This window comes from Gorilla gorilla, chromosome X (assembly GCF_029281585.2).
Source record: "Gorilla gorilla gorilla isolate KB3781 chromosome X, NHGRI_mGorGor1-v2.1_pri, whole genome shotgun sequence".
Taxonomy (NCBI): domain Eukaryota; kingdom Metazoa; phylum Chordata; class Mammalia; order Primates; family Hominidae; genus Gorilla; species Gorilla gorilla.
The window spans coordinates 97,625,169-97,868,961 of NC_073247.2; the positions used below are offsets into that span (position 1 = coordinate 97,625,169).

The 243,793-nt window shown below is 36.8% G+C and overlaps 1 protein-coding gene, 1 non-coding gene and 1 pseudogene across 7 annotated transcripts; all 3 read right to left on the reverse strand.

The window, feature by feature from the left end:
* Positions 1–35,723: 35,723 nt before the first annotated feature.
* LOC101136031 (swi5-dependent recombination DNA repair protein 1 homolog) lies at positions 35,724–42,092 on the reverse strand (annotated as a pseudogene).
* Positions 42,093–47,504: 5,412 nt separating this feature from the next.
* Positions 47,505–236,486, reverse strand: CHM (CHM Rab escort protein). Of its 6 annotated transcripts, XM_063703123.1 has the most exons (16): positions 221,290–221,549; positions 216,068–216,134; positions 182,669–182,747; positions 170,069–170,141; positions 167,080–167,204; positions 151,841–152,228; positions 147,055–147,171; positions 146,048–146,168; positions 144,352–144,577; positions 99,120–99,197; positions 88,908–89,012; positions 88,470–88,533; positions 80,588–80,684; positions 65,336–65,434; positions 59,414–59,574; positions 47,505–51,161 (listed from the first exon to the last, which is right to left on the reverse strand). In XM_063703123.1, exons 6-16 carry the CDS (start codon positions 152,096–152,098, stop codon positions 50,970–50,972), a joined length of 1,518 nt encoding a protein of 505 aa, XP_063559193.1. In that variant the 5' UTR covers positions 152,099–152,228; positions 167,080–167,204; positions 170,069–170,141; positions 182,669–182,747; positions 216,068–216,134; positions 221,290–221,549; the 3' UTR covers positions 47,505–50,969. The 6 variants fall into 6 exon arrangements, with proteins under 6 accessions (XP_063559193.1, XP_004064511.2, XP_055231384.1 ...); XM_004064463.4 differs by lacking the exons at positions 182,669–182,747; positions 221,290–221,549 and adding an exon at positions 236,397–236,486; XM_055375409.1 differs by lacking the exons at positions 182,669–182,747; positions 221,290–221,549 and adding an exon at positions 236,022–236,373.
* Positions 91,441–91,552, reverse strand: MIR361 (microRNA mir-361). Its single transcript, NR_106349.1, has one exon. It is a non-coding gene; the product is annotated as a microRNA mir-361 (primary transcript).
* Positions 236,487–243,793: the final 7,307 nt, after the last annotated feature.

Below are 243,793 nucleotides of genomic sequence, written 5' to 3' on the forward strand. Positions count from 1 at the left end.
ACCATCTTCAGCTTGCACTCCTGGAGTGCATTCTGAAGCACAGGAGCTCCTTTGACCCTGAGATTTTGAAGAAAAAGTGTCTCATTTTCTTTTGCACAAGGGCATGGCCTTCTTACTAGACCTTTGTAAGCATTGCACAATCAACCCAGCTCTTTTAGCAGCCATATCAGGCAGGCCTATAAAGAATGATTCACCCAAATTAGAGAAACAACTTCCAGGGGCACCATCTGAGGATCCCCCTTATTTGGGGCCCCCTTGAGTTCCCTTCTCATTAAAGGACCTTGTTCAAATAAAGGGAGATTTAGGCCAATTTTCTAATGATGCTGATAAGTATATAGAAGCTTTCCAAAATTTAACTCAGGTTTTTGATCTCTCATGAAGGGACGTTAGGATGCTCCTAAGCCAAACCCTAACTGCAGCTGAAAAACCGGCAGCTCTGCAATCAGGAGAGAATTTTGGAGGTGAGCAATATCTCTCCTATAGTAGGCCAAAAGGGAAAAGAAAAAATAGGGAAGGCAAAGAAATAGGGGAAACACATTCCCAATAGGAAGAGAGTCAGTCTTGACGACCCTAATTGAAACCCCCAGACTTTTCTATGGTATTTTTCCTTCTTTCATGGTTTAAAATGGCTTTATCTCCTTTCATAATGCTCTTCCAACCTTGGAAAAGTTAAATTTGCAAACCTTAAAATGCTTGGCTTAGAGTTGAGCTATGGGGAAGGGAACCCAGAAGCCTGACATGCTGGCAAAAGGGTAAAAATTTCTTACCAGTTGGCCTTTTGGTTTCTCTCTCCCTGTGAAAACTGGTAAAAGAAATAATAAGGATCATTGTTTATATTCTTAAGTTTAAATTGATGAAAAAGTATTTGCAAGGTTGTTCTTAAGCTGTAGCCAATCTGGTGTACTTTGTGTGTCTTTCTGTATGGTTCTGTCAAAAGAAAGGATACCTTAGGTTAAGATACAGGCGTAGGACTCCATAAACCTGCTGTTCAAGCCAGCCCAACAAAATAGTCAATAACAAACACGTCAACAGGTCTCCATCTTGTTACATGTTCTTGGCAAAATGACCTGTAACCACGTGGCAATACTTTATTTTAGTCTCTGCCATTTTACAATGGTGGCTGTCTTCTTGTGCTAAGTCAGTTCCTGGGTGAGGACCATAAAATCAGATAAGCCAGTTTATCAGTAGGGGGAGGGGCCAGTTAATCCATCAAAGGCAGGGTTTACAAAATACCTTAAGCACTGATCTTGAGAGCAGTTAAGGGAGAGTCAAAATCTTGCAGCCTCCATCTACGTGATTCCTAAGCCACGGTTCACGGTTTCTAATCTTGTGGCGAGTTTCTTGGTCTGTTCCCCAGGCAAAAGGGAAGCTGTCTTAGGAAGGCGTTGTTATCACCTTTGTTTTGGACTATAAACTGTAAACCAGGCTCCTCCCAATGTTGGTTTGGCCTATGTCCAGGGATGGGCAAGCTTGGGGGCTGAAAACAAAATGGAATTGGTTGGGTCGAATCTCTTTCACTTTCTCAGTCACAATTTTGCAATAATGGTTTCAAAAGCTGCTTATCACCCCTTTGAAAATACCTCATACATTCGTGGTTAAGTCATAACCTAATTATGGCTTGTTGGTTTCACCTGTTAGGTTACTTTTTGTGAAGCTCAAAAGCCAAAAATCTTAACTCTCAGCATGGCTAAAGTAGAGTAACAAGGGATTTAAAAGGATTTTCTTAGAAAGAGTGCTCAGCTTAATTAAAAGTGTATATTCAAGTTGTAGGTATATTTAAAAGGCCTTTCTGTTTTTCTCTTCTTGGATCTTGTTTTTCTGGAAAAAGTGTTTTTTTTTTTTTAATTTTCAGTCAATTGAATTATTTTTCTCCATTTTTTGTCTTGCCACTCATAATGCACACAAGAGAGGTCCTAAGATAACTTCTGGTAGCCTGGGACTCCTTGGGAAACAAAACCCTATTTTCCTCATGAAACCCCTGGAATTAGAAGCAGATAGTTCATTCTCAAATTTAAAGGCTCTGTTCTGTTTTGCATTGTGTTATCTGACAGTTTTGATAACTAGGTAGGAAATATACCTTAAGCGATGGCTAATAGTAGTTATGGAGGAATACTTAACTCTTTGCACATTTAAATCAGAGAAGCATGCTCTTGGTCACCAGAAGATATGGAAACATCCCTACCCCACACTAAGAGATGAGACTCCCACAGGGGATGGGCTGATTACAAAATAAGCTAAACTGGCTTTGGGTTGCCTTTCAATGAAATGCATGGTAGAAGCACTGCACTGTCTTCTCTCATGGTATCTCCCTCCTTTTGGGGATCCAAGATCCAGTATAGAATAGCACCCTTAATTTTGGGGATCTGTCTTTTGCTTTCAGCTATGCCTGCTTATTAGGCCCTAAAAAATGTATGATATTCTGGCCCTGTTCCTCCAAGGGCTTCACCCTGAAGCCAGTAATCCAATTAAGAAACTGGCAGATGAAACATCTTACAAGTGCTGAATCTTCTGTTTGTGTTGCTATATATGCGTTGTGTGTAATGTCTATAAAAAGAACTCTAATTGATTGGCTTAAAGTAAAAATAAGTGCTTAAATCAAATATATTTTAGTTCCCATTACTCTACTCTTTAAGAAATAAAAATAGTCTTAAGCATTATTTGTAAAATTCAAGTGTTGTCAAACTGCAAATAGGTGGTCTAAATCATACAACTTAGATACTAGGTTTGCTAAATGTTCCAAGGTTGTGTACTGCCTATTTTACAAATAGGTAAGGCCTGGGACATGTGGGGTTAGACGTTGGAAAGAGTCAGACCTTACCTGCACTTCTGTTTGGGTTCTAGACTCCACACCTGGTACATAATTGAAATAGCTTACTAACCAGGTTTTTAATCAAAAGTAAAAGTCGCTAAGAGTTAATAGTGCAACATGTATTTGAGACCACTAAACAGGTTTACATGCAAGGCATATGAAAACAGGAAAATGTGTTTTTTTTAGTAAAAGATTATAAGAAAGCATGGAAATGTAAATTTTTCCAAGGGATGAGGGATTATCTTAGATTTAATAAGATAAAGCTAGAGGCTTAAGCAAGTTAGAGAAATAATATAAAAATTAATCTCACAAAATCCCGTTTTTAAACATTAAACTCAAACGGGTATTATATGGTCTTTTCATAAATTGAGTATTGAAATAAAAACACAGCAAGGTTGTCTTAAGATGCTAATCTGCCCTTTAGCAAAAGGGGTTATAATAGGTTTGTAAACATTTCTCCTCATGGTCAAATTGGTTAAGATTAGATGGAATTTTCTATGAGGTTTCATTAAAAATTGGGGTTAACATTAATAAACTAAGGCAAGGATAAAATGTGGCTTTAAGCAGGATTTTTACATAATAGTAAAGGCTAACAAAAGGTTTTTTTTCTCTCAAGTCATCATTTTGGCAAAATAAATAATTTATGGAAATCTGGAATTCTATTTCATAACATCAAGTGTTTTAAACCTCTAACATTTAACAGGCTCCCCAAAATCAAACTTCAAAATTGTCTTTCCTGATGTCTGGCTTTCTAGATTGTTCAGAGGGCCCCCTGAAACATCCAGAAAAGAGGTGAACAGGATTATTTGACATGTTTAGTTACATGGGATTGTCAAAATGATGTCCAAACTTAAGTTATAGTGAATAATACTAATATATGTTCCAAAATTGTATGGGACTTCTAAAATTCTAATGTATAAGTATATACTATCAATCATAATTAAGGGTAAAGTTATTGTAAACTACAGAGATAATTAAACTTCTTCGTCTGTCATATTTTTAACTGTAACTATACTGGGAATTTTGTCATTCACATATGATTGTTGTCTCTCTTTGTTCCTTCTCAAAAGATGGTTTATAATCAAGCTGTAAGACTTTAAAGGTGTTCTCAAATGCCGGTTTCTAATAGCTTTGAAGATTGTAACATTGGAATAGAGAAAACATACAAGACTCATGAAGAGCTGAAATGTTCACGAATGTAGAGCAAAACAAGAGTTAACTGAATAGACTGCACTCAGAAAGTTAAAGCAACCTCTTTTGACTTTTCATTGGAATATCGCTGATCCTTATTTTGTTTTTCAGAGTCAAGGAAACTTATTTTGAACTATTTAAAGCCTTCAATAATTAAGTAAACTATGCTTATGTGAACAAAATTTGGAGCATGTTTGTTTCGCTCTGCCTAGTTCCTCTAGAATTTGGAAACTATCTGTGAGTATTCTTAACTTATGGCAATATAATTTTTGCATCAGTGCAATAAGAATACATTTTTCTTTTGCAACAGGATACAGTTGGAAAGAGAAACTGGATATTTTACCAAGGCTTTGACTGGAAGTGTGTGTTTCCCTTTAAGGAATCAATCTTGACATGTAGAGCCAATAAAATCCCCTTGGGGAAGACTGGCGCCATACCTTGTCTACACAGTCCCTGTACAGAGTTTCTGACCTGTGGTCAGTAAAGAATGTCACTTTCTAACAGGTCCAGGAGCTCCAAGTTTATCTTGAGATCTTAAGAGAAAAGGCTCACGCTACTCATAGGTATTTGAGGATACAAACCCATGGCTGAGCTCCACTTTAAAAGGTTTTATCTGAGATTCCTTGTGGAACAGAGTTCCATCAAAGCTAACCCAAAAAACCCATTTAGAGATAATTATTTCTGCTGCACTTTATGCAAATAACCAGACCAAGTACAAGACTGAAGTTTATTCTATGAACAACACGGTCCTATCATAATTGTTCTTTTACCAAAAATGAGGACTTGAGAGAGAAATTATGCTCCAAAGATTATCATACATTTGTCATTAAATCCTAGTCTCATTAATTGTTTTTAAGCTTTTTGCCTACATTTTAGACTAACCTTCTTATTCCTGTGAATTAAGTGGTGATCTCCTGCAGCTTGGGAGAAACAAAAAAGGGATGGGTAATGCAAATATCTGGATCAATATGCTAATTCTGAGCAATTATCTTGCAAGTTCTGCCAGGTAATGATGTCACACTCGTGGGAATGGCTATACTCACTCTATTTGCAGTGAGATGATATACTGTTGCATCTTCTAACTGGAATATCAAACAGAGAGTTTCCATTGCTGTAGTATTTTGCTTAATTATCATCTTAATAGCAGGGATAATAGTTACCAACGTAAAGGAAGTGTGAAAGTTTTTCTATCACTTAGCCTGCTAGGACTTTTTATTGGGTTTGGTAATATGTCACACCCTGGATATGCAAAGAAGGTTATAAAGGAAACAGAGTTTATATAAGAAAGAATCTTGTATGGCAGATACTTGCCCCAAACAGAATAGTTGGTTGTTTAAAAAGAAGGTTGTTTAGGACAAGTCGGAAAGTTTAAGCATGTTTGCAATGGTCTATGGAAGTCATGAAGGGATTAATAATTGTAGGAAAGATTTAGCCAAGGTTAACGCTAAAGTTACTTTAGCCACCCAAATCCAATGCCACTTATCCTGAAAGAAATGTTACTTTTATATTAATGTTTCAGCAACATCTGGTGGAGGCACACTAGTGTTACAACTCATTGGAATGGCTGACAGCAATCAAACTCCAAATGGTGCTGCAGACAGAACCACACATGACCATGCCTTTCTCCTTAGGACCCTTAGATTGACCACAGGAGGAGCCATAGCTGCTGTTCCCCGCGTAATGTCTCTTTTCAGCAGGAAGTAGGCAGAAAGAGTTGTCATCCAATACCTCTCACAGCAGTAAGGTTTAGCACTCCACAGTGGGCAATGATACAGGAGTTAAGAAGAAATTACTTAGGCAGATACTGAGGGTACGAATGTCCTCATAAGGTTTTCCTCTTAATGAAAAGCAGCCCCAAATAATTCTCCTTTCTAACAAACAGTGGCCTATAAAATTGAGCTGCAGACATAGATGCTGGCAGCTGTGGTAATCATGTTCAAAATGGTGGCTCCATCTTCCCTTCTCTTTATCAGTCATGTGTACAGTAAGGAGCAGATAAGGTGGTGCCAGTCAATGGGACAGTTCATTTGCATAATAGTATTAGGCTGGAGCAGCCAGCCTTCCCCACATGCTATGTAAATGTCATACCTGATCAAATCAATCTGTGAATCCTATATAAATCAGACACCACCTCCTCAAACCTGACTATAAAATCCAGTGCATCCACTGTCTGCCGGTCCTTTCCACTTGGAGACCCCCTCTCTCTAGAAAGAGCTGTTTATCATTCTCTTCTCTTCTGCTTATTAAACCTCTGCTCCTAAACTCCTCATGCATTTCTGTGTCTTAAGTTTTCCTGGCACGAGACAACAAACCCCATGGTATACACCCTAGAAAATGTAACCACTTTACTACCAATGACATTATTCACAGAATTAGAAAAAAACTATGTTAAAATTCATATAGAATCAAAAGACAGTCAGAATAGCCAAGGGAATAATCCTAAGTAAAAAGAACAAATCTGAAGGCATTGCATTACTCAACTTCAAACTGTACTACAAGGCTTCAGTAACCGAAACAACATAGTATGGTACTGGTACAAAAACAGGCACATAGACCAATGGAATAGAATAGAGAGGCCAGAAATAATTCCATACACCTACAATCATCTTTCCTTTGACAAAATTAACAAAAGCAAGCAATGCTTAAAAGATTCTGTATTCAATCAACGGTGTCGGGATAACCAGTGTCAGCCATATGCAGAAAAGTGAAACTGGACCCCTTCCTTATACCATATACAAAAATCAACTCAAAATGAATTAGAGACTTAAATGTAAAACCTAAATCTATAAAACCCTTGGAAGATAACCTAGGAAACACTATTCTGGACATAGGAGCTCTCAAAGATTTCATGATGAAAACCCCAAAGAAAGCAATCACAACAGAAACAAAAATTGACAAGTGAAAGCTAATTACATTAGAAAGCTTCTTCACAGCAAAAGAAACTATCAGCAGAGTAAACAGACAACTTACAGAAAGGGAGAATATATTTGCAAACTATACATCTGACAAAGATCTAATATCAATAATCTATAAGGAACTTTAATATACAAGACAATAGAGTCCTGAAGATCATGACAGACAGGAGGCAGGACTAGATTACAGCTCCTACTCAGATGGAAAGAGCAGCTTATGGAGTCTCACATCTTGAACTGTTGCTCCAGGACTACTGCAGGAATAATTCAGGAAAGCCAAGAGAACCCACAGACTCTCTGAAGAAAGTGGATTGCTCCTGCAGGACCTGAGAGATAACCCAAATACTGTGAGTGCCCAAACAATGGAAATAAGAAAGGGGGATTATCTGCCCCTGAACATACACCCTCACTGGGAAACCTGAAGGTCTAGATCACAGGAGAAGATTCTGACCTTACCTGGAGCTAAGTCAATTTAGACAGCCAAGTGAAATACAAGGGGTAGAGAAACCAGCAGGAAAAGCCCTGTGGGATCTCTGGGTTCCCAGGGAAGCCATTTCTGACTTGTCTCACAGAGTTACCTAGAGAGGGCTGCCAGTGGAAGTGGGAAAAGGCTACAAGGAGAAGGAAACCTCCAGCTGAACTTTGTAACAATTCCAACCATACGAGAAGTCTCCTGGCCAGAACTTTGGGGAAGGCATGAATCCGGTGTGCAGTCTCCACTGGCAGGGAAGCACAAAGCCCTACTTTCTTTTGCAGCTGGGAGGCAGGTAGCCTGGGACAAGTTCTCAGCCCTGCTTGCCCACTGCCTGGAAACAGACTCGGTGCTGCTGGGGGGAAGCATGGTGAGACTGGCCTTCGGGTTCTTGTGGGAGCTGGGTGAGACCTGTGACTGTCAGTTTCCCCCCATTTCTCTGACAACCTGAATGACACAGCAGAGGCAGCCATAATCCTCCTAGAAATATAACTCCATTGACCTCAGAACCACACCCCCATCCCCCACAGCAGCCACACCAAGTCCTGCCCAAGGAGAGTCTGAGCTCAGACATGCCTATCCCTGCCCCAACCTGATGGTCCTTCCCTACCCACTCTGGTAGATGAAGACAAAAGGTATATACTCTTGGGAGTTTTAGGGCCCTGTCCACCATCTAATCCTCCCCATAGTACCACAGCTGATGGTCTCCTGAAAGTGCCACCTCCCAGCAGGAGGCCAGCAAGCACAAAAATAGTGCATTAAGCAACGAAAAACTAAGGACCCTCACAGAGTCAATTTCACCTCCCTGCCACCTCCACTGTAGCAGGTGCTGGTATCTACAGCTGAGAGACCCATAGACAGTTCACATCACAGGACTCTGTGCAGACAACCACCCGTACCAGCCCAGGGCCTGGTAGACCTGCTGGGTGGCTAGATCCTGAATAGAGATAACAATCACTACAGCTCATCTCTCATGAAACCATATCCCTAGGAAAAGGAGAAGAGTACTATATCAAGGGAACACCCCATCGGACAAAAGAATCTGAACAACAGCCTTGAGCCCTATAGTTTTCCTCTGACAGAGTTTCCCCAAATGAGAAGGAACCAGAAAACCAACTCTGGTAATATGACAAAACGAGGTTATTTAACACCCCCAAAATGTCACACTAGCTCACAAGCAATGGATCCAAACCAAGAAGAAATCCCTGATTTACCTGAAAGAGAATACAGAATGTCAGTTATGAAGATAATCAAGGAGGCACCAGAGAAAAGTGAAGCCCAATTTAAGGAAATAAAAAATAATAATAAAAGAAATGAGGGGGGAAATCTTAAGTGAAATAAATAGCATAAATTTAAAAAACAATAAAAACTTCAGGAAACAAAGGACATACTTATAGAAATGCAAAATGCTCTGAAAAGCCTCAGTAATAGAATTGAACAAACAGAATAAAGAAATTCAGAGCTTGAAGACAAGGTGTTTGAATTAATCCAATCCAACAAAGACAAATAAAAAAGAATAAGAAAATATGAACAAAGCCTCCAAAAAGGCTGGGATTATATTACACCACCAAACCTAAGAATAATTGGTGTTCCTGAGGAAGAAGAGAAATCTAAAAGTTTGGAAAACATATTTGGGGAAATAATCAAGGAAAACTTCCCTGGCATTGCTAGAGACCTACACATCCAAATACAAGAAGCTCAAAGAACACCTGGGAAATTCACCACAAAAAGATCATCACATAGGCACATTGTTATCAGGTTATCTAAAGTGAAGATAAAGGAAAGAATCTTAAGAGATGTGAGGCAAAAGCACCAGGTAACCTATAAGAAAAACCTATCAGATTAGCAGCAGATTTCTCAGCAGAAACATTAAAATCTAGAAGGGATTGGGGCCCTATCTTCAGCCTCCTTAAAAAAAAGGTTATCAGCCAAGAATTTTGTATCCAGTGAAACTATGTTTTATAAATGAAGGAAAGATACAGTCTTTATCAGACAAACAAATACAGAGAGAATTTGCCACTACCAAGCAAGCGCTAAAAGACCTGCTAAAAGGAGCTCTAAATCTTGAAACAAATCTTGGAAACACATTAAAACGGAACCTCTTTCAAGCATAAATCTCACAGGACTTATAAAACAAAAATACAAATTAAAAAACCACACACACAAAAAAACAAGGTATACAGGCAACAAACAGCAGGATGAATGAAATAGTACCTCACATCTCAATACTAACATTGAATGTAAATGTCCTAAATGCTTCACTTAAAAGATACAGAATTGCAGAATGAATAAGAATTCATGAACCAACTATCTGTTTCATTCAAGAGACTCAGCTAACACATAAAGACTCACACAAACTTAAGGTAAAAGGGTGGAAAAAGACATTGCATGCAAATGGACACCAAAATTGAGGAGGAGTAGCTATTCTTATATCAGGCGAAACAAACTTGAAAGCAAGAGCAATTAAAAAAAACAAAGAGGGACATTACATAATGATAAAAGACCTTGTCCAACAGCAAAATATCACAATCCTAAATGTATATGCACCTAACACTGGAGCTGTCAAATTTATTTAAAAAATTACTACTAGACCTAAGAAATGAGATAGACAGAAACACAATAATACTGGGGAACTTCGATACCCCACTGACAACACTAGACAGGTAATCAAGACAGAAAGTCAACAAAGAATCAATGGACTTAAACTATACCCTAGAACAAATGAACATAACAGATATTTACAGAACATTCTACCCAACAACTGCAGAATATACATTCTATCCATCAGTGCATAAAACATTCTCCAAGATAGACCATAAGATAGGCCAAAAAACAAGCCTCAATAAATTTAAGAAAATTGAAATTATATCAGGCACTCTCTCAGACCACAGTGGAATAAAACTGGAAATCAACTCCAAAAGGAACCTTCAAAACCACACAAGTACATGGAAAATAAATAACCTGCTCCTGAATGATTATTGGGTCAACAATGAAATGAAGATGAAAATTAAAAAAATTCTTTGAACTGAATGGCAATAGTGACGCAACCTATCAAAACCTCTGGAATATAGCAAAAGCAGTGCTAACAGGAAAGTTCATAGCCCTAAATGCCTACATCAAACAGTCTGAAAGAGCACAAACTATATAAGGTCACACCTCAAGGAACTAGAGAAACAAGAACAAACCAAACCCAACCCTGGCAGAAGAAAGGAAATAACCAAGATCAGAGCAGAACTAAATGAAATTGAAACAAACAAAAAACAACAATGCAAAAAATAAACGAAACAAAAAGCTGGTTCTTGGAAAGGATAAATAAAGTTGATAGAACATTATTAGCAAGATTAACCAAGAAAAGAAGAGAGAAAATCCAAATAACCTCATTAAGAAATGAAACAGGAAATAATACAACTGACACCACTGAGCTACAATAGATCATTCAAGGCTACTATGAACACCTTTACGCACATAAACTAGAAAGCCTAGAGGAGCTGAATAAATTCGTGGAAAGATTTACAACCTTCCCAGCTTAAATCAGAAAGAATTAGATACCCTGAACAGACCAATAATAAGCAGCAAGATTGAAATAGTAATAAAAAAATTACCAACAAAAAAATTCTAGGACCAGCTGGATTCACAGCTGAATTCTACCAGACATTCAAAGAAAATTGGTTCCAATCCTACTGACACTATTCCACAAGATAGAGAAAGAGAGAATCCTCCCTAAATTATTCTATGAAGCCAGTGTTACCCTAGTACCAAAACCAAGAAAAGACATAGTCAAAAAGGAGAACTACAGACCAATATCCCTGATGAACATAGATGTAAAAATCCTTAACAAAATACTAGCCAACTGAATCCAACAACATATCAAAAAGATAATCCACCATGATCAAGTGGGTTTCATATCAGGGATGCAGGGATGGTTTAACATACGCAAGTCAATAAATGTGATACACCACATAAACAGAATTTAAAACAAAAATCACATGATCATCTCAATAGATGCAGAAAAAACATTCAGCAGAATCCAGCATCCTTTATGATTAAAACTCTCAGCAAAATCAGAATACAAGGGACATAACTCAATGTAATAAAATCATCTATGACAAACCCACAGCCAACATAATATTGAATGGGGAAGAGTTGAAGCATTCCCTCTGAGAACTGAAACAACACAAAGATGCCCACTCTCACCACTTTTCTTTAACATAGTACCAGAAATCCTAGCCAGAGCAATCAGACAAGAGAAAGAAATAGAGGGCATCCAAATTGGTAAAGAAGAAGTCAAACTTTTGCTGTTTGCTGATGATATGATTGTATACCTAGAAAACCCTAAAGACTCTTCCAAAAAGCTCCTAGAACTGATAAAATAATTTGGCAAAGTTTCCAGATACAAAATTAATGTACACAAATCAGTAGCTCTGCTATACACCAACAGTGACCAAGCGGAGAATCAAATTGAGAACTCAACCTCTTTTACAATAGCTGCAAAAAACAAAACAAAACAAAACAAAACAAAACAAAAAAAACTTAGAAATATACCTAACCAAGGAGATGAAAGACCTCTACAAGGAAAACTACAAAACACTGCTAAAAGAAATCACCAATGACACAAACAAATGGAAACACATTCCATGCTCATGGATCAGTAGAATCAATATTGTGAAAATGATCATACTGCCAAAAGCAATCTACAAATTCAATGCAATTGTCATCAAAATATCACCATCATTCTTCACAGAACTAGAAAAACCAATCCTAAAAATCACGTGGAACCAAATAAGAGCCCACATAGCCAAAGCAAGACTAAGTAAAAAGAACAAATCTGGAGGCATCACATCACCTGATTTCAAACTATACTATAAGGCCATAGTCACAAAAACAGCATGGTACTGATATAAAAATAGGCACATAGACCAATGGAACAGAATAAAGAACCTAGACATAAACCCATATACTTACAGCCAACTGATTTTTGACAAAGCAAACAAAAACATAAAGTGGGGAAAAGACACTCTATTCAACAAATAGTGCTGGGAAAAATTTGCTAGCCACATTTAGGAGAAAAAAACTGGATCCTCATCTCTCACCTTATACAAAAATCAACTCAAAATGGATCAAGGACCTAAATCTAAGACCCGGAACTATAAAAACCCTAGAAGATAACATCAGAAAAACCCTCTAGACATTGGCTTAGGCAAGGATTTCATGACCAAGAACCCAAAAGCAAATGCAATAAAAACAAAGATAAATAGCTGGGACTTGATTAAACTAAAAAGCTTTTGCATGGCAAAAGCAACAGTCAGCAGAGTAAACAGACAGCCCACAGAGTGAGGGAAAATCTTCACAATCTATACATCTGACAAAAAAACTAATATCCACAACCTACAACTAACTCAAATAAATTAGCAAGAAGAAAAACAAACAATCCTATCAAACAGTGGGCTAAGGACATGAATAGACAATTCTCAAAAGAAAATACACAAATGGCCAACAAGCATATGAAAAAATGCTCAACACCACTAATGACCAGGGAAATGCAAATCAAAACCACAATGCAATACCACCTTACTCCTATAAGAATGGCCGTAGTCAAAAAAATCAAAAAATAATAGATGTGGGCATGGACACAGTGATTAGGGAACACTTCTACACTGTTGGTGGGAGTGTAAACTAGTACAGCCACTATGGAAAACAGTGCGGAGATTCTTTAAAGAACTAAAAGTAGAACTACCATTTGATCCAGCAATCCTACTACCGGGTATCTACCCAGAGAAAAATAAGTCATTACACAAAAATGATACTTGCACACGTGTTTATAGCAGCACAATTCACAATTGCAAAAATGTGGAACCAACACAAATGCCCATCAATTAACGAGTGTATACAGAAACTGCGATATATATGATGGAATGAATACTGCTCAGCCATAAAAATGAATAAATTAATGGCATTCACAGCAACCTGGGTGAGATTGGAGACTATTATTCTAAGTGAAGTAACTCAGGAATGGAAAACCAAACATCGCATGTTCTAACTCATAAGTGAGAGCTAAGCTATGAGGATGCAAAGGTATAACAATGACACAGTGGACTTCGGGGACTCAGGGGGAAAGGATGGGAAGGGGTTAAGGAATAGAAGACTATAAATTGAGTCCAGCGTATATACTGCTCGGGTGACGGGTGCACAAAAATCTCACAAATCACCACTAAAGAACTTACTCATGTAACCAAACACCATCTGTTCCCCAATAACCAATGAAAATATAAAAAATTAAAAAAGACAACCCCATTAAAAATGCACAAAGGACATGGACAGACACTTTTCAAAAGAAGACATACATTGGACAACAAGTATATCAAAAACAATATCACTGATCATTAGAGAAATGCAAATCAAAACCACAATGTAATACCATTTCACATCCATCAGAATGTCTATTATTTAAAAGTCAAAAAATAACAGGGGCTGGCGAGGCTGTGGAGAAAAAGGAAGAATTTTATACACTGTTGGTGGGAGTATAAGTTAGTTCAGCCGTTGTGGAAAACAGCGTGGCAATTCCTCAAATACCTAATAACAAAACTACCATTTAACCCAGCAATCCCATTACTGGGTATATAATCAAAGGAACATAAATCACTCTGTCGTAAAGACATATGCACACATACTTTCTTTACAGCACTAATCACAATACCGAAGACATGGAATCAACCTAAATGCCCATCAGTGGTAGACTGGATAAAGAAAATGCAGTACATATATATCCTGGAATATTATGTAGCCATAGAAAGGATGAAATCATGCCCTTGGCAACAACATGGATGCAGGAGAAGGCTATTATTCTAAGCAAACTAACACTGGAACAGAAAATCAAATACTACATGTTTTCACTTAAAGCCTAAACACTGAGTACACATAGACACAAAGAACGGAACAACAGTCACTGGGGCCTACTTGAGGGTGAAGTGCGAAAGAAGGGTGAGGATCAAATATCTACCTATCAGGTACTATGCTTATTACCAGGGTGGTGATATAATCTGTAAACCAAACCCCCGTGACATGCAATTTGCCTATATAACAAACCTGCACATGTATTTCTGAACCTAAAAGTTAGAAAGAAAAAAATTATAAAACATAAAAAGAATGCCAATTCATTTGAAATATGCATAAAATTAATATTTTTTGAAAAACTTAAAATATGTATTTTAGAGTTGGAAAAATGTTAGTTTCTAAATATGACCTTTTTCAGCACCTGATCATAAAAGAAAAGTTCACAGCCTTATCAAGCAAGAATATAATGACATTAACATTTACTCTGCTAGCAAATCATGTGCAGAAGTAAAATATATTTTAATAAAATGTCATTTTGTGTTATACTTTGATTGCTTCTGTTTTGATTAAACTCCAAACAAAGCAATGTTTTGTGGGTCAATAAAAGTGACTCAAAAAAAATAAATATTAGTGATGGAAGTCGTACTTGTTCTGGGAAACATCTGCTGTTCCATCACGTATTATTACAACTATATTTGATTTTCCACACAGAAAATTGTTTGCACCTGTCGTTAGCATTTTTTTCCAGCACATATTCTTGGCTTATCATTAACACTCCCTATTTTCTCTGCTAAACAACACTTCACACTGTGCTGCTATACATGTCAGAAGAAGATTATTTAGCCATTTATCACTGTTCTGGCAGCGCTTATGAACCTGCACGCAGGTATTGCAGTCAAAAGGCATTAGAATGGACTGTTTGCGCTTAGTGTTGTCAATCAGGCTATATAATTAAATCAGGCAGAATAAATAATTTGAGTTGCATACTGAGACAATACACTTTCAAGGATACACTGACAGCAATGGCTACATTTTATTGTCACATTATATCTGATTAAAATTTAGAGCCATTTGAAAAACATGATCTTTTTTTTTTTTTTTTTTTTTTTTTTTTTTTTGAGACGGAGTCTGGCTCTGTCGCCCAGGCTGGAGTGCAGTGGCGCAATCTCAGCTCACTACAAGCCCCGCCTCCCGGGTTCACGCCATTCTCCTGCCTCAGCCTCCCGAGTAGCTGGGACTACAGGCGCCCGCCACCACGCCCGGCTAATTTTTTGTATTTTTAGTAGAGACGGGGTTTCACCATGTTAGCCAGGATGGTCTCGATCTCCTGACCTCGTGATCCGCCCGCCTCGGCCTCCCAAAGTGCTGGGATTACAGGCGTGAGCCACCGCGCCCGGCCGAAAAACATGATCTTTATACAATTGTTTTGACACCACCAATTAAGCTTGAGCAGTGCCACTTAGCTCAAATTTTATTTTTTGCTCACTGCCTAGTGTCTTTTAAGAATTGAACAGGGCCATATCTTTTGCATTAGGTGAGGAAGAATGTAATCTGTCTTTCACATCTTGGATATAATCCAGTCTCCTTAGCAAACAACTTGGGCCTGATTGATCCAGCTTTCCTGTCAGGGCCCAGTTTTCCTGAGCAAGATGGCCTGCTTAAGATGAGATTCATTTAATTTTGTTGAAATATTAGACCAGGCATTCATTTATCTGATGGTGTAGTAAACTCTGCACTTCTCTCTGCTAGTGAAAACTATGCCTATAAAACTATTTCTCAGCAGACTACATTATTAGACTGGAAGATTCTAAATATGAAATATGTTACTTTCTCTTAATGGAGGTCAAATAAGAAAACTCTGCCATGGTGAGGTTATAGACGGCCTATCACGGCATTTCTACTCTAAAGTTGTTGGGTAAAAAATTCTACAGAAATTGAGCTACTAAAATTGTCCAGTATGTTGTACTTTAAATAAGTGAGAGATTTGCATCAGAATCAAACATTTGGCTACTGCTCTCTCTTTTTTAGTTTAACCCCCTAAACTACCATCAAATGAAAGAGACAATGCAAAGTTAGTAGGGGAAAGGGGTCAGGGAATGTCGCTACTATGCATTCAGATTTATTTATTGCTTTTACAAGATCCAAATAACCAAAACCCCACGTGTTTTAATTGCCCTAGCTTTGGAATCAGATTGCTTGGGTTTACACCTTGGCTTTGCCACTGAATATGTGATATCGGGCAATTCATTTAACCTCTCTGTGACTCAGTTTCCTCATCTATAAAAATGAGGATTAATAGTGTCTGCATTCCTGGCTGAACTAATGTACATAAAGCATTTAAAACAATGCCTGTTCCAGAGTATGTGCTATGTGGGTGTTAGCTATTAGCTAATTATTAATTAGTCTTAGTAAATGATAAAATCTAATTAATAAAAGTTAAGCCTGTTTTTTAAACACACACACACTTGCCATTCTAAGAAGTTTCTTTTGCTTGTTGTGCTTTTCCTATTGATTTCATTTATTCAATTGTTCGATATTTCTTCTGACCCCTTTCCTGCTCTCAGATTGAGATTGTCCAGAAAACAAAACTCCCATTTTAACAGGTATCTTGTATCTACCTCTGAGCATGTTAAAGCAGAATGAGAGCAGCATTTGTAACATCCTGCCCTTGACCCATTAACTTGGGTCCATGCTGAAAGCTCCAAGTGCAATTTGGAAGCACTTTTGATGTTCAATTTTAAGCAGCTGTCTTCTTCTTAAAGCCTTTCAGTCTTAACAATACAGCAGAATAAGTAGACATTTCCTAGCTGACAAAATGTATGAGTTAGAATCGTGTAATTTTCCAAATTGTAAATGCATGTAATATTTTTTTTGCCACCACACCAATCCTGAAACGTTTCCTTATCTGAAAAAAGAATATTATTATTAGTCCTATAATTCTAAGATTTCTTAATCAAAAACCGTTATGCTAGATGTTTCAAATCCAGGCCCCATATAGCATAAATAAACTTCATTTCTATTCAAACCATTTTAATTTAACAAAATAATTTTTATTTTATTATAATTACTTAATTTTGAACTGAATTCTGAATGCACAATTTAATTACTACCAAATGTGTTTTGTGCTTTAGAGAAAATAATAGAGAATTTTGACCTGCTTTAGGATAATAAAGAAGTCAAAACTGAGAACCTCTCAAGGCTTTTCTCATAGTAGCAGTTTATTTTCCTTAAGTGGCATCTCTATTCTATCACAAAGTCATTTATTGACATATGAATTTGGGTTTGTTCTCATAGCTTGTAGACATTTTCTCTTTCTCATTCCAAGAAAGGAGACAAACTTCTGTATTCTGAGTTCTGAGCAACATTTTTCAGAGAATGGTAGTTTGTAGCTGATTTTGTGTTGCCATAGAAGGAAAATTGTAGAATGCAAGATATTGAAAAAACCTGAAACTGAAGCTTTGCTGAGAAGAGCAGATATATTATTGTAAAACATGCATAACCAAAGACTTAAAAGAACAAAACTCTGAAACTCTGAGATGACCGAGACACAGTTTCTGCTCTCAAATAGCTCACCAGTCTATTAGAGTAACCTGTAAAACTAGGCAGTGCCAATGTTAAGCAATGTAATGAAGGTATGGAGAATGTACCCTAATTTGGCACTTAACCTGGACTGGGGGTAACAAGGAAGGCTTTTGGGGGAGGTGATGCTTGAGAGGTTTTTTTTTTGTTGTTGTTGCTGTTGTTTTGGTTTTGTTTGTTTGCTTGTTCATTTTTGAGACGAGGTTTACTCTGTTGCCCAGGCTGGAGTGCAGTGGTGCAATCATAGCTCACTATAATCTCAAACTCCTGGGCTATAGCAATCTCCCCACCTCAGCCTCCTGAGTAGCTAGGACTACAGGCACGTTCCATCATGCTCAGCTAATTTTTTAATTTTAATTTTTTGTAGAGACAGGGCCTCACTATGTTGCTCAGGCTGAACTCAAACTACTGGCCTCACACAATCCTCCTGCCTTAGCCTCTCAAAGCATTAGGATTACAGGCATGAGTCACCGTGCCTGGCTAACCTGTGAGTGTCTATGTAAGAGATATCCAGGCAGAGAAGGGCATTCAAGAAAGTAAGAATAGCATGTGCAAACACACAGAGGCAAGACAGAGCATGGCATCTTCAATGAACTGCAAATAATTCTAAATGATTGGAGCATAGGCTGCAGTGGGGTGGGGTACCTAGGGTATGGTAGTGGGGTACCCTAGGTGGAGCAGTGATTGAAAAGACCTTAAAATATTTTTAGTAGAGAAATGATGTGATTATATTTACATATCTTTTTAGGAAAGATTGTTCTGATTGTACTGTGTTAAAAGGATTATAGGGAACCAAAAGTGGAGGCAAGCAAAGCAGACCAGTTAGCAAGCTATTCTAGGGGTCAAGCTGAGTGATGATAATGTCTTGGACCAGAGATTTGGGATGGAAATAGGGAGACTTATTCAAGAAAAATTTCAGAAGTAGAAATCACAAGGATTTGTTACCAAAAATTGATACAGGGTAGGGAAAGATACAAAGAATGACAGGATGATTCCTAGGATTCCGGTTCTGGTCAATAGGTTGGCTTCAGGTGGGTGTCATTTATTAAAAAATAAGGAGTAACTGAAGGAAGAGAAAATCTGAGAGTAGGAAGCTGTGAGATGTTGCTTTCTATTTTGGATGAGTTAAGTGTGAGTGCTCCCCAGAGACATTTAAGTGGAGATGTTCCATAGACAGTAAAATATGAGTCCTGAGCAAAGAGAGGATACCTGAAGCCATGGTAGAAGATGCAATTACCCCAGGAGAGTGTGTAGATTGAGAAGAGGGCATAGGGAAGAAGAAGAGAGATGAAGAGATCTAACATTATGTATAATTGTCACCCTTCTAATTCCTTGTTTGTAGAGTGGGCTGATTTCTGGATTTGTAGGTTAGCCATGGCATTTAAAATTATCTTGGGAAAATATGACTTTTGAAACACTGGTTCTGGTGTAGGCCTGTTACTTACCCAATGAGTAATCATATAGGGATTTCAAAAAACTTTCACACATGGTGTCCTATTGTATATTAATACACAATAGTTCCAAGAGACTTAAACACATAACCCTTCACATTAAAATACACATAAAATCTAAATTAAAAGCATTAACTCATTATAGGAAAGATTAAAATGTATGTTTTTACAATGATAAAATTAATAAGACTTATTTTTAATATATGTTAAATGTAAAAAGTATTAGCAAAATGTATCTGTCAATGGATGAGTGGATAAAGATAATGTGGTATATATGTACAATGGAATACTATTTGGCTTTAAAACAGAGGAAATTTTGTCATTTTCAACAACATGTATGAACCTGGAGGACATTATGCTAAGTGAAATGAGCCAGGCACAGAAAGACAAATATTGCATGATTCTACTTATATGTGGAATTTAAAGAAGTCAAACTCAGAGAAGTAAAAGAGTAGAATGGTGGTTGCCAGGGCCTCAGGAGGTGGGTGAGAGGGGAATGGAGACATGTTGGTGAGAGGGTACAAAATTTCAGTTAGATAGGAGGACTAAGTTCTTGAGATCTAATGCACAGAATGGCGACAACCGTTATTAATAACATAATGAATATTTCAAAATTGCTAAGAGAATAGATTTTAAATGCTGGCACCATGATATGGTTTGGCTGTGTCCCCACAGAGATAATTGAATCATGGGGGCAGTTTCCCTCATCCTGTTCTCCTGATAATGAGTTAGTTCTCACGAGATCCGATGGTTTTATAAGGGGATTCCCTGTTCACTGGGCACTCATTTCATTCTCCTTCCTGCAGCCCCGTGAAGAAGGACGTGTTTGCTTCCCCTTTCACCACAGCTGTGAGTTTCCTGAGGCCTCCCCAGCCATGCTAAACTGTGAGTCAATTAAACCTCTTTCCTTTATAATTACCTGGTCTTGCATGGTATCTTTGCAGCAACATGAGAATGGACTAATACACACCACAAAAAAAAAAGTTAAGATGAGGTGACAAATATAGGAATCAGCTTGATTTCAACATTGCATAATGTGTGCATATATCAAAACATCACATTGTACTCCGTAAATACATATAATTATTTTTCAATTAAAAATTTTCTAATTAACAAAATAAAAATCACTTCAAATCCTACCTTGAGTTTACTACTTTAATATGTTTCCTATAAGCCTCATTTCCATCAAGTATTTTTCCTTTGCTCATGTGTATGTGAACAAAATTAGGAGATATATACTAATAATTTTTTATTCTGATTTTTTTGTATTTAACATTAAAGTATGTACATTGTCATTTTGATTGGCTTTCTTTGATTTGCTTACAGGAACCAATTTGGAAAACAGCACTTATGAACTGTAAAAACTTTTTCCAGGAACAAACAAGACAAGAGCTTTGTGCTAATAAATTACAATGAACCTAGAAACATTTTTCATATCACCAAAGGAAATTGCAACTGGGGGCAAAGAATACTCAGTATTGGCTACTTTCATGTCACATAATCACTCTTATCTGCATGTGAGACAGCGTCCATAGTAGATGAAGGCAAGGGAGAAGTGGATTCTGAACGGCTTTTGAGTAGTAAATATTGTGTCTGTCATATTAGCTCACATGACCTCACAGGCCTTCACTAAAAAAGTGTTTAAGATTTTAAAATACTGGGCCATTGCATTGTCATCTTTGTTTATGAACTGTAAGTCTGTCACTTGGGAGCATTTTCAATGAAAACTTCTCATACCTTCAATAAGTTACCCTTCAGTGACTGTTTTTGTTATTGCTTTGTTTTGAAAATTATTTGGGGATAAGGACTACCATTAAATTTTTTCTGTGGTGGGTGTGTTATGTAAAATTAAAGGGTTTAATGCAGTTTATCTCAGTTGGTTTAACTCAACATAGATTGAATCCCTACCAATTGACAAGAACTGTGCAGATCAATCTAGAAATGTACAGTCTAATGTCATTGAGGAGTGCCAAATGACATATTTTCCAAGTAATATAGAGACCACATAGCTTCTAACCTCATTCCACTCACTGAAAATGATGGTTCTAATAATAAAAATTTTCAGGGGTAGACCACTGAAGTTTAGCAACTCCCTAGATTTGGCAGCAGACAGGAAACTGAGAGGTGCACACTTTACACTTGAGTTACTTAATTGAAACCTTGCTCCTCCTCCTCCCTCTTCTCCTCCTTTTCCTTTTTCATCCTTTCTCTACACTCTCCTCTTTTTGCTTCATCTTCTCTATAGAGACCTTGGTTCTAGTGCTTTACTCTAATGTAAAAGTTTGGGAAACTCAAATTTATTTATTAGAACATTATTATTCCAAACACGTTTGAGAACATCAAGTTTCTCCCCCAAAATGATAATTCTATTACTTCAAAAATGAACAAGAGAGAAGAAGAGGGGGAGGGAAGAGAGAGAGAGAGAGAGAGAGAGAGAGAATGTCTGAACATATAGTGGATTAGAATAACTATTTATTTGGAGGAAAAAAGTAGAGTAATGTAATTAAACCCTGAACAATATTTACTGATAGTTTTGTTATATAAATATTTGAAAATAGAGCCGTGATACCTATTTGGGATTAACAGTAGTTCCAAAGGTAAGAATATATAGACTAACAACATAAATTTCACAAATTGTTGCATTGTGACATTAATAATATATTTCTAAATGGGAACAATTATCAACCACCGATAAACAGTCACCAACAAAGAACCCCAATTTATTCAGAGATGTGTAAAGCTGGGCACACTTCATTCATAGATTTTCCATTTTTAGAATTCTGGACATATTAAATTTTTCTGAGGAAAAAATGTATATTCTTTTATTCATACTCATTTTTGAACTAACATTTATTTAAGGTCCACAATATGCTAGATATATTATTTTTGATTACTTAATGCAAATATAGCAACATTATGAAGCAAGTATTATTATCCCTGTTTTACAAATAAGGAAATAAACTCAGGGAGGTGAATGTGTTCAAAGATATATAGTTAAGAAAGTTAAAGAGACAGGATTCAAGCCTAAGTCTGTCTGACTTCAAAATCTCTCTTCTTCCCACTATTTATTGCTCCCTATGAGTTTATATTAATGAAATCTAAAATCCCACTTAAAACCATATAACGAAGAAATTAAGAAAACCACCTGAGATAGTGATATAATTTTTCTAATCACTAAATATTTTTTCTTAGCTCTTCTTGTGGAACAATATACGATATGATTCTTGGGATTGGTTGAGCATGTCTGCCTTATTCTAACTCAAATTTATTTAAGATATGTGTTTTACAGTATCCTGCTACTGGAAATATTACAAATACAGTAATAAAATATATCATTTATTAAGTAAAATAATAAGGAACATGAGTAAAACATTTTGCCTGTATTATGCCAGCAGCTATGCTATGCACTGGCAACACACACAGGCTTACAATGAACCCAGAGGTGGGAGCATCTATGTCACCAGGAGAAATTTAAGGATGATTTAACATTTAAAAACTATTAATATGGTTTATTACATTAATAGATGAAAGGAGTGAAAAACATGATCAGTGCTTAGCCCATAATAGGCAGTCAATAAATAGGTGCGGAAAAGGCTTTGGTCAAAATTCTAGACCCATTCATGATAAAAGCTCCTTAGCAAACTAGAAATAGAAGTCAACTCCCTTAACTTAATAAAACCTACAATAAACATACACCTAACGGTGAACTGTTTTAACCTTACCTTTTTCACAGCCAGGAAAATTAGAAGTATGTCTAGTATCACCACTTCTGTTTAGCATTGTATTGGAGGTCCTTGGCAGTTCAGTAAGACAAGATAAAGAGTTAAAATGTATAGGATTGAAAAGGAAAAATAAAACTGTCATTGATCACAGATTATATCATTATCAACATAGAAAACTAAAAAGAATTATAGATATATTATTAGTAAGAGAGTTTAGCAAGGTTATTAGCTACAAGATCAACATATAACATTAATTTTTTTCCTATACATCAACAGCAAATTATTATAAAAGAAAAGTTTAAGAAACAGTATATGATGCCTTGGAATACATAAAAGATGGTCAAGACTTTTTAATTAGTCAGGTTATGTTCGCTATGCTGTGGTAACACATAATCCCTGAAATAGCCATGTTGTAACACAACACCAATTTATTTCTTGCTCCAGTTACAGTTAATGGGAGTCAGGTGGCTCTCTGGCACAGCTTCCGTTTAAGAGCTGACTCAAGATTCCTGGAAGCTTCCAAACTGTGGCAATGCCATCTGGACTACTAGTTAGTTATAGAAAGGAGAAAAAGGAATGCAAGAGGCAAACTGGCTCTTAACTGCCCAGCTACCTGAACTTATCTTCAAAGTAGAGTGGGAAATACAGATCTGAACATGGATATTTGGTGGACACTATCAGTGTCTGCCAAAAGGCATAATATTATTTAGAAAACATAGTAAAAAATTAAATAAAAGGAGTGATATACCCTCCCATTCATGGATGGAAAAGTGAAATAATATTGAATGCAATTCCAATCAAACTTGCAACAAGGATTTGCGTGTGTATGTGTGCGGAACTTGACAAAATGATTCCGAAATGTATATGAAAGAGCAAAGGGCCAAGCATAACTAAGACAAAAAAAAATGAGGCAGAAAGGCTGACTCTACCAGGTATCAATACGTGTTCCAAAGTTACAGTAATTAAAATAACATCATATTAGTATAGGAATTGACAAAATAGCAATAACATTGAATATAGTCCAGAAACAGATTTCATGTATAAGAATTTAATAATTGATAATGGTAATGTTTCAGATTAGTGTGAAAAAGATGATCTCAAAAAATGGCATGAGGAAAATTGGATATTCATATATGAAAATTTATGTTAGATTTCTATCTCACATAAATCCCCCAAATAAATTTCAGGTCAATTAAAGAGCTAAAAGTTTTCTTTTTTTTTTTTAAGGTATTGTATTAGGGTTCTATAAAGCAACAGAACTATTAGCATAATGTATATGTATATGAAGGGGAGTTTATTAGGAAAATTGATTCACACGATCACAAGGTGAAGTTCTACAATAGGCCATCTGCAAGTTGAGGAGCAAGGAAGTCAGTCGGAGTCCCAAAACCTCAAAAGTAGGGAAGCCGACAGTGCAGCCTTTGGTCTGTGGCCAAAGGCCCGAGAGCCGCAAATCACTTGGTGTAAGTCCAAGAGCCCAAAAGCTGAAGAACTTGGAGTCTGATGTTCGAGGGCAGGAAGCATCCAGCACAGGAGAAAGATGAAGGCCAGAAGACTCAGCAAGTCTCCTCATTCCACTTTCTTCTGCCTGCTTTATTCTAGCCATGCTTGCAGCTGATTAGATGGTGCCCACCCAGATTGAGGGTGGGTCTGCCTCTCCCAGTCCACTGACTCAAATGTTATTCTCCTTTGGCAACACTCTCACAAACCCAGAAACAATACTCTGCATCCTTCAATCTAATCAAGTTGACACTCAATATTAACCATCACAGGTGTTTTAGCAACATGTGGGACATATTTTCCTACTAATGAATTGAGAAAGACTCTTCTAAACAAGATGCAAAGTCCAGAGCCATAAAAGAAAATATTAAGTGAATTGTCTATATCAAAATTTAAAATTTCTAGGTAATGAATCACACCATAAAAGTTAAAATCTAGAATGAAAAAGAAGATTTGCAATATGTGTAATGAAGTATTAATATGAAAACATAAAAAGAATTTTTGCAAGTTATAATAGTGGCAAGGGCATAAACTGAGAAATCATAGAAGAGGTAACTCAAAATTGGCATTGAACATATGCTTCGATGTATAAGGAGGGAAATGCATAGTATAACAATATGATACCATAATTTTTAGCTCATTAGATTGGCAGACACTTAAAAAGTAATAATATCTAATATCAGTGAGTGGAAATCAGCTTTTTTAAAGTACCATTTGGCAGTCTATCAAAATGTAAAGTGTACATACCCCTTAAACCAGTAATTCAACCACTAAGACTCTATCTACCAGAGATATGCATGTGAACAGAGATATATGTATGAGATGTTTGTTGAATCGTTACTTAAAAGAACAATAAAACTGAAAAAAAACAAATATTCATTAATAATTGTTGGATAAATAGATTTCATAGCATGGAATGCTATGCAGCAATAAATAAGAGGGAAGAACATTCTTATGTGCTGATATTTTATGTCTAAGATATAGTTGTTGAAATAAGCCAATTACAGAACTATAATGTGAGCCAACTTATGTTTTTAGAAAACATTTAAAAAGACCCTATACCCTTATACTCAGTGTGTGTGTGTGTGTGTGTGTGTGTGTGTGTGTGTGTGTGTGTGTTTGTATACACATGCATATGTGGAGAAAAATATCTGAAAGAACACACCAAACAGCAGTTTTACATCTGGGAAGAAGTTATATTATAAATGGTGGTAAAGGAATATTTCAAAAAATGTAGAAAATTCAAAAGTAGAAAGAAAAAAGACTGTTCACAAATTCCCTCAATTCAAAGCTAACTATTGTTACCCTTCTGTGTACACACACATACATATATGCATGTAGATATCTCTAGCTCTCTTTTACACAATGTGGGATCCCACATACATGCTACTTTCATAACTTGCTTTTTTGTTTAACCATACACTGTGGATTTTTTTCATGACATTAATTGCCTATTTTATTTATTTAACAATAACTTTTAGTGCATACTGTATTCCAGGCACTTTCCCAAATACCATACATATACATAAATCTGAATTCTTTCAATGCTTTTTAAAGGTATTATTGTTACTGCTATAAAAGCATTATCATTTGTGTATGTAACATTCAACATCAATCATTCAGATGAAGGAGAAATAAGGAAAGAGTGCCTATCACTGTAATGGAACTGAGATAATTTTCAGAGGACCTTCCATGCACAGGTTGAGGCCTTTCTAGAGAATACCTGGAAAATGTTATTTGGATCTGGACTGCAACATGAAGAGAGAAGCAAGTTAATGACTCTTTTTACAAAACTCTATTCATACACACAGCACATTTTTGTTATACATCCAAGTAATTTTTTTTTTAAACCACAAAGAGAATTACCAGTCAAGTAGCTCTGACACAAGCTTCCTTTGATTAGACCTCCCATGCTGGTAGCCACTGCGACTGCTTGGATCTTTTTTTTTTTTTTTTTCAAGACAAGTCCCATTTGCCACAGAGATTTATAGCATTTCCATTTCAGCCTGTATAGCACTAATCACTATTAGAATATGGGCAAAAAGCCTGTTAATAAATATAGTGATGGAATCCATAACAGATGCTTTTCTCACAATAAAAGCTAGAATTTCACACACCTCCTAAATTTCCTGTGTCTCATGACCAAATTTCAGGTATTTGGAAAGTTTGTTTGATAAAGTGTCACTTGGAGATAAGAGATGGGCCATTTCTCTTGGGATTAAACCTGAATATTTAGACTTCATTGCCTCTTTGAATGTACTCTTATAGATGTCATTTTTCAACTTGCAGGTTTAAGTATCTAAAACCACTAACACCAAGTAATGAGAAGGACTCTAGTCTGATTATACTAAACATCTCGGTTCAAGTTCACTAAAAATTCTCCAGCACATCTGCTGTTACAGTCATGGTGGAGAGAAGAGTGACCTGGTAATTAGAAAACCTGGCTCCTAATCCTGGCTCTGTCCTTAATCATGCAAACAGTAATGCTATCTTTCCTTGAGCTCTATTCTACATGTCAGGTGCTTTGCTGAGTGCTTCACATGGATTTTGACATATTGACTCTTACAAACATCCTATGAAGTAGGTACTATCATTATTCTTGTTTAACAAACAAGGAAACTGATAACTAGAAAGATTGAAATGATTTGCTAAGAGTTGCAGCTAACAGCCCAGCATCACACCCATGAGTGCCCATGCATGTGGACAAGGGGCCTGGGGATCTACCCACTAGCTCAATGCCATCAGTGTCCACCCACATGTTTCAGAAACCTGAGGGCAAGCCATTCCAGCCTGCTGGTGCCCATGCACATCAGCTGAGAGCCTGGAGATCAACCAGCCACACCTGCCACAGCCTGCATCCGTGTGCACCATCGGGAGCCTGAGGACAGGCCAGCTCTCCCTGGCACCACCTCCTCTAGTGCCCATATATGTCTTTGGGGGTTCTGGGGATTGGATTGCCTCACCTGCTGCCAGTGGTATCCAGAAACTCCTCCTGGAGGTCTGAGGATGTGCCCACCTGTCCTACTACCACCACCACTGCCAGCACCTACTTGCATAAACCACCTGGTAACCTGGGGATTGGCCCACCCAGTTTGCAGCTGCCACTGCTGATGTCTGTGCACACCACATGAAGGGCCAAGATCTGGCCTGCCACAGCTACTGCCACCATTGTCAATTGCTACACACACCATCCAGGGACCCAAAGACACACTTGACTTACTGTTACCACTCCACTGCTGGAACATGAAGAAGATACCTGGAGGCCCAAGGATCAACCTGCCTTGACCCACTACCACCAGATCTCACATACACCTCCATGGGGGCCCAATGACTGGCATGTTTGGCCCACTGCTGCCACCACTAGGGCCCAAGGATCAGCCCATCTGGCATCCCTGTCTCCAGTAAGGCCCTACCACATCCTCCACTAACAACTTCAGCCTAAGCCACTGAAGAACTCACAGACACCATTTATGCTGATTGCAGTCAAATAAATCTTACAGAGACTACAGAAAAGCGTGCACCCAGAATCAATGGAAAATCACCCAATCCAACCAGAACTATAGATAAATCTACAAGAAACAGTCTTTACCTACAAAATCCTATCCATAAAATAAGTGACTGCTACATCAGACATGCAAATATCAACATAAGAACACAAGAAACATGAAAAAACAAGGAACTATGACACCTCCAAAAAACATAATTCTCCCGCAATAGATTCCACTGAAAAAGAAATCCATAAAATGCCTGAAAAAATGCAAAATGATATTAGAGAAGCTCAGTGAGATGCAAAAGAACACAGATAAACAATACAAAGAAATCAGAAAAAAATGATTTATAATCTCAATGAGAAATTCAACAAAGATAGCTATCATAAAAAAGAATCAAACAGAAGTCTTGGAGCTGAGGAATTCAATGGATGAAATGAAATAAAACATATAACTGAGTTTCAACAATAGACTAGATCAAGCAAAAGAAGGAATTTTTAAACTTGAAGGCAGGTCTTTTGAAATAACCCAATCAGACAAAAAAGAGGAAAAATAATTTTAAAAAAGAATAAAGAAAGCCTATGTGGCATATGGAACATCATAAAGCAACCAAATATTGAAATACTATGCAGCCATAAAAAATGATGAGTTCATGTCCTTTGTAGGGTCATGGATGAAATTGGAAATCATCATTCTCAGTAAACTATCGCAAGAACAAAAACCAAACACCACATGTTCTCACTCATAGGTGGGAATTGAACAAAGAGAACACATGGACACAGGAAGGGGAACATCACACTCTGGGGACTGTTGTGGGGTGGGGGGAGGGGGGAGGGATAGCATTGGGAGATATATCTAATGCTAGATGACGAGTTAGTGGGTGCAGCGCACCAGCATGGCACATGTATACATATGTAACTAACCTGCACATTGTGCACATGTACCCTAAAACTTAAAGTATAATAATAATAATAATAAAAAGAAAAAAAAAGAAAAAGAAATTGTGGGTGTTTCAGAAGAAGACATGGGCAAAGGCACAGAAATCTATTTAATGAAATAATAGCTGAAAACTTTGAAGTCTTGCAAGAGATACAGACATCTAGTCACAGGAAGCTCAAAGATCCCCAAAGAGATTCAACCTAGAATGGTCTTTTCCAAGGCATATTATAGCCAAACTGTCAAAAGTCAAAGACAGAGAGAATTCTAAAAACAGTAAGAGAAAAGTGTCAAGTCACGTATGAGTGAATCTCCATCAGTGTTAAGAATGGATTTCTCAACAGAAATCTTACAGGAAAGGAGAGGATGGGATGAGGTACTCAAAAGTGCTGAAAAGAAAAAAAAAAGAGGCCAGTCAAGGGTAATATAACGAGCAAAGTTCGTCTTCAAAAATGGAGATATAAACTCTTTCCTCCACAGGCAAAAACTGAGGGAATTCATCAACACTAGACCAGCCATCCAAGAAATACTTAAGGGAGTCCTACATCTGGAAGCAAAAGGACAATACCTATTATCACAAACACACACACAAAAGTATAAAGGAGATACACAAATGAGAAAGAGAAACAACTCAAATATTACCGTTACAGAAAACCACAAAACCATAATGATAAATGGATGGAAGGAAGGAAGAAACGAAGGAAGGTAGGAAGGAAGGAAGGAAGGAAGGAAGGAAGGAAGGAAGGAAGGAAGGAAGGACTCAGACACCACTTATGCTGATTACAGCCAAAGAAATCACACAGAGACTACACAAAAGCATGCACCCAGAATCAAAGCAAAAGTGCCTTACCCAACCAACACTATAGATACATCCATAAGAAACAGTATTTACCTACAAAATCCAATCCATAAAATAAAAGAGGTGACTGTTACATGAGACATGCAGATATCAACATAAGGACAGTTGATATCCTTTGACGAATTTCTCATTGAGATTATAAATCTTTTTTTTCTGATTTCTTTGCATTATTTGTGTTATTTTGCATATTATTGAGCTTCTGTAATATCATTATTTTACATTCTTTTCAGGAATTTTATGGATTTTTCATTGGAATCTATTGCTAGAAAATTATTAAGTTCTTTGGAGCTGTCACAGTTCCTTGCTTTTTCATGTTTCTTATAGGTTGTACAAAACAATCAGAAAATAATTAGCAAAATGACAGAAATAAGTCCTCACCTATCAATAATAACCATGAATGTAAACAAATTAAATTCCCCTAAAAGATATAGACAGGTTAAAATGGATTCTTAAAAATATGACCCAATTATATGCTACCTACAAGAAACTTAGTTCCCTGTAAAGACATGCATACACTGAAAGTAAAGGGATGGAACAAGATATTCCATGCAAACAGAAACAAAGGTAAGCAGGAATAGCTATACTTCTATCATATAAAAGAAACTTCAAGTCAAAAATAGTAAATAGAGATAAAGAAGGTCACTATATAATGATAAAGGGATCAATTCATGAAAAGAACATAAGAATTCTAAATATGTTTGCACCAAAACTCAGATAACCCAGATATATATAGCAAATATTTTTAGATATAAAGGGAGAGATTGATGCAAATACAATAATAGTTGGGGACTTCAACACCACACACTCAGGAATGGACAGGTCATCTATAGACAAAATTAACAAGGAAACAATCGTACTTTAGACTAAAATGGACCTAACAAATATTTACGGAACATTTCCTTCACTAACTGCAAGATACACATTCTTCTCATTAACACATGGAACATTCTCCAAGATAGACCATACATTAGGACACAAAACAAGCCTCGACACATTTTTAAAAATTAAAATCATATCCTGGTCAGGTGTGCTGGCTTATGCCTATAATTCCAGCACTTTGGGAGACTGAGGTGTGATTGCTTGAGGATTGCTTGAAGCCAGGAGTTTGAGAAGAGCCTGGGCAACAAAGCAAGACCCTGTTGCTACACAAAAATTAATAAATAAATCAGGTATGGCAGCATGCACCTGTAGTCCCAGCTACTTAGGAGGCTGAGGTAGGAAGATTGCTTGAGCCCAGTAGGTTGAGGCTGCAGTGAACCACACTCACACCACTGCTCTCCAGCCTGAGCAAAAAAGCAAGACTCCCTTCTCTTTCTCTCTCCCTCAAAAAAAATATTATGTATCTCCTCAGGCCACGATTACATAAAAGTAGAAATCAATAACAAGAGGAACTCTGGAAACACTACAAATACACGGAAATTAAACAACATGCTCTTGAATAACCATTGTGTCAAGGAAGAAATAAAGAAGGAAATCAAAAATTTCTTGAAATAAATGAAAATGGAGGCTAGGTGCAGTGGCTCATGCCTGCAATCCCAGCACTTTGGGAGGCTGAGACAGGAATCTCACTTGAGGCCAGGAGTTTGAGACCATACTAGGCAACATAGTGAGACCTTGTCTCTACAAAAAAATTAAAAAATAGACAGGTATGGTGACACATGCCTGTAGTCCTAGCACCACTGGAGGAAGGAAGGAAGGAAGGAAGGAAAGAAGGGAGGGACGGAGGGAGGGAAAGGAGAAACAATATACAAGCATATCAAAACCTGTGGAATACAGCAAAAGAAATGCTAAGAAGGAAGTTTATAGCAGTAAACACCATATCAAAAAAGTAGAAAGATTTCAAATAAACAACTTAGCAATGTGCCTCAAGGAACTAGAAAAGCAATAATAAATTAAACCTAAAAGTAGCAGATGGAAAAACAAAACAAAGAACAGAGGAGAACTGGCAAAATTCAGAAGAAAAAAATACATATATATTTTACATATATACAAATGTGTATGTATTACAAAAAATACATATATACTGTGTGTGTGTGTGTGTGTATATATGTGTACGTATGTGTGTGTGTGTGTGTGTATATACATATATATATATGGGACCAACAAAACAAAAAGTTGGTTTTTTGAAAGATAAACAAAATTGCTAAACTGCTAGCTAGACTAACTAAAAAAAGGAGAGAAGACCCAAACAAATAAAATCAGAAATTAAAAATGAGACATTATAACTGATACCACAGAAATACAAAAGCTCATTAGAGACTATTATGAACAACTATATGTTAATAAACTGGAAAACCTCGAGGAAATGAATAAATTCCTGGATACTTACAACCTACCAAGATTGAATGCAGAATAAATAGCAAACCTGAATAGAACAATAATGAATAATGAGATTGAATAAGTAATGAAAAGTCTCCCAACAAAGAAAAGCCCAGGACTGGCTTTACTGCTGAATTCTACCAAAACTACAAAGAACTCACACCATTTATTCTCGAACTATTCCAAAAATTTTAAAAGGTGGGAATTCTTCCTAACTCATTCTACAAGACCAGAAATACCCTATACCAAAACCAGAAAATAATGTAACAAAAAAGAAATTATAGGCCAATATTCCCGATGAAGATGGACACAACATTCTCCGCAAAATACTAACAAACTGAATCTAACAGCACATCAAATAGATAATACGCTATGATCAAGTGGGATTTATCCCCAGGATGCAAGGATGTTTCAAGATATGGAAACCAATAAATGTTGATGTAATAATCAACAGAATGAAGAACAAAACAATGTGATTATATACTCCGATGCACAAAAAGCATTTGACAAAATTCAGCATCCCTCCATGGTAAAAACTCACAACAAGCTACACACTGAAGGATCATACCTCAACAGCATAAAGGCCATTTATGACAAAACCACAGCTAACAACACACTGAATGGGGAAAACCTGAAAGCCTTTCCTCTAAAAACGGGAGCAAGACAAGGATACCCACTTTCACCAGTCCTATTCAACATACTACTAGAAGTCCTGGCCAGAGCAATCAGGAAATAGAAAGAAATGAAAGGTATCCAAATAGGAAAAAAAGGAAGTCACACTGTCCCTCTCTGTGGATGACATAATCGTATATATAGCAAAACCTGAAGGTTCCACAAAAAGCTCTTAGGATAGAGAAAGAAACTGAGTAAAATTTCAGATACAGAATAAACATACAAAAATCAACAGCATTTCTACACAACAATAAGAAACTAACTGAAAAAGCAATACCAAAGACAGGCAATAACAAATGCTCGGTATCACCAGCAGAAGCTGCAGAACAGCAAAGATTGCTTTCTGTTCCTTCCTCTGGAAGCTTCGTCCCAGAAAGGCACCCACCAGATGCCAGCTGGAGCTCTCCTGTATATCTGTCGACCGCTGCCAGGAGGTGTCTCCCAGTCAGGAGGCACAGGGGTCAGGGACCCACTTGAGGAGGCAGTCTGTCCCTTAGCAGAGCTCCAGCGCTGTGCTGGGAGATTCACTGCTCTCTTCAGAGCCAGCAGGCAGGAATATTTAAGTCTGCTGAAGCTGTGCGCACAGTTGCCGCTTCCCCCAAGTGCTCTGTCCCAGGGAGATGGGAGTTTTATCTACAAGCCCCTGACTAGCCATACACAAAAAACTGAAACTGGACCCCTTCCTTACATCTTATACAAAAATTAACTTAAGATGGATTAAAGACTTAAATGTAAGACCTAAAACCATAAAAATCCTAAAAGAAAACCTAGGCAATACCATTCAGGACATAGGCATGAGCAAATATTTCATGACTAAAACACCAAAAGCAATGGAAACAAAAGCCAAAATTGACAATGGGATCTAATTAAACTAAAGAGCTTCTGCACAGCAAAAGAAACTACTATCATCAGGGTGAATAGACAACCTAGAGAATGGGAGAAAAATTTTGCAATCCATCCATCTGACAAAGGGCTTATATCCAGAATCTATAAGGAACTTAAACCAATTTACAAGAAAAACACAACCCCATCAGAAAGTGGGCGAAGGATATGAACAGACACTTCTCAAAAGAAGACATTTATGTGGCCAACAAACATATGAAAAAAAGCTCATCATCACTGGTCATTAGAGAAATGCAAATCAAAACCACAATGAGATACCATCTCACACCAGTTAGAATGGCGGTCATTAAAAAGTCAGGAAACAATAGATGCTGGAGAGGATGTGGAGAAATAGGAACGCTTTTATACTGTTCATGGGAGTGTAAATTAGTTCAACCATTGTGGAAGACAGTGTGGCAATTCCTCAAGGATCTAGAACCAGAAATACCATTTGATCCAGCCATCCCATTACTGGGTATATACCCAAAGGAATATAAATCATTCTACTATAAAGACACATGCACATGTATGTTTATTGCAGCACTATTCACAATAGCAAAGACTTGCAACCAACTCAAATGCCCATCAATGATAGACTGGATAAAGAAAATATGGCACATATATACCATGGAATACTATGGAATACTATGCAGCCATAAAAAAGGATGAGTTCATGTTCTTTGCAGGGACATGGATGAAGCTGGAAACTATCACTCTCAGCAAACTAACACAGGAACAGAAAACCAAACATCGCATGTTCTCACTCATAAGTGGCAGTTGAACAATGAGAACGCATGGACACAGGGAGGGGAACATCACACACTGGGGCCTGTCATGGGGAAGCTAAGGGAGGGATAGCATTAAGAAAAATACCTAATGTAGATGACGGGTTGATGGGTGCAGCAAACCACCATGACACATGTATACCTATGTAACAAACCTGCATGTTCTGCACATGTATCCCAGAACTTAAAGTATAATAAAACAAAACACACAAACAAACAAACAAATGCTGGCAAGGAGGTGGAGTAAAGGAAACACTCGTATACTGTTGGTGGGAATGTAAATTAGTACAACCACGATGGAGAACAATTTGGAGGTTCCTCAAAACAATAAAAATAGAGCTACCATATGATCCAGCAATCCCATTGCTGGGTATATATCCAAAAACATGGTAATCAGTATATTGAAGAGATATCTGGACTCCCATGTTCATTTTAGCATTATTCACAATAGCCATGATATGGAATCAACCTAAGTGTCCATCAGCAGATAAATGGATAAAGAAAATGTGGTACACAATGGAATATTATTCAGCCATAAAAAGAATGAAATCCTGTCATTTGCAGCAACATGGATGGAACTGAAGGTCATTATGTTAACTGAAATTAGCCAGGCACAGAAAGACAAATGTCATATGTTCTCACTTATTTATGAAATCTAAAAATGTAAACAATTGAACTCATGGACATAGAGAGTAGAAGGATGGTTACCAGAGGCTGGGAAGGGTAATGGGGGTGTGGGAAGGAGGTGGGGACAAAAAATAGAATGAATAAGACCTAGTATTTGATAGCACAACAGGGTGACTAGAGTCAATAATAATTCATTTTTATTTTTTAAAAAAATTTGGACATATGAGTTTAATTACCTGCTAGGTCATCAGATGGAAATATGTAGTAGTAAATGGATGGAAAAAAGGTTTATAAACTTAGGAGAGAGGCGGGCATTTTTAGACCACTTGAAATTTAGACATTCACCAGATTGGACAATTTTGGGCATTTAAAATAAATCATTTTGCCACAAAAAACACAAAGCAATGTATTAAAACTGGTTTAGAGAATTGCCCAAATGATTTTTTCAACATGATTTGAATTTTTTTCATATTACATTAAATGTCAAATTTTCTTCAGCAAATCTATCCAAATACTACATTTTCATTGTACAACTTAATTTATATTAATATAGTAGAGTGTCCTAAATTGATGTTCATCAGGATACCTTCCTCTAAGCCCTAATGGTTTCTATCTTCCATTTAAAATGTATAAGTATCTTTTAATTAAGTTGTTATTCTCAAAGATATTCTGGAGAAATGATTAGGAATTAAACACCTATAAATTCTTCTTCACTTCTGTTACAGTGTAGCAATTTATTATCTAACCCATAGTGGTCTATCAATTGAGTAGGTTTACTTTCTTGTTCTCTTCAGACATAGCTGACTACAACTCATAAAGCAATGGCTGGCTACAGCTTCTCTACTTCTTTATTAACAACTGTAACTGAGACGGATCAACATTCTTTGATCTATACATTTGGACGAGATTTCGCCTCCAAAGAAAGTCTTCTTTCTCCTGAACCTGCTTCACCAATTTTGCTTTTTCTTCGTTTAATTCTTGTTTAGGAAGATTCTAATTCACAAACTCATTTTGGAGAGCACTGCATGACACAGAATCAAGTGACTGAGATTCACTCACATTGATATTCTTGAAGGTATTTTTCAAATATGTGATTTCTTCAAATTCACTTGTCTATGTGTTTAAAATTTTCTTGAAATTCCAAACAGTTTTCCTCTGTGGAATACGCTGGTTTCTCTGAAAAGTTCTGATTGTTTTCTTCATTCTCTACTTTAAGAAGTTTTATCACATTGTAACAGGAATTAAATGAAGATCTTGTTTTCCTTAATCTTTCTTTAAGTGTTGCACTCATAGGTTGTTTTCATGAACTAATTGTACGGTAAGATGATGGATTCACAAAGGCCTGTGGAGTACTAGGCAAAACCACAGCTGAGTCTGACTGACTTTCCATCTTGAAAATGAAATCTTGGTTTACCTCTCTGCTCTCCCCAGCGTGAGCAGGAAGCACATGCAGTTGCAGCCATAAATCTATCCTGTGCCCAAGGTGGGGCCATGCGAGAGGGCTATAGTCAATAATAATTTAATTGTACATTTAAAAATAACTCAAGGAGTATAATTGGATTGTTTGTAACACAAAGGATAAATGCCTGAGGGGAAGGATACCCCATTCTCTATTATGCAATTATTATGCATTGCATGCCCGTATCAAAACACCTCATATTCCCCATAAATATATACACCTACTATGTACCTACCAAAATTTTGAAAAAAAGCAATCCCATTTGAAATAGCTACAAAAAGGTACCTGGGAATAAACTTAACGAAGGAGTTGAAAGCCCTCTCCAAGTAAAACTAAAAAATTCTAATGACACAAAGTGAAGAGGATGCAAACTAATGAAAAGACATCCCAGGCTCACAGATCAGAAGAATTAACATCATTAAAATAAAAAGACTGCCCAAAGCAGATTCAGTGCAATACTTATCAAAATGCAAATCTAACTGACGCCTGATGATCAGAGGTGACATTCTTTACAGAAATAGAAATAACAATCCTCAAATCCATATGGAAACACAAAAGACCCTCAATAGGCAAAGCAATCCTGAACAAAAGAACAAAGCTGGAGGCATCATACTACCTGACTTCAAAATATACTGTATCAAGCTATAGAAACCAAAACATCATGGCATTGATATAAAAAGACACATAGACTAATGGAAAAGAACAGGAAACCCAGAAATAAAACCACATATTTACAGCCAACTGATTTTTTGACAAAGGTGACAAGAATATACATAGGGAAAAGGATACCTTCCTCAATAAATGGTGGTGGTGTTTTACTGTCCCTTCTGTATGGAGCTTTGGACCTGAACCTTTTATGACACTTCCTAATCAGTATAAATGTAAATTTGCATAGTACACAAATGCATTCACAGACATACACATATAGATATGCATGAATAATAAGAGAGACCATTGATCAGCATGTTTCATGTTGGCCACTTGTGGACAGTGATTTCATCCAAAAAGAACATACGTTTTAAACATCTGAGTAGTTTAAGTTAGAAAAAAATGATGAAAGGAAAACAAGAAAACAGGACAAGTGTCCTCCAAAGAGCAGTAGCTGATGACCATACGTTGTAAACAGCCTGACTTCGACAGTGAGTGATAGGGGACATGTAATAAAGCCTGGTAGAATCCAAGAAATCCAGTGTGTCCACAGGCAGACAGGTGTATAGTATGGACCAATGTTTCTACAATTTAGGGTGAAACTTTCTGTCCCCAGTTAGTTGTGAAAATAGTTTTTAAAAACAGTTTTAGCCTTTTAAGAGTAATTTTCTAGTCCCTTCTGTGCTTTGAAATGTTAAGGATCAAGTTTAGGGGTAAGTTCCCTGTTGGGAGATCCTTGTTTTCAGGATTTGAACATGTGCACGACTTGCACCACATACTGCCGGCAGATGGGGCACTTGCTCATGCGCTTGCTACACTTGGTGCAGGTGATCATGTGCCTGCACTCAAGCAGGTAGAGGCATTTTCAGAGGTTCTAATAAATGACATTTCCCAGAAGTGTGTATTTCGTTTAAACATTTTGTGTGCAAGTGTCAGAAATCCAGTGGTGTTTTCTGAACATCAAAGCAGGGGATTTGATTATAAGGATACAGGAGTGTATCACAAACCCTCAGGGCAGGAATGATACTGGACCTCCAGTATCATTAGAATTAGAAAGCTCTCAGAAACCAATTCTAGGTTCACCTGGCAGTTCTGTGTCTCTCATCTCTGTTTTTTCTTTCTTTACAAACAGATTTTCTGTGCTCTACTGTCCACCTAGTGGAAAATATGGCTGCCTATAGCTAAAGAGGTTTCATGGTACGTATCAGCCACTCAGAAAATTTAAAACTCATTATGGATCTCAATTTCAAAGTGGGTCAGGGGCCTGTCCCCACCCTAGGTCGAGTCTACTGTGGCCAGAGGAGCAGGGCTATGCAGGTGATGCATGGCAATGAGTCAGGCATTGTCATGTGCTGAGGACACAAGGATGAATGACAGGGTCCCTGCACTCAAGTTGTTCACTGTCTAGAAGACAGAAACAAAATCAGAAAACTTAGAATCCAACAAAGTAAGTACTTTATGAACAGTACTGTGGGTTCCACAGAGGCAAAAGTAATTTTGCCAAAGTATTAGCAGTCGAAGTAACACTACATCTGGATTTTAAAGGCAGAATATAAATTTGTTGTAAGAAAAGGGGTGTGGTAGTAGCAGAGAGAGGTTAGAGGTTAGGGCAGGGGTCCCCAACCACTGGGTCACAGACCTGTACCAGTCTGCAGCCTGTTAGAAACTGGGCAGCACAACAGGAGGTGAGTGGCGGGCAAGCAAGCATTAGTGCCTGAGCTCTGCCACCTGTCAGATCAGCAGCTGCATTAGATTCTCATAGGAGCACAAACCCTATTGTGAATTGGCATGCGTGGGATCTAGGTTGTGCGCTCCTTATGAGAATCTAACTGATTCCTAATGATCAGAGGTGAAACAGTTTCATCCTGAAACCATCCCTGCACTGCTTCCCGTCTGTGGAAAAATTCTCTTCCACAAAACTGGTCCTTGGTGCCAAAATGGTTGAGGACCGCTGAGTTAGGGCATTTTAGAAAAATAAATGATATGGGCAATGGGCCAGAGTCTGAGGATAGTGGGAAGTCATTGTGATTGAAGAATAGAGTGAGAGGTGAGAAGGGAGGTAGAATGACAGGAGATGAAGCAAGAGAGGAATATTTTGTATTTTGGGGAGGTGACCTCACATGTATACTGAAGAGGTCAGATTGTATTTTATAGGCAGCAGTTTTAAAGGACTGACATGATCAGGGCTCTTATGTGTATTTAATTTTTAGGTGAAACTCTGCCACTGGTAGGACAGGCAGATGTAGTTCATTATGATGAGAAAGAACAGAATCTTACTATTTACTAGTTCATAAACATGTGTTGATGTGTACCAATTCAGAGGAGCAATCCAAGCCTTTCCAACTATGACCTTGGATGTCATTCTATCTCTCGGCACTTCAGTTTCCTCATCAATGTCCTCATCTATAAAATGGAGGATAATTACTTACAAGTTATTATGAGATTAACAGAAGAGAGCCTAGTACATAGTAGGCACTACGAGTGTTACCTGTAATTTTTTCCCTATCCTCTGAGCTATGCTCAGGGTCCCAAGCTCTATCTTGTCACAGCCACATATGGTGCAGGCTGGGGATACCTACTTAACGGCTTCATTCTTACATATCTGTGGTGTGTTCCTATGCTAAATGACTTCCTTCTCATAATGCGTAAGCAGAAGAAGGAACCAATGAGGCGATTTCTACCTCAATAGGTATTGGAGTAGACAGAAGAGCCTGGTGTCAGGATGACTCATTAGAATAGTCTGAAAGAGAATGATAACAGTGGGTCGTGGGAATAAGGAGGAGGTGGCTGTGATCACGAAGATATTCTGAGATAAAAAATCAGTAAGATTGTGTGCCCAAATGCATGCGGAAATTGAGGAAAAGTGATGAATTGTAATTTACCATGTGTGTAAGCAAGATGAATAGATCTTTTGACTCTACTGGATCAACTACTTCGATTTTTAAAAATCCTAGATTTCAGTTGGCTTATTCACTTGTTCCATTGGTAGCACAAGTTAGACAAAAATAACTGGCATGATCTCCACTCAGCCCTTAAGAAGAATAGGAAAAGAAAATTAGCCAGGTGTGATGGCGTGTGCCTGTTTTCTCAGCTACTCAGGAGGCTGAGGTGGGAGGATTGCTTGGGGCTAAGACGTCAAGGCTGCAGTGAGCTATGATTGTGCCATTGAACTCCAGCCTCAGGGACACGGCGAGACCCTGTCTCTAAAAAAAATAAAAATAAATTTAAAAACACAATAGATCTACTGCCCCATCACTGACAATTGTTGAAGGCAACAGCTAGTAACAGTGAAACTATATTTATTTCTTCCAGCTTTACTAAGATATAACTGACAAACAAAATTGTACCCAAAGGATTATAAATCATTCTACCATAAAAACACAGGCACATGTATGTTTGTTGTGGCACTGTTCACAATAGCAAACACTTGGAACCAACCCAAATGCCCATGAATAATAGACTGGATAAAGAAAATGTGGCATCATAGAATACCATGCAGCCGTAAAAAAGGATGAGTTTATGTCCTTTGCGGGGACATGGATGAAGCTGGAAACCATCATTCTCAGCAAACTAACACAAGAACAGAAAACCAAACACCACATGTTCTCACTCATAAGTGGGAGTTGAACAATGAGAACACATGGACACAGGGAGGGGAACATCACACACCAGGGCCTGTTGGGGGGTGGGGGGCTAGGGGAGGGGGAGCATTAGGAGAAATACCTAATGTAGATGATGGGTTGATGGGTGCAGCAAACCACCATGGCATGTGTATACCTATGTAACAAACCTGCACGTTCTGCACATGTATCCCAGAACTTAAAGTATATTAAAAAAATTAAAAAAAAAACACAATAGATCTACTGCACCAACACTGACAATTGTTGAAGGCAACAGCTAGTAACAGTGAAACTATATTTATATCCTTCCAGTTTTACTGAGATATAACTGACAAATAAAATTACACATATTTATGGTTTACGCATTTTGATACATGTATATATTGTGAAATGATCTAATGTATAGCGTGGTGACTATAGTTAATAATACTGTATTGTATATTTGAAATTTGCTAAGAAAGTAGAACTTAAGTGTTCTCACCACAAACATACAAACATAAAGGAAACTGTGAATAAATGAATATACTAATTATCTTGATTGTGGTAATCATTTCACAATGTATACATATATCATTTCACAATAAATTATATTTTTAATATAGGGCAAAGATTGAATTTTTGACTGGATAATTGGAGCATATATTATACAATATATATTTTCGGCTGTTTCTGGAAAAAAATATTCAACAGATTCTCATAGAATAGTGTCACAAGTCCAAATGTAAGGCATCAAAAAGGTTTCATGTGTGGAAATTAGTAGCAGACTCCATGTTGCAACGTCTAAAAACTGCCTAGATAGAAATATTTTAGAGGTTAAAAAGCATTAACAATTTTATCATTGATTGGTGATAATAAAGTAGGCAATCTAAGTTGTAAGATTATAAATTCCCTCCACTCCATGGTACTCAGTAATGCCATTTTCATTTTTAAATTTTTAACTAAGACGGGAAGAGAGAGGGAGAGGGGCTGACTCTGTAAACATGTTTATTCTTCATGACCTTGCCCTGTGCCAGTGTTGCTCAGCCACACTAACTCTTTCTCTTTCTTTCTCTGGCCTGGGAAGACATCAATCAAAGGTAATAAATTTAAACAGGTGATTTTTAGAGTCCCTGGTTTCAAAACATTATAAAACAAAGTATATAGGACTGAACTGAATCCTATAGGACCTCCTTTTCAGAAATAGTGGAGGGTAGTTATGTTGTAAAGGAAGAAACAATGTACAGGTAGGTTATTATTATTATTAACCTATATATTATTATTAACCTTTATCTGTCATTTAAAAAATTTACTATGAAAAATTTTAAACACAATAGAAAATACATAATAGAAACAACTCCCCATATATCATGTATTTAATCATTAATATTTTGTTCTACTTATTTCATCTATTTTTAAAATCTCTAAGAGATATCTTTTAAAAATTAAAATTCTCATTCAACACTATTAATATGAATTCCTTATATCAACTATCATCCAGTAAATGTTCAATTCCCTCTGATTGTCTCAAAACGGTCTGGATTTTGCTTTAAAAAAAAAAAAAAAAAGATGTCAGTCTGGGTGCTGTGGCTAATGCCTGTAATCCCAGCACTTTGGGAGGCTGAGGTGGGCGGATCATTTGAGGTCAGGAGTTCCAGACCAGCCTGACCAACATGATAAAACCCCGTTTCTACTAAAAATACAAAAAAATTAGCTGAAAAAAATTAGCTGGGCATGGTGGCCTGCGTCTGTAATCCCAGCTACTTGGGAGGCTGAGGCAGGAGAATCACTTGAACCCGGGAAGCGGAAGTTGCAATGAGCCCAGATCACATTACTGCACTCCAGCCTGGGCAACAGAGCAGGACTCCATCTTAAAAAAAAAAAAAAAAAAAAAAAAAAAAAAAAAAAAGATGTCATTTGTTCAAAACAAGGTCAGCATGTTGCAGTTGTTTGATATCTCTAAAATCTCCTTTAGTCTGTAATAATGCTTCCTCCATTTTTTTTCCTGTGCCAGTTAATTGTTGATAAAATTGGGTCATTTGTCCTGTAGAATTTTACACGTTGTATCTTCATGATGTCACTTAGCATGCTTTCCTGTCCCCCTCATGCCTGTAAGCTGGTAGTTAGAGCTAAAGGCTTGATTAGATTTAGGTTCATTTTATTTTTTTATTTTGGCAAGAATTCTTCCTAGGCAATGCTGTATACTTTCTATTTCAACACACAAGGAAACTTATAATGTCTGCCTTTCTACTTATAATAATTTTAAGATTGATCAGTAGGTTCGAGTGATGCCTTTCAACTACAGGTTTTAGCAGTCATTGATAATCATTGCCTAGGTATATTATTATACTATATTGAGTTTACAAAACAGTGATTTTTCTAATTCTATCATTCCTCATGCATTTATTAATTGTGATTCTTCTACAAGAACTTTCCTTTAACAACTATTTGGATATCCTGAAATACAGTCTTTACAGGACATATATGATAATTGCTTCCTTCTCTTTATTTATTAGTTTCTAGAACAAAGAGTGCCTTAGCAATCTTCATGGCTGGTCAATGAGGTTCGTTTGCTTTTTGGAGTATCATTATTCACTCTTGATGTTCAAATGGCCTTATCTATGACCAATGGGAGTTCCTTCACATTGGTTCTTATGTTCTTTTGACATAACACCATTAGCCTTTGCCAATTTTCTAGCTAGAAAATATATTTTTAGAATGAAGTAACTGCATCTTGAGTGTATATTGATTTTTTTGGGGGGGGTATAATTGAAATCCAAACACTGCACATATTTAATCTGTACAATTTGATGAGTTTGAACATATGCATACACTGATCTGATTCAAACTAAAGAGCACAGGGTTTTTACTTATCTTTGTTTTTATATTATTTTCTTGTTCTAAATGTTAATAATCCCATCAACATTATCTATCACAATAAATATTAGCACTATCATCAAGTCCACTCAATAAAGTTTAAGATTTCTTTGTGTTCTCTACCCATCTCCATATCTTACAATATATACTTAAATACTATGCTTGTATTAGTCCACTTTTGCATTGCTATAAAGAAATGCCTGAGACTGGGCAATTTATAAAGAAAACGGGTTTTATTGTTTCACAGTTCTGCAGGCTGTACAGGAAGCATGATGCTGGAATCTACTTGGCTTCTGGGAAGGCCTCATGAAACTTACAATCATGGTGAAAGCAGAAGCAAAAGAGAACTTTTAAATGACCAGGTCTCGTGAGAATTCACTCTCTATCATGAGGTGAGTGCCAAGAGGACTGTACTAAACTATTCATGAGAAATATGCCCTTATGATCCAATCACTTCCCACCAGGCCCCATCTCCAACATTAGGGATTACAATTCAACATGAGATTCGGGTGGGGACATAGATCCAAACTATACCAATGCTTTAAAGTCACCTAATTCTACATACAGTTATGCCAACAACTCAATACATGGTTATTAATGGTTTCACATTTTACGGATTGCTTTTGGTTTCAAAGTCAAAACTATAAAACGAGGTACAAAGAGGTCTAGCTTCCATTCCTCCACCCTGCCTCCTCCCTTTCACAATAGGTGACTATTTAAATATGTGTTTTGGAATGCCCCTACCTTTCTCACACAAAATGAAGATATACATGCACATTTGTGTATATTCTTCTGTCACTTAAAAGTGTATTCTGGTGATCACATAAGCAGTAGTTTCCTAATTCCATCTTACAACTGCATAGTACTCCATTGTAAGAGATGAATCATAGTTTATGTAACTCGGCACCCGTTGATTATTACCTTTCATATCTGAACTGCACTTTATAAAACATCAATGTAACCCAAAGTCTGAAGTCACTATTTTTGGAGGTCCCACGTGCCACCTAAGAACTTGGCGTTGGATTACTAAACAGATTCAAATTTTAAATACAACAATACGTGAATATTTGCTAGTTATAAAAAACTGGAAAACTAAAACAATTATGTAGAATTAGAAGTCTTTCCATTCTCCTCCTACGAATACTAATCTCTTCCCAACATAACCAGTTACCATTTTAGTATGTAACTTCCCAAAAATTTTCTATGATAGGCATATATATGTAATAAACACAGGGTTTTGATTTTTACACATATATACTTACCATTCTGTGACTTGGTTTTTAAACATGTTGGAGATATATTTCATACAGATGCACCTCACTTTTCGCAGCTGCATAGTATTCTATACTATTAAATGCCTATATTAACAATTCAAGCCAGTCTCCATTTAATGAACATATAGGTTATTTCAAAAATTAAATAAAACCACAAAGCTATAGTGTGGAACCTTGTATTTTGTGCACATGTACAAAACATTCTATAAGCTGGGTTTTTAGAAATGAAAGTGTTTGGCCAAAGGCTATCTGTATTTAAAGTTTTGATAGGTTTTGATTTGCATTTCTGATGCCAAATAAATCATTCTACCAAAAAGACACATGCACTCATATATTCATCAATGTGCTATTCACAATAGCAAAGACCTGGAATCAATCCAGGTGCCCATCAATGGCAGACTGGATAAAGAAAATGTGGTACTTACACACCTTGAAATGCTATGCAGCCATTAAAAAAAAAAAAAAAAAAAAAAGACGAGATCATGGCCTTTGCAGCAATGTGGATGGAGATGGAGGCCATAATCCTAAACAAATACAGGAACAGAAAACCCAAATACAGCACGTTCTCACTTGTAAGTGGGAGCTAAACACTGAGCACATGTAGACATAAACATGGTAATAACACACAATGCAGCCTACTAGAGGAGGGAGGGAGGGAGGGGGACACGCATTGTAAAACTACTTACTGGGGTGCAGCACACCAACATGGCACATATATACATACGTAACTAACCTGCACGTTGTGCACACGTACCCTAAAACTTAAAGTATAATAATAATAAAAAAAAAACCTACTTACTGGGTACTATGTTATCTGGGTGATGGGATTCATGTCCCAAACCTCAGCATCATGCAATATTCCCATGCAATACTCCTTCATATGTACTGCCTGAAGCTAAAAGTGGCACTGAAAAAATTTGTAAATATTAAAAATAATGCCATTTTAATAATCTGCAAAAAAAAGTTTTGACAGGTTCTGCCAAATTGTCCTTTGAATATGCTGTAACCTACTTATGTACTTTCTTACTCACAATGTATGAGTGTCTTTTCCCCTACATCCTTACCACCCTGGCTATTATCAGTATTTGGGATTCTGCCAACTTGATAAACAAAACGTATCTCCTGGGTTTGTCTGCATTTCCTTGATTGTTATGAGACTGGATTTTATTATATAGCTTTAAGATGTTAATTTCCAGAACTTTCAGGATGGTATTGACATATTAAAATGTGATTTCAACACAACCTTGGGCAAACTTATTTTACTTTTAAAAATAAGAGAAAAAATGCTATGTTAATAGTACACATAGAGCAGTAGTTTCTAACATATTTTAGAAATGGAAATGGAAAAATTAAGTGCTAGTATTTCATCTTTTCAAGTTCTGGAGAAAATGCTCGGCTAAGTTGGTACACTCATTCTATTTTTTTCCCCACACATAAAAATCCTGAATAGGACAATTCACTGAGGCTTCTAGATCAGTTACAGTGTCCACCTCTAAAGAATGTTTCTTTTAGGAGTCAACTGTCTCATTGACAGGAGGAAGATTTACACATGCAAGTCCTGTTAATAGGAGTTACAAGCACAAATCCCCCTTCAACGATAGACCAAAAAGACCCTACCGTCTACCAGGATCCAGGTTCTAATGATTACCTGTCATATTGTCCTAGGAGTCATCATCACCAGAAAGAGCAGACATGGCAACTTATACCACAAGGGTATCTCATTGCAGCCCCAAAGCTAAATTGTGCATCAACAGAAAGAAAAGTGGCCTTCAAAATGTGACTTGGGATACTAAGTGTTAAACCACTTAACCAGTATTTTTAAACAGCCATCATTAAAGAAAATTCAAACATTTGGAACCATTTTTTTTAAAGTGTGAATATTGTATGAGTTTCAAGGTGCTTGAAGGATAATACAGCTATTTATTTAAAAATTCAATTAATCTTATCTTTCTTAAAATTGATTAATAATCTCACAGATAAGCTGCCAGTTTTGAGAGTCCTGTTATCTTTTTAATGTCTCCTTACTGAGGAACTTTAGAAACTACTTGAAATTGACAAAAAGTGTCAGTCTGCTTTAATTATTTGACTCAATAGCAAATCATAGTTTAGTGAATAATTTCTGCATAAAAAGAACATCAGCAGTCTCTTGTCTCTTGCAAATGAGTTGCTGGGGACTCAAACCCCTTAAAGAAAAACATTTCAGGTTCTCATTTACAAAGCAGATATGAAAAACCTTCCAGATTCTCATCATGTAAGTGAGATGTGAAAACAGTCTGTAGGCAATCAATGTACTATAAATTCACAGCCCATGCCGCACAGCCTCTACAGCACTGATTCCAAACAGAGAAAGGTCTCATCCACCTTTGTTTGATATTGGCACTAATGTTGGCATCTAGAACAGTTTGCAAAGTAGCTCATGCCCCTATATTATTTCATTGCCTTTCTCACAAACTTAGCACAGTTGGCAGATGCCTAAAAACAAAACCAAATATACAGCTTGACAATTAGGTATTTACATACTAGACTAATATTAAAACATAAATCAGGTTAAAAGCAATCTTCAAATTCTTGGCATATATAAAAGATGCAAGTATTACAAAATATGACACCATGACTGAAAAGGATTTAAAAGTCTTTATTTCCTCTGAAAACTTACTGGTAAAGTGTACAATTTATGAATAATCATATATTCATGCTTTTTGAAATACATCTGAGTAAAAGACAAATTATTCAATATCAATAGCAGTAAATAACTTATTTGCAAGAAAATTATTACAATTCCTACTGTAAAGAATCACCAACCACTATTTAGCAATTAAATTTCAACAAAATTTTTTGGAACTCTTTAGTACTTTAGACAAAGGCTACCAAGGCTGCCAATCCAGGTAACTATGGCAGTGACAGAAGTCAATCATTAATACTGCCATTATTTTAGACAAAGGGCTGACAATCTCAGAAACTAGTTCTAGAAATTATCATCAATGTGGCCATTTTACTATGGACAAATAAATATGGGAGATAGGGAACTTGTTACTCCATTTTCCTATAGAAAAATATATAAATTGACCTTTTATATATACACAGGTATGTATACACATACAGTATATGTTTTTCTGAGCAGGCACACCAACTAGGAAAAAATACAGTAGCAACATAGGATTAGGTATTGGTTCTCATACTGATCACTAAACTGAATGGTATTATCATTTTCGGTTAATAAGAAGCATGCATAACTAAACAGTTTAAATACATGAATCAAAATTTTTTAATAGCATTTTCTGAAATTTTAAATTAGCTACTGAAAATTTTCCACTATGTACAATATATTTTATTAATATGATTTCAAGCTTAAGGTTTTATAACAAGACTTTTCTTTTTGATTTAAAACTATAAGAACAAATATTTATTTGCAGTAATTAGGATAGCTAAAAACAAAGCTCTAAGAATAATTTCTGTTACATTTTGAGGCAACAGGAAATATATAAAGTTCTTAAAGTCTTTTATCAGTTGTATGATATTTTAATCATCATGAATCATGTTCTGGAACTTTTAAACATTTCAATCATATTTAATAAATGACCTGAAAGAGAGATTCTGATGCTGGCTAATGGATGAAACAGGGTACAATAATGGACCACAAACTATCTCCTCCATTGTTCTACATATAGGTGGCTGCAGTAAGGCCAATAGAATTTTTGTGGTTATTCTAGGCCTACCCTGATTGTCTGTTTACATGAATGTGCATGCTGCATTCAAGCGGCTTTAACTCTAAGACCGTAACAGTACAATATCTTTATTGGCACAATTTACTGCAATTGTATTCAGACTCAATCGTCTCATCTACTGGAACCTTTTATAATATATTGCTGATATCCAGGGGCAAGGCCAATACCCGGTACATTAATAGGTATGTATTAGACATTGAGTGCATATGCCCCAGCTGGGTTTCAGGAAACATGATTTGATGTAAGAAAAATCGAATCCCTGTGACAAAGTAGGTTATAATGTGATCCTACTGTCCCTGATTTATGTGACATTATAAAAGGGGAAGTGAGGGAAAGGGGACTAAAGAGATGGGGAGGGGCTGTACACTGGGAGGTAGGGATAGGAGCAGCCTGAGAGGCTAGTAAGTTAAGTTCTTCCATTATTCTGGCTTGAACTATATCTGCAGTGGGTAGAAAGGTGAGGCAAGAGCTATATTCCTTGGTTCTTTCCATTTCCCATGAATCTGTGACCTGCCACAGCTGGCTTCCTTTAAGAACATCTCTGAAACCTGGTGAGGTCAGGGACCAGCTGCAGTTGAAGTATGTAAGAACTATGTACTTTACATTGGAGCCATGGCTTCCTGACAGACAATATAGGCCAGATGTTGTGAAAAAAAAACAAATAGTTCATTTGTTTGTTTATTTACAGGCAATTATAAGTCTCAACTATTGCTCAAATAAAGTAGACCATCAGAACTTGGCCATTTGAGAAAATTTAAATATAGGCAACGTCACTGCAGCTTAGTTTGCTGCCTATGTACAGCCCTTTTTTTTTTTTTTTTTTTTTTTTTTGTGAGACAGAGTCTTGCTCTGTCACCCAGGCTGGAGTGCAGTGGCAAAATCTTGGCTCACTGCAACCTCCGCCTCCCTGGTTCAAGTGAGTCTGCTACCTCATCTTCAAAGTAGCTGGGATTACAGGTGCCCACCATAACACCCAGCTAAAATTTTGTATTTTTAGTAGAGACAGGGTTTCGCCATGTTGGCCAGGCTGGTCTCGAACTCCTGACCTCAAGTGATCTACCCACCTCAGCCTCCCAAAGTGCTGGGATTACAGGCAGCCCTAACGTTTTTATGTAGAGTGTATATTAGGGCTTACCAACTGTCATACACAATTTGGAGTCCTTGGTGGTTGCAGGTTTACCTACCAGAAAAGGAATAAAACAATTTATAGAGTGTTTTCCTTAGTAATATTTCAAAACCACAATTCTACTTGTTACTATTTTTACTGGTCTGTAAGACTATAAAATACTACTTTAAAAAAGAAATTTTCATTTAAAAAGCTTAATGCAATAAAAACACTGTGATCTATTTTGTTTGGAAGTTGACTGACAGCAAGCAATTATTTCCTGCGTGAGACTTTTGAGATTCATCAAGTCAATGGGAAAATTCTAAAACAATTTTCTTCTGGCAAACCGATTCTAAACATGGCATTGCATTTGTCTTCATAACCATTCTCATATAGTAGGCATAGTAATACTATTTCCACTTTATATATGGAGAAACGTAGGCTCAGAAGTTAAACAATTTACCAAATATCATCAGTAGGACAGCCAGGATTAAATTAGGTCTGTAGACAATTAGCCTAATACTCTAGTTACTTGACAGACAGAACATCCAAATACCAATGAGCCTATCCACACCTTTCCTTCCATTCTTTCATTTCTTCATTATTGACCTTTCCCAATATGTAAATAATTTACAAACAAATATCACTACTGATACTAAAAAACACTACTGACTTGTTCGTAAAAATGTCTAAACACCTTTATATTAGCATTTTCAATGCTTCTCAACATAGAAAGCAAAACAAACCTGTATTCCAAATACAGGCTTCTATCTAGATCATGATACTTTAGTTTTTCTATATGTTTTTATCATTATGTTATGATGCTCTTGTCCATAAAGAAAATATAATTCAAATAACCAAAGAAAATACATGAGCTGGTTCTGAAAATGTGGCTTTCAAACAAAGATCCAAAGTGGTAAGCAAAATTGTCCTAAGACCATGGAATTATTAACAATGCATAGGATCACTTTCATATCCACAGTTACATTCCTGAGAATCAATTGATTTATAATTTTCATCTGCTAGTCACACAAGTTTGGTATTTAAAATGAGCAAGTCAATGTGCTTTGTAAGTGTTGTGTGTTCTTGGAATGTCTTCTATAAGAAAAATCCCCTTTTGGATTTCTATTACCTATTTTGCCTTATAATTGCTGCTGCTTTTTAACATTTCTCAAACAGTCCTTCTATCAAGTAGACTCTGAGACCAGTCAAAATTTCCAAAGTTGGGTATCCAGTTTGGTGTATATCCATTATTCAGAGGACTCCTCTAGGTTTCCAAGGTTTGTGCTTTCCTTGAAAGTCTCCGAGTTAGCCTCTGGTATGGCACTGGATTCTGAAGCCTCTGGCTGTAAACCATCTCCATCAAGGACAATGTCTTCAGGATTTGGTGGAGGGGGACAGAAATCTTCATTGGGGCAGATTTCCTGGAAAAGTGTTTCAGCCTGGCCAAGGAAGAAAAGATAAAATCGTTTTTGGAAATCGGTTTAAAATCTGTGTGCATTTCTGGCATTAACTAAAAAAAATTAAGTGTTTTATCCTTAAAAATTTGCTTAAACAGGCTACAGTACTTTATCAGAATACATGAACTTCCGTAAGTCTGTTTTCAGAATTCTATGACTTCTCCCTTTAATTCTATACATGTATTCATGTCCACTCTTCAAGGATGGCAGTACCTCATCAGGTTCATTATCAAGTGTTCAGATTGTTGAGAACTGAAACACATTCATTCTATATATCAATAGAAATACAATTTCCTTAATACTGTTTATATGATTTCTTACAGAGCCTTGATATGGTTTGGTTCTGAGTCCTCACCCAAATCTCATCTCAAATTGTTATCCCCACGTGTTAGGGGGTGACTAGATTATGGGGGCGGCTGTTCCCATGTTGTTCTTGTGATAGTGAGTTCTCAGAATATCTGATGGTTTAAAAGTATTTAGCAGTTCCCCCTTTTCTCTTTCTCCTGCCACCATGTGAGATGTGCCTTGCTTCCCCTTCACCCTCTGCTATGATTGTAACTTTCCTGAGGCCTCCCCAGCCATGTGGCCTTGTGAGTCAATTAAACCTTTTTTGTTTACAAATTACCTAGTCTCAGGTAGTATCTTTACGGCAGTGTAAGAGGCACTAACACTGAGAATTGGTACCAGGAGTGGGGTACTGCTAAAAGATAACCTGAAAATGTGGAAGTGACTATGGAATTGGGTAACAGGCAGAGGTTAGAACAGTTTGGAGGGCTCAGAAGAAGACAGGTAAATGTGGGAAAATTTGGAACTTTCTAGAGACTTGTTGAATGGTTTTGGCCAAAATGCTGATAGTGATATGAACAATGATGTCCAGGCTGAGGTGGCCTCAGATGAAGATAAGGAACTTATTGGGAACTGGAGCAAAGGTGACTCTTGCTATGCTTTAGCAAAGAGACTAGTGGCATTTTCTCCCTGCCCTAGAGATCTGTGAAACTTTGAACTTGAGAAAGATGATTTAGGGTATGTGGCAGAAAAAATTTCTAAGCAGCAAAGCATTCAAGAGGTGACCCAGCTGATTCTGAAAGCACTCAGTCATGTGTGTTCACAAAGAGATGGCTTCATATTGGAACTTATGTTTAAAAGGGAAGCAGAGCATAAAGGTTTGGAAAATTTGCAGTCTGACCATGTGGGAGAAAAGAAAAAACCATTTTCTGGGGAGGAATTCAAGCTGGCTATAGCAATTTGCATAAGCAATGATGAGCCAAATGTCAATAGACAAGACAATGGGGAAAATGTCTCCAGGGCATGTCAGAGATCTTCCCTAGGAGGAAAAATGGTTTAGTGGGCTGGGTGGGCCCCACTGCTCTGTGCAGCCCTGGAACATGGTACCCTACATCCCAGCTGCTCCAGCTCCAGCCATGGCTAAAAGGAATAAAGGTACAGCTTGGGCTGTTGCTTCAGAGGGTGCAAGCCCCGAGCGTTGCCAGCTTCCATGTGATGTTGGGTCTGAGGGTGCACAAAAGACAAGAGTTGAGGTTTGGGAGCTTCTGCATAGATTTCAGAGGATGTTAGGAAACGCCTAGATGGCCAGGCAGAAGTCTGCTGCAGGGGTAGAGCCCTCATGGAGAACCTCTGCTAGGGCAGTGCTGAAGGGAAATGTGGGCTTGGAGCCCCCACAAAGAGTCATCACTAGGGAACTGTTTAGTGGAGCTGTAAGAAAAGGGCCACTGTCCTCTAGACCCCAGAATGTTAGCTCCACTGACAGCTTGCACCATGCACCTGGAAAAGTCACAGGCACTCAATGCCAGCCCATGAAAGCAGGCACAGTGCCTATCCCCTGCAGAGCCACAGGGTTGGAACTGCCCAAGGCTGTGGGAGCCTAGCCCTTGTATTAGCATGGCCTGGATGTGAGACATGGAGTCAAAGGAGATTTTGGAGCTTTAAGATTTAATGACTGCCTGGCTGGGTTTTGGAGTTGCATGGGGCCTATGGCCCCTTTGTTTTGTCCAATTTCTCCCATTTGGAATGGGGACATTTACCCAATGCCTATACCCCATCGTATCTTGGAAGTAACTAACTTGCTTTTGATTTTACAGGTTCATAGGCAGAAGGGACTTGACTTGTCTCAGATGAGACTTTGGACGTGGACTTTTGAGTTAATGCTGGAATGAGTTTTAATACTTTGGAGGGCTGTTGGGAAGGGATGATTGGTTTTGAAATGTGAAAAGGACATGAGATTTGGGAAGGGTCGGGGCAGAATGGTATGGTTTGGCTCTATGTCCCTACCCAAATCTCATTTGCAATTGTAATCCACAAGTATTAGGGAGGGACTGGTGGGAGATGAATGGATTATGGGGGCACTTTTCCCCATGCTCTCCTCGTGATAGTGACTTCTCACAAGATCTGATGGTTTAAAAGTGTTTGGCAGTTCCCTCTTCGCTTTCTCTCTCCTGCCGCCATGTAAGACATGCCTTGCTTCCCCTTTGCCTTCCACCCCGATTTTACATTTCCTTAGGCCTCCCCAGCTATGAGGAACTGTCAGTCAATTAAACCTCTTTTGTTTATAAATTACACAGTCTCAGGTGGTATCTTTATAGCAGTGTGAGGACAGACTAATACAAGCCTACATGTGATACTGGTACAGTCTAATTTAGCATATAGTAATTTTAACAAGTCACTGTTCAAATGAAGAAAACTCTTCACTGTTTGTTCAACTATTTGCTTGTTGATAGAATTTCCATTCCCTGGACTTTAAGGACTATAGCACATGTTTAAGCTCATGGGTTTTGAAAAGATAGCCTCAGTAAAAATACTGGCTCTACGATTTAGCAGCTATGTGATTTGGGGAATGCTTTCTCAATTTCTGAGCTTTGGCTTCCTTATCTATAAAATATCAGAGATTAAGCCGACATATATGGTTGCTATTTTCATTATTACTAATAATAACATAAGTAAAAATGTCAAGATTTAAGCTGAACTTATTAGTATGACAGGGTAACAGAATAAAAAAACTTCAAGGGTATGTTTTTGGACACGCCAATTACTATAGACAATTTAAGTTTTTAAATACTTAATTGACAAAAATTATATATATTTAAGGTGTACAAGGTCACTTGATATACACTGTGTAATGATTACCACAATTAAGTTAACACATCCATCACCACTAATAGTTACCACTGTGTGTGTGTGTGTGTGTGTGTGTGTGTGTGTGTGTGTGTGTGTTTGTAGTAAGAATACTTAAAATCTGCTCTCTTGTCAAATTTGAATTGAAGAATCCTGTCATTTATGACAAGATAAATGAACCTGGAGGACATTATGCTAAGTGAAATAAGCCAAGCACAGAAAGACAAATATCACATGATCTCACTTATATGTAGAATCTAAAAAAGTTGAGGGTGGTTGCCAGAGGCTGGGGAGTGAAGAGCTGTTGGTTTAAGGGTATGAACTTTCAGCTATAAGTTCTGGGGATCTAATGTACAGCATGGTAACTATAGCTAACTGCATTTTTTATTATGGCTATTTGGAAATTAAACATTACAGATGCCTGTCTTTGCTCTCCATCCCGGAGACTCACCATACTCCTTTGCTAGAGACACGCAACCCCTGTAGAAGCAGGACCTAGGTCAGACAAAGTCATTACCTCATACTTCCGTTCCCCTAATGGTCTTTTTGTCTTACATCTCTGTTTTTACTATCTGTAAAAGTTCTCCCTCCCTTTTATCTTTGGCATGCAAACAAACATCAAATTCTATCAATTTTATCTTCTATCTCTTAACTTCATCTCTTCCTTCCCCACTGACATAGCCCAGACATGCACCATCTTTCAACTAGACAACTACAGTAGCCTCAGAATTGGACTGGTCTCCTTGTCTCTAGAGTTCGCCCATATAATCCATCTCCATGCCATCCTCAGATGGGTCAATGGAAAATAAAATTCTGTTTATTCCATTTTTGGCTTAAAATTCTTCAATGACTCCCCATCACCAATAGGATACAATCCAAGATTCCTACTATAGAAAATAAAACCCTTCAGGCCTACCTTCTCTGATCTTATCATATACCATTTCATCTAGCCTCCATCTCTCAGACTTCTTGATTTACTAATACCTGTTTATTTGTATGAAACAATACACCATGATATTTATCTTTTACATCCTGGGCTGGTACCAATGTTATTCTTCACATCCAGAATGTTTCAATTCTACTGTCTTTGATTTAGATGGAGAATTGCTACTCTTCTATTATAGCCCTCTCCATAAGGTTCTCTGACTCCTAGATTGGGCTCATTTCTTCTTTGTGTTATTTCTAGACTTTGGATATATTAGTACATATACCACACTACACTGTCATTTGTTTACATGCTTTTCTCCTTTACCTGACAGTGATTCCTCCAGGATGACAAATACTTTTAGTCAACTCTGGATCCTTAGTGCCTTGGCATAAAATAGAATGTCAGTAACATTTAATACAAATATTAAGTATAAATATAATAATTATTATTACTACTAATTCTTTTACTTCTTCTATGCTAGTTCCTCTGTGTTTGACACCTTGTCTCCCTTTTGCCTCCTCCCCATAGAATAGCTTTTACCCTAAACTCCAGTCTCTGTGGCTGGATCCCACACCACATACTTCCATATATCTTGTCATGCACCACCTGCCTCCTAAGATTAGCACCAGTTGCAGGTTGTCACACCACTCTTCCTTGTGTTCTACCTGTTTATGAAACTCCCACCTATAGCCCATCTGCCCTGGCCCTTGTTGATGCCAATTTCCAATAGCCGGACTCCAGCCCTTCCCAAATCTCTCCTCTCTCTAACTGCTGGAACCTCTTAGGGTCAACTGCCATGCTCTGGAAAGTGTATCTAATGCTTCTTGGTCTGCTGCATTTTGTTTGCCAACTAAACCTAGTTCTAAGCACAGAATAGTTGATTGGCAACTTTTCATCCTCTTCACCTTTTTAAGCCGGAAGTTAGCTCAAAGGGTAAAAAATTTCAGGTGGTTAAAACATTGGAAAGGGCTAATTATATTGTGACTTGGTGTGCTCACACTGGCAAGTACAGAGAGAACAAAGTGAATTATTTAAAATATTTCTATGTCTAGTTAACATACATCAACACAAAACAAAATTAAACATTTCATCAATATAGTACTTTAATGTTTTTAGGATGTATGCCTACTCATAAGCTGAAAGTAGCATATAACACTGGGTGAGTGTACAAGCACTGGGATCCAAAAGAGTTGAGTTTAATTCTTGGCTCAAGAACTTACTAGCTATGGGACCTCTGGACAAGTTATTTAGCCCCTTCAGGACTTAGCTTCCTTATCTATAAATGGGTATATCACAAATACTTATCTCGTAAGATTGTTTTGAGGACCAAATAAGATAATATATATGAGATGCTAAGGATAGAATCTGACACACAGAAAGTGCTCAAATGAATGGCAGCTACAGAAAATATGACATCTAAAATTGCCCTCTCTCTCTCAAAGGCATGAGAAAACAAATGGCACTACCGTATGTGAACAACCTGATAGTTCAATCTATACAGCTAGCTCTCAACTTAATAATGGGCTGTATATCAAACGTCGTAAGTGACTGGCTAATCTGTCCATAAAACAATGCTCTAAATGGTGGTTAAGTTGCCTGCCCAGCCCAACATCAGCCAATTTAACTCATTTTATACTTGAAGTAAAATACAAAGAGTATGGTACTATTTATTCTTATTCCCATGGTAGTGACATCTCCTAGAGGGTGGGGCTCCTGAAGGAGTGAGCTATCAATGTCTTGGGAATGAGGACTATGGAACTGTCCATCAGTACGTTTGGGTAAATGGTACACAACATCTACCAAGAAAAGAGATATATCAGATGTCAGTTTCAGAAAAATAAAAACAAAACTGAAATACAAAAATGAGCAAGTCATAGAAAGAATCACAACTATCACTTAGGTTGGTATTGTGGTGGCAATAGAGAATGTCTTGGAGGCCAGGAGCACACAATTTGAACTTGTGGGTATTAAAGACAGATCACTTTATGTTTTCGGTGCATCTTCAAATCATAAATGGTTCCCTATGAAAACAAGAGTGTCAAGTTTACATTACTCAACCTCTATACATTTTACAAATAAGAAAAGATGTAAACCTGCCAACTGGTAAAATGAAGTATTTCATTTGCTTTTTAAAAATGAAGAAATCGGGCCAGGCGCGGTGGCTCACGCCTGTAATCCCAGCACTTTGGTAGGCCGAGGCGGGTGGATCTTGAGGTCAGGAGATTGAGACCATCCTGGCTAACATGGTGAAACCCCGTATCTACTAAAAATACAAAAAATTAGCTGGCCGTGGTGGCAGGCACCTCCCAGCTACCTGGGAGGCTGAGGCAGGAGAATGGCATGAACCCAGGAAGGGGAGCTTGCAGTGAGCCAAGATTGCGCCACTGCACTCCAGCCTGGGTGACAGAGCAAGACTGTATCAAAAAAAAAAAAAAAAAAAAAAAAGAAGAAATCTGCATGGGCTTGTGTTGTCAACACAAGCAAAGTCTAGGTGATATTCTGAGAGCTTTTATGGATAATCTTCATTTGGAAAATACCAACCACCAGAAATCACCAATTAGTGATTGACATAATTACAGGCTGATACACAGGAATTAGCATGCAGTTTATCTGAATACACAAGCTATTTATAAATATTGTCAATGCTCTTTAAAGTAGGCATTATAATATTTCCCCCAAAATTGATGAGATTAAAAGCTATACAACAAATTTAAAACTGCTTACATTTAATAGCATATATTAATTAGTACCAAAATTAGCACTATACTGTTTTCTACTGTATAGCATGTTACCTCTGAAGATTATCTTCTTGAGAAGCAAATTACCTCATGATAAAATTATCCCTCAATTATAATCTTCTAGCATGCAGTTTAGATGTTTAGCTTACATTAGTACTTGTATTATAAGCCCTTACTTAAATTTTTTTGGTTAAAAAATATTAAAAGTTCATTCAGGGATAAAAATGACCTAAGCTACCTTGCTAAAAACTTGTTGGCAATTTCTACTTGCAAAAAATTAGAACATCAAGGTAAAAATGACTTGATCATTTCAAGCTATAAATGCAGATCTTCAGCCATCTTGGGTTCTTACTAAACTAACAGAATGAATGATGGATGAGAGATGTGACTTCCTATTTTTGTTTGGTGTCACTGGCTGAATATGATTATCCAGGATCACCATCAGGCACTGCAGAAAATACACAAGAATTCTAGAAAAAAACTGCAGATGTCTGTATCCTCATGATAGACATAGCTTTGCTACTATGACTTAAAATTAGATTACAGGCCCAACCAGGACATTTGCTACTATAAGATCCTTGCCACTGGCGGGAATGAAAGTTCCATCTGTGGTCTTAGAACAATGTTAAATTACCCATTTATTGACTTAATGGACAGATGTGCCAGTTCTACCCGTGAAAAGTTTAGAAATGTGTCTCAAAAAATATTTTCTTTTTGTTTTCGTCCTGTCCAGGGCAAAGAAGTATATTTATATATACATATCAATATTCAGCTTAATGGAATCATGGCTCACTTTTAGCAGCTTGTATCAAACTGTGCCTCTTCATAGCCCTGACCGGGATGGCTATCACAAAACTTCCACCTTACTTTACAATAGACCTCAGCAGCAGTAATGGTAGCTCCTGGGACAGGAATTTGTGTCAAAACATAAATAGAATCAAGTTAACTATGTAAAACTATGCTATAACTTATTTTCTGTGATTAAAAAATGCATTAAGTCTACTGTAAAATTAATTTTATAAGCCTTAGTAGTTACAACCTTCTTGACTGTTTACCAAGAAAAATAATTTATGTATTTCAAAATAATATAGCAATTGTCCAACTGTTTAAGTTAGAAACAATGTTTCTTTAAAATATTGGCATTATAAATTCTTATGAAATATGTATTTTTAGCATCTTCTATCGTCATTCCCACGATGGAACTCATAAAAAATCTCTGTAACTCAACATTTTATTCAAGAAAGTGAAAATACCTGATCCTGTATTTAAAGTATATTTAAAGTAGCTTTGTAGGTCATAGAAAAAACTTTTAGGGCAAATTACAGAAATGGTACTACTGAGAGATGCTTTTCTAGACTTTTCTCTCCTCCCAGAGGAAAAAATATTTCCCAACCACACCAACATCTTAATACAAAACTGAGAAACATCAAGAGCCTTACCTGTTTGACTGCATTATCATTTCCTAAACCACAATCTGGGCCAGAGCAGACATAAACGTTGGATGGTAAATCATTATAACAGCTCCTGCTGATGTCTGACGAATCTCTCATATTGAAGTAAAGAGCCCACAGAATTCTTGGCTTTTCTACTTGTTCATTTTCTAAATATAGAAATAAATTTTATTTACATTCTAAAATACAATATGTTTGTCAATTACTACACTGTGTAGCCTATTACCGATTAAGCCATGACTAGACATTGTAGGAAATCAGAGCTTCGTATGTAAACATTCAGTAAATTTGCATCTACACACTCTATTTTGATTAGTAAGTTAATTAGATTTTACTCCAATCATGCTCCTTTGGACTTCTATTACTTCTTCTCACTAGTATCAAAGGGTTTATGATCACATTCATCCTTAAATTTTCCCTATAAAGAGAGAAGGTAACATAAATTGATTTCCTTATGTTTCAAATGGACAAACCAACTTGATAAATTATATAGTAATTCAATAGTATATACACATGAAATATCCAGGATAAGCAGGAAGTGGGTTAGTAGGTTACCTAGGGCTGAAGGAAATTGGGGGCAAATGGGAGGTGATCACTAATTGGTATGACGTTTCTTTTGGGGTGATGGAAATGTTCTAAAACTGATGGTGGTGATGTTTGGACAATTCTACAAATATGCTAAGAGACAATGAATTGTACACTTCAAATGGGTGAATCATATGGTATATGAATGATATCTCAATAAAGTTATTATTAAAAAAATAGTAAATACAGGATTAAAACTTTGTTGTCCTAACTCACATCCTAATGCTTTGTCTTATTGGATTAAAAAATTAATGACAACCAACAAATATAAAAAATGAAGTCATAACAGTGAATGCCATTTTGAGCACATGTTCTCTCATTTAAGAGCATGTGTCTTTTATGCGTGTTAGGCATTGAGCTAGGAGCTGGGGATATACACATGAAGTAGACTTAGTTCTTACTCTCCTTCCTTGTTTTTGGTTCCCTAATATAGGGCCTAGCACACGACAGATGCTCAGTAAATAATTTCTGAATTGATGTGGTTGTATTTTCAGGTATGATCAAAGTACGATGTGCTTATAAAAAGGTCCAACATTATTAATCTCAATGCATAAAGCCTATTTCTTGCTAATTTGATAATCATTTATTTGCCTCTCTTCTTTAAAACTGTTATAATTAAATTTTCTTTGTTTGGAAACATAAAATATTGCTGTTGATACATTCATTGACTAGAGAGTTTTCTTTAGCCTGAATCTGAACAAAAGTTCAAATTTTGTACAATAATAATGAATGTTTATGAAGATTGCCCAAGACCATGAGGCACCTCATGAATAATAAAGAAAATGCTAAAGGCATAATTATCTCATTAATTACTATTATTTAATTGGTAATCAATGTAAAGAAATCTTCACCTAATAGCAGTATTCAATTAACAAGAAAGCCCTATTTCCCACATCAGGATAAACAGGATTTTATTATATTTAATTTACAGTATCTCCACTATAAGAACACCAAATAAGTTATTTTCCTAGTTCATCCTGAATAATCCATAATTATTAGTGGAATAGGATGAAGAAACTGAGTGGAAGAAGTGATCTCCTAAGGTGCCCCTTTCTGGTGCTGAGATCTATGAGTCATCTAAGATATCGCTAACTTCATGTAGGAACGTATTAGGTGGCTAAATCTATTGACAAAATAAAGGAACATAAGGAATTCATATTTTATAGCTAACATCATATGGCTCTTAGTAAACTGATTAATGAGTTTAGTTACACCAATCTTATGGGAAGATACTTAAATGTATCTCCTATGATTTGGGATACCAGACTTGGGGAGCACTGCTAACAAGTGGGCTAAGGTCTGGAAAGTCTTTAATATTGCCCAGCCCATTTCTAAGCATATACTAGGAGAGCCTATCTTGTATCTCATTAAACATCCAGCTCAAAGGAACACTTCGCTTAATAAACGTTGGAGGAAATGAATAATCCAATAGATTTAAACTAATTTCATAGACGTTGCGCCTTTGAAAAGAAACCATGAGGAAGGTGAAAAACTGACATAGGCTGAAGATAAATGCTCTGGATACTAGGGCATTATCAGGCTTTGGACCTTAAAACTTTAAAGAGATATATAATTGCTTCATCTTTCTTTGAGGTCAGCTGGAAAGCAAAGAGATAGCTAGAAAAATAATATGCAGTTGTGAAGTGCAAAACTGTCAAAAAATATTAAAGTTGCTGAGCTTTGGCTAGGAGTGCATCACAAGTTGCCAGGGGTAGAACTGGTTTTCTGCAGTAGCTCATTTCATTCAACTTGATAGTAAGAAGGACTAAAGATGTAACAGGTAATTTAGAATAGGGTCTTGGGCAAATTAAATTGGAGTAAGTGTAGAATAGGGTAGGTAGAAGAAAAGCAACTATAGCACAACAATAACAAGAAAGCAAGAAATGGTGTCTACAGCTGCATGCCATGTTTAGGGATAGAGTAAACTATGCTAGTAATACCAGCAGAGTGGTGGAGACTGTCATAGCCCTGACTGAGGGCTATGTGTGTGTGGATACAGCACACACAAAAAGGAATTAAGACATTTGCTTTCACAGCCCAACAATTACTTAACACACTAGCTATGGACTTTAAACTACACCTGTAAGGGAAATTTCTGTTTTTTTTAGGCAGTGCTGCTCTTTGAGATAGAAAATGAGTGAGACGCTTCACTGACCGTATGATTCTATACCTAGAAAATCCTAAAGACGCCATCAAAAGGCTCCTTGAATTGATAAACGACTTCAGTAAAGTTTTAGGACACAAAAATCAGTAGGATTTCTATACACTAATAACAATCAAGCAGAGGGCTAAGTCAAGAATGCAATCCTATTTACAATGCCACAACAAATATTTACAAGTCATGTATCTGATAAGCGATTAATATCCAGAATATGTAAAGAACTCCTACAACTCAACAACAACAAAAAATCCAATTAAAAAATGTGCAAAGGAAACGAATAGATATTTCTCCAGGGAAGATAGACAGATGGCCAATAAGTTCTTGAAAAGATGTTGAACATCACTAATCGCTGGGGGAGAAGCAAAGCAAGACTACTATGAGATACTACTTCACACGTACTAGGATGGCTATTATATACATTTTTTTTAAAAGGTGACTAGGCTGACTTTCACTGAGGATTATGAAGCACAGAGAATGTAGAATTCAAATACAAACAAAAAGAAAATACGCCCAAATAATGTTACTCCTTTGGTACATGTTTTAAACTAAAATATTTACAATGCAGTAAAGCATAAGGTATTATATGAATGTCAAATAATCAAAACATAATACTAAAAGCCATCAATCTGTGAAAATAGGGGCTTCTCCTACAGAGAAGAATGTGCTTTAATGTATTAAAAGTTCATATTGCTCATAAAGTTCCTTATTCCTCATTTAGGCAGGAAAATGAATTGAGTTCTCTTCTCCAGGTGACTTTGCCTCTTTGACCTGCCATGGCCCAGTGCTCACTTTATCTGGTGATTCATTTTCAATAACTCCAACAGTATTTGTTCTGACATTTTAATTAAAATATGACCACTACCTCATCCTGATGATAAAAAGGCCTATGTGTCAGTGAAAACTAGCTTTTCAGTGCCTCAGTGCACCTGAGGACCCTTCTGAGCACATAGTTCTTATCAAAGAATTCCTCTCAGGTTCTAAACAATACATCATTTCAAAATGGGATCACTTTAACTATTAAGATTAATGTTTAAAAATCTAAAATGGATAGAGGATGCTAAGTAATGAACATGTAATTTCCCCCAGCTTGATTTTTTTTAAAGAAAATTAAATGCATTTAAAAAGTGAAGAGTAATGATATGATTCATATTTAGTGCATTGAGACTACTACAGAATGAAATTACAATATAAGAATTATTTAAAATTTCAGAAATAATTAAGAAACTCAGGGTTTCTATACAAAGTATAGTTGTAGTTAAAGCCAAAGAAAAAACTATGACTCCATATTAGATTTAGGAATATTATCATGTATTTTACCTTAGCAATCAAATTTTTAATAATCTAAACATTTACATGATACTTTCCAATAAAGAAAATACGTAACTTACAAATTAATAAATTAAAACTAAAATAATTTAATTTGTAAATTAACTCCCAAACTAAAGTGAAGTTTTCAAATACTTTATTTGGGTAGCTCCCAAAACACATAATTGATATTAGCCTCTGAGAACATAACAGGTTCATTATGTTAAGTGAAATAAGCCAGGCACAGAAAGACAAACTTAATGTGTTCTCACTCATTTGTGGGAGCTAAAAATTAAAACAATGTAATTCATGGAGATAGAGTGTACAACGACGGTTATCAGAGGCTAGGATGGGTAATGGAGAAGGAAGAGGGAAAAGTGGGGATGGTTAAAGGGTGCAGAACATAAATAGAATGAATAAGATCTAGCATTTGATAGCACAACAGGGTGAGCACAGTCATTTACAGTGAACTTTAAAAATAACTAAAAGAGTATAACTGGAATGATTGTAACACTGAGAAATGATAAATGCTTAAAGTGATGGGTATCCCATTTACCATGATGTGATTACTCCACATTGTATGCCTGTATCAATATATCTCATGTACCCAATAAATATATACACCTAGTATGTACCCATAAAATTAAAAAAAAAATTAAAGAACAGAACAGTTTGTCTTCTTATGTAAATAAACCCCCCTCTATGCACTATCTCTGCATTAAGAAAATAAGCAACCCACATAGGAAATGAGCTGCAAGGAAACAGAACAGGTATGAGTAAATAAATGGTTGCATGAACAAAAGTAACATGCAAAGAAAATAAAGATATATAAATCAATGGAAGAAAATGATCAAGATTCAAGTGCACATGCAAATTCTACAATAAAAATCACCTTCACTTCATATAAAAGAGAATGCAAAAGGCTTCTTTTATCATTTACACAGAAAATATGCCATATTTTCTCCATTCACAGCTGCAAGTGCTACCCTATTATGTAGGGGGAAAGTTTTAAAATGTGTTTCCCCCATGAATAAGTAGCATATACACTTTTGGGAGTTAAATATTAAATCACTAGCACACTATGTATTAAAAGACTATTAGAGGCTGGATGCAGTGGCTCACGCCTTTAATTCCAGCACTTTGGGAAGCCGAGGTGGGCGGATCACCTGAGGTCAGGCGTTCCAGACTACCCTGGCCAACATAGGAAAACCCCGTCTCTACTACAAATACAAAAATCAGCTGGGTGTGGTGGCACTCGCCTGTAGTCCCAGCTACACAGGAGGCTGAGGCAGGAGAATTGCTTGAACGTGGGAGGTGGAGGCTGCAGTGAGCCGAGATCACGCCACTGCACTCCAACCTGGGCAACAGAGTGAGACTCTGTCTCAAAAAAAAAGACTATTAGATAGGAAAGGATTTCTACATCTGCCAATTAATATTTTAATCAGTTGAATCTTTTTTCCTTAAAGGAAGATACATTTTTCTGATAAAGGAATATATGCTTTTTGTACAATACTTGTAAAATAAAGAAAATTATAAGGAAAATTGTCCATAATCCCACCAAAATTAACTGATTTTCTAACAATCCTTTTTCTGTGTAACTATACATATAAATGTATATTTTTGTGCTTAATTATTTTTGTGTGTGTGTGTGTATGATGTATATACTTCCTTTAACATTGTAGAGTGAACATTTTCCCACATGTTTAGGCAGACACTGTGCTCAAGCATCTTATCAAAACATGTGAACTGTTGTTGAATACATCCCATTTCAGTTCAGGTTGCAGAAACTTTCATGATATATCTAAGATTATGATGGTTACATTACCTTTCCATCATGAGTTATCAATTATTTTTCTTACCTATCTCCATTTCAGTATATGGAATAAACAATTTCTGCACAACTGGTTCTAAATCTTCTCTTGCTGTTTTAGAAGATGTGCAAGTCAAATGAACCAAATCTGTTAAAAAAAAATATTTGAGTTCCTTCTCATCACAAATCTATTTTACTTATACTTAAGGCATTAAGCTGGTATTATGGATAATAGAGAGCTGAGCAAGTCATGGTGGTTACAACATTTGTTAACTAACAGCTAAAGGAAGTACCCAACAAGTACCCAAGAAGTACCAGTTGATGTTAATTTGATAAAACAGAGTAGAAAATCTTAGACAATCATTTATTCACAGAAAAGAGCTTGTTATACTTATGACATTCCTAAAGAATAACTGGGTAAAAAAAGGCTGAAAGTGAGGTATGTATTTACCTAAGAGAACACACTTCATATACTGCAGACAGAAACACCCATTTATACATGTTTTGCTGATAAGTTAACAACAAATTATCTACTAATTACAGGGTTCTCTAAAAACCTTTTGGGAGAACACTGTTGACTTAGTTAGAATCACACATATACTTGAAAGCACATAAAACAGTATAGGTTAAAACAGTCTATAATATTTTCAGGAATTTCAAATTATTTTCCTTTTGCATTTACAGAGTTATGGGGCCTGAATCTTGGAGAATGTTTATGTTAGAGAAAATCACGTACAAACAAGGCCCTTCATGGAAGTAAAATATTGTAGCCTAACTCTGTTAAAACTCCTAAAGGCCTATGCACAAAGGTGAAGAAAGAATAAAGAGTTCCGTGTTTTGCAATAAAGGAGTAAAGGGATCTCCAAATGAGAGAAGTTCTTATGGTCCTGTTATTTGGGATGAGATACAATAATGGCAGAAAGAATATATTAGAGAACAGTAAGTACCAGTACTGAGAAATTCCTCCCCCCAATATATTAGTAGGGGGAGAAAGATACACCCACTTCTCTTCCAATAGTTTATTTCAGACTACTAGAATTTTTTTTTTTAAACTCCAGGAAGATAGTTCAAATTTTATCATGAAAGCCAACATCAGAATAAGATTCTCATTATCAAAATTTATTCTACATTCAACTACTTTAAAATATATCTAAGCATAAATTGAGGGACTCTAATAACCATGGAACTAAAATCAAATGTTGTAGCTTTTTCCCTCCCAGGTCCACTAAAGGAAGTGTATTTTCGGATGGTTCCTGAATTACTTATGGCCTAATAATAGGTCTACCTTATTTAAGCACTGTTTTTACATGAATTTAACAATGATTCTCATTGGTTCTGGGATACTGTAGGATGTATGGTACTAATTATTTCCAAAGATATAATGAGCTTCATAACAAAAATTATTTTGGTTAACTTTTTTCAAATGCTGTATAGCATTAGTTGGGATGAGACTTAATCCTCCTAGATAATTACTGAAGTAAACAGGGTATGCAACTACAAAGGTCAGCAATCTATAGGAGAGAATCTATCCTGTCTCTTATTTCAAAATCTCGTGAAATATCAACGCCCAAAGTTCTCAATTTTCCAGTTTTTTGTTTGTTAATGTTTATTAGGGAAAAAGCAGATGAACCTGGATATAAATAAGTATATTTTGAAAAATATCTTAATGGGTAAACTATTGGTTCTGTTAAACAGGACATATATTTTAAAGAGATACACTTAAGTTAGTATATCATTATATTTCTTAGCAACATAACAGACAGTTCAGGTTATGCTAGGAAAAATGTCTAGTAGTGAAGTAAGATTATCATCTCATGATTAATGAGTTTTATAACAATTCTTACAAAGACATTCATAAGCTGAATTATAATCCCTATACCTTGACTTTGCTTAGAGGCTACATTGTTAATTGATCTATTAATACAAATTTAAGGTATGAATAACTACTTTTTCCCCTTACCCTTCCTGCTTTTCCTGTTACCTAGGTCACCTTCTAGTATCGATTACTGAATTCATTTTGGTTCTCTTCAAATCAGAGATTGCTGATTGTGCTATTTTTAAAATTCATTGATTCTCAACATTTGTTTATTAATCTTAATATATCTTCTAAGTCCTTTGCAGGGGCAAGCTTTAGAGTCGATTTTTCTCCTTTTTGTTAAATACAACTTTTACTTAGAGTGGGTATTCAATAAATGTTAATTATAATTTGTCTCACTGTCACGGACAAACATCAAGTATTCCTGTGTTTAAACAGATATGCATTCCCATACCAATAGATCTATGTGTACATATTCATGGGGAAATTCTGATTAGTTTCTTGTATAAAATTTGGGAAATTATCTGATTTACCAGGAAAGAGGAAAGGGAAGTACCAATTGATAATCTCAAATTATTTAAATCTGTCTGAGAAATGCTTATAAACACATTAAGATATATCTATAAAATTCTCAAAATACATTTAAGAGAATATCTAGAGTTGACTGTGCAAATAACATGCATGTGTTAGACACTATTTTAAGCATGCTACAAGTATTATTTCACTTTACTTGTGCAACAGCAAACTGTTATTCTCATTTTACAGATGAGAAAACAGGGATGGGGGGCTATGCAGATTTCCTAAAGTCATGCAATTAGTAGAAGGAAGAGCTGGGACTCAGAGCTTGAATTGAAGCCCATATGGCCTGCCTGCAGAGTGTCTGCCTTTAGTCACTAAATTATATTATGTGATTCTAATAATCTCCTGCAGAAGGCACAGTCAGTCACTTAAGTCAGCAGCATTCAAACTGGGATGTGTGTGAGGATACAAGAGGACTTTTCACAAGTTATATCACCTACAAGGGGGTTCTCATACAGATGCTCAGCTCCACCTCTCCTACTTCATTCAGTGACACATTTCAACAAATTTTACTTATTCTGTTTAATATTTACCAAAACTGTAATATATTTATGACAGATTAATTCTGTAGAAATAATAATTGCATTAATTACTAAATCCAGAAGAAAGTTTTAGATTAGAAGCTTATTGCCCTAGAAAGTTTCAAAAAAAATTCTATTTCCATTTATTTTTTTAAATGGGTGATGGGTATCAAATATCCCTGGTACTTAGATTCCACTGAATACATTTAAATGACTGATGTTATAGTTTTACTATAAGTCAATATTTATGATGTTAGAAATTATATTCTTTGCAATTATTTGACTCTTCTGATGAAAAACTGTGTATGTCAACTTGTAAAGGGTTCAAGGGATAAATGAGCAAAAAGTCTGAAGACCTTAAGGGTATAAGGTAAACTCAAAGCCAAACATGTAGAACATGCTATCACATTTCTACTAAAATTCAATTATGTAAAATACTTCTTTGCATCTATGTGACTTTAATTCTTCTCCAAATAATGAACTTGCTCAATACAGGCCAACAACGACCACAAAATTAGATCATACAGGGTAAATGCTTTCCTAAAAGTATTACGTTTCATTAGTACGAATTGACAACTATTATTAAGATTGTGGAAGATGCAATACAAGTGGAAACATTTCCCACAGGCACCATGTGAGATTATAACTGAACAAAAAAAATTCAATATCTTTTTATAAACTATGCTCCTTTGACTTCATTTAGCAACTGCTTAAAGGCTTAATGAGCTAAAAATGGCCAAAGACTTAATGAAAAAACGTGTTTTCTATCACAATCCCTCTTTTGGCAATACACTTAGATTTGTATTGGCATTAAAGAAATCTTAGTGCAAAATAAGTTTTAATTTAGAAGTGAGAAGTAACAACACAAAACTAGAAATAACAACACACTTTCAGTTCTCCAAAACTGCCTTTGGAATGCTGATCGCTCTTACGAGTTGTTTTGAAACACATGAGAAGTAGGATTTCTACTCAGAATGTGCACAATAATGAGCACATTTAAAAGTAACAAGTCCAATGTACAGTAGCAGAGTGACATACTATAGGATGATTACGTGGGTCTGGTATTACGTCAGCTCTCTATATCTACTTGGCCAAGTCAGTTTTTCTCTCTGGCTTCAGTGTCCTCATAATTAAAATGAAGGGGTGCAATTAGTCCATCTTTAAGACCTCTTCTGGTCTCAAATTTACAAAGCTAATTCCTTACTCACCAGCTACGATTCTTTCAATGATGACAGATTTTAAATCAAAACGGATGGCATTACAAATGTGAATGTAAAACCTAAGTAAATGCTTGCTGTAAAAGGTAGGAAATGTATTCCTCAAGCTTCTGAGGTTACCACATACAGCAGTCATTCACTCTATACAAGCAGGCAAAATTGTTCCAAATGCATTTAAAGAATCTTTATTTATAGGCTAGTCAGCAAGTAGGCTTTGTGTAACCTAACTAGAAATATGTAATTAATTTACATAGAGATCAATGTGGCTGGTAACATATCTTTCATATAACTATAAAGGCCACATGTACTTTATGTAATATAGCACAAATGAGGATATGACTGTATCAATAAAACAGAGAACCTCAGAGACACACTTTCTCTATGGTAGCAAGTAAGGAACTGAGTTTGATGATATATGACACACAATTTAATTTTTTAATTCAACTATGAAAAAGTCTATAGTCGGCTTATACTTTCTCAGTAGAATTTAAGAAAAAAACTCCAGAACGTCACCTTAAGATCAGGAAGAAAAATTAGTTTACATATAATAAAATCAAATCTTTGTTTTGTGATAATACTAACAATAATAATTTGAAATGTCACATTTTCAAAACGCAAATAAAAAAGGCACTGATAATTGTTTTAAATCAATATCTAACTCATTTTTATAAAAGGTATATAGCATTTTAAAACTAGGGTCACAAAAGCAGAAAAAGTATATAAACCAGTACCTACATGAAATTCTGGATTATTACATATATCATATATATATTTCACATTATATATTCACAAATATATAATCATATCACAGATAACTAACATCCTGTAACATCAAATCCCAGAATAAAACGGCTGTTATTGCCTGATTAGTACGTACGAAAAAAATTTAAAATGTCTAGTGTATGAGTAAGTACTGCAAAGAACATGAAAATGAATGTCGAATGGAAGGGCTGCAAAGATAATGTTTTGTTCATTTACAAATGACTTTAAAAGAAAGTAAATCTCATATTAAATTCACTTAGGATATAAGATGAATAGAAATAAATATATTGGGTATGTCCTGAAAGATGAACTCTGTGAAAAAAAATATGGCTTGTTTAGCTTTGAAAAACACAATAAACAAATACATTTCAGTTATTTAACAATCTCAGTAACTTGAACAAAATTAGCTGAGGGGAGGAAAATTTAATTGGACTTATAGATTTTACAAAACATAACTTTACTACTTTAAAAAAAGATGCGATAACTATGCTAACCCAAAGTTGCTTAGAAAAACCCCTGCATTACTGGATAATCATGATTTCCTATCAGTCTATCAAAATATCAGCTTAAGTAACATTGATACTAATAACAGTCCTGAGGTAGATAGTATCATTATTCCTATTTCACAGATAGGAAAGCTGAGGCACAGAGAAATTAAGTAACTTGCCTAAGGTTAGTCAAGTAGTTAGTAAAAACTGGGATTTGAATTTAGCCTATGTTCTCCACCACTATATGGTAGTATGTTAATGAAATGTATCTCCCTTGTTTATTGAACTATTTATTTGCCTTTCAAGAACCTTTCATATATACTATTCCCATATGATGTGAAGGTAAACTTCAGTGGCATACGTATGGTTTTACAAATTCTAAATCAAACCAAATTTAAGGCAATGTGACATCTATGAAAAGTCATTAAAGAGAATAAAAAGTATAAGTGAACTCTGAGGTAGTTTCATGTCTTAAGCACATTCTTGAGCACACACTTAAGACTACATACAGTACAGCATTTGCATAGCACAGGATTAAAAATAAAAAGTGTAAAAAGTGTGATTTGTATAAAGAAAAAAGTGGTTGAGAAGTTGAAAACACTGAGAATTATACATTTTATCTTATTACATGACATCTAAAACATTAAGATTTAATGTTTTATATATTATACGCCACTGAAAGTGACACAGTAATTAAATAATATTTAATATAAAGTGCCACAGTATTAGTCAAACCTGATTAGTCAACACTAAAAATTCACAAATTTCTACCCCATGCTCAATGGGAAGTAAAAGCTTGTGCTGATTTAAGAATGGACGAATTTGAGTAGTAGATACTGAAGAGAAGTAAAGATAAAATGAGTATCAGAATTAGTTAACAAGTGAATACTTAATATGTACTTAAAGACAACAACATAAAACCTTCACTAGTTAAGAGTAGAGTACCCGTGACAAATTTAAACTTCCTCATCTGCTTGGATTTATCTATGTGGGGAAAATACCTTTAAAATCAGTCATATTTTTCAAAGAAAAATACATCTTCACATATAGATTGTTACGGCTAATGAATAATGGACATACTAGATTAGACATAAATGAAATCCAGTGTTTAAAACTACAAAAAGGCTTAAATTTTTACTGAAGAATTCCCATAATTTCTCTAAAAGCCATAATTTTGTAATAAGTATGTCCAAGTTAATTTGCTCATGAATAATATATCTTTAAAACACATTCTTTGTTAAACAACTGAACTCTAATTAAATCACCAAAGTTTACATCATTTACTTTCTATAAAATTCATTTTATAAACTTTGAGGTATGCGTACAAGTCACAAAGTCTCATTGGTCTATATTTTGATTATATTTGATTTATTCAAGTATAACTAAATGTTACAGTACTTGCCAATATTTGTCAAATGATTCTTCCAACAGGAAGAAAAATAAGTTTATTTCATGATTTCATTATTACAGCATAAAGTTTTAGGGCGAGGGAAGGCACTTGGTTCCATTCATTTAGCAATACTGATTACATGTCTGTCACTTATACAATGGAACCAAAGTTTAAATGTATAGATGTGTTTGTCCACTTATTTTAAGTAGTTGTTTGAAGGGAAAATAAGTCACAACAAAATCCATTTAGAGTTAATGATTTTTTAAAAATATAAAATTTACATTTAAAATTTATTCTTCTTAAACACAATTTTATTGTTTGATTTCTACAAAACCATGATCAAATGGACGATCACAAACATTTCAACATCATAATTACTACAAATATGAGAATTCCATCACAGAGCTAATGTAGACATATATAAATAACAACATTCAGATAGAATGGTAAAAAACCTTCCACCAAGAATTCTATTTGAAACAAATTGTTCTGAATATACATTTCTTTCCAATTACGAGTAATGTCAAATTCCACACATCCTTCCCCCCAAAAGTGGGATGTTATGGCACAATAAGCATATTTAGCATTTTCAGTTTTTGGTGCTTGACCTGGAAAATAATGAAATTATGTTTCTACATTATTCTGTAAAGAAACAATTATGTGAATTTTAAAACATGTTCTATTGTGCTCAGGATATGCTTTATTCAAAAGGTATAGGAAAGTCAAAACCCTTAAAAGAGATTTGGAAGTAAAAGTAGTTAGGAAAGAGAATGACTGTGTAACATTCTAAACTATATAATTTGCCCATAATTGGGGAGCTTAAAAAGAGAAAAATAAATGAGTTACGAACAGGTTTGGATACATAAAATAAACACAGGGTATATTTGCTTCTTTTTCTTTTTTCTGACTTGAAACAGAAAGAAATCAATAGAAAAGAAAAAGGTGGTTTAAAGCCTTCTATGAGATTATAAGGCTAGTTGTTTCAGAAGGCAGACTGAGAACAGAACAACTTGCAACTATTTGTGACGTCAGTGACTCTCAATTAGGGCAGCAGCAAGAAAATATATCATTAAAGTCTTTTAATGTCCAAGTTACAAATTGCTCCTGAATGTCTATGAACAGGCCAAAAGCATTAAAAAAGAAGGAGAAAAAAAGAATCTAAGCTTTAATAAGAACAAGTGAATGATAAAAATATCAGTTTTATCTCAGTGTATTTCTTAAGTCTTGTTATATATTACACATTAACTCTATTATAGCACCACTACAGTAATGAATGTTATTTTAAAAAGAATGCATACAAGATTTTTAAATGAACATTAACTTCTCTTTTTATTGAGAACAAGGCATAGTATAAATAATAAATTGAAACTTAACTTTCTCAGTCAACCTTCCTGGTGTAAGCCTTACTATTAAGACTAAAAAACCCAAACCCAGTCCATTTGTCTAGTTTTGTACTGATAAACTGATTAAACTATGGTGATATGGTTTGGCTGTGTCCCCACTCAAATCTCATCTTGAATTCTCACACGTTGTGGGATGGACCCAGCGGGAGGTAACTGAATAATGGTGACAGGTCTTTCCCATGCTGTTCTTGTGACAGCAAATAAGTCTCATGAGATCTGATGGTTTTACAAGAGGGAGTTTCCCTGCACAAGCTCTCTCTGCCTGCTGCCATCCATGTAACACATGACTTGCTCCTTGATTCCCACCATGACTGTGAGGCTTCCCCAGCCACGTGGAACTGTAAGTCCATTATAAACCTCTTTCTTTGGTAAATTGCCCGGTTTCTGGTATGTCTTTATCAGCAGCATGAAAATGAACTAATACAGTAAATTGGTACCATTAGAGTGGGGCGCTGCTGAAAATATACCTGAAAACGTGGAAGCGACTTTGGAACTGGGTAACAGGGAGGGGTTGGAACAGTTTGGTGGGTTCAGAAGAAGACAGGAAAATGTGGGAAAGTTTGGAACTCCATAGATAGTTGTTTAACGGCTTTGACCAAAATGTTGATAATGACATGGACAATGAAATCCAGGCTGAGGTGGTCTCAGATGGAGATGAGCAACTTGTTGGGAACTGGAGTAAAGGTGACTCTTGTTATGTTTTAGCAAAGAGACTGGCAGCATTTTGCCCCTGCCCTACAGATTCGTGCAACTCTGAACTTAAGGGAGATGATTTACGGTATCTGGTGGAAGAAATTTCTAAGCAGCAAAGCATTCAAGAGGTGACTTGGGTGCTGTTAAAGGCATCCGGTTTTGAAAGGGAAACAGTGCATAAAAGTTTGGAAAATTTGCAGCCTGACAATGAGATTGAAAAGAAAAACCTATTTCCTGAGGAGAAATTCAAGCTGGTTGTAGAAATTTGTACATGTAATGAGGAGCCAAATGTTAATCACCAAGACAATGGTGAAAATGTCTCTAGGCCATGTCAAGAGACCTTTGCAGCAGCCCCTCCCATCACATGCCTGGAGGCCTAAGAGGAAAAAATGGCTTCATGGGCCAGGCCCAGGGCCCCCTGCTGTGTGAAGCCTAAGGATGTGGTGCCCTGCATCCCAGCTGCTCTAGCCATGGCTAAAAGGGGCCAAGGTACAGCTCATAACTCATAACGTTATGAGTTATTAAATGCAAGTTTAAACACGATATTTCAATTTTCAAATTGGCAAAAGAGTTTTGATAAGATAATATTCAGTGCTCTTGAGGCTTTGAAGAAAACAGACATGCTTGTTTATAAACTGCCATTGGTGTGTAAGTCGATATAACTTTGGGGGCACTTTGAGACTTCCACATCCAGAAAGAATAAAGGAGGTTATCCCAGTTTTTCCTGAGTACAGCTAAAAATCTTAGACATAATATATAAAACCAACATAGCAAGACTCTGAAAGCTGGAACGAAGAAAGCAGACTGGCTAGAGAACTTGGGACCAAAGAGCAAAATGGCAGAGTCTCCTGGGTTTTCTTTTTGTATCATATATCTCCAAGTAAGAGCCATAGAAACTGACAACTGGAAACACCAATGGTCTCAGATTTTAAAAACCCCAACAAAAACCTACACTCTCTAGCAAAAGACCATATCTTAGCAAGATAGAAAACTTTGAGACAATAATTGCTCTACTTCTACCAAGCATCACTGAAAAAATTGAGGTCTCACTTCAGTTTAAATGGCATAACCAAAATCACTGAAAATGCTATCACAGACATGCAAAACCATTTTTGTACTACATTTATTAAAAAATGTATTATAAAACAGTATATAAAACAATATTGCATTTTATGAAAATGTATGTGCATGCCCATACAAAGAAAAAAGGACAAAGAATCATACACCAAGGGTATTTATCATTATTTGGTAGAGGGATTATAGTAACTTTTCTTTTTTATATCTTCCAAATTGTCAACAGTGAACATGAATTATTAGACTGGGGATATTAAAATATGACAAATGGAAAAATAATTTACAAAACAATTTATGAAGGCTATTTACAATTTATGACCAAGTCCTCAAAAGCAATTGCAACAAAAACAAAAATTGACAAATGGGACTTCATTAAACTAAAGAGCGCGTACACAGCAAAAGAAATTATCAACAGAGTGAACAAACTATAGAATGGGAGAGAATATTCACAAACTATGCATCCAAAAAACAACTAATATCCAAAATCTATAAAAAACTTAAATCAACAAGAATAAAACCATCCCATTAAAAAGCAGGCAAAGATTTGAACAGATGCTTCTCAAAAGAAGATACATAAGTAGCCAACAAACATATGAAAAAATGCTGAACATCACTAATCAGAGAAATGCAAATCAAACCACAAAGAGACACCATCTCACCCCAGTCAGAACGGCTATTATTAAAAATTCAAAAAATAACAGATGCTGTCCAGGCTGCAGAGAAAAGGGAATGCTTATACACTGTTGGCAGGAATGTGAATTAGTTCAGCCACTGTGGAAAGCAGTTTGGAGATTTCTCTAAAAACTTAGAATAGAGCTACCATTCAACCAAGCAATCCCATTACTGGGTATATATCCAAAAGAAAAGAAATCATTGTACAAAGAAAAAAAAATGCACTCCCATGTTCATCACAGCACTACTCATGATAGCAAAGACATGGAACCTAGGTGCCAATCAACGGTGGACTGGATTAAAAAAATGTGGTACATATACAGCATGGGATACTATGCAGCCATAAAATCAAAGAAAATCATGTCATTTGCAGCAACATGGATGAAGCTGGAGGCCATTATCCTAAGTGAATTAACAAAGAAATAGAAATCCAAATATTACATGAACTCACAAGTAGGAGCTAAATCTGGCATACACAAGGAGATACAGATGGGAACAATAGACACTGGAGACTCTAAAAGGAGGGAGGAAGGGAGGAAATGGCTGAAAAACTTCCTATGGGGTACTATGTTCACTATCTGAGTGACAGAATAAATAGAAGACCAAACCTCAGCATCATGCGATATACCCTTGTAACGAACCTGTGCATATACTCTGTGAATCTAAACTAAAAATGGAAATTTGAAAAAGAATATTCACAAACATAAAATAAATACAAATTACAAAAACCATAATAGGTGCAGTTTTATTTTATATCTAAGAAGCTAACACAGATAAAAATACATGAAAAATAGTTAAAGTAATAATAGAAAATAACAACAACTGTCATGGTGAAGATTTTCCTGTAGCACAGATCATTATATGATATGGTTTGGCTGTGTCCACAGCCAAATCTCAACTTGAATTGTATCTCCCAGAATTCCCATGTGTTGTGGGAAGGACCCAGTGGGAGGTAATTGAATCACAGGGGCTGGTCTTTCCCATGCTACTCTCGTGATAGTGAATAAGTCTCAAGAGATCTGATGGGTTTATTAGGGGTTTCTGCTTTTGCTTCTTCCTGATTTTTCTCCTTCTGCTGCCACGTAAGAAGTGCCTTTTGCCTCCTGCCATGATTCTGAAGCATCCTCAGCCTATGGAACTGTAAGTCCAATTTAATCTCTTTTTCTTTCCAGTTTCGGGTATGTCTTTATCAGCAGCATGAAAACAGACGAATACAGTAAATCGGTCCCCGTAGAGTGGGGCATTGTTGAAAAGATACCCGAAAATGTGAAAGCGACTTTGGAGTTGGTTAACAGGCAGAGGGTTGGAACAATTTGGAGGGCTCCGAAGAAGACAGGAAAATGTGGGAAAGTTTGGAACCTCCTAGAGACCTGTTGAATGGCATTGACAAAAATGCTGATAGTGATATGAACAGTAAGTTCCAGGCTGAGGTGGTCTCAGATGGAGCTGAGGAACTTGTTGGGAACTGGAGTAAAGGTGACTCTTGTTATGTTTTATCAAAGAGACTGGCAGCACTTTGGCCCAGCAGAGATTTGTGGAACTTTGAACTTGAGAGAGATTATTTAAGGTATCTGGTGGAAGAAATTTCTAAGCAGCAAAGTGTTCAAAAGGTGACTTGGGTGCTGTTAAAAGCATTCCATTTTAAAAGGGAAACAGAGCATAAAAGTTCAGAAAATTTGCAGCTTGACGATGCAGTAGAAAAGAAAACACATTTTTTGAGGAGAAATTCAAGCCTGTTGCAGAAATTTGCATAAGTAGCAAGGAACCTAATGTTAATCCCCAAGACCATGAGGAAAATGTCTCCAGGCCATGTCAGAGACCTTCACTGCAGCCTCTCTCACCATAGGCCTAGAGGCCCAGGAGGAAAAAGTGGTTTCATGGGCCAGTCCCCCCATATTGTGTGCATCCCCCCATATTGTGTGCAGCCTAGGAACTTGGTGCCCTGTGTCCCAGCCACTCCAGCAGTGGCTGAAAGGGCCCAACATAGAGCTCAGGCTGTGGCTTCAGAGGTGCAAGCCCCAAGCTTTGGCAGCTTCCATGTGGTGTTGACCCTGTGAGTGCACAGAAGTTAAGAATTGGGGTTTGGGAACCTCTACCTAGATTTCAGAAGAAGTATGGAAATGCCTGGATGCCCAGGCAAAAGACTGCTGCAGGGGTGGGGCCCCCATGGAGAACCTCTGCTAGGGCACTGTGGAAGGGAAATGTGGGGTTGGAGGCCCCATACAGAGTCCCTATTCTGGCACTGCCTAGTGGAGCTGTGAGAAGAGGGCCACCATCCTCCAGACCCCAGAATGATGACAGATCCACCAACAGGTTGCGCCAGGAAAAGCTGCAGACACTCAACACCAGCCTGTGAAAGCAGCCGGGAGGAAGGATATACCCTGCAAAGCCACAAGGGTGGAGCTGCCCAAGACCATGGGAACCCACCTCTTGTATCAGTGTGACCTGGATGTGAGACCTGGAGTCAAAGGAGATCATTTTGGAGCTTTAAAATTTGACTGCCCCGCTGGAATTTGGACTTGCATGGGGCCTGTAAACCCTTTGTTTTGGCCAATTTCTCCTATTTGGAATGGCTGTATTTATCCAATACCTGGACCCCCATTGTATCTAGGAAGTTAACTAACTTGCTTTTGATTTTACAGGCTCATAGACAGATGGGACTTGCCTTGTGTCAGATGAGACTTTGGACTGTGGACTTTTGGGTTAATGCTGAAATAAGACTTTGGGGGACTGTTGGGAAGGCATGATTGCTTTTGAAATGTGAGGACATGAGATTTGGAGGGGCCAGGGGCAGAATGATATGGTTTGGCTGTGTCCCCACTGAAATCTCAACTTGAATTGTATCTCCCAGAATTCCCATGTGTTGTGGGAGGGACCCAGGGGGAGGTAACTGAATCATGGGGGCCGGTCTTTCTTGTGCTATTCTCATGATAGTGTGTAAGTCTTACAAGATCTGATGGGTTTATCAGGGGTTTCCGCTTTTGCTTCTTCCTCATTTTTTTCTTTCCACCGCCATGTTAAGAAGTGCCTTTTGCCTCCTGCCATGATTCTGAGACCTCCCCAGCCATGTGGAACTGTGATTCCAATTAAACCTCTTTTCCTTCTCAATTTCCGGTATGTTTTTATTAACAGCATGAAAAGGGACTAATACACTATAAAAGGAGAAATGGTCCTCTGAGCTACTTTTCCAAAGGAAATTTAGGATTATAGCAATGTTGAAAAGTTTTCTTAACCCTCTCTGCTGGCATCAGACTTCCCACTTTTCTGCCTGACCACATGTTCCCATTTTTAAGCAGTAGCTCTACGTTTCCCCACTGAAGTTTTCCTTGTGACTACGCAAAACCATATTAGTTTTTTTGCTTCTCAGAACTCACATAACAATCTGAGTAACACTTATGTTTACTCAAATATTTTTTTACAAAAAATTTTTTTCTAGTTAATGATATTATGTCTCCCTCCTATGAATCCCTAGAGTACACTGTTTGTTGGTACCTCTCATATTTTGCGTCTTCCAGCTACTTCTGTGCTTGTTTTATCTGTTCAACTAGACTGTGAATCTCCTACGGTCAGGGAATATCTTATTCATCTTTATGTACCATGAAATGCCTAGCACAATATGTTGTACTTGGTTAATAAATAGTCTTGTTCCATTAGGTGAGCAGTAAGATTATGAGCATTTCAAATCAGGTATCTCACCTTCTGCTTCTAATACTTATAGTACATAGCTTAGGTCTAGGCACAGTGATGCATAATGTATACTTATTGACTCCTATTTACTGAAATATCCTCAAGAAATATGTTGTAGAATGCATGATATCTAATGCTGGAAACAAAAAATTTGAAACAAATAAGTGAAAGAGCAGGTAAAGTAGTCCTTAACTTTAGTCTCATAAATAAACAAAATAAATTGAAAATTTATATATGAAAAAAGTTCAGTAATTGGATTTAGAATTTAGAATTCAAGGTGCTATGGTTTCAATGTTTGTGTCTCCCCACAATTCATTTGTTGACATATGCAATACAAAAGTATTACCTCTTAATACCTCAAGTAGGCCCACAATGCAAAAGTTATTAAGAGGTAGGGGCTTTGGAAGATGGTTAGGTAACAAGAGCTCTGCCCTCATAAATGGGATTAGTGCTCTTAAAAAAGGGTTCAAGGAAGCTTTTTTATCCCCTTGCCTGTATGAGGACACAGAGAAGGTGCCACTTATGAGGAACGGGTCCTCATCAGACACTGAATCTGCTGGCACCTTGATTTTGGACTTTCCAGCCTCTAGAATTGTGAGCAATAAATTTCTATTGTTTATTATAAGTTACCCAGTCTAAGGTATTTTTTCATAGCAGCCCAAATGGACTAAGAAAGTAAAGAAAAAAAATTAACAATAAAAAAAATGTTATGCAACCAGGTTTTCAATAAGCTAAATAAAAATTAGAATTGAAAGTCATAAAATTCCTTAACTGGAGAACTAAAACATCATGCTTGTGAAGACTTAGCCACTGAAATGTTTATAGGTAAGGGGATGGTGTGAAATGACTTACTCTATAACCATCTTTTATATAAACAAAAACTGTGAATAATAAAAAAGTGAGAAAATCTCTATAAATACAACCTTCACAACTGTAATAACTGCCCCCTTTACCCCCTAAACAAACACAAAATACAAATAACCACTCTACTATGCTTACAGGTGCCTTTCATGCATGTCATTGTTGAAGAACATAACTCAATGACCCGAACAGCAAAAGTTCCTGGTTCCTCTGCTGGCACTGTCAAAATGGAAATCTAAAAAGCAAAAATAAAGTATCAGACACAGCTGTTAGATCTCATTTTCATTCTTCTAACATTAAAATGCTGTTAACTTCTAAACTGAGTATCTTTTTCAAACATCTCTTGATGTCTGAAAAAAATATGGCTTGTAAGGACTTAATTTTGGAACAGAATTTGAAACATATTTATGTATCATTTTCATAATTCTCATAGATAATAACTTTTAAATATCTTTAATATTTATTAAATCCTTACTTACTATAGGTTTCTTACTATAAACTTACTACAGGTTGAGTAACCATTATCTAAATTCCAAAATACTCCAAAATCCAAAATTTAGCACCGACATGATGCTCTAAGGAAATGCTCATTGGAGCATGTTAGATTTTAGATATTCAGATTAGGGACATTCAACTGGTACACTCCAAAATCTGAAAAAATCTGAAATCCCAAACACTTCTGGTTTCAAGCATTTCAGATAAGGGATACTCAATCTGTATTTTTCAAAGGATACAATTATGACTTCTTAGTTCTGAAATATGTGTATTTTGCTGTTTGAAATCAGACCATATTAAATCAATCTTGATTACTCATAATGGCTAAAAACAGCAGTTAGCACTAATAATTAAAGATGTTACCCATTCCAATTATATTGAAGCAAGCAGTCAAACTATATATATATCAAAACATTTGAAAACAATTTTTAAAGACTCCATTAATAAAACTAGAAATTCAGAATCAAAAGTAAAATGTAAAATTATTCTTAAGTACTATTTATTTATATGTAGTATGCTATCCTAGGCATTAATGATATGCTAGATGGCTTTATATTTTAAAACTTTAAATGACCTTCAGGTCAATGTTTTTTTTTTGAGATGGAGTCTCACTCTGTTGCCCAGGCTGGTGTACAGTGGTACAATCTCGGCTCACTGCAACCCCCGCCTCCTGGGTTCAAGTGATTCTCATGCCTCAGCCTCCCAAGTAGCTAGGATTACAGGCATGCATTACTACACCTGGCTATTTTTTTTGTATTTTTGTATTTTTTGTAGAGATGGAGCTTCACCATGTTGGCCAGGCTGATCTCCAACTCATGACCTCAAGCAATCCAGCCACCTCGGCTTCCCAAAGTATTGAGATTATAGGCATGAGCCACTGCGCCCGACCCAGGTCAATGTTTCTTTGTAGATCCTAAAGTTTCAATACTAATCCTCAAACTAATATTCATCTGAGGAAATTTTATCCTCTCACACAGAAAATACTTGTCAAAAGGGAAAAGCCCATTTGCACTTTGCCCTATAAGTGCTATGCTACATTTTGACTGAGAATGTCACAGTGATGGCCCAAAGAGGAAACACCTAAAACAAATTTTACATAGAAATTATTTTGATAACCATGACTATCCTACTTTTATGTGCATTTCTGGCCTCAAAATGTCTCAAAAATTTATTTCTCCATGTTCCTCTTAACTCCCTTTGTTCATGATAGAAAATGTACTTTGGCATTAAAGAGATAGAAGCCACTAAGACATTGAATGTTGAACAACAGTTAAATGAGTACAACTAAAAACATGACCATAATTGGAAAAGTACCTTAATGACTGCAATAACATGTAAGGACGTCTTTTGATTTCTACGACTATCACCTTTTTTTTTTTTAACTGAGATGCAATTAGTAACCTCCTACTACAGTACCTCCGTCACCTGAACTCTGAGAAGTTAACTGTCTCAAACCTCATAGAGATGATAAAAAACCATCAAAAAAGAATTCCCTCAACCCTCTACTATCACTTCCATAAAATTTACCTGGACCCGCACCTATTCTTCCCTCTAAGTCTCATCATTCTATCTATACTGCACAACTCAAAAAAAAAAAAAAAAAAAGAAAAAGAAAAAAAAAGAGAGAAGATGAAAGAAGAAAACTCTCTACAGGGAACAAAGAAAGACAATCAGGACACACACTTTAGACTGATCACTCTGAAGGATATGTAGAAGGCAGATTTGAAGTAGACAAGATGAGAGGCAGGGTGACCAATTACAAGTCAGAGGTGATGAGAACCTAACTGGAACAGTGAGAAAAGGCAGATCAAAGCAACTTTTAGGAAGTACATTGAAGGACGTGAAGTTGATGAGATGTCAGAGAGGGAAGGAAGAAGTTGCCATTGAAAGGATGTCAGAACTGTTCCCAGAAGTAGGGAACACTGGATGAGGAGCAGTTTGTGGAGGGAAGATGGTGAGTTCAGTTCTGAGTGTATTCCATTTGACAGATGTCCATCAGGAAGCTTAGCATGTGGGCCAGACACTCCTGGGAGATACAGAAGTGTCTGTCACCAAGATTTATGCAGAATTGATATCATGAGACTACACAGAGTCATCTAGTGAGTATGCCCAAAGCAAGACATACTGTGGGCTGAGGGAAAAATACTGAGGAGCCCTGATATTTAAGGACTGGGTAAAGGAACAAGAGCCCACTAAAGAAGTAGAGAGGAAACAGCCAGAGTCATGAGGGGAACCAAAGAGCAGTTTCATGGAAGCCAAGAGTACAAACTTTCAAGAGAAAGGGAATAATAACATTGTCAAATGTACCAGAAAAGTCCCAGTAGACAAGAATCAAAAAATATCCCCTAGCTCTGACTTTTGAGAAGTTATTAATGAATTTAACAAGAAAAAACTGTGGCAGAAATATGAGGGTAGAAGCCAGGTTGGAGTGTTACAGAAATGAATGGGAGGTAAGGAACTGGTGGCAGCCAAGTATAGACACTGTCTTGAAAATGTTGATAAGAAGAGGGAAGATAGCTAGAGATGCGGACAGAATCAAGGGAGTGGTTCCTTTTGGTTTCTATTTTTAGAACAGAAAATGCTAGTACATGTATATATATATATATACACACACATATATACATTTTCTATTTCATATATGCTAGCATATATATACTTTCATATATGCTAGCATATATATACTTTCATATATGCTAGCATATATATACTTTCATATATGCTAGCATATATATACTTTCATATATGCTAGCATATATATACTTTCATATATGCTAGCATATATATACTTTCATATATGCTAGTATATATATAACATATATAGTATATATAATACATGGTATATATACTATATATACTATATATAATTTATAATATATATTATAAATAATATATAATACGTATCATATACTATATAATATATAATACGTATTATATATTATATATAGTATATGATACGTATTATATATTATATATAGTATATGATACGTATTATATATTATATATAGTATATAATACATATTACATATTATATATAAGATATATTATATATTATAATATAATATATAGTATATATACTATATTATATTATATATATTGTAATATATAATATATAATATAATATATATAGTATATATTATATTATATATAGTATATATAATATACTATATAATATATTATATATTACAATATACTATAATATAATATAAAATATAGTATTATATAATATATATTATATATTATTACATAATATATTATATAATATGTATTATATATAATATATAATACGTATTATATAATATATAATAATATATAATATGTAATACATATTATATATAGTATATAATATGTATTCCATATTATATAATATATTATATAATACGTATTATATATAGTATATAATACGTATTATATATTATATATAGTATATAATACATACTATATATAATACATAATATATAATACGTAATACATAATATATAATACATAAAATATATGCAATATATAATCCATATAATATATACTATATATTAATTATATACTATCTATAATATATACTATATTAATTATATGCTATCTATAATATATACTATATTAATTATATGCTATCTATAATATATACTATATTAATTATATACTATCTATAATATATACTATATTAATTATATACTATCTATAATATATACTATATTAATTACATACTATCTATAATATATACTATATTAATTACATACTATCTATAATATATACTATATTAATTATACACTATCTATAATATATACTATATTAATTATATACTATATTAATTATATACTATATATAATATATAATATATTAATTATATACTATATTAATTATATAATATATTAATTATATGCTATATTAATTATATAATATATAATATATAAATTAATTATATAATATATATAATATATAATATATAAATTAATTATATAATATATATAATATATAATACATCAATTACATAATATAATATTATATATAACATGTTAATTACATAATATATAATATATAATATATAACAGCATATATGAAGTATATATAATATATAAATAATAAGTATATATAACATATAGTATATATGATATCTAATATATATTATATATACTATATATTATATATCGTATATACTAGCATATATGAAATAGAAAGTAGTATATATGTATACTAGCATATATGAAATAGAAAATGCTTGTGTGTGTGTGTTTGTGTGTGTGTCTGTGTCTGTTTAAAAAAAATGGTGCCAGCAGCAGTGGGGAGAGGCTGAAGATACAGGAGAGAGAGCAGGCAATAAAGGGTGGTGTGTGTGTGTGTGTCAAGAGCACTTGTCAAAACGGCTGGCTTTGAACAAGGAGGGGAGCCTCCTGATTCATTCCTGGGCTGAAGTACACACGTGGTGGTGGGGCAGGAAGTCAGGGACTACTGCGCGTGGTGGACAGCCTCACTATTTTCAGCGAAGCAAGGTTGGTGGGGGAGGGGCAGCAGGTTGAGAGGAGCAGGGGATAAGCAGGGTAGGTAAAATCATGAAGACTTGGATTAGGCACTGAGGCAAAAGGGAAAGGGGCTGTCTGAGGCCAGTGGAAGAACTGACTGGTGGTGTGTGCTGAAGGTCCAGCTGAATAACGCTGGCACCCTTGTGTCTGTGGCATGGTTAGTCTGTCTGGTTGCATGGTTTTCTTAAGCAGCCATCAGTGATCCAGATGAAGATTACAGCCTGACTCAGGGATGGGATCTTCCTCTGTGGGTGTAGTGAAAGGACATGACAACATGGGTACTGAGAGTGTCAGACAAAGAGCAATTCAGAAGATTTACTATGGGGTCTAGCACAGGGAAAAGGAAAAGGGCAGAAGGCAGATGATAAACTGAAAAGAAACAGGGAATGAGGAATTGTACGTCTCTTAACAGACTGGGTGGGGGTAAGAGAATGAAAGAGCTGGAAGGATAGGAGCAGATTAATGCCACTATAGATTCATGACCTTCGGACTCAACTGGGCCATTAATATTGCCCAGCAATTTGACCATGAGACAGTACACTCTCCAACTCCTTATGGTGATTATTTTACATCTTTCCTTGAGCTTCTACCCATCCACATTTGCACACCCCCATTCTCAAAAGATGACCTCACCTTGTTTATAATTTAAAGAATAAATGTAACCCATAAGATGTGAATTCCCAAATCTACAAATGCATTCACCCTCTGGTTTCAACGTGTCTCCCATCCCATCCAAGGGCAATATTTTTGCCTGTTCTCTGAATTTTAGCCTCCCCAGCCTTTGCCTGGACCTTGATCTATCAATTATCCTCCTTCTTACTTCAGTATCTTCAACCTCTCCCTCTCTACTGGCTTCATCCCATCAGCTGAAATATATACTAATCTTTTAAAGTAAAGAAACACCCTCTTCATCTCCACATCCCTCTTCAAAGACCAGTTCCTCTCTCTTACTCTTCACAGCTTAGCTTCCTCCAAGAGTTATCTCTATTTGCTCTCTTCACTCTTCTGCCTCCCTGGCATTCTTTGATCCACTCACAAACCTCATAGCTTACTGGGAGATACAGACAATAAACCAGTAATTGTAGGACAGTGGAGTAAGTAATATAATAGCTGCTGTACTATTTCTTCTACACGCCCATGCTCATACTTGTCACACTGAACTACCGTTGCTACTTATCAGTATCTGTATTCTCCAGACAGTAAGCTATTTGAGAGCAGAGATGCTATCATAGTGACCACTATCTCCTTAGAACCCAGCAACACTGGCTGGAAGGTAAAAGGCACTCATTGTTTGCTGAATGGCTTAATGAAAGTATTTATGCTTACACATATAACAAGTATATTTGGGGGACTTTTTTGTATACAACGTTCATTTATTAGCAATAAAAATTGTTACAAATGAATTGACTTTATCCACTCACATATTTCTTTTATATAAGAAGAACCTTTCAACTTAAAGAACTTTAGGAGCCTACTTTTAGCAGTGGCATACAGAACTGAAAGTCATGCCTACTGAGTAAGGTGAGTTTATCAATCACTATAAAATATGGTCAGAAGGAGAATTGGTACCCTGGAATTTAAGAGGTCTGACTGAGGAAAAATCAGAGGCATAATGACATTCCTCTATGGAACTGGGGGTAAGGAGAAAGAAGAGGGTACTGAAATGAACAATGGTGGTAAGGAAATACCATAACCGGGGACATGTGTGGAAATACATTCAAACCAGGCCTAACAGTGGACTTACAGTCATTGCCATAGGGTTGGCTACTGTCTTTTCCTACCAGATTTTTAAATGTATTCTCTTTTTCTCCCCATAACAATGTATTTTCAATTTCACAGAAATAATCGTCAAAATCTAGTATTTAGTCTGATTTTCCTAAAATAAATCTGTTATATAAGATGCAACTATTTGTTCCACTGGATGGAAATCCTTAAGAAACCAATGCCATTACATTATTGCCATCATGTATTTTTTAAAAACACATTTAAAAAATATGACAAGCTGAGTACCCTAATCCAAAAATCCAAAATCCAAAATGCTCTAAACCGCACCCCCCCCCCCAAAAAAAAACCCTAAAATCCAAGCACTTCTGACCCCAAGCATTTTGGAGAAGGGATACTCAAACTTTAGTACATATAGCTTAATACGCTGTATTTTGCCAGTATTGATTTATACATATTACCATGTAGATTAAGTTAGTAACAATGCTATTAGCACAGGACTGAATGAGGTTTCATCTCACACCTGTTAGGATGGCTATTATTAACAAGACAAGACATAACAACTGTTGATGAGGATATAGAAAAAAGCAGACCCTTCACACTGTTGGTTGGAATGCAAATCAAATCTATACAAACATTATGGAAAACAGTATGGAGGTTCCACAAAAAAATTAAAAATAGAATTATCCTATGATCCACCACTCCCATGTTCAATGCAGCATTATTCATTGCAGCGAAGATTTGGAAACAACCTAAGTGTTCAATGGAAGAATGGGTTTTTTAAAAATGGGGTGTGTGTATGTATAAACAATGGAATATTATTCAATCTTTAGAAAAGAAGAAAGTCCTACCATTTGCAACAACATAGATGAACCTGGAGGACATTATGCTAAGTGAAAGAAGCCAGACACAAAAAGGAAAATACTGCATGATTGCACTTATATGTGAAATACAAAAAGCTTCAAATTCATAGAAGCAGAGAGTAAAACGGTGCTTGCCAGGAGCTAGGCAAAATGGGGAGATGTTGGTCAAAGGGTACAAACTTTCAGTTACACAAAAAGAATAAGTTTTAGAGATCTAATGTACAGCACAAGACTACAGTTAATAATATGGTATTATATATTTAAAATTTGCTGAAAGTAGATCTTAAGTGTTCTCACCACAAAAAAAGGTAACTATGTAAAGACATATGTTAATTAGCTTGAGTGTAGTGATTAGTTCACCACGTATATATATACCGAAACATCTTCATATATACAACTTTTATTAAAAATATATAGGACTGAATTTACCTGTTGATCTGAATCTGTTTTTAGGACAGATCTATCTGTAATCAGCACTGCCCTGGAGATCTGCCTGTAATGCACAAAACAGTGAAGCAGTAATTCTGATTCCATGGATAAGTTTCGTTTATAGTTATATAACCACCAGAAGGCACGTTTCAAAGATTTAAGTCAGGATAAAAGTGTCACCTCCCAAAACCAAGTCAAGTTCGGCTTTAATCTTTCCTTGGCTCATGAAAGAAGAATGCCTGACCTACAGACAAACCCCAGCTGAAGCAAAGGAGTTGAAATTATGCTAGGCTTCCCTAAAACCAGACCCTGTAAGTGAAGTAAGATATTGAATATATCTTTGGTTTGGCATTTATTTGCATGTTACCTGAAGAACAGAATTATACAGGAATGTCAATAAAATTACCTTCGCTTGCTAATGGGTGGAGGGGGCCTTACCTGTATTGCACACGTGAGCACATGTTCTCAGAAAAGTAACTGTCCTCCACGAGGAAATGCTCAGAGATTATTCTCTGACCAAACTGATCTATAATTGCTTTACATCTATAAAGAAGATAAGCATACCATAAAAGTTCATATTAATGATTAAATAATTGAGAAAAACAACGTAATCGGCTACCAATTTTGAATCTAAAATGAATTTCTCGTGAAGACAAGCTTTAAAACTTGCCTACAATTCCACGTTTTCTGACACAAAACTGACAGTAAATGACAGAATATATATTCTTGTTGCTATTTTGAGGGCTTTTAAAGTACAAAATGAACATGGAATACAACTTAAACATGTATTTTGAATGCCATTAATAAGAATAAAGTCAGGATAATAATTATAGTAAACCATAAATTTCCTAATATTTAGGAACATAAAAGCATTTCCTTTGTTTAGAAAACAGGCTTTTTTTTTCCCCCTTCACAGCTCTAAGAAAAGAAAGAGAGAAAAATTGATTAAATACCTTGCTATACCATTCAGAGCCTGTAAAGGCCTTTTACGAGGTTTTTATTTTTCTGTTAAATGTTGGTTTCTCTTTTGTCCAAGAATAGCTATATGGTCACGTGTTGGATAATGTTTGAAACAGAAAAATGTGATAGAGCTTCTTTTAATATCTGTTTCCACTTTACTTCAAAGGATGATCATAGAAAGATTTCTTTGAAGTGCTGTTTCCAAATAAGGAAAACACTTATGCATGGACATTATCAGGTCTCTGTCATCTGATATGTGTTGGGACAATGAATCATATAGAACCCTCCATTGACCTTCTTTCAATGTATCTAGATAAAAGGATGAAAATTAGAATCCATCTCCTTGCAGTGTCACAAGTTATAAATGTACTTTATAGGGCTCATTATCCAAACTAATGGACTAAGGGCAACATCCTTGAAATGGACTTACCAGCATTGACAAAGCCAGTATGCAATATTTCAGGAACTATATGCAAATGACTGTGTGTTTGCTATATCTTTTGATTATGGAAATATCAATTTATTTGTGTCACAGCTTCTCCTTTGGGGAACAGAATTATTTTATTAGAAATGAACTTATGTGTTGCCCCTCATAAAATGCAAGCAAATTAATTCCAAAAGCATACTGTAAAATATACTGGTATAAGTTAAAATCTGTTCAATCACTCTAAAAATAAGCCATATAAGTGATATTTTCCAGGAATAAAGGCATTAAAAATAAAATGACTAACACTCAAGACCAATAGTGAGAGGAATTTAATTTGTATTTCCTAAAGGCAGATTATAATATGCTGGTATTTTTTAATAAATGGCATCCCACTGTTGTAAGGATAGTCTATGATGTCTAGTGATGTTACATGTACATAATAGATATTTTAACCAATTAACCACCTTTTAATATAACATTTGTAATATTACATTAATATTTACATGATTTTTTCCATCTCATCTCCACCTTCTTTCTCTTCTACACTTCTGTTTCTATACATACCTCCTCATATTTCATTGAACTAGAGCTCTTGCCTTATAAAATACTTAACAAAATAGATCTGAAGTATTTACATCTGATATTCTCCAAAATAATGTTTTAAAAACTGAAAATTTAAGTAATTCACTCAGTCTTCTATTTTAAAACACTCATATACCATTTGAAACACAAAGTGCTTCAGGCAATTGAGAAGAGAAATCTGCTGTCATTAAACATCAATCTCTATTTGTCCTGTAAGCACTGACAAGTCTTTTTCTTACCTTTAATTCAGAGACTATGTAAAGTCAAGAGGAAATAACTGGACAGAAAAAAGGGGTTGTTAAATTTCTATATCTTGATAGGGGCTTAGGTTATACAGATTTATCATCTGTTAAAACTCAGTTAAGAAGCACTTAAGATTTGGACCCTTCACTGTATATAAATTTACATCAAAAGAAAAACACTTAACAAATATTGAGCTCCAGGTAATAATATGCAAGCTGAAGTATTTAGGGGAAATTTTACTGACATCTGCAATTTACAGTCAAATGCATTAAAAAGATGACTCGATACATGGATAGAGGGGTTAATATTTGGGTAGACGTGTGACTGAAAAAGTTTATTAAAATGTTAATTATAAAATCCAGGAGGTGGATATACAGGTGTTCTCTTGAAATTCCTTCCATGTCAGTATAAGTTTGAAAATGTTCATCATAAAATGTTAAAATAAAACTGGGGGAGGGGGTCAGTGTTAATATAAATCTCAGACCTGAGTGTAAGTCTTTAAAAAGGGTTCCCATTTAAACTGTATTATTAAACCTGGCCCTCAAGCTTTGTAGGCTTCTAAACATGAACAAGGTTGTTTTGGTGGTAGCCATACCTTTGGTGACAGACATTTGTTTCAAAAGTTATGATATTAGAAAGAACTAATGGAGATCACTCAAAAGGCAAGTATGGGGGTTTGGGAGTTAGGGAGCTCAACCATACCAGGAGAAGATACTAATACATGTGCCTATTTATGCTGAGACTTCTAAAGAAACGGTGATTCTCAGAGCAGGAGGAGGAAAAGGAAGCAAATCAGAATCACACCTGGGGGACTTTTTGAAATTATAAAGTACCCCTGGAGATTCTGATAAGCTCCCAAATCCCAGGAAAAAATCACTGTCAAGCGTGCCACTGCTACTGTTGTATCTCTTATGTTGTGCTAGGTGGAGAAAAGTCAAGGGCTATTGGTACAGATAAAATATTTGTTTCTGCAGAAATTGAGGTGATGGTCACATATGCCCAAGTCTCAGTCTGGTAGATGATAATAACATGACTCACCTGATAATATCACGCTGAAGTACTAAGACTCTAGGCTTAAGCAAAACTGCTCAAATCAAGACATGTTTAAGCAAGTGATAAGATATGTTTTCCTCTCAGACATTTAACTTACTGTCATATATTCAGCGTAATTGGGAAAACAATGAATAAAAAAACATTGATTTTAGATCTAAATTTAGTCTTTGTATTATAAAGATTCATATAAAAAATTAGATGACATTTAATTAACAGAAAGCAGCAAAATAAACAGTGCTGCCAGAGTCATGAAAATACCCCTCCCACATAAACCTGAGGAAGGCAGGAAAGATTAAACTACGTAAGATTTAGTTGAGGGCCTTGCTGAGCCTCATAAATAGTAACTTGAGGAGGAACGTAACAGGTGTCTCCAGTTACAGGGACACAATGACCAAGCTGACCATACAAAACACTCAAGCCAGACAGAAGATTTCTAGAGCTAAGCTTTCTAAATCAACAAATCACAAGTTATTCAGTTATTGGTTCAACGATATAAGTGTGTAGATAGCAAAATGATGATGAGGAAGAAAATAGTAAGATGAAAACTCAAAATCTGGAATTGGCCCAGAAGAGAAAAATAACACTAAAACAAGTATTCAATCTCTGTGATCTTCAGAATGAATATACCAACTAATTTTATGATAAAGAAAGCAGAAATCATATATGGAATAATTTAAAGGAAAATGTACTAAGGAAATTAGAAGATTCTCAATCACTGAAGAAAACAAAATAATTTTCCCTAGTCACTATGCCCTTCTGAGCTTTCTCAAACACATTAGTTCAAATGCCACCTCATCCATAAAACCATTTCAAATGCTTCCCACTCATTTTTCTTGGGTGAAAAACACTCTACTAGTTCTAAACACCATTAACAGGCAAATAACTTCAAATCTATAGTTTTCGGCTCTGACCTCTGTTAAGTTCTGTATCCATATTTGTAATTGTCTATTATCTACTACTTTCTGGATAGACTCCAAGCTCCCTTTTAATAAATACTTAATTGAAAAACAAAAATCGTATATAGTCAATGTGTACAATGTAATGACTTGATATACACTGTGTAATGATTACCACAAATGAATTAACACATCTATTGCCACCCATCATTACCATCTGTGGGTGTCATAAGGAACTTAATACCTGCTCTTACCAAATCTCAAGGAAATAATATAGTATTATTAGCCAAGCATTTTTTAAAACTAGCATGCTGCAAACTGAGTTTATCATGGCTCCTCACCTGCTCCCACTCCCTTGGAATCCCTATGTCAGGCAATGGCATAATCAGCAGTTTTCCTACCTCAAATCTCTTTTTATATCTAGTCTGCTATAACATTTTGATTCCACTTTATAAATACTTCCTGAAACTAGCCTCTTCTCTCCGTCTCCACTGATACTGCCTTAGACTCTTACAATGTCTAATATGATAATGACCTGCTAGCAAATTGGTAGTTCATTTGTTCAACATAAATGTATAGCATAACAACCATGTGCCAAGCACTGTTCTAAGAGGTAAGAATAAAAATGTTTTGCCCTAAAGGACAAGATTCAGACAGAGACAATTTTTGAAGATTCAGGCAGAGACAATTTTAAGACAATAGCAAAGTCCAGTGATAAAAGATAAGGATAGGGAATTACACAGTACTAGAAGAGGTACCTAACTCATCTTATGGTGGAGGGGTGGAGTATCAGGGAATGCTCTTTGGAGGAAGTGACACATTTGTTGCTTTTAAAGGATAACATACAGTTAAGCAAGCAAATAAGGATACAGATATCTCAGGTAGAATGGCAGAATTTGCAGGGTTACAAAGGCAAGTAAGAGAAGAGCAGGTACAGAGACCCATGAACAGATCAGTATTATGTGACAATAAAATGAAAAGCAAGTAGGGAAGAGAGATGAGCCTAGACAGGGAGACAGAGGCCAGATTACAGAGTCTCACCCGTCATATGTCATGTAAAAAGGTCTTACACTTTATTCTGAGATTATATAAAGGCACTGAAGCTTTTTAAATAAGGAGGGGGCCAGATCTGCATACCGAACAGATCTCAATGTGCAATTATCTTATAAATTTAGTTGTTCTGTAATGTCCCCCAGTAGACTGTAAGTTCCTTAGAACAAAGACGCTGATTGTCTTACTCTCTGCTGTATCCCCAGTGCCTGGCAAAAAGAAAACAAATAATACTTGTTGCATGGATGGGTGAATGGATGGATGGTTAATGAAGTATTCCGTACTTTGTGAATAGCGTAGAGACAGGAAAAAAACGATACAGAATCTCTGATTTAGGAGGAAAAGAATCACTTTCCATCACAGTGCTTCTTCCAAATCATTGCCAGAATTACTAACTTAAAGTAGCAAATTTAATCTTGTTACCTCTGATTATAGTCCAAATTCCTTATTAGCATAGCACAGAAGAATCTTCACAATAGGTCTCCCCCACCACTGGATTCCAAGGTCTCCAATTATATTAATAGTTATTGTTAGCTAACATAGCTAGCACTTACAATGTGTAACAAATGGTTCTACAACTTTTGTCTATTTAGTTAATACTTATAATAACCCTATGAAGTAGGTGTAGTCAATTGTCCAAGTTTCTAGATAAAGAAACTGGGTCATAGAGAGTTAAACAATTGCTCAAGTACACACAGCTAGTGACAAAGTCAGGATCCAAATCCAATCTATCTAACTTTAGAGCTGTACTCTTTACTGAAGTCTCCTTGTATACAAGGGCAAGGTCCATGTTTCATTCACTTCTTTATCCCCGTAACAACTAGCACGGGGGTTGGCAGACGTTAAGTATCTAGAATATGACCACTACCATTTTGCAAGCAGGCCATGCTAAAATCAGTGCTTCAGCAATGACAAATGGTATTAACAGTCAGTCACCTCAAACTTGGTCTCACATTCTATTCATTACTAACTTCCAAGTATCTAGAAAAGGCATAGACAGCCGGACGTGGTGGATCACGCCTGTAATCCCAGCACTCTGGGAGGCCGAGGCCGGCTGATCACCTGAGGTCAGGAGTTCGAGACCGGCCTGACAACATGGCAAAACCCCGTTTCTACTAAAAATACAAAAATTAGCCAAGCGTGGTCACGGGCCTGTAATCCCAGCTACTAGGGGGGCTGAGGCAGGAGAATCGCTTGAACCTGGGAGGCAGAGGTTGCAGTGAGCCGAGATTGCACCACTGCACTCCAGCCTGGGCAACAAAGCGAGACTCTGTCTCAAAAATAGAAAAAAAGAAAAGTCAGAAAAATATATCTGACATCAGAAAATATATATTCCTGACATCAGAAAAATATATTCTTGACATCGAGAAAGAGTCATAGTAGGAAAGCTGGTAAGTGAGACAGGTGAAGTACACAGGAAACAGCAGCTGAAGTAATTAATTACAACTATTGGTTATAGATGTATCTGGTCCTGGTCCAAGGTCATCTCTACCCTACCGATATATCAAATACTATACTACTAAATGGCCAGATCTAATTTACAGGAGTTTTACCTGGTCAGCATAGCTGCAAAGGAAAAGAAAACTGTTCAACTAGAACATTCAGTTTTTCTAAAAACAGTCAATGGAAGCATGCAGTATTAGAATTTAGTGAAAAGGTTTAGAAAAGAACCACTGATGCATACCTACATCCTCTCAAATAAGAAAGCAGAACCAATCAAACAAAAATGAAAAATAAAATCTGGCTGAAAATAGGTATGCATTTGGTTACATATTCCATATACCATGATTTAGTGTGCCTCCTCAATGCCCTATTTCTTCGGTCAAAGTTTGTACAGTGTTTTGATGTATAATCACCACATTAAACTCAATGCTATGATCACTTATGCCTCTCTCAGTTTTCCTAAATGGAGAGTGCAAAGAAAAGCACAAAAAGGGTTATAGTCAGTCTTTAATCTTTAATCATTTATTTAACTCAAAGTTATTCAGTATAATGGCTACTAGGAACCTGCCTTGGTTCTGGAGATACAACAGTGAGATCCTGCCTTTTCTTATAGAGAACTTATAAAATGATCATACGAGGGGATGTGACAGTGGGGAGTGGAGACTGACAGAGGGTTCTGATGTAGTCTGTGGGATCACAGAATAAACTCAGAACTTTGACTCAAAGTATAAGTAGTTCTTAACTGTCCTAAAGAGGAGAGAGGATGTCAAGTGTTCCATATAGAAAACTAGGAAAAGAAAGGCTAACTAATACCATAAGGAGACAAATGCAAATCTTTGCAGATTCCTTAGTGAGTACCCTAATTATACTTAGAACATAACAACTGTTTAAGCCAGCCTTGAATCCTTAAAAAGAAATGTATGTTGGATTTGCCTAATACAATGTCAAGGTTTTTCCCTCAAAAAACTATCCCTCACTTTATGTTCAAGTCCTAACAAAATATCTCCTATTACTGGTTATCTCTCTTGTATATTTGATTTTGAATGGCAAAGCTGTGTTTGGTAAAGATACGCTGACCTGAGCAAACTTCAGTCAATGCTAGCTTTTATTTATAGAGACTATTTGACTTGCTAGTTTAAAGAGGAAAAATTTAATATAAATATGGTAATTATTACTGAAGGTATAAATATGAACTTATACTTTTCAAGTATTGCTTGAGTCTTAAAACTTTTAAAGATCACTTAAGCAATTTAGTATAGTGAGAATATTGTAGATGACAGTAGTACTATGATTACAGGTCAAGTTTTAAAAACTGTCAAGTTACAGAAATAAATAATTACAGCTTAGAATAAATTTTCCAGGAAGAGATTCATATACAGAATCCAAAATCATTGCATTCTGAAAAAACAAGATGGACAAGAAGATGATGTTCACTGGAAAACTGGGGTTCTAGTAATATAACAATATAATTAATAGCACAAGAAGACTGTGTGCTATTTAATTTACATTCATAAAAGCAGGCACATCCAAGTTGTTCAACTTTTTTAAATTTCTCACTGGGACTGAAGATTATGCATTTATGTGAGAATGGCTTACATTTGAGCATATAAAATATTTTAAGATAATTTATTTCTAAATAAGGAAAAGCCAAGTACTTTCTAAGAACATTACCAAAGAACTATCTAAGAACTCAACCAAGGCATGTCAAATCTAGAAAGATATCCAGAGCTTACTGCAGAGTCCATGTCATTCATCTTACAGATAAAGGATCCGGTCCAGAGGAAAGGATTTGCCCACTGTCATTCATGGCATTAGTGGAAATCCAAGTCTCCTCTCATTCAAGGGCTACACAACCTTTACTCATGCCTTAGAAGTTACAAAACAAGACATGTCTTTCTATGAAGATATTCTTAGAAGTAGTCTGCCTGCTATTTAAAATTCACATTTGATTGTTGGTATATCTGGCAGTTTCATATTGATACGGCCTTAGACTGAATTAAGACCTAGAGCCCCCAGTTTGTCATGGAACACAGTACCCTTTACTAAACCCTCAATTTTACCTTACATATCAGTGTTTCTCAGTGTCATCTAAGGACTTCCTATACTAGATTCACTTGGGGTTTTCTTTAAAACTGCAAATTACTGCATTCCCCCTAAGCATATTAACCAATTTCACTTTCTGAGGGTGAAGAACAGAAATCTGCATTTTTGCCAAGATTACCTGGTAATTTTGGGGCACATTAAAGTTTGAAAACCACCAATCTAGAGATTCATTTGGTCTCTAGACCATTAGCTTTCAGCTATCTGTTGCAACTGGAATCTGTACCAGATCATAAAAAAGAGCTCCTCTGTTTAGAGCATGTCATAAAAACTAAGTCAAAGGTAAGGAAAAGGTAGCCTTTAGTTCAACAAAGGCAATTACTATACTAGCATACCGTTACAAAACAAACAAACAAACATGAGCTATGCAAATTATTCATGTCACATGGGACTGAAATGGGACCCCAAGGGTAAAAGAATCTAAGCAAATAAACACCAAATAAGCAATTCATTATGTGGCTTTCTGTCATGGGAACATACTCTTGTAGCAAAATGAATGCACAAAGAAAAATGATTCTAGAAGTCTAAAGACAACTATTCCTTAACTTCAACAGAGTTCTTCATGAATCAAGATGTTAACATCCTGGGCCTTTAGGGATTAATTTTTCTCTGCAAACTATCATGTTTCATTTTGTACTATCCTTCTATAAAAGTGCTAAAGGTACTTTACAAGCCGTTTAAAATATGTATCAATGTTATCTTATACTACAGAATTACTCTTCTAAAGCAAATTTACTATCTAAGCATTACATATTTCTAGAGTTGAGGATTTTCTTCACCATAATTCAAAATACTAGTTTTTTCACTACAACTAGTCTATAAGAAGTTAATAGACTTCTATTGTATTGTATGCCACTTAAACGATACAAAACTTTTGTAAAATGAAAGAAACAGCTTAAAATTTATATTATTTAAGCTTCCAGTTCAAATATTAAAATGTTTTATAACCTCAAAAATACTATTTAACTATATACTCCTAAAAACAATCATCTAAGAAATACAGGTCAGTAGATTGTTGAGAACATGTGAAAAAAAGAAAAACACATTGCAATTTAGATAGTTTCTAAAACTGGATCTAAAATATTTAAGTTTCAGTGTAGATGGCAGAAATCAAAGAATATTTTATCCAGTGTAATTCAGACCAGTGATTATAACTGAAATATAAAATACACAGTAAACAGATGGTGTTCAGCTCTTTTAAAGAAAAGGTAAATTCTTATTTCAATCCTAAAGCAGCCTATAGGCCTGATACTATTGTAAAAAATTTATCCTCAGATAAGAGGGCAGCATGGTTTATGACAACAATCTACCTAAAAACTCATTAAAGTCTTTTCTCTTGGAGTGACATGCATTATCAGCAGAGATTAATCTGATGAGTCTTTAGGTGAATTCCATTTTTAAAAATGCAATAACAGAGGGCTTTGTTGTCATCTGATGAAAATCAATTAGAGGAGGTAAGGCCACAAGGAAAACTAACATCACTCATCACCCACCCCCTGGCAGCTGAAATGATTTGTCTTCCAAGCTTGGATGACCAGGAGCTATAGGCATATTGCAGGGAAATTAATTTAGTTTCTATATTCTGAACTCACTATTCTTGTTCTGGAGGACCTAAACACAAATTACTTTTAATCAAGGTTGATATGTTATTAATACCAAGGAGGATCTTTGAAGAATCTTTTTCTTAAAACTGACTTCAGCATTTTTCACTTGTGTTTGGGATATATATATATATACACATATGAATATATATATATATGAATATATATATGAATATATATACACATATGAATATATATACATATGAATATATATATGAATATATATATGAATTATACATATGAATATATATATATTCATATATATATATATGAAGGTTACTTATATCATCCTTACTTTCTGGATTCTTTGTCCACTACAAGGCACTGTACTGAATGGCGAAGACAATAAATTCCACCAAACACAGCACACATCCTAGAAAGAGAACAGAAAAATAAGAATTAGGGTAATTGGGTTGAAAACAAAGGTAAAAGTATTTTCTTTTAAGTATTTTACACTTCATAACTGGTATTACAGAAAAAACATTTTGATAATGTATTATTTCCTCTATCATAGTATTAAAAATCTCTCAGAGGCAAGATTAGTAATATCTTGACACAGTAGAGGTGCTACTGATAATAATACAATGCTGACACTTAGAACTGTGAGCAAACCAAAAGTGTCCCTAAGCAAGAGCCAATTATCCCCCAAAAATCAGCTCCTGCCTACCTAAGGTACAAAGAACACAAACAGCTTCAAGAGGTAATGCAAGACACACCCAAGAGAAATCACCATTGAGAAGTGTTAAAGAGGAATTAAGCAGGGAAGACTCTGGAAAACTCCTAGATATTTTACTTACAATAAATGTAAACAAAATCTCCAGTAGCCAAAACTAAACTGGGAACTGAAAGCTAGAGCAGTAAACATGAGTAAATGCAGCAGAAGCCCTAGGGAGTGTGTCTATCTCAGTAGTAATCTAAGTGCATAAGTTTTAATGCACACATAAGGAGAGGAGAGGCCTTAAGATCCAAACAAGGCAGTAAGTAGGAAAGGAGATATTTTCTTATAATATCTGGATTATTAAAGAGCTATGCCTCAGTTAAAGGGTAACCAAGAAAAGAAATCCACGTACAAAAAGAGGGAGAAAACAAGCAAAAAAACCCCATTTTTCTTTGGGTGGATCCCTGAATGGAGGAAGATTACACTGTGTATTTATTAATATTATCAGTAGTCTGCCCTCATACATGTTAGGGGTTTGAAATTATATCACTATATGATACAAGAAACTCTTAGCCAATAAAATATAAAATATCATGAGAAATGGTTCTGGGTCAGTGAGTAGACTCCTGGACACTTAGGGGAAGCAATGGCTAAAGCTTTCCTTTCTGGTGGAATAAGACTAACCAAGGCCACATGAGATTGCCACAGATAGAGTCCCTAGACGATGAGTTTATAATCTAAAATTATACAACACACGAGGAAACACATCTTACTTTGAGTGAGCAGACAAAAGAAATAGGATTAAACTCCCCAAAATGTTATTCAGATAGTATAACTATCTGATTGAGATTATAAAATGGGTATGCTTAGGGTGAATGAATCAAAAACACAGGAAAATAATAATGGAATGTCCAGAAAGACGACTATGGTAGGCTGAAAAATGCACTCTCCCATTAAGATGCTCACATTTTAATCTCTGGCTCCTGTGAATATATTACCATACCTGGCAAGAAGGACTTTACAGTGGTGATTAATGCACTGATCTTGAGACTGGGAGATTATTCTGGTGGGTGCAACATAATCACAAGTGTCTTTAAAAGAAAGAAGTGGCCAGGGAGCAGAGGCTCACACCTGTAATCCCAGCACTTTGGGAGGCCGAGGCAGGCAGATCACCTGAGGTCAGGAGTTCTAAGACCAGCCTGGCTAACATGGTGAAACCCTGTCTCTACTAAAAATACAAAATTAGCCAGGTACGGCGGTGCATGCCTGTCATCCCAGCTACACGGGAGGCTGAGGCAGGAGAATGGCGTGAACCTGGGAAGCAGAGATTGCAGTGAGCCAAGATCGCGCCACTGCACTCCAGCCTGGGTGACAGAGTGAGACTCCATCTCAGAAAAAAAAAAAAAAAAAAAAAAAGGAAAGAAAGAGGTAGGGCCCAAGCCTGTAATCCTAGCACTTTGGGAGGCCAAGGCAGGCAGATCACCAGATGTCAGGAGTTCAAGACCAGCCCGGCCAACATGGTGAAACCTTGTCTCTACTAAAAATACAAAAATTAGCTGGGCATGGTGGTGCACACCTGTAATCCCAGCTACTTGGGAGGCTGAGGCAGGAGAATCACTTGAACCTGGAAGGCGGAGGTTGCAGTGAGCTGAGATTGTGCCAGTGCACTCCAGCCTGGGCAACAGAGCAAAACTCTGTCAAAAAAAAAAAAAGGAAAGAAAGAAAAGAAAGAAAAGAAAGAAAGAAAGAAAGAAAGAAAGGAAGGAAGGAAGGAAGGAAGGAAAGAAAGAAAGAAAGAAAGAAAGAAAGAAAGAAAGAAAGAAAGAAAGAAAGACAGACAGAAAGAAAAGAAAGAAAGAAAGAAAGAAAGAAAGAAAGAAAGAAAGAAAGAAAGAAAGAAAGAAAGAAGGAAAGGAGAAAGGAGACGGGAGAGGAGACAGGAGAGGGGAGGGGAGGACAGGAGGCAGGAAGGCCAAAGTCAAAGAAGATGATGTGAAGACAGGAGTAGACGTCAGAATGATCCCACTGTTGGAAGTGGGGCACATGCCAAGGAATGCAGGCAGCTTCTATATGCTAGAAAAGACAAGGAACAGATTCTCCCCTAGTGGCCCGAGAAGAAATGCAGCCCTGCCAACCAGTTTTAAACTGCTGACCTCCAGGATGGTAAGATAATAAATTTGTGTTGTTATAAGCTACTAAGTTTGTTATGGCACCAATAGGAAAGTAATAAAAAGATCCATGAATGTACGGAAATGATGACAGAAGTGGCATTACAAAACAGTGGGGAAAGAATGGAACCTTGAAAAAATGATTTGGAAGGAGAAGAGCCAAGATGGCACACTAGACACAGCCAATAAAAGCTTCTCCCACCAAGAGAGACCAAATAATCAAGTAGACAAGCATACTGCGAACAGATCTTCAGGAAGAAGGCACTGAGAGTGGATATACGGAGAAAGAATGCAGGCCCCAGGGCTGAAAAGGGAGGAGGCCGAGAATACTCCATGGGGTTGCCAAACACCAAAACTTGTTCCTGGCCACTAGCGGCTCCTAAAGAAGGGGTGAGTGAAATAGGCATAGAATGGTTCACCTTTGTCATGGACCTCTGGAATGCTAGATGCAGGAGCCCCTGTGAGCCCCATGGACATTTGAGATGGCAAGGAGAATTGCTCGGAGAGTTGGTAGAGACAGAAATCCAGTATACTTGGAGCCCAGAAGGTTTGGCATGGGAAGAGTTGCAGTGGAGCACAACCAAGGGAGCCCATCCCCCAAGGCTCACCATGCTCCTCTAGGTGGTTTTACCCTTTGTGAGCAACTGGACCTGGAGATTGCAAGGCTATCTTACCTGCAGGATTGGGCCGGTGTGATCTAAACAAACCCCCATGTGCTGATATCTCCTCTGGCCACACCTGCTTGCAGCACAGCCTCAGCTGCCCTGACAAAATCCTTGCCAGAGTTCACTGTCATAGATCATTGACTGACAGTCTCCACCTTCCCATCAGAGTATTTTTGAAGACAAACCTCCCCCAGTGAGCATCCACTTGCAGCCTCCCCTCAACGGTGCACACTCAGCTACAGCCTCCCCAAGCCACGCTGCCAGGGCCCACATGCATAAGAATCCACCACCACCACATCAGCGCCCATGCACACACAAACCAACCACAGTCCCACTGACACACTGGGAGCCCTTCCCTCAGCGATACCATTGCTGCAGTCACCCATGGAGCCCAACACTGCCCTGCTAGTGTACACTTGCCTGTGCCCCAGCTGCCACAGCACCCATTCTGTGCCTCCCACGCCCAATTGCAGCACTTTTGCTGGCAGCCCCTGTTGAAGAATTGTTGCCATGGGAATGGGAACACCTCACCTTCTCCAGCACAGCAGGTGCTTGACCTCAATAAACCAGAACAAAGTAGCAGGCCTGGTCCCAGCCACCTAGGGTTAGAGCATGCAGCCCAGGACAGGTGAGCTGAGCCTTGGCCACCTGAAAGTACCCAGAAAGGAAGCCAATGAAATAAACCCAACTTATACCACAAACAAACCTTCAAAAAAATAAAAAAATATAAAAGCAGAAAACCCATATAAAAAAAACCCCAGCAACTTCAGAGGTTAAACACCAGCTCACACAGACGAGAAAGAACGACCGTAAGAATTATGGAAACCCTGGCATCATCCAGATACCAAAACCTGGCAGAGATATAACAGAAGAAGAAAACCTCGGGCCAATATCCTTGATTATTTCAATAGATGTAGAAAAGACTTTCAATAAAATTCAAAATCCATTCATGTTTAAAATGCTCAATAAGTTAGGTATTGAAGGAACATACCTCAAAATAATAGGAGCCATCTATGACACACCCACAGTCAATATCATGCTGAATGGGCAAAAGCTGGAAGCATTCCCCTTGAATACCGGCACAAGACAAGGATGCCCTCTCACCACTCCTATTCAACACAGTATTGGAAATTCTGGCCAGGGCAATCAGGCAAGAGAAAGAAATAAAGTGCATCAAAATAGAAACAGAGGAAGTCAAACTATCTTGTCTGCAGATGACATGATCCTATATCTAGAAACCCCATAGTCTCAGCCAAAAGTTTCTTAAGCTAATAAACAACTTAAGCAAAGTCTCAGAATACAAAATCAATGTACAAAAATCACTAGCATTCCTATACACCAACAACTGTCAAGCTGAGAGGCAAATCAGGAAAGACCACCATACACAATTGCCACGAAATGAATAAACTACCTAGGAATACAGCTAACTAAGGAGGTGAAAGATCTCTCCAAGGAGAACTACAAACCACTGCTGAAAGAAATCAGAGATGACACAAACAAATGGAAAAACATTCATGCTCATGGATATGAAAAATCAATATTGTTAAAATGGCCATACTGCTCAAAGCAATTTATAGATTCAATGCTATTTCCATTAAACTACCACTGACATTCTCCAAAGGACTACAAAAAAAACTATTTTAAAATTTATATGGAACCGTAAAACAGCCTGAATAGCCAAGGCAATCCTATGCAAAAAGAACTAGGCTGGAGGCATCAGGCTACCTGACCTCAAACTATACTACAGGGTTACAGTAACCAAAGCAGTATGGTACTGGTACAAAAACAGACACATAGACCAATGGAACAGAATACAGAACCCAGAAAAAAGACCACACACCTACAACTATCTGACCTTTGACAAACCTGACAAAAACAAGCAATGGGGAAAGGATTCCCTATTCAATAAATGGTGCTAGGATAACTGGCTTAGCCACATGCAGAAGATCAAAACTGGACCCCTTCCTTACACCATATATATATCTAAATTAACTCAAGATAGATTAACAACTTAAATGTAAAACCCCAAACTATAAAAACCCTGGAAGACAATCTAGGAAATACCATTCTGGACATAGGCATGGGCAAAGATTTCATGACGAAGATGCCAAAAGCAATTTCAACAAAAGCAAACATTGAACAATGGGATCTAATTAAACTAAAGAGCTTCTGCACAGCAAAAGAAACTATCAACAGAGTAGCCAACCTACAGAATGGGAGAGAATTTTTACAATCTATCTATCTAAGGTCTAATATCCAGCATCTATAAGGAACTTAAAGTAATTTAAAAGAAAAAAATCACCCCATTAAAACAGTGGGCAAAGAATATGAACACACACTTTTCAAAAGAAGACATACATGCAGCCAACAAGCATATGGAAAAAAGTTCAGCATCAGTGATCATTAAAGAAATGTAAATCAAAACCACAATGAGATACCATCTAGCACCAGTCAGAATGGCTATTACTAAAACATCAAAAAATAACAGATGCTGGTAAGGTTGTGGTGAGAAAGGAATGCTTATACACTGTTGGTGGGAGTGCAAATTAGTTCAATGATTATGGATGACTGTGGAGATTCCTCAAGGACCTAAAGACAGAAATACCATTCAACTCAGCAATCCCATCACTGGGTATATACCCAATGGAATATAAATCATTCTATTGTAAAGACAACATACACATGAATGTTTATTGCAGCACTCTTCACAACAGCAAAGACACAGAATCAACCTAAATGTCCATCAATGACAGAATGGATAAAGAAAATGTGGTACATATACGCTGTGGAATACTATGCAGCCATAAAGAAAGATGAGCTCATGTCCTTCGCAGGGACATGGATGGAGCTGGGGGCCATTATCGTTAGCAAACTAACACAGGAACAGAAAACCAAATACTACTTGTTCTCACTTATAAGTGGGAGCTAAATGATGAGAATATATGGTCATATAGAGGGGAACAACGTACACTGGGGCCTATGGATCAAGGGAGGCTGGGAGGAGAGAGAGGATCAGGAAAAATAACTATTGGGTACTAGGCTTAATACCTGGGTGATGAAATAATCTATGCAACAAATCACCATGACACAAGTTTAGCTATGTAACAAACCTGCAAATGTAGCCCTGAACTTAAAATCAAAGTTTTTTAAAAAAGAAAAAAACAAACAAAATACAATTCTGGCAACCCTAAAAGGCAGAGTGTCTTCTTACCTCCACACAACCACACTAGCTCTACAGCAGTGGTTCTTAACCAGATTGAAATGGTTGAAATGACAGACATATATTTCAGAACCTGGATGGGAAGAAAGCTCAATGAGATAGAGGAGAAGGTTGAAACGCATCCAAGTAAAGCAGTAAAATGATCCAAGAGTTGAAAGATGACTTAGCCATTTTAAGAAAGAACCAAACAGAACTTCTGGAAATAAAACAAATCACTACAGGAATTTCATAATGCAATTGGAAGCATAAATAACAAAATAAACCAATCTGAGGGAAAAAAAAAAAAAAAACCTCAGAATTTGAGGACTGATGCTTAGAATCAACACAGACAAAATTTTTTAAAAGAACTGAAAAACTGAACAAAACCTCTGAGAAATATGGGACTACATAAAGAGACCAAACCTATAACACATCCGCATTCCTGAAAGAGATGGAGATAGAGCAAGCAACTTGGAAAACATATTTGAGGATATCATCCATAAAAATTTCCCCAACCTTGCTAGGGAGGTCAACACACAAATTCAGGAAATTCCAAGAACCCCTGTGAGATAGTATGCAAGATGACAATCCCCAAAACACAGTCATCAGATTCTCGAAGGTCAACTCGAAAGAAAAAGTCTTGAGAGCTGCTAGAGAGAAGGGGCAGATCAGGTACAAAGGGAACCCCATCAGGCTAACAACAGACCTTTCAGCAGAAACATTACAAGCCAGAAGAGATTAGGGGCCTATATACAGCATTCTTAAAAAAAGAAATCCCAACACAAAATTTCATATCTAGCCCAAGTGTCATAAGCAAAGGAGAAATAAAATACTTTTAGACAAGCAAATGCTAAGGGAATTCGTTACCACCACACCTACCTTAAAAGAGGTCCTCAAGGGACCTAAATATGGAAAAGAAAGATACTTGCCAGCAGAAAAAACATGCTAAAGTACATAGACCACTACCACTATAAAGCAACCCCACAACCAAGTCTACAAAACAACCAGCTAACAATATGATGACAGGATCAAATCTTCACATATCAATACTGACCTTGAAAGTAAACAAGATAAACATCCCACTTAAAAGGCACAAAGTGGTAAGTTGGATAAAGAAGCAAGACCCAACAGTATGCTGTCTTCAAGAGGCTCATCTAACATGCTGTGACACCCATAGGCTCAAAGTAAACAGTTGGAAAAAGATCCATCAAGCAAATGGAAAACAACAAAGAGCAGGGGATGCTATTCTTATTTCAGACAAAACAGACTTTAAAAATCATCAAAAAAGACAAAGAAGGGCATTACATAATGATAAAGGTTTCAATTCAATAAAAAGACTTAACTATCCTAAATGCACCCAACACAGGAGCACCCTGATTCATAAAACAAGTTCTTAGTGACCTACAAAGAGACTTAGATAACCACACAATAATAGTGGGAGACTTCAACACCCCACTGATGGTGTTAGATTACTGAGGCAGAAAAATAACCAAGATATTGAGGACCTGAATTCAGAACACCCTACCCAACAACGACAGAATATACAATATTCTTATCTGCACATAGCAAATACTCTAAAATCGACCACATGTTCAACCATAAAGCATATACACACAGAAAAAGAGCATTAGATAAAACTTAATATTATTGAATCAATTCTCCACTGGAGAAAAATAACTTTTAAATGTCTTTCCACATTACAAGAAATACAAAGGAATAAATTCAGAACCCACTGGAAGCTGTATAAGGTTAAAAATATATAAAACAATATGCCACAGGCTATTACATTATCAAAAGCCTAAATAATCCACTTAACCAAAATTAAATGTAATTTTCTATAAAGACCTCCTTTTATGAAATAGTATAATGTTTATGAAATATACTATTACTTTATAATATTAAGTATCCTTTTCCTTGAAAATTAATTTTATAAAGTATTTTTAGGCTAAATGGGGCCTCAAATACATTTAAATACAGTTATAGATGCCGAGATACAGGGACATCTATAACTACTTACAGTAAATCATCAAAAAATTACCTGATTTTCAACAATATGATTTATTAACAGTGGATATATACTATATGGAAAAAAACCACAAGAATGTAAAGAATGTTAAGAACTAGTGTGAATGATGGGAAATATTATAGAAGAAGTTTAATAATGAGACAGAATTGTGATAATTCATTTAAATATCCTCTTAATTTTAAATGAGAACATAAGAAGTATTTTGTGCTCTTGGAAAGGTATATGGTTACATGTGCACATTCATTTTTCATATTGCTTCTCATTTGTTTTTCCCCCATACCAGTCTTTGTTAGAAAGGGAAGCTATGTGTAGCTCATAATGGCGGCATTTGTTCTCTGTCACCTCTGTATTTTCTTCATGTATCTTATGCCCAAGTGAAAAAAAAAAAAAGTGATTTGTAAGAAGTGCCACACAAAATGAGTATTGATATAAAGACTCCTCTGTATGCTATTCTTATCAGTCATTCCGATAGTCTTTAAAAAAAATAAGTTTTGGTTGGGGGTGTAAGGATTACTTGGTGTCAATGAGCAATAGTGGAAATCTTTTTTGTTTTTGTTATTTTTATTTTTTATTTTTTTTTGAGATGGAGTCTCGCTCTGTCGCCCAGGCTGGAGTGCAGTGGCGCGATCTTGGCTCACTGCAAGCTCTGCCTCCCAGGTTCACGCCATTCTCCTGCTTCAGCCTCCTGAGTAGCTGGGACTACAGGCGCCCACCACCACACCCGGCTAATTTTTTCTATTTTTTAGTAGAGACGGGGTTTCACCGTGTTAGCCAGGATGGTCTCGATCTCCTGTCCTTGTGATCCGCCCACCTCAGCCTCCCAAAGTGCTGGGATTACAGGCGTGAGCCACCGCGCCCGGCCCAATAGTGGAAATCTTTTATAAGTGGGTAAGAAGCACAATAGTAGGGAGTTCTTGAGAGCTGTATTCAAAACCCAAATAGGAGGCATTTACATGAGAAGTAGGGAATTACATGTGGGGAAATAACTATTGGCTACATACTGTTCTTTGGGGCACACAGCCAACAACAACAACCATACAAATAATAATCACAACTAGCATTGAGTGCTTACTACACAACAGATGTTTTACATGTATTAACACATTGTATCCTACAATAATCCTATAAGCCAGGGTTTCACAGATTTGGAAACTGAGGAAGAGGTCAAGTGACTTGCTTGAGGTCATTTAGGAAATGGTATTGCTGGGGTAAAAATCCAAGTGATTTGGTCTCAGAGGTTTCTCTGTTAACCATCATACCAACCTGCCCCATTGTCAGTATTATCTTTCTTGGGATTATGAAGGAAAGCAACAGAATCAGATGATCAAAGTTACTCTAAGACTTGTTCTAATTCCTGTTGAATTGCAAAAATTATTACAAAGAGTAAAATAATCCCCCAACTTCTACACATTATTTTCTCTCAAGAAAGTACATGTTTATTCTGTCTGTACATGTTAAATGGATTATGTGTGACTTCATTTTAGATAGTGCAAAAACTCAAAGGAAGTGTAACCATGGGAATAGTGGTCTTCAGAGTACCTAGCAAATTATGACTATCTTGTAATCCATATTTTAAAATGTGATGTATAAAGTATACTGGTAAGCTAGAAATTTTTAAATAAAGCAAATGCTGTGAGTAGAAGGTAAATACTTAACCATGATTTTGGGGGAGGTAATAAGTTTCCACATGACACGTTTTCTTCCAGTGCATTAAATGGCAGCCTAACAAACCAAAGGTTAACACGCCTTAGTGAAGGACAATTAAGCAACCAAAGACGGCAAACATCTCTGAGATGTCAGGTAGGCTCCATCTTTGGTGCAGTTTATAGAAGCCATCCTAAGGCCTAACATAACGCCTGGCAAGACAGCTCTGTACACTTCCCTTCCAAAGGGTAGTATGCGGCCTAGAGGCAAGCAAGTATAAATTTTGCAGGACTTATCTAAAAAAGAAATCTACTAAACACAGTAGGTAGGACTGTCCCCAAAAAAGTCACTACAAAAATACATTTGAACTCTTTATCAAATTCCATTAAAAACAAACCAAACAAAAAGGTCTGTTACAAGAGGAAAATTAGAGTGACCATTGATCATCAATGTGCTTTAGTGACACCCCAGCTAAAACCGTAAACTGAAAAGCAGAAGTTCCATTCCAACAGTAAGTAGGCACGCCTACATGTCACGAGACACTATAAGGCTTCAGTGATTGCATCTATCTATAAAAAGTTCAACTTTGTTTCTTGTAACTATATTCATACATATGCATTTATCATAACACTATATTTAAAACAACATATTGAGTTTTCTGTCATGTTGTAATGTTGACCTGATTGGTGGCTGCCAGTCTGAAAAAATACATGTAGGGAAACCTAAATGCATGTATTTATTTTTATATACACACACACACGGGAAGGGGATCCCAAAAGTCTTTACACACATGTGCATGAACTATAAATGCAGTATTTACACACATGTGCATTTACACACATGTGCATGTACACACATGTGCATGAACTATAAATGCAGTTTTTACACAGGATGGTCTTAGTGCTGTTTACACACATGTTCATGCACTATAAATGCAGTTTTACTATATACTGTAGATCAGATAGCATGTTTGTGGGTTACATACTTATATTGCATATTTATATTACTAAATCATGTAGTAGTAATATAAATGATATAAATATGCAATATAAATACGTAACCCACAAACATGCTATATGATCTACAGTATAAAGTAAATTATCAGAGTTTTCACTTATGCTAACATCCCCCCCTTTTTTTTCTTCCTTTCTTGGTATTTGGTATCTTTCTTTGAGCAGGAAGTAGAGGGAAGGAGAATATTTGTATGGTGGGTGTCAGAAGTAAATGCTGTATTTTGCTGTAGTGGGTCTGGCTCCTGGGAAGGCAAAATTGGACGGCATATGCCATAGCATCATCTCTCCCCAAGATCCCTGCTAAGACTCAAGCTATTGGAATCCAACTCAGCATGGACTTCCTATTGGCCTGAAACAGAATGCTTCCTCAAGAGCAGTAGCTAAATACAGATGCTCCTTGCCTTGTAAACTGAAAATATCAATGGGTATAACGGGACACAACTCCATCATAAGTTGAGGAGTGTACTGAATGTGTATCACTTTCATACCATTTTAATGTCAAAAAAACCTTAAATCAAACCAAATTGGGGATGATCTTTCATAGGCAATGACTCCTGCAGCCTCAGGAAACAGTTACGTTCAAAACAATCCCAAGCCAGGCCTCATCCTCTGCTATAAGCTCTTGAAACTCATTATCTATAAGGTTTTACTCTATTCAGCAAGGCCATCAAAAAAGCCTTCAAATGAGTGTTCCACTACAACATAGCCTCATTCACAATGATCCAGTATTGCCAAAACAGCAAGCGTGACCTGATATGAGTCATGATGACAGAAGTTGAGTGGGCTTGTTTAGCAAGCAGTGATCACCAAAATCAAAATTACTAGGTCACTAGAAGTCAAGTGTATAACTTTAGTAATGATGTGCAAATTGCAAAGAGATCAACTCGTGGGGGTGATTGTGAAATTAATGTGGACATTCTAACTCTTGAGTCAGACTGCCTAGGTTCCTTTCCCGATTCCCCCCACTTACCAGCTGTGTGACAGTGCTTCAGTTCTCAAGACTATAAAATGGGGATAATGATATCTATTGCATAGACTTGCCAAAAGGATTAAATGGGTTAATAACATGTAAAGTGCTTACTATCTGCCTGGTGCATGGTAAATGTTAAATACATCATAGCTTTTGTTAGCTATCATCTTCCGTAGCAAAGGAGATAATAATTACAGATTGTACCACCAATGTGGGGTTTGTAGGCTACACTGCTCTTACTGACTGTGTGAGAGTCCACCTCCAGGTGTTCAAGCCCTGTAGTTTCTAACAGAATTCAAGCAACTTGGGGACCTGGTCAATTCAACTACCTTCTACAGAGGAACTTGTGACAGTTTTAAGAGAAGTGTTAATGCTGATGGCAACAAGCAACAACATTTATACCTTTATGCACAAATATTTGTAGAACTAGGCCTACTATGTACCAGGTATAATTCTGGGCACTGAGGATACAAAAGTATGCGAGACAAATGCTGTCCCTGCTGTCGTATAACTTACCTAGTACAAGAGAGAGACAACAAACAAGAAATAAGAGTAGATAGTGGTAAGTGTTCTGAAGATAATAAAACAGGACAAGGTGAAGGTGATATGGGGGTTGGAACATTAGACAGGGTATTCAGGGACAGTCTCTTTGAGGAACTGGTATCTGAGCTGAGACCTGAATGATCAGAAGAAACTGACCACATGAAAGGGTGGAAGAACATTCCAAGCAGAAAGAAAATGAAATTTCAAAACTTGAAGTGCAAACTAGCTCAGTGTATTTGAAGAAGAAGAGAGATGGCTAATGTAGCTGGATCACAGTGAATAGGGAGGAATACAGTAGGAAACAAGGACGCATATAGTTGGGGGCCTAATCATGCAAGGCTTTCAAGGCCAGGGTAAAGATCTTAAACTTTACTCTTAAGTACAATGAGTAGTACAACCAGCAAGTTTTGAGCAAGGCAGCGACATGATCAGACTTGTATTATTTTAAAAATGGGTCTGGCTGCTCTGTGGAGAATTCTCAAAGGGGCAAGAGTGAAAGAGGGGAGGCCAGTTATGTCTGCCATAAACCAAGTAAGAGAAGATGGTGACCTAAAGCAAGGTAATGGAAGTGCAGATGAAGAAGTGGAGAGGCTGGGGACATATATAAGACATAAAGCTGACAAGAATTGCTAATAGACTGGAGGTAGAAGGGAGGTGTCTTCCTCAGAACAAGTATAAGGTAATGTGCACATTCATGAAAGCAGTCTCCCCCATGAAATGTGAAGCAATCAAATGCAACTGCTCAAGCCTGGTACTCTTCCTATACAAGTATTGCTGTGAAGGAATACCCAGAAAGCACTCTTACTCCACCTGTGGGGTGATTATTAGAGACAGCAAATTGTTACCAACCTCAAAAACCACTACTATCTCTTGGCCATTCATCAAGATTACAACTTAATACTCTGGGTACTAATTTCTATATAGGAGGGCACAAGGAACAGGTTAGTTTCTGTGCCTTAAGGAGTCATCATGGATCTGGAATAACAGCACTGCTGCTAATTCAAGAAATTATTTAGTACAAGTATCTGAGTCTAGTGGGGCTTCTGGTGTAGATTTCCCACTCAAGGAAAAGGTTGTGGGCAGATGGACTGCCCTTTAGGAACTGCTGTCAATCTTGGAAGGCATAATCATCATGCTTAATCTAGAAAAAGCTGTCAAAAAAAAAACAACACATAGCCTTCAGAAAACTTGCTCCCAAAAAGTGCCTCCTTTTTATAAATCTTAGCCATTTATCTAGCTTCCTCTATTCTTGATGAGACTGTAGATGGTATATTCATTATCTTTCAGTTTTTCCAGCTGTCCTTAAATTTAACCTTCTATAGGACAGTCACAATAAAACTATGTATTGGATGACAAAAACAGATCTGTATTAGTAATTGTACCAGGGGTCCAGAATAAATTAGCACAAATTATAGACTACAAGTGATCATTCAATCTTTAAAACATAAAGCCTTCTAAAATACTGAGGGTCAACTTATATGTTTGGGTCAAAACCTAGCCTCCATATCTATGTTTCATAAGTACAGTGACTACCTGGTTTGTACAAGGGCCAGAACCACCGAACCAACTCAATGATTCCTCAATATAGCTTATCACAATGATGTCAATGGAACTTTTGATGGAAAAGCACTGGTGTTTCCTGACTACTCTTTAAACACATCATAATTTAAACTAAGCTCTTAATAAAATTGCATTTTTCAGTCTGAACACCCATGCTGTTTGCCCCATCTTTATTATCTGCCACAGAGATACCTAAGCAAATTCATTCAAAAATAGGTTTTTTAAATTCAAAAGAAAGCCTTTGGTTCAAACTTTTGGGGTGTAGCAAACTAGCCTACAGCAATCCTGCTTAGAATCTCTATAAGATTTCTTTTGCTCAATCTCCTTTCTTGGGCTCTTTCTCTGGTTTAATGTCCTGTATGATATATATTCATTTTTGTTTTGAATAATCCTTATTTAAATCATTGTTCCATTTTGCTGCCTAGTCTTGAAAATTCAAATTGTACAAATAACATAAAGGTAAAGAGACATCCATTTTGAATCCAGATAAGAATATACTTCTTTTACTTCTAATGCTCTTCATGGCTATGTTCAGTATTATGTCAGTTTTTCTGAATGTAGAAACAAAAATATCAAAAGTGAATGTCTTTAGGGAGCCCTACATAACAACTCCTAGATCTCTTTCATGGGTTGAAAAATGTACAGAGACCATCTTCTTAGAAACACGGCCACTCATGTCATTTTCCTGCTTTTTCACAGGGTCCTTGTGAAATAGTCCGTTAGCAAATACTCTTCAGCTTAGCATTTTATTTTACTATCTATAAGCTCTCAGCATCAACAATAAACTGGAAGGTGGGTTGGAAGTGTGTTACTATGCTGACTCTTAAATCATTTATAAAAATGTTAAAAAAAAAAACAACAAAAAACTAAACATTGATTCTTGGCAAAGCCTACTGTAAAAATCTCCCCATGCAAGTAAGAGCTCATATAAACCACCCCCTTCCTTCCATATTGTGTTTAAACTAGATCTTTATGCATGACTAAACATTATTCCCAACCCCATGGTGGGAGAACATTTATTTTTTAAAGCAGTCTTTGGTATAAAATCTTCTCAGAGGCTGTTTGGAAATTCAAATGTTCACTGGCTCCCCCTTGTTCATACCTTATTTACCCCTCTCAAAGAACTCTGTTAGATGGTTGAGATATAATTACCTCACAAAAACCATGTTCTTCCCTCCTGTGGGTTATATGTTCAAGAATTTCACCCTTTAGCTATTTTTCACAAAATTGACTGTCATGCCACGGTAATAGTTAGCCTTACTTCTCTGTGGTTTCTGGCCTGTTTCTTGAAACTTCAGAAGGAAAAAAAAAGAAAAAAACCATAGAATACTATATATTTCCTCTGATGAGAAAAAATATATATATTTCTATGCACAGCAAAAGATCAGGAAAGATACACCACAAACTGGCAAGAACTATTACCTTCCAATAGAGGGTTAGGGGGCTAAGGATGAAATTGAGGAGGATAAATGCCTTAAGGGCACTCTGGCCTCATTTGTAATACTTCCATTTTTAATAGAGACTTTTTAATAATTAAAATTTAATTTAAAATAAAAATATCTCTGAGATGAGAGCCAGTGATAAAAGAAAGTTTAAGCCTTATTCTGAGTTATTCTTACATAGAATGCTCATACGTTTTACATAACAGTTATTTGCCATTTAATACCAAGATAATCTTCATACTTTTCAGAAGTTTTGGAGAGTTCTGAAATTAACACAATGGGAATACTAATTTGAAAAAATGGGCATTTATTTGAAATTAATACCTGTGTCTGACTACTGACCAAGAGTAAAGACAATTTTCCTCACTTGTAAGCATGGTTTTCTTTTGTAAAAAATTAGTTACAAAAAAAGAAAATGTCACTTTCAACTATACAATATAAATTATACTGCCCAGTAATTTAAAAATTGTTTTCTAAGTTAGTACAGTCTTGGATTTTTTTAAAAAAATAAATTTACTTTAATAGGCTCTGACAAGAGTATAATGTTTGACTGTACAAAGCTGTGGCTGAAACTTGTGGTTAGTATCACCAGCTAGCTTCACGATTCCCATACGATTCCTGTATATGCAACTGTAAAAAAATACAAAACTCAGCAGCAAGGAATTTCCCATTTGTCCCATTTTAATTGAAGTTAAAAAGAATATGGGAATCCATGTAAATAGTTTCTGAGTAATGTGAAGTACTAAGTCTAATGAGATATTTTTCCTGCTTAAGTTTCAATTATTAAACTGCCACTTCAATTACTTGTTTACAAACTCGAGAAACATTCACTAAAGCAACTTAATATCTTTACAGTATATTATTCAGATAATTGTGTATATCTGGAGTATAATCTAATTCTTTGATGTTATTAACCCCAAACAACAGACATTTAAATCAATATAACTCTAATTGAGTATATTATATCCAACGAGTCAGATTTTACTGAAAGAGAGCATACCAACATGTACTGAATTTCAACTTTGCCCTGGTGACATCGAATTGTACTACAGATAAACTAAGAGTTGTCAAAATTTTTGGCTGGTAGCCCCCCTTCTACATATGCTTTACAAAAGCAATTTTGGTTCCTATCAAGGTACAAATCAGCAGTTGTAATTTTCTTAATCATAGCTGCAAAACAGTATGACCCACTAATAGCTGAACTTTTGACAGCACTATTCAAGATGATTTATGAGTTTGTATATAATTTGATTATTCTATTAATTCTTCTGATTACCGCTTCAGCTAATAAAGTGAAGGTCACTTCCAAAATAAATCTTCATTTCACAGAAAGTAACTGCATCCAACTAGTTTTCTTTAATTAAAAACTAATCTGTATAACAAGAAAGAAGACAGGCTTCAGGGTTAGGGAACCTGTTAAGAGAGAAATATACTGTGTGGACACAATGAAAGTGTCTCTTTATTCAGTATCTTTATTGTCAAAACATAAGAACTATTATATACATATATGTATATACATATACATATATACGAATATATATACATATTCGTACTAATTTTAAATTATAAAAATAGGGCCGGGCACGGTGGCTCAGGCCTGTAGTCCCAGCACTTTGGGAGGCCGAGGCAGGCAGATAATCTGAGGTCAGGAGTTTGAGACCATCCTGGCCAACATGGTGAAACCCCATCTCTACTAAAAATACAAAAATTAGCTGGGCATGGTGGCGGGCGCCTGCAGTCCCAGCTACTCGAGAGGCTGAGGCAGGGGAATCTCTTGAACCCAAGAGGCAGAGGTTGCAGTGAGCCGAGATCGCGCCACTGCACTACAGCCTGGCTACAGAGCGAGACTCCGTTTCAAAAAAATAAATAAATAAAATAAAAAAATTACAATAACTGAACTGTATTAATGCTTTAGAAACTGAAAACATAAAAGAATCTTTGAAAATAGCTTCCAAATTCATAAGTGCAATATGTAAGGCAATGTTTTCATTTCTAAAATTATGCATGTGGGATTCTATATATGAAAAATGAACAGTAGGTCTTTGCCTTAACTGGAGTTTTTCCTAAAGGTGACAAGAGGCCATTTCTGCCCCTTAAGATAAACACTGGGCACAAGGCCATGACAGGTTGGAGGGAGATCAGAGAAAAAATGTCAAGGGACATTGATATATTATTATTATTTAATCTATTTTTATACACAAAACATTCTGTGTCCTGAATTTAATGCTTCATTTTATTATGTTTTTTAAAGTTCCCCAGCCCTTCAGCTAAGGTTCTATCATCAAAGCTGTTGAGTCATACAACTATATAAAAGCAATAAAGCAAATTAAATATGATGCATATTTTCCAAAAGAAGTAAAAAGTCTCAAACTCAGAAAATCATATACCAAAAGACAGAAAGCTTGAACGTAAGAAATTAGGGAAGCACAGTGATACAGCAAAAAAGCAAGCAGCAATGATGTGTATGCTCACCAATGGCCTCCATTGGTATTGTCACAAACACACTCCTGATTAACTCCCTCACTCAACCTTTCCGCATATCAAAAGATCCTCTGACACTCACAGTTCCTTCTGACTAGAGAGCTCTTCCCTCAAATATTCAAAAACTCATCCATTCCCATCATATTCTGGTATCATTACACACTCAAATGCCACCCTCCTTAGTGGCCTTCGTTGACCATTATGCCCTCTAAAGAGGAATTCCTCCCTGTTCCTGCCAACTGTCACTCCCTGGCCTGTCTATTACCCTATTTGTTTTTTTTTTCTTTTCTTCACAGCACATTCACTCTCGCAAATTGTATTTGTCTACTGTCTCTCTGGGAAGAGCCTTCAACATCTTCCACAACCAGAGAGTTTCTGTTTTCAGCAGTGTATTCCAAACGTCTACAAAAGAGCTGGGATCAATACATTCAGTATATATTTACTAAATGAATCCTAATTTTTATTCTAAACATGCATAAGATAAAACAGCCCGAATTTATAGTCAATTCCTCCCTTAACTTTTCATTTAATAAAATATTAGTTTTAGCTCTTTTTATTCTAAATATGCATATGATAAAACAGTCCGAATTTATAGTCAATTCCTCCCTTTTCATTTAATAAAATATTAGTTTTAGGTCTTTGGTAAGAAATTCCATAACCAGGCCAGGTGTGGTGGCTCACACCTGTAATCCCAGCACTTTGGGAGGGCAAGACAGACGGATCACTTGAGGTCAGGAGTTCGAGACCAGCCTGGCCAACATGGTAAAACCCTGTCTCTACTAATAATACAAAAATTAGCCAGGTGTGGTGGCATGCACCTGTAGTCCCAGCTACTCGGGAGGCTGAGGCATAAGAATCCCTTGAACAAGGGAGGCAGAGGTTGCAGTGAGCCGAGATCATGCCATTGCACTCCAGCCTGGGCGACAGAGACTCTGTCTCAAAATAGAAAATAAAAAAAAAAGTTTTTAAAAAAAGAAATTCCATAACCATTAAACCATACCTAACATGCCTTAAAGTGTGTCTGTGTATGCATACATAGACAAAACTCATATGGCTATCAAAGAATGTTAGAAATTCACTAAGGTACTGGTAGTAACAGACACATGAACCACTCCTACTCTCACGAGGTCCCTCTTGTGACCAAGAGTACGTACTTGCAAGACAGGTTTAGGGCCTCAATCTTTGGACAGGGAAGCAGTCTGTTTTCAAAGAGGACATAGTCAATGGGTAGAAGAAAATTAGATCAAAACTAGTACAAGTCCCCAAGGTCAAAGTTCCTATTTAAATTTCTTTTACAGTTTTGTTTTTAAAAAACCTCTGATGTAGAAAAGGCTGATTTTATTGAAATGTCTAGTTTCTAATTTAACATCATAACTGGCATGCTTTAGTCTTGCAAAAAGTAGCATATAAACATATATACTGTTTTCTATTCCTACATTCTAGGGAAAAATGCCTCAACTTTGATGGATGGGCCTCTGAAATCCACTCTCTTATTCCCAGTCCTCACAAAAACTTTGTGATAATACTATTTTTAAAAAACACACAAAGAGACAGAGAGACGCTTTCCCATAACTTAATTTCTCCAACTTATGGATTCAAGTTTATTATGTCTTGTAACCTTCCCCTCATGAGAAATTCAAGTCTTTATCGAGTTATTTGTAGGAAGATCAGAATTTCTTCCTTTGCCAATAAATCATGTAAATATTACAAAGGCAAAACATATTTGCAACACTGGAAGCCACAGAAGAGCGAAAAAAGCCTGAGAATTTTCAAACTTTAACATCAAACTTGTTTACAAAATGATACCATATTGAGCAATATGAAAGAGCTCTTTTTAGTTTTCAAGTATTCTAGTAGTATTGACACTATGCATAAATTAAGGCGGGGATACTAAGCAACAGGATGGTCAAAGTAAAGACAAGCCTATACAAGCCATTTTTAAAACAAACCAAAATGAATCAAGGTAATTCTGATAAAAATAATTATTAATTTAAATTTTATGTTCTTAATACCTTCTTTCCTATCCAAATTCCTAATCATAGGCATGCATTATTTTCATAAGAAAAAAATACTTTATTTCAGGGGAAAAAACGGTCAACTTGCTATGAGGCACAACCAAAAACAGAACAGCAGTAAGTTAGGAAAAAAAAATAGCAAAAAAATAAACAGAACGCTATCCTTACCTAATATATGCACTGCCAAAAATAGACCAGTTCGATTTGCTTTATGGAACTAAAAATGTGTAAAAATCCAGACCCACAAAGAGATATAGTTCACATATCTTAGATACTATTTTTTCATCCAAACAAGAAATCTAAAATTGTGTTTTCTTTTTTCCTTAAAACATAAGGAAACACATATATCAGTTGTTAATAAGCCAAATTCCACCTAACAAGATCAATAAAAGCTATCACTCCTAGATGATTTACGGATCTACTATGAATTTCATGCTTAGTTTTATAATATAGTGGTCTTAACCTTGATGGTCTGAGAGGCAGTATTGTACCCCAATCCCATAGGAGAAAAAAATGGTGTCACAGTGGGACCCATGCAGAGACTACAGCCTCTCATCTATGCCAAAGCCTGTAAAAACTCTAGGTACATCCCTGGGAATGAGTCACATATGAAAACGCATCCACCATGTATGCTGACATATAAATGGGTTTAAAGAACTAATGATTATTTAAGTATTCAATTCTTAGCAGAACAAGAGGGCATCCTGCCAGAGAGGATCTCAAAGTACCTTGCACTATGCTTTTGTGCTTTGCTGCTTTCAGTGTCCTCATTTTTACTAGCTTGATTTCTGATAGTATCTTTTCCTCATGCCATTTCAACATACAAACAATATGCTCCAAACTGACATTAAGGAATTAAACTCAACTTAATTTGGCAAACTTAGCTTTGTATCACTACAGAAAATATCCCTACTTATGGAGATATGTCACCCATAGCTGCTTTGATATCTTCCAGGGGGAGCAAACTGCACAGAAGCTCTAATTTAATCTGCAAGGTTGACAGATTCGTATTTCTTAACCTCACTATATAAGGGTACTTCTAAAACCTTTCCGAATGCAATAGGCCAATTTTATTAGTACATTTCTAGGATTAAGACTATCTCTCTAAAGAATGGCTAAAGTGAACAGCAGAAATATTTGGTTTGTTCAATTGGCTGTGAATATTAACAAGCATCAATGTGTTTATTAGGGCCTTAAAATACCATTTCCAAAGTTTACATGTCCAAGGAAAATTATTTTCTACCCCAGTAACTATTCAGAAATAAAGCAATATTTCTTTTCTCATATAAATTGTGATATTATTAAATCTCTATTATAAAACAGAAACTGCACTGGACATGAGTAGTGCAGTCTCATCGTGGCTAGAATACTGAACATATAAAAACATATGACAAAAGACTTCTGAGTCGCACTTGATTTATCTGTACAAAACAGTGATTGCCTTAGTTTGCAGACCTTAAAGAGCCCATTTCAAACATTAAAACTTTCATGTCCTAATTAGACATTAAACAGCACTTTTTATTTCTCCTTTTGGAGCACAAACAAAACTAATGCTTGTTTTCGTCTGTATATTCTAGGAAAGAAGTACATCATAGCATACACTACTGCCCCACCACAATGCATGGAAAAGAGTGAGGCCTAACCTCACAAAAAAAGACAAGCAAGAAAATTAATTCAGTGAGGGACAAGCAGGTGCTACACAAGATATGTGACAGTAGCAGCTCTGCTCTTGGTACATTTACACTTGTTATAGGATCACTACAGCCTGGCAGTTAAGTGTTGATTATGAAAATATCACGGAAGGTAGAAACATTCCAATCAGAAGTCTGTCTCTCAATTTGTTAGGCATTTGAGACCAGCCTACTATATACCTAAGAACCTAAACTCAAAGCCAGGCACAGTGGTGTGCTTGTAGTCCCAGTTACTTGGGAGGCTAAGGCAGGAGGATCCCTTGAGCTCAGGAGTTTGAGGCTGCAGTGCACCAAGATCACACCTCTGAAGAGCCATTGCACTCCAGCATGGGATTTAGTGAGACTCTGTCTCAAAAAATAAAATAAAATAAATAAATAAATAAGAAAAAAATCTGAATTCATATATTCACAACTTAACACAGTTTGGAAATTATTTTAACTAACAATGGCTTATATAGTGCTAATCATGTGCCAGATATTATTCTAAGAGCTTTGCAAATATCAATTTCCTAATCCTCATAATAACCCCATGATATAGGTACTATTCCTTCTTTATAAAGGAAGAAATTGTAAAACAGAGAGGTTAAACAGTAGGATTCTAACTCAGAAAGTCTGGCTTCAAAGTCTGTGCTCTTGACCACCACACTATGCCTATATACACTTTGCAGACTTTTATAATACAAGAAGTTAAAACACAAAGTTAGGATCAAAGCTAATTATTTGTTCAATAAATGTGTGCTATTTAAAAGGGTTATTTTAGAGTTAATTTCTCCTTTAAATACACCTGAAGAATAAGATTCTATGCAGATAGGACCACAATTAAAGACTGTGGGGATCGAGAAGGAATATTTTACATTCTAATAGAGTCAAAAGAGATTTACTTAAGAAAAACAGCCACACAGAATCATATTTTTCTTTTAAAAACTCCAGATGGAAAAGCAAAACATTTAATAGGTATGGCTGTTTACAAACACGTGTGTATCTGCATGGCAAAATTTAATTTCTATGAAATAAATGAAGGATGCATATTATAAAATATAGGTTTATTAAATTCAAGTGTTGTCACTCAGTACATGAATTCAAGATTGCAGGAGTCATTTACAAAATGGTTGAAACTAGTTTTTGTTTTTGTTTTTTCTTTGAGACGGAGTCTCGCTCTGTTGCCCAGGCTGGAGTGCAGTAGCGCAATCTCGGTTCACTGCAACCTCCGCCTCCTGGGTTCACGCCATTCTCCTGCCTCAGCTTCCTGAGTAGCTGGGACTACAAACGCCTGCCACTACACCAGTTTAATTTTTTGTATTTTTCGTAGAGACAGGGTTTCACTGTGTTATGCAGGATGGTCTCGATCTCCTGACCTTGTGATCTGCTCACCTCGGCCTCCCAAAGTGCTGGGATTACAGGCGTGAGCCACTGCGCTTGGCCTTTTTTTTTTTTTCTTTTTTTAGGGCACATGTGCACAATGTGCAGGTTTGTTACATATGTATACATGTGCCATGGTGGTGTGCTGCATCCATCAACTCATAATTTACATTAGGTATTTCTCCTAATGTTATCCCTCCCCCCTCCCCCCACCCCATGACAGGTCCTGGTGTGATGTTCCCCATCCTGTGTCCATCCTGTGTCCAAGTGTTCTCATTGTTCAATTCCCACCTATGAGTGAGAACATGTGGTGTTTGTTATCCCTCCCCCCTCCCCCCACCCCATGACAGGTCCTGGTGTGATGTTCCCCATCCTGTGTCCATCCTGTGTCCAAGTGTTCTCATTGTTCAATTCCCACCTATGAGTGAGAACATGTGGTGTTTGGTTTTCTGTCCTTGTGATAGTTTGCTCAGAATGATGGTTTCCAGCTTCATTGATGTACCTACAAAGGACATGAACTCATCCTTTTTTATGGCTGCATAGTATTCCACAGTGTATATGTGCCACATTTCCTTAATCCAGTCTATCACTGATTGACATTTGGGTTGGTTCCAAGTTTTGCTATTGTGAATAGTGCTGCAATAAACATACGTGTGTATGTGTCTTTATAGCAGCATGATTTATAATCCTTTGGGTATATACCCAGTAATGTTTGGTTTCTTGAGTAGGTATAGTAAGGTAATATACCTTCCTGTTCATGCTATTCATTTGTTCAGCAAACTGTTTACATACAGAGTAGGAGGTAAAAACATTAAAATTGTTATGAATGTTTTGTTATAAATTCTAATTTGGTGAGATTAAAATCAGAGAAGTTTTACCAAATAAAACTGTCTTAGTCTGTTTGCACTGATATAAAGGAATACCTCAGGCTGAGTAATTTATAAAGCAGTTTATTTGGCTCCCAGTTCCACAGGCTGTTCAAGAAACATGGTGCCAGCATCTGCTTCAGGTGAGAGCTTCAGGAAGTTTCCAATAATGGTGGAAGGCAAAGAGGGAGTAGATTTGTCACACAGTAAAAGAGGATGAAGCAAGGGAGGGAGGAGAGGAGGCCAGGTTCTTTAACACTTTCCATGTGAAATAGAGTGAGAACTCACTTACGACCTCAAGGATCGCACCAAGCCATTCATAAGGAATCCACCCCCACGTCCCTAACACTTCCCACTAGGTCCCAACTCCAACACTGGGGGATCAAATTTCAACATGAGATTTGGAGGGGATAAATATCTAAACCATGTCAACAGCCATCCATCGCTTAACAACACGTCTGAGAAATGCACCATTAGGCAATTTCATTGTTGTGTGACCATCATAGAGTGTACTTAACAAACCTAGCTGATATGACCTATGACATGCCTAGGCTATATGCTATATAGCCTATTGTTCCTAGGCTACAAACCTGTGCAATGTGTGACTGTACTGAATACCATAGACAAACGTAACACAATGGTATTTGTGTATCTCAACATATCTAAACAACATAGAAAAGGTACAGTCAAAATACAGTAATAGAATCTTATAGGAACACCATCATATATGTGGTCTGTTGTTGACTGAAATGTCACTATGCAGCACATGACTGTAAAAGTATTTGTCAAAACTTTCATACTATTTTATTATATTAAGCAAGCGTGAATCTACTGCCTAATTTGGAGGGAGGGCAGAGGATGGAGCATGAAGAGATCCAGAAATAAAAAGGAGGAAGAGTAAAAGCTACATTAATTATTTCAGTCCTAACAGAGTTCGTTTTACAAATTATTTCTCTAGTACATGAAAGGAAAAGTTTCTGTCCCATAATATTTAATTTCTTTTTATGGTAATTGCTAATTAAATTTTAAAAAGTCAATTTACTAAGCACCTACTATGTGCCTACCAAAGTTCTAGGCAATTAACTGTGTATGAGTAAAACACAGAATTTGATAAGAAAAAATTATGGAGTACCCATTTTGTAGAAGGCAATATGCTCAGAACTATGGGAGAGATGAAGATGACTTTTATAAAGCAAATACATCTATCAACAGACATAAATTATTAGCTAATTTAATTACATAATTAAATGTTAATACCAAATCTAGTTTGTATAAACTGAATCATCTATAATATATAAATTAATCTTTCAGTAATCACCAAAACATTCATTCTAAACATCAAGACCGCAAAGTCATGCAACTTTTATGTAATAATACTCTGCATTAGTGTGGGATAAAATTCAACACTCTTTTCTTTACATTATCACATACAAGTCTCAAAGTAGCCAAAGGTAGGAGGTAAGACTAGATTATGGCCTTTTCCATAATACAGGTAAGACAACTGAGGCTTTGCGAATTTAAATGACATGTTCAAGTCCACCTAAATAACAACATGACAAAGTTAGAATCAAAACCCATTTCTGAGATTGATACTTCTGTAGCACATGGAAAACCTTACAAAGTTCATAAGATGTAACAAAGATTTTATAAAAAGACTCAGTTTTTGAGTATTCCCTTCCAAAGTAGAAGGTAAACTGATGAAGAATCAGAAATAAATAGCTTTGCTACAATTTATACCAATCACATTAATTGGATTATTTTAATCCAGAACAAAAACAAATTTAAACTGGGGAATAGTAGAGAACACACGGAAACCCAGCAAGTAAAGCCTCAGATCTGGCTGCCTTTGTTTTGTTTGTTTTTGTTTTGTGTTATACTTTTTATTGAATGGCAATCTTAAATTTAGCTAGCAAATAAACACATTTCACCTACTATTTCTATCTCAACTGGGTAACAGTATACTGGTTCCAAAGAGATGGGTCAAGAATTATCTTGAACAATCTTTAAAAAATTAGTCTGTGCAGGCCGGGTGCAGTGGCTCACGCCTGTAATCCCAGCACTTTGGGAGGCTGAGGCAGGTGGATCACGAGGTCAAGAGATCAAGACCATCCTGCCTAACACAGTGAAACCCCGTCTCTACTAAAAATACAAAAAATTAGCCGGGTGTGGTTGCGGGCGCCTGTAGTCCCAGCTACTCAGGAGGCTGAGGCAGGAGAATCACTTGAACCCGGGAGGCAGAGGCTGCAGTGAGCCAAGATTGCACCACCACACTCCAGCCTGGTGACAGAGTGAGACTCCATCAAAAAAAAAAAAAAAACAGTCTGTGTAATAATACTATCTTTTAGTTTAATCAAACTAAGATTTCAGCTCCAAACACTTGCCTTAATTCAAATATCAGCCTTGCCCTATTATAAGTCAACCACCTTTTATTCTCATACAAACTATTAAAATTATTTTAAGAGCTGGAATAGTATACATATATAACATACAGAGAAAACTGGACTGGGTAAGTTTTGTATCTACCTATGAGGGTAATCTAGTATCTAAGTTAGTTAGCACTGAAGGGGGCTATTATTAAAATGGAAAATCAGGCTGGGCATGGTGGCTCACGTCTCAAGCCTGTAATCCCACCACTTTGGGAGGCTGAGGTGGGCAGACCACTTGAGGTCAGGAGTGCGAGACCAGCCTGGGCAACATGGTGAAACCCCACCTCCACTAAAAATACAAAAATTAGCATGGCGTGGTGGTGCACACCTGTAATCCCAGCTACTCAGGAAGCTGAGGCAGGAGAATCAGTTGAATCCCTGAGGCAGAGGTTGCAGTGAGTCGAGATCCTGCCACTGCACTGCAGCCTGGGAAACAGAGTAAGACTCTGTCTCAAAAAAAAAAAAAAAAAAAAAAAAAGGGAAATTAAACTGTATCCACACCATAGGAAAGGTTTAAAAAAGAAGGAAATCAAACTCTATAATCTATATAGCCAATGTAATTCCAATATACTCATGAGAGTCACAATAATTCCTCCACAAAATATACTTAAATGTAAGTTTTAAAAGACGTTATTCCCAAATGGGAAATATTTTTCTGTCAAAACGTAAGGAATAATGCAGGCAAGGACACAAAAGCATTCCATTGCTTTATTAACGACAATGTTCACTGATCTGTGAATAACCTGGAAAAAAATGAAGATTATTGAGTTACTTTACCAATATATCCATCCATCACCAGAGAACAGGTTTCAAAATGATGGATTATCTCACCACCCCTTCTGTTTATCCCAAGAAACACTCTTTCCTCAAGGGAAAAACAAATAAATGATCATACAAACATAATCATGTATCATCTCCATGCTAATATAAACTATCAACTAGAGAGGAAATTGTCTTTAAAATCATATACAAATTATTCTGAAAATAAAGTATGTTGCTGTGCTTCTTTTATCCTCCAAAATTCGATAGTTTATAAGAATTCTATTCAAATAGCAACCTTCAAACTTTTGGGATAGAAGCTTTTTGTCAATCTACTGCACACTACTCTTCTAATTTAGTAAAGACAGTTCTCAATTGAGATAGTATATCTCAGTGGTTCCTAATCTTTTTTTTTTTTTTTGGTGGTGGGGTTGCAGGAGGCAGTCACACACTCCTCTGAGACACTAATAGAGACACTATGAACTTCCTTCCTAGAAAAATGTAGCTATGCACATTATACGCACAATATTTGGCATGCAATTTCAGGGTATTTACCCCCTAAATTCCTGAAACCCAAGTAACTGATTACAAACATTGAATATCAGTTTAAGGCCTCCTGAATTTAAAGACCTCCTCTTAATCTAGCCAGCCTTCCGTTGCTATTTTAAGCTGATATATATGTGTGTGTGTGTGTGTGTTTTTAATGATGGCTGTGAGTTTGCTTATTCTATAGTTGAAGATGCCCAAATACAAAAAATATTGAGATTATAACCATGCGCCACATAACAATATTTCAGAGAATAATGGACCATATATATGAGGAAAGTCCCATAAGATTCTAATACTGTATTTTTACTGTACCTTTCCTATGTTTACGTATGTTTAGATACACAAATACTTATCATTATGTTACACAATTGCCTACAGTATTCAGTGCAGTCACACGCTGTACAGGTTTGTAGCCGAGAAGCAATAGGCTATATCATACAGTCTAGGCGTATAGTAGGTTGTATCATCTAGGTTTGTGTAAGAACACTTTATGATGTTTGCACAACTATGGAATCACCTAATGATGCATTTCTCAGAATGTATCCCTGTTGTTAAGTGATGCACGAAGCTATATACTTTTTTAAATGTGTGGACTAAAAAATGTAGAAGAAAATACACCAAAATATTCAGGGTGCTATTGTTAACAGGTGATGGGATTTCAGTTAATTCTTGTAACAAAAAATAATACTTATGTCATTTTCTAAAATTTCTAGATATGAGATATTTCTTCCATATCAAAGACATAATTTTAATGCTTACACCAACAAGGAAAGTGATTAAATTATGGCATATACATCCTCATACCAGACAATACAGCCATCTAAATTTCTTTAAAGTATGCATATATGTACTCATTTATATACAGTTACCTGTACAAGCATGTAAAATGTAGGAAGACATGCAACCAACTTAACAATGATTAAGGGTGGAATATGAAGGTGGGGAATGGTGCTTCTATTTCTTTATAAAATTGAGGAGGATATGCGTATGTGCACATTATTCCCCCCATATTCTTATTCTTTTTCTAACTACTAAGATATGGTATACAAGAATTTGCTCATCAATGGCTACTCAGTATCTCCTATATGCTTTGGCACCTTGCTAAATAACCCTCACAAATTAGCCCATTGGTTCAAATGCCAACACATCTAAAACTGTCCTGTTCCTTAAATAGATTTTACTTTGTGCCAGACTACAGAATCAAAACATGAGTAATAAGATTCAAAGAAAGGACTGCAAGAAAATTTTATTCCTTCTGCCTCTATTAGTCCATTTTCACACTACTATAAAGAACTACCTGAGACTGGGTAATTTATGAAGGAGGTTTAACTGTCTCACAGTTCTTCAGGCTATACAGGGAGCATGGCTGGGAGGCCTCAAGAAACTTTACAACCATGGCAGAAGGTGATGGGGAACAAGCACGTCTTACCATGACGAAGCAGGAAAGAGAGAGCAAAGGGGGAAGTGCTACACACTTTTAAACACCAGATGTCTTACAAACTCACTCACTATCACAAGAACAGCAAGGGGGAAATCTGCCCTCGTCCAATCACCCCCTACCAGGTTCCTCCCCCAACACTGGGAATTACAATTTGACATGAGATTTGAGTGGGGACACAGAGCCAAACCACATCACTGCCTTTCAACATTGAACTAGTTTGAGGTTACTTGTTAAAGAGAAAGAAAATCATATATTTATCATATTATTGTAAAGACTACAACAATTCAATATATACTGAGTTGGAGCAAACCAGTATTTTTCAAGCGGTTATGGTTTTGCCTCTATAGGGCATTTGGCAATGTTCAGAGACATTTTTGTCTGTCACAAGTGGGTTGGGTGAAGGTAGTGGCATCTAGTGGGTAGAATCCAGGTATGTTGCTAACATTTGACAATGCACAAGACAGCCCTTTCCCCAACACAGAGAAAATTATCCTGGCAAAAAAATGTAAATAGTGCTGAGATTGAGAAACTCTGGTCTAAACCATGAGTCTCTGAAACAATTAAGTATCTCAAACATATATGCACCATGTTAAAGATAGGTATGATCAGACTACTGATGGTTATTGGCTTAGAGTGGAGCCCAATCTTGTTGCTCTTTTCTGAGAATGGATGGGTTAACAGTAGTCTGAGATTCCTATAACTTCAGCAAAGTAGCCAGCCTACTTTGATTAGTTTCATGTCATAACTGTTTAGGCCCCTTCTGATCATGCATTCATACCTCTACTGAACATTTTGGAACCCGATAAAATACGTTTTCTAATTCTCTAATTGGTCCATAAGTGCATACCATCTGTCTTTAACTAGATGCTTCTTGACATTGATATCAAGGTCTATGTCATATTCTTTTTCATATACTGTACATCCACTATACCTAGAAGAGTATTATGCAGAGAATAGATGCTTTAAAAAGTCGTTGTTGAATTAAATGGAAAGAAATGAAAAAAATTACATTTACAATAAAGACACAGATGCTTCTTCAAAAGATTTTGGTCATTTTAACTAAACCCTTTCTTTCTTGTTCATTAGAATTAGGCCCAGAGAACAATTCTTGTGATTGCTTCTTCTACAGCAGTGTTCCCTAGACCAGCAGCATGAGCAACACCTGGGAATTTGTTAAAATTTCACATTCTCATGCTCCACCCAGATCTACAAGTAAGAAATGCTGGAGATGGAACTCAGTAATGTTAATTTCTGACACACCTGAAAGCTTGGAAAAACACTGCTCTATCGTTTCCTTAACATACAATTTCCTCAGTTATACATCATCTGCTATTCATTCATTAATCCATCAAATACTTGGTGCATGACTAATATACACTAGGCATTGCATTGAGACATTCCTGTATAATCTCTTAATACTGGGGTTTTTTTAAATTATCAATTTTTGGAAAAAAAGACTATTCAACTGAAGTTGGAAAAACCTGCCACCTATTTTTAGAAATAAATTTTTTAGAATACAGCCATATCCATTTGTTAACATATTGTCTATGGCTACAAAAGGTTTCAATGGAGACCACGCGGCCTGCAATACCTAAACTATGTACTATAATATTTGTCTATTTACGAAAAAAAAAATCGCTGATTCCTAACTTAGATTACTAAATCCAGCTAAGTCTCTAACTGCCTCATATTTTCCATGCTGGCATTCTGTAACAGCAGCAGCAGCAGCAGCAATGGTTAAAAACAACCACAGTAACAACAGTAATAGTAATAACAGCTAACACTTATGTAGTACTTGGGCAAGCAATATTAAAAGCACTTTCTTCTACATGTTAGCTCATTTTAATCCTCACAACCTATGAGATATGTACTATTATCCCACCAAAAATGATGAGCACAGAAAAGTTAAATAATTTTCCCAAGGATACACAGTTAATAAATAGCAGAATCAGGAGATGATCCCATTGGTCTGGCTCCAAAATATACTTTCTTATTCACTATTCTACACTTATTATAATATTTCTGTCCCATATGACTAAGGCATAGATATCATCTGCTTGCATGTTATATGAAGAGGTGCCTATATATCATAGTACTAACGGCAACATTTTCCAACTTTTCCCCTTCCCTTAGCCCCCAACCCCCAACCCCCAACCCCAAGTCTTTACATCCCAGAAGCACTCTTGTATTCACTCTTTAGGACCTCTTCCTTTTATAAGCTCTTAAGGAATGTTTATCTGAGTTTAAAAAAATAATAAAAATTCCTAACAACGGTTCTCAATCCTTGTTTTTAAGTCATGGATGCCTGTGAAATGTGATGAAACTATGGACTTCTTTTATGAAGAAACATAAAACATTTTGTAAATAAATTTCAAGGTCTTATGGACGCTAGATCAAGAACATTTCGCATATCTCAATGCAGTTCTCCTCAGCTGCAGTGCTGCAAAAGGATAGTATGTTGTGATTCAATAATCGAGCTTCACACACACACATCTGGACTAGTCAAATCTACCCATTTGACACAGGGTCAGTTTCTGCACCTAGATTTAGCTATATCACGTGGTTCTATGACACTGTGGGAGGAAACCAATGGGGATGGGGACATGAAACAGGTCAATTTTTTTTATATATATATATATACTTTAAGTTTTAGGGTACATGTGCACAACATGCAGGTTTGTTGCATATGTATACATGTGCCATGTTGGTGTGCTGCACCCATTAACTCATCATTTAACATTAGGTATATCTCTTAATGCTATCCCTCCCCCCTCCCCCCACCCCTCAACAGGCCCTGGTGTGTGATGTTCCCCTTCCTGTGTCCCTGTGTTCTCATTGTTCAATTCCCACCTATGAGTGAGAACATGCAGTGTTTGGTTTTTTGTCCTTGCGATAGTTTGCTGAGAACGATGGTTTCCAGCTTTATAAATTGACAAATGAGATCTAAGTAAACTAAAGAGCTTCTGCACAGCAAAAGAAACTACTATCAGAGTGAACAGGCAACCTACAGAATGGGAGAAAATTTTTGCAATCTACTCATCTGACAAAGGGCTAATATCCAGAATCTACAATGAACTCAAACTACAATGAACTCAAACAAATTTACAAGAAAAAAACAACCCCATCAAAAAGTGGGCGAAGGATATGAACAGACACTTCTCAAAAGAAGACATTTATGCAGCCAAAAGACACATGAAAAAATGCTAACTATTCTAATCGCTACTGGGCTCCTCAGCATTAATGCTTATCGAATGCACAAATTCAAGTTATAGGGGTAAGGAGGAGATAATTTGCTCATGGCTTGTTTTTCCTTTTACCTTTATCAATTAATTAAAATATAGAAAGTTGAAATAAATTCTTTATTTATCTAAACTGGCATTTTGTATTGGGCACAGAATTGGAACATGTTTCTAGAATACTGTAAGAATGCCCCGTATTCTCTCCAACTTTTTCTGGAAGCTGAATATGCACCATAATGAGAAAATAATTAAGTCATAGCAAATTACAAGTTGTTAAAAATTAAGAAATACCACAAATATAACAAGTTCCAGAAAATAACACAATATTTTTGCAAATTATATCTTAATTATTTTCAAAAAAGTTGTTTAAAAATATAATAGGTGAGTCAAGAAAAATGCATATTAGAAAATCTGGTTTCTAGCCTCAGCCTTTTTATCTTAACTTTGTTCATTTGTAAAAATTAGACAACCAGTCAAAACAATATAAAAGAGTTCTATCAACTTTAATTTTTTTTTGTACTGCTACCAGAATAGTAGGTAGATTTTTATAAGAAAAGAGGTTAAGGAGAATACTACAGAAGAAAAAAAAATAATGTACTGTTGAAGAATCTACATCTATAATCTAACTCCAACTTGTTAAGGTAGAGGAGCAACAACATCGGGGGCAGACACTAAAATTCCATCTCAATGTTGCTCTGACTTCACATGCAGTTGAATATATAAACTCTTTAAATTTTCCAACAGTATACTCCTTGGCCAATTTTAAGACTTCTCTTGGTTTTCTAATAGGTTGATCCAGGATAGGAAATGTTTCTTAGATTTCTGAAAACTCTCTGAAGAAAAACACAATGGTTATCATAGAATAAAATAAGGTAGTTTCTTTGGTCTAAGAGATGCTTTATCTTATGATTTATCCAAAGAGAACTAAAAAACACTCAGTAAAATGTATTGACTCTGCAATGAAGAAGGGGATTTTTAAAAGCAGGGGGAAAAGAGAAAACAATATAAAATATCTTACAGTCTATATAAATGCACAAATTCCATGATTATGACAAAATCACAGTAGCATGTTGTCCCATTTTGGGCATAGTCCTGTCATCACTGAATAAGTTCATTAAATGGGAGATTCCTTTTCCATTCCCTCCATGTTGCTCCTATAATTTTGAGCAAGCTGCTTAAAGATACATATATCCATTTATATATTTGTAACTTTTGGCCTTCTCTAAATCTCTTTTTAAAAGCTGTAAGTTAGACAGCTGCTGGTGAGGCTGCAGAGAAAAGGGAAGCTTATACACTGCTGGTGGGTATGTAAATTAGCTCAGCCACTAAGAAAAGCAGTTTGGTGATTTCTCAAAGAACTTAAAACAGAACTACCATATGACCTAGCAATCCCATTATTGGTTACATACACAAAGGAATACAAATCATTCTACCATAAAAACACATGCCCCAGTATGTTCACTGCAGGACTATTTACAATAGCAAAAATATGGAATCAACCCAAATGCTCATCAATGGAAGACCTGACAAGGAAAACGTGGTACATCTACACCATGGAATACTATGCAGCCATAAAAAGGAACAAGATCACGTCCTTTGCAGGAACATGGATGGAGTTGGAGGACATTATCCTTAGCAAACTAACGCAGGAAGAGAAAACCAAATGCCACATGTTCTCACTTATAAGTGGGAGCTAAATGACAGGAACACATGGACACATAGAGGGAAAAAATAGATGCTGGGACTTACCTGAATGTGCAGGATGGGAGAAGGGTGAAGACTGAAAAACTAGAAAAACTACCTATCAGGTACTATGCTTATTACCTGGCTAACAAAATAATATGTACACCAAAGCCCCGTGATATAGTTTACATATTTGTCCCTGTCGAAATCTCAAGTTGAATTGTAATCCCCAGTATTGGTGGTAGGGCCTGGTGGGAAGTGACTGAATCATGAGTGTGGATTTCTCATGAATGGTTTAGCATCATCCTCTTGGTGCTGTTCTCACTACAGTGAGTTCTCACAAGATCTGGTTGTATAAAAATGTGTGGCATCTCCCTCTCTCTCTCTCTCGTTCCTGCTCTTGCCATGTGATGTGCCTGCTCCACCTTCAGCTTCTGTCATAATTGTAAGCTTCCTGAGGCCTCCCCAGAAGCCAAGCAGATGACGGCACCATGCTTCCTATGGTGCTGCATCCTTCCTAAAGGCTGCAGAACTGTAAGCCAATTAAACCTCTTATTTTTATAAATAGCCCAGTGTCAGGTATTTCTTTATACGAGTGCAAGAACTGACTAATACAGAAAACTAGTACAGAGGAATGGGGCATTGCTATAAAGATACCTGAAAATACGGAAGCAACTTTGGAACTGCACAATGAGCAAAGGTTGGAAGAAATTATAGGACCCAGAAGAAGACAGTAAGATGAGGGAAAGTTTAAAATTTCTCAGAGACAGGATAAATGGCTCTGATCAAAATGCTGACAGTTACATGGGCAATGAAGTCCAGGCTGAGGAGGACTCAGATGGAAAGGAGGAACTTATTGGGAACTGGAGCAAAGGCCACCCATGTTATGCCTAAGCAAAGACCTTGGCTGTGTTCTGTTCATGTCCAGGGGATCTGTGGAAGCTTGACTTGAGAGTGATGATTTAGGGTATCTGGTTAAAGAAATTTCTAAGCAGCAAAGCATTCCAGATGTGACCTGGCTGCTTCTAATAGCCTATGCTCAATGAGGGAGCAAATAAATGACTTAAGTTGGAACTTATATTTAATGGGAAAGCAGAGTGTAAAAGTTTAGAAAACTTGTAGCCTGGCCGTGTGGTAGAAAAGAAAAGCCCATTTTTTAGGAGAAGAATCAAAGTGAGCTGCAAAGCAACCTCTTTCTAGAGAAATGTGCATAACTAAAAAGGAGCCAAGTACTAACAGCCAAGACAATAGGAAAAAGGCTTAGAAGGCATTTCAGAGAACTTCGAGGCAGCCCCTCCCATCACAGGCCCTGTGGGCTTGAAAGAAATGGTTTCAGGAGTCAGGCCCAGGGCCCTGCTTCCCTGCACAACATGCTCCCCATATCCAGGCCACTTCAGCTCCAGCCTCAGCTCAGATGACCTCAGGTTTGGCTCTGGTTGCTACTTCAGAGGGTGTAAGCCATAAGCCTTGGTGGCTTCCATATTGTGTTAAGACTCCAGGCACACAGAGTATAAGAGTGGAGGGGGCTTGGCAGCCTCCACCTGGATTTCAGAGAATATATGGGAAAGCTTGGGTGTCCAGGCAGAAACCTACTGCACAGATGGAACCACCACAGAGAACCTGTATTAGGACAGTACATAGGGAAAATGTGGGGTCGGAGGCCCCATGCAGAGTCCCTACTGAGGCACTGCATAATGGAGCTGTGGGAAGGGAGCCACAATACTCCAGGCCCCAGAATGGTAGAGGCACAGGCAGCTTGCACCCTGCACCTGAAAAAGCCACAGGCATTCAACAACCTGTGAGAGCAGCCACAGGGGCTTAACTCTACAAAGCCACAGGGGCAGAGCTGCCCAAGGCCTTGGGAGCCCACTCCTTACAGGACTTGAATGGGGCCTGTAGCCCTCCTTTTTTGGACAATCTCTCCCTTTTGGAATGGAAATGTTTACCCAATACTTAAACCCCCATTGTATCTTGGAAGTAAATAACTTGTTTTGATTTTATAGGCCCAGAGGTGGAAGGAACTCATTTCCAGAAAAGAATTTGAATTTGAGACTTGGGAATTTTGAGTTAATGCTGGAATGAGTTAAGATTTTGGTGGGGATTATTGAAAAGGGACGCTTGTATTTTGAAACGTGATAAGGAAATGAGATTTGGGAAGGGCCAGGGACAGAATAAGTTTGTACATTTGTCCCTACCCAAATATCATATTGAATTGTAGTTCCCAGTATTGGAGGTGTGAAGCCTGTTTGGAGGTGACTGTATCATGGAGGTGAATTTCTCATGAATGGTTTAGCACCATCACCTTGGTGCTGCCCTCATGATAATGAGTGAGTTCTCATGAGTTCTGGCTGTTAAAAAGTGTGTGGCACCTCCCTCTATCTTGCTCCTGCTCTGGTCACGTGACATGTCTGCTGCCCTTTCGCCTTCCATCATGATTGTAAGCTTCTTGAGGCCTTCCCAGAAGTTGAGCAGATGCCAGTACCATGCTCCCTGTAAATCCTGCAGAACCATGAGCCAATTACGCCTCTTTTCATTATAAATTACCCAGTCTCAGGTATTTCTTTATAGAAATGCAAGAATGGCCTACTACACACAGCAATTTATCTATAGAACAAAGAGCCTGCACATCTACCCCTGAAACTAAAAGTTAAAAATAAATAAATAAATGAAAGCTATAAGCTACAGATCAGCTTGTGTTACACAATTTCCTATAAATCTCACATCTTCAATTTTCCACATACAACAGTCAGGAAAATTTCATCTGAGGTTCAACAATTGGTAAAAAAGTGTTTGGTGGTGATAATTTACATGATTTATTTATATACATAAATTTATATCACAAGCTACAAGTGAAACATATTCATCCTTCATCTTTTAACAATTCTACCACATTAAAGGAAAAAATTAGATCAAATCTAGGCCACAGAATAATGAAAGGCTGAATTATCTAGAAGGTTGACAGTTAAATGCCCTCTTTTAACAAAATTAAGTAACAATTTCTGGGCAGTTCACATCTACACATAAAAAAAAATGTGAAGTTTGTTCCCACTGATACTGCTCCAATTAACAGGTTATAAATACCTGACGTAGTATATAAAACTTATTCCAAACTAGAATGTAGTTATAAAGGCTACTATGTTACCAACCACACAAATAAACAAATAGGTCAGTTAAGGCTTAAAAAGGACTTCTGTTTGGAAGATATATTGTGAGCGTTTTAAAGTCTATAAACTGCATATATATCCTGTGCAATGTGCCAGAAAATGTATCAACCAATTAATTTACATTAGGGAAAACTGTAAAGCTTGCTAGACTAGAAAAATATATAGGTTTTAATGACTTTTCTTCCAATATGTTCCAATTATTATATCTTGACATATTAATGGATACTAGGTAGCAACATAAATATGTTTCATTTTCTTTACCAAAAAAAAATCTACCTATTTAAATTGATAAAAGCCTCAAAGGACATTTATTCATGAAAGTTATCTCTAGTAGTTAAAATGTCACATGCAGAAATCATTTAGAATGCAAGGATATGACTTCCAAGTGTCTTTGAATCCTTCACATAAATATGCATGCATACCATTTATAATAGTAGCCTTGATGAGAACATGCTGTAACTGGCTGTGAGAAATGCTTAAGAGGCTTATATTAAAACAGAATATAGAATGGTGGTTAGAAATCACAGAACAGGTGACACCTTATTCTGATAACCTGGTGATAAAAAGTGTAGGCTATGATGTATAGATGGTAATAGTGTTACTACTTTAGGATAAAAATAAAACAATATTTATATGGAATTATAAAGCATTATGAAGAGAATCTAATATAAAATTAAAAGTTAATATCTGTAGGTCAAGGAAATGCATGTGTATTATAATTCACAGACAGACTCTTGTATATAAAATGTAAGAACTCAAGAGAATTACCCAGAAGTTTAATATATTTAATCCCAAAGTGCTGGGATTACAGGCATGAGCCACCGCACCCGGCAGGATGAGGTATAATTTTTATAAAAAACATTCAATCTGAGCCACATGTAGGCTCTGCAGAGAATAAAAATATATGTAAGGCTGACAAATCTCAGCCTTAAGGTTACAACCATCTTTGGAGAAAAATGTTTTCTTTGTCTAAGATTCAATACATAAGATCACATTCTGAAATTTTATATCTGTACATGACAAACAAAACTTGTAAATGTCTTTTCCCTTCAAAAGAAATAAACAAAAACAAAATGCATTTTTTAATGTATGAATTAGAAATAGAGGGATTTAGTGGAAAAAAGAGAAATAGGGCTAAACATTCCATTTTTGTAAAACACTAGTAAGGAGGCCAGTGAGCTTTAGATCACTTCCCAGTGATCTGTTCATTCTGTTTCTGTTCCTTACCCTAAGCTCCATAGGAGTGAGTAGCAAGTGGCAACATAAGAGGAAACATGGTGTGTCTCCTTTGAATCAGGCAATGACACAGGAAGAGGGAAAGAGTAACTAAGAAAACCATAGAACTCCCCCGCTTGTATTAAGTTGACAGAAGGACCTTTGGTTCCTGGGGGACATGGCACTCCCCATTTATTCCTACTTTGACAAGTAATCAGAAGAGGAAGAGCTTGTCTAGAAATACACAGATCCATCATATTCGGAAATAAGTTACTTCCAAATTTATAACGTTCCCACCTAAAGTCATAAAATCACATATTTAGGTAATGTAAATTTGAGAATACCTACTTCCAGTGGTAAACTGAACTAGATACTGTGAAGACACTTCCAGTTAATACCAAAACTAGGTCTTGGATGAAATAATTGTTATTGAACCAATGACACTGAAGGAAGGGGAATGTCCATGGGAAACACTGATCCCCATGTACATACAATACAAACCCTAACCTGAAATAAAAGCTTTGAGCAATAAACACTGAAATTTAAAAAAATATATATATATATCTTGTAATGGTATCACTATGTGGAGGTTGTATTGCATTATTAAGTGACGACCCCCAAAGGGAACTAAAATGATCCTAATTCTGTAGTGCCCTGAGGATGAAGCAAACACAAATAATCCCTGAAGAAAGGCACTCCCAATTTGGGTCCCCAGATTAAAATCAATCAAATATAAACTCTCAGCTAAGGACAAGCATTGCACACACACACACACACACACACACACAAATCACTGAGATGAATCAGCAGAAACAATACATGGCAATATTATATCGTTATGAAGTTTAAATATTAGAGTTATCAGAAAGAGAATGTAAAATATCTATATATGAAATGAATAGAATAAATAATTTCAAAAATGAACAAGTAAAAAAAAATCAAGAATGACAAAGAAGATGGTGAGTAGAGTTTCTAAAAATGAAAGATAATATTGAAGAAAGAAAATGAATGGGTTACAGGTGAAGAGAATCAATATGCTGGAATACAGATCTTAATTAGGTACCCAGAATGCAGCCAGAAAGACAAGAAGATAGCAAATATGAAAAAGATATTGAGAGATATAGAAGAGAGAATGCTAAGTTCTAAAACTTACCTACTTAGGGTTCCAAAAAGGCGAGAAGAGAAAAGGAAGAAAAAACAATACTTATAAAGATATTGGCTGATAAATTTCCAAAACAATAAACATAAATTTACAGACAGAAAAAGCACAATGTATTTAGTTGAACCACAGGATAATGTAGGTCTAAAATGGTTGAATAATGTTAATTTCATATGGTTCAACCTATACTAAGCAAGATAAATACAAAGAAATTAACACCTAAGATTCACTGTAGTAAAAATATAGAATACAAAAGACAAACTATATTAAAAACAATGTGAGAGAAAAAAAGATATCTTTGTAACTTGTCATAATAAAAAATGACAAAGTAGGCTGACACTGAACTTTTCAGTGGCAAAAATGGAACACAAATGACAATGGAATAAAATTTTAAAGTATTAACAAAAATTGTCAGCCTAGCATTGTTTACTCAGTAAACTTCCACTCAAGAGAAAAAAGAAGAAAAAGTTATTTTCAGATACACACAACTAGGAAGCATTTGCCACCAGTAGATGTAAACTAGAGGAACTATTCTTAAATGCTTATATTAAAAAATATTTAAAAGATGAATACTTAATTCACGGAACTTCAGCCTAATAATTGCCAAGGGCAGGGGAGGGGAGAGATGATCTAAATATAATCCAGAGAAAGCAAAACAAAGGAGATAATAAAGAGCAGAAAATAATGAATTAGGACACAAAGCTACAACTGAATAAAAAAATCCCAAATTTGATTCCTGAAAAACAGAGAGAGGTCGTAAAACTTGCCCAAAGTTACATGGATAATAAACAGAAAAGTCAGGACTTAAATCTAAGCAGTCTTGTCTCTATACTTCAGGTATACTAAATGACCTCCCAAAAAAAGCTAAGCATAAAAAAAAAAGATTGCTCTATTTGACTATATTAATCTTCATGACCTTTATGTATCATAAAAACCATAAGACAAAATACATCCAACACATATAACTGAAAAAAGATCACTAATCAGAATATATTTTAAAACTCCTACAAATCAATAAGAAAAAGACAACAACCCAATAGACAAATGGGCAAAAGTCAACAATGAGAGGGTGGAGCAAGATGGTCAAATAGATGCCTCTGGTGATCATCCCTCCCACAGGAATGCGGAATTTTAACAACTAACTACACACAAAAAAAGAACCATCATAAGAAGCAAAAATCAGGTAAGCAATCACAGTACCAGGCTGCAACTTCCTATCACTGAAGGAGGCACTGAAGACAGTCTTGAATCGTCAATGCCACCCCTCCCCAATTCCACGGCAGTGGCCACATGGTGTGGAAAGAGAAATCTATGCATTTGAGGGAGTGAGAGCATAGCAACTGGGGGATGTAGCATTGAACTCGGTGCTGCCCTGTCAGTGGAGAGCAAAGCTATGCTAGGCTCAGGTGGCACTGAGAGAACATTTGGACCAGCCCTATGAGAGAACATTTGGACCAGCCCTAGCAAGAAAGGAATGGCCCATCCCAGCAGCTGGAACTCGAGTGTCTCAGCAAGCCTTGTCACAATGGGCTAAAGTGCTCTGGAGTTCCAGGTAAACTTGAAAGGCAATCTAGGACACAAGGACTGTAATTCCCAGGCAAGTGCTAATGCTAGGCTGGCCTTAGAGCCCATGGACTAGGGCAGCACATGACCTAGGGAGAAACAGCCTGGGCAGCTAAGGGAGTGCTTGTGCCACCCCTCCCCAAACCCTAGGCCATGCAGCTCACAGCAACGAAGGTGACTAATTCCTTCTGCTTGAGAAGAGGAGAGCAAAGAGTAAAAGGACTTTGTCTTTCATCTTGGATAGCAGCTCAGCCACAATAAGATAGGACACCAGGCAGAGTCATGAGGCCACCATTCTAGACCCTAACTCCCAGAAAACATTTCTAGACATACCATGGACGATAAGGGAACCCACTGCCTTCAAAGGAAGGACCCAATCCTGGCAGGGCTCATCACTTGCTAGTTAAAAGCCCTTGGCTACAAAATAATCAACAGTAATACCCAGGTAGTATGCCGTGAGCCTTGGGTGAGATTCTGAGACATGCTGGCTTCAGGTGAGACCCAGTACATTCCCAGCTGTGGTATCTATGGCAAAAGACTTCTGTTTGAGAAAAGCAGAGAGAAAAGTAAACGGGACTTTGTGTTGTGTGTTAAACACCAATTCAGACACAGGGGTGCAGAGCACCAAGCAGACTCTTGGGAACTCAAGTCGAGGCCTAGGCTCTTAGAAAGCCTTTCTGGACCTACCCTCGGCCAGAGGGGAGCCCACTGCCATGAAGGGTAAGGCCCAGGCCTGGAAGCATTCAACACAAGCTTACTGAAGGGTACTTGGGGTTTAAGTGAACATCAGGGGTGGGCTGGCAGAACTCCCAGTTGACCAGTGGCTGTGGTGGCCACTGGGAGAGGCTGAGAGAAGTCAAATTATCCTTGTTTGCAGATGATATAATTTTATATTTGGAGAATCCTAAAGACCCCATCAAAAAACTATTAGACTGACAAATTCAGTAAAGTTGCAGGGTATAAAATCAACATACAAAATTAATAGCATTTCTATATGTCAACACTGAAGAATCCAAAAAAGAAATTTTAAAAAGTAATCTCAATTAGAATACCCACAAATGAAATTAAATACCTAGGAATTAGCTTAATCAAAGAAGTGTACGATTCCTACAATGAAATCTATAAAACACTGATGAAAGATATTGAAGAGGACACAAAGAAATGGAAAACTATTCCATGTTCATGAACTGGAAGAATCAATATTGTTAAAATGTCCATACTATGCTAAGCAATCTACAGATTTAATGCAATCTATATCAAAATATCTATGGCATTCTTCAGAGAAATAAAAAAAATCCTAAAATGTATATGGAGACACAAAGACCCAGAATAGCCAAAGCTATCCTGAGCAAAAATAATAAAACTGGAGGAATCACATTACCTTACTTCAAATTATACTACAGAACTATAGTCACCAAAACAGCATGGTACTGGCATAAAAGCAGACACATAAACCAAAAAAACAGAATAGAGAACCCAGAAACAAATCCACACACCTACAGTGAACTCATTTTTGACAAAGGTGCCATGAATATACACTGGGTAAAAGACAGTCTTTTCCATAAAGGGTGTTGGGGTAACTGGATATCTGTATGCAGAAAAATGAAACTAGACCCCTATCTTTTGCAGTATATAAAAAGCAAATCAAAATGGATTAAAGAATTAAATCTAATGCCTCAAACTATGAAACTACTACAAGAAAACATTGGAGAAAACCTCCAAGACACTGGTCTGGGCAAAGATTTCTTAAGCAATGCCCCACAAGCACAGGCGACTAAAGCAAAAATGGACAAACGAGAACACATGAAGTTAAAAAGTTTCTGCACAGCAAAAGAAACCATAAACAAAGTGAAAAGACAACCCACAGAATGAAAGAGAATATTTGCAAACTACCCATCTAACAAGGAATTAATGACCAGAATATATAAGTAGCTCAAACAACTCTACAGGAAAAAAATCTAATGATATGACTAAAAAATGGGCAAAAGATCTGAATAGACATTTTTCAAAAGAAGACACACAAATGACAAGGAGACATATAAAAAGGTGTTCAACATCACTGATCATCAGAGAAATGCACATCAAAACTACAATGAGATATTTTATTACCCCAGTTAAAATAACTTTCATTCAAAAGAAAGACACTAGCAAATGCTGGCAAAGATATGGAGAAAAGGGAACCCTTGAACACTGTGGGTGGGAGTGTTAATTAGTACAACCACTGTGGAGAACAGTTTGGAAGTTCCTCAGAAAAGTAAAAATAGAGCTACCATACGATCCAGCAATCCCACTGCGAGGTATATACCCAAAAGAAAGGAAATCAGTGTATCAAAGGGATATCTACATACCACATTTGTTGCAGCACTGTTCACAATAACCAAGATTTGGAAGCAACCTAAGTGCCCAGCAACAGATAAATGGATAAAGAAAATGTAGTACAGTTACACCGTGGAGTAATATTCAGCCATAAAAAGAACGAGATCCTGGCTGGGCACGGTGGCTCACGCCTGTAATACCAGCACTTTGGGAGGCTGAGATGGGGGGATCACAAAGTCGGGAGTTCAAGACTAGCCTGGCCAAGATGCTGAAACTCCATCTCTACTAAATATACAAAAATTAGCCAGGTGTGGTGGCACGTGCCTGTAATCCCAGCTACTCAGGAGGCTGAGGCAGGAGAATCACTTGAACCTGGGTGGCAGAGGTTGCAGTGAGCCGAGATCGCACCACTGCACTCCACCCTGGGTGACAGAGCAAGACTCCATCTCCCAAAAAAAAAAAAAAAAAAAAAGAATGAGACCCTGACATTTGCAACAACATGACAACATGGATGAAACTGGAGGTCATTATATTAAGTGAAATAAGCCAGCCACAGAAAGACAAACAATGCATATCCTCACTTACTTGTGGGAGCTAAAAATTAAAACAATTAAACATATGGAGACAGAGAGTAAAAGGATGGTTATCAGAGCCTGGGGCGGGTTTTGAGGGGGCAGCGGATAAGTAGGAATGGTTAATAGGTACAAAACGTAGTTAGAAAGAATGAATAAAATCTAGTATTTGATATTACAACAGAGTGACTACAGTCAATAATGATTTAATTGTACATGTTAAAATGAAGAGTATAATTGGATTGTTTTCAACACAAAGGATAAATGCGTGAAGGGATGGATACTCCATTTACCATGATGGATTACACTTTGCATGCCTGTATTAAACTATCTCATGTACCCCACAAACACATATGCCTCCTATGTACCCACAAAAAATAAAAATTTTTAAAAATGTGTAAAACAAACAAAAAAAGACACAAACAAGTATTCCCTGAAGATAAAACATGAATGGCCAGTAAACATATGAGAAAAGGTTCAACTTCATAGGAAATTAGGGAAATGAAAAATAAAAATCCAATGCAATGATAATTTATGTGAGTTAGATTGACAAAAAAATTTTAAATGTTGGCAAACATGTAAAGCTTTGGGTATTCTTATGTACTGCTAAAAGGTTATAACTGGTACAGCCCTCTAGAGAAATAACTGAACATGATGTTGTAAAGTGTTAACATTCATGTATCTCAGCACTGGGGAATTCCACCCCTAGATATGTTTCCGAGAGAAATTCTTGAACATATACAACTTGAAACATACACAAGGGTGTTAACCTCAAAAAACTGGAAACATCCTGTGTTCATCAACAGAAAAATGAACAAACAGATTGTGGTGTATTCACAATAACATACTATATAGTAATAAAAAATTAACTAAAATTATATGCAATGACAATACTTTCCATCATGCTATTGAGTGGAAAAAGGAATTTATAGTATTTTTATCAAGCTCAAAAACAGGCCACAGTGAATATATCACTTAGGTGGGTAGATAGGTAGGTAAATAGATTATAAAAAATAAATAGAATAAAGTATATATTTGCATATACTAAATCTTGAATAAATCTCATTTTTGTCTGCCTAATTTTCATCTGTTATTCAAGTATCACCTTTAGAAGGGACAAGAAAATCAATGGCAAACTTACCTGCAGAAACACTGGGGGAGTTCTCCTTGGCCATATAAAGGAAACAAAAATGGAGTGTTGCCATACCGCCCAAGACAGTGAAGAAAGTTTTTGGTAGCTTTGAGACCATCTATGGTGCTGCTGGCTGTCTCTGATGTCATTGCAATTGAATGCATGACAATATATTGGAGGTTGGGGGTTAATTTTTGAGTCTTTAAATATTCATAAAATGTGATCTCTTCATATCCTATGAAAAGATGAAATTTTATCACTTAAAATCAGAACTAAACTTCTATTTAAAACCACCCCACAAAAAGGAGATGAAGTGTGTTTCACAGACCTCACAAAGGACATAGGTGGTATTACATTTTGGACACTGATGGTTGATCTTAGAAAAAAATGGAAACAATCTCTCTCTCTTACTTGGAGTAATGGCACAATTTTTAGCTTTAAATGATGAATTATGATTGAGCATTTCATGGATTTAAAAAAAACTAGAAAATATTAAATAACTCAATGGGTTGTCATAGTTGGCAATAATCTCACTTTATTATCATGAAACCTGCAGGATAATGCCAATAATGGTACTGAAAATATTAAACAACTATGACAACATGGGAATGTATTGATTTAAAATGATAAATATGTGAGTTTTGTAAAACGTATACTTCTCACTGATACTCAGAAAATAAACTAAAAAATAATGAAATGAATTTCCATGTGGCTACTAGAATCAGTCTTATGGCCACATAATCACATCAAAACATACGGGACCCCCAGAAGTTACTCCTTTAAACCAAGAACAGAATATAATGTAATTGGACTGTTAGTGGTGGGAAATAAATCCCATGATAAATGACATAAACTTTACAGAAATAATTTACATAAATAAAAATTATGAAAATTTACTGAGAGAATTCAATTTTACACAGCCACTGTGGATAACAACATGACAGTACCTAGTAGACTTGAAGCTTTAAGAGCAAGGATTAGACTTTCATTATTTCACAGAGGAAAAAAAATATCGCTACACTTCTCATTGTAACTTTATAAATAAATTATCAATAGTATATTCCAATTTTGGATAACATTTTCAGACCAATGGACTTAAAGTATATAGCTCTGACACTAAAATGGCATATTCAATTTTTAACAGACAGTGAAGTAACTGGCCCCAGATCACATAATGAAATAGGTCAAAGCCAAGAATAGAAACCATGCCTTTTCTGAATCCAGTATTTTTCCCCATATACCATCTAGCCTTTTTTTTTCAAACGAAATAGTTCAAGATTCTATGCAAAAGCAACCCTGGAAAATGATAAAGTATATAGTATTTTTACTTATGAGAAAAAAAATGGAATCATAAAAATAGATTATCATCTATGAAGAGCCAGTTGACAGTAGTATTTAAATAATAAGAATAAAAATTAAAATCTAGCATGCCACTTCAGCAATAATGAAAATATCTGCACTGTAGCCACATGGGGCTATGGAGCCCTTGAAATACAGCTAATAAGACTGAGAAACTGAATTTTTTATTTCACTTTAACTAATTTAAATTTAAATAGCTAAATGTTACTAATGGCTAACCTATTGATAGTGCAGAGTTAGAATGCATTTTAAAACAGTAATAAGTGGCTCACTAAATCAGAGCAAGCATATTAAAATAGTAAGAAATATCAAATAATTGGAGAACACTACTTAATGAAAAAAATACCTTTATATTCATCAGGATATTTCTCATATTCCATACAAAATGTAAGAAATTTCATTAGCATTCGCTTTTCTACCATAGTAAGTTGTTTGCTATTAAAGACATCTGCTCTGGAACACGGAACCTGAAAAATATTATGATTTTAAGTTAAGAAACTGCTTCCTAATGATATAACTATTCCAAATTACACTTTTTTCCCCTCTACATATAACAGGATTATCGTTTCCACTCTAGCCAGGCTTTTTCACATCACCGTCCATCAGTACTAATGGCATCTCTGCTAACTTCAGAGCTAATTGTGAGCTTTCTTACTTAATTCTGCCAAGTTACTCCTCATGCCATTAAAAGGCCAACGGCATGTCATCCTAACAGAGAAAAATTTAGCAGTGCTATCTAAAACAAACACTGTGGTTCTCCCTATGTACATGTTAGTACGTTTTTATGCCTTTTCTCCAATTAATCTGCCTTTTGTGAGTTGATTTTTCAGTGAAACTTCAGAGGCTTAAGAGGGAGTGTTTCCCTTGGCCCCTACAGTTTTGGTGCTGTGAGCAGGATAGCAAAGCTCTGCTCTTCTGGAAGCTGCAGTGAAGAACCCAGGATCTGATCAGCTGTCATAAGGGTAAGAATTTTTTCCCAACCAGGCTCCGGGCCTCCTCCTCTGTGTGGAATCTGATCAAGTGGACAGCAAAAATCACTGTTTCTTTCTTTTCCCTCTCCAAAATCTTGATTAATGGGAGAAAAGGATTTGTGTGACTAGTCTTGGGTATAGTAACTCTGGTGTGCTTTTTGGTTTTTTGTGTGCTGCTTGGTACCAACACCAAGCTGCAGAGTAAGCCATGAGAAAATTAGCACTAGAAATTTTAATTAAGCATTTACATTTGTAAATCACCACGGAGGACTGGAATTTACTGCTTTATGAGGAAAATAACAATCTTATTTGCTTATCTTTCCAAAACAAACCATAATAACTTAAGCTGATGCCCAGTTACAATTCTTGATCAGCACAGTACCTGTTCCACTCGTCCTTCTCGAAATGCAAGAATCCTGGTAATATTTTTAAACTCTGCATATCGACTAACATTAGATTTGATTAGAAGATCAATTAGTAATCCTCGAGAATACAGCAGCTGTACAAAGAAAATATTTTACAAGATAAAAGTTGAAATAGTAGAAAAATTGGAAAACAATAAAGATACATAATTTTTCTATATTTTTTATTATTTGTAGAAACAATCATACCTATAAATATTATAATACATAACACAATCTATTACAGGTTCAGAATTGATTAGGTGAAATTCAAAATTCAAAAAACTTTGCAATCCATAAGATTTTACAAAACATGTTTAGCAGCAAAACCTGATCCATACTGATAAGGCACTCTGGCTTTATTTGTCCAAATTAACATAAATATTCATATATTTCACTGCAGAAATAATGTGTTTAGTTAGAGTTCCTCCTCAGACCCTGCTAATAATTTAACCTAACATATATCAGCATATGTACTTCATTACTTTCTAAAATTTTTTTTTTAATCTTAATGATAGAACACACCAGGCCCTGAGGGTTTTGGATAAGAATCTATAGTCTTACACAAAGCCAGGTAGTTATAAGAAGAAATCAGTCCAGTGAACCTCCCTACCCCATCAAAAAAAGAAAAAAATATTTGTGATGCATTTACACTGAAAGAGTCAAATTATAAGGTACTTCTGTAATTCTAGAAGTCTGGGTTTATATGAGATATGTCTTTCTCAAAAAGTGAAGATGATGATTATTGCTGGCATGTATGGGAGAAATTGATTTAATCTTTCAACATCTCATAAGTAATATCAGAGAGATAAAATCAATAATGTAAACAGTATTATCTAGCATGTTAACCGTATGGTTAAATGCAACAGATTTGACTATTTCCTGTATTAAGATACTCTTAATGCCTATAACTCAATAAATATTAAAAATGAATCTTACATCTATAATAAATAAATGGGAAAATTAGCTTTACTATACAAAGAAAAAGGAATCTCAAAAATCAATCTAAACCACTAGTCTGAGCAACTAATAAGTCAGTAAAGACTATCAGTAAATCAATACCATTCAAGTAAAATTTTATAAACTAATAGTTCAGCATTCTGCAAAACAAAATTCACATCACTTTTTTAAAGCTAATCTGATCATCGTGATTAAATATGGCACGTTACTTCATTACCCTCTTCCTAACACACTACATTACTGAAAGAGACCATGTTTTAAAGAATATATTGCCAATTCTTAACTCTATAATAATGATAAAAAATAGTTACTTCAAAAATCACTTGTTTAAAAAGATACACATTTGAGACTCAAGGATCCCTGCATAGCCATAATAATGTCACAAACATTAAGATATAAAATATGAAACTGCATTTTTATTTAATAAGATCCAATAAACCTTAAGGTTTAATGCCAGCTTGAAAAATAATGCATTTAAGACATCACAAGAACAAAAACAAATTTCAATTAAAATTATACTAGATTTTTGTTTCTGAAGCTCACAAATAATAAATGTGTACATATCAGAATCTAAGCCTCTTTCTCTTTTTTTTTTTTATTGAGACAGAGTCTCTCTCTGCTGCTCAGGCTGGAGTGCAGTGGCTCAACCTCAGCTCACTGCAACCTCTGTCTCCTAGGTTCAAGCGATTCTCCTGCCTCAGCCTCCCGAGTAGCTGGGATTACAGGAATGCAATGCCACGCCCAGCTAATTTTTTGTATTTTTAGTAGCACACAGGGTTTCACCATGTTGGTCAGGCTGGTCTCGAACTCCTGACCTTAGGCGATCCGCCCGCTTCAGCCTCCGAAAGTGCTGGGATTACAGGACTGAGCCACCACGCTCAGCCTAAGCCTCTTTTTCACTACCCTCTAAGTGACCTACCACAGTGATGAGGGGCTAAAGAGCAGTGCAATTTGATTACAATAATGGAAATTAGATTTAATAATTAACAATTTTTCCTTCACTTAGCATGTTGGTTCCATAATTATTAAGAGTATGGACTTACTTAGAAATGAGCTTTCATTTTAAGAATTTCATCTTTGATCTTCTCTATTAGTCTGAGCAGTATGACACTATACGTATTTAACTAACCTACCTTGAGCTATTACTTTTTAAAAGGCTATATACATGAATGTGTATTGTCAACTGTAAAGCCCCACAGTATTTGTTAATTATATCATGATGTCTTTGAGGTTGAACGCATATAGAAATGTCAACTAGTTTGGAGATACTGAGTTGGACTTTAGAAAAGAGGTAGGTCTTTGGACGAGCACGGTGGTTCACGCCTGTAATCCCAGTACTTTGGAGGGCCAAGGCAGGCAGGTCACGGGGTCAAGAGATCGAGACCATCCTCGCCAACATGGTGAAACCCCATCTCTACTAAAAATACAAAAATTAGCCAGGCATAGTGGCACGCGCCTGTAGTCCTAGCTACTCAGGGGGCTGAGGCAGGAGAATCACTTGAATCCAGGAGACGGAGGTTGCAGTGAGCTGAGATGGCGCCACTGCACTCCAGCCTGGCAACAGAGCAAGACTCCGTCTCAAAAAAAAAAAAAAAAAAAAAAAAGAGGTAGGGCTTTAGGGCTTTAAGATAGATATTTGGCAATCATCCTAAACTTAGACATTTATTAACTGCAATTATTAGAACAGATGAAATTTCTAAGGAGTGACCAATTGCCCCAATAACATGGAATACATTGCTTTCCATCTAGCATGCACTGAATATGTATTAAATGACTTACATTTTAAAAACGGAAAATTAATCTCCTGTATTACTATGGTTATATGTGATTAAGATACTTCTGGTTTTGAAAATGAGTACATTAAATGTTTATTAGTTATTTTGTAGAACGTATGAACCCATGAAACTCTGCAGGACGCAGTCCCAACTGCCTAGTCCACTGCCTCTAGACATGTTTGGTTTTTACTTACCATAAGAGAACTGGTTATTACTAACCATTCAAACCGATGAAAATACCCAGAAGTCTCCTTCAGGGTATCTTCAAATGTGTCAACTTATAATTCAATTGTCTTTTTCCTCCCACAACTAGCATTCATTTTCTTATACAACTGAATAATTTTCTACATCAATTCCTACAATTGAAACAGCACCGTCTTCTACCATTTCCCTTTGCAAGATATATACTAAATTTCAGCTAACATAAAAGTTACAGACTTTTATGAAATAGCCTTGATTCTTAACCACATTTATATCATCATTTATTTAGGTAAAACATTCCAAATTCCAAGTAATTACTTCAAAATGGAATTGTCACACAAAGCCCATTTGTTATTTGACTTGTTCAGTTTTTATGTTTTGTTTAACCTATTTCATAGCGTACTGCTCATGGGACCAGGAAGGTTATCAGTGAGCTAGGATTAAACTTCCATCCACAGATGAACAGCCAAGGTAATGTGGAAAAAATGCTAGATTTCAAATCATGACAGGGTCAAAGTAGATGGAGGTGGGAGAGATAGTACGGAAGTATGAAGTAGAACCAATGCAATAGCCAACTATGCAAAATCAGACACAGAGTGCTACATGACAGACAGAAAGAAAAATGGGTAGTAAAAAGATATTTATATTTTCAGGCATCAAGTTCAAAGGGAGCAAGAGTATGAGGATATGGGATTTGCAGAAACAACTTGTCAAGGGAAATGTTTTGGTCCCTCTCTGTCCCCTGTCACTTGGAACTTGAAGAAAGTACATTAAATTGAAAAGCCTAGTTCTGTGCTAGTTCTGTGGCAAGTCTTGTGCTATTCACTATCCTCTCCTACTTCTTTTCAATTACTTATTGTCAGCTCTCAACTTACAGGATTTAGTCTGTTTTTCTCTACTTTTACCCTGTCTTGTATCATGACCCTTTAAGGCCATAATCCTTTATCTTACTGATTTTCTATTCTTTTGCACTAAAAATAGTCTTGCTTCCTATAAACCAAATGCAATATTGTACCCTTCTAAGATGGAGGGACCTCCTGTGAAGTTACAGTGAACTAACGTTCAAGTTAGTTATGTTCAGGAACATAGCTGAAGACAATAGCTTTCTTCCCAGCCTTCCTGCCTCCATCACTATTAAATTTTCCTCTGAAGCTTTCAAACCTGAACACATGATTTTTTTGAGACTTTTTTCTTAAATTATACTTTAAGTTCTGGGATACATGTGCAGAAAGTGCAGATTTGTTACATAGGTATACACACGCCATGGTGTTTTGCTGCACCCATCAACCCGTCATCTACATACCCATCATCTACATAGGTATTTCTCCTAATGCTATCCCTTCCCTAACCCCCAACCCCGACAGGCCCTGGTGTGTGATGTTCCCCTCGCTGTGTCCATGTGAACACGATTTGTAAAAATTCATTAGTTTATTCTGAGTATTCATCATCATACAGTCGTGAAAATAGTTACTATACATAAAGGCTAAAAGAATCGATGGAAATTGACTGTAAATAACATGGATTTCTAAACAGGTTCATCAGAATTTTTCTTTTGATAGAATTCATAGTGTCCAGAGAATATTAGGTTGTAGTATGTGCTCAAGCACAAAAGTATTCTTCAGGTATAGATTAAAAACATAATTAAAGCATTTTAATGTGAGCACTTTAAATGTGTTTTTAATTTGTACTTAAGGAATATTTTAAATGAATTACAAACATCTGGCTACTATCTCTTTACAAAAAATGTTCTGCATCTCAGAGAATTACAAAAACTGGGTTTATGGGCCCAGATACTGTTTTCAGTGCAAAGATGGGTAAAATTAGTACTTACCTTTGATACTAAATCAATATTAAATCTCCTGCCTTCTTTAATAATTTGTGAGTAAGTAATTCTGTTTTTCTTTGGTTGCTCTGTGGTATCTTCTGCTATAGGCACATTTTCACTCATGTCTTCTGCTGAAGTTGATGGCACACAAGTTTTATCATCACAATGGTTTTCTTTTTCCCCTGTCACTTCAGCACCATTTACTTCTAGCGCATTCTCTGGATTGCTGCTTGGAGTTTGTTCTGTGAGCATTTCACAGCTCATAGTGCTTAATGACTCATCCTCCGTAGGCAGGAAGGCAGAATCTGCAGCTTCTGTGGAGTTTGCAGATGTCACAAGAGCATGATTTTTCTGCAGTGCACCAGCTTCTTCGACATCTTCATGCAAATCCTGACTAATAAGAAATATAATAATAAACACCAGGCTTTTGATAATTCTACCCTGCTACATTTTTATATTGCTTTAACTTTTCACAGCAACTTTTATTCCCTTACCCCTTTTATCAAGTTCAGTGTACGTTTTGCTTATGTGACTCAGACATTAAACATTGATCTATTAACGTTTCAGTAAAATATGAAACAAAATTAAGATTTGAAAGATATAAAGATTTCATGTCACATGCACATTTTTGAGAATTTAAGGCGGACAGGGGAACTGTATTGGAAGCAAATTATCACAGTGATGAAGAACACAGTCTTCAGAATAACAGATCTTGGTTCAAACCCTGACCATATGACTAGTAAGCTCTGCGAACTTAGATACTTATGTATCCTCTCTGAGACCACCTAAATTACCCTAAATTTAGGTAATTACCTAAATTACCCTAAATTTAGGTAATTACCTAAATTACCCTCTCTGAGACCACCTAAATTACCCATCTATGACACAGAGATAATACCACCTACCACAAGGTTGTTTTGAAGATTAAATTAAGTACTGCATGCAAAGAGCCTGACACAGTGCCTGGGACATAGTAAATACTCAACAGTGGTAGTTATCAAAGATGATTATTACTGAGGAATTCCTGACTTGGTGATACGACAGAAGACCTTCAATAAAGGGAAAAATATCTGCCTTGAAAAGATTAAGTTGGCCTATCACAATGTGGTATCTAATAGGACCTTTCTGTATAATTTCCTGCCTATTTTAGTACTCATGTCTATTACTCTAGTCGAAGCCCCATTTCCAAATTTATTATTGGAGTTAACATTCTCAGTCCACCATTGTCTTGATTTATAGAACAGGGTCCCATTCAGTCTGCCTGCTTTATGAATTTCTGTATGATATTTTATCCTCCACAGAACCCACTATTTTCACTGAGTTGCCACACTGCTCAGTACCTGGCACAATGCCTTGTATGTGATTGGTCTTGGCAAGTAAAAATCTGCTAGTTGACTAACAGTAGCCCTAACAGTAGCCCTTCCTTATATCAAATACCCCACAAAAAAATCTTCCTCTTCCTGTTTCTAAACCAAACCACCTTCCTTATTTACTAATCTTCTGGTTTCATCTCCACCTACTTTCCAACATGGCATCTCTAACTCCGAATTTATCAATTCTAATTGTCAAATCATGACAGTTTGGTTCATATCATTTGTTTCTTCTGTCCTTTTCTTCCCACTCTGCATAATATCACAATTCTTCCATTCTCAAACATAATCACATACTTTAACAAACTACTTTAAGAAAAAGTTTAAATTTAACTTCCAATTAGTCTTCCTTAGTCCAATTACACTCATCACTCTATTATACCATGCTCCCATAATACACATATGCAGTTTACCTTGCATGTATTTATCCATTCCTTTTTAATAGTCCTTTGGTTTTCCAGTATATCCTTTATCTTCTGAATCAGACTGTAATTCCTTGAGGGAATACCTTAGCACCGCTCCTTCTGTGCCCCTCACGACACCTACCACACTGCTCTATAGATGTGGTATCCAGTAAATGCTTGATTAATAATGGTTTATACGTGCAAAGACTATTTTTGTTTCAAATGCGAAACAAACTTGTTGCAAAAAACACAAAAAATAAGGCCAAGAAAAAAACACGGTATTGTAAATTAGAAAGTCTGAGTTAAGTGAAAAAAATAAGTGCCTTATTAAAAATAACACAATGAACACTACAAAAAAAAAAGAGGGACAATGAAAGAATAACACTCAAATGTCAAGAAATAAAATGCCATATTTACTGTTATAGTAATTCTAATAAAATCTAATGAAAAAACAAATTGATATCATTAATGTTACATGAATATTTTTGAGATCTAGGAAACCAAAGTGAGGAAAACACCCACGTTCTATCCTAGATTTATCACTTAGGAAATACTTGGCAAGTCATTTAATCTCTCTGATTCACCACATATAAAATGGGGATCAGTCCATTTGCCTTACCTTTTATGAAACTGTTGTGAGATAAGAAAGCTAACATATATGAAAAGTAGTTTATAAACTCTAAAAGGTTAATCAAAGATAAGATACTAATCAGGCCGGGCACGGTGGCTCACACCTGTAATCCCAGCACTGTGGTAGGCCGAGGTGGGTGGATCACTTGAGGTCAAGAGTTCAAGACTAGCCTGACCAACATGGTGAAACCTAGTCTCTACTAAAATACAAAAATTAGCTGGGCGTGGTGGTGGGCACCTGTAATCTCAGCTACTTGGGAGGCTGAGGCCAGAGAATCGCTTGAACCCGGGAGGCGGAGGTAGCAGTGAGCCAAGATCGTCCCATTGCACTCCAGCCTGGGCAACAAGAGCAAAACTCCGTATTAAAAAAAAAAAAAAAAAAAAAAAAAAAACTACTCAAAAATAAGATATTGTTAAACTGCCCACAGCTGAACAGTCAACTCAAAACCTGTATACCTAGGTTTTCTGCATTCACATGACAAAAGCCCATTGGCCATATAAGCACATAATAGCATCGCTATTAACAGCATTAAGAATGAAGAGTCATAATATGAAAGGTGATTTATATATTTTCTACAGAATTGTTCACACTCTGTATTCACTTTTATTATTTTGAAAACCAACAAAACTAAAGTGTGTTCCATGAGGGATCTAAGGGGACAATTTTCAGCAAAAGTTCCACGCCTAATTTTTTGTTTTTCAGTAAAAGTTCCATGCCTAACTCTTAAAGCAAAAGTTCCATGCCTTTAATTTTACGAAATGAAAGGATAATTAATTACACTTTACAGATAAGAAAAATATGGCAACTTCTCTTATTACAGACTATGACGATGACACTGTGAAAACTGAGCATAGCAAATGATCTAGTCAGTGGTTCTCTATTACATTCTGTGATGAGGGCCCTATAGAGTGAATGAAATACATTAACCAGTATTGGACAACCTGGAAGATATAAGTCAAAATACTTAATTAAAGGTATAAGCGAAGAGAAGAAATTATTCTTCGGAAATTTTTTCTACATCAATAAACTATCGTTTTACTGTTCTCAACATTATAATTTGGTGAGATTCCTAGCACTACGGAAAACACAAGCAATAAAAACACGACACTGTCCTCACTTTCCATTAAAAACAACCACAGTATTTTTGGAGTTCTGCCAAGGTTGAAGTTAATACCTAATGAGAAAATATAAAGACACCCAAAAGCTCCTAAAACTCCACTTACATCCTCAGAAAGCAAAATTCTGTTCATCTAAAAGGGTTATCTTTCCCCAAATTTAAAACTTTATACTGTGGTAAAAGACATTTTCTTAAAAAGATATTCAACCTTTCAGAGAAAACCTCAGAATCCAGTAATAGTTCAATTCTACTAATTTAAAAGTGTTTGAAAACTATAAAAACACATTTACCAATTACAAAACAATGCAGCTGCATTATAAGCCTTCAAATGAACCTTGGAGTTCTAAGATATTACAATGATTTTAACATACACAGGTGCTCCTCGACTTATGATGGGGTTACGTCCTGATAAACCCAATATAGTAAGACAAAGTGCATTTAGTACCCCAATAAAATCATTACAAAGTTGAAAAATCATTAAGTCGAACCATCTTAAGCTGCAGACTGTTTATCTAAAGGAAAACAATCTGCATCATTAGTTCTTATAAAAATGTTCACTATCAAAATTGATTTCACAAATTAAATTTAGTGTCATTTACATTGCTAGCTTTAATTCCAAAGGTCATTTATAATACAACAATATTTTTTAGATAATTTTTCTTAATAAAAACTGCTTAACACTGCTTTTTGTAAATGCATTTTTCACTAATTGCCAAAATTCATATATTACTCTGAGAGTTTGGAGGTATAAATTCTGATATCACCTAGTACTGCTTCCCAATTAATAGTAATAACAAAGAAACACCTCAAAGTAAATGTGTCTTATGAATACCTTGTAACAGCCTTTTAGAGGAATCAAATGAAAAACTGAGGAACAGGTGTTTAATTTATTCAGCACAGGTGTTCACCATTTATTTTTCAGCCATTTGCACCTTTTCTTACCCAATACGACTTGCTGCACACATTGTATTCTTTTACTTTGATGTTTATACTTTGTTCTAAGGCCATTTATTTCTGATTTTCACAGTATATATTATACTGCTACCCAGCTGTTTATTCCTAAAATAAATGTTTAATGGCTATTCATAAGAATTACAAAAATCAGACTATTCAGAAATTGTTGTTCTACAAAATAGCAATATAAAAAGTGAAATCAATTTTGAATTGCTGCAATATGATACATTGGTAGATATATATTTCCCAGTTTGTTACCAACCTAAAACATTAACACATACTATAGAATACAGGTGAAATATCAACCTCTTGTCATGTTTACCCAAGAACAAAACTTCATAAAATGGTGTACAGCAGGACTGTTGGTTGTCTACTCAACAACAAATACCCTTTTTCTCCTTGCTTTAAGAGCTCCAATTTTGTTCCAATATTAGAGAGAAGCTGCTCAGTCCTTGGGGATGGATCATGACAGATCAAAACCAATTATGATAATTTTACCTCCCTTTGCTGGTGATTGATTTAGAAGTGAGTACATTATCCAGTTTTAGCCAATAAGATAATGATGAGTCTGATGGGGGCCCTTGTTGAAGATTTTCCAGTAAAATAAAAAAGCATAAACATGTTAAGAAAACCTCTTCCCCTTTTCCTCATGTTTAGAGGTTTTTTTCTTATGTGAGAACCTCTTTGAAATCCTGGCAAACATCTTGTAACTCCAAATGGAAGGCTAAGAGAAGCGTGGAGTGCTGCCCCAGGGTTCTGATGGGCTGAAGCAGCACAATTACAAATCCTCTACCTACCCACCCACCCACTTACCTATGGACTTGTTTAAACCACATTTAGTTGGGCAGTGTTTCAATTCTGGCCTAAAACACACTTAACTGTAGACAGTGATGAGTAATTTCCTCTAAACTGTAAAAATTACAGGTGATTTTACATTTTATTTGTATTCGTTTCATCTAAATTAGAAGTATTCGTGTTCAAGAAGCTCCTGTTGCTTGTATAATTTTTAAGTGGAAATTTAAGAATTCAAAATAAATCAGTAGAATTTTAGATTCCTATTACAAAAAAATCTTTATTTTTGGTATGAATACATTAGAGTTGGTTCATTTGAAGGTAACAAATAAGTTTCCATCCTGCTTTAATATTATACCAGAAAAAGGGAAACAATGTTCAGTAAAATGCAGAAAATAGGACAGAAAATGTATAAAGCTATTGTTAATATTTTAGAAAGATAAAATCTCTTCTCACTAAAGAAACTAGATGACTTTATGCAATTAACAAGCAACGATATTTTACCTAAGAATAACTTGAGTTTGTGTGACTTAAGTGTGAATTAATATATTGCACCTTTTTATAGTCTGTTCAAGATCTAAAACTAGAAACAATAGCTACTTTTATTTCCCCACATAAACTATGAAACTATTACATGGTAAGAAAGAAGAACTCTCTCACACACTGTTGGTAGGAATGCAAATCAGTACAGCCATCATGGAAAACAGTACAGAAGTTCCTCAAAAAATTAAAAATAAATCTATCATATGATCCAGCAATCTTCACCCTCACTACTGGGTATACAGCCAAAGGAAATGAAATCAGTAGGTTGAAGAGACATCTGCACTCCCATGTTTATTGGAGCACTATTCACAATTGCCAAAATATGGAATCAACTTAAATGCCCATCAACAAATGAATTAATAACGAAAATGTGGCATATATACACAATAGAATACTACACAGCCATAAAAAATTAAATCCTGTCATTTGTGACAACATGGATGAGCCTGGAGAACATTATATTAAGTGAAATAAGCTGAGAACAGAAAGAAAAATACTGAATGATCTCACTCATATGTGAAATCTAAAAAACTTGATAGTGGTTACCAGAGACTGGGGAGAACAGGAAGGAGGGGAAGATGAGGAGAGGTTGGTCAATGGGTATAATGTTACAGTTAGGTAGGAGGAATACATTCTGGTACTCTATCACACAGTAAGGTGAGTATAGCTAACAATAATGCATTGTATACTTCAAATAGCTAGAAGAGATGATTCTGAATGTTCTCACAAAAAATAATAAAGGTTTAAGGTGATGGATATGCTAATTAGCCTAATTTGATCATTTGATCATTCCACAATGTTTATATGTATCAAAACATATTGTATCCCATGAATATATACATTATGTATCAATTTAAAAAATCCCATGGCATATAAACTGGTCTCAACAACTAAAGAATATTGGATTCTTCCCATAGCTTCCTAACGCTGGGAGTTAGGCACTTTAATTTCTCATTACAGATATAACTACATTACAATACTATATAGTATTCCAGTAAATTAAAGAAGTAAATGCACTTTCTTAGGTGCTAGTCTTCACAAAGGAAATACTTTATTCACTTGGTGGAACGGTTGGTTCCCTTGATGTGCATACATGTGTTTACCTGATGACTGAAATACAACATGATACAATGGAAATAGTACAGGTTTTTGAGTTAGAAAAACACAAGTTCAAATTTGGCTCTGCTATCTCTAGCATTCCTTGAGCTTCTGTTTGTCAGTAAGATGTACCTATAGCTCATGCACATGACTGCTGCACAGAATAAATGAAATTAATATGTAAAGCAATAGGTTACAGCAGTTGCCACAAAGATAATATCCAATACACACTAGTCCTTTTTCATCTCCCTTCCATAACTCGATTGTGTAATCAATTCAATGAAAAACAATCTTTGTGTAGCAAAAATATTTTAGGTCCAAAATATTAAGTAGCCCACTTATTGTAAGGAAGAATCAGGAAAACAAAGCTCTGATAAAACAATCTGGATAGTTCTTTACAGTCTATGATGCTTGAACCTAGCCTATGATAGAATAATTACTACAATTTACATTTTAGTCTTTAGCCTGTTTTGCAATACCCAACGTATTAATGTTGAAATGATCATGAAAACCTTTAAGTTGAATAATACTTCAGAATATTTTTTAAATAAGTCATGGTAATCAAAAAATAACTATCCTATATATTTATATTAGAATACATAATATATAAATACACCCTATATATTTATATTAGAATACACATATTAGAATTATATTGCCCAAATACTTTGACGTATTTTCCAAGCAGTGGTAATGGGTTTGCACTAATCCATTTGAATTTTCACCCAGTCCTCCTTGCAATCAAAGATAAAATATTAGAAGGCTATCGGTGTGTCCGGAATTGGTGGGTTCTTGGTCTCACTGACTTCAAGAATGAAGCCGCGGACCCTCGCGGTGAGTGTTACAGCTCTTAAGGTGGCGCGTCTGAAGTTTGTTCCTTCTGATGTTCAGATGTGTTCGGAGTTTCTTCCTTCTGGTGGGTTCGTGGTCTCGCTGGCTTAGGAGTGAAGCTGCAGACCTTCGCGGTGAATGTTACAGCTCTTAAGGCAGAGCGTCTGGAGTTGTTCGTTCCTCCCGGTGGGCTCGTGGTCTCGCTGGGCTCAGGAGTGAAGCTGCATATCTTCGTGGTGAGTGTTACAGCTCATAAAAGCAGCGTGGACCCAAAGACTGAACAGCAGCAAGATTTATTGCAAAAAGCGAAAGAACAAAGCTTCCACAGTGTGGAAGGGGACCCGAGCGGGTTGCCACTGCTGGCTGGGCAGCCTGCTTTTATTCTCTTATCTGGCCCCACCCACATCCCGCTGATTGGTAGAGCCAAGTGGTCTGTTTTGACAGGGTGCTGATTGGTGCTTTACAATCCCTGAGCTAGATATAAAGGTTCTCCACATCCCCATCAGATTAGTTAGATACAGACTATAGATACAAAGGTTCTCCAAGGCCCCACCAGAGCAGCTAGATAGAGTGTCGATTGGTGCATTCACAAACCTTGAGCTAAACACAGGGTGCTGATTGGTGTGTTTACAAACCTTGAGCTAGATACAGAGTGCCGATTGGTGTATTTACAAACCCTGAGCTAGACATAAAGGTTCTCCAAGGCCCCACCAGAGCAGCTAGATACAGAGTGTCGATTGGTGCACTCACAAACCCTGAGCTAGACACAGGGTGCTGATTGGTGTGTTTACAATCCCTGAGCTAGACATAAAGGTTCTCCAAGGCCCCACCAGAGCAGCTAGATACAGAGTGTCGATTGGTGCACTCACAAACCCTGAGCTAGACACAGGGTGCTGATTGGTGTATTTAGAATCCCTGAGCTAGATATAAAGACTCTCCACGTCCCCACCAGACTCAGGAGCCCAGCTGGCTTCACCCAGTGGATCCCGCACCAGGGCTGCAGGTGGAGCTGCCTGCCAGTCCCGCACCATGCGCTGGCACTCCTCAGCCCTTGGGCGGTCGATGGGACTGGGCGCCCGATGGGACTGGGCGCCGTGGAGCAGGGGGCGGCATTCGTTGGGGAGGCTCGGGCTGCACAGGAACCCACGGAGGCAGGGGAAGGCTCAGGCATGGCGGGCTGCAGTCCCGAGGCCTGCCCCGTGGGAAGGCAGCTAAGGCCCGGTGAGAAATTGAGCACAGCGCAGGTGGGCTGGCACTGCTGGGGGACCCAGTACACCCTCCGCAGCCGCTGGCCCGGGTGCTAAGCCCCTCACTGCCCGGGGCCGGCAGGGCCGGCCGGCAGCTCCAAGTGCGGGACCGCCAAGCCCACGCCCACCCAGAACTCCAGCTGGGTCTCAAGTGCCGCGCGCAGCCCCGGTTCCCCCTCGTGCCTCTCCCTCGACACCTCCCTGCAAGCTGAGGGAGCCGGCTCTGGCCTTGCCAGCCCAGAAAGGGGCTCCCACATGCAGCGGCGGGCCGAAGGGCTCCTCAAGTGCCGCCAAAGTGGGAACCCAGGCAGAGGAGGCGCCAAGAGCAAGCGAGGGCTCTGAGGACTGCCAGCACGCTGTCACCTCTCATCGGTATGGCTATAACATTGTTTATAACCAAGAAATACACATTTTACTCTTCCTTAATGTTAAAAAATCAAGTGGCATATATGAAAATCAAACCATAGGCCGGGCATGGTGGCTCATGCCTGTAATCCCAGCACTTTGGGAGGCTAAGGCGGGCAGATCATGAGGTCAAGAGATCGAAAACATCTTGGCCAACATGGTGAAACCCCGTCTGAACTAAAAATACAAAAATTAGCTGCACATGGTGGCACGTGCCTGTAGTCCCAGCTACGCGGGAGGCTGAGGCAGGAGAATCACCTGAACCCGGGAGGCAGAGGTTGCAATGAACTGAGATCGCGCCACTGCACTCCAGTGTGGTGACAGAGTGAGACTCTGTCTCGACAAAAAAAAAAAAAAAGAAAGAAAGAAAGAAATCAAACCATAGATTCTACCCTAATATACACCAACTCTATAAATAAGCTAAGTCATCTGGTCTAAAGTGACAAGACATGTCATAATATTTTAGCCTTCATATCATTATAAGTAAAGTAATTTTTACATGATGTTTTGGAAATTTACAAAAACATTTAAAACAATATCCCACATATATAGTGCACCAATGATTCAAGTTTGACTTATATCTATTTACTTGCTTGATACAAGCAAATACAGTAAACTCTTGGCATGAATGATCATTTAAGGGTAGTACTTTTGGTAATTTGTCATTTGGCCAGATTATGGATTTGAATTGCATATGCTGAGACACCATGTGCAAGAACAATATATTCAGCAAATGAGAGACATGATTGCCCAGCATTAGCATATAATTAAAATGCCCTCAGGAAGTGATGAGAACTTCCTTTCTGGGAAAAAAGAACAAAGTAGGGCTTATTAAGTGAGCCTAAGGATAAGTAGAAAACACAATTAACCTGTTGCCATATGGCTGTGGATGGAAAACACATGACTCACAAGAGAAAATAGATTCTTAAAAACAAAACAAAACCAACAAGCAAAAAAGCAGCCAGTGAAAAGAAAGGCATAAAACTTTTCCTCTTTACTGTACACATAATTATCTAGGTAGAAAATCCCAAGCAATCTACAAAAAAGCTTCCAGAACTGGGAAGTAAATTCAGCAAGATTTCAAGAAATATCCAAAATCAAAACATAAAAGGCAAGTGCATTGCTAGATAGTAGCAATGAATATGTGAAAACCAAAATTAAAAAGACAATACCATTTATAATTGTTCCAAAGAAAATTAAATATTTAGGTATGCAATTAGTAAAACAGGTACAGGATCAGTATGCTGAAAATTACAAAATTCTATTGAAGAAAATCAAAGATGAGCTTCATAAGTAGAGAGACATACCATGTTCATAGATTGGAAGACTCAAAATAATAAAGAGGTCAATCCTCCCAAACTATATTATCAAAGTAATTGTTATCAAAATCTCAGCAAGATTTTTCTTTAGACATAGACAAGCTTATTTAAACATTTATATGGAAAGGCACAAACTCTAGAATATCTAAAACAATCTTGACAAGGAAAAATAAATTGGGAGGAATTTATCTGATAGTAAAGCCTATCACATAGCTTCAGTAATAAAGATAATGTGGTATTGGTGTAGGAAAAAACATATAGATCGAACAGAATAAAGAACCTCAAAATAGACCCATCCAAGTACAATCAACTGATTTTTGACCAAGGTATAAAAGTAATTCAATGGAGGAAGAATAGCCTTTTCAATAAATGGTATTGAAGCAATTGGATATCCTTAGATCAAAAAACAAAAAAGAACACTGATCTAAACATACAACATAAAACTATAATTAAAAAAAAAAGAGAAAATCTATACCTATAGGTAGGCAAAAAGTTCTTAGACTTCACACCAAAATAATCAAAATAATCAAAATAATAATAATTGATAAATTAGACCTCATCAAGATTAAAAATATTTGCTCTGCAAAATATCCTATTTAAAGAGGATGAAAAGACAAGCTAGAGACATGGGGAAAATATTCTCCAACCACATATCTGACAAAGGACACATATTTAGAATGGATTTTTTTTAACTCTGAAAACTCAACAGTAAAAAACTACTCCAATTTTAAAAACAAGAAAAAGACATGAACAGACACTTCACCAAAAATGGTATATGGATGGCAAATAAGAGAACATGAAAAAATATTCAAAATGAGCCATCAAAATGGCTAAAATAAGAAAGTGACAACACCAAATTAAGGTAAGTATGTGGAGAAATTGGATTACTTACACATTTCTGGTGGGAATGTAAAATAGTACAGCTCCTCTGAAACAGCTCTGCAGTTTCTTTTAAAACTAAATATGCAATTACCATATGACCCAGCAATTATACACTTGGGTATTTATCCCAGAGAAATGAAAACTTTTATCCCAGAGAAAGTCACATGAAAACCAATGCACAAAATTGCATAACAGCTTTATTTATAATAGCAAAAACTAGAAACAGTCAGATGTTTCTCAATGGGTGAATGATTAAACAAACTGTGGTAAACCCATTACTGTGGAATACTATTCAGTGATGAAAAATGAACAAACTACTAATGTACACAACAACCTGGATGAATCTCCAGGGAATTATGCTGAGTAAAAAAAAAGCCCATGCCAAAACATTACATACTATACAGTTCCATTTACATAATATTCTTAAAATGACAAGATTATAGAGCTGGAAAACAGATTAGTGATTGTCAGGAGTTATGAATGGCAGGGGTGAGTAAGAAGTTGATCAGATGTGCTTACAGAAAAATAATAGTAGGGGTCCTTGTGGTGATAGAACTGTTCTGCTCTGTAACTTGACTGTGATAGTGAATACATGAACCCACAAATGTGATAAAATTGTATGGAACTAAATACACACAAACTCCATATCTGCAAAATGTAACATTAGCATCACTAACACGTTTCAAAAAACAATGACAAAAAGCCAGAAACCTGTACCATATTTTTCATTATTCACAAAAGGGAATCCATGAAGATTTTGCAATGTATCCTTTAAGAATGTTAAAGATCTACTATATAGTGATACTCTTACTTACTCAAGAGGAAATAAGAGAATTTTCTAGATAACAAAACCTCGTCTCTTAAAAGGCTACAATTTTTATTCTAATCATTTTTAATACTCATCTTTCTAAAACGTACTTCAAATCCTCTACTTTTTCAAGTGGAGGATAAAGAACATTATTTAACTTTTGCCTGAAGACACTGGAATACAACTGTGATCATCAACTGTTATACTGTACTATAATATAGTGACGGCCTTGAGGGATCTTCTGATATGAAAAGCCACTTACCCATACACTAAATGGCCCAAAGTCTGCTTTCAGCTTGCCGATGCTGTCTTCTCCTTTATTATTCTACCAAGCAGCACTTAAAATAGTAGCATGTTAGAGCCGAGCGCAGTGGCTCACGCCTGTAATCCCAGCACTTTGGGAGGCCGAGGCAGGTGGATCACGAGGTCAGGAGATCGAGACCATCCTGCCTAACACGGTGAAACCCCGTCTCTACTGAAAATACAAAAAATTAGCCGGATGTGGTGGCAGGCGCCTGCAGTCCCAGCTACTCGGGAGGCTGAGGCAGGAGAATGGCGTGAACATGGGAGGCGGAGCTTGCGGTGAGCAGAGACCACGCACCACTGCACTCCAGCTTGGGTAGCAGCAGAGTAAGACTCCGTCTCAAAAAAAAAAAAAAAAAAAAAAATAGTAGCATGTTAGAGCCCAGAGAGACTTCTGAGATCGCCTAGTCCAAACCCTTCCAAATACGTTTTATTAATGGCAAAACATAGACTCAAAATAGAGACATCTCTTGCTCAGTATCACATAGCAAGTTAAGGACTATAACCCTAGTCTCCATGTGGTTCTCAGTTTGCTTGCCTCTAGCAGATACCCCTTTCCTATTTGCTGCTTTAAACTACAATGCTAGGGGGAAAACACACACACACACACACACACACACACACACACACACACACACACACACACACACACACACACACACACACACACACACACACAGAGAGAGAGAGAGAGGAAGAAAATGAGGTTGTCAGAAATATGTATTAAATAAATTAAGGCTTTCAAGTCAGTGAGTGCTGATGATAACCTCCTGTATAATGTAAAACTTTGTGACAACTATTTTGGCCCTAGCCCCTTTCATATAATTTCAAGTTTGTGAACATGATCCAAAAGATTAAGGATGCCAGTCTTGCTGGGGCTAAGTGAGATATTGTTAGTCCTATTTACCCATGTTGCCAGCACTTACTATAGATAGCCCTTACAAATGGATTTTCTGTACTTTCTCTACTTTCCTGACGTTCTCAAGGTTTTTCCTGCTTACTACTATGACATTAATAACCAGCTAACTTTTCCAACTGAATTAAGACATATAAAACATTATCCCAGTTCACTTTATGCTCCACGCTCTGACTGGCAAGAGGAACATATAACAGAGTTCTATTTCGTTGTCTTCAAACAAACCTTCCACCAACAACCATTTAGTTTCTACTTTGAGAAGTTACACAAATGAAACTGAAGAGATCAGGAAATGAAAATTAGATAATTTTCTTTGCACTCAAAATGTATCAACTCGGCCATTAGAAACTATTAACCTCAATTATCATAAAAAGTAATCAGTGGCCTTGAAGTAACAAAAGTATAATACCTCTCAGAAGGCCAGTGTGACTGTCACTATATTGTAGTCAAGTAATATTCATGGGCACACAAAAGCACACAAGAAAGTTACCAAATATTTATTCCTCATTTCGTTAAAGCATATGTCTTTTCAGTTGAAATCATCTTCTGTTTTAAATCTTTCAGCACTGGCTCTGAAGAATATCTAGTGAGCTGTACCTTTTCATACCAAATGACATTTAGCATTATACAAATTATAATCTATACCAGACATTTCAAAGGCTGTGCTTTTACAGAAAATCACAGAACACAAACAGTATATTATGGGGAAAGAATGCTACTTACATGAAAGATATGAACATAGGTTAAGAAGTCAAGCACGTTACCAAACTTTTCACAGGCTCATGCTTAACACTCTGCCACAACAATGATATGTAAGATGACAAAGTGTATCCTGAAGAATCTCTGGTGTATTGAATTTTAAGTTTTAATTACTATTAAAGTGCCTGACAGACTGATGTTCTAAACCTCTGGACTCTATAACTACTTGAATGGCTTCACTATGTGATTATTACCTTTCAACCTGTCAATCATATATCATTTGAAAAAGTAAACTAATCCAATTGTTTTTAAACAGTGAATCTCTCACTCAGAGGTAGATACTTAAAACATTATTACTTCCCACTGTTCTATCCTAATTTACCAAAATATGTACCCAAATATTATGCCCACAAAATGTATTTATTCAAAAATTATAATCTTCCATTTTGCTACACTGAGTATTATCTAAGAAAGATGATATAGTTGGAAGAACACTGGAGCAGTAGGAAAAACTCTGGAATTTAATCTTGAGCTCTACCACCCTGGAGCTTAAGTGTGGCCCTGCCATTTACCAAGCCACATGACCTTCTGCAACTACTTAATCTCCTTAAGTTCCATTGAGGATTCTATAAAAAAAATCCAACTATTAATACTACTATCTGCCCTACCCTAGCACAGAATTGTTTTAATGATCAAATGAGATAATATATTTAAAACAGCTTGGTAAATTCGGAGGCATTAAGGTAAGATGTTATCATTATTACCTATACAGAGAAAACTGAAAGTTACATTTAAAAACAGGCAAAACCAGCATATTAATGTGACTTGTAGCAACCAATGCCACATAAATCTTTATTGTTGGCTTCTTCTGAAGAAAAGTGAAAAAGTCATTAACTTAGTTTACCTGCAGTAAATACTTTTCATACCTGGCATAACAAAATACTTCCACATGTTGAATAGTTTTGTCCTTCCTGCTAAGAGCAATGGCTTCTTCATTTTCAAGGATCTGGTCTTGCCACACTGGACTGTCACTTACAATGTCACTGTTTTCCTAAACAAAACACAGATAAGAAGTTTTAATCAAAATGGGCAGTGTGAAACATGTAATTTTCTGAGAAAATTTACCTCTTGTCTAAATTCATGCTTATTTCATCTTACCAAAACTCAAAGGATATCACCTCAGAGTCACCAAAGAAAGTCCAACAAGTGTTTCAACTTCAAAGGAAGGAGAGAAAAACAATGTGTAAAATCTATACTATCAAAAACTAGATCTGATTTACAGATTTCTATCAGGGTATATGAAATTTTGAAAAAGTCATTCAGACATGGCTGTTTAGACATTGCTTAAGAACTAGGACAACTAACCCTCTATCTGCTGAGAATCAAGTATATCTGTTATATACATTACTTACTAATAAAAACAGGGCTTTTTTTTTTACATTTTTTGGTCAAAACAGCAGAGTCAAAATAACTTCATTCTATTTATTTTCAGATCTTTGAAGGTTGGTCGCTAGTCATATCAAATTTTGATTACATATAAAAGTACTTCTGAAAAATATTCAGCCCAGTATAACTAAGGGCTGTATAATAAGTCCCTGAATACCTTATAAAACAAGAAAGACAATAAAAAACAAGAATGTCTACTAAAGCACGTAAACTCTCACTAAGGGTTGAAAGTGGTCCATTAAAATGTTCAGTAATTCCTAATTATATTTTATGGAGTATTTGAATACAGAGTATTTTTGAAGGTGTCAAGATATACCTTTTTCAAATGTCAAGGATCAATTTTTAATCTGTTTAAAATCTTAAGCTGTTTAATACACATCTTTCTCAGAGAAAAGTTTTTGACACTGTATTATACATACTGAAGGAACTAGTAGGAAAATAGAATTACAATATCTTTTAAGTAAATTCATCTCAGAAAACTTTTAAACTTACAAATGTCATAAAGGCAATAAATATTTTTAAAAGGCTTTGTTGTCCTGAGTTTAACATCTTAAACTGAAGAAAAGTAGTGACATACAGCTCTTATTATCAAGTATAATATTAGATAGTACTAAACATCCAAACATAAGTAGAAGAGAAGGTGAAATACAAGATTTTTGAATGTGTAGACATGAGGTTACCAGCCTAAGAAAAGAACTGTGGACCAGGGAAAGGGAGTGGAGAGACAAAGACAGTGGCAGGGTCAAGATTCTGGAGTAAAACTATCATTAAAATAAACTAAACTTCAAGAAAAACATTTTTATTTGAATAAATATTAAACATTACCAAATTTATTTTTTTTTAATTTCCATTCAGACTATTGGGGTATATTTTGTTGTTGTTTTGAGAATCTACACTACATTTTCTCATGGAAGTACTAAATATGCCTAAATATAAGGTGACCCTCACATACACTTCCCAAAAATAAGGTGCAAAAAAGAGTTTCTGATCAAAGTAAATACATGAATATTTAAGCACAGACTAAACAGTTAAATATCTACTTATTTACTCTCTTGACTTACACAGTTTGAATTATTATATGAAATGCTACTTTACAAATACTGCTTGTTTCTCTATACTCATTTCATGCAACAATATTCAAACTGAATTTTCACTGCATCTTCAATATCAGTGTCTTTGTCATCATGAGAGGCACTTTTTGAGTCATGTATACTGATTAAGTCATGTACATTGATTAAATCAATCAATCAATGCAATGGTGCTTGGCACATAATAAATGCTTAACAAGTCTTAGCTAACTGAATACAATTTTCTGGACTACATCATCCTCCTTTCCAAACATCTAAATTCTTTTACGATACAGCAGTTTCTGATCTTCTGTATGATGCTCTCAGCAGAAATTTCATTTCAAGTCACATGTACCAATCTGCATAAGAGTAGGACAGTTTTTTTTAAATCTGTCTTATAAAAGTTGGCAAACTCCATAACTGACTCTCCATATTATGCTATACGTGATCCCTAAACAGTTTCTTTATAATGGTATTCAACAGCTTAGTATTGAGATCCTACTCTTAGAAAAAAAATTACTGAATTCATACTAAATTTCTTTGATTTTTCTTTTGGCTGATTCTGTCAGGTGACCTCTATAAAATACAAAATCACCACTGAGATCATTTCAAATTAATGTATATTCCCCAAATTGTTAGGTTTTTTTTTTCAAAAAAGGTTTTTGTTCAAAATATACTGACTCTAAGAGCAACCAGTAAATGTGAGATTTTATAAGGACTAGCATATTTTTTCTAAAGATGATTTTGGGGAAAAAATTGTTATCTTATATTTGGGCATATAAATAATTAGGAAATAGTTATTAAGTACAAACAGTTTACTCTTCAACCAACATTTCTATTTCTGTTTATATATACATGTATATATATATATATATATATATATATATATATATATATTTTTTTTTTTTTTTTTTTTGAGACAGAGTCTCACTCTGTTGCCCAGGCTGGAGAGCAAAGGTGCAGTCTCGGCTCACTGCAACCTCCACCTCCCAGGTTCAAGTGATTCTCCTGCCTCAGCCTCCTGAGTAGCTGGGACCACAGGCACGTGCCACCATGCCCAGCTAATTTTTCTGTTTTTAGTAGAAATGGGATTTCACCATGTCGGCCAGGCTGGTCTCGAACTCCTGACCTCAGGTGATCCGCCCACCGTGGCCTCCTAAAGCGCTGGAATTACAGGCATGAGCCATCGCACCCGACCTCTATTTATATTTAAAAAGGGATAAAGACATTGGGAAAATATTAGCTGAAAAGGTGACTTTACATATTTTTTTGTAAAATAAGTGAATAAAAATAAAGAATCAATCCTGTATTCCAGGTGAAGCTTAGGGTTTTCTTCAGTGCAGGGTTACTATGTAACATACAATAAAACAAAGCAAATTAAAAGGTCAGATACAAACTTTACCTGGTATTCCTTTAGCCAGGACAATAGTCCTGAAAAGCTAAAACTGGCCCAGTTTCCTCCATAGTAGCTTCTTCTGTAACAATTAAAAAAAAAAAAAAAAAGAGTAAAGAAAATGGTATAAAAATCAATTCACTGATCTTCATCAACAAACCATCTTTAACCCTTAAACTTACTTCACTTTTTAATATTATTGCCTCAAGAGTTCAAAAGTACACATAATTGGAAGGCTCACATAAGTGGAAGTGGTAGGCTAAAAGTGGGCCTCTCAGATCCCAAAAGAAATTTTTCATCACATAAGGAGTTAAAAAACATCTTTGGCTCCCTTAAAGCTTTCTCCACTGATTATGTGAACCGCCTGACATGGGCATTTAGCAGGTAACATGAATATATATGACTCTTGGGTTAACAAATGTGGCAAGGAAGAAAACCTTGATAGATCTCAAAGAAAGCTACTGAAAAACTGCTAAGTTTTCTGTAAGTACTTAAATCTCCTCCTCCTCCTCCACGACCACCTCCGCCACCTCCACCACCACCACCACCAAACCCATCTCCAACACAAAACATACACATACACACAGACACACAATTGGCTACTCTAGATAAAGTGGAAGACCCTGTGCTATTCTTAGCCTTTAGGGCCAAAAATAAAAGGAGATCCTGGGAAACAGTTATTCACATCACATCAAGATATTTGCAATAAGTATAATAGAAACAAAATTATCACTAATAACCGGGCGAGCTATTATTCTTCATTACTCAGTCCTGTGAAGATCGCTGTTTTGGACAACCCAGAGGTCTCCTAAATAGGATCAGGTAAACCTTGTAGACATTAGACCATTAAGTTGGGATTTTTTGCAACCAGAACTCTTTAATTCTTCACTGCATATTGGGCCTCCGGATCCTTGTAAAATGATTGCACTTACTGACTCTGTATGATGAGCCCCCAAGTACACTTGATCCCACCTACAACACCCATTCTGGTTCTGTTTGGGAGGGATTCTTGGTTTTGTTTCCATTTTCATTTTTGCTTCTCTGTTTCTCTAATAAAATAAAAATCCATGAAAGGTTTTTAAACAATTAAACAAAAAATAAAACCTATAATGTGATATCTAAAATTACTCTTCCAGCCAGGCACAGTGGCACACACCTGTAATCCCAGCTACTTGGGAGGCTGAAGAGAGAGGAGTCCTTGAGCCCAGGAGTTCAATACCAGCCTGTGCAAAATAGCAAGACCCTATCATAAAATAAAATAATGAAATGAAATAAAATAAAATATAAAATAACTCTTCCATAATGCTACTGGAGATCATCTCCCAATTCTGATTCATGTTTCCTAAATCAACTGTCGACATAGGTCTGAAAAGTAAGCAGATTTTAGGCTCAAGCATTTTACCAAACAAGTACTGCTTTTCTCTAACAGAGAAAAGGGTTAAATAAAATGCCTGTGAAAGTAGCTTTATTAATATAGATCATATCGTACTTATATCTGACGGTCTCTTCGGAAATAATGTAAATTCATACACTGTCCAGAATCTCCAATGGTCTTTAAAATTTAGCTAGAATTTCAGCTATAGTAGCAATTCTAGATGGTCACCCTTTACCAAAATGTTGGAATCAGGAAACCTACAAGCAGTGACCCCTTGCATCAGAGAGAACAGCGAAAGGAAGGAGAAGGTGGGTGATGGCAGGTATAGAGAAGACAGAGGAATGTTAGAATTTGAGGTTTTCCCATAGCAATTTATACTTCCATCCCTTTTGCCTGAGAAGAATACAATTCTGCTATCTCTTCCCATCCTCCAAATATAATACTCAACAAAACTAGAAAATATCCTAGGTTTTGAAGGAGGGGAAAAAAACCTGAAACTACTGACACTATATTTATTTGTTGAGATATTTAGATTTATTTGCAATCAACATAAAGTCTTAAGTGAGCAGCACTGGCTAATGGGTGAAAGCTTCAAGATCAAAGTAAAATTTATTTGAATGGATATACCAATATATAAGTAATAAATATATATCAAAAATCTAACATTGGGGACAGACAAAAGTTTCTTCGGACACAAAAAGCAATTACAACTATTGATAAATTAGGTTTCCTCAAAATGAAAAACTTCCCTACAAAATAAATTATTTTAATAAATGAATGGGCCAGACACAAATATTCACAAAACATATCTAATAAAGGCTTGGTATTGATCGGGCACGGTGGTTCACGCCTGTAATCCTAGCACTTTGGGAGGCCGAGGTGGGCGGATCACCTGAGGTGAGGAGGTCAAGACTAGACTTGCCAAAATGGTGAAACCCCGTCTCTACTAAACAGAAAAAAATTAGCCAGGCATAGTGGCACACACCTGTAGTCCCAGCTACTCAGGAAGCTGAGGTAGAAGAATTGCTTGAACCCAGGATGCAGAGGCTGTAGTGAGCCGAGATCGTGCCACTGCACTCCAGCCTGGGTGACAAGAGCAAAACTCCGTCTCAAAAAAAAATAAAAAATAAAAATAAAACTTGTTATCCAGGATATATAAAGAACTCTTTCAACTTAATAAGACAGATATTAAAAGGTAAAAATGGGCAAAGGGTTTGAAGAGACACTTCACAAAAGAACATGGTTAATGAGCACATGAAAAAGTATGCAATATCATTAGGTAAGTGCATATTATAATAGTATTACAAATGAGCATATGAGATACCAGTACGTAGCCACCAAAATAATTAAAAAGATTGTCAATACCTGGTATTGACGTGGATGGCCAGAATGCTCATATATTTTGGTGAACATATAAAATGGTACAAGCACTTTCTAATATCTGGTAGTTTTTTAATAGATAAACATATACCCACCTTATGATCGAGTAATTTCAATTTCTAGGCAATTACACATGAGAAAAGCATATACTGATAAAAATACTTGTACAAGTCTTTCCACAGCAGCTTTATTAATAGCCCCAAACTGATAATAACCCAAGTATCCATCAACAGGAGAACGAATAAACAAACTGTCGTATATCCATAAAATGGGATACTATTCACCAATAGAAAGGAATAATCACCTGCTATATACAACATAAATGCTTCTCAAAAGCATTATGCTGAGTGAAAGCCTTAGCCAAAGAGTATATACTATATGATACCATTTATATAAAATTATGGAAAAAGTTAATCTATGATGAAAAATATCACAAGACTGGGAGTGGGGTCAGGACTTGACTGTGACTTTCCAGGCAACCTGGCTAAAGAAGCTGCGACTCCAAAGAAGTGGGAGGTTAGACCCCCATACATACCCCTAGGAAAGGGGCTGAATTCAGAGGACTGGGCAGCAACAATCTGCAGGCCCCACTTCCATGGCACCTCACAGGATAAGAACCACTGGCTTGGAAGTCTAGCCAGCCAAAGGGAGCATCATTGCACACCTCTCTGAGACAGAGCTCCCAGCGGGAGAGGCGGGCTGCCATTTTTGCTATTTGAGCAACTTAGTCTTTCCAGCCTTTGGACTTTGGAGAGTCCAAGCCATCGCAGGTCAGACCCAGTCCCCCAAGCCCAGCACAGCGGCTCTACAAAAACGTGACTAGACTGCTTTTATAAGTGGTCCCCGATTCCATTCCTCCTCACTGGGTGGGATGTCCCAACTGGGACCAGCAGCCCCTGCCAGTGTTCTCTGGCCAAAAGAGATCTGAAACCTCCCTGGAAGGAAGCTCCCAGAGAGAGGGGTGGGCCACCATCTTTGCTCTTTGGATGACATAGCCATTCCAGCCTTCAGGCTTCGGAGAGTCCAAGCCAACCAGGGACGGAAGCGGTCCGCCAGCACATCACAGCTACTCTACAAAAAGATGGCCAGACAGCATTTCTTAAGTGGAACCTCAATCCCATTCCTCCTCATGAGGCAGGACCTCCCAACCAAAGTCTCCAGCCATATTCTACAGGTGCCTTAAGGCTGGCAACAAGTCCACATCTTCCTCGGATGGATCTCCCAGAGGGAGGGGCAGGCCACCATCTTTGCTGCTTCACAGCCTTCAATGTTGATACTTTGAGGTACTGGAAAATCCAAGGTCATTAGCAACTGGAGCAGGCACCCAGTATACCATAGCAGCCCTACAGAAAAGCAGCCAGACTGTTACATGGGAGCCCGTTCCCATAACTCCACACCAGGCAGGTCCTCCAGGCCTGGGTCACCAGCTACCCTCACCAGAGCTATTTAAGCCAGTAGCAGCTCAGCAACTCCCTGGACAGAGCCCCCAGGAGCAACTGAAAGCCTCCCTGCCACTGCCTCTGCAGCAGACTTCCCTTGCTACCCTTGGACTAACGAAGAAGCAAAGACCCTAAGTGCCTTACCCAAACCTCCAACTAACTGTAGTCAACAGAAAAAGGGGTCAGTCCATTTCCCATAGGTCACACCCACCCCCGACTGCTCACCACTAGAGAACACCCAGGTTGGGCCCAGAGCACAGATCCTGAATCCTGGACTGCTCTCACTGAGCAACTGCTGACCTGCATCTCTCTGGGGTGGAGCCCCCAGGATACAAGTAAAAGACCCTTGGCCAAAATCACTACTAAGGTCCGTTACTCTGCTGCCTCCAAGTTGTGGAAAAAACATAAATGCTGAGATCACCCCAGAGTTTCCGTGGGCAGCCCAGGAGCACCAAGCTATGGTCTACAGCCAGCACTCAAGGGGGAGAGGAACCCACACTTTCAGAGCATTGATAGGGAACATGGCTGCAACTGTGAGGAAACATAGCAGAGGCACACAACCAAGCAAGAATCTATCAACTAACCAGTACACTTAAGTGCCACCTACTGGGTGACACGCCAAAGCTTCAAGACCAAAAATACTCACTAACATACGTACCTCTCTTAAACCAAAGACAAGAAGTCAGCTTCCAATAAAGACCCTGCACAAAGCCTCGGTCCTGTGAAAATAACCAGAAAAGAAGTCTACTGACTGTACTCACTGTACACTTTAGTTAAAGGAATACCCACAGGCAGATATGAGAAAGAATCAATGCACGAACTCGGGTAACTCAAATGGTCAGTGTTGTATGTCCTTCAAACAACCACACCAGTTCTCCAACAAGAGTTCTTGACCAGGCTAAGCCGCCTGAAATGACAGAAATGCAATTCAGAATATGGAAAGAAATGAAAATCTTTGAGATTCAAGAGGATGGAGAAACCCAACCCAAAGAAGCTAAGAATCACAATAAAATAATACAAGAGCTGAAGGATGAAACAGCTGGAAAAAAAAAAAAACTAACAAATCTGACAAAGCGGAATAACACAATACAAGGATATCACAATGCAATCACAAGTATTAATAGCAGAATAAACCAACCTGAAGGAAGAATCTCAGAACTTGAAAACTGGTTCTCTAAAATAAGACAGACAAAAATAAAAAAGAATAAAAAGATATAAACAATATGACTGAGAGGTATGGGATTCTGTAAACAGGCAAAATCTATAAATCACTGGCATCCCTGAAAGAGACAGGGGAAAAGCAAACAACTTGGAAAACATATTTCAGGATATCTTCCATGATAATTTTCCCAACCTTGCTAGAGAGGCCAACAGTCAAATACAGAAAATACATAAAACCCCTGCAAGATTCTACACAAGAAGATCACCCCCAAAACACATAATCTTCAGACGTTCCAAGGGCAAAATGAAAGAAACAACATTAAGGGCAGCTAGAGAGAAAGGGCACCTCATCAGGCTAAAAGTGGTCCTCTCAGCTGAAACCACCCAAGCAACAAAAGATTGGGAACCCATATTCAACATTCTTAAAGAAAAAGATTTGCAACCAAGAATGTCAATGAAGACAGGAAAAACTATTCAAAAGATCCATGAATCCAGGAGTTGGCTTTTTGAAAAAATTAATAAGATAGATAGGATGTTAGCTAGACTTAAAGAAGAGAAGAAAGAAGACACAAATAAACACAATTACAAATGACGAAGGGAATGTTGCCACTGACCCCACAGAAATATAAATAACCATCAGAAGCTACTATTAACACCACTATGCATACAAACTAGAAAACATAAAAGAAATGGATAAATTCCTGGACACATACACCCTCCCAAGACTGAACTAGGAATAAACTGATTCTCTGAACAGACCAATAACAAGCTTTGAAATGGAATCAGAAATAAATAGCCTATCAACCAAAAAGGCCCAGGACCAGATGGATTCACAGCCGAATTCTACCAGATGCACAAAAGAAGAGCTGGTACCATTCCTACTGAAACTATTCCAAAAAAATGAGGGACTCCTCCCCAACTCATTCTATGAGGCCAGCATCATCCTGAAACAAAAACCTCGCAGGGATATAACAGAAAAAGAAAACTTCGGGCCAGTATCCTTGATTGAATATTGATGCAAAAATCCTCAACAAAATACTTGCAAATGGAATCCAGCAGCAAATCAAAAGGCTAATTCACCACGATCAAGAAGGCTTCATCCCCGGGATGCAAGGTTACTTCAACATACATAAATCAATAAATGTGATTCATCACATAAACGGAACTGAAGACAAAAACCATGTTTATCTCAATAGATGCAGAAAAGACTTTTGATAAAATTCAACACTCATTCATGTTAAAAACTCTCAGCACACTAAGTATTAAAGGAATACATCTCAAAATAATAAGAACCATCTATGACAAACCCACAGACAACATCATGCTGAATGGGCTAAAGCTAGGATTCACCTTGAAAACTGGCACAAGACAAGAATGCCCTCTCTCACCACTCCTATTCAACATAGTATTGGAAGTCCTAGCCAGATCAATTAGGCAAGAGAAAGAGATAATGGGCATCCAAAAGAAAAAGAGGAAGTCAAACCGTCTTGGTTTGCAGACTACATGATTCTATATCTAGAAAACCCCAGTCTCGGCCCAAAAGCTCCTTCAGCTGATAAACAACTTCAGCAAAGTTTCAGGATACAAAACCAATGTTCAAAAATCCCTACCATTCCCATGCATCGATAATAGGCAAGCTAAGAGCCAAATCAGAAAGCCAATCTCATTCACAATTGCCACAAAAAGAATAAAACACCTAGGAATACAGCTAACCAGGGAAGTAAAAGTTCTCTACAATAAGAATTAGAAACCACTGCTCAGAGAAATCAAAAGACACAAACAAATGTAAAAACATCCCATGCTCATGAATAGGAAGAATCAAAATTATTAAAATGGCCATACTGCCCAAAGCGATTTACAGATTAAATGCAATCCCTATCAAACTACCAACAACACTGTTCACAGAACTAGAAAAGACTACTTTAAAATTTATATGTAACCAAAAAATACCCAAATAGCCAAGGCAATCCTAAGCAAAAAGAACAAAGCTGGAGGCATCACGTTACCAGATTTCAAACTATACTACAAGGCTACAGTGACCAAAACAGTACGGTACTGGTACAAAACCAGGTACATAGACCAATGGAACTGAATAGAGAGCCCAGAAATAAGGTTGCCCACCTATGACCACCTGATCTTCGACAAAGCTGACAAAAACAAGCAATGGGGAAAAGACTCCCTAGTCAATAAATGGTGCTGGGATAACAGGCTAGCCATATGTAGAAGACTGTATCTGGAGCCCTTCCTTATACCATATACAAAAATCAACTCAAGATGGATTAAAGACTTAAATGCAAAACCCAAAACTATTAAATTGTTGGAAGACTACCTAGGCAATACCATCCTGGACATAGGAATGGGCAAAGATTTCATAACAAAGATACCAAAAGCAATCACAACAAAAGCAAAAATTGACAAGTGGAATCTAATTAAACTTGAGAGTTTCTGCACAGCAAAAGAAACTGTCAACAGAGTAAACACACAACCTACAGAATGGGAGAAAATTTTTGCAAACCATGCATCTGACAAGGGTCTAATATCCAACATCTAAAAAGAACTTCAACAAATTTACAAGAGAAAAACAATCCCATTAAAAAGTGGACAAAGTACATGAACACTTTTCAAAAGAAAACATACATGTAGTCAATAGCATATGGAAAAAAAACTCAATATTACTAATCATTAGAGAAATGAAAATCAAAACCACAATGAGATACCATCTCACACTAGTCAAAATGGCCATTACTAAAAAGTGAAAAAATAACAGATGCTGGCAAGGTTGCGGAGAAAAGGGAACACTTGTACACTGTTGGTGGGAGTGTAAATTTAACCACTGTGGAAAGCATTATGGCAATTCTTCAAAGAGCTAAAAGCAGAGCTACCATCCAATCCAGCAATCCCAGTAGTGGGTATATACCCAAAGGAATATAAATAATTCTACCATAAAGACACATGCATGCAAATGTTCACTGTAGCACTATTCCCAATAGCTAAGACATAGAATCAACTTAAATGTGCATCAATGACGAACTGGATAAAGAAAATGTGGTACATATACACCATGGAATACTATGCAGCCATAAAAAAGAACAAGATTGTGTCTTCTGTGGGAACACAGATGGAGCTGGAGGTTATTATCCTTAGCAAACTAATGCAGGAACAGAAAACCAAATACCAAGTGTTTTCACTTATAAGTGGGAGCTAAATCATGAGAACTTATGAACACAAAGAAGGCAAGAGCAAACACTGGAGTCTACTTGAGGGTGAGAGGAGGAAGAGAAGCAGAAAATATAACTTTTGGATACTGTGCTTAATACCTGGTTGCTGAGATAATGAGTACAACGAACCCCCATCACACGAGTTTACCTATGTAACAAACCTTCACATGTACCTGCAGACATAAAAGTTTTAAAAAAATTGTAGAAAACATGGTTGTAATCTTTTGAAAGCTTCGCATAGCTTATTCAGAGTGCCACCTAAGGTTTTCCAGAAACAATAAGCAAATAAGTTATACAACCCTCCCTTAACACTAATCAAGAAGATAATAGAAAAAAATAGTACTGAAACTAAATCAAGATCTTTCTCATCCTTCATATGGTGTTTAATGTTAAAGCAATATCAGTTTGCTTAACATCTCTTAACAGAAAAGCAATACTACAGGTAGACTCAAAGAAAGTTGAACTATATGAGAAGGCTGAGCATTAAACCCATTAACTGGAGCTTATTAATTAAATCCTAACAATCTTCTTTTCCATTGTGCATCATAATTACAATTCAGTGTTGAATATTCAGCAGCAGGCATAGCTAAATGCTACTAAACTACATATTGTATTGTGAAATGGCTTCTGTAAGCAAGTCCAAGAACAATAACAAAAGATGAAGCTACTGACATTCAAGCATATTCATCTGGGAACCATTCTAATTATTAAGAAATTAGGAGTTGAAAATGTTTTCAGGCAGGTAGCTAATGGGATCCAAGGTTGCTCGATGGGAACAAGAGCAGCATAGCTCAACCTCAGACTGTCCTATTATTCATTCACTGCTCTTACAATTCCTTTTCCTAGAGTAGTAGTAATACCATCTTCCACTGACAGCAGTTTTAATTTCCAAACTTGTTTTTACAACTATTCTCTCATAGATTCTTCTGGCAATCTTGTGAAGCAGATAGAAAGGGTGTTGTTTCATAGATGAGGACACTATGACTTGTCTGGGTAGAGTTTAGTCACTAGTCAGGGCCACACAGTTACAATTTGCAGAACTGCAATTGAAACTCAGTTCTCCTGAACTCTAATCCTGTCCATTACAACATACAAATTCCCAAACTTTTAAGCTGGCTAGCACCATTTAGTCCACAAGATATAATGGTAGCTGTGGTTCAATGAAGTCAAACACTTAATTGAGTAGTGCCTGGTCCTGATTACTAAATTAACCTTTTCTAAAATGTACCCCATCAAAATGAGCTATTATTAATAGGTCTCCCAAGAAAAAAAAATGCACAGTGACAAAATAAACTTGGAAAATGCTAGGTTGAAAAATTTAAACAACACCAACAAAAAAAGATTTGTTTATATGATGGCTTCTCAGCACGATTAAATATGTTAATGTCTGTTATAGCTCTCCAAGAGGGAATTATAGCAGTAGGCAGAATTTCTCAAATTCAGTTAACCAACAAACATGTTTTTTTTTTAAAGTATATTAAAGGATTAGGGCTTAATACAGCATCTGTTGAGAAACGCTGGCTTAATCCATGTTAAGTAGAACAATAAAAATAGGTTACTAAATACGTTGAGTTTGGCATTTTATATTCACTATTCTCACAAGAATCCAGAGATTGGTGCTACAATTATCCCTGTTTTACAATTAGGGAGAAAACAACAACAACTGTGAAGCTGAATATTGTCTAACTCTCTCAGCTAGGAAATGGCAAAACCCAGATTTAAGACCAGGGACAATCAGGCACCAAAGCCTCTGCTCTTTCCACTAAATACACTGTCTCCTATAATTTACAAGATTAGAATATTTAAATTACAAACATAAGCATATAATACAAATCCTGGAATCTGACTTAGTATAAGTAAAGACAGTGGCATCTATTCACAAACAGCACATGTAATGAAATCTAGTTTTTATTTTGTTACCCCAATTCATCTGGATAATAATTCCATGGCTATGATTACTCTAATGTCAGAGCTAGGGAAACTATTCATTTCTAGGACCTAAAATACAACCAATTTTATTGCTTATCTCACATTTAATGTGCACAAATATCTTCACACATATGATAAGAATAGGAAAATAATAGTCTGGCATGTCTACTAGTATTGATTTGCCAGATATTATTGAGTACAATATACTATGGACATTAAAAGAGGCTCTATTTCATTTAAATTTGGTTGAAGTACTACAAAGAGTCATGACATCTCCCTGATGACAAATAATAGAATAGGCTAGAAAATATACTGGACTTACTCCCTACACAAATCCTCATTTACTGTAAGTTCCACATACTTGCTACACAAGAAAGCTGAGCTCCTTTCACCATCTCCTCATTCCAAGACCAAGGAAAGTGGGCCTCTATGATAAGGTATGCAGAAGCAATTCTAATGTCAGAGAGGAAGACCAGGATCTTATTTGCTTTTATTAATTGACAAGCAAAAAGTGTATATATATTTCTCACGTACAACATGTTGTTTTGAAATGTTACTTGGTTTTAAGAGAGCCCTATGAATCTACAAGAAGTTGCTTTGGCAATCAGATCAGCCTGCCAGAAAGAAATACCAGATCGTGTTCGCAGTCGTTAGGGCTGGAGAGAGATTTTCCTGTGTTTGAGTTATTAGTCATTCCACATTATTCCACCCATTCAAATCCATTTATAGACAACCAAGGTAGGTAGATGAACAAATAATACACAAAGGTTGCCCTCAATTTTTGTTTCCCTCTGTGATCTCATCTATTTTCACTGATTCAATTATCATTTCTCTGTTGATGACTCACTAATTGGTATCTCCAATCTGGGCCCCTCTGGTGAGCTCCAAACTCAAATCTACTTCTAGTTGGTTGAAAACACAGATCATGAGTCATGAGCTTATTGGACACCTCCTTTCACTAAAAGTCCCAGATGTACTTTAATCTCTACATGTCCAAAAGACAAATTTATTATCTGTCCCACACCCCCAATTTGGTCATCCATTCAGTTTCCCTATCTCAATAAATGGCAACACCATCCTTACAGCCTCCTATGCTGAAAAAAAAAAATCTTAAACTCATTCATCATTCCTTCCTCACATATCCATTCTAGTTAATTTCTTAAGCCCCTTCTATCCTTGCTATCCCTACCACTGCTGCATTATTTCAGGCCCTCACTCCCTCTTATCTGTCTATTGCATTAGCCTTATCAAAGATTTCCCTGCCTGTAGTTTCTTCCCCTTCCAATTCAATCTTCACACTACTGCCATTGTGATCAGGTGTTGGCAAACCGTATTATGCCATATTCCTGGCTTAAAGATGTTTAATGGCTCACTAATGTTTCTACAGTAGAGTCCAAAATTCTTAGCATTGCTATAAGACCCTTCAAAACTTAGTGCCAATCTAACTCCCCAGTCTTATCTCTGGACATTGCCTTTCTCTGCCATGCATCAGCCACAACTGCACACTCAACATTGCTTGAGTGAGCCAAGTGCCTGCATATCTCTCTGCTTTTATTAGTGCTATTGCCTATGCCCCAAATGCTATTCCACCATAAAACTAATGATGGAACTAGTAAAAAAAGACAGAACTACTCAAATTCAGTATCATCTCTTCTGTGAAGCCTTCAACTCTTCAAAAAGAACCGATCCCTGTGCTTCCATAGCTTTGCACATACTTCCATTAGAGTTTTGTCATGCTGTCTTATAATCAGATTACATGAATGCTTCCTGTGACTAGACTGAGAGCAACTTAAGGGCAAGGACAGTAGCTTAGTCATCTCTGAATCCTTAATGCATAATAATTATAGTTAACTAAGGGAATTATTATGATTAATGCAATGATATTAATCAAGCCTTTGGCACCAGACAAATCTGGATTCAAATTGTAGTTGTGCCTTTTACTAGCAGCATGACCTCAGTCAGTAATTTTACAGAAGTTACGCTAAAACTCATTTTCTTTACCTGTAACATAGAAAGTATTCGAAGCAATGCCTAGCACATAGTAAGTTATCAACAGCATCATCACCATCCTCCGCTCCTTGCAAAATGTGAACACAGAAGAACGTACCCACAGCCAGCACACTTCTGCAAGCAATTAACACAGTCCAGTGCCAGTCAGGCATTGATTGCTACATTCACTGACAACCCTGGGAAGGAAGAAGACAAACAGAAACAAGAATGGGGACACAGATGAGAGGACAGAAATGACAGATCAAAGGGTTAAGGACTGCTGATTCCCTCTTCCTTTCTCCCTATCCTCTACTTCAGAATATTCATGGTTCCTTAAATTTAACCCTTCCTTTGTCTTGGAAGGGAAAATTAAACTCTATTTTCATTAATAGGAAAAATAGCAAAATTAGAATGTCAGAAAAAAGCTTAAAGCTTTATTGCTGCAGAGCACACTTTCAGCTGTGAAACTGACTGACATTCTTCAACTACCACCCCCACCCAATGGTTGTAGGGATAGTTGCCATTTCAAAGTCAAAGCAAGCCAACAAAACAATAAAACTAAAACCAAACAAAAAAATAAGGAGGAAAAATATAAGAGAAAAAGCTTTCTCTTTATTTTCTAAAGAGGAAGGATAGTAAAGAAATTGCTCAAGGGGAGAAGAGAGTTGCATGTAGAAGCAGTACATTTCAATTATCTTTGCTTGTATTTTTCTAGTCATATGAAAGCTGTCCTAATTCAAATCCACTGAATAAACAAGTCAAAGTAGTATGTAGAGAGAAGCTGATGTTTCACAATTTCTACATTAAGAGCTGTCTCAATCTAGCCTCTGTTTGAGCTCTATGGGAAAAAAATTCTCTCCTCATGTAAAAACTATAATATCATTTGCAAATGAAGCTCCCGAAATTTGCAAATGTCAATACGGATTTCAGTGACCTAAAAATATAATGACATTTGGTTTAAGACCATACAAATACATAAATTACTTTTAAATATTTTTCCCATTCTGCCCTCCAAAGTGAAGGGTGAAAACATTCCTTATTATTTTAAAAAAAAAAAAAAAACGTTTTTGTGGAACCTGATACATTTTATTATCAGGCCTTGGCAGCCACACCTCAACTTTTTACAGGTAACTCGCTGGACCCTCACAGTGACTCTTCAAATGAGGTTTTGCACTAGACCCATTTCACAGTTGAGGAAAACAAGACAAGTCACATAACTCATCAGTGAGAGTCATAACTTGAACCAGATCTCCTGACCATCAAACCCAGTATTTGTGTCTTTTCCAACCCTACAGCTTATCTTAGAGAAAAGAGCACAAGCTTTGTTGTCAAATGGACCTAGATTTAAAACCTGGTTCTTTCCCTTAATATGCATATGACATTGGACAAGTTATTTCAATTCTCTGAGTTTGTTTCCTCATCTGCAAAAGGAGGGAGATCATACTTATTTTAGAGAAATGTAATAATTAAATGTTAAGACACTTGTAAAATACCTAGTAGAGCACCAAGTAACTGTTCAGTAAATGGTAGCTATTATTACGTGTTGGCTTCAACAGCTTACATCTTGAATACTAGATTAGTTTGAACAAATGACAATCACTTTCATTCATAAATTAGTTCCACAGACATCATAAAATCTGTCTTCAACATGGGGGAGAAAGGAAAGGAGAAAACTAGGGTAACACTGATTCTTTGATACTTGTTCATTTTTCTCACTCTTACAGGGTTGCACTGTTTTATTTATCTAAAGAGATAATTTCTTCTAAGTGAAGTTACGTTTACTTTATTCTCCTAACCCTTTATGGTAGTCTTGAATCTAAAACCTTTAAAATACTTATCTCTGAGTTACCTTATTCACATATATATGATTATTTTGGTAGAAGAGAAAGAGCCATTTTATTTTACTTTTGCTGTAAAGAAAATATAAACTAACCAACCTTAATTTCCAAACAAGCCACTAAAAAGAAACCTCACATGAATAGCTGTTGAATCAATATTGTTTTCTTAAGAGCAAATAATAATTGAGCATCTATACAAAGTATTTTTGTCCTTTCATTACTGAAGCAGAGCATCACAACTAAATTTCTCACCTAATTCTACATATGTACAGTTAATTTCCAAGGCAGAAAAAATAGCATAAAATTGACTTGACGAATATAGATGCAATTTCTGAAATAAGTCAATGAGGTAGAGCTTTTTCAAGCCACAAAAATCCGGCTCTACTAAAAAATCAACTATTTCTATAAAAGGATTACAGAGGAAAATAATGCTGGCTCCCTGTGAAAGGAAAATAAATCTTGGGACCCCAAACTCACTAAGCCCAAGGGAAAAGTCAAGCTGGGAACTGGGTCATGCAGATCTGCTTCCCATTTGGTTGCTAAATAAGATGGCTATGAAGATAAAAAGCAACATACCTCCCTCACAATTTGCCCACAAGGAAATTCCTTATATATATAGCTTATCTTCACAGGTGCTGGACAAAGGAAAGAGAACTCAAAGTCACCCTTCTGCTCACCTAAGACAAATGAGTATCTGATTGCTTCCTCCCCCTATCGTCTACACTATCTTATGTAAAAATGCAGATTCACTGAGCCAGATGAAGGTATGAGTGGCTATTTCCTCTGTCTACCTGGACTCACATGAAAATTGTGTATTCAGTGAAGGCTGATCAAAGATTCAAAAGGATGCAACCCTTTTGTCTTTTTATCTATCGACACAGTTTTTAAAGATTTTTCTTCCCTCAACATCTGCCCTTTCCCTTTCAAATACTGAAGCCCTCAAAAGCATCTTTGGAGAAAGGCATAGACCTGCCTCCCAGGCACATGTCCTTAATGTTAGCAAATAAACCTAATACGATTAAGACTTGCCTCTGTCATTTTCTTTCATTTATATTTCAAACATTTTCAGAGTGTCATATCCACAGTGAGAAGTCAATAAGGGATTATTGCATTGCGGCCACTCCAATTCACTCCAACCTCCTACCACCAAATCTAAATGATGCCCCTACTATTCTTTAGTAGTACTCCCCTTTTGCCTTTCATAGTACAGTTTATAATATAAAATTTGAGCATGTTTAATGTCTATATCCCCTAGGGTCCAAGGTCTATCACAAGGGCAGGGGTCATAGTCTGTTTTATTGTTCACCTCGATACCCAGGAACTAGAAAAGAACATAACCTCAATCAGTTTTACAACTGCTTTCTAATTATATTATAATTTCTATACTTCTTGAGAAGTGACAATTATTGACAAGTTTTAGGGTATCCCACTTGAGTGCCACAACATAGCCAACAATGACATGTAGGAAAACGGATGCCAATACAATGTCAAGTCAATGCTAAAGAAAAAGTGAGCACAAAAAGCCCCTACTCCACTTTCCCCACCACTACTACCTACCCTACCTTACAAAGCCCTGAAGGAAGAAATTCTAACTCTCCGTTAAAAGTGAAGAAGCTGGCTGGGGGCCGTGGCGGTGGCTCACACCTGTAATCCCAGCACTTTGGCCGATGGGTAAATCACTTGAGATCAGGAGTTTGAGACCAGGCTGGCCAACATGGTGAAATCCCGTCTGTACTAAAAATACAAATTTTAGCCAGGCGTGGTGGCACATGCTTGTAATCCTAGCTACTGGGGAGGCTGAGGCAGGAGAATTGCTTGAACCCAAGAGACAGAGGTTGCAGTGAGCTGAGATGGCGCCACTGCACTCCAGCTTGGGCCATAGAGCGAGACTCCGTCTAAAAAAAAAAGTGAAGAAGCTACAAGAAATCCTGATAATCTTCAGTAGCACAATAGAGAGTTCAAGCTACACTTTGAAATGACTGTTGGCCATAGCTCTACAGCTCCCAAGAAATCTATTGGGATGAATTTTCTCTATACATTCCTATATGGTCTCATTTTGTTTTGTAGCTTTTGTCAAATATTTATTTGTAAAAAAAAAATTAATTTTTTATTGTTCTTTCACTGTTAGTACTACAGCATATTACTAAATAATATTCTCAAATGTGAAAAGAATGAGTAAATACACAGAGGTGATGGTAAGATACTATCATGGCATATTTTCACTACATCAATTCACTTCATTTTATCCTTTCACTCATACTCTCCTTCATCTGTCATGAAACTTTCTCTCTTAAGTCCCCCAGACAGAACATAAAAAACTATAATGAGTCTCTTGGGAGTGGTATGTGGGAAGGATAACGCGTATTTTTCATTTTTCATGTATACAGATGTGCCTTGACTTATGATATAACATCCTGATGAACCCACAATAAGTTAAAAATATCATAAATCAAAAATGCATTTAATATACTTAGCCTACCTAACACCATAGCTTAGCCTAGCCTACCTTAAACATGTAAGCATACCTTACATTGGACTACAGTTGGACAAAATCATCAGGCAACACTGTAGAGTATCAGCTATTTACCCTCAAGATCACATGGCTGCCTGGAAGCTGTGACTGGCTGTCACTACCCAGCATCACAGGAGAGTATCCTATCGCATACTGTTTGCCCAAGATCAAATTTTAAAATTTGAGATATGAGTTCTACTGAATGAGTATGGCTTCTGTACCATCATAAAGTTGAAAAACTGTAAGTTAAACCATCAGAAGTTGGGGACAATCTATATTGATGGTCTATTGGGAGTGGTATATGGGAAGGATGACATGTATATCTTTCATGCATGCATGCATATATGCTTGTAATATATAGATATATACGTTGCTTGAATTCTTATGACAAGCATATGTATATTTTTATAATTACAGAAAAAAAGGTTTTTTTCAAACCAAGAAACAAAAAACAACTACAGAGACAAAGATAATTGGTCATTTTTCTTTATCACAATTCCTAAATAGTCACAACTCCTACCTAGAAAAAAAAAAATTCATTTGTCAGGCCAAAGAGAAATCTAGTCCAGGGACTGACAGACATATAACAATGACATCATCAATTCTTAATCTAAGATAATACTATTTAGATGAATATGCTTACTTGGTGAAATTATTAAAACATACCAATGTTTTCAACTTTTAGGAATAATATGGTTATTATATAAGATTTAAAAATCAACAACTGTATTTATGACAATTATTTGGACCCATGACATAAATTCACCAAACACTTAGTATAATGAGATTTAAAGACCCCAAATATTAAGTATTCTCTTTTTAATAATGACTAAGAAAAACTGAATCTAAATGAATTCAGTTGGCATATATATGAACATAGTATATAACAGAACATGAAGACTGATATGAAAAAAATATAAAGCCAAATGACATAAATGATCAGAAAAAAGGATCAATTGAGGTCATGTAAATGAACAATTATTGGTAGAAGTAGATTTTGTTCAAGTATAAACTTCTGTGCTTACTACACCTCCCTTTAACAACTTCGAGTTTAAAGTAAATGCCAATCTCTACATTTAAGAATTGCAAATTGCTCTTTTAAATCACATCTATTCTTTAAATTTCACGTGTCCACAGCTCATTAATATTTACAGTAATTGTAGGCCTCTGAAAAAAACTAGAGATTTTACATTTACTGAGACAGATAGCTGGCACACAAAAATAGAGCTCCCTCAATTACAATATAGCAGAAGTTAACTTTAGTTTAAAATATGTCTACAGAAATTTATGGCAACACAATAATGAAGTGACTATTTTGAATAAGATTAGCTGCTCTTGATAATGACAGACACTGTTTATAAATCAACAGAGGTTGTACTTGATATTTATAGTGGGGCACTTCAGAATCATCAACCAATATCACTTGAATGGAATACACATGCAACAATAGCAAAAGATTACAAGTACTAAGATGATCTTCACAAAGTCATGAATGTAATACACGCACATAAAAAAGTCAAAGTGTATTTTTGTTTGCTGTTAGTCTTAGTTGTCTCATTTAATATTCAATGTTTCCAAGTAAGAAATATTTAATGAAAATAAGGAAGATAACCCTACTCAGCAGTTTTATCAGGATGAAATTACATTTCTTGAGTTCAGGTTACTATTCTACTAGCTACCTAACTAAGTAAGTCTTCCTGAAAAAAAAAAAAAAAAGTAAATTTCACCTAATTCCTTACTGTAACATTCAGTTTTATTGAGGCACAGAAGTTATACAAGTTCAATAAGTCAAACTGACTTTGTGACAGTTGTTTAAATTAGAGAAAAAGAAAAAGATCAGTAAAATAGTATAGCCATTATGGAAAACAGTATGGAGGGTCCTCAAAAAACTACAAGTACAACTAGCATATGATCCAGCAATCCCACTACTGGGAATATATTCAAAAAAAAAAAAAAGAGGAAATCAGTATATCAAAGAACTGCAGCACTACTCACAACAGCGAAGATATGGAATCAACTTTAATGTCCATTAATGGTTAAATGGATAAAGAAATATTGTATATATACACAATGGAATATTATTCAGCCTGAAAAAGAATTAAGTCCTGTCATTTTCAGCAACATGGATGGAACTGGAGGTCATTATGTTTAGTGAAATAAGCCAAGCACAAAAAGACAAATATCTCATGTTCTCACTCATATGTCGGAGCTAAAACAGTGGATGTCATGGTGGTAGAGAGTAGAATGATAGTTAACAGAGGCTGGGAAGGAAAGGGGAGCAGAGGGCATGAAGTAAAGTTGGTAAATGGGTATAAAAATACAGGTAGATATAATAAGTTCTGGTATTTGATAGCATAGTAGGGAAATTACAGTTTAAAATAATTATGTATTTCAAAATAGCTAAAAGAGAAGAATTTTAATGTTTCCAACAAAAAGACAAATGTTTAGGATGATATATTTCCCAATTAGCTTGACTTGATCATTACACATTATATATATGTACGAAAATATCACATATACCCCAAAAATATATACAACTATGGTGTATCAATTGTTTAAAAATACAAATAAATAAGAAAAATATCATAAGTCCATTTTACAAACACAAAAATGTGATAAAGATGCGGGACAATGCCCTTTTTTTAAATATTGGACAGTTATAAATAGAAACGACATGCATATATGAATGTTTACATTTTGTTCATAACAAGAAATCAGGAACAGCTTAATATGCAACAGTAGAGAAATGGCTAAATAAATCATGACATGTTCATCTGCATAAAAAAATACTATACTGCCAGTATTAGGGAGTTCTTGCATTGCTATACAGAAATATCTGAGGCTGGGTAATTTATAAAGAAAAGAGGTTTAGTTGGCTCAAGGTTCTGCAGACAGGACAAAAAGTGAGGTGCCAACATCCGCTTCTGGAAAGGGTCTTAGTTAGGAAGCTAACAACCACGGCAGAAGGTGAAGGGAAAGCAGGCACCACGCATGATGAGAGTGGAAGCAAAAGAACAAGGGGGAGGTGCCACACACTTTTAAACAACCAGAACTCACGTGAACTGAGTGAGAACTAACTTATCACCAAGGGGATGGTGCTAAACCATTCACGAGGGATGCACTCCCATGATCCAAACATCTCCCACCAGGCCCCACCTACTAAACTAGGGATTACATTTCAACATGAAATTTGGAGGGGACAAATATCCGAGCCATATCACAGCCCATTACAATCAATTGAAAAACAATTTTTTCAAAAAAAAAAAAAGTTGTTGTTAAAGTGTTGTTTAAAAAAACAACAACAAGTACATCTTCTGTAAGAAAATTGCATGCAATTAAGCCAGCCCCATGGAGTAATGGTCAACACCCTGGACTCTGAAAATTGCATGCAATTACAAGCAAAGACCACTACCTCTCTACCGAATCTCCTATCTCCCACAGGTGGATGTAGACATATAGCAATCAAGCTAGCGATGAGTTTTATAACTCCATAAAACTGTATGTAGATTATGACTAGTTTTTGTCCAGGAACTATGAGCAAAGATGATATATGCCACTCCAGGTCCAGGACTTAAAAGAACAAAGGTCTATCCACTCTCTATCTCCTCTCTGAAAGCTGGAACCTGGGCAAACCTGTGACCCATTTTAGACTGTGCTAACAAAGAAAACCCTAGGGGGTGGTAAAGAAAATGAGATAAAAGGAACCAGAGTGCTCATGGACTCTTCACATTTGTTTTAACCACAAAATATTTTCAGTTATTGTTTTCAAGCCATTGTGTCTGGGTCTTTTTATTACAGCTTCTTATTCTTTCATTCTAACTAATGTAGTACAACATAGAAAAACGCCATAACTGTTCCAAGATGGCTGAATAGGAACAGCTCTGGTCTGCAGCTCCCAGTGTGATCAACACAGAACACAGGTGATTTCTGCATTTCCAACTGAGGTACCTGGTTAATCTCACTGGGATGGGTTGGACAGCGGGTGCAGCCCACGGAGGGCGAGCTGAACCAGGGCGGGGTGTCACATCACCTGGGAAGCACAAGGGGTCGGGGTATTTCCCTTTCCTAACCAAGGGAGAACTGCGAGGAGGCAGCCTGGCTGGGGGTGGGGCGTCGCCATTGCCGAAGCATTAGTAGGTAAACAAAGTGGCCAGGAAGCTTAAACTGGGCGGAGCTGACCTCAGCTCAGCAAGGCCTACTGCCTCTAGACTCCAACTCTGTGGGAAGGGCTTAGCTGAACAAAAGGCAGCAGACAACTTCTGCAGACTTAAACGTCCCTGTCTGACAGCTCTGACGAGAGCAGTGGTTCTCCCAACATGGGGTTTGAGCTCTGAGAACGAACAGACTGCCTCCTTAAGTGGGTCCCTGACCCCCGTGTAGCCTAACTGGGAGACACCTCCCAGTAGGGGCCAACAGACACCTCATATAGGCAGGTGCTCCTCTGGGACAAACCTTACAGAGGAAAGACCAGGCAGCAATATTTGTTCTACAATAATTGCTGTTCTGCAGTCTCCGCTGGTGATACCCAGGCAAACAGGGTCTGGAGTGGACCTCCAGCAAACTCCAACAGACCTGCAGCTGAGGGACCTGACTGTTAGAAGGAAAACTGACAAACAGAAAGGAATAGCATCAACATCAACAAAAAGGACATTTACACCAAAACTCCATCTGTAGGTCACCAACATCTAAGACCAAAGGTAGATAAAACCACAAAGATGGGGAGAAAGCAGAGGAGAAAAGCTGAAAATTCTAAAAATAACAGTGCCTCTTATCCTCCAAAGGATTGCAGCTCCTCGCCAGCAATGGAACAAAGCTGGACGGAGAACGACTTTGACGAGTTGACAGAAGTAGGCTTCAGAAGGTCGGTAATAACAAACTAAAGGAGCTAAAGGAGCATGTTCGAACCCATCGCAAAGAAGCTAAAAACCTTGAAAACAGGTTAGACGAATGGCTAACTAGAATAAACAGTGTAGAGAAGACCTTAAATGACCTGATGGAGCTGCAAACCATGACACGAGAACTTCATGACGCATGCACGAGCTTCAACAACCGATTTGATCAAATGGAAGAAAGGGTATCAGTGACTGAAGATCAAATTAATAAAGCAAGAAGACAAGGTTAGAGAAAAAAGAGTAAAAAGAAACGAACAAAGCCTCCAAGAAATATGGGGCTATGTGAAAAGACCAAATCTACGTTTGACTGCTGTATCTGAAAGTGATGGGGAGAATGGAAACAAGTTGGAAAACGCTCTTGAGGATATTATCCAGAACTTCCCCAACCTAGAAAGACAGGCCAACATTCAAATTCAGGAAATACAGAGAATGCCACAAAGATAATCCTCAAGAAGAGCAACCCCAAGACATACAATTGTCAGATTCACCAAGGTTGAAATGAAAGAAAAAATGTTAAGGGCAGCCAGAGAGAAAGGTCAAGTTACCCACAAAGGGAAGCCCATCAGACTAACAGCGGATCTCTCGGCAGAACCTTACAAGCCAGAAGAGAGTGGGGGCCAATATTCAACATTCTTAAACGAAAGAATTTTCAACCCAGAATTTCATATCCAGCCAAAGTAAGCTTCATAAGTGAAGGAGAAATAAAATCCTTTACAGACAAGCAAATGCTGAGAGATTTTGTCACCACCAGGCCTGCCTTACAAGAGCTCCTGAAAGAAGCACTAAACATGGAAAGAAACAACCGGTACCAGCCACTGCAAAAACATGCCAAATTGTAAAGACCATCGATACTATAAAGAAACTGCATCAATTAACGGGCAAAATAACCAGCGAACATCATAATGACAGGATCAAATTCACACATAACAATATTAACCTCAAATGTAAATGGGCTAAATGCCCCAATTAAAAGACACAGACTGGCAAATTGGATAGAGTCAAGACCCATCAGTGTGCTGTATTCAGAAGACCAATCTCACATGCAAAGATGCACTAGACTCGAAATAAAAGGATGGAGGAAGATCTACCAAGCAAATGGAAAGCATAAAAAAAAGCAGGGGTTGCAATCCTAGTCTCTGATAAAACAGACTTTGAACCAACAGAGATCAAAAGAGACAAAGAAGGCCATTACATTATGGTAAAGGGATCAATTCAACAAGAAGAGCTAGCTATCCTAAATATATATGCACCCAATACAGGAGCACCCAGATTCATAAAGCAAGTCCTTAGAGACCTACAAAGAGACTTAGACTCCCACACAATAATAATGGGAGACTTTAACACCCCACTGTCAACATTAGACAGATCAACGAGACAGAAGGTTAACAAGGATATCCAGGAATTGAACTCAGCTCTGCATCAAGGAGACCTAATAGACATCTAAAGAACTCTCCACTCAAAGTCAACAGAATATACATTCTTCTCAGCACCACATCGCACTTATTCCAAAATTGACCACATAATTGGAAGTAAAGCACTCCTCAGCAAATGTAAAAGAACAGAAATCACAACAAACTGTCTCTCAGACCACAGTGCAATCAAACTAGGACTCAGGATTTAAAAACTCACTCAAAACTGCATAACCACATGGAAACTGAACAACTTGCTCCTGAATGACTACTGGGTACATAACAAAATGAAGGCAGAAACAAACATGTTCTTTGAAACCAATGAGAACAAAGACACAACATACCAGAATCTCTGAGACACATTCAAAGCAGTGTGCAGAAGGAAATTTATAGCACTAAATGCCCACAAGAGAAAGCAGGAAAGATCTAAAATTGACACCCTAACATCACAATTAAAAGAACTAGAGAAGCAAGAGCAAACATGTTCGAAAGCTAGCAGAAGGCAAGAAATAACTGAGATCAGAGCAGAACTGAAAGAGACAGAGACGCAAAAAACCCTTCAAAAAAATCAATGAATCCAGGGGCTGGTTTTTTGAAAAGATCAACAAAATTGATAGAGAGCTAGAAAGACTAATAAAGAAGAAGAGAGAAGAATCAAATAGACGCAATAAAAACTGATAAAGGGGATATCACCACCAATCCCAGAGAAATACAAACTACCTTCAGAGAATACTATAAACACCTCTACGCAAATAAATTAGAAAATCTAGAAGAAATGGATAAATTCCTCGACACATACACTCTCTCAAGACTAAACCAGGAAGAAGTTGAATCTCTGAATAGACCAATAACAGCCTCTGAAATTGAGGCAATAATTAATAGCCTACCAACCAAAAAAAGTCCAGGACCAGATGGATTCACAGCCAAATTCTACCAGAGGTACAAAGAGGAGCTGGTAGCAATCCTTCTGAAACTATTCCAATCAATAGAAAAAGAGGGAATCCTCCCTAACTCATTTTGTGAGGCCAACATCATCCTGATACCAAAGCCTGGCAGAGACACAACAAGAAAAGAGAATATTAAACCTATATCCCTGATGAACATCGATGAAAAAATCCTCAATAAAATACTGGGAAACCGAATCCAGCAGCACATCAAAAAGCTTATCCACCACGATCAGGTTGGCTTCATTCCTGGGACGCAAGGCCGGTTCAACATACGCAAATCAATAAACGTAATCCAGCATATAAACAGGACCAACGACAAAAACCACATGATTATCTCAATAGATGCAGAAAAGGCCTTTGACAAAATTTAACAGCTCTTCATGCTAAAAACTCTCAATAAACTAGGTATTGATGGAACGTATCTCAAAATAATAAGAGCTATTTATGACAAACCCACAGCCAGTGTCATACTGAACGGGCACAAACTGGAAGCATTCCCTTTGAAAACAGGCACAAGACAAAGATGCCCTCTCTCACCATGCCTATTCAACACAGTGCTGGATATTCTGGTCAGGGCAATCAGGTAAGTGAAAGAAATAAAGGGTATTCAATTAGGAAAAGAAGAAGTCAAATTGTCCCTGTTTGCAGATGATGTGATTGTATATTTAGAAAACCCCATCTTCTCAGCCCAAAATCTCCTTAAGCTGATAAGCAACTTCAGCAAAGTCTCAGGATAGAAAATCAATGTGCAAAAATCACAAGCATTCCTATACACCAATAACAGACAAACAGAGAACCAAATCATGAGTGAACTCCCATTCATAATTGCTACAAAGAGAATAAAACACCTAGGAATACAACTTACAAGGGATGTGAAAGACCTCTTCAAAGAGAACAACAAACCACTGCTCAAGGAAATAAAAGAGGACACAAACAAATGGAAGAACATTCCATTCTCATGGATAGGAATAATCAATATCATAAAAATGGCCATACTGCCCAAGGTAATTTACAGATTCAATGCCATCCCCATCAAGCTACCAATGACTTTCTTCACAGAATTGGAAAAAACTACTTTAAAGTTCATAGGGAACCAAAACAGAGCCCACTTTGCCAAGTCAATCCTAAGCCAAAAGAACAAAGCTGGAGGCATCACGCTACCTGACTTCAAACTATACTACAAGGCTACAGTAACCAAAACAGCATGGTACTGGTACCAAAACTGAGATATAGACCAATGGAACAGAACAGAGCCCTCAGAAATAATGCCACATATCTACAACTATCTGATCTTTGATAAACCTGACAAAAACAAGAAATGGGGAAAGCATTCCCTATTTAATAAATGATGCTGGGAAAACTGGCTAGCCAGATGTAGAAAGCTGAAACTGGATCCCTTCCTTACGCCTTATACAAAAATTAATTCAAGATGGATTAAAGACTTACCTGTTAGACCTAAAACCATAAAAACCCTAGAAGAAAACCTAGGCAATACCATTCAGGACATAGGCATGGGCAAGGACTTCATGTGTAAAACACCAAAAGCAATGGCAACAAAAGCCAAAATTGACAAATGGGATCTAATTAAACTAAAGAGCTTCTGCACAGCAAGAGAAACTGCCATCACAGTGAACAGGCAACCTATAGAATGGGAGAAAATTTTTGCAATCTACCCATCTGACAAAGGGCTAATATCCAGAATCTACAAAGAACTCAAACAGATTTACAAGAAAAAAACAACCCCATCAAAAAGTGGGCAAAGGATACTAATAGACACTTCTCAAAAGAAGACATCTATGCAGCCAATAGATACATGAAAAAATGCTCATCATCACTGGTCATCTGAGAAATACAAATCAAAACCACAATGAGGTACCACCTCATACCAGTTAGAATGGCAATCATTAAAAAGTCAGGAAACAACAGGTGCTGGAGAGGATGTGGAGAAACAGGAACGCTTTTACACAGTTGATGGGAGTATAAACTAGTTCAACCATTGTGGAAGTCAGTGTGGCAATTCCTCAGGGATCTAGAACTAGAAATACCATTTGACCCAGCCATCCCATTACTGGGTATATACCCAAAGGATTATAAATCATGCTACTATAAAGACACATGCACACGTATGTTTATTGTGGCACTATTCACAATAGCAAAGACTTGGAACCAACCCAAATGTCCAACAATGACAGACTGGATTAAGAAAATGTGGCACATATACACCATGGAATACTATGGAGCCATAAAAAAGGATGAGTTCATGTCCTTTGTAGGGACATGGATGAAGCTGGAAACCATCATTCTCAGCAAACTATCACAAGGACAGAAAACCAAACACCACATGTTCTCACTCATAGGTGGGAACTGAACAATGAGATCACTTGGACACAGGGCGAGGAACATCACACACCGGGGCCTGTCGGCAGGTGGGGGGCTGAATAGCATTAGGAGAAATACCTAATGTAAATGATGAGTTGATGGGGGCAGCACAGCAACATGGCACATGTATACCTATGTATCAAACCTGCACGTTGTGTACATGTACCCTAGAACTTAAAGTATAATTAAAAAAACTGCCATGACTCATGTTCATGGCACCTATATTTTAAAAAGTGATAGCAGTATGCTTTTTATTGTTGTCTTCATGATCTTGTATACATGTATTATTTTGCAATAAACTTTAAAAGTAGTATTTTAATAAATTTTAAAATATGAATCATTAATTATTCTCTGATCCTTACTTCGCTGTCTTCCCTTAATAAACAGCTACTGTACAGTTAAATATACAATATATACGTTTATATGGGCTAAAAAAATTTTCTAGTGGAGGGTCAGCAAACATTTTCCGTAAAGTATCAGATAGTAAATATTTTAAGCCATATGGTCTCTGTTGGAACTACTCAACACTGCCATTGTCTAACAAAAGCAGACACAGGCAATACAAAAATGAATGGACATGTCTGTTTTCCGAAAAACTTTATTCACAAAAGCAACTGTACTGTGGGCCACAGTTTGCCAACCCTTTCAGAACATAGTCCTTATTGTATTATTTGTATAGTTTAGATTATTTTAAAATATTAAAGAAAATATCAAGTAGCATTCATTTTCCATGAATGGAAAAATCTTAAAAAATTGAAAAGGTGAAAAGCAAATCAAACGAGTTCTGTGAAAACTTTCGTATACTAATCCTCATAGAAATGAACAGTAAGCTTTCTTCAACACTACCCTATTACCAAATAGCATTTGTGAAGTGTCTACCCTCAGATGGTGCTCTGCCAAGTAACAAAGATAAGGAAGGTCCTTCATATGACAAGATGATGCCAGGATATGTGCTAACTGCTGTTGTTCTAGCTGTGATGGTTAATTGAAAGGGTTAATTTATTTATTGAATCTCCCATATGGTCAATGATACACATCTGGCAAGATGGCCAGGGTTACAAATTCTGACCATGATCATGGAACAATGTAAGTTTCTGGTCCCACCAGTCATATACTATTATATTGAGTCATACATCCAGAAAGTATTTACTGAGTACCTACTATGTGCTAACCATCTCAGAGCAGACAAAGTGTACACTAACACAAGGCTTCCAACATTTCCTTCAAAGCAGCTCTCATGGCTTAAGGGAAAGCTTATGCTAGGGGAAGCCAGGAGAGAGCTTACAGTCATCCTACATAAACACAAAATGTTTAATTTTCATGGGTCATCCTGACAAAAAAATCTGGTATATTTTGCATCTTATTCCACTATATATCCATGTTTTAAATAATATTCTTAAATGTATTCTATTTAATTGAAAGTATCAACACAGATTTATGGTTTTTAGTGTTTCAGATCTTGGTTTCTAAATATCACTCTCAAACACATAGAGGCAAGGCTCTTGTAGAAATACCTAATGTAAACCTCTTTCATAGAGGTAAGTGGTTGATTCTATAGCAAGAGCAAGAAAAATAACAAATGAACATGGAGCATCTTGTGGTATCAGAAAGTACTCAAACAACGATGGGACGTTCAAAAGTATATAGGAATCAAAAGGAAAGAACTCAGGGTGACCAAAGCTAGAACAATTTGAGCAACAAACTAAACAATGGTAGTATTGGATGATAAACAGTAGAATAATATAAATATCCATGAGCCCATATTGATATAAATAAGTAAATAAATAAATGGGGCAGAAGGCTCAGCTCTTCTTTACAAAATAATTGCAATAAATATATGAAGCTGAGAAAGGAAAAATTGAAAATCAGCACAGGAAAACACCACAGTGTATCATGGGGAAGATGATCTGAGACTATTAACAACTAAATGCAAGGTAGTATCCTGGACCAGATCCTGGAACAGAATAATATTTTTTAAAAAATCCATCAATAATAATAATTTTAAAGTCCATCAATGATAGACTGGATAAAGAAAATGTGGCACATATACACCATGGAATACTATGCAGCCATAAAAAGGATGAGTTCATTTCCTTTGCAGGGGCATGGATGAAGCTGGAAACCATTATTCTCAGCAAACTATTATAAGGACAGAAAACCAAACACTGCATGTTCTCACTCATAAGTGGGAGTTGAACAATGAGAACACATGGACACAGGGAGGGGAACATCACACACCGGGGCCTGTAGGGGGGTGGGGGGGGTGGGGGGTGGGGGGCTGGAGGAGGGATAGCGTTACGAGAAATACCTAATGTAAATGATGAGTTGATGGGTGCAGCAAACCAACATGGCACATGTATACCTATGTAACAAACCTGCACGTTGCGCACATGTACCCTAGAACTTAAAGGATAATTAAAAAAAAAAAAAAAAGAAAGAAAAAAAATTGGTGAAATTCAAATAAGGTCTGTAGTTAATAGTATTCTACCAATATTAATTCCTGAGTTTTTATAATTATACTACGGATATATAAGATATTAGCATTAGGGAAAGTAAAATTAAATATATTCAAAAACTATACCAATTTCACAACTTTTCTGTAAGTCTAAACTTAGACCAATAAAAACTTTAATGTTTTCAATTTAATAAAACGTATATACCAGGCAGATGCTCCAGTGTTTATCCTGTGGCTTTATATTCCACCACCACCCCACCAAGTGCCAGAATACGACTACAGTTTCTTAGAAGCATGCTTCTAGCCTATTCAAAAGCAGAACTTAATTGAGGAATATCCAAAAATATAAGGTAATGATGTTGTATTTTTGTCTATAAATTATAATTAGAGTAATACAAATCATCAACAGCAAAGTCAGTGTGGTATATTTCAAAGAATGCTGGAATAGGAACAAGAAGATCTTAGTTTTGGCACCAGTCCTGCTGTGATCTGTCCATTTGACACTGGGCTCACCTCAACTTTCTCATCAACAGATGACTTCCATCTGAACTACCATAAATTTATAAATCTACAGATGATCAGCAAGGGATCAATGCTTCCCTTATACTAGGCAACTGTACTAAGCAATTGTAAATTACTACCAACAGCACAGTGGCTTGGCACATATACATATTCTTAAACTTTATTCATTTATCAAAGGTTTATTGAGGGATTGTTATATTCCAGACACTCTTAGGCACTGAGGATATATAGACATATAAGACATGATCCCCCATCTTTAAGAGCCTAATAGGGCCAACAGATCTATAAACAATAATACAGTATGAAAAATGTTACATTACAAAAACATGCATGGTACTTGAAAGCACAAAGACAAAAATTGATACTACTGGGATTATCAAATAAGCCATCACTAGAAAGCAGTATTTTAGATGGGTCCTGAAGGAGGAGAAAGAATTGTTCACGTACAATGGGGACCAGCATAAAAAAGGCATAAAGGTATGAGAGAATATATATTCAGACAGCAAGGTGCATGGTGTCATGCTGCTGAAGCATGACTGTAGAGGGAGGGGAAATTTTCCTGAGAAGCATATATAACTGTAAACTTGGAGCACAAGTAAATATAGTGCTCTAATTTATACTACTCACATACAACAGGAACCCTCAATTCTAGAAATAAACACAAACATTGCTTTGGCCCAAGGTGGTAGACAATGGCTCCCCAAAGATGCTCAAGTCCTAATACCCAGAAGCTATGAATATATTATCTTATATGGCAAAAATGATTTTGTTAATGCAATTAAGGATCTTCACATGGGAAGATTATCCTGGATCATCCAGGTAGGCCCTAATGTAATCACAAAGTTCCTTAAAATGGGGAGGCAAAAAATTCAAAGGCAGAAGAAGGAGATGGAATGAGAAGCAGAGTCTGAAGTGATGCACTCTGAAGTTGGAGGAAGGGCCATGAGCCAAAGGATTCAGGTGACCTCTAGAAACTGGAAAAGATAAGGAAACCGATTTTCCCCTGGAACCTCCAAAACTAATGCAGCACTGCCTACACCTTGACTTCGTCCCCGTAAGACTCATTTTGAACTTCTGACCTACAGAACTGTAAAAGAATAAGTCTGTATTGGTTTTAGCCACTACAACTGTGGTAATTTATAACAGCAGTAATAGGAAACTAAGACCACTAGTAATAGCAGTAAGTGATGAGGCAAAAGGAAATGCAAAACCACTCAGCAGAAACATAGGGATCCTCCAGGCAAAGTGCCACTTAAGAGAAATTCAAAATTCAACATTTCAGGGGGAAAAGGAAGGAAAAATACTGACCCTAAAGCTGGAGAGAAAATAACAAATCATATTAAACCCTCCAAAAACATTATATATGAGGAAAGTGAAAATCACCTGGTGGCAATTGAACAGGCCCTGGAGACAAAAACTCCTTATCTGAGGAATTTAAAAGGGAGCAAAGACCACCTGGTGGCCATCAAACAGGCCATTTGGAGGATAAACTCCTTATCTAGGGAATTTAGAAATAATTAAACTTCCCTGGTATATAAAGTTGACATCTGATTCCAGGCCTCTTTCAACTTTTATAAGTAACTAAAATTTCTATACATCTCTGGAATGCCATGTTGAAACTCATTTTACAACCCTAAGCTCCCACTTTAAGGTCCATAAATACCCCTAAGCCAAGGCTGAATGCTCAGTCCTCTCATTGAGGCACCCCGCTGAAACCTTTTGCAGAGTTCTTTCTAATAAACTCCTTTTTCAAACCTATACTGTTGTTGGCAAATTCTTTTTACCAACCCAGAAGTTGACCACTTCCCAGTGCCAGGGCTCTGATACCTCACCTGGCAATATAATAGAAATATGTGAAAGAGGCTACTGATAGTGGCAGGAGGCAGACAAAGGCCTAGGCAGACAGCGGCAGGTCTACAGTGAAACCCCACCTCCAAGCTGAAGACAGTTTAAAGCCTGAAAGCCAAGCTAGAAGTCAAATCCACAGATCAGATTGAAAACCTGTCTTCCTGTCTGGCGTGCTTTCTCTGACTGATCCCCACCCTTCACCTATTTTACTTATATCTACCCTTTCCTAATTGCTTTTCTACACTGCTATGCCCAACTTTGAGTGGTGCCTTTGCTTTAGCCTTTCTTTGCATACTCAGCAATCAGCACACACTCCCCTATTCTGAGCCCATAAAAAACCCCGGACACAGCCATACTGAGAGAGAGAGAGAAACCACCCGGAGTCCCCTCTCCTCTTCCATTGCTCAATAAAATTCTTCTCTGCCCATCCAGGCCCTTCTAATTGTCAGTGTATCCTCATTTTTCCTGAACACGGGAAAAGAGCTCGGGGAACCACCAAACTCGAGTACAATCTACAACACAGGCTGAGTGGGCGGGTCACCTCCAGTGGAAGGCCCAGGACCAGGTGAGGTCCAGGCATGGGGATGTTGCTGGCTGTGGAGGTCTCTGGTTGGCAAAGTGGCCAAGAAAAATCCTGCGTCACTATAAAACAAGTATGCTTTACATGTTTTAAAACAATGAAATAGGCCAGGGACGGTGGCTCATGCCTGTAATCCCAGCAATTTGGGTGGCCGAGACGGGCGGATCAGGAGGTCAAGAGTTTGAGACCATCCTGGCCAAGATGTTTTGAAACCCCGTCTCTACTAAAAATACAAAAATTAGCTAGGCATGGTGGCACGTGCCTGTAGTCCCAGCTACTCGGGAGGCTGAGGCAGGAGAACTGCTTGAACCCGGGAGGCAGAGGTTGCAGTGAGCCGAGATTGTGCCACTGCACTCCAGCCTGGCAATGGAACAAGACTTCGTCTCAAAAAAAAAAAAAAAAAGAAAAAAAAAACAATTTAATAAATTGAAACACAAAGAACATGACAGCTTTAAAAAACATAACCAAACAGAACTTCTAGAAGCCATTGAGATAAAAATGATAGCTAAGTTAAAATCAGATACATCTTAAGGAAGAATTGAAGAACCGGCAAAGAGGTCTGCAAGCAATGTTTATAAAGGGCCAGAGAGTAAATATTTTAGGCTTTGCAGGCCACACAGCCTCTGTTGCAGTTACTTAATTCTGCCTTTGTAGTGTGAAACCTGCCATAGTTAATGTGTAAATATGCGTTCCAATAAGATTTTACTTACAAAACCAAGTGGCCAGTGGGCCATAGTTTGCAAACTCAAAACCAGAAGATAAAGCTGAGGAAATTACTCAGAATACAGCATCAAAAATAAAAAGACAAGAAATGGGAAAGAGATGTTATGAGGAGTAAAAGAATGAGAAGATCCAATATATTTCTAAGAATTTCCAAAAGGAAGAATAAGAGACAGGCAACATTAAAAAAAATATATCGGCACTTTCCTACCAATAAAAGGCATAAAATATCTGATTTCAAGTGGCAAAACAAGTCCTGAGCAGGATAAATAAAAACAAAGCCCAAATCTAGACAGCTAAGAGCAAGACTGCCTGACTATAAACACAAACAAGAGAATGTTAAAGTTATCAGAAGGAAAAGAGAATTCATCTACAAAAGAATGACAGACTAACAGCAGACTTCTCAAAAGCAATAAAAGAAGCCAGAGGACAAAGTGCTGATGGAAAACACTATGAATTACAGAACTAACTAAACTGTAATTTGAGACTGAAGGTGAAATCAAGACACTGCCAGGACCGGGCGAGGCCCAGGCAGTGGGGGTGTCGCCGGCTGTGGAGGTCTCTGGTTGGCAAAGTGGCCAAGAAAAATCCTGCATCACTATATAACAAGTATGCTTTACATGTTTTAAAACAATGAAATAGGCCAGGCGCGGTGGCTCACACCTGTAATCCCAGCACTTTGTGTGGCCAAGGCGGGCGGATCACAAAGACAGAGTGTGAAACAACAGACTCAGGGTGAAAGAACTTCAGGAAGCAGGACATTAGTGCCAGAATGAAGAGCAAGCAAAGAAACTGGTACAAAAAGGCAAATCTAGATAAGCATTGACTTACAAAATCAAACATAATAACAATAAGGATTAAAAGAGGTATAAAGTCAAAGTGTCACCAAAATGCTACATAACAAAAAACATGAGAGGGGTGGGCCTTGCATTGCTTGAGAAAACACTTTGATTAGCTTAGAAGTTTAGTTTCAATATATACATGAAAAAGTTATTTTTTTTTATTCTAAAGGAATAGAAACTTCTTCACGTATCACTCTGATGTGGTTTGACAGTGTCCCCACTCAAATCTCATCTTGAATTCCCGTGTGTTGTGGGAGGGACCCGGTGGGAGGTAACTGAATCATGGGGGCGGGTTTTACCCGTGCTGTACTTGTGATAGTGAATAATCTCACAAGATCTGATGGTTTTATCAGGGGTTTCCGCTTTTGTATCTTCCTCATTTTCTCTTGCTGCTGCCATGTAAGAAGTGCCTTTCACCTTCCACCATGATTTTGAGGCCTCCCCAGCCATGTGGAACTGTAAGTCCAATTAAACATCTTTTTCATCTCAATCTCGGTTATGACTTTATCAGTAGCGTGAAAACAGACCGATACAGTAAATTGGTACCAGTAGAGTGGGGTGTTGCTGAAAGATACTCGAAAATGTGGAAGTGACTTTGGAACAGGGTAACAGGCAGAGGTTGGAACAGTTTGGAGGGCTCAGAAAAAGTCAGGAAAATGTGGGAACGTTTGGAACTTCTTAGAGACTTGTTGAATGACTTTGATCAAAAGCCTGATAGTGATATGGACAATAAGGTCTGGGCGGAGGTGGCCTCAGATTGAGATGAGGAACTTGTTGGGAACTGGAACAAAAGTGACTCTTGTCATGTTTTAGCAAAGAGACTGGTGGCATTTTGCCCATGCCCTAGAGATCTGTGCAACTTTGAACTTGAGAAACATGATTTAGGGTATCTGGAAGAAGAAATGTCTAAGTGGCAAAGCATTCAAGAGGTGACTTGGGGCCGGGTGGGGTGGCTCACGCCTGTAATTCCAGCACTTTGGGAGGCCAAGGCGGGTGGATCACCTCAGGTCAGGAGTTTGAGACCAGCCTGGCCAACATGGTGAAACCCCGTCTCTACTGAAAATACAAAAATTGGCCAGGCATGGTGGCGGGCACCTGTAATCCTATCTACTCAGGAGGCTGAGGCACAAGAATCACTTGAACCCGAGAGGCAGAGTTTGCAGTGAGCCGAGATCGCACCACTGCACTCTGGCCTAGGAGACACAGTGAGCCTTTGTCTCAAAAAATAAAAATTAAAAAAAAGGTGACTCACGTGCCGTTAAAGGCATTCAGTTTTATAAGGGAAGCAGGGCATAAAAGTTCAGAAAATTTACAGCCTGACAATGTGGTAGAAAAAAAAAAATTCTGAAGAAAAACTCAAGCCAGCTGCAGGAATTTGCATAAGTAACTAGGAGCCCAATGTTAATCCCCAAGACGATGGGGAAAATGTCTCCAGGGCATGTAGGAAGTCTTCACAGCAGCCCCACACATCACAGGCCTGCAGGCCTAGGAGAAAATGGTTTCTTGGGCCAAGCCGGGGATCCCCCAGCTGTATGCAGCCTAGGGGCTTGGTGCCCTGAGCCCCAGCAGCTCCAGCCTTGGCTGAAAGGGGCCAATGTAAAGCTCAGGCCATGGCTTCAGAGGGTGCAAGCCCAAAGCCTTGGCAGCTTCCACATGTTGCTGAGCCTGCAAGTGTACAGAAGTCAAAAACTGGGGTTTAGGAACCTCCACCTATATTTCAGAGGATGTATGGAAATGCTGGGATACCCAGATAGAAGTTTTCCGCGGGGGCGGGGTGCTCATGGAGAACCTATGCTAGGGCAGTGCAGAGGGGAAATGTGGGGTCAGAGCCCCCACACAGAGTCCCTACTGGGGTACTGCCTATTGGAGCTGTGAGAAGAGGGCCACTGTCCTCCAGACCCTAGAATGGTAGATCCACGGACAGCTTGCACGTTCACCTGGAAAAGCTGCAGACACTCAACACCAGCTCATAAAAGCAGCCAGGAGGGAGGCTGTACCCTGCAGAGTTACAGGGGCGGAGCTGCCCAAGACCATGGAAACCCACCTCTTGCATCAGGGTGACCTGGGTGTGAGACCTGGAGTCAAAGGAGATCATTCTGGAGCTTTAAAATTTGACTGCTCCACTAGATTTCAGACTTGCATGGGCCCTATAGCCATTTTGCTATGGCACATTTGTCCCATTTGGAATGGCTTTATTTACACAATACCTGTACCCCTATTGTATCTAGGAAGTAACTAGCTTGCTTTTGATTTTACAGGCTCATAGGTAGAAGGGACTTGCCTTGTCTCAGATGAGACTTTGCACTGTGGACTTTTGGATTAATGCTGAAATGAGTTAAGACTTTGGGAGACTGTTGGGAAGGCATGACTGCTTTTGAAATGGGAAGACATGAGATTTGGAGGGGCCAAGGGCGGAATGATGTGGTTTGGCTCTGTGTCCCCACCCAAATCTCATCTTGAATTGTACTCCCATAATTCCTATATGTTGTGGGAGGGACCCAGTGGGAGATAATTTGAATTATGGGGATGGTTTCCCCCATACTGTTCTCATGGTAGTGAATAAGTCTCACGAGATCTGATGGTTTTAGCAGGCGTTTCCACTTTTGCATCTTCCTCATTTTCTCCTGCTGCTACCATATAAGAAGTACCTTTTGCCTCCCGCCATGATTCTGAGGCTTCCCCTGCCATGTGGAACTGTAAGTCCAATTAAACCTCTTTTTCTTCCCAGTCTCAGGTATGTCTTTATCAGCAGTGTGAAAACAGACTAATACAACAAGGAAACCTAATGTCATTACATTAACATCACACAAAATAGTCTTTAAAGAAAAAAGCTACGAAAAAGCTAGAAAAAAGAAAAAATCTAGGCAAATGGAGTAATTACACAAGGATATCACAATTCTAAACCTGTATGCCCCTATCTATATTCAGAATACATAAAGCAAAGATTGGAATTGCAAGGAAAAATAAGAATTCCACAATCAGGATAGGAGATTTTAATATACTCTTCAATTAATAGATAACATAAATTTCAAACAATAACATTAACAAATTTGATCTAACATATAAAGCTCTAACAATTAGAGAAAACACAACAAGCCACATGAAGCCATATACTTCCAAACCATGAAGCAATTCTAAAAAATGCCAAATAATTGATGTCATGCAGAGCTCATTCTCTGACAATAGTGTAATTAAATTGGAAACCATTTATGAAAAGAAAAACTAAAGTTAAAAATGTATTTGGTTAGAAGGCATAAAGAACTCAAAACCCAACAGTAAAACAAACAATCCAATTAGAAAACAGTCAAAATACATTAAGACATTTTATCATAAAAGATATACAGATGGCAAATAACCACGTGAAAAATGTTCAAGATCATTAGCCATTAAGAAAATGTGAATTAAAATAAGGAGATATCACTACACACCTATCAGAATTACCAAAAATACAAAAAAAAAGGTGACAACACCAAATTCTGGCAAAGATGCAGAGGAATTGGATCACTCATACACTGTTAATGGGAAATAGTATAGGAACTCTGCAAAATAGCTTGGCAATCTCTTAAAAAGCTAAATATATATAATTACCATATGACCCAGCAATTGTACTCCTAAAATTTATCCCAGAGAAATAAAAACTTACATTCATACACACCAAAACAACTATATAAATGTTCCCATAGCAATTTTATCTGTAATAACCAAAAAATAGAATCACTCCAGGTACCCTTCAACAGAGGAATGCTTATACAAACTGTGATACATACATAATATGAAATATCACTCAGCAATAAAAATAAATGAACTACTGATACATGCAACAACCTGGATGGATCTCTAGGGAAACAGGCTGAGTGAAAAAGGCCAATGCCAAAAGTTTACAAACTGTACAGTTCTATACATGAAATGACAAAATAATAGAGATGAAAAACAGACTAGTGGTCACTGGGGGTAGGAACAGAAGGCAGGGGAGTGGCAGAGGAGGGAGGTAGATACAGTTATAAAAAGGCAACATGAGAGATCCTTGGTGTTAACTGCTCAGTATCTTATAATTTTTCTATACCAAATCTAACATACACATTATAAATACATATTTTTCTGTAACTTACTTCTCTGGAGAATGTATAAAAGGTAACAGTAGCTGCTTCTGGGAGGTGGGACAGGGGACAGAGTGGGTGGGGTGCAGGCAGGAAGAGGAGGCACACTTGAACTTTTTTACTTTGTGTCATTTGCATGTTCTGTCATGAGTGTTGGAATTTAAAAGTCAATAAAGATGTTGAAATTTAAAAATATATTTCGAAATTTAAAACGATAACCTCTAAATAACCAACAGAGCAAAGAAGAAATCATAACAGCTATTAGAAAATACATAGAACTCATGGGAGAGAGCTAATGTGGTCCTTAAGGGAAACCATATAGTCATAAATGATTATATTAAGCAAAAAAGAAGGCTTAAAAATAAAGAGCTAAGAATTTAATTCAAAAAGTTAGAAAAAGCACAAGAGGGATTCCAAGCCAAAGAAAGGAAATAAAGATAAAAGTACATATTAAAGATAACACTGAAGGAGTCAACAAAGCTAAAGCTGGTTATTTGAAAAGTCTAATAAAACAAACAAATATCTGGCAAGAAAGATCAAGGAGAAGGAAACAGAGAAGAGGCATAAATAATATTAACAATGAAAAAATGTCCAGAGGCTGGTCCAAGTGCAGTGGTATTTACAACTAATTGATCATAATCAGTTACAGATTTATTTGTTCCTTCTCCTTTTCAACTCCCACTGCTTCACTTGACTAGCCTAAAAAAATAAAATAAAAAATGAGTGCATAGTTACAGCAATAGCACAGTATAGTAAGCAAGAAAGAGAATATAAATGATGCAGTTAGAAATGGGGAAAAGGCCAAAAATTGGGGCAGTAGTAGAAACAGAAAGATCAATAAGGAAGTTATCAGAGTAGTCCAATGGCAATGGCGGTGAGGAAGAGTGGAGACAGAGAAAACAGATTTAAACTGTTTTTGGAAGTAGAGTTGACAGGATATGCTGAAGCATGAAATATGAGTTTGAAGGAAAGACAGAATGAGATTAAAGATAATTATTAAAGACAAAAATCAGTACTTCCTACCTCAGCATGCAAGGTCCTCAGAATGATTCCAGTTTAATTCTTCCAATTTCAACTCTCATGAACCCAATTCACTTAGCTTACCTTCCAATCCTACTAAAATTCTCACCATTCACCTAGCATCCCACGCTCTTTCAGTATGTTCCCTCTTTCTGAAATGCTCCAATTGCTCATTAAATCCCAATCATCTTTCAAGACTCAGCTGAAATGTCACCTCTGTGAAGCTTTCCACAAATCTCACAGGCATAATTAGTCACTCCTTTAATCTGGCTTCCCACTATTCTTATCTAATAGTAGCAGTAGTATTAGTACCTGTTGAGCATCTCAAATTAGAAAATCCGAAATCTGAAATGCTTCAAAATCTAAAACCTTTTGAGTGCCAATATGATGCTCAAAAGAAATGCTCCTTGGAGCATTTCAGATTTTCAGATTAGAGACACGCAGCTAGTAAGTATACCGCAAATATTACAAATATATGTATACATAGCAAATATTACTATATATATTGCAAACATTACAAAATATACATATTACAAATATATATATTACAAATATTACTATATATTGCAAATATTACAAAAATTTATGATATACATCTGATATATATCTCCGATATATATGATATACATCTGATATATATCTCCGATATATATGATATACATCTGATATATATCTCTGATATATACATCTGATATATACATGATATGTATATATCTCCGATATCCGAAACACTTCTGGTCCCAAGCATTTCAGATAAGGGCTATTCATTCACCTGTAGCGGCAGAAGCAGCATTTAAATATATAAGAGCAGTAGATGCTCTTATATATATCTCTGATATATGATACATCATATATATCATATTTATATATATTTATCATATATATCTGATATATATGATAGATACATACATCTGATATATATATCTTATATATCAGAGATATATATCATTATCTATCAGAGATATATGATGTGTGTATATATACATCTGAATCCCAGATATGTGTGTGTGTGTGTGTGTATATATATATACACATATATATACACACATATATATACACATATAACACACATATATATATACACATATATATACACATATATTATATATATATATACACATATATTATATATATATTATATATATACACACACACATATTTTATATATATATATATATATATGAAATCCGAAACACTTCGGGTCCCAAGCATTTCAGATAAGGGCTATTCACCTGTAGTGGCAGAAACAGCATTGTTAAGAGTAGTAGATGCTAACATTACTGAGGGCTTACTATGAAGCACTGTTATAAATACATTACATAGATTAGTTGATTTAATCCCATCAACAATCTTAGATATTAAATATTATTATGCCCTTTTTTCTTTTGCTAACATTGGTACCAATATTATGTCATTTTTATAAAGAAACTAAGGTACAGAAAGATTAAATAACTTGCCAAAGGTTACACACCTAGTAAGTGGAGAAACCAAGATCTGAACACAGGCACTCTGGCTTAAAAGCTCACATACGACTTCCCAATAAAGCCAAAGAATAGGAAGTTGGTGGGAATGTGAAACAGTATAGCCACTATGCAAAACAGTATGGCACTTCCTAAAAAATTAAGAGTGGAACTACTATATGGTCCAGCAATCCCACTTGAATTTATCCAAAAAAACAGAAATCAGGATCTTGAAAAAACATTTGCACAGCCATGTTCATAGCAGCATTATTCACAATAGTCAAGAAGTGGAAGCAGCTCAAATATCTATCAACAGATGAAGAGATAAACAAAATGTGGCATACACACACAGTGGGATATTATCCAGGCCTAGAAAAGAAGGAAATCCTGCAGTATGCAACAAAATGGATAAGCCTTGAGGACACTGTACTAAGTGAAATAAGCCAGTCACAAAAAAGACAAATATAGTGCTGCATAAGTACACTTATATGAATGAGGCATCCAGAGTAGTCAAAATCATAGACAGAAAGTGGAGTAGTGGTTGCTAGTGGCTGGAAGAGCAGTAGAAAATAGGGAATTCTTGTTGAATGGGTACAGAGTTTCAGTTCTGCAAGATCAAAAGAGCTCTGGAGATCTGTTGCACAACAATGTGAACATACTGAACACTGCTGAATTCTATGCTTAAAAATGGTTATGATGGTAAACTTTGCATGTTTAAACGACAATTTTAAAAAAATACTTTTAGAAAAGCAAATAAAGGCATGTCCACAGAACACAGATATATGGTATAATTTTACATGTAAAGCAGACATGACAGATAGAGCTGGGGAAGTAGACTGAACCTGATGAAGAGTCTTAAATGCTAAAATGAATTTTAAATGATAAAATATTTAATCCTGGCCCAGAGCAGGAAAACATTACATAAATGTTCCTTTCCTTCAGACTTTCTCCTCTATGGGTAGAGAGACACTAAGGTTTTCAAGGAGTGAAGTCGCCATATATGAAAATCTACACCCTCCTGCTTTTCTTCTCAACCTCTGATTGTTTCCTTTCAATCTCCTTTGATGGCTTTTCTCCTTTTACCCATGCCTTAAAAGTTGCTCTTGCCCAGGTTTCTATACTTGCCTGTTTTGTGTTTCACTATATGCATTTTCAGGATGATTCTATTCACTTCTTTGGTTTTAACAGCCATTTATTCACAAATAATGCCCAAATCTCTTATCTCCAGCTCTAGATCTTCCACTCAGGCTCCTTATACACATACCCACATACACAAACACATACACATCCCTAGGTGAATGGATCTCTTCACCAAGGTATGTCACTGGTACCTCAAACTCAACATCTTCAATTCTGAACACATTATCTTCCCTTCCCCAGTTCTATCCCTAAGTCTGAACATTCTCTTGAATTCCTCGCGTAAGTAAATGAAATTGTCACCACCATCCACCAAATGGCTCAAACCAGAATCTTTGGTGTCATCTGTAATTCCTTCCATTCCCTCACCTACTTTATCTGATCCACCACCAAAAATTCTTGCTATAACCTCAAATCCTTCTACCTTTTATTCATTCTGATTGCCAATAGCTTATTCAGTTCATCATCCATAAACTAGACCATTGCAAACAGCCACCTAGCAAGTCTGCCTACCTTTCTCCAACCAACCCTCTACTGTGTAGTACTAAAACACACGTCTGATCATTTAATTCCTCTGCTTAAGAGCATTTAATAGCTCTTTAATATCTATAAGATAAAGTAATTCTTTGACCTGAGCCCTACCTTTGTACCCTCAACTTTCCACCCCAACCTGTACTTAATTGTATATTCTCTGCACCTGTCATACTCAACTACGTGTAGTTTCCCAAACTTGTCATTCTCTTTCATCTCTCAAGTCTTTGTACATGTTGCTCCATCTGTCCAAAATGTTACTCCCAGCTCCAACCCCTACTAGTACATCTCATCCGATGAAATCCTACCTGTCCTCAGAACCTTAGATAAGGTACCTACTCCTATGGGAAGCCCTCTCACTGAGTTAGTTGTCCCCCTATAGCACCTTATATATACCTCCATCAAATAGCATAGCATGTGTGTCTATTTCTTTACTTCCCTTACTAGATTGTGAGTCAGTGTATTTTTATTTATCTTTGCATTCTTAACATCTAGCACAATTCCTTGCACAAAGATTCTCAATAAAAATGAATAGTGATAGTTTAAAAACTTGGTGACACTAAAAGTCAAGGTTACTGACTGCATACTTTAATTTTTAGCCACAGATTACATCTCTAACAACGGCTATTTATCCAAAATGTGTGTGACATAAAGATTATACAACACCAAACTAACCATTAACAAAAAAAAAATCATACACACAAATATGTATTAGTACTTATCCACCCATCAAATATCTAATGTATACCAGCAACTGTGCTAGGTGCTGGAGATACAAAGATGAATAAGACCTATGATGTAAGAGCTTAAAGGGTAGTGGGGAAGACAGGGAAGTAAATGATTAAGAGTATGATAAATGCCATGGCACTCTTATACAGTGTTATAAAAACCTGGGCATAGTTGTGACACATAGCCAGTGGGGTTTAAGGAAGTGGGGCTTCCCTGAGGAGGTGGTATGTAAGCTAAACATTGAAAGACAAATAGAAGTTAGCCAGGCTGAGGGGTAGAGACAGGCAATCCAGGCTGAGGGGATACCTTATGTAAATCCCAGACAAAAAGTGGGAAGATGAAGTAAAGACTACAATATGTTCAGCTACTGCAAATTTCAGCATTGCTGGTGTCTACACCTAAAGATTGAAGTGGCAAGAGATGAGGCTGAAGGTGTTTTAAGCAAGGCCACATCATAGATGGCACTGTATGACATACAGAAAATTTGGACTTTCTCCTAAAATCCAGTTATATCTACACTGACCCAGACCCACTCATTTCAACCACAGCAGCTCTGCTTTCATTTTTTCAAGTTGTTTCGGTTCCCTCACTAAGTCTTTCTTTTAAACTTGGAAAATCACTAACATAGGCAGCAGAGAAACACTGAAGGATTTCATGCAGCAGAGTGATGTGACTGGTGGCAGTGTGATAAATAAACTAGAGAGCTGGAGATAAAGTCAGGAGGTTACGAGCTCACTCAGTTGAGAAATGACAAAGGTTTGAACTAGGGAAATGACAGTGGCATAAAGAAAAAGAGATATGGAGAGCTATTAAAGTTAGGGGATATAAGTGAAATTATGTTTTCAAAGTATGTATCATAGTACCTAGAAGAGATCAATAAATGTGTTCTATTATTATCAAAATCATCTGAATAAACCTGGAGGATAAAGCAAGAAAATCAACAGAAGTTTACAAGTTTCGTTAAGTTGAGAAACTGGGTAGACGGTGTTATCATTCCGAAAGACTGGGAGCAGGATGCTGTTTTTTGGGTTCTGTACATTTTGAGGTGAGAATGGGGAGGATGAATTCATCGCTTAATATTAGCCATGTTAAGGTGCCTGTGGAACATCTAGATGAAGATATCAGATGATAGGCTATATGAAACTGAGGCTCAGAACAGATTCAGATCAGGAGATATCATCAGTATGCAGACAACCATTACCCTCAGACAATGGTGCCAAAGAAGCCCCCAAATCTAAGCTTAAGATATGGGAGAATCAATACCTAGATGTATTTAAACTTTCAAAAGCCACCAAGTCTGAGGATGTACAAGAGAAACAGAAAAGTTTTGTCACTTTGAAATGCCATTTTTATTATACTATAATGTCTTAAGACAACCATATTATCAAGCTTTTCTAATTGATTCACTGCTTGTCAAAGTAAGACCTAGGTTCTTATATTTTTAATCAAACTTTATTTTTGGAATATGAGTAAACCCAATTTGATTTGTAAAATAGTCTTCATTCTGGGAAGACCTCATGTTCTGGAATAAGAAAACACAAAATAGGCCAGGTACAGTAGTTCATGCCTGTAATCCCAGCATTTTGGGAGGATCGTTTGAGGCCAAGAGTTCAAGACCAGCCTGGGTAGCATAGCGAGATTCCATCTCTAAAGAAAATGTTCAAAGTTAGCTGGGTGCAACGGCATGCACCTGTAGTCCTAGTTACCCAGGAGGCTGAGGCAGGAGGATAACTTGAGCCCAGGAGTTTGAGGTTACAGTGAGCTATTACCATGCCACTGTACTACAGTCTAGGCAACAGAGTGAGATCCTGTGTCAAAAAAAAAAAAAGAAGAAAGAAAGAAAGAAAAAGAAAAAGAAAAAAAACACATACCTACACACAAAGTAAATTTGAAACTAAAATTATACATGTTAGGAAGGTAAATTTCGAAAAATTACTTAATGTCTCTATGTCCCACATTCCCCATTTGTCAAATTGGGATAATACCACCTACCTTACTTGGCTGTGATGAGAATTAAGTTACATAACATGTGTAAAGAAACTAATATGTTGACTAGCACGTAGTGCAAGCTCAACAAACAATAACTTTTACTATCATTCTACCTTTGAGAAATGAGAAACAAGAATTTTAATTTTAGGTTAAATAAGGTCATGAAAAATATATCTGAATTAATATTTTAAAGTATACTGTCTCAGTACCTGGGCTTTCAAGGTAGCAGATTTTCTTTTTTTTTTTTTTTTTTTTTGAGACAGTCTTTCTGTCGCCCAGGTTGTAGTGCAGTAGCGCAATCTCGGCTCACTGCAACCTCCACCACCGGACCAAGTTCAAGCAATTCTCCTGCCTCAGCCTCCCAAGAAGCTGGGATTACAAGCATGCACCACCACGCCCAGCTAAGTTTTGTATTTTTAGTAGAGATGGAGTTTCATCATGTTGGCCAGGCTAGTCTCAAACTCCTGACTTCCTGACCTCAAGTGATCCGCCCACCTCAGCCTCCCAAAGTGCTGGGTTACAGGAATGAGCCACCACACCTGGCCCAAGGTAGCAGATTTTCTGACATGTAAATCCATGATATGTCAAAAAGACTGAATTGAGAAATTAACACAAGCAGTCGTGCATACAATAGTGAAATAGTAAAAGCAAATTACAAAGGCAGGACGTGTATGAAAACTGAATCCAATTTAGAAATTTCATCCAGTTGCTCCCAAATCTTAGCTATTATAACAGAATATGCTTTCAAAATTAATTTAGAACAGGTTAAAAGAAGATTAACTCATGCTACTTTTTGGATTCCTACATATTTACAATGAGATAACATATGGGAAGACACTATAAGCTATGACAAATCTAATTTTTTTTATATTGTAGCATTCTGAAAAACACTGTAGTTAATATCTAACAGAAAATAAAAAGTGTGTTTCTTCTTTCTATTCCTATTCAATGAAGAATTAAAGTGCCAAGATATAATAGTCAAAAGCACTTAATAGGTGGGAGATTAGGGGTTTGTTTTGGGCGGATATAGAAATGGAGAGATTTAACCTATGCTTTATCTTAAACTTGAGTTTTCCATCAACCTCCTGTTTATCATCACATTTAAGAAAAAAAGGGAAAAACATAATTGTAGATATTTTTCCTAGTTAAGACTTCCTAAGTTTAAATTTTGATGAAGTTTAAGAAAATAATGCTCAAAATCTATTGGCTGACTTTTACAACCATCAAATATGAAGCCTAAAATACAATAGCATATATAGGTTGTATACACCCACACACATATGTAGGAAAAGGGGCAGGCATGAGGTTTCCAAGCCTCTTGGAGAATTACTTGTTATTTTAAACAAAATCACTCATGAGAAAAATAAAATGATGCATTTGGTTTATTCTCAAAGGAAAGATCACTATTTCACAAAATAGTAAAACTTGTATGCTATATATTTCACATATTAGTGGTTAAAATTAAACAACTCCAATCTTTTTTCTAACTTAAGTTTATGTATGATATACACATACATGTACATACGTACAGACATATATGTGTTTATGTAAATTTTAATCCTGTATAGAGATATTTAGGAAGTATTAAATGCTATCGTTGATAAACTTACGAATCAACATGCAGAACTCTCCGGCCACTTCTTGAACATGCAGCTGCAATGATGGATTCAGGCAAACCTACAAAAACACACACCTGTATCATTTAGAATGTAGAAATATATATATTTTACATAAAATGTTCAATTCATGCCATTGCTGTATAGAACAGTTTAACCACCAAAGAGACCCATCCTTGCTTGTATTCAGAATTATAAAGTTTATATTATACTGTAAGATGTTTCTTAAACATACACCACTCATACTGAAAATTTTATTATGTGAAAGACATTTTTTTTTTTTTTGAGACGGAGTCTCACTCTGTCACCAGCTGGAGTGCAGTGGCGCGATCTCGGCTCACTGCAACCTCCGACTCCCTGGTTCAAGTGATTCTCCTGCCTCAGCCTCCCGAGTAGCTGGGATTACAGGCATGCGCCGCACACCCAGCTAATTTTTGTATTTTTAGTAGAGACAGGGTTTCACCACGTTGGCCAGGATGGTCTCAATCTCCTGACCTTGTGATCCGCCCACCTCAGCCTCCCAAAGTGCTGAGATTATAGGCGTGAGCCACCGCGCCCGGCCAGAGATATTTTTTAAAAAGCAGTTCTGCTTAATTTGGCAAGAAAAAATAATTTTTAAAAGTACTTACAATCTTTTTGTATGTAAATTACCATCAATGAGCAACTGTAACTACTATATATTGTTCAGTTAAAAACCATGTTCACACACTAGCTCATCTGAGTCTCCCAATTGCACTGAGAGATAACCATATGCATATGCATTTTAGAGAAGAAGAAAAAGAACCGGGACATGAATATCTTAACTTTCTGCCCAATGCTTAAAACAAAAAAAAAAGTTCTAGAGTTGAAATTTAAACCCAGATATAACTCCGAAGCCACAATGCCTCTGAGGAAGAATGGCACACATTTTTTAGCTTAAGAAATATGTCAGCTAGTTTAGAAAGGGGCCGCTTACAAGATACATTATTTTGCTTTTGACCAATATAGCAGTATAAAAACAAAACATTACTGCTTTGGAATCAAATTTAATCATACCACAAAGCTTATTATCATAAAAAGACATATATATATTACTTCTACCAGCACCAACAAAAAATTAAAAATTGCCAGATAATGATGTTTTATGATTTTAAAAATTCAAGTTTTCTATTTGATAGTTAATACCCTGTAAGTTCCAGACTCTTCAAAAATTTTTGTCATATGATCTACCATGTTGATAGAAGCTAGTATTTTTATATTAGTTATAAAAATAAAGCATGCTTTAAAAGTTTAGTGCAATTCTATAGTGCTACTATGAACTCCTTCACCATGATGAAACATCCTGATCCTCTCGTGTTTTTACTTAGTGGAAAAAAAACAGCACCAGTCTTTTGGCAAGGGTTTAAACTACACACTAAGCATCAAGGATTTCAGGAAAGGGGAAAGTCATCTTCTGTATATAAAAAGCAATATGCATATGGAAACAATTGATACAGTCAATCTCTAGCTAAAATCCATATTAAACACAAGCTCCAGCCTGCCTTCACAGAGGAACTAGTTTTCCAGTGTTGAACATTTTGTGGGAATATAATGCTTGGTTCAAAACAAAAGAAGTTCTAACAAATGTACTGAAAATAACCACTAAATATCAATCATTGAAAACAAGCCATCATAAAGTTCCAAGCTTAACTTTAGATATAATTCAAGTAAACAAAATAAGAATTTCTGGAGTAGAGGGAAATAGGAGAAAGTTTTAAATAGCTAAATGCAGTTTTTAAGTTAAAACCCTTATTGAAATCAAAAGACCATCTGAACTTTTTGCTACACTTAAAGAAATAATGTTCCTTTTTAGTGAAATGCAGTCATTATGGTACTTTAAAAGCTGATAAGCAGCTTAGTTAAAAGGATAATGGCAAAGAAATACTCAGGAAGCAGAATTAGTATGTTAAAGATTAATGCTCTTATGTGTAATAATCACAGCATTAATAACAATGCCACCAAATATTAGTATAGGGTTTTATCCTTCAAACTGTATTTTCACATACATCATCTTATTTATTCCTCATTATAATCCTAGGAGGCAGGCAGTATTATCTATGTGAGGAAATAGGTTAAGAAAGGTTAAATAACTTGCCAAATACCAAGTAATTTGGTAATTCCATATCCCCAATTCAAATTACCATGATAATTCACTATCTCCAACTTGGATGCAAGTTTGAAAATGAAGATTTAAGGACAATACAGCAACAAAATGAAACAGGCACGGTCTCAATCAGACAGACTTAGACTTGAATCTTGGTTTTGCTACTCACCTAGCTGCACAACCTCAGATAAGTCACTTGACTTCTCTGAGCCTTTGTTTCCTCATCTATCAATGAGAATATCATGATCTACCTCATAGAATTCAGTTCTGTTGTTAGCAAGGGTACTTGCCCTATGAACACTATCTACTCTTATTATCCTTCAGAATGATATTTTAGAAGCATTATTTCCATCTAACACTACCCCAAACATAAACCTATTTTCACCAGATGCCAACTCCAATGGTGAACAATAATAAAATTACTCGCCTCCATTTGGCCCAAAAATAACTCTTACTTAGGGTAGGCAGTTATACACGTGGTTATTTCCATGGCTGTGATCAACAATGTCAGAAGTCAAATCTCTGCTATTAAAGCAAAGCCAAGAATGGATTTCAATACTGAACATGATTTGAGTCCAAATTACATAAAGCCAAAATGACTATCATTTGTGTTTTTCCTTAATACTTCCATCCAAACATTCCCATAAGTTTGTGAAATTCATAAGCTGTTCTAATGTTAAATGGCAAGGGCCTATTATCTTCATGCTTAGAATGACTAAAATAGCAAACTAATAATACAGTTAACAATGTCTTCTTGACCAAGATTTCATATTTCTTCCCACCCATTCAATAAACAGAATTTCCAGGATACAGGAGGCATGTAGTAGGTTCTCCATAGATATTTGCTGAAGAAAAGAAAAAGAAAATGGGGAAAGGGGAGAGGAAGGGAGAGAGAGAACAAACTGTGCTAGGTAGTGAGAGGTTGCCATACGTTTTTTGCAAGATAATCCCTAGCCCGTTAGAGCTCAGAGTCTATGTAACAAGAATTTAAAGAGATTAAAATAATAAGTGTATTTAAAACTGTCATAGAAACACAATGGAAAGAAACACTCCCTCTGTAGAGGGAGTCATGGAAAGCTCCAAAGAACAGGAGAAATTAGCTGGGTCTTTCAGGGTCTCTAACAACCCTAACTGAGGAGTGCAGAAGATGGAAAAAGGAAAGTGGAAAGGAGCATTCCTGGCAAAGTTAAAGGAAGGGAGAACCAAAAAGTGATGCTTTAAAAAAAGTGTTTGGACTGGCCTACTTCACTTAGCATAAAGTTTTCAAGGGTTATCCATGTTGCAGCATGGATCAGTACTTCATTACTTTTTTTTTTATAACCACGTAATATTCCCTTATATGGATATACCACATTTCTCTATCCATTCTTCTGTTGATGGACATTTAGGTTGTTTTCACATGTTACCCATTGTGAACACTGCTGCAACAAACATAAAGCCAGTGACAGAAGGACAAATGCCACATGATTCCACCTATATGAGGTATTTAAAAATAGGCAAATTCACAGAATCAAAAAGTGGAATGGTGGTTGCCATGGGTTTGGGGGAGAGGGAAATGGGGAGTTGCTAATCAACTAGCATGAAGTATCAGTTATGAAAGAATAATAATTTCTAAAGAACTGCTCTACAACATTGTACCTATAGTAAACAACACTGTATTGCACACTTAAAAATTTGTTAAGAGCAGAGATCTCGTGTCAAGTCTTCTTACCAACATAAAACAAAATTTAAAAAAATTTCCAAGAGGTTGAAGCCAAATTATAGTATCTGAACTTGAACCTCTGAGGAATAGGGAGTCTTGAAAGGACTTTAGCCAGATCATGGTCAAATCAGGGTTTCAAAAAATAAAAATAAAAACTGTAGTCAAAGCAAGGAGGATAAACTTGTATAAAACTGGAGCTTTATGCTTCATGGTTTTTAAAAATTATTTAGGGCTGAGCACGGTGGCTCACACCTGTAATCCCAGCACTTTGGGAGGCCGAGGTGGGCAGATCACCTGAGGTCGGGAGTTCGAGACCAGCCTGACCAACATGTAGAAACCCCATCTCTACTAAAAATGCAAAATTAGCCAGGCGTGGTGGCGCGTGCCCATAATCCCAGCTACTCGGGAGGCTGAGGCAGGAGAATCGCTTGAACCCAGAAGGCGAAGGTTGCAGTGAGCCAAGATCGCACCATTGCACTCCAGCCTGGGCAACAAGAGAAAAACTCCGTCTCAAAAAAAAAAAAAAAAAAAATTATTTAGGAAAAGTTAACATACTTAAAACTTTTTGGTCTTATTGCTAATTTGGTAAAATAATAAAGTGACTGCTTGTTTTGTTTAAATTAATATTTCTAAGCTCAATTTTAATGGCACTTAAACTCTTGATTAATTTCAAAATAACACCTGTTCAAATTCAACGCTTAAAAAAGTGAACAACTACTCAAGTTCATACAATATATTTGTGAGGCATTTAGATGAAACATGTACGTGCTTACTTTGAACTATACAGTCTCTCCCACAAGGAAAAGCCCGACATGAGTTAGAAACAGATAACCTAGATGAGGGTCAAATCCTACAGCATTCCACTGGAAACACTCTGTAAAATGTGTGAGCACAAATATACAAGTACAATGTTTTCAACTGTAAGATGGGGTTAATAATACATCTCATATGGGTGCAGGGAGGAACAGGTACAAAACGATATCAAACACTATACACAGTGGCTGTTGGCATGTCACTGACATTCAATAAATGTTGCTTCTCTTCCCTCCTCTTCCTTCCCCTTCAATAAGATTAGTTATTTGAAGGAAAAAAAAAGATATCACTTGCTTACTATTTACTTAATTTACCTTCAAAGATCTAGCAACTTAAAATCATTTTTTAAAAAGTCCAATAACCTTTTCTTTATGTAAACTATAGAGGTTCATCAAACATTTAATACCATTTAAACATTTCACATTATTAAATATAATTATTACATTCATTAGAGAGGCTGTACCAAACAACTTGCTCTGCCACAGTATTATAAGCAAGCATGTGTAATTCTGATGCAAGACAACAACTTTGGCAAGTCATTTTTTATTAAACACAGGTAAATATTAGGTATTAAATTACCATTTCATAACAGTTGTAGTGGGGGAAACTGAGGTTTCCTCCATCATGACTTTCACAGTTGAGGTTCTGTTACAAAGGTGGCAGCTAGAAAAAAAATTAGAAGCTTATGGAATGTTATATCATCATCCACTAATATGTATGGTACCAGCTTTCTGCAATTTTCTAAAAACCTGTCTAGATGAAATAGAGATGTCTCATTATCAAATGAAGGAGCTAGGCTAAAATCAGGACCCAAGAACCTCACCTAAGATATTTTACAGGGATAAAACCATTATCCATTCATTTTTCAAAATCCCCCTTTAATCCAAATTCTTAATGTCAAATCTCATCATTTACAACTATAACATTTAGGTTAGTTCCCCATGATATATTCTTAAAATGTATTAGTATCTGGGATTGATTTTTCCTAACACTATGCTTACACAAGATAAACATAAAATAAAGTACTTACACCTTCCCAGCATAGCGAACAATAAATAATAGATTCCCCTGACAGGACTTTGATGACCTGGCAAAGCCCAAGTACTTTCAGCTCAAATCATATGAAACCATAAATCACTCTTTATTTTATAGAACATTTCAAAATGGATTTCTGCTTTCTACCTTGAAAGTCATTCCATGTGTTATTTATAACCAGTGAAGACCAGAATGGAAAGAAAATTACATAGAACTAGAAAATTTACTATGACTGCTTTAATAAAGAGTAAGTTCTTTTTTAGGAAAAACAGAATTGCTGGCAAGGAAAACTTGATTGAGCAATGAATGCAAAGGTGAAACTACATACTTAATTCATGTTGCAGCCACTCAAAATAATGATATCACAAAATTAAGCAGAAACTGAATTTCAACCCAGGTTTAAGTAGTTTTGTTGATTCCTGTCTTAAATTCTATATTAAATATTTACATCTTAAGTCTACTTTTTAGTGGCTACCATAAAAAGGGAAAAATTGCAAATGAAGTAGCCTAGGGAACTACCACAACATAAAGATAAAAATATCATTTTTAAATTGACAATTATTTTTATTCACTCTAACCTCCCCACAAAATACTAAATATTAGTAAATGTAATTTAAAATCTCTGAACTTCTTCCTCATGGAACAAAATGTGTATTTATAGCCATGTAATTTTTAGAATTTTTTGAAAAATATATTACCCATTAAAACATTAACTTGGAAAATTTATTTTAATTTTTAAAAATTCACTATGGTGTGAGCCTTTAGCAATGGCTAATGAAAAGAGTTTCAGTATTCAAGAGTACTGAATTAAGAATCAGAAGGACTGGCTTCCTGTTTTTAGGTGGATACTAAATAGCTGTGACCTCACGAAAGTCACTTAACCTCTGGAATTCAGATTCCTTACAGATATCCTTATTAGATAAAATAAAGGGCTTGGAATAAGTGACCAAAGGTTTGCTTCAAGTTCTGAAAAGTGAATGTTTATGCTAGGTCAACAACTTGACCTCTATTCTTGAGCAAATGATAAAGTGAAAGATAAAAAGAGGCTTCTGTAAAGATGGCAGCAGTTGTTGAATCTCCCCCATAACTCCCATAAAAACAGACAGTACAATCAGGATACCCAAACCAAACTCCCAGGGACAACATCCATAACAAAGCAAGGTGATACAATATCATCATGAACCCCAAAATAGAAGTGGGTAGTTACAAGCCACCAATAGCTATAACACCCACATGGTATTAGAAAGTGTGCAGGCTGGGTGCAGTGGCTCACACCTGTAATCCCAGCACTTTGGGAGGCTGAGGTGGGCCGATCGCCTGAGGTCAGAAGTTCGAGACTAGCCTGGCCAACATAGTGAAACCCTGTCTCTACTAAAAATACAAAAATTAGCCAGGCATGGTGGCAGGCGCCTGTAATCCCAGGTACTGGGGAGGCTGAGGCAGGAGGATCGCTTGAACTTGGCAGGCAGAGGTTGTAGTGAGCCGAGATCGCGCCACTGCACTCCAGCCTGGGCGACAAGAGCAAGACTTTGTCTCAAAACAAAACAAAACAAAAAAGAAAGTGTGCAAAAGGAAATGAAGAGAAGATCAAAAAAACTGTTACAGCCCTGAGAGCCAGAAAACCCCAAAAGTGCTATCAGGCACTCACTGGAAGCTTGGCAGACCATTCTGAGAACAGCAGCAGAAACTGGGAAGGGGTTTTGCAGACTTCACCTTGTGAATTAGGGGATAGTCCCACACTGAGGAGTAACTGCTGGGAACCTAATCCAAATTCAGCGGGGAAAATAGAGGCAAAGGAAAGAGAAGGTCTAGACAAAACTAGGGGAGGGTAACAGAGCCAGCAGATTTCAGGCTTCATGTTTGATTGCTTCCTGAAAACACAGAAGACAGGTCTACAGCAAAACAGTTCGAATAGTTTTACTGGCCCCTCCGTCCTATTGAAAACAAAAGGAAAACATTTTTCACTTAAAAATGAGGAACGCAAAAGGATTTCAGTTGAATCACATTCAATGTACATTGGAAAAAAGGGAATAAGGAACAAAATAATATCCCAATAGACAATAAAAGAATGTCAGCCTCACAAATTAGATGAAAAACGTAGCTAATTATGGTATTATGTGCTAAAAGAAATTAACAAAATGGTGGCAGCTCTGAGAGAACAACATGAATCAAAATTAGAAAAACTCAAAAGTAAGGTGATTAGAGAACAGGAACATTTTGAAAAAATGGAGTTAAAAAATTAAAGAAAAAATCATTTCAGATAAGAAAACTAAACTAGGAAGAGCACAAGACCAAAGAAACAAAATGGATAGATGCCTTAGAAAAAACTGAAGATGCAAAGGAGGGCATGTGATGTAAGTGTTAAGCACATGTTAAACAAAACAGTAGTTATGTTTAAAAAGGAGAGCCCTTACGCTTTTTGATATATGTTGGAATATATACAGATAGAATGATATGATATTTAGGATTTGCTTCAAAATAACAGGGTTGGATGGTGAAATGAGAGAAACAGTGGAAGATACTGTCGACGAAAAGAGCTCAATTTTTTTTTTTTTTTTTTGAGATGGAGTCTAGCTCTGTCGCCCACGCTGGAATGCAGTAGCGCGATCTCGGCTCACTGCAACCTCCGCCTCCCGGGTTCACGCCATTCTCCTGCCTCAGCCTCCCAAGAAGCTGGGACTACAGGTATCCGCCACCATGCCAGGCTAATTTTTTGTATTTTTAGTAAAGACGGGGTTTCACCGTGTTAACCAGGATGGTCTGGATCTCCTAACCTCGTGATCCGCCCGTCTCGGCCTCCCAAAGTGCTGGGATTACAGGCGTGAGACACCATGCCCGGCCAACTCTGTAAAATATTTGAAGAGATTTATTCTGAGCCAAATATGAGTGACCACAGCCCGTGACACAGCCCTCAGGAGGTCCTGAGAACATGTGCCCAAGGTGGTTGGGGTACAGCTTGGTTTTATATATTTTAGGGAGGCATGAGACATCAATCAAATACATTTAAGAAATACATTGGTTTGGTTCAGAAAGGCGAGACAACTCAAAGCTGGTGGGGGGGAGAGGTGCTTCCAGGCTATAGGTAAATTTAAACATTTTCTGGCTGACAATTTGTTGAGTTTATCTCAAGGCCTGGGATTAATGGAAAGGAAAGTTCAGGTTAAAATAAAGGATTGTGGGGACCAAATTTTATTGTGCAGAGGAATCTCTCAGGTAGCAGACCTCAGAGACGGAGCAGGTTGTAAAATGTTTCCTATTGGACCTAAAAGGGTGCCTGGCTCTTAGTTGATTACCTCCTGGATCTGGAAAGAAAGGAAGCAAAATAAAGGGGGGAGGGGATTCTCTATAGAATGTGGATTTTTCCCACAAGAGACTTTGCAGGGCAATTTCAAGGTATGGCAAGGAAATATATTTTGGGGCTAAATATCTTTTCCTTGTCTCATAATGTTATGCCAGAGTCAGACTGAAAAATAAGTCACAATATATAGGGTCAAATAAAACCCATCTGATGAGAATTTATGGTTTGTAGGGCATGACTCCCTAGACCCCTTAGGTAGGAATTTGGGCAAGATAAAAAATCAGAGCTTAGTCCTTATTACAGAGAAAACAAGATTGGCCATGAGTTGATAACTTTTGAAACTGGGAGTCTGGTATGTGGAGGGTTACTTTATTCTACTTTTTTATGTTTGAAATTTTCCATTGTAAAAAGCTTAAAAATGGACGTAGCATCCTGTTTTTTATCTAAATGGAGAAAACTACATCAACTCAAAATCTCTTAAAGTTTTGTTAAATAAATATAAATGTTTGCTGAAGACCTTATCCTTGCCAGGAAATAATCTCCACTACAACTAATTTTTCCTTTTTTTTTTTTTTTTTTTTTGAGACAGAGTTTCACTCTTGTCACCCAGGCTGGGGTACAATGGCACAGTCTCGGCTCACTGCAACCTCCGCCTCCCAGGTTCAAGCGATTCTCCTGCCTCAGCTTCCCAAGGAGCTGGGATTACAGGCACCTGCCACTACACCTGGATAATTTTTGTATTTTTAGTACAGACAGGGTTTCACCGTGTTGGTCGGGCTGGTCTTGAACTCCTGACCTCAGGTGATCCACTTGCCTAGGCCTCCCAAAGTCCCGGAATTACAGGTGTGAGCCACTGTGCCCAGCTTAATTTTTACTTAATTTTCTTAACACAAATATTTCTATTGTAATTTAAGTGACCAAAATGATCTTTTCACAGCAAAGTATACCCCAGGCCAGTGCTCTTCAAACTTAACATAAAATTTAATTTGTGATAAGGAGAATAGTTTCTGTGTTCAGAACATATTTTACTAATGTGCCACAGAAGAAACATGACCTTTACTGCATTACTCATAAAACTGTGAGTCTAAAATAGATGATGAAAGAGAATAAGTACTCATTTCAAAAATGTTATAAAAATGATACAAAAAACCCTTCCCCTTTATATAAAATCCTATCATGAAAATCATTTTACAAAAAATAGAAATAAAAACTTTTCAGCTTTATAAACTACTTTTTTTAATGAGCGGGTCCTTGGACCAAAAAAGGTATTATCATATCCATCCTATCAATTAAGATGCATGATGTATCCATTGAAAGCACTGACAGTTGTTGAAGACTGTAGGAAACAAAAGAATAGTCAACCAAAAGAAAAAAAGCTCCATAAACAGGACAATGAGTCCCATATTTGATCTTGAAAATTTAATTTGGAAGAACACTAAAAAAGACACAAAATGGCAAACCCCAGCACATGCACAAATATTTCAGTGGGAAATTATGTACCTTGGGATTGTGAAAGGAAAACAAATCTCCCCAAAATCACTAAACCAAAAGGAAAAGTCAAGTTGGGAATTGTGTTGGGCAAACCTGTCCCCCATTCTATTCCTAAATAAGATCACTACAAAGATTTTTAAAAAGCTACATACCTCCCTCACAATTTGCCCATAAGGAAATTCCTTGTGGACAACCAAAGGACAGGCAGAACTCAAAGTCATTCCTCTGTTCCCATGAGACAAATGCGTATCTGATGGCTTCCTCCGCCCTACTGTTTCACTACAGACTAAGGCATAAGTGACTATTCCTCATTTGTCTCTTAACTAACTATGACCCAGAAGCCTCCTCCCCACTTCAAGTTGTCTGGCCTTTCCTGATGGAACCAATGAATTATACATCTTACAAACGTTGATTAATGTTTCATGTCTCCCTAAAACGTGTAAAATCAAGCTGTGCCCCTACCGCCTGGGGCACGTCATCAGGACCTGAGGCTGTGCCACAGGCGCATGCTTAACTTTGGTAAAATAAACTTTCTAAATTAATTTGGTAATCTAAATTATTTTGGTTTACAGGATCAATGAAGAATTCCTACTAAAGCAAATCATTTCTTAAAATGTAACTGTAATCTCTGATCCCATTTCTGGCCATTGCTTTAGTGGTTGATTCTCTCTTCAGTTTTAAGGGATAAACACAACCAGGTCATTCTGTTCACCTTCATCAAAAGAAGGTTTGCAAGCTGACACAGATGTCATGATGCTGTCAATAATAAGAAGCTGACATCATGAGGTTACTGCTGGAATCAGGATTTTAATGTCAACAATGATAACTCTCCAAAATAAAACAACTGCCAACCACAAACCCAGGTTAAAATAATCTAATCTTGATACTATGAGCTATTTTTTCAATTGAAAGATTCTAGCAAACTTAATCTAATACCTCAACCTTAGTCAGAAAAACTTTTGTCTTAACTGTTTCACCTACATCAAACTTAGCTGAGCCTCAGGCTTCACATTTGAAAAATGGAGATGATATAGTATCTACCGCAGGGTTACTGTGAAAATGAGACAATGCATTGTAGGGGCTTATCACCATGCTTGACATATAACAAATGTTAGACAATATTTTTCATGTGTTTGACAGTGTGTTGTAGGTACTAAAAACAATTTTCTAATTATCGTTGATTTTGCTTACATAGCTTAAAGCAAAGTAACACAGGTGTAGAAAATAAGGATTTGAACTCCCAGCTCAGCATCTTCTTAATATGCCTGATATCCATGTGTAAAACTTTATTTTCTCTATACTTTAGCTTGTGTAAATTTTCTCATGATTTTAAATCCACATAAATAAGACTAGTTTAACAAATGTGCAAAGTCAGATCACAGAAATATGATTCAAAACATTTCAAAGCAATATAAAATGATTAAAACTGCCATTAACTAATAGCCATAATAACTCAATTAGAACACTGGCCTGGACCCAAAAAAAAAAAAAAAAAAAAAAGACAGGTGAGAATACTCAAAAGAAAGAGTAGAAGTTAGTGATAGGGACAGGAGGCAGGGAAATTCTAGGCAGAAAAGGGCAGGTCCCTGAGAAAACCCCACCCTCAAGCCTGAAACCATGGCGCAAAGTGAGAACTTATATCCCCGTTTTCCCGTGCGAATGTTGCCTTTTCCGAAACCACTTACGGCCCACCCCACACCCCATCCTGTGTACATAAAAACCCCAGGCTCAGCCAGCAGAGAGAAGAGAAGCAGCTGGACATTAGAGACTACAGTTGGACGTCAGAGAGAAGTGGCTCGACTTCAGAGGGACACCTTGACAGCGTAACTTCGAAGAAGAATCTGGCCAGAGACAGCTGGCATTCAGGGGAAGATTACCTTCCTGCCCTTTGCAGCTCCCCTTCCCACTAAGAGCCATCTCCATCAGCAATAAGATACCCTACGTTTACCATCCTTCAATTCATTCATGTGACCTCATTTCTCCTGGATGCCGGACAAGAGCTCGGGAACAATGAGTGTGGACACAAAAAGGCTGTCACACTTGCCCTTTGCCCTCACTGGTAGAAGGCAGCCGATTAACACAAAAAGGCAGAGGGCCCACTGAGCTGTTAACCCTTAAGCCGTCTGCGGACAGTAGAGCTAAAAGAGCACTGTAACATTCCCTCTGGAGCTTCAGGGGTTGCACGCACCACCCCCGGAGATGCTACCACAGGGCCAGCACAGAGTTGACTCCTGCCAGTGCCCAAAAGCACTCGCCCCGGCTCCTGCACCCACTCAACTGCACATCCCCTCTTGTGAGGGGTGAAACACAGCAGGTCCGAGTGAGTGGAGTTCATTCCTCCTGGCACAAGAGCGGCAGGCTGACTCCAGCACTCATGTATTCCAGTTCCTGCCTTGTTCACTCACGTGCTCCCTCCTATGAGGAGTTGAAAGCGGTGGGCTGAGTAAACAGGGTGCCCCCTTCACAAGTCCCACGAAGGGGTCACGAAAATATCCTGCTTCACCAGTACTTTTTAAAATGTGATAAAAACCAAATCAGTCAAGGAATACATTACCAACTTCAGCTCCTGATAAAATCCAGTATGAGATGAAACACTTATATTAAGCACCATACTGGCCAAGCTGCCTCTGGTCTCTTCTCCTGTCTATTTGCAAACTGTTCTTTTCAAAAACACCCTCAATATGATAACATGCTAGCTCTCATAATCATGCTCTAAAAAAGCAATATCTGTGATAAATTATCAACTCTTTTTACACCAAACCTTAAATGAAATTATTAGAAAAGCAAAAACAAAACATCAACCTTTCAATGTATCCCTATTTTGCTGGCCACAACTAAACGCCCCCAAAATGTTTCCAATGAACACCAACAGTGATTTTTAGCCTATTTTACTTTTAAATATATTTATATACAGAACAGGCACAGACTAACTTTTTAGTTAAAGAATGCACTGAGACTGAATAGCAGATGATTTAGCATGAGTTAACAGGTCAATTATATGGAATTATAATTGTTTCTGTGCATTGGGATTTTATGTTAAACATGAGAATGTAATGGTGGGCTGCCATATTTGAATTTAATTGCTGTAGCCTGTTATCCAAAACATCACGAAAACACTGGAGAAAATGAGAAAAATGACATGAGGCATGGGAGATGAAAATGATGCTGCAGAGGAAATTATGGCAACAGATGTGGCTCTCTCTGAGGTATTGGCTCAAATTCATGATTTACAGAGAAGGGCAAGCATCTCCCAGAGAGTCTTCTCCAGAGTTAGATAACTCTTTACTTTTCTAGGTATTGGAAGCAAACAAAAACATACTTTTCCATCAATAAATGCCTGAAGAAGTGCAAAGCATTTTTCAGAACAGCAAAATCTGCAGGCTATCTTTCACTCCTATAGCATCTCTTACATTGACAATGGAGTGTTTCATACTATACCTCAAATAAGACCGATATTAAATCTGTTCCAAAAACTATGAGGAAAACAAATGATAAATAATGCAAGCTGGTGAACAAAAGAGAAGACAACAAAGAAACAAAAAAATAAAACCAGTAAGCCACTAGGTAAGAAATCTGATAGAAATAGTGATAATAGACACATAAAGGTCTTTCCCACCAAGCAGCCAATGAGAAGACGAGAAACATAAATCAGACAACTGAATCCTTCCACCATTCTTCACAAAAATCGTGACCCCTTCCTGGAAAGCATTCACGAAATAATAGTAGTAGTAAAAGCACCTCAGTATGGCATTACAACCACACAAATTAACTGCATTTTGTGAGCACCTACTAAGCTTTTTTATAGGAATTATTTCATTGAATCCTCAACAGTCTTGTTAAGTTTATCCTAGAGATAAGAAAATTGAAACATAAAGAGATTCAGGAAAATGTCTAAGATGACACAAGAGGAATAGCTGGAATTCAAATCCAGAGTGTCTGATTCCAGAGCCACACTGTCAATCGCTACACTATACTGCTCAAATGAGATACACGTATGTCAAAGTAAAAAAATATATATATGTAATGTACGGCATTTGTAAAACTAAAGGACTTTTGAAATACCATTTCACTCCTACTCACTATGTCATTCAGCTGATCAATATACTCTATGCTTTAAATTTTTTGACCCTGCCCTCCCCAAAAACATATGTGTGTATGTGTATGTATGTGTATATATATATGTTATATATATGGTGTGTGTATATATATATATGTTATATATATGGTGTGTGTGTATATATATATACATGTATATATATATAAAACAACATTCATCCTTACTACATGCATTCTGATATATTCTACCTCATTTTTATAATGCTGGAATTCACGCCATGATCCACTAATAGGTGGCATCTTACAATTTTTAAAAATCCACTGTAGACAATAGATGTGAAGACTTTGGAAATACACAGGGAGGACTATGGACATCCTGTGATGTGAGAACCACATTCAGGCATCCTGGGAGAAGATTAAGTTAGATATATAGGAAATCACTTGTGTTAAGGCTGGCACAAACAGATATTTGGTAAATATCAGTTTTCACAACTCCTCCTGCAATATTACTATCCCCCAAGGCTTACAGAAGTGATGCTATTCCAACATCATCATAAGTCAATGAGCTGCCAGTAAAGGTTAACTACCTTAATGTTTAAATTCACCAACATCAAGGAATGGCACTGTGCTACTTACGTGACCTTTTCTGAAAAAAGCAGCCTATCATTTTTAAGAAAATGCCTTTTCTAATCAGTCACTGTATTAGGCTGTTCCTGTGTTGCCATAAAGGAATGCCTGAAACTGGGTAATTTATAAAGAAAAGAGGTTTAATTGGCTCAGGGTTCTGCATGCTGTACAAGCATGGTACAGGCATCTGCTCGGCTTCTGGGGAGGCCTGAGGGAGCTTTTAGTCATAGCAGAAGGCAAAGGGGAAACAGGCATCTCCCTTGGTGAGAGGCAAGGCAAGCAAGTGTGGGGAGATGCCACACACTTTTAAACAATCAGTCGACCAGGCACAGTGGCTCCCATCTGTAATCCCAGCAATTTGGGCCACCAAGGCAGGTAGATTGCTTAAGTTCAGAAGTGCAAAACCAGCCTGGGCAACATAGGCAGACCCCATCTCTACAAAAATAAAAAAAAAAAATTAGCCAGGCATGGTGATGCATGTCTGTGATCTCAGCTACTCAGGAGTCTGAGGTGGGAGGATTGCTTGGGCCCAGGAGGTTAAGGCTGCAGTGGGCCATGATTGTGCCACTGCACTCCAACTAGGGTGACAGAGCAAGACCCTGTCTCAAAAAAAAAATTAAAAAATAAACCACCAGATCCTGCAAGAACGAACTCACTATTACAAGAAGAATACCAAGCCATGAGGGATCCACTCCCATGACCCAAACACCTCCCATCAGGCCCCACCTCCAACAACGAGGATAACATTTCAACATGAGATTTGGGCAGGACAAATATCTAAACCATATCAGCCATTTTTATAGGAAAATTTCTGAAGTATATGAAACACTGACTTTCCTTCTTAAAAAGACTACACAGAACAGAATTTAGCCTTTTCTCAAGGACATGGTGTCATAAATAGATATATACAATGGTAATTTTAGGGCTGGTAGATCCCTACCTTGGAGATCAACTATTGAAATTTCTCACTTTACAGATGAACTAAATGATGTCACAAGAAATTCTGTAATTTTCCCAAAATCACACAATAGGATGGTCATGTGATTATCATACACCATGCTGCCACATCTACTACTGTATGGTGCTAAACACTATCTAGCAAGATAATCAGGATTTAGGGGCAGTACTCCTTATAATTTCCATGTTTATCTTCGCTATCCCTTCTCTTTCCCCATAATCTTTAGCAATAAAACTTTTTTTTTTGAGATAGGGTCTTGCTCTGTTGCCCAGGCTGAAGTGCAGTGACACAACTATAGCTCACTGCAGCCTCAAACTCCCAGTTTCAGGCAATCCTCCCACCTCAGCCTTCCAAGTAGCTGGGACTACAGGCACGTGTCACCATACCCAATTAATTTTTGTATTTTTTTTGTAGAAATACAGTTTTGCTGTGTCACCCATTTCAGCTACTTGGGAGGCTGAGGTTTCAAACTCCTGAGCTCAAGCAATCCACCTATCTCTGACTAGAGTGCAGTGGCGCCATCTAAGCTCACTGCAACCTCTGCCTTCCAGGATCAAGGGATGCCTGTGCCTTAGCCTATAGAGTAATGGGGATTACAGGCCCGCGCCACCATGCTTGGCTAACAATAAAACTCTTAAATCAAAAGAATCTATGTGTTTATCCTATGCAGTAGAAAAATTAAGCTAACCTACTCTGCAGCCCATCTTAGGGGAAGAACTCCAAAAGATATGAGCAGTGTGCTTTTAAAAAGAAAAAATGCAGGCTGAATGTCTACATGGTCTTCAAAAAGAAAGAAGGATGCAATGAAAAGCCTACATTGTCTTAAGAACAGCTTTGGGGATATGACTGTTAGGAAGGCCAGAATGTTCCTGAGAATAGGCAATACAGTAAACTTCACAAGGGAAGGGACTAGGTTCTCAGTAAATGTGGGTTGAATGACCTGAAAAATGAGTATTTGTCACTACACTAAATGTTATCAGGCCTTTGTGATGTTTGATGTAAGTCTGCATTTTAGGTGTTTTTCTCTTCCCTTTCCTATACAGATATAAACTGTCATTTATATGTCTAATAGCAACCCCACCAAACATAGTCTTTGCAGAAGTTGATAACATTCCTTGTATCTTCTAAGGGGGTGGTTCTAATATGCTGAGCTTGCTAGAATTATTTTTAAAATGAGGATGAATATGTTCTAAGTGATGATCTCAGGGATTCTCCTATGTATGAAGCATGTCAATATTATCATATAGATCTTATAACTTCCATCTTGACTGCTCTTCTGTTGAGTTCTTGGCTCTGCTGTGCTGCAGATTACACAGGCTTCCAGATAAGTCACCTCCAGCGAGACGTAATGTTACTGGGACTATTTTTAACCTTCAACCAATGGTACTTGTCTATAATCCACAAAACTGTCATTTAAATGACTTTTTAAATGGCAAAATACCCTGAAAATGACAATTCTGTACCCAAGCTGAAGAGCACTTTCTAGACCCTTCGAACATATATCTATTTTTATCCTCTCCCTTGAGACTCCAGTTGGCCCTCCTTCTTTATTCCATTTTCTTCTATTTTTTCCACAATTCAACTTTATCTTACTCTTCTGTCTTTGGATGTTCAAGAGATATATACTGTATTTTCTAATCAGAAGGAAATGGGCTTAACTAAGAAAATACAAAGTTTATTTTTTTCCATAATCTCCCGAAAATATGATCTTAAGGAAAAATTTCCATCTTGCATTACAGAAAATGAGAATGCAAGTTAATCAAGGTGAAAGGGATTATAAAATATTATCTTCACATGATTATACTTGATGAAGCAATTGTTCCTTTATGACATTTTAACTAGGACTAAATCTGCTAAAAAGTATATCTAATAGCCTATTTCTTCATGTTTCTGATGCATGCATTATTGCTTCTACTTTTGTTAATACAACTGAATCTATGAAACACTGCTTTTTCTATGATTTGCTCAACGTAATACATTTAATAAAGCAAACATTTTAAAGGCTACTTTCAGCAAACTATTTCACAAGAGAAATATCCCAAGCACACTAAAAAATAAATCAAATTAAATCATGATTGGAATTGTTGGAATCATTTATTTGGGGAATGACTCTTTTATTCAATTTTTACACTTTTGATGTACCTAAAAGCAAAATTACATATCATAAATTTAAGCAATGTGCTTGATAAAACCTAGAATGTGTCAGCAATAAACAATATGAAAAATTTAAGTTTCAAGATTAACTTCAAATAAGTTCTTCCCAAACACTGAAAAATAACATTGCACTCACTGGGATAAGTATAAAATGAGTATTTTTCCAAATATAAGCGATGTCACCTGATGCAATTCTCTGGCTCACTCACTGTAACTTCCTACCTCTACCATAACAGACTCCATCAGGATGGATGTCTTCCAATTCTGAACTGTACAGAAGGCAAAATATTTACGAAAAGCATTAGCATCATTCATAAGAATTAACATTCATCAATTAAAATTTGAACCCAGACCTGAAAAAAAAATTGTTGATTAAAAAAATTGTTAAAAACACCTCAAGTTCCTACACAAAAAAAGCAAGATTATAAAACTCAAGTATGGTATAACAACTATTCCAAAATGGATGCTGTTCTCAGTTTTAGTATAGACTTAAAAGAAAAAATGAATAGTCCATTGGCTCTTTCCAGCTCTCATCCAACATCTGTTCATAGCAACTACAACCAGGTTATTTGCAGCCATGCAGTTATTTTCAGGCTAAGAATAAACCTGTCCATGCTGTTCTGAGAACGGCTACCCAGGCATTTTTTGTTAGACAACATAAAGACCATCTATTTTACCTTCCTTATATTCAAAAACAAGGAAACTGAGGCTCAGAGAGATTTAGTGCCTGGCCCTCCCAATTCAAGCAATTCATACTAGCACTAAGCAAGACCTAAAACCAAGTTTTCTCAATTGTTTCTACGAATATGGGTCAACTCTGAGGATCAGAACCACTGACTGTTTTCCTGGGATGGAATGGGCCTTTGGAAATTTACCAGCAGCGTGATCCTGAGCAAATTACAACTTTTCCAAGTCCCCTTTTCCTCTTCTACAAAATGCAGAGAGTACCTACTACTCTAACAAGGTTGTGAGCATTATGTTCGGCTTGTAAAGTGCTTAGCACAGTGATTAGGAAATTTTAAGCATTCGAAAACAGGTAGCTATTATTTTTACTCCCAACCTGAAAACATGGCTGCTCCTAATCATGGCTGTATGAGAAGACAACGAACTGAATTCATTAACACAATGGACAGGGTCCCATCCACCGGAGCTTCTCTGGCCTACCACATTCTACAAACAGTAAAAAACCCCATCAAACAACCTATTTCATTCCATCTAAAATGATCATCCCTTACACTATTAAAAAAAAATTGAAATTGCTGCCACATGTGTTCTAATACGTGTTGTACACTGAATATGTCAACTAGAAATTGCAGAGGAGTTTCTGGTTCCACCCAAAACATGAAGAACAAATGACGGGAAAACAAGAGTTAGATAAGGTCACACACCTGAACTGGAACTCAGGACCTTATTCTCAGCACATTTAGTTATTGATGGTAGAAAGCAAGATGCTTTAAGCACCATAAAGCAGGAATAATGGCTACCTCAACAAAATACAATTCCCTAGGTTTCTCAACAAAATAGAATCCGTTTACTTTCCCTAGTAAATTCATACGCACACGGGCAATAATTGAGCATCTTTCTTGTAAAACTGAGGATTAAGCTGTGTCTGAGCTGCGATGTACGCTAAGATCATACAAATCTATGAAAAAGTCCTATGAAATGGCGAGACAAAATGATGGGGAATATCACCTTGAAATCAATAAGGAAGGAATCATAATGTCTTGCCAAAGTCGTCTCCGTTGATAAAATCCCGACCCTCCATTTCATGACACTGCACATCCACTTCCCTCTAAGGAAATTAACAGGAATCACCGCAGCAACCAACCTCAGCAATCAGCATCGACCAGATCAACCCCTACTCAAATGGCGATAAGCACTGCGGGTCCCAGCCCCTCCCTGTAACTGCCAGAACTCCCGCGCTGACTCCGGACTACCTCACTTCCTTTCCGTTCTCCCTCCCACGCTCGACCCACAATGTTTGTCCCAAAACTCGCCACTGACAGAAAAAACAGAAACAAGACAGTCTTCCTAAACTTTGTCCAGGAAGCACCAGGCTACACATACCCGTCCCTATTACGATCACATCAAACTCCGAAGGGAGAGTATCCGCCATCTTGACGGGAAACGTGTCATGTGACTATTACTTGTGGAAATGAGATCAAGTTAGGTATTCCCTCCGTGGAAGGCGGAAAGGAAAACAATGCATTCTGGGTGTTGTAGTTCTTGGGTGGAAGGTCCAGGCAGGCGACTACAGTATTATATTTAAAATGTTTACACGTAAGTTAAAAGCTCGACTCATTTTCCAGGCTGAATGCTGTAGCTCATTTAGCCTGGAGGGTTGAAGTAGGAAAGAAATGTAGATTTTTATTCCGTTAGCTAGGATGAATGTGGGAGACTTGGATACCCCTTGACAATACTGAAGCAAGAATTGTTAGGAGACACGGAGAGCGGAGTGAAATTGAAGGCGGTTTGCTCTGTGAACAAAGGAGACTTTCATTCCAGCCTAAAAAACTGTTTCCCGCCATCGTGTCTGTACTTTCGTGTTGGCCCTCGAGGCATGGTTTTTCACACCAATACTTTCAGAATATATTCCATATCTTTTTCGTTTCCATGTCTCCTCAATGAAAACCCACAAAAAACCTCTCACCCTAGTTTCGCCAGAATGGAACTCCCACCGCGTCCGTATTTGTTCCAATTAGTCCAGACAGCCACTCGGGCAATAAATTAGCCTTGCTTTACAGGAGGGAAAAAATATATGAAAGCATGGTTGCGCTGGATAAGCGTTTGTTGAGTCTGAATTCGATTTTCCGCACCAACTAGATAAGTTCATGTAAGATTCTCCTTAGTTTACATTTAGTTTCCAATCTATTAGTTTCCATAAGCTACCGTAGAAATAATTAAGGTAAAATGGTCTTTATATTAAAGTGATTGTATCTGATGAGGGGCTTTAGTTCGTCTATGTCTAACAGCTAACATAGCTCTCATAAGTATCTTCAAGGTCTGTCGCCTCCCACCGCTTCCCTCCAACCGCCCCCCACCCTGCCCCCGATTATTTAATACTCCGCTGTCTGACAACACCAAAGCAAAAGGGGAAGGATGCTGGGAATGAAGGAGGATACTTTTTTGACCACAGAAATTTCTTGTGTAGTTATTTTACAAGAGTTTCAAAATAAATCAAAGATAATGTGCAGTAGTGGGCCTTTCCTGACACCACCTATCCTCTTAAGATGCTTGTGGTTCCCCAGACATTGTTTTCTTTCCAGTCTCTGACCACGCTCATGCTGTTCTTTCAGCATGGAATGATCTTCCCATTCTCTAGCTAACAGTTATTCCCAGGATGTCGTTGGGCTTCCACCTCCTCCTCCTTTCGTCTCCGTGTGTGGGCTGTTTCCCTACATGGTGCTAGACTTTGTCTTAACCCGCCATACTGCATTTATGTCGATTCCTATAGAGTACACATATCCCCATATATCCACACAAAAATACACACCCAGACATGCAATACCATAATTATAAACCCCTGTACAGCATGACAGACACCAAGTTTCGTTTGTCTTTTTCACTCCTGCACCTAACCTAAGCCCGGTGCATAGTAGGAATTTAATAAATGTTTGCTAAACCAAACTTGATTTTGATTCCCCTAATAGATGGATGAGACGAGTCCCTGTCCTCCTAGTGCTTACCATCTTTGCCTTTATATCTGCCCACCACTGTCATGTGTCTTATATTTAGAAGATGTTCAGTGTCCATTAATTGTAAATATTTACATGAAAATGCTTTAAAATGTATTTTGATAGGCTTTTTACTGCGTTTCTCTTGCATTTTACCGTAATCATTAGCAACATTGTACATGTTTCATTAATTTCTTTTATAGATCATCCAGTTGTATTACACAACTCTCTTATGATATGGTCTTTGATTAGTATTTCCTGTAAAAGAGATTCCCCTGAGAAGTATAATGTACTGTTCAGTAAACCACTTTGTCATTTGCCTTGGTATGTAAAGCAAGTTTTTAGTATTATCAGAAGTGAAATAGATATTATTTGTGAGACTCTTGATACGACAGTAGAAAATGGAAACAAATGGATTTCTCAGAGTAAACACAGAAAACTTCCCAAAATCTTCTCTAATAATGAGAAGCCACAGATGGATGGTTAAAAACCTGATAAATAAAAGTATTTCTACCATACTTTGGACATATATTTATATACATTTGTTCATGTATACGAGATGTATAAACTACATACATATACTTTTCAATATGAGTATCACTGACCTTCTAGGGATTCAGAAATTTTCTGACAATCACACCATGAAGATGCAATTCATTAATTTGTTTATTCCTCAAATATTCATTCAGCACCTACTATGTGCAAGACACTATTTGGGATGCTGAGATTAGAGCAATGAACAAAACAGACAAGAACCCCTGTCTTCATGAAGTTTACATTTAGCAGGGTAAAACAAAATAAACAAGTAATTACTCTGTAGCATAGATTTTCCAATCTGTGCTGCCCTTAGTTTGAAACCTTCTTTTTTTCCCCTAAGGATAGAAAGCACAATCCTCAGAAGGATAATATTACCAACTTATATTTTGCTGTTCTTTCTCTAAAGTTATTATGGGACTTATTCATTCCCTTTTCTGGGCATGGAAAAGGTTACTACATTAGGAAAATTTCAATCTTGTGCATGGAGAAAATGCTCCAAATACCTTTTATTTCAAATGTATTTTTGTAGACTTTATGCAAAGTAAAGATGAATATAGGAGTTAATAATTGCAGTAAAAAAAGCGTAAAGCAAAACAGCTGAATTGCATCTATTCTGTTATTCTAAGGACATCTTTTTTTTTTTTTTTTGAGACGGAGTCTCGCTCTGTCGCCCAGGCTGGAGTGCAGTGGCGCCATCTCCGCTCACTGAAAGCTCCGCCTCCCGGGTTCACGCCATTCTCCTGCCTCAGCCTCCGGAGTTGCTGGGACTACAGGCGCCCGCCACCACACGCGGCTAATTTTTTGTATTTTTAGTAGAGACGGGGTTTCACCATGTTAGCCAAGATGGTCTCCATCTCCTGACCTCGTGATCCGCCCGCCTTGACCTCCCAAAGTGCTGGGATTACAGGCGTGAGCCACCCCACTGAGCCAAGGACATCTGTTATTGAGAGCTTAAGTATTTTATTTGGATAAGTCACAGTACAATGAGATAATAGATACCTAAAAACTGACCACCGTATTAAAATCACTATGGCACTAATTCTGTACTTAATTATTTCCTGAGTTGAAAAAGCATGATTCCTTGAACACTTACCTGGTATTCAGACAGTTACTCAACTATGAAATCTGACTGTTATCTTTATAGAAACCATAATTTAATGGTCTCTATCCCTGGGGCTTTTCCTTTGTGTTCCAGACCCATATAACCAACCTCTTACTCAACATCTCTTCCAAACATGTCCAGTGCTGAATTACTGAACATCTGAATCCCACTCCCAAATCTTCTCTTCATCCAGCATTCCCTATCTTGGAAATAGTACCACCTTTTACTCTGCTATTCAAGTCAAAAACCCAAGAATCATCCTTGACACGTCACTGTCTTTCACCTTTAAACCAATCCATCAGCAACACTTGCCATATTTACCTCAAAAATATATTGTAACTATATCAATTAATCTGAATATGGAATGCCCACATAATCTCTTGCCTAAACTACTGCAATTGGTTGTAGGTGGACCCCTCATTAATGCTTGCTTCTTTCCAGTCCACTCTCCACACTGAAGGCAGAGTAAACATTTTAAAACTCAAATCTGATTATACCTTTCTCTACCTACAACACTTCATGACTTCTCATTGTTTTTAAAATACACTGCAAAATTATAAACATAGCCTAAAAGGCCCTGCCTAACTCTTCAGTCTCGTCTCACGCCTCTTAACCTTCTCTCTCTAGGATCCAGCCATATTAGCTCTCCTTCATTTCCTTGAGTGCTCATGCTTCCCCCCACTTCAGGGCCTTCAACTGATGCCCTTCCATGTGCCTGAATTGCACCTTTATCCTTCTGCCCCTCTTTATTGTAGCTTCTCATCCTTTACAGTTAATTTGAAATGTCACATAATCTGGCAAGTCTTTGTTGAGTCATCAGTCTAGCCTACATCCCCTATCACCCTATATTCCCTCTTTGTTGAACTTATGATTGGAAATATCCAATTACTTATGGAATTACTTGTTTCATCTTGTTAGAAGGTAAGATCCGCAAAGGTAAGGACTATGCCCATATTGGTCATCATTATATTCCCGGAACCCAGTCCAATACCTGGTACAAATAGTCACTCAAAAATGTCTGCTGAGAGTTTCTCTTGGTATTGATTTCTATTTTTATTCCACTGTGGTCCAAGAATATGCTTGGTATGATTTCCATTTTTAAAAAATTTATTGAGACTTGCCTTATAGCCAAGCATGTGGTCATTCTTAGAGTATGTATCATGTGCAGATGAGAAGGACATATATTCTGTGGTTGTTCAGTGGAGTATCCTGTAGGTGTTTATTGAGCCAAATTGGTCAAGTGTCAAATTCACATCCAGAATTTCTTTATTAGTGTTTTGCCTTGATGCTCTATCTAATGCTATCAGTGAGGTATTGAAGTCTTCCATTATTATTGTTGGCTGTCTAAGTCTTTTCATGGGTCTGGAAGTACTCATTTTATGAATCTGGGTGCATTTATATTTAGGAGAGTTAAGTCTTCATGCTGAATTGAACCATTTGTTATTATATGATGGCCCACTTTGTCCTTTTTTACTGTTATTGGATTAAAGTCTGTTTTATCTAATACAAGAATAGCAAGCCCTGCTCTTTTTTTTCATTTGCATAATAGATCCTTCTCTGTCTCTTTACTTTGAGCCTATGGGTGTCACTACATGTGAGATGAGTCTCTTAAAGACAGCAGAATGTTGGATCTTGTTTTTTTATCCAACGTGCCACCCTGTGTCTTTTAAGTGGGCTGTTTACACCATTTATATTCAAGATTAATATTGATAAGTGAGGTTTTGTTTCTGTTGTGATGATGTTAGCTGGTTTCTTTGTAGTCTTGATAGTTTAGTTGCTTTATGAGGTCTGTGGGTTATGCATTTAAGTGTGTTTTTGTGAGAGCAGGTATGTTTCTTTTGTTTCCAAGTTTAGAGCTCCTTAAGTATCTCTTGTAAGTTTAGTCACAACAAATTCTTTTAGTTCTGGGAAATATTTTATTTCTCCGTTGCTTATGAAGCTTCGTTTAGCAGGATATGAAATACTCAACTGGAATTTCTTTTCTTTAAGAATGCCAAAAATAGGCCCCTAATCTTTCCTGGCTTGTAAAGTTTCTGCTGAGAAGTCTGCTGTTAGCCTGAAGAGGTTCCCTTTATAGGTGATATACCCGTTTTTGTTAGCTGCCTTTAAGATTTTTTCTTGCATTGGAAAGTCGGAAGACTATGTACATTGGAGATAGTCATCTTGCATAATATCTCTCAGAGATTCCCTGAATTTCTTGAATTTGCATGTCTACCTCTCTTGCAAGGTTGGGGAATTTTTCATGTATTATATCCTGAAATATGTTTTCCAAGTTGCTTACTGTCACTTCTTTTCTCTCAGGAATGCCAATGAGTTGTAGGTTTGGTCATTTTACATAATCCCATATCTCTCCGAGGCTTCATTCATTTTTTTGAAACTCTTTTTTCTTTTTCTGTGTCTGTGTAGGTTGATTAGAATGACCAGTCTTCAAGCGCCAAAATTCTTTCCTCTGCTTTGTCTAGTCTGTTGTTAAGGCATTCAACTGTATTTTGAAATTCCTATAGTGAATTTTCCAATTTCAGAAGTTCAGTTTGGTTATTTATTAATATGACTGCTTCATCTGTCAAGTCTTGGATCGTTTTTCTGGCTTCCTTGGATTGAATTTCAAGGATGCTTACTGAGCATCCTTGACATCCAGTTTCTGAATTCTTTGTCTCATTTCAGACATTTCAATTTAAAAGAGATTCTTAGAAAATAGTTGTGTTTGTATGAAGGTGTATCTCTTAACACCATGAAAAATAAGCAATAATAATTCAGGAAGTAGATTATTACATCTTATTATAAGTTCCAGACTTATAAAGAATTTTTTTCAATTCAGAACTAGTATTAAAGCTAATTTTGAATTAAAAAATTTGTCTCCAAGCCTGTAGTTGTAGTGGTGGTAAAAATTTACCAGTACAAATACTCTGGACAATAAAACAGAGCTAAAAATAAAGAAAGTCCGGTCTACTGGAGAATATCCTCAAATTACATGAAGTAGTGCTGTTGTGAGTATACAACCCCCTTGAGGAGTTTCACAATGTATCCAGATGAAGTTAACTTAAAGTTTTCCATTTCAAATGTGTATAAATACTATTCTATCATACCATTTTTGTTTATAAAATTGAGGTCTTTGAGTTCATGTTCAATTCCATCTTTAAAAGATAATCAGTCATGACAGCAATTATTTCCATATATTAGAAATATTTTTTAAGTGTTAGTTTTAGTAACAAAATGATTATTTTTACTAACTATTGTATTTGTCAGCTTCTTCAATAAAGAAATATTCAGAACACATTTACATTTTTCATAGTCCCTGCAAAACAAAACAAAACGAAACAAAACAAAGAGGCTGAATAATTTTGTGGGAATTTCATCAACCTTTATAGAAAGTCTTGCTATTCTTCTTTTAGCTGTTTAATTGTAATGTCATAGTAACAGAAAGCAGCATACCCAATTTTGCATGGATGAATAAACACATTCAATAAGGAAGATTTAACAGAGTAAATCAAACACTGGATTAAACATTTTCTGCATAACAGACCACAAAATGGGCATTCATTTTACCAATGGATCCTTGGCATTAGAAGCAAATAGAAGTGCATACCAACATAATTAAACTGAATATTCAGTGCCCTGATTGCAAAGTTTCCCAATATTTTATCAAACTAACGTCCAGTTAATTAAAATTGCCTATACATATTCAAGCACTCACATAGAAAAGATTAAGTATAGATACTACTCATTTAAATTTATAATTCAATAGATTAACTTGTTTTCTTCTATTTTTTATCCCCAAAGTTTGAATATAGTAATTGTCAGTATGATTGCACAAATGAAAAGTTCAAACACATTGAAATTGGCAATATTGTGTTGTTTTGCATTTAATTGTATTTAATTTTTCATTTTTGATATAAGAATATTATTTAAAGACATATTTTAATCTCAAAGGGTGAGCTATTTCCACTAAATTTGCTGACAAAACTTCACCCCAGAATTTATTACATGGCTATTCATAGTCAAATTTTAAAATAGTTTACTATTTTTGTACAAGTAGTTTCTCCTATTATTTATGTCTTATTATTTCAGTTTGTTTTTACTGTAATGTTTTATTTCAATGCAAAAGCATTTTTACATTTATTTTTATCAAGAAATGGCTGAATAACCCAAGA

Excerpts from the sequence above, each read along its gene's own strand:
- CHM (XM_004064463.4), bottom strand. The coding sequence starts at position 236,445 with ATGGCGGATACTCTCCCTTCGGAGTTTGATGTGATCGTAATAGGGACG. Across the intron at positions 167,205-170,068 it reads CCTGGCTAAAGGAATACCAG|GAAAACAGTGACATTGTAAG; the intron begins GTAAAGTTTGTA and ends TGTTTTGTTTAG. Across the intron at positions 51,162-59,413 it reads ATGATAATGCAGTCAAACAG|GCTGAAACACTTTTCCAGGA; the intron begins GTAAGGCTCTTG and ends TTCCTTGGCCAG.